The sequence below is a fragment of the Oreochromis aureus genome, linkage group 14 (genome assembly GCF_013358895.1).
Source record: "Oreochromis aureus strain Israel breed Guangdong linkage group 14, ZZ_aureus, whole genome shotgun sequence".
Lineage (NCBI taxonomy): Eukaryota > Metazoa > Chordata > Actinopteri > Cichliformes > Cichlidae > Oreochromis > Oreochromis aureus.
Window position 1 is genome coordinate 41,330,756 of NC_052955.1, and position 260,803 is coordinate 41,591,558.

The following is a 260,803-nucleotide window of genomic DNA, read 5'->3' on the forward strand; positions in this document are numbered from 1 at the left end:
ACTTTTAGAAAATGTTGCAAGCCACAGATATTCAGTCTGAAAACGAATAAATCTCATACTTTCTCCACCCACAGCTGAAATCAAATAAACATAAGAACTGTTAAAAATTTTGACTTAAATTTCGACAGAATTTGCCGACTTTATTTATAACATTTAAAAAATGTTCTAATTCTTCTGAACACACCAGCACTGTGACTTAGTTAGCATTGTGGGATTCAATACTGATATCCATTTATAAAAGTCTTTGTTGTGGGAATTCAGATCAAATTCAGAGAAAAGGCGGGCTGAAAAAAATCAGGGTTGGGGCAGCAAAATTCTTCAGAAGAAGCAAGAAAAAAACACTAAACTGTGGCTGCTCTGCACAGCTTTTATTGTTTTATCACGTCACTTCTTAATGTAATGACTTATGTCCCGTCTGTAACACAGACCGAGCTAAAGGACCATCATTTGGACAAACATGCAACATAAAATACAAATAATAAATAAACAAGTTAACATAAATAACAATTTTCTGTTTAGCCTTGACGAGAAATAAAACAAGTCATTTATTGTCTAATGAGTTTCAATTCTTGTGATTGCATTTAATTTTTTTTTAAAAGTTTCAGAAAAGTGGATCCAACCTGCACAGACGCCTTTAAATCTTAAGTCGCACACCAGAGCTCAGAGGCAGTGTCCGGGCCTTCGGAGCACTCCTGCTACAAACTATGATTTTGCCTAATAAACGTGTAGAAACTACAAGGCTAAAAGAATTGAGGGAAGTAAAAGCAACCAGCTTTCTGTTATATCCACCACCTAAAGCTCAGTGTATCCCTGCTCACACTTTGTTCACACACACACATAACACAGACAAACACACACAGCCAGTGGATTTTGTTATACCAATATGGGAATCATAAACTCTGATATGGCCTCACTGACAAAAATTCTCTGGGATTGTGTTCATCGCTGGCTCATGTACCGCCGCTGTGGGTTTCTGTTTGTCCCTGATCTTCAACATTTCGGTAGAAGTGTGGATTCCAATAAAGGCTTGTTAAACAACAGATTTCATTCTCCGACTCAAGGGGGCCCTGCATGGCCCAGAGGCGTAAGCTGCTCCTTTGAACATCTAAATCCCCGTGCAGCGTCTGACTTCCCTTTGTTATTCACTGGTGGACTGGTTTTTCCGTGCGCGCCGCAGCTCTGGAAAGGTTCCAGCAGGCTGTGCAGAGGGACTTTTTAGCTGTAAAAGATCATCTCATTGAGATCATCGAGCCCCAGTTAATTGAAATTTTATGTGATAACTTTGTAACGGCACAGCGTGAACATATTGTTTTAATGAAGAATTCATCAGCCAGAGATAGAGAGCCAGACATAACGAGCCCCTCCCTGAGCTGCAGATGAGAGGAAACAGTCAGCCTGCTTGTCTGCTGCCCTCTTCTGCCTGCTGCTGCCAACACACACATTACACATGAATGTCTTCCTTATGAAACTGACCTAGATCAGCAAACTGATTATATAGAGCTGATCAAACTTGCTGATTATCAATAAATCAGGTGTGTTTGATTTACAGCACCTGGCTGCTACTCACTCTCTTAATTTTTAAGGTGATGTTGTGCCTCATTTTTGACCTAGCTCACCTTGGTCTAGTTTTTATGAAATAAATAATAACAGTGTAATATGTCATGTTTGTATGTGCGTAGTTTTAAGAACTGCCAGGTAATTTTTATTATGTCCTGATATATAAAACCAACGAATTTAATTTACTTTCTTTTTTACAATGGCTGTGAAACACTGAGGTCTATCCTACTATAGCCCCCACCCACCCTCCATTCCACCCCCACTCCCACCTGTGTGGAATTTGGGGGTTTGGTGGGATTCTTTGAATGTTTTTTGTTTGTTGTTCATGTTTGTTTGTTTTTATTTGGGATAATGTCTGTCTCTGCTGGAGAAATTTACAAAACTTAATGTAACTATTGATTTAGATTTTTTTTTTTTTTTTTTAAAAACAAGTACTGGAATGTTTATTAGAAAAAGTGGCAAAAATACTTCAATTGCAAGTATGGCTGCAGTTTCTCGTTAAAATGAAAAGGTAATCTGAGTACTCTGAGCTGCTCTGTAGTGTGTTTCTGTTTCTCCAGCATTCACATTGCTTTCTACTTCTAAGTCTCATTCACCCAATCACACACACACACACACACTTCTGATGGATGCATCAGGGGCAACTCAGGGTTCAGTATCAGCCCAAAGACAACAGAGCAGCTGGGGATGCATCTCTTATCACCTGAGCCTCAGCCATACATGTGGTCTACCATCAGGAGAGCCTGAATCACTGACCTTTGGATGCAGATGTTATTGGTATCAATGCAAAGCTCTCCTGTGATTTAACACTTTCATTTTGATGGGATTAAGCTTTTCCAGAAGGACGGCATCACCATCCATAGAGCTTTACTGAACGGTCAGATTGCTATGGTCTTCACAGCCCCTAGATCTCAGCACAGATTTGGGTTCTGTGGGGAATTCCTTCATGGTTACTTAATAAAGCATCATCTATAGTGGAGTTCACTGGGGACCAAAAAGGTTTGCCTGAGGGCCCCCTTGAAGGTTAATCCAGGCCTGTCACTATGTGAGGAAGCCTCCAATCTCTGGTTTTGAGGGGGCTTTAAGCTTTTAAACCAATTGAAGCGCAAACAAGGAGGGAAGGAAGGAAATATAAATAGATGCCTATTGCACTAAAGACTAAACAGAAAAAAATGCAAACACCTTTTACTGACCTCACTGCTGGAGTTGCAGCAGCGGGGAAGCACTCCATATACATTATGTGCAGACCAGAATGAGAATAATACCGCGTGTAGTCTCCAAATAGGAAAATACATTTCTGTTAATAATTTCTGTTCAATTCAGTTCCGCGTTTGATTGATTTTGCAGGCAGCAGAGATCAAAGGCAGAAGGAGACAAAAGATAAAAGAAGATAAAAGACGATGCTGCAGGAAACACATCTTGGAGACTGTCACTGTGTCGCCTCCGGTCTAGTGGCATACAGGCATCTCAGCGAACCTGAAATGAATGAAAATTGCTACACTTGCCCTGTGTATTGTTATGCAGCTCTGGGATGTTTCTGGAAAAGTCAGACCACACTGCGTCTGTGTTGTGGAAATTACTGTCTCCGCTGATCTGTGTTCGGGTTTCTGGCCTCACATAGGAATGAAGAGCGTGCCGTGAGAGAGAAGCATTTTTAATATCCTGAGAGGAATTCTCCTCATGTTTACCTTTTCCTTTGTCTCACAAGATGACGGCCTAATCTGCAGTTGCCCTTGATGCACAATACCATGTGCCAGATTCCTTTAGCTGTATGTTTAAATTACCCTCAGCATATTATGAGGTTTGTTGATGCCAAGAAGCATACAGCAGTCAGCTACAACATTAAAACCACTCATAGGTGAAGCAAATATAAGCTTCTAAATATAAGCAAACATAATTGATACTGCAGCGTCTTCAGTGCAGCTTGGCACTCATCTGGTTGTTTTTACGCATACCAGCAACACTCTCAAAAATAGGGCTACGTTAAAATATCACTTCTGTCCCTATATGTTCTTGAATGTACCTCTTAGGACCTCAAAGTACTTTTCTGAAAGCCAGAAAAAAGGTTCCCAAGCAGTAAAAGGTGTAGATTTGTACCATTATTTCAATATTTTAAGGTGCGATACCAGTCTGCTATCAGCCAAATACAAAATAAAAAGCAGATAATAGGTTTATTTACAGATCTATTTTATTTGAGGTAACTGAAAGAAATATAATAACAAAATATAATGTACAGAACATAAAAAATGTATTTGACTTCCTGAGACTTGTAGTGGAGTGCTTTAAGTGCTTAACATGAGTAAAAATGGTGCCAAATACTATGTTTCAAAATATTAGTTCAAAATGAACTAACGTTTTTCATGAAACAGTCAAAAATGTCACTTTAAACAAATGATATGTTTTCTGTGATCTATTGTGAATCCAATATAGGTTTAAGAGAGTCCCAATTAGTGCACTCGTTTTTATATTTATGTTTTACACAGCATCCAACATGTTTATTATTGGGTTTATAATCATAAGCGAATTGCTAACTTGTGGTGGTGGAGTCACTGTAATCACCTTGCTTCTCTTGTGTGTCCCAGAGATCCCAGGGGATATTTTGTCTGAGGGCTTTTGCCCCCTGTTAGGGTCTCCCATGGCAAATTGGTCCTGGGTGAAGAACCAGACAAAGAGCGATTCAGAAAATCCCTATGAGTGCAAGATTAAGGGAACAGTTCACCCTGCCTGGGATAGGGTTACCAGGGCCCCGCCCTGGAACCAGGCCCAGGGAGGGTGCCCGAGGGTGAGTGTCTGGTGGCCAGTGTTCTGGGAGTCCATCTTAAATCACAAACCATCCTACCGGATGTTTCTGAGCATGTGCTGCCATGCGCACAACACAAAATTATTGCCAATTATTGAGGTGGTTTGCCAAACTGTCCTGCCTTGAATTATTATGGGACAGCAGAAAAGCACATAAACTACATATGGTAGGACGGTTTGCCAAAGTAGGATGGTGTGTCAGAACACCGGGCCTTAGTTCATGGAGCCTGGCCGAGCACAGCCTGAAAAAGGGATATGGGCCCATCCTCCTGCAAGCCCACCGCCCTCAGGAGGCGCCATAGGGGTCAGGTGCAATGTGTCCCAGGCGGCGGCCTGGAGCAGAGGCCCTGGCTGACTGATCCCTGGCTACCAAGACTAATTGTGACATGGAACATCACCTTCTGGTGGGGAAGGAGCCTGAGTTAGTGCATGAGGCTGAATGGTACTGACTAGATATAGTCAGCCTCACCTCAACCCATGGCTTGGGCTCTGGAACCATTCTCCTGGAGAGGGGCTGGACTCTGTCTCAGTCTGGAGTCCTTGGTGAGAGGCGATGGGCTTGGGTGGGTATTCTAGTATCCCCTCGGCTTGCTGCCGGTACGTTGGGGTTTCTTCCGGTGGACAAGAGGGTTTGTTCCCTGCGCCTTCATGTCGGGGGAACGGGTCCTGACAGTTGTCTGCGCTTATGCTCTGAGTGGCGGTTCAGAGTACCCAGCCTTCTTGGAGTCCCTGGGCGGGGTGTCTGAGGGTGCTCCACCTGTTGTCCTATTGGGAGACTTCAACACTCATGTGGGCAACGACAGAGAGACCTGGAGGGTGAGATTGATGAGATGAGATGAGATGAGATGAGATAGCTTTTATTTGTCAGTTGCAGTTGCCCACAACCGAGATGACAGACCTTGCCGACTGTACATACAATACGCAAACATCACATTGGGGAGACAGGTGAGGCTAGGTAGCAAAAGGAAAAACAGTGAAATGTGTAACACAAAAGGGTAATCCAGGAATGCTGTTATGAAGGAAGGAAGGCTCAGAATTCAAGTCGTCACCATTGTGGGCTCATCCAATTAGACCCTTTATTGACCGTGGGCCCACCGGCGGGCCCATTTTACAGGTAAATTTGAAGGGCCGGTCAATAAAGGGTTAAAATGAGAATAAGCAGTCATCAATCATTTACAGGGTTCACCTTTTATTCTCAGAATCAATAAGGAAAGACACACATGGACTGCTAATGCTGAAAGAAAACAGAGAGATTTAAGTTACTCACTACCTTAAACAATGAACCTCACCTCCGCTGCCGCCCCGTGTGGGAGAGAAGAAAGAGTGAGCCCAATCGAATGCAGTGCTTATATAACGTGTGACAGGTGAGTGCAATTAAGGGCAAGCACCACACCCAATCAAAGGTAAGAGAACTAAAAAAGGTGCATCTGGTGAAGTGAGTGGATGTGGTGAGAAATATGTTGATATGATCAGAGTCAGTCTTCGTCAGGAAGCGGGGGCAGGGGGATCAGACAGGTGACAGGTCGGATATAGGTTTTATCCTGTGCTAAGACTTCTACGGTTCTCATGCAGTCATGTGGGCTTTTCAGGAGGCGTGTCACTCTTCCTACGGGCCAGAGGGCACGTGGAATATTTGTGCATGTTGCCACCGTTGTCGACCTAGGAGTAGGATACCAAGGGAAGTGACGAATCATGTCGGCCCATAATGAGAAGGTTCGGGGTTATGGGATCAATATCTGCAATGTCTGAGGATACATAGCCTAGGGCAGGGGTCTGCAACCTTTTACACCCAAAGAGCCATTTGGACCCGGTTTCCACGCAAAAGAAAACACTGGGAGCCGTAAATACTTTTTGACATCTAAAATGAAGATAACACTGTATATATTGTTTTCTACCTTTATGTGAACAACTAAGGTGTGTTGCTTATGAAATCCATGAAGTGCTACAGAGAAAATTACATTTTATTTATGTAATTAACACATTTTGAACTCTTAAAGAAATATAACAAAGCAAAGACACCCAGCTGAACTAAAATGATCCATGTAGCAAACAAAAACTGTTGTGAGCCACCACCCTTATATCGCCTTTGGGCTTTTGGAGCTTTGACCTGACTTTAAAAAAATAATTGGTAAAAAAGCTCTATGCTGCTGAAAAATGAAAAATAGATATTTGCAAAATTCTGCCTAAATATGTATTTTACCTGGTTAATGTGTGCGGCGGGCGTGGTCTGCAACGCCGCTGCAGGGGAGGCGGACGCACCTGAGCGGCGCCCGCAATCACGCCGCCGCCTTAAAGTCTGTGCTCTCTGCTGTTGTTGTTGGTGGTGTGTGTCGGGCTGTGAGTTGCGGTTACAGCCGGCTGTATGCGTACAGCAACCGTGTGTGAAAAGTGGTCAATAAAGAGATGCTGAAAAGCGCGCTCATGCAAACATCGCCGGGTCTGCCGTGATATGTTTACAATGGGACTTCTGATCCTGAACCTCTGCACACAGCGTCTGCTAATCGGTGCTGTGCGAAGTCAGTTTACGCAGGACTGTAAGCTGTCATCTGTCGTCTGTGAGGCGTGAGCAGTGTTTGTCTTTAACATAGTTCACGGTGGAGAACAGCTGCTGACATAATGTGGATCCGAAGATCCATAATTGGCCTACCTGGGGTTGAAAGTCTCGATAAATGCACGGTGTTTCAAGGGAATACCGGCTTCCGCGAGTGTGACGCTTATATTGAGCGAGGAAAAAATAATAGAATATAATTTTATATTTATATTTCAATATCACAATAATCTTCCAATTTAGAACTACAAGTTAAAAAGAACTAACATAAATAAAATACACTTCAGCGAAATACTTCTAATTTATTTTCCCAAACCACGCGGAGCCGCACTATAAGGACTAAAGAGCCGCATGCGGCTCCGGAGCCGCAGGTTGCCGACCCCTGGCCTAGGGGTTTTGAGTTAGGAATGCCTTCAATCTCAATTAGGACCGTTCTTAAGACCTTTTCAGTGACCATTTGTGCACCAATAGTTCTCTTCAGAGCATTCTTCACAGAACGTATTTCCCTCTCCCAGGCTCCACCAAAATGGGGTGCATGCGGGGGATTGAATTTGAAATGGATTCTCTTCGTCATCAGGACCGGCTGTAGAGTCAGAGCAAGGTTGTTAAAAGCGGCCTGTAGTTCCTTCAAGTCAAGTCAAACTCAAGTCAAGTTGGCTTTATTGTCACTTCAGCCAGTGTTGGGTAAGTTACTTTAAATTAGTAACTTAGTTACATTACTAGTTACTTCTCTAAAAAAGTAACTCAGTTACTTCAAGTTACTCGTTACTTTCAGAGTAACTAGTTACTAGGGAAAGTAACTTTGGTTTTACTCAGAATTCTCTTGTTAATGTGTTGCTTCCGTAACTGGATACCCAGCCAGAGTACCAGTCTTCTAGCTTGCTTACTTGCCACAAGTGCACTGTGTCACCTACCAATAGAAAGGAAAAAATAATGTGCACATTTCCATGAGAGAAATCCCACGCCTGGACCGTCGTTGACCGCCGCCATGATTCTAGCCTGCTTTTTACATCCAACACAAAAACTGCAGTCGTGGTGCTTTTGATTGTACTCAGAACTTGGAAATTCTGCCTTCTGAATAGGAAGATGTAGGTAACACCAGACTGCAGATGAGCTGCATACAGAGCTGGACTGGGACAAAACAATCGTCCCGGGCATTTTGACTAGAGACCGGCCCACCATTATAGGAAAAATCATAAAGCCTTTGAATGAAAATAAACACTGTTGTGACAGTGATGTACACTGTTCTGATGGCATACATGTATCAATCTATCAATTGTTTGTTGTAAGACTCAGATAACTATTTTTTTTAAAAGCGAGACATTTTAAATGAGAATAATAAAGAAAAGTATTTCTTTCTGCCCCCCTTTGGTAAATGGTAAATGGACTGGTTCTTATATAGCGCTTTTCTACTCTTCTGAGCACTCAAAGCGCTTTACACAACTTGTGCATTCACCCATTCACACCCATTCGCACAAGCACATTTTTCTAAGTGCTTTCTAAGTAACATTCACACACATTCATACTCCGATGGATGCATCAGAGAGCAATTTGGGGTTAGTATCTTGCCCAAGAATATTTGGCATGCAGACTGCAAACTTTCCCTGTTAATGCCCTACCTGCCCCCCTGGCAAAACTTTGCTAGACCCGCCCCTGCACAGTTACCAGCTGTCAGCTACGTAGAAAAGGATCCTGGTGTTATTTGTCTCTCAGAAACAGTTCATAACTTCCTGACTCATTCATGTCACCTAAAAGGTAAACCTGTTTCTCCATCACCTGTTCAGCTCTGATGATTCAGTAAGGACATCTCCTGGTTTCATCTTCATGTTTCCCTCTCACCAGATAACCAAACCGACATCATGACCAGCAGCTTTACAGCTGTGGCTCCAGCAAACATCAGCTGATACTAGAAATTAATATTAAATAAATTCTAACAACAGCTGATCAAGCTTAAACGTGCTGCTGTTGTTTAGCGCGACATCCGCTGGTTTCCTCTTTCTGGCGCAAAGTGGGCGATAAATAAACAAGAGAGAAAAGCCGATCAGCTGATCATTGATCAGTTTCGTGATTGAAGTAGCAACAGGAGAGAATGAGAGAAGAAGAGGCAGCTGTGCAGCTTCAGCTTTGTGTCTTTTTCATTGTAGCTGAAGTCCGGGACAAACTGTGTTCCTTTTCACCTCAGTACGAAACGCGTAATATTTTCTCTGAATACCAGACGATTCTGTTTTTTACGGGACGGTTGGCAACTCTAATAATGAACCGTATGAACAAAATAAAGTTCAACATCAGTAACATAGCACCCACACAGCTGTATAGAAACTCCGTCATGCTAGCTAGCACGCAGTACGAAAATGTCAGCATACCGAAAATAAACTCCACCTAAACTTGGTTTATATCTGACTCAGATAGACTGCAGGTCATAACTTCTTACCTGAAGTTCAGTTCACCTGACACTCGGACCGGCGGCCGCTTGGGTCTCTCCTCTTGCCTCCTTTTCCTTCATCCACCTGCTGGCCTCCACCACTTGCTAATGTTATTGAATCTGTGGAAGCTCCGTGATATCCACCACACGAAGTAACGAGTAACGAGCCTATCTAAATCCCAGTAACGAGTAACGCGTTCCTGGTTTTGGCATAATAACTAGTTACCGTGCTCGTTACCACAATAATAACGTAGTTACTGTAACGCGTTACTTAATAACGCGTTAGTTCCAACACTGACTTCAGCCATATACAGTTTGTACACAGTGAGGCGAAACAGCGTTCCTCCAGGGCCAAGGTGCTACATGCAACATAAATTTACAACATAAAATCACTAAACTAGCTAACTAGAGACAGGACAGACTGACCTAACATAAGTTACAACATAAATTAACAAAAAAAACTAACTATCTAACTAAAACTAACTATTCTAACTAGGTAAGTAGTGCAAAGGAAACCGTAAACGTACTTGGTAGGTAGGTAGTGCAAAGGAAACCGTAAACATACTTGGTATGTAGGTAGTGCAGGAACAGTAAACATAAAAATATTGTGCAAAAAGAGCATATTACAGGTTGATGTGTAAGTCCAGTCTCAGTGCTTTGAGGTAGTTGAGTTGAGCTGAGTGAAAGAGTGTGTGTGTGTGTGTGTGTGTGTGTGTGTGTGTGTGTGTGTGTGTGTGTGTGTGTGTGTGTGTGTGTGTGTGTGTTTATCAGTCCAGTCCCTTTTTGTTGAGGAGACCGATGGCTTGTGGAAAGAAGCTGTTGCACAGTCGGGATGTGTGTGCCCGAATGCTTCGGTACCTTTTTCCAGATGGCAGGAGTGTGAAGAGTGTGTGAGAGGGGTGTGTCCAATCAGCCACAATGCTGGTGGCTTTGCGGATGCAGCGTGTGGTGTAGATGTCCTTAATAGAGGGGAGAGAGACCCTGATGATCTTCTCCGCTGTTCCCACTATCCGCTGTAGGGTCTTGCGGTCCGATATGGCACAGTTCCCAAACCAGACAGTGATGCAGCCGCTCAGGATGCTCTCGATAGTTCCTCTATAGAAGGTGGTCAGGATCGGTGGTGGAAGCTGGGCCTTTCTCAGTCTTCTCAGAAAGAAGAGACGCTGTTGGGCTTTCTTGTGCAGGAAGCTGGTGTTGAGGGACCATCCGAGGTCTTTCTCCAGGTGGACGCCCAGGAACTTGGTGCTGTCGACGATCTCCACAGAGGAGCCGTTGATGCTCAGCGGTGAGTGGTCACCTCGTGTCCTCCTAAAGTCAACAACCATCTCTTTTGTCTTGTCAACATTCAGAGACAGGTTGTTGTCTTTACACCAGTCCGATAGCCTCTGCACTTCCTCTCTGTACGCTGACTCGTTGTTCCTGCTAATGAGACCCACCACGGTCGTGTCATCAGCGAACTTAATGATGTGGTTTGAACTGTGTGTTGCCACACAGTCATGAGTCAGCAGTGTGAACAGCAGAGGACTGAGCACACAGCCTTGTGGGGCCCCAGTGCTCAGTGTGGTGGTGCTGGAGGAGCAGTTCCCGATCCGTACTGACTGAGGCCTTCCGGTCAGAAAGTCCAGGATCCAGTTGCAGAGGGAGGTGTTCAGGCCCAGCAGGCTCACCTTTCCGATCAGTTGTTGGGGGATGATCGTGTTAAATGCTGAGCTGAAATCTATGTACAGCATTCGAACGTGTGTGTCCTTCTTGTCCAAGTGTGTGAGGGCAAGATGGAGTGCAGTGGAGATGGCGTCATCCGTTGAGCGGTTATGGCGGTATGCAAATTGCAGTGGGTCCAGTGAGGGGGGCAGCAGGGTCTTGATGTGTCTCATGACGAGCCGCTCGAAGCACTTCATGATGGTGGGTGTAAGTGCAACAGGACGGTAGTCGTTGAGACAGGACACAGAAGACTTCTTGGCCACGGGGACGATGGTGGTGGCCTTGAAGCACGTGGGAACGACGGCACTGCTCAGAGAGATGTTGAAGATGTCGGTGAGAACATCTGCCAGCTGTTCAGCACATTCTCTGAGCACTCTGCCTGGGATGTTGTCTGGACCAGCAGCTTTACGTGGGTTGACTCTGCGTAGAGTTTTCCTCACCTCAGCTGTAGTGAGACACAGCACCTGGTCGTTCGGAGGAGGGGTGGACTTCCTCGCCGCCACGTCGTTCTGCCTGTCGAACCGAGCGTAGAAGTTGTTCAGCGCATCTGGGAGGGAGCCGTCACCATCACAGGCAGGTGTTGTCGTCCTGTAGTTGGTGATGACTTGTAAGCCCTGCCACATGCGCCGTGTGTCGCCGCTGTCCTTGAAGTGGTTGTGGATTCTCTGGGCGTGTGCACGCTTCGCCTCTCTGATGGCCCGAGAAAGTTCGGCCCTTATCTCCCCCTTTGAAGTTAGTTGCTTGATCACATATAATTTCCAGGGGTATTCCCCGTCGAGAAATGAATTGTTGGAGGGCCATGAGGAAGGAGTCGGTATCCATGCTGTTTAGGAGGTGAAGATGTACACACTGAGTCGTGAGACATTTGAATATTATTCCCCACCTTTTCTCCGATCGGCGGCCGGTCTTGACCATGTATGGTCCAAAGCAGTTTAATCCTGTGGAGTAGAAAGATGGTTTGAATAACCTAAGACGAGCAGCAGGCAAGTCTGACATTTTTGGAATGATGGGCTGTGCTCTCCATTTCTGACATGCAGCGCAGCTATACTGATGCCTGCATACTGCTTCCCTTCCTCTGAGAATCCAGAATTTCCGACGTAGTTCAGCAAAAACTCTTTCTGAACCAGCATGATGCAGTTTGTCATCATAATGTTGTATGATCAGTTTGGTCACTGGATGAGCAGGACATTCAACTCCAAGTCTGGGCTGTGCCGTAGTCAGCCTCCTACATGGATAAGTCCAGAATTCCTGCACAACACTGGTGACAAACACAATAGACAGCTGTCAGATGAGAGCGGTTTGTCTGACTGTAAACGGGTTAAATCTTCACCGAAACTGTCCAGTTGTGCCTGACGAAGGATTTCTTGTTCTGCTGTTAGATAATCAGCTGCAGAAGGAATGCTACCCTTTTGATTGGGGAGTGAACGAGCCGTGAAATCCAATAGCTCTTGATAGGTTCTGAAGCAGGGTGTGTATGTATGGGAGGGGGTATTGACAATACCACAAAAGTAGGATTTCTTTAACTCAGTCTGATCATTATCAGGGTGGAGATCTGTAACTGTGGGCCAGTTATTTGGAGATTCATGCAGAAACGAGGGACCCTCGGTCCACCTGTTTGGGCTAAGGAACTCTTTCAGGGATTTACCTCTCGTAACATCATTAGCAGGATTTGTGCCTGAGATGATGTATCTCCAGTCTTGACTGTTTGTGAGGTTTTGAATTTCCGAGACTCTGGCTCCTACGAATACCTTGAAACGGCAGGAATCTGACTGAAGCCAGTGAAGTACAGTTGTCGAGTCAGTCCAAAGGGTGGTGGTCCTGACTGGTAAGGTGAGTTCTGTTTGTATGAGCTCACAGAGGTGTGCACCTAGGAGGGCTGCACATAGCTCCAGTCTGGGTATTGTTAAATTCCGTTTAGGAGCAACACGTGAGCGAGCTAACAAGAAACTCAGTTCTACATGACCTTCAAGATCATCTGATCTCAAATATGCAACAGCAGCATATGCTCGCTCAGAAGCGTCACAGCAGATATGAATGTCTCAAACTGTGGTAGAAACATCCATTTCCTTAGAAGTATAGCAACGTGGGATGGCAATTTGTGGAAGATAACAAAGTTCTTCTTCCCAGGACTTCCATGCCTCTAAGAGATTGTTTGGAAGGGAAGGGTCATCCCAATCTCTCTCTTTTCTCCATAGCTCTTGCACCAAAGTTTTGGCGCGTGTTGTGAATGGAAGTAAGTAGCCTAATGGGTCATACAGACGAGCAAGTACTGCATAGATACGACACATTGTGGTGGGGTGTGAGGCTAGAGTTCCATATTTATAGACAAACAAGTCAGTCTCACAATTCCACAATAATCCTAATGTGCATTCATGTGGGCCAGATGGCTTGTCTTCAGTCAGGCAAAGTTCATTACTTGCCGATCTTACCTCAGATGGTAGATGGCTAATCACAAAAGGATTATTGCTGGCCCACTGGCGAAGGTCGAAGCCTCCTTCTGATAGATTGTTTCTTAATTTGTCTAGGAGTGTTCGAGCTGACTATGCTGATGGAAAACTCTGCAAGCAGTTATCAACATAGAAACACTGTGTTACTGAAGACTGCACATCTTTGTCAGATTGATGTTCCTTCACATGTTTTTGCAGCGCATAGATTGCACACCAAGGGCTGCAGGTCATACCGAAGGGGAGTACCTGCCACTCATACACTTAAGGGGGAGCTGCATTGTTCATGTCACGCCACAGGAATCAGAGGAGTGGTTTATCAGGAGGCAGGAGACGGACTTGGTGAAACATGCCTTTGATGTCGCCACTTATTGCCACTGAATGTTGCCTAAAACGCAACACAACACCGAGAATCATTGGCCCAAGGATTGGTCAGAATCAGAATCAGAAAGGGTTTTATTGCCAAATGTTGAGCAGGTTTACAACATTAGGAAATTGCTGCGGTACTTAGTGCAAACATACTGTCATATAATGCTTAAATAAACATAAAAATAAAAAAGTGCTAAGTAGATCGATATATACATGAGTGCAGGTGGTGATCAGTGCCAAACATGGAATGATGCAGTGAACACAGTGTAGGGTCATGTGTTACTGGTGGGAACAGTCATGTGGTTATTGTTCATGAGTCCAACAGCAGAGGGGAAGAAACTGTTCTTATGGCGAGAGGTTCTGGTGCGAATGGACCGGAGCCTCCTGCCTGAGGGGAGCAGGTCAAACAGACTGTGTCCAGGGTGAGAAGGGTCAGCTGTGATCCGAGCTGCACACCCCAGTGTCCTGGAGGTGTACAGGTCCTGCAGAGGTGGGAGTCTGCAGCCAATCACCTTCTCAGCAGAGCACACAACACGCTGCAGTCTCTGTTTGTCCCTGATGGTGGCTCCAGCGTACCACACGGTGATGGAGGAGGTGAGGATGGACTTGATGATTGCAGTGTAGAATTGCATCATCGTCCATGTTGGCAGGTTGAATTTCTTCAGCTGTACATCCTCTGCTGGGCTTTCTTTATGACGGAGGTGATGGTGGGCTCCCACTTCAGGTCCTGGGTGATGGTGGTACCCAGGAAGCGGAATGAGTCCACAGAGGTGATGAGGGTGTCAGTCAGGATGATGGGGGGGAGTGGGGCTGTGTGCTTCCACAATAATCTCCACTGTCTTCTGGGCGTTCAGCACCAGGTTGTTGTGGCCGCACCAGGACACCAGACGTTCAACCTCCTTCCTGTAGGCAGACTCATCCCCGTCCGAGATGAGTCCAATAACGGTGGTGTCATCTGCAAACTTGATTAGCTTGACAGACTGGTGGGTGGAGGTGCAGCAGTTAGTGAACAGGGAGAAGAGCAGAGGAGAAAGAACACAGCCCTGAGGGGAGCCGGTGCTGATGGTCCGGGAGTCCGAGACATTCTTTCCCAGCCTCACATGTTGCTTCCTGTCCGTCAGGAAGTCAGTGATCCACAGGCAGATGGGATCAGGCACATTCATCTGGGAAAGCTTGCCTTGGAGATGGTCTGGAAGGATGGTGTTGAAGGCAGAGCTGAAGTCCACAAACAGGATCCTGGCGTAGGTTCCTGGGGAGTCCAGGTGCTGCAGGATGAAGTGTAGAGCCATGTTGATAGCATCGTCTACAGACCTGTTGGCTCTGTATCCAAACTGCAGGGGGTCCAGGAGGGGGGCCGTGAGGGTCTTGAGGTAGGAGAGAACGAGGCGCTCAAATGACTTCATGACCACAGATGTCAGAGCCACAGGTCTGTAGTCATTTAGTCCAGTAATCCTTGGTTTCTTGGGGACAGGGCCCTGCAATAGGTACTTATTGAGACACTGACCTTGAAATGTGAAAGGGCAGTCAAAGACTATGCAATCTTTATTGTTGTGACGTGTCATATGATGAGGAATATACCAAGCTTCTTTGCTATTGTGTATCTCCTCCGGGCTAAGTTTAACTACATAGCCTGCTTGCTCCAATTTCAAAATCTGATCCTTGTAAGACATGGCTTTGTCAGGATCTTTAGCTAACCGAGCCTCAGTATTGCGGAGTCTAGACATGACTACAGAGAGAGGGACATTCAAAGGAGGAAAATTTGCAATCCGTAGAAGAGAAGTGGTGTAGCGATTAACACCATTGATCTCAACCCTTTTCAAGGAGTTCCAGTGCCACTTGATCTTGCTTTGATCAGATCACAAATTTCTCACTGTACACAGGTAAAGTGTCTAGTTGCCGTAGCTTCTCAACATGATAACACAGTACATCTGCAGGTGAACTGAGAGATGTGAACAAACACTGCACATGCACTGTTCTGCTCTGGGGCTGAAAGTCTGTGATTGGACCTTGAAGTATCCATCCTAATTGGGTTTTAACTGCTGTGGGAGACCCATATGGTCCCTGTCTCAATGGAGCAGTAGGCGTGATGAGGTGAGTATGATCTGAGCCTATGAGCAGAAGTGGCGCTGCTTTATTCATAATGGGTAATGGGATACCTTGAAGATGCTTGTATCTCCGTTGGAAAGACGATACAGGCTAGGTGTGGTCTGAAAGTGCTAGGTGACTTGCAGTGAAGGCATTATTAATTGTGTAGGTTTTCTCTGGATGTGCGATGGGTGAGATTTTGAAACTTACGGAAGAACCTTGAATAGTTTCAACTTCTTGACGGACAGTTCTAAGTGATCATTTCTCGGCTTCCCCAGTTAGGTTGAGATGCTGCACTGCTGATGTTAGAAGAATGGTACGTTGGGAGCCATCGTCAAGTACTGTATATGTTTCAAGAGTTCTTTTGCCATTACGCAGGAGCACTTTCACAACCTTTAATAGTACACTAGGACAGTCACTGGGTCTATCAAAGTACAGTGTCCTCATTACAGGACTAGTTTCAGTTTTAGATCTCTTATTTACCTCACATAGGATCTGTAGATGTCGTCCAATGCAGGTGACACATGCTTTCCTCAGGTCACACTTTGCAGCCTGATGAGTTCTAGCACAACCCCAACACTGTTTGTTTCCTTTTATCCAGTTTATTTTCTCATCCTTTGTCTTGTTAATAAACTCAGGACACTTACTAATGTGGTGTTCAGGTGAGCAGCAGGATGCACATGTTGCCTTAGTTGTTATGGGTTGTGCTGCCTGTACAGGATCATCAGATGTATTTGCCCCATGTAATATTGTTGTCAGTGGAGAGGTGTACATACGGGCAGGTCGTGGCTGGTTGAAGGATGAAACAGGACTGTCCTTTCTTGGTTGACACTTGCACTCCATTTGCAACCAGGATGAGAACAAAGTCATTTCTGCCTGTTCCCTGTAGACATGCCGTTTAAAGCGACTGAAATGCTCTGCAGGCAACTTCGCTAACAAGCAATCAACATGGGAGCCACAATCTAGTTCTGCACGTCCTTGATCTCCCATAGTGCTAAGCAAACCAACTAAGGCCTGTACACGAAGAGCAAAGTTATCAAGACTGACCATCACCTGCTCTGATGGGAGGGAGCTCCAGTATGTCTGTGAAGGTTCTCAGTCATCCAGGTCATCGTAGTCAAAGGAGTTTGCAAAGAAAAGCGTCTGGACTTCTTTGAGTTGCTTGAAGACGTTTCACCTCTCATCCGAGAAGCTTCTTCAGTTCTAAGGTCAAATGGCCGAGAGTCCCAGATTTAAACCCAGTGGGAGTATCCCCCCAAAGAGGGACAAAGGACCCCCTGGTGATCCTCTAATCACATGCGCCAAGGTGTGAAAGTGGGTGTGGGACCTAATCAGCCAGGGTTTCGGGTGAGCTCATTGTGAAACCTGGCCCCACCCTATCATGTGAATTCCTGAGGTCAGATGGCCCAGGATGTGAGTGGGCGTTAAGGCGTCTGGGGAGGGAACTCAAAACTGGATTATAGATGGCAGACAGTTGGTGTCGTAAACCACCGCCTCTGTTCAAAGATGGTCGCTCACAGTGGACATAGATGGCCTCTTTCACTCCTCTTTCAAACCATCTGTCCTCTCTGTCCAATATGTGAACATTGGCATCCTCGAAAGAGTGACCTTTGTCCTTAAGATGCAGGTGGACTGCTGAGTCTTGTCCTGTGGAGGTGGCTCTTCTATGTTGTGCCATGCGCTTGTGAAGTGGCTGTTTGGTCTCTCCAATGTAGAGGTCTGGGCATTCCTCGCTGCACTGTACCGCAACTCAAAGAAGTCCAGACGCTTTTCTTTGCAAACTCCTTTGGCTCCAGTATATTCTTTAGCTCTTTCAATGCTAGCTGCCTTGGTTGCCCATAACGTTCATCAAGGGCTTTGATGGCTTGAGTGTATTGGTCAGGAGCATAGGATAAGGCAAGAGCTAATCGTTTAGCTTGGTCTACCTTCAGATGATCAAGAAGGACATGATATTTGAAGTGCTCTGTCTCATGAGGATCAAGAAGGTTTGTAAAGGCCATCTGTAACATCCTGTACTGCATTTCGTCTTCTCTACTCTCTTCTCTTGAAATGAAGGACCTTCAAGCTTATAGACGTGTTCTAGTGCTACAGGAGTGACCCGAGCTAGCAGTAAAAGGTACCAAAGGTTTCTGTTCATGTAAGCCATCAGATGTAGCTGGTTGCTGCTCTAGAGAAGGGTGATGCTTGTGGTCAGATATGCAAATGAGAGGTTGAACGGGGTCTTCAGCTAGAGGAACAGCAGGTTGAACACATGGGATCTGGTGGGGATCCTGCAGTGATAAGGCCAGGAAATCAAAAGGAGTCTCATCTTGTGTAGCAAGGACTGGTCTAGGCAAACCACTAGAAGGGACTGCAGCATCTAATATTGTTGAATTAGGTAAAGGAGGGCTGGCAGACGGAACTGTACCAGACTGACGGCTAATCTGTGGGGGCTGAAAGGGTGATTGACAGGTTGCTGGATCAATCACTGGGAACTGCTCATGTAGCTGATGTTTTTGAGGACTGGCTCGTAAACTACATACAGAGGATTTGATTCCATCAGATGAGACAGTGCGAATTGAAGATCTGGAGGAGCTGCGAGAATGGGAAGGAGATGAATGAATCATAAATTGCCTAATCTCCCTCATCATCGTCAGGAGTTCCCTCATAACCTCATCTTGGTTAGTGGGTAAAGGCACAGGACATGTCTGTGAATGGCTTTCTCCTCCTTGGTCAGGATCCTGCAGCCCATGTGTGTCTGTGTCAATGTGCTGGCATTCAGTTTGACTCTCTGTATTACATCTAGCACTTCTACTTCTAGCTCCAGGGTACTGAACGACATACTGCTGCAGGTGGGCAGGAGGTCGACTATCACAACTGGAACGTCTCAAACCTTCAGTTAATGTCTGCTGTGAATCTATGATGATAACACTGCTCTGGCTCAAAGGACCATGTTATGAAGGAAGGAAGGCTCAGAGTTTGAATCGTCACCATCATGGGCTCATTCGATTAGAATGAGAATAAGCAGTCATCAATCATTTACAGGGTTCTCCTTTTATTCTCAGAATCAATAAGGAAAGACACACATGGACTGCTAATGCTGAAAGAAAACAGAGAGATTTAAGTTACTCATTACCTTAAACAATCCATGAAATCAAAAGACCCAAACAGAACCTCACCTCCACTGCCGCCCCGTGTGGGAGTGAAGAAAGAGTGAGCTAAAGTGAATGCAGTCCTTATATAACGTGTGACAGGTGAGTGCAATATCTTACGGCCATACCACCCTGAGCACGCCCGCTCTCGTCTGATCTCGGAAGCTAAGCAGGGTTGGGCTTGGTTAGTACTTGGATGGGAGACTCCCTGGGAGTACCAGGTGCTGTAACCTTTGGGGTGGCTGCGGCTCAGGTGGTAGAGCAGATCAGCTACTGATCGGAGGGTTGGTGGTTCGATCCTTGGCTTCCCCAGTCTGCATGCCAAATATCCTTGGGCAAGATACTAACCCCAAGTTGCCCTCTGATGCGTTCATCGGAGCATGAATGTGTGTAAACGTAGTTTAGTTTGCACTTGAGTTTAGAAGTGCTTGTATGAGTGGGGGTGAATGAGGCATGTTGTATAGAGCGCTTTGAGTACTCCGGGAGAGTAGAAAAGCGCTGTATAAGAATCAGTCCGTTTACCGTTGCAATTAAGGGCAAGCACCACACCCAATCAAAGGTGAGAGAACTAAAAAAGGTGCATCTGGTGAAGTGAGGAGATGTGCTTTACAACAAATGCACAGATATCATCGCACCATAATAAAATAAAACACAGACAAGCAACAGGGGAGAGTATTCCAGTGTGTACAGCTGGATCTGGGACCGCTGCAATCTTCGATTGTGCCTCCACCTGATCCGGTGTCCACATCGGATGGGAGGCGTTGGGTTCAGGGAAAGGAGGGTGATGGTAGGGGCGTATCAGTATCAGCTTACATGTGTGTGTACATGCATGCATGCGTGTGTGTGTATCCCGTGTTCAGCTGAGAGAAAGTGTCACCACGCCCGGTTAAGCAAAGGTCAACAGTCTCCAGTGGACCAAGGAGGGATAAAGAGTTCTGACAGCAGTCCTGTTATCATGGAAGAATTTTTGTTGTTCCACTCAGCTTCGATCTTGGTAGGTCTTCAGCTGGCGCCAGTGGGATAGCCGCATGAGTGAAGATGGTGAATGTTTGGGTTTAGTGCAAACAACTGCATCCAATTTTTACAGTTGGTCTAATGTCCGTCACTGGTCACCAGTTATCTCAAATCCCGTTGCAGAGCAGTGAGCTTCTCCAAGATCTTGCCCATATGCGTTCAATAAACACAGTCTGAGTACTCACAGCACTGCCCATCATCAATCATCTCGGCCAGCCTTGTGGAGTTTTGAACAGCTGTAGCTGCTTCTTGTTCTTCGATAAGCCAGGTTCAAGCCATCTCCGATCAGCCAAAACTCTTTTATCGCGGTTCCGAATTTGTAGATGTCGTCCAATGTCCTCCATCAAGACTGTCGCCAGACTCACGACTCAACCGACCATCGAGTATCCGGGAGCAAACGTCTCAGCAGGACAATCGGGCTCTCCCAAGCCCAGGTTTCTCGTCAAGAAGAAGGTGTCAATTTCATTACAGGACCACTTGATCAAATCCATAATTCTTTAGGTTTTAGAGAACAAGACTGAGAGACTCTTTGAGGGTTTGAGTTAGACGAGACTAGACAAAAGACATAAAAGCAATAAAACCACAGGACACCTGTGGTGGATACGACATCTCAGGTATTCTATGGCAAATGCTAAATGTCCAAATGTCCCGCTGGAGGTCATTTTGTGTCTCTGGCAGTGCTGGTCCCGTTCCTCCTTACACAAAGGTGCAGATACTGGTCCTGCTGATGGTTAAGGACCTCTCTCTCTAACGGTGTGTTCACACCGAACGCGATAGGCGCGAGCGAAAACGCCCCAAACGCCCCTAATTTGACGCGTGCACATTCGCACCTGTGAAAAGATTTTGTTTATTCTTCAAATATGCTTTGCTTGTAATTGTGTAAACTCTGAATGACGATTCACCCTGATAAACATGAAACCTTGCCTATGCTTATCAAATGCCTGTGAAGACAAGTTCCTGTGTAAAGAAGAACGGAAAGCTCCTCTTAAGCAGACGTTTAGTATAGTATGGACAGAATGTTTAGCAAGATATGCATTTGTCTGTTAAGCAATCTATATTCTGAGAATAAGCGGAGACTGCCTCCGCTCTGTTGTGATAACCGCATGCCTATATAACCTGCAAAAAGAAGTGTACTGTGTGACTGTCTCTCGACACGTTCACCCATGTACATGTAATTGATTATATTGTCTCACTGTGTTTCTGTTTACCTTGGCAGCTTTCTATTTGGGGGATTTTCCCCTGACATTTCTTGGTCCTTCGAAGCCGGATGGGACGGCCTATTTAAAGCAGCTCCCATAAGAGGCGCCTCACCAGGTCCCGTCGGTGCGAGAAGCCCACGTTGAAGTCTGCCGGCAGCTCACGCACTAGGTGTGTGATAAAACCCAAGAGCGTGAATTCGGTCTTGGTCAACGTTTTACAAGCGGTCCGCACCGTCGGGGCTGATCAGGTGCATCTGAAGAAACCAGCGCCAAGGTAAGACAGACTACTTTGAGATAATAAAGGTTTGCGCAAAAAACGCAAACGAAACTTAAAAGAAATAGACTCGTCCAAGAGAGACTGGAAGCATTAAGCTCGTCTTGAGGACTGGTAGTCAGCTCGCCATGAGAGGGTTGGAAGCACTAAAATAAAGATTGAGCTCGTCATAAGTGATTGGTAGCTCCCCGAAAGGGTAAAATAGGCCTAGCTCGCCCACAGTGGCTGGAAGCACTACGCTCGCTTTAAGGAAGCTGGTAGCGTGAACGCGCGTTGAAACTGTCTGTCTTTTATTGTCTATTTTTTGGTGGAATAAGTTGATTTTACAGCACAATAAGGAGGCTGAACTATTCCACTGATTTGTTTACTGTTGGTCGCTGAAGTACTGGTGAACTGAGAGGAAGGTCGTGTTTTATCACATAAAGGTGACACCGCTTTCAAGAATAGCTTGAAAGTAGAAGGCGTGTCAGCCACCTCTCTCTGTTCTCGTGCCAGTGAAAGCGCCGCAGGTGTGTGTGTGTATACTAAGCGCTAAATACATAAAGAAATAAATAAAATAAGTAGAAATAAACATATAAAACAAATAAGAAAATGGGAAATAAAGCAACAAAACTCACTGCTGACGAGCAGTGGCTAGAAAAAGAAATGTCCAGGCGCGGACAAATTAGTGCATATAGATGGAGAAATCCAAAGAAAACTAAATGTCCCACGTGGGAGGAAAATGCATTAACTAAATTATAAGAAACCCTCCAAGCAGAAATAAATACTGAAAAGGAAGCTAAAAAAAAATCAAAGCATACACAAGAGTTGTAATATTTTAAAGCATGGAAAGAGGAATGAAGTGGAATAAACAAAAGGTTAAATTAAGGTTAACTTAAATTAAAGCAATGAAACAAAATTGGGAAGACAACCAAGCTGAATGAATAGAATGCGTGAAACCAGATAATTCACACAAAATATATCAAATAAAAAGAGAGATGCATAAGGTATATTAAGGCTGTGTCATTGTTCAGCCAAGGAAAATGTCTCCAGCTTGGGAAGGTGTGAAGCTGCAGATTCACACAGACCCGTGATGGATACATAATAAAATATAAACTAATATACTATTGTATATTAGTAGTAAAGTAGTGTATTGTGATATACTATTGCTGTTATAAAAAGGAAAAACAATACAATGATAACATTAATAATGACATACTATTAATAGGAAGGGGCACCTCAGTCAGTTATGATGTGAGGTGGAAGATTGTTAAAAGTAGTCTGATTCAAGCTTAAGGTTTGCTCAAACTCAGTACAATGATATAGGAGATGAAGAAAATAAGGAAATAACTACACTAATCAGGTGCATAGAGACACTTGACCTGCTTGTAAACCTGTCATCTTAGATGAGACTTTGTTAAGATGAAGAGCAAACCTATACTAACAACTAATAAGCCAAACCCTGTATACAACAGCTAAAGCTACAGGTTTGAGAAGCTGAATAAAATGAATTAAATATGTGGACACTACCAAGCTGATGAGCAAGTTACACATTTTTTTATTTTTATTTGTTTTTAGAGCAGAAGCTGCATATTAAAGGTCACACATGCAGCTGTCTGTGAGCTCAGTTTTTCCTCACACTTCTGCTCTGTTTCTGGCAGCAGCTTTTTCTTTTTCCTTTTGTGTCCTTGATGATGATAAGTCCAGAGCCAGCTGAGGGCTGGGTTGTCTGTTTTGTTTTATGTGACAAGGCTGAGAGATTAAAACTTAGTTTCTTGTTTTGGAAAAAAAAAAGAGAGGTTTTGTGTTTCTCAGCCAAGAACAACTACAATTTCATTTTCTGTTTTGAGACAGGATAATAATAATAATAATAATAATAATAATAATAATAATAATAATAATAATAATAATAATAATAAAACAAAGAGTGATGTTTTGTTTAAGTGTTGAAGCAGGCTAATACTGCAACATATCGTCTAGTGCATGATCTGCGAGCAATATATGAAATCATCTTATTTATCTTTAAATAAACTCCAATTATGGAGACCTGAAGTCACATGCTTAGGGCACACCCTCAGGTGAAGGCAGAAAGCTACTAAACAAAGAAAAGAAGCTATACAGAATGCGCCACAGCCACAAAACTAAGTATTCACATTCTTTCTGACTCTTTGTGAGCCTGAGTTATGACCTTGGCTCCCTGTTTTTCTGCTTCCACCAAGGGTGGGGGTGACGCTCCCGTGGCATGTGCTCTGTTCTCTTTACTATCACAAAGGAAAAAAAAAAAGAGAGAGAGGCCCCTACTCTCTGAATACAATATTCTCTTCATAACTCGGCAGTATGAAATGTCATGAAACAGTGTAACTCACTCACAGTAAATCAGCAATATAGGATAATACAAACCTATCTAATAAATCTAATGATTTTCACATTCTTTTAACTAAGAAGTGTGATGCAAACTAAAACTGACAAAGGATGAACAAAAAGCAGCTCCCACAGCTGAGCAAAAGAAATGGCTGAAATGCGGAGTGCAACTAAGAGATGACTTGATGATTTGTGAAAGAAAACCAATACTTCCAAAATCTCTACACAAAACAGCAGCCTTAGTGACACATGGAGTTACTCTCCATGCGTCAACAGGAGGGATAGGAGATATAATCTCCAAAACACTTTTACACTCTAAATTTCGAAACTTCAGCAAAAGAATTTGTAAGAACATGCATGATTTGCCAAAAACACAATGTACAAGGGAATCTTAGACCAAAGAGAGGTCATTTTCCCACACCACCTCATCCTTTTCACACAATCCACATGGATTTTATTGAGCTAAATGAATGCCAAGGCTCAAAATACGCTCTAGTGATCATAGACGTGATCTCAAAATGGCCAGAAATCTATCCAGTAAAAAAAAAGCAGATGCCAGTAGCAAAATGTTTGTGCAACCATTTTATTTCAATATATGGCATCCCCACTCTGATAAGATCAGACAATGGGACACATTTTGTCAATGAAGTAATCAGTAAGGTCTCTGAAGCACTAGGAAATAAAACAGAGACTGAGAAAATGCATGGAAGAAACAGGGAGACCATGGCCTGAGTGTATAGGCCTGGTAAAAATGTGGATGAGACTGACACAAAGTTCTCAGAAACTCACAACTTGAAATTACTTGAAAATAAAGAGATTGTTCTAAACAACTCTCCAGTATCTTGCAGGTTGAAACCAGGTGACTGGGTCCTGATCCGAGTTCTCCACAGAAAGAATTGGAGCTCGCCCCGCTGGGAAGGCCCATACCAAGTGCTTATCACAACACCAACTGCCTGTAAGATAGCAGAAAGACCATCTTGGATTCACCAAAGCCACTGCAAGAAAGTGAGTGACAGCCCAGACTCATAGACTCCGGCACCCCTACCCTCAGGTGATCTGACTGGTGAAGGGAGGGCTGATTGGGTATATCCCGCCCTCTGCTTCTTGCCAGTAGTCTACTCACCTGAGGACCTAGGTGTGTTTGGTTGTCATGAAGACACTCGCTGTCCTAGCAGCTGTCCTCCTGCTCCTAGCAGGACTCCTCGCGCTTTTCGAGGACAATAAAGAAGACAAACAGCACCACCTACAGACGAGATGGACACACGACAACTCACACCTCCGTGACATGACGCAAGACCATATCCATCCATGGATGAACAATGCCTGGTACCGCTACGTACACGACAGAACTAAGGGAGAGCCTAATAACACTGCATGTTACGTCTGCTCCCACATGCCATGCACCTCGACATTTCCACCTTTTATGGAAACTACATGAATAAAACACAAGCCAAGTGCGCTGCCAGCTTCGCGGGCATTGGCTATCAACATGAGAAAATCATCATTAATGAGACAAGCTCTATCATCTATTCGCTTAACCTTTTTAGTATCTTCCAGGGACCACCCCAATACGAGATAACCACCGTCGAAAACGCTGGACTTGACAACGGAACGTGTGACCAGCTCTTCTGGATCAACTTCAACGTGACGAAACGGAACACGTCCATTCACTTCCCAGTGTTCTTGGACCAAACCCCAGGGAAGAACCACTCCATGTGCTACCGACAAGACAACGGTAACAGACCCCTAGGCAACACCACCAACTGTAACCGAACCGCAGCCAATGGAGAGGGCGCACCTGTAAACACGTCAACACGTCACAGCAACGGCACCTACTGGGTGCAGGGAATGGCCTGGCTGTGTGGACAACGTGCCTACTTCATACTGCCACCCGGATGGACGGGCACCTGTGCCCCAATCTTCATTTCAGACCACACCTTCAGGATGTCAGCTGTAAATAGCTCTCAGACTACAAGACGACGACGAGACGTCTCCGCAATGCAACCACATGACCCCATCTATGGCAGTGATGTGCCAGAGGAATTTAAGCTTTGGACCACCGGACAAAAGGTCCTCCACTCACTGTTTCCATGGGTGGGCACCGGAAAGAACATGTTAAGAATTGAAACTTTGGACTACCGCTTTGGACTGTTCCTGAATGCCTCGTGCAAAATCAACAATCAACAAAATGAAGAGATTGATGCCCTGCGCATAACTGTGATGCAACACCGAGTCGCACTGGACATGATTCTGGCTGAGAAAGGAGGACTCTGTATACTCTTTAACAACACATGCTGTACGTACATTCCAGATAATGTTCACTCTTCCAACATGACCGACGCCTTACGCACGCTGAAACAACTCAGGGACGCTCAGCAACAGGACTATGTCACGAACACTGAAGATTGGCTTACCCGGCTGTTGAGTGGTTCCTGGAAATCTCTTTTAATAAAAGGACTGGTTTTTGTAGGAGTTCTTCTACTCCTACTCTGTTGTTTTACTTCTTGTATTTTGCCATGTGTACAATCAATGATTAATAAAGTTGTTGCAGTTCATGTGCAGGCATACCTGACACTGCCCATGGACGAAGATGATGATGATCCCCCTGACACTGAAATGCTGTGATACACCAATGTATGACGTGCTGTTTAAAAATGCGCTGCAAGAAATCATGCACAGATAATAAACCAATGGTGTTTTAACTAGTGTGAAAGTTAAACAACAGGAGGGAAATGTGAAAAGATTTTGTTTATTCTTCAAATATGCTTTGCTTGTAATTGTGTAAACTCTGAATGACGATTCACCCTGATAAACATGAAGCCTTGTCTATGCTTTATCAAATGCCTGTGAAGACAAGTTCCTGTGTAAAGAAGAACGGAAAGCTCCTCTTAAGCAGACGTTTAGTATAGTATGGACAGAATGTTTTAGCAAGATATGCATTTGTCAGTTAAGCAATCTATATTCTGAGAATAAGCGGAGACTGCCTCCGCTCTGTTGTGATAACCGCATGCCTATATAACCTGCAAAAAGAAGTGTACTGTGTGACTGTCTCTCGACACGTTCACCCATGTACATGTAATTGATTATATTGTCTCACTGTGTTTCTGTTTACCTTGGCAGCTTTCTATTTGGGGGATTTTCCCCTGACAGCACCTCAACGCGTGTCCAAGAAAAATCCATCGCGCGTCAAAATATGCGTGAACCGGAAATGTGGGAGGGATGTGGGAGGAAGTTGTGCCAGACAGTATCTTTGCTAGATGGCAGCTGTCGAGCTAGCGTTTGAAGAGAGAGTCTCTCTTCTCTATTTACTGTGGAGAGCAGAGCAGCGGCGTTAAGGACGTCCTCGCCGTACCTGGGTCCATCAGGTCCTCCAGAGGCGTGAGCAGTTTGGTGAGTTTCACCACTTGCTCCAGGAGCTGCGCCTGGATGACAGCCGATTTCAGCGATATCACCGTCTTTCACTCGGCCAGTTTGAGGACCTGCTGTCCCGCGTCGGTCCCAGGATCGCCCGCCTAGACACCAACTACAGGCGCTCAATCCCACCTGCAGAGCGCCTGTCCATCTGCCTGAGGTTAGTAAAAGTCTTTAATACGGTAGTCCTTTATTGATACATGTGCTAATATATGCTAAACTATCGTTTATACACTGCTAGCATGGCTGTGGTGTGCTAACAGTGAATGCCGTCGGTGTTTACTGATAGCAAACTGTGGTATGGAGACGACTGTTTATAATATTTCTAGTGATGCTTGAAAGGTCTCATCAAGTCCCGATTTAATTCAATTTATGCTGTTATCAGTGTTAGCAATGATAGCATGGCTGTGGTGTCTATCAGTGTATGCTCTCTGTGTTTGCTGATATCAAACTGGTACAAGGACCACTGTGGGTTAATCTTTGTAGTGATACTCACTCCTTATTTACACCTGGTTTAATTCTGGTATAGATGAATATTTGTATGTAATCCTCGCAGCTGTCAGACTCTATAACAGGGGTCACCAGCCTTTCTTTAAACTGAGAGGTAGATAAAATTGTGAACAGTTTGGTTCATCTTTAGTTATATGGTTCTATCTTGATAAGCTATGTCTTATCACAGATTAATTTTTCAAAATATTAATGATTTAAGCAAGGAAAGGGCTACATGTCAACATACAACTCTTTATTTCTATTAATGTCTTACTTCATTCCTGCCTGATTTACATGTTTAGGAATTATGAGTGATTGGCTCACTGTAGTGGTAAAAGTTGCTACCAATCAAATTATGATATGGTAAAGTTAAAACAAAACACAACTGACTGTTTTATATTATATCTAATATATGTTATGTAATTATCCTTATAATTAGAAAATGTTTTATGTAAGATTTATGTTTTGTAATTTAAATCTGACATCACAAAAGTATTTTGGAATTTGAATAATGTATTTTGTAACTGCAGTACACATAATACTAATTTTGAACACTTTTGTCCAGGTTCCTTGCCACCGGGGACTCCTTCAGGACCATCGCGTTCAGTTTCAGAGTCGGTGTGTCCACGGTGTGCCAGATCACCCCCGAGGGTAGCGACGGCCATCTGGGACTGTCTAGTGGATGACTTCATGGCTGTGCTTTCACCTGGAGACTGGCGGTCCATCACAGAGGGATTCCAGGAGTGCTGGAACCTCCCTCTCTGCTGTGGAGCTCTGGATGGGAAGCACGTCCAGACAAAGGCACCCCATATATTATGGAGGACCACAAGAGCCACGCGCATCGAAATAAAAAATTCGGTGCTTAATTTTAATAAACTGCATTTCAAAATCCTTTTTCGAATTCCACTTTAATAAAAACATTTTCGAATTGCACTTTAATAAACTGCATTTCAAAAAACATTTTCGAATTGCACTTTAATAAACTGCATTTCAAAAACCTTTTTCGAATTCCACTTTAATAAACTGCATTTCAAAATCCATTTCCCTTTCCTGTTCGCTCAGGGATTAACATGTGGATTAGCAGTTGGATTAGCAGTTGGATTAACAACTTCATTTTAAAAATCCTGCTGCTATTCAAATTAGCCACACCGTGGGATGTAAGGAGCTCTCTGATTGGTTGGTCAGACACAGGCTGTCTGCCAGCCTGGATTTTTCTAGCTCATAGCTTCGCCCTGCTACGCGTGTGTGCCTGTACAAAGGCCGTTCAGCCTCGGGATTTACACTCGGCTCGACACGGATATGTGAAGAATGAAGGGAGCCTGCAGCGAAACGGAGAGCCAACCTCTGACTGAGTGCCCGTTTACTCAGTCTGACCACCTGTTGAAGGTAACGTGCTAACATGGCTAACGCTAGCATCACCCCACGTAGCCCCGTTATTTTAAGGTCATTTTAGCTTATGAAAATTTTACGTCGCAGCTGTACGAGCTCGCTGCGTGTTTTGTAAGCTGCTGTGCTCTTCACAAATAAAGCTGGAAGCAGCTCAGACTGTTAGAACCAGCACTGAGCCCTGTTACATTTATACGGTGTTAGAGCAATGGCTGCAACCTACAGCCTTTAAACTAGTGATTACAATGCTGACAGTAAACTCGTCAGTCCAGATGTTACCACATTACTCTATGGTACTTAGAGTTAAAACAACTGAGACAGGCTGATTAAAATAACAGCTGTCAGTTCTCTCATTCCTTATATCAAGACTGGAGATCACACTACTGATTTCAGTTCATTTAATATGTGAGAGCACAGATTCATTCTCAACTGGACATAAATGATGATCAAAGGTTGCATATATGATGAATTCATCAAATCCCAGCCTCTAAGCATTCACTGAACCTACAGTATCTACACCTGTGTGGCAAATGTGTGGTAAAGATACAGATAATGAAGTTTAATTATTAATACAATATACATCATGAAAAACAAAAGCTGAAATTGATTCAGTTTAGTACTTTTCTCTGTATGCTCTGTGATTATAAATGCCTTAAATTCTGTGATATATATACTGTAAATGATTTTCACAGAGGTCTTAAAGTACTTAAATCACTGCTGATAGTCTGGTTGTTTATATTTTCATGTTTTTGTGTCTGTAGGGCTGTTTGATGACGATTTGGACTCCTCTGGGAGATGAGGACACACCCACATCTGTTCCATACTGCAGCCATGGATGGTGTTACAGCTCTGAGTCAGCTTTGGGCCATCAGACGCACACACTGGAAAACCAGCGCCTGTACTTCATGCAGGAGAGACGGCCTCAGTGATGATTGACTCTGCATCCTCTACTTTACCTCCTAATCTCTTTCTCTTTAACACACAATTAAAATCACTCCAAAAGAGTGTAAACTTACTGAGGAAGTCTCTAACTTGTACACATTTGTACTTTTACTTGTTTTATGAGTTATTTTTAAGAAGAGTAAAGTTATTCACAAAGTTTTTATTCTTCTGTATTTATTCTTTTGTATCATGTACCACAGTCATACTGAACTTTACAGACCTGGTGAATTGGGGGGGAAAAAAAGTCATATATATATATACATGAATGAATCATTCAGCTTCAGCAGTATTTCTATTCATCTTATGAATTCCAGTCTAATGTCAATTCACTGTTTGAGTTCAGTTTTGGTCTTAAACTCCAGAGAATACCACCTAGTTCAACAATCTTTTTATCTGATTATTTGCAAAACGGTTTTCTTCTGAGAGATGCTGCTAGAGCTGAAATTGAGCCCAAAGAAACAACAACAAAGTTTAGTTCCTCTGGATTTTCCATGGAAAATTGTTTTATCACTCATCCAGGTGACTTCTCCAGTGTCACGGATGAGTGATGAATGTATCTCCACTGGAAACCATTGTGTCCAGTTAAAGTCAATCGACTTTTTAAGGAGAGTTGTTAGATGCTGTGCTCATGAGGACAATGAGTTTTAACTTGGAGCACAATAAAAGCTGCCATATTGGATCAACGAACAAAACACTTAATTGAGCAGAATTAAGTCAAAATGTAATTATCCTCATATAATGACACATCACACATGATCCAGCATTGTTCTAAGAATGCAAACTTTCTTATTGGAAATTTTCACAGCTGCCAGAAAGTGACAGATTTCTGGCTGGTCTTAATGAGTGGTTGTTGCTCTCTCGTTTTCTCTGGAATTGCGGCACAGAGGATGTAACACCCATGATAAGCGCTGAGGTGTGTGTCCTTGTCAGGAATCAGCCATCCTCAGCTTCCAGGTTAAGAAAAGTGGAACCAGAAGATATTCAAATACATCTCTTCACAGCTGCTGATGAATTCTACAAAAAACAAAGTTTGTTAAAAACATTTGCAGATGAATCACCACTGATTTATCAGTGACATCCATTTACTCAAAAATTACTGACAAGTGGATAACTAGAATATATAGTTTATAATTTCAACAATGTACTGTACAAAATGGAACTGTATATGACAAATTGTGGTGTGGTGCTTGTGGAATTTTTAACAAGGGCCCTACAAAACTTTACAGTACTCATGCTGCCAAACTTCTGCTGGCTAGGTGTGCAGTTCCTGCTTTAAATGCATTCACTTTTAAGATTTAAGAAATCTAAGTGATAAGAGGCCAGAAATGTTTGAACTCGCTCATGAACCTACATCACTGAGGCCGTCTCTCGTGCATGAAGTACAGGCGCTGGTTTTCCAGTGTGTGCGTCTGATGGCCCAAAGCTGACTCAGAGCCGTAACACCATCCATGGCTGCAGTATGGAACAGATGTGGGTGTGTCCTCATCTCCCAGAGGAGTCCAAATCGTCATCAAACAGCCCTACAGACACAAAAACATGAAAATATAAACAACCAGACTATCAGCAGTGATTTAAGTACTTTAAGACCTCTGTGAAAATCATTTACAGTATATATATCACAGAATTTAAGGCATTTATAATCACAGAGCATACAGAGAAAAGTACTAAACTGAATCAATTTCAGCTTTTGTTTTTCATGATGTATATTGTATTAATAATTAAACTTCATTATCTGTATCTTTACCACACATTTGCCACACAGGTGTAGATACTGTAGGTTCAGTGAATGCTTAGAGGCTGGGATTTGATGAATTCATCATATATGCAACCTTTGATCATCATTTATGTCCAGTTGAGAATGAATCTGTGCTCTCACATATTAAATGAACTGAAATCAGTAGTGTGATCTCCAGTCTTGATATAAGGAATGAGAGAACTGACAGCTGTTATTTTAATCAGCCTGTCTCAGTTGTTTTAACTCTAAGTATCACAAAGTAATGTGGTAACATCTGGACTGACGAGTTTACTGTCAGCATTGTAATCACTAGTTTAAAGGCTGTAGGTTGCAGCCATTGCTCTAACACCGTATAAATGTAACAGGGCTCAGTGCTGGTTCTAACAGTCTGAGCTGCTTCCAGCTTTATTTGTGAAGAGCACAGCAGCTTACAAAACACGCAGCGAGCTCGTACAGCTGCGACGTAAAATTTTCATAAGCTAAAATGACCTTAAAATAACGGGGCTACGTGGGGTGATGCTAGCGTTAGCCATGTTAGCACGTTACCTTCAACAGGTGGTCAGACTGAGTAAACGGGCACTCAGTCAGAGGTTGGCTCTCCGTTTCGCTGCAGGCTCCTTCATTCTTCACATATCCGTGTCGAGCCGAGTGTAAATCCCGAGGCTGAACGGCCTTTGTACAGGCACACACGCAGCGTAGCAGGGCGAAGCTATGAGCTAGAAAAATCCAGGCTGGCAGACAGCCTGTGTCTGACCAACCAATCAGAGAGCTCCTTACATCCCACGGTGTGGCTAATTTGAATAGCAGCAGGATTTTTAAAATGAAGTTGTTAATCCAACTGCTAATCCAACTGCTAATCCACATGTTAATCCCTGAGCGAACAGGAAAGGGAAATGGATTTTGAAATGCAGTTTATTAAAGTGGAATTCGAAAAAGGTTTTTGAAATGCAGTTTATTAAAGTGGAATTCGAAAATGTTTTTTGAAATGCAGTTTATTAAAGTGGAATTCGAAAATGTTTTTTGAAATGCAGTTTATTAAAGTGCAATTCGAAAATGTTTTTATTAAAGTGGAATTCGAAAAAGGATTTTGAAATGCAGTTTATTAAAATTAAGCACCGAATTTTTTATTTCGATGCGCGTGGCTCTTGTGGTCCTCCATAATATATCACATAGGAGACACACACATTGATATACACTAAATATTTATTTCATTTCTTTTTTTGTGGTGCCCAAATTTATGCACCTGCTTGATTTTGTTTAAACAATTATTGCACACTTTTTGTAAATCCAGTAAACTTCTTTTCACTTCTCAAATATCACTGTGTGTGTCTCCTGTATGATATATTTAACTGACATTTTTTATTGTAACAACCAATGATTTATACAGGAAAACAATGGCTATTAACAAGGTTGCCCAAACCTTTGCATCCCACTGTATTAGTATATTCTGTCATTAGTGTAATATGAAATAAATTCTACGTGTCAAGTCGTGTGCCAACATTTGCTGTGTAGTAGAACTGAGACATTAGTCATTATAAAAATTTATTTGAAATAATATTAAAATTCACAAACAGAAAAACATTAAACATAAATATATAAAATATAAGTATTTACAGAGAGACAGGAATAAAAAGGACCCAGCTGCTCTCCAGAGCAGGAACAAGGCTGAGGAGGAAATGCTCCATTGCAGACTGGCGTGGCCTCTTCAGGGACACCAGGATGGCCAGCTCCACCGCCGATGGACCGTCCTGGGACCCGTCCCTCATCTGCCTCGGAGCTGTCCTCCTCTCTGGGCCTGTAAAACAGCACAAAACACAAAGAAATGAGAAGGCTGCTACTAGATTTTAATTTCAACATTGAAAAAAAACAACAAAAAAACAGGATATAATCAGATTAGTTGTAGATATTTAGTAAAGGTGATCACAAGGGAATCCCACCGAGTAAAAAGCTATCAGTGCTGCTGTACATCTGATGCTATAATTGCATACCTGTGGGTGCAGCAGCAGGAGCTCAGGGACTGGGGAGCAAGGAGAAGCAACGGGGGATGCTCTGCTGCAGAATCAGTTGGTTCTATCGAGACAATATTAAATGTTAACAGGTTGAATACAATAATCATAGAGAAAGTATATACAGTGGTCCCTCATTTATTGCAGCAGGGGTTGTCAGAATAACTAGCCCCTCGCCACGCACTCTATACACTTTTTTCCCCACACACATGAACATTAGTCACAGTTCTCACAAGTTGATTCTCAAAGTGCAAACCTTTGTAGATTGCAAAACGTAAAAGTATTATTATGCCGTGTTTTGTCTTCATCTGCCTGCCACTTTCGTGCGCCTTTTTCCCTCATGGGTGCAGGTGTCTATTTCGAATGAGGGTCATAGTTATGGGTGTTTTGTGCTGTTTTATCTATTGGACATGATGGTTATAAAAACAAAACATGATAAATTTGACAAGCGCAGGAGACACAGCACGGAGGAGATTTGTCAATCAGGCTGCAGAATGCAATGCGCATTGTTGAAAGCTGTACGGTGCAATAACAAAAATCAGCGAAATGTGACGGGTGAACAGCGGGACCACTGTATACTGTTTTATTAATAAACAAAATATATTCCTATATGACAACACGCATAAATTAACTGCCTACATTAATTCACTGTAAACCTTGTCCTTCTGACTGACACTCCCCTGCTGCCTCTCGGGCTGTCCCTGGTCCTCGGGGGAAGTTCTCCACGGTCCGCACCATATTGCCGCTAGTCTCCCAGCGGGGTGAGGAAGGGGTCCAGAAACCCCATGACCGCCAAGAACTTCCATCTCTTCCCGATCCTGCTGCAGACCCACTCCTCTTCTCCTTCTCTGTCCTCTTCTCCTTATTATATGTGTCCCTGAGGCTCTTCCACTTTCTCCTGCAGATGTCCTCTGAATAAACACATTATCTTGTTGGCGGAAAGGTATTTGTACATCAGTGGGAAAATAGCGGGACAGTAGGCGTCAGTACCTAGGTCAGAGCCACGTCACCAGCGTCCTGATTGGTTGTCACGGCGCGATTTGACGCCAGAGTTCAGATTTTCCAACTCGAGCGGTTGGCGCGATACGCGCGTGTGCACAAAATGCAACACACAATCTGACACGCGTGGTTTTCTTCGCTGGTCAAACGCGCCCCACGCGCTACACTGACGCGCGTTTCAGGCGTTTTCGCGACGCAAATCTGCTTCCGAATTTTCGCCAGGCGCGCAATCGCGTGTCATCGCGCTCTTTCCATTGACTTTACATGTAAACCTGACGCTCTGGCCGCCTCTATCGCGTTCGGTGTGAACGCACCGTAAGGCTCTCATAGAGTAACTGTCTATCTCCTGGAATCTCCTCCATGATCTTCAGACTGTGCTGGAAAACACAGCAAACCTTTGGGGTTGTCTCATTGTTGCCCCTCTAGTACCCCTTTTGTTAATTTCATTAACACAGTGCAGCTGAAATGGATTAACACCCTCCTCTGTTAACTGACCAGATCAATAATCCATAAGTTGCAATGAACTGATGCTAGTGTTTCTTTCTTCTTCTTTTTTCAGCAGTATACAAAGAACAACAAAACTGGACAAATGAGATGGCACCCTGCATATGAGGGTCACAGATGATCACATGCACTTGTCCATATGAATTCTAAAGTAAATATCAGATCAGTTTATTATATACACTGTGGCTTTAGGGATTTGCTAGCTTAGCTTAGCTTAGCTTAGCTTAGCTTAGCTCGTAGCTGACTTGCTAGCAGCATGGCCTCTTCACCTGTCCCTCCTGCACTTTCCTGCTCATTGTGTCAGATGTTTAGTTACTCCTCGGCCTCCTTTAGCAGTAATGATACTTGTAATAAATGTAGCCTATTTGCAGCTCTGGAGGCCAGGATCACTGAATTGGAGACTCAGCTTTGTCCTCTTGAAAAACCCATAGCTACTCTGTAGTTTTCTCTGTTCGCCTCCCCAAGCAGACCAGGAGTGACATATTTAGCCGCATGTTCTCCTTAAATTGCCGTCTGTCTGAGTGGTGTCCAAAAAACGATCTGGGCTTCATAGATATGTGGGAAACTTTCTGGAGGAAACCTGGTCTTGTTAGGACAGACGGCATCCATCCCACTTTGGATGGAGCAGCTCTCATTTCTAGAAATTTATATAGCACCAAATCACAACAACAGTCACCTCAAGGCGCTTTATATTGTACAGTAGATCCTACAATAATACATACAGAGAAAAACCCAACAATCATATGACCCCCTATGAGCAAGCACTTTGGCGACAGTGGGAAGGAAAAACTCCCTTTTAACAGGAAGAAACCTCCAGCAGAACCAGGCTCAGGGAGGGGCGAGGCCATCTGCTGCGACTGGTTGGGGTGAGAGAAGGAAAACAGGATAAAGACATGCTGTGGAAGAGAGACAGAGATTAATAACAGATATGATTCGATGCAGAGAGGTCTATTAACACATAGTGAGTGAGAAAGGTGACTGGAAAGGAAAAACTCAATGCATCATGGGAATCCCCGGCAGCCTACGTCTATCGCAGCATAACTAAGGGAGGATTCAGGGTCACCTGGTCCAGCCCTAACTATATGCTTTAGCAAAAAGGAAAGTTTGAAGCCTAATCTTGAAAGTAGAGATAGTGTCTGTCTCCTGAATCCAAACTGGAAGCTGGTTCCACAGAAGAGGGGCCTGAAAACTGAAGGCTCTGCCTCCCATTCTACTTTTAAATACTCTAGGAACAACAAGTAGGCCTGCAGTGTGAGAGCGAAGTGCTCTAATAGGGTGATATGGTACTACAAGGTCATTAAGATAAGATGGGGCCTGATTATTTAAGACCTTGTATGTGAGGAGCAGGATTTTGAATTCAATTCTGGATTTAACAGGGAGCCAGGCCAAGGGGGCCGTGTGGCAGCAATTTTTCACACCAGTCTATTAATCAACGAAAGACCAAGACAGACTTCTAATTCATTTGAAAGCCTGATGCTTAGCCTCGTCCACCCCAGCTGTAAAACTCAGAAACCAGTCTTACTTGTTATCATCTATCGTCCACCTGGGCCTTACACAGAGTTTCTCTCTGATTTCTCAGACTTTTTATCTGATTTAGTGCTCAGCTCAGATAAAATAATTATTGTGGGTGATTTTAACATCCATGTAGATGCTAAAAATGACAGCCTCAACACAGCTTTTAATCTGTTATTAGACTCAATTGGCTTCTCTCAAAATGTAAAAGAACCCACCCACCACTTTAACCACACTCTAGATCTTGTTTTAACATATGGCATAGAAACTGAACATTTAACAGTGTTTCCTGAAAACCCTCTGCTGTCTGATCATTTCCTGATAACATTTACAATAATTGATTACACAGCAGTGGAGAGTAGACTTTATCACAGTAGATGTCTTTCTGAAAGTTCTGTAACTAAGTTTAAGAATATAATCCACCCACTGTTATCATCTTCAATGCCCTGTACCAACATAGAGCAGAGCAGCTATCTGAACTACTACTCCAACAGAGGTCGATTATCTTGTTAATAATTTTACCTCCTCACTACGTGCGACTCTGGATACTGTAGCTCCTGTGAAAACTAAGGCCTCAAATCAGAAGTACCTGACTCCGTGGTATAATTCTCAAACACGTAGCCTAAAGCAGATAACTCGCAAGCTGGAGAGGAAATGGCGTGTCACAAATTTAGAGGATCATCATTTAGCCTGGAGAAATAGTTTGCTGCTTTATAAGAAAGCCCTCCGCAAAGCCAGAACATCTTACTATTCATCACTGATTGAAGAAAATAAGAACAACCCCAGGTTTCTCTTCAGCACTGTAGCCAGGCTGACAAACAGTCAGAGCTCTACTGAGCCAACCATCCCTTTAACGTTAACTAGTAATGACTTCATGAACTTCTTCACAAATAACATTTTAACCATTAGAGAAAAAATTACCCACTGAGGTTAATTATGGTGTTCCACAGGGTTCAGTGCTAGGACCAATGCTGTTTACACTATACATGCTTCCCTTAGGCAGTATCATTTTTAGGCATAGTATACATTTTCACTGCTATGCAGATGACACACAACTCTATCTATCCATGAAGCCAGGTAACACACACCAATTAGTTAAACTGCAGGAATGTCTTAGAGACATAAAGACCTGGATGGCCGCTAACTTTCTGCGTCTTAATTCAGATCAAACTGAGGTTATTTTACTCGGCCTTTCTCTTTATTACTGAAACTTGGCTACCTACTGATGATCTAGCTGCTTTTGTGGAACTGACTCCTGAAAACTGTAACTTCCTCAACACACCTAGGACCTGCCGTCGTGGAGGCGGCCTGCCAACAGTCTTCAGAGATCACTTTAAATGTAGAATGCTACCCAGAAGTGTCTACACCAGTTTTGAACTGCAACTGTTTATGCTGGATCTATCCTCTCCTATACTCTGTGCTCTAGTTTATAGGCCTCCTCACCTTAACAAAGACTTCATTAAGGAATTTTCTATCTGTGACATTACCAACCACTGATAGGCTTCTAATCCTTGGTGACTTCAATATCCATATGTGTTGCCCCTCTAAACCTTTGGTTAGGGAGTTTTTACAACTCTTGGACTCATTTAACTTGACCCAGTCTGTCAACGGCCCTACACACAAGCAGGGCCACACTCTTGACCTCATCTTGTCATCTGGGCTCTCAGTGATCGGCGTTGAAGTGATTGATGTGTGTCCGTCTGACCATAATTTCATTTTGTTTAATATTCCCACCCCTCACTCATCCCCCAAACAAATCCAGGCTCCCTCTCTTATACGCCCTATAACACCTGAAACTGCTCCCCAATTCTCAGCTGCCTTCGCTGCATCTCCTTTAGCCACCTTTGATGAAAGTTCTCCTCATAGCAATAATCCTGATGAGCTTCTTGCATGTTTTAACTGTGCTTGTACCAACATAATGGACTCAAGTGCTCCTTTAAAATGTAGACGGCAAAAATTTAAAACTCAACCTTGGCTAAATAAGGTCACTCGTGCCGTCAGGCAGGAATGCAGGAAAGCAGAACGAAAATGGAAGAAAGATAAGCTCCACGTTTCTTATCAAGTGTTTAGAGATTGTTTAAATAACTATCAGCGCACCATCAAGGTAGAAAGAGCAAATTATTTCTCCATGATTATTAACAAGAAGTCTGGTAATCCTAAAGTTCTATTCAATACAATCAACTCTGTCTTGCATCCCACCACATCAGTCATATCTGAGACTGCCTCACACACGTCTGAGGATTTTCAAAAATTCTTTACTGAAAAAATTAATGATATCCAAGCACATATCCCACTCATATCCCAAGACCCCTCTGAACTACCTACATGTTCATTCCTTTTTTCAGAATTTAAACCGGTTTCATTATCCCTTCTCACTGATATAATAATGCACATGAAACCAACTACGTGCCCCTTGGATATGTTACCTACACCATTTCTCAGAGATGTGCTGAAGACAGTCGGCCCCAACATCCTTGCTATTGTAAATGGCGGGATCTCATATGGAACTGTTCCTGACTTGTTTAAACAAGCTGTTGTCCAGCCGCTTCTAAAAAAAACCTGGTTTAGATCTGTCAGTTCTTGGCAATTTTAGACCAATCTCTAAGCTGCCTTTTTTGTCTAAGGTTCTTGAGAAGATTGTCCTCCACCAATTATCCTCATTCTTAGACACGCATAATATTCTGGACAAATATCAGTCTGGTTTCAGGGCCTTCCACAGCACAGAGTCTGATCTACTGAAGGTGTTCAATGATGTGCTTCTAGCTGCTGACTCTGAAAAAAGTACAGTTTTAATCCTTTTAGACCTGAGCGCAGCATTTGACACTGTCGACCACACAATCCTATTAAACCGTCTAAAGACGTGTCGGCATTCAAGGCTCTGCTCTAAAATGGTTTGCCTCTTACCTAGAGAGCAGAACATATTCTGTGATGCTGGGTAACAAATACTCTTCCCCAGCTACACTCACTTGTGGAATACCTCAGGGCTCTATTCTGGGCCCTGTCTTATTCTCCTTATACATGCTTATACACTGGCGCCACTGGACCCTCTGACCACCACCAGTAGGTAACGGGTGAAGTGTCTTGCCCAAGGACACAACGACCGAGACTGTCGGAGCCGGGGCTCAAACCGGCAACCTTCCAATTACAAGACGAACTGCCAACTCTTGAGCCACAATCACCCCAGGTGTAGGCTGCTGGGGGACTCCCATGATGCACTGGGTGTTTCTTCTTCACTCACTATGTGTTAATAGACCTCTCTGCTGAATCATATCTGTTATTAACCTCTGTCTCTCTTCCACAGCATGTCTTTATCCTGTTTTCCTTCTCTCACCCCAACCGGTCGCAGCAGATGGCCCCGCCCCTCCCTGAGCCTGGTTCTGCTGGAGGTTTCTTCCTGTTAAAAGGGAGTTTTTCCTTCCCACTGTCGCCAAAGTGCTTGCTCATAGGGGGTCATATGATTGTTGGGTTTTTCTCTGTATGTATTATTGGAGGGTCTACCTTACAATAAAAAGCCCCTTGAGGCGACTGTTGTTGTGATTTTTGAGCTGTTTAAATAAAACTGAACTGAAAGTTTGGTGAAAACTGTTTCAGTACAGTTCCAGACATACCAGCACAGATCCATATTTTCTCAATAAGAATGACATGAGTAATGGTGTCAACGGCTGCCGATAAATCAAATAAATCTAAAATTAAATTTTCACCTTTATCTACGTGATTAAGAATAACATTAGTAATGTTGTTTCTGTGCTATCATTCTTGGGGCGACCGTGGCTCAGGGGGTTGGGAAGGGCACCTGTAACCGGAAGGTCGCCGGTTCGATCCCCGGCCTCTCTGTCCTGGTCGTTGTGTCCTTGGGCAAGACACTTTACCCTACCGCCTACTGGTGTTGGCCAGAGGGGCCGATGGCGTGATATGGCAGCCTCGCTTCTGTCAGTCTGACCCAGGGCAGCTGTGGCTACAACAGTAGCTTGCCTCCACCAGTGCGTGAATGTGAGCGTGAATGAATAATGTCATTGTAAAGCGCTTTGGGTGCCTTGAAAAGCGCTATATAAATCCAGTGCATATCAAATACATTGTTTCCCTCAACAGCCTGGGAACAGCTCTCGCTGTTTTAAAGTGATTTGCAATAAAATGACACAGACTGACTGACATTAGTCAGAACCCAGTGGGAGGTAGAAATGCTTTAGGAACAATGTCAGTTAGAAATGCGGATATCAAGGAGATCTGTCATGAAAATCAGATAAAACTCAAAGAACAGAACTGAGGCAGGCTGACAGGCTCCAGGCTTGAACTGTGACCTGATGCCACTGATCTTATCAGCCAAGCAAACAAACAAACAAGACAGGGCATAACAATTAGGTTGAGTGGGATTAAAGAGTTTGCTGGTGGTAAACATTGGATTGGGCTTAATATTGCTCTCATCATTTGAGAAAAGTTCATATCTCCTACATGTGAAGGTAGTGCACGAAGACATTTGTATTTCTGCATTTCATTTGAGCTTTTCTGCACTTTTAGGGGGAAACACTGAATGCTAGAGCTCTGAAAAGCTCACATATCCACCCATAGCTGCGGGGTTTGGGGGACACAATTAAGGTCCACAGAGCCCCTGCCTTATCTTTGTTGTTTTCAAAGCCCGTTGACTGTTATTGGCCAACAGGTGCTGAAAGTGCAGGGTCATCACGACTGTATCAGACCTCTCCACCCACTCTCTTCTCAGCCCCCACTGGACTTTAATGAAATTCTTCAGAAACTCGAGCAGCAGACACTGTCCGCAGGCAGGACTCTGTGTGCGCGTGCGTGTAATTAGACTTTTGGGAAGTCTTTGGGAGTCTTTCGGGAACAGGGAGGAGGCTGCAAAGGTCCAACGAGGTTCGGGGGAGTGACTCGGAAGGAGGGGGTGGCGGTGTTTGCGGTAAAAACAGCAAATCACTGTAGCAGACCCCCTCTCTTAGAGCTACTTGGTACCACGCACATCCCTCGGTCTCTCTCTCTCTCTCCCTCTCTGGGTCCGGGCCCTGGGGTTGTAAGTCCGTCCTCCTCTTCCTCCGGTGCAGTCCGGTCCGCTCCGCTCCTGTCGCTGCTCGCCGACTCTCCTCTGCGGCCATGGCACATGTCCTTCAGCTGTTTGCTGTCATACTCTCATCAGCTCTCGTGCAAACATCGGCCTTGCTCAACGACACGTAAGTAAACATATATTTTTAACTCGTGCATGTCATTGTGCAAAAGTTTGGCTTGCCCCTCGCGCCCCTCGAGGTGGTGTTGGAAACTTTATTTTAAGGAAATGTCACGCGCAGCTTCTTCATGTATTTGGCACTCGATTCTGGTGTAAGCACGAAAAACCTGCACCATTCCAGTGGTGAGGCAGAAAGTCCAGTGTGTGGCCACAGGACAGTGTTATGCAATGAGCAAAGACTGTGCGTGCGTGCGTGGTGCATGTCCCATCTGGTACAACTTACCAGCATTTGATTAATAACCTGCTCTAGCGCTTTACCTGAGTAGAGTGTAAATGGGACATGATTTTCATGAGACTGAAAGGCCGAATAACATTTTCCATCCTGACTTTTCTTTTGCTTGCTCTCTAAACTTTAATCATCATGACTCACATGCCTTTCATAGTTTACACTCCGAGTCAAATGACTTTTCATCATTGTGCAACTTTCTCCCTGGCAAAAACAGCATCAATATTCTCAGCAGCACCACCAAAAACTCAATTAAATGTGTCCTTTATTTCTCATTGGCAGCAGCAGGCCCCTGTGTGCCAAGCAGCGTCGACACAGAATCCAGCAGAGTGCTTCGTTAGATGCTAGATATCGTGGCTGTTGCTGATGTTTTTCAATGTTCATTTGCACATGTAACTTATATGGGCCTTGTGTGGTTATTAGGATGAATATGTCCGCTGTGCAAGAAGGATGGCACAGCGATACAGGAGTTACTGGACCTCTGCTTCCCTTTTGATTCCAGGGCTGAAAGAAAAATAAAGTGCACACAGTTTCTCTAGACTATACGTGTGGTGCAAACGCAGGTACATTAAGAAGAAATTGATAATGGGGAGTATTTCTGTTACATACAGTTAGGCCCATAAGTTTTTGGAAGATGACTGATGATGTTTTGGATACATTTGCCTCTCTCTACCACCACACTGGATTTTAAAATAAAAACTGTTGCTTTAACTGTTTAGGAATTACAGTCACTTTCCTTCATTCATCCTTTTTCATTTACTGTGTGTTCACACACACCATTCTGTATTTCAGCATAGTGTCTTTTGTCCTGTCTTCCTCCCCTCACCCCCAACTGGAAGATGGCTGAATACACGGCACATTTCTGAAACAGGTGAAACCAAGATGAAGCAAAGCAATGTCCCATTATCATTTGTCAAACATGACAAAGGGAGGTTATAAAATGAGTTGATGCATGCTTCTTGGCACACTCCCAGACAGCTGGATGTAGCATTTTCTGTGATAGAAACTTGCATCAGTCATCCGAGTGACTTTTTGGAGTCCCACTGAGAACGCTACACCCCGATGAACAGAATCGACCTTCTGGTGTGACAGAATGGGTATGCAGGGTTGCCAGTGGAAATAAATGAATACTGTTTGTTGTTGTTGATGTGACTGCTAATAGATCCAACAAATACTGCAAAGCAATCAGACTTTTCTGTGAAGACTGGGCTATGCAGGAATGACTTTTTTTGCAGGCCAACTCAGAACTTTAGCATAACTCTAGTTCCCTCCAGGAAAACTAAACTGTATTCTTCTTTTTAAAAAGCTCTGTGAGGGGAAAAAATGACCATAAACTTTAAGGACAGTGGTATTGCCAACATCCTTTTAATCTTTGAAGGTGCTTTTCAGTCCTGTTGCCAGTCACCTAGCCATGTAGTGTGCTTTTACAAACATCTGTGATAGAATGAGTCGCTCACTGAATTTCAGCGTGTTGCTGTAATAGGATGCTTTTAACTCCTCACTTAGCGGCTTGTTAGCACACTCCTCCTCTTAGAAGCTTCAAAATTCACATGCAGGGTGTTAACTTTTATGTTGGAGAACAAGAAACTGATTTTGTTTGAGGTTAAATCAAACTCTTTTACCTCGAGATAAAGAAACAGATGATGGTTGTAGGATGTGACCCTGCACCACACTCGTTTAGTTCTTTAACTGGACCATTTATGGTGAATGGACTGATTCTTATACAGTGCTTTCTTATTCCGGAGTACTCAAAGCGCTTTATACAACATGCCACATTCACCCAATCACTTTCTTCTATACTTGGTGCTTCCTGACTACATTCAGACACATACTTTCTCCGATGCATTCATTGGAGAGCAACTACGTTAGTATCGCCAAGGGTATGAGACATGGAGACTGGAGGAGCCAGGGATCGAACCACTAACCTTCCAATCAGCAGGTGACCTGCTTTACCTCCTGAGCTGCAGCCACCCCGTTTATCAGCTCGCTGTAGCAACACACTAGAAGTTTGTGCTTTTTAAACATTAGTGGTTAGCTCTCTAAATCAAACGTGTGTTTAACATGGAGCTAGGTCATACTTTTTAATGCTTGGCATGTTTTTTCTCCTAGCTTTTCAATTAAACAAAGGAGTGCTAACAGTTTTTGGTTTTTTTAATGAGGGTAATTTCTTCTTCTTCTCCTTGCAGGATTTTTGCAGTGACTGTGAGTTCGCGTGTGACTGCAGGGAAACAGGAGACCCTGTGTGCCCAAATTCACGGCCTGACTGAGCCTGTGCGCATGGTCATCGGCCTCACTGAGGGCTCTGTCACAATCTTAGATGAGCAAGTAAATGAGGACTTCTACCGCTGCTTAAACTTCCAGGTCAGATCCAAGAAAAGCACAAAAGAACTTGTGAATATTCAGACTCCCACTCTACACACTTCCAGTTTCATGTGGGGGGGATAGTTCAGGATGAGTGGGGTCCTATTAGACCATAGCCCAGTATTACACATTTTATTGGGTAAACATTTTTCTCTGGAATATTTCATTATGTTTTTGATATAAAGGGATTAAAATTTTAATTGTAGCAATAACCACACAGACGTTTCTGTTGTGAATTAAATCTGCTTCGTGGTTATCCCACGCCATCATGCCAGTGTGTAAATCATAAACAGACCAATCAGCTCTAGCTTCTAGTGTTTTATCAGTGAAACCAGCTTCCTTTTACAATAATAAGTGTTCTCTTCGTTTCCTACACAGGTTTTTGTGCACAAGCTGGTGTAAACAAATATTCACTCTGATTCATTAAATACTGTCTTCAGAGCCTCGTCTGCTGTGGCTCTGGCTGAATTGCAGCTGTTTTTCGATGATGTACCTCCAGTATGACTAATCGTGAGCAATGATTCGTGGTATTTACAGTATTTCACTTTTAAAAAAAACAACAACTTTGTATTGTGTTGTTTGTAGACAGTAAATGCACCAGTGTGGTTTCCAAGCAGAATTCCCATCACCATCCATTAAGCTAATGGCTTAAATCTTGGCACAAGTTTGGACCTAATTATCCTCCCGGTGCCATGACTGAGACTGCCAACCTCAGTGGGTTCTCTGCAAATTGCAGCTCTGCTTTATGTCACACCTCTGCTTGCTGTTACGCAACTTGCAGGCCTTGCTCCATATTGATGTGGAACGACCCGCCAACCCAAATAGCCTCTGTGACAGTAGCACTTAGTTTCACTTTGTTCCTGCTATTTGGCCTTGTTGCAGGACTGGTATTTGTCTCTAGGCACAAAGACTGCTTTCTGCCAGAGGCTAGCTATGTACCTGCATTCCTCTGGAAGCCACCCCTGCGCTCAGTCTCACAACACACATCTGAACAGAACACTCTTTTTGACATGTCTGGACGTCGTTCCGGTCCCTGTTATGTAACAGTAGCATTAACAAGTGAAAACATACACAAGTGTGACAGCTTTCATAATTAACTCTGTGCAACATTGTTCCTCAAGGACAGCTTGTGTTTGGCTGCACTTTCACCCATTTGCAGTCCACACTGTGTACCTGCCATTTTCAGTGGAATGTGTTTTATTTATTTTTTCACTTTATTCTAACCTCTGAATCATTCGTGCATGAAAAGGAATGTAACACCTGGGACGAACCAATGTAGTCTGCACAAAAAGGCTAACCTGGCAAAAAACCCAAAACAATTTACAATTATATCTTGGCTGTTTGTTACTCAAAAACAAATCGTTGTCTTCTTGAAAAAATTGAAGAAAATGGACAAGCTGAGGATGAAAGAAGTGACAGGCCTAAAAATAACTTGCGTCTTTAAGAAACAGAGAGAAAAGACCTGGAAGCTGCATCTGTCCCTTCAGTTGATCCATCGACTTTTACTCAAAACTTACTCACTCCTCTGATGGAGTGATACATTTGATACTTTTGGTTCAAATCACTGTTAGTATTTGATAAGACTGATGGAATTCTGAACACAGAAAAGTAGTGTAAGACTTTTGATGCATCATGCAACTCCAAATGAAAAGACTCTGATTGGCAACTAGTTTACTTTTAGCATGATAATGATCCCAAATATGCTGCCAGTCTGTTACAGGATAGACAAAGACGATGAAACACCATCAGTCATCGGCTCTGGCTTCCCCAGAGCCGAGACTTCTGCATCATCAAAGCAGTTTGGGATGATTTGTTCATGATGAACAAAAAGAAATCCAACAACAGCTGGATAAGAAACCATTATAAGACCTCAGAGTTCAGGCTGTGAATTCTTAAAATGAAAAGATTGATTTTCAAACCCAATTAGAAATGCATAATCTTTAAAAATAAAAAGAAATAAGCAGCGGCTCAAGACTGTTACACAGCTTGTGTCTGTGCATGAAACCCAGTTTAAAATGCTTTTCTCCATCTCTGATGTGTTTGCTGGTGTTGCAGGTCCCTGTAGTACGCAGCCGAACTGTGACAACAGTTTATGTCAATATTTTCCATGAAAAAAATATGACGAGCAAGCATACCAAAGTCGTCATCGAGCCTCCAGCCTTCATCCACATCGTCCAGACTGATAAGCCCATCTACAAACCTGGACAGACTGGTAGGTGGAGTGAGTGTGGAGTTGTTGGAGCTTCCTGTGGTGTGGTAGGAGCGATACGCTACTGCAGCTCTGTCTCGTCTGCACTGTTTGCCCATTCTGCTGCGCTTGCACATTTTTGGTCTGATTTGTTATATCTGCATAACACTGAGCCACCACTTAATAACTTGATAACTTGAGGGTTGGTGTCTGCTCACTGTTTATATTTAAAGTAGGAAAAGAGCACACACTGAGTGGGTGAAGAGAAAAGGAGTTTATTTGACCACGTAGCAGGCTGCGCTAGCACTCGACGGCACTAACGCCTGAATAACTCTGATTAAGGTCAGATGATCTAGCTTAGTGTAGTTTAACTTTTTTTTAACTCTTTTGGGTATTCTGCAACTTGTTATGACAAGAAAACAAGTTTATTTTTTAATAGCATTGTCATATTGTTTCAGTAAGGACTCATAAATGACGACAACGTTATGTTTCATGAGTCTGAGTAAAAATTAAAAATATATTTGGCCCATAAAAAAATTTAAATTGGTGTCAGTCTTAACAAAATGAGCTTGTCAGTCAGTTTCTATAAACAAGTTCAGAGCTATAGCCACAAGAATACTGTAACATATATTTTTAACTAAATGAATCTGTCACATGCTTTCCGTTTGCAGACACAGGTGATCCAATCAGAAGTAACATTACAGTTTACCGTGTCACAGTGAAACCGGCCTTCAGTTGGTACTATTTGGCGAGTTAAGCCACACTTAGTTGGAATAAAACATAAATGTAGCTGCAGCGTCAGAAAAAGGAGCCCGATACAGAAGAGCCTTAAACCTGCATTCTGTCTGAAGGCCACCAGGTGGCAATAAATTTAGTCTGTTTTGTAAATCTTGGATAAACCATGTTTCAAAACGGAAGATCATTGGGCGTGTCACAGTCAGACCCGCCTTTCCTCAACACATCCATCTTTCATAACCAAAATGACAGAAGCACTCAGCTCAAGCTGAGGTGACGTCATCGGTAGCTAATCCTTAAAAATGTTTATTTAATGTATTGCCTACAACAATAGGCAAATACATCTTAAGATAGCCTTTTTTTACACAGAAAAATATAACAGCAACAGTAGACTAATCCAATATTCCAGGTCACCGTGTATTGATCTGATCAGAGAAGGTTGTTAATCATTATCAGTGCTTGATAATGAACTTGATAATATTCTCAGGAAAATACCAGAATTGTCCACTGCAGGTGCCCAGATGAGCTTCAGGTTCAGCCTGAGCACATGTGACAGTTGTGAAAGATCCTCCAGGATGTTGTCAGACATGCAGACAAGCATACGGAGGTCATGCAAACTGCTGAGCATCATTCTGAGTTGTCGCATTTCAGTAAAACAAACTCGTCTCCAACATCGTTTTTTCACTTTGATTTTCGGGTTTTTTTTATTCAGCCATCTGCAGACTGATGATTTTCATCTCCATTAAACGATGGGGCATCCTCTCATTCCTAACACGGTGACCAGTCTGTATCAGTATAGATATCAACATGATTTATTCATTTTTTCCCCCCATTGAATCTGACATGTGCCCCTAATTCATTAGAGTATAAAGAGAGAGTCTGGTGTTTGCAAACACTTTTAGCTTTGCTTCACTTCCTTTTATGCCCTCTGCTATCACCAGGATCTTTTTCCCTTTGTCTTCTGCTTTCTCTCATTATCCACTTGTGCAATAACTAAAAATACAGTATAGTAATGCATATTTTTTTCTTTCTTTTAAAGTCAAATTCCGGATCGTCTCCATGGATGCCAATTTCATCCCTGTGGAACGAGTGGTACGTTTCTATCCACTTGTTCTCGTCTGTCAGAATCATGTGCCGCTGTGCCATTTGTGGAGTCATTTCAAGCAGCGAACTTGATAATCTGCTGTGATTTGTAGCAGGCAGTCAGTGAATCTGAAGAGTAAGGTCTATTTTGGTTCAGGAGAGTGGGAGGTGAAAGGAAGGCTGTTTGTTGATTTTGAAGACAGCGTGGGTGTGGAGCGCTGTGTGGAGTAGTGTGATAAACATGCTGTCAGAGTTCATTTGGCGCACACTGCATTTGACCCAAACATCTGAATCAATAGTGGCTCAGGGCCTTTTCCGCTTTTGACGAGAGGATGAAAACACGACGGCACGCAGTCGACGTGAAATCCGTTCAGATGCATCACATGATGAAAGTAGCTAGCTTGAAAGTGGTAACTCCCACCAGCTGTAGTGAAGACGTGGCATTGTGAGACTTTATCTATCATTATGCATCTGCTCTTTTCAGCACTCTGTTGGAGATGTAAGAACGAAATAATTGAGGCCAAAATATCACGTGTGTCAGGGGTTTTACAGAAGAACGCGCTAATAAATCAGCCATGGAGGGGGACACGTGTTGTTTGACTCTTATCGTCCAATTAGGAAGTAAGACCTGACAGTGGTGGCGTTGTTCCAGGGTGTGGCGCCTTCACGTCTGTCCCCGGGACGCTCGGTGCTATGTGCTTGCTGAGTAATTGGGTTCTGCTTTGTGATCTGAACCGGGAGCTACATGCATACTGACTAATAAAATTTGAAAGTCATTGCAACATTTATCAGGAAACCTTACTGATATGTTTCTAATATATTGTCCTTATTGTGTTAATTCCGTGTGCAGATAAACTAAATGTAAACTCTTCCTTCTTCTTTCAGTATAAAGAAGTGGCGCTCCAGGTAAGAAACACTCAAATTGGCATCTCTTCTGGAAACTGCTGACATGTCTCTCTCGCTCTTTTTAAAAGATTTTTCCATTTGTGCCTTTTCCTTCTGTAAGAGTAACGGCAAAGATGTAGGTAGGAAATGAGGCGATGGAGGGAGGGCTGTATGACATGTAATTAAAGTGCAGAGGACTGCTCACCGGCACTCTCCCCTTCCCCCCATATTTACTTTTTCTCCTCCTGGATGGTGCTGTTTAAGAACAACTACATATTCTGTTGTAGATTGGATATCTGCACTGCATTGGTGGTATAAAGAAGTGGCGCTTCTTTGTTAGAGGCAGACTAAGAAGCACTTTAGTGTCCTCTGAACCACAGACCTAATTACACAAGCCAACCATCAGGAAGATGATAGGGTCTTTTCTCCAAACGAGAAATGTCACTCCAATCAGTTTGGGCAATGTTTGGATTGCACTGGTCCCTCCTGCAGGAGCTTGTCCCTCTTCCATGCCTGTCTCAGATGAGGGATCGTGTGTGTGTGTGTGTGTGTGTGTGTGTGTGTGTGTGTGTGTGTGTGTGTGTGTGTGTGTGTGTGTGTGTGTGTGTGTGTGTGTGTGTGTGTGTGTGTGTGTGTGTGTGTGTGTGTGTGTGTGTGTGTGTGTGTGTGTGTGTGTGTGTGTGTGTGTGTGTGTGTGTGTGTGTGTGTGTGTGTGTGTGTGTGTGTGTGTGTGTGTGTGTGTGTGTGTGTGTGTGTGTGTGTGTTTTTGTTTTGTTTTGTTTTTCTCCCCATGTCACAGGGCTGACCCACAATCCACAAAGAGCAGAGATTATCTGGTGGCTGGCTTGGGAACATCTCCGTGTGCCCCAGCAAAGGAGCTGGAGGCTGGAAGCTACGACCTCGTCTGATTTGACATCCCTAAATAAATTCTCCTCTGTCTTTACTCTGTGTAGGATCCTAGCTCAAATCGCATCGCCCAGTGGCTGGATAAATCTGTTGTTGGCGGCATCCTTGATCTTTCACACCCCATGATTCCTGAGGCTGTACAAGGAAGCTACACCATCACTGCCTTGACAGACAAGGGAGAACAAATATCCCACAGCTTTGACATCAAAGAATACGGTGGGATGAAAAAAATGAAGCATCTTCTCTTATAAACCAGAAATAATTATGAGCTCAGTCTATGTAAATCCTCAGCTGCAGGGAGATCTGACTCTGTTTCCTTTGCTCTAGTTTTGCCAAAGTATGAAGTGAATGTTCATCTGCCCAGTGTGATTACCGTCCTGGATCAGGAGGCAGCACTGAAGATTTGTGGAAAGTAAATGTCCCAGTTGAACAGAAACTGGTGTTCTTGTCTGTGTTGGTTCAAGGAAATCCACACTGTGAAGCACTGCAGCCGGGCAGCGCTGGTGTTAACAACATTGTCGTTTATTACAAAAGATGGGTCTGGATTTGTGGGAACAACAAACTGCCTGTAACAATGATGTTTTCCTCATTTTGTCTGTACTTTGATATAATACTACTTTTTACTAGAGGAGTTACTGAGTATTTATATAATTCATATTATTAACAGTGGCCAGCTGGGAAAAGGCAAAGCCTCTACAGGAAATGAGCAAATATCAAAAGCTAAAAGATCTGAGGCACAAACACTGACATCAAAGTTTTACTTAAAGTTTGCAGAGGGGAAGTTTAAAAACGTCATCCGGTGCTTTGATCGCCTGGATAGACTCTGTACCAGTCATGTTTCCGGCATAGGTGAAAATTGCTAGCTGAATGACCTGACCTCGCTGGCATATCATCATCAACAACTAACATGATCTGGCCGTTCCTGTTCCAACAAATCTCATCTTTGTATGTTTTCTTAACAGATACACGTATGGGAAACCTGTTATTGGTTCAGTGAAGGCACAGTTCTGCAGAAACGCCATCCGTTTCTTCTGGTTTTCATCTCCCCAAAACAAAGACCTCTGCAAGACCTACGAACTAACTGTGAGTGTTCCAGATGTTAACAGAGACGCTAACTGTACTGCAATCAGTCCTTTTCACTGATTTTATTTTCTTGGTGTTCACTTTCTGTGATCTTCTAGACGGATAAAAGTGGATGTGCTACACAAACTGTGAACGTGACGGCGTTTTCTCTCCACAAGAACATGTACAGTGACACGTTTGAGGTGACTGCGGAGATGGAAGAGTATGGCACAGGTAGGCAGACTAAAAGCCCGACTGTTCATCGAACTAACACGGCGAATTCCTGATGACCTGCAATCTGTATGCTCCCTACCGTCTAGGTGTCATTCTTAAAGGCTACGGGCAGACCAGCTTCACCTGTGACATCAGAACTGTCACCTTTGAGGATGTACCTGAGGCATACAAGCCTGGCATCCCATTTGAAGGAAAGGTAACCAGACTCACCCTGCTGTCAGGACATTGCACAGCAGGATTCACGAGCTTTTCATCTGATCATACCGTGAGGGGGATGTGTTTCTTCTGGAGCCCAAAAGATTCTAAGACATGAATGACTCTAGAGTCTGAACGATGTAACGTTGCATTTGTTACAATGTAACTAGATGTATGAAATAGTATTTGGGGATGCTTTGACTCATGCAGAGGAAGCTAATCAAGGACAGTAACAATCATTATTATGGAGGCGTGTGAGTCTTGTTACAGCTTCTTACTCTTTCTTGTTCACAGATCAAAGTGGTTGGTCCAGACAACAAGCCTGTTGCCAATGAGCCAGTGTACTTGTTTGTTGGTAGCTCACTAAAACTAGCGCTCACCACAGATGTGAATGGCGTGGCTTTGTTTTCTCTGGGCACTTCTCTTTGGAAGGACAGTGTGCATCTGAAGGTTGGTTGCTGCTGCTGCCTGCACTTAAACATTCATCAGTTATAAGGTCGATAGACTTATAGTGATTGATCACATCAGTCGTACTGATCATACACCCACACTGGCCTACATTGGAATGAAATTAGTTGCTTTTTAATATTTTATTATTTTTAAGTGTCTAACCCAGTGTTTCCCAACCATTTGGAGCCACGGCACATATTTCACGTTAGAAAAATCACACGGCACGCCACAAAAAAAAAAAAAATTACAAAAAGCATATTGATCATTTTTCCCCACACATCAGGTATAGCGGTATTGGCTCGGTTTGTCCCCAGTATCTTTTTTGCTGCTTCTGACCGCTACTCATGCTAGGGCCTTCATCTGGGTCAGAGTTTTCTCCAGGACCAGGTCAGACTGACTACTTTTTCTTTCAAATATTTATCTATTGCTATTATGCGCTGCGCTGTCTCAGTCACAGCACAACTATTATGTAATTTCTTCTTCTTCTTCTGTTTTACTGGCAGTTAGCAACCCATTTAATTAGAGCAGGTAGTTGTACTGCCCTCTAGTGGAAGAGAATGTAATTGTTCTGCCCGTCACAGTGAGCACTTGGAGTACTAATCAGATGGAACCAGATAATCTTCCACGGCACACCTGATCATTTCTGACAGCACACTGGTTGGGAAACACTGGTCTAAAGTGAATATCTGAGTAGGAATTTGATATTTGACCTCACTTTGTCAACAGGCGAGTTCAAAAAATACAACGGAGCATGAGCATTATGCTTATGGTTTGAGGAGACCAAACTACAGGGCAGGTCACCACCATGTTACACCGTTTTACTCCAAGAGTAGTAGTTTTCTGAAGGTCATGCAGGCCAGCAGTGAGCTGCCCTGTGACAGTGAAGCAACTGTGCGTGCCCAGTACATCATACAGGGAGAGGAGCTGGAGAAAGGGCAGGAGGTCCTCAACTTCTTTTATCTGGTACGTGTAAGGGATTGTGACGTGACCCCACCCAGTGTTCATTGAAACACGATTTTGGTGATCTGCATGAGAATTGCTGTTTGTCTAAATGATTTTTCTCTGAAGACTTTTGTGCACATGTTTGAGATGTATTGCAGATATACATAAACTCACACTCATAAAGTGAAGTCCCTGATTTCTGTATTTTTTTTCTGTCTTTCTTTGTAGGTGCAGTCCAGAGGTTCAATAGTGCAGCATGGTAGTATCCCAGTGGCTGTCAAAGTGGGAATTGGTATGACTAAAACGAAAGCTAATTTTGAAGTATAAGTCTGTGATTTTAGAGTTAGACGTCCTATGAAAAAAGCCACCTAAAGTTGCATCAAAGTAAGTCGGGGTGAGGTTGGGGTGGTAGAGCAGGTCATCCACTATTTTCAGTGTTCTACTATTAGCTGTCTAGCCCTGATGTCCAAAAACTATTAAAGATTGTATTAGTGCACTGTGTGAGATATACCTTTAGTTATCATAAACAAGGCCATTTTATGTAATGCTATGCATCCACTTTGTAATCTGGAGTACAGTATGGGTGGTCCTCAGTAAATAGCGGTATATTTATATATAAGAAACATGCGAGGCGGATGACCTGTGATGACATGTGCACAGCCCTGCCTGCGCATATAACCCCGTCATCACAGTCATTCCTCAGTTCTTGTGCTCGTCACCTCGCTGAGAATACCTCTGATGAGTTGGGCTAGCTAGCTGCTGCTAGTTAGCTCTGTTGTCTGCTGACTTGAACTTAGCTTAACTGCCCATTGGTGTTAGCCTCCACCGCGCAGTTGGTGCGTAGGCTACCTGCAGAGCGCTAATTTCGAGTTTTCCTGTGCAGCCTTTTACTTTGCGGTTTAGAATGGACTCCAAACTGAAGCGAGCAAAGCAAAAATCTTCTGTTCGCCCCTGTCCTCGGGGGTGCGGTTTCTCTTTGCACAACAGTGACCAGCACGATGCCTGCCCTGTCTGCCTGGTGATCATCCACGCTATGAGAGTGTTGATGGAGCCCAAAGCCTGTGCGTTTTGTCGCCAACTCCGCGCTCCACCCTTTAAAGACGGGTGACATTTATGGAAAAGGTGCTGGGATGGACGGCTGTCGCACAGCATGACCCTCGCTTCTCTGAGTCTGGAGCCCCGGCTTCATCCGAGTCCGAAGACAAGGATTATCCAGTCGGTGTCCCCCGCAGTTAGCTGGGCTGACCACATGGAATATGTTGATGGGTTATCCGAAGATGAGCTGGAACCATGCAGGAGCGCTGACGGGCTTCAGCCTGGGTTGAAGCCTGCCAGTGCTCCCCAGGAAGATGATGGCGAGCTGGACATCAGCCTGGACATCCATGGTTTGTCGGAGGATGAGCAGGAGAGCCCATTGTCGGCTTAATCTGCCGCCGCTGCTGCGCCGGTCGGCCACGATGACACCTCTCGTTTTCCCTGTTTCGCTGTGCTACTGAGAAGCTGCAGCATGATGGCGCAGAGGAGGCTGGCTTAGCTAACCCACCCCCTATGGAGCCATCTCTGGCTGCTTATGTGGCCCCGTCCCATAACCATGGTGGTGGCAGCCCCACAACTCTGCCGTCTAAGCACTGCAGATTCTCTGTGTCGCAGCTGGAGAAGATTTATTGGGCCCAGGATATGAGCTCCGTCACCATGCTCCAGACGTACCAGGCGATGTGCCTGGTGGAGCTCGGATCGCTGGTTCCTGATGACAGCCTGCTTGCACCTCTTCTTAAAGAGGTCTGAGTCGCCACGGATTACACCGTCCGTGTGTCCCGCTGTGCAGCGCTCTCCCTGGGCAGAGGGATGGCTTCGACAGTAGTGATGCAGAGGCACCAGTGGCTCACCCTCTGTGAGGTCCCAGATAGGGACAGGGCTGTATATCTGGATGAACCAGTGTCTGAGACTGGGTTATTCGGACACTCACTTGAAGTCATTCAGGCTACATTCCATCTGAGGAAGAAACAGAAACTCTGTGCAACGTCAGGTGAAGCCCCAGCCCATAGCTAGCTCTCACAGGGCTATCGCTCCTCTGCCGACTGGGAAGAGACTGGCACCCACTGCTGTGGTGGGTGTGGCTCCAGCGGGAGCACGTTCTCCGGTCTGAGTTCTATGCCAGCCGGCTTGGAGGAAAGGCCCACTTTCAGGCCCCTAGCAGGACCCGATGGCCAGGAGGAAAATTCCTCAACCCTCCTAGTTGTGGGTCTGAGTGGAGAAGGGGTCCAGCATCAGGGAGACGCTGCTTTTACCCCTCTATTGCTGCCCCAGAGGCGCCGCTTACGTTCCGTTCAGGTTGTCAGCCCCAGAAGGCGCTGCACTTTCCTAGCACGGTCTCCCAAGCACAAACCCTCTGCACAGAAAATGCCTCAGGTTGTAACTCCCAGTTCGGGTGTGTTAAATGTTCAGGTGACCACATCAAGTGTTCCCGCTGTTTTTCGTTGCTGTGCCCCAGGTAAGGTGCCTCCAATAAAATGTATGAATGTGCATGTTCCCATGGTACAATCAATAAAGAGTGTTGTTTATTCTCAAACAATCACAAATGCTCAGCCTGCAGGCAGAATGAGCCAGGTCAGGCAGGTGATGCATTTCCCTGCAGACACACTGGGGGGCGACAATGCCTCACTGGCGGTGCTGCAGATCAGCCGGCTGGCTACTCACTTCCTCAGTGGCATGCGTGAGCCCCCTCTCTGTGGGTGCTGTGAACTGTTGCCATGGGTTACCGGTTGCAGTTCGGAGTCAAGCCGCCTCGTTTCCGCAGAGTCATAAACACTACACTCGGCATCGAGGCAGCCATGATACGCAGGGAGGAAATAAATGTGCTGTTGTAGAAAAGAGCAATATGAATGGTCCCCGCGTCGAGGACAGACAAAGGTTGGTACAGCCATTATTTTGTTGTTCGTCCCATCCTCGACCTATCTTGAAGAAGTATCTACGAACATGCAAGCTTAAGGTGCTAACACAGACAACTCTTGAATGCAGTCGTCCCGGGGGATTGGTTTGCAACAATCGATCTAACAGCTGCTTATTTTCATGTGGCTATACACCCGAAACACAGGCAGTTTCTGAGGTTTGCGTTCAAGGACATAACCAACGAATACCTGGTGCTACCGTTCAGGCTGTCGCTCACTCCTCACACCTTTGCGAAAAGTCCCGAGGCAGCACTAGCGACCATCAGAGAGAGAGGCATCCACATCTTAGCCTACCTAGACGACTGGGCTCTCGTAGCTTGCTCCAGAGAACGGGCGGAGACACAGCTGTCACTGGTTCTGTCACACATTCAGACACTGGGGTTCTCTGTGAACTTTCAAAAGAGCTCGCTAATCTGAGTCAGCAGATTTCCGTGCTCGGTTTGGAAATGTGCTCGCTTTCCAGGCGTGCACACTTGTTGGAGCACAGAATGGGCTGCATTTCATCGCCGCCTCACTCAGTTTCAGCTGGGATGCAGACTGCGTTTCCAGACAATATTACGTTTGTTGGTCATGATGGCATCTATGATCACCACTTGGACTTTTAAAGATGAGATCTTTTCTATGCTGGACCCTCTCTCACCGCCTGTGTGTATTGCGTCACCTCCGGAGGAGGCTAATGGTAACCTCGTCTTGCATCCTTGGAGGGAGCCCAGGCTGCTGCATCAGGGATTGGGAGGGTGTTGTTTCGCAAGGTGGTTTCCACAAACGCTTCCCTAACTAGGTGGGGAGCACTGTGCGATGGTGCATCAGGGAGAGGGATCTGGACCAGGGCCCAGCGCGAGCTGCACATAAACCACTTAGAGCTGTTAGCAGTGTTCTTGGGTCTCAAACGTTTTCGTCCAGGTCTGGAGGGCCAGCATGTCCTAGTCAGGACGGACAATTCAACAGTGGTGTCTTACATAAACAGGCAGGGAGGGACACGCTCCCTTCCCCCGTTGAAGCTGTTTCGCTCTCTGCCGTTATGGTCCAGTGTTCATTTCTATCTCTAAGAGCCACCCATGTTATGGGCCACCTGAACCTGGGGCCAGACCTTCTCTCCAGGGGGGTCCTCTGGTGAGGGAATGGAGGTTGCACCCTTTGATAGTGGCTCAGATTTGGGATCTATTTGGCAAGGCGCAAGTAGATCTTTTTGCCTGCAGGGTAACACTCACTGCCGCCTTTTCTTCTCCGTAATCGACCACGATGCACCCTTGGGCATGAGCGCGCAAGTGCATTAATGGCCAGACGTGCTTCTGTATGCATTTTTCCCCAGTGGAAATGCAATCTCCAGTTCTAGAGAGAGTGCGTCGGCAGTCTCTCTGATTCTAGTGGCCCCTTGGTGGCCCACAAGGTCGTGCTATGCAGAGATAATCAGCCTGCTAGCACCAAGTTTTTTGCAGCTTCCTCTCTGCAGGGACTTCCTCTCTCAGGCGGGAGGAGAAGCGGTTCATCCGCACCTGGATCTGTGGCACCTTCATGCTTACCTGCTGAAAGGTCAGACTTGATTGCTAAGAGTCTGACCTCAAGTGTGACAGCAGCAATTCAGAACACTAGGGCCTCATCCACTAGAGGTTTGTGCGCTTACAAATGGCGAGCCTTCGAGCAATGGTGTTGGGACCGCCACACTCTCCCATTTCAGTGCTCTATTGTGGATGTTTTGACATTCCTGCAGGAGCTGCTGGATAAGGGCCTTTCATTTTTGACAGTTACGGTTTATTTAGCAGCTATATCTGCTTGTCATATTGGCTTTGACGGGGTGACACCAGGTGCACATCCCCTCGCCATACGTTTTCTGAAAGGGGTTCAGCAGCCGAGACCCGTGCTTAGGTCCAGTGTCCCTGATTGGGACTCTTCTTTGGTGCTGGAAGCCCTTTGTGGCCCCCCTTTTGAACCCATTGAGTCTGTGGATATGAAATTTCTCTCATATAAAACTGCGTTCCTTCTCACTTTGTCTTCGGCAAAGAGCGTGGGTTTGTCTGTGCATCCCTGCTGCACACAGTTCTCTCCTGATGGCACAAAGTCGTATTATCCCAAGGTCATTCCTACAGCTTATAGCTCATTGGAGTTTGAGTTGCTGAGCTTTTGCTCCCCTCCTTTTGCATCTGAGGAGTAGAGGAGGATGCATTCTCTTTGTCCAGTGCATGTGCTACGTACCTATATTGAGCGCACTCATAATGTGTGTTTATAAGATAAGATAATTCTTTATTGTCATTGCACAGTCATACATAGTACAGTAGTACAATGAAATTGGAAAAACTGTCCTACGTCGGCACTACATGTAACACAACACGACACGATATGACACATCACAACGCAACACAAACAACACAACACAGTATATTAACTTAGAAATAAAAAAGAAGAATAAGTGTTATGTGTATTGCACACTGTTATTATTGCACATTAATTATTATTGCACCTTGTTATAAATATAAATATTATTATTGTTATTGTTTTAAACATTGTTACCGCCCCCTAAAAAAAGTCCAGGCAGGTAGCCAATCAGGTCAGCTATTTGCATTGATTAGGGCTATGTGACCAGCTGTTTGTCTGCTTTGCTAATCCAGCCAGAGGTAGAGCTCTGGTGAAGAGGTTGGCAGGTGAAGGTTGGCTCGGTGAAGAGCGGCTATCGAACTGAGGGACTACTGTGATGACAGGGGGTATACAGCCAGGGCTGTATGCATGTCATCACAGGTCATCCGCCTTAAAGGCGTGAATAAAGGTTTCTTCAACCAGGACACACAAGGGCGTAATATGCTATACTTATGTGTTGTATATCGTTCCTGTCCTTCAGGAAACAGAAGTTATAGATATAACGGTTCGTTCTTGAGGCTAATTATATTTTGCAAGTTTAGCTTAATGCTAATAATGTAGCTGATTTGCTCATTAGGAACGTGACTCAATATTATCTTGTTTATTTTGATAATTGCTCCATGCTTTCTTTGGTTCTTCCTCAGTCAACAAAGGAGAGATGTCCGTACCGCTCACTCGGATGTCAGACCTGGCACCATTTGCCCAGGTGGTAGTTTACACATTGATGCCCAGTGGAGAGGCTGTTGCTGACAGCCATGACTTCCCTGTTCAGCTCTGCCTCAATAACAAGGTAGTACATTACCACATTAAGACCTCAAAGCCACTTGGGAATGTAGTGAAGTGAGGATGTGTGCATTTTACAGAGCTAACATAAGGATAGACAGACTTAATCTGTTTTCCGCCTCGGTATCTCCCACACAGGTGTCTCTGAAGTTCTCCTCCCTCCAGGAGCTTCCATCAGAGAGGACCACCCTCAGTCTCAAGGCTCACCCTGGCTCCTTGTGCTCTGTTAGAGCTATTGACCAGAGCGTCCTGCTACTCCAGACTGAGCAGGAACTTACTGTCAGCTATGTATGACAATCATTCGTCCTACTTTGATCCATATTAAGAACACTACCATTACCATAGTTTGGTTTTGTAACATCTTCTACTTTCTACACCACTTAAAAAAATTAAATACGTAGAAATAAGAAAACACTGGAAGACCTGTTGGCTCTTAATCAATTAAATATTCAAGATAAAAGTTCTTGAAGTTTAAAAGTATCTGAACAAACTAACATACATTGAAGTAGAAATATTGTTTTTAATTGCTTGATGAAAATCCTTTGCAGTCAAAGATTGCTTTCACATGCATCGACATCAACCAATGCAGTGTTTACTCCCTTGAGCTGTTTATTGGGCCTTTACTGCCTTCAGTTGCTGCTTGATTGTGGGTCTCTCTGCTGCTGGTTTTGTCTTCAGTGTCTGAAAAGCATATGCTGTTGGGTTGAAATCAGGTGACTGACTGCACCACATTTCTTTACCTTGACAAGTCTTTGATTGTTTTTGCAGGTATTATCCATTTGCCCTAATCTGATCTGTTTTCTAGCATTTGGGTGAATCTGAGCATAGAGTGCAGCTCTGTACACAATTCATCCTGCTACATCTATCAGCAGTCACATCATCAGTAAACATGAATGGCCCAGTTCCTCTGGCAGACATGCATGCCCATCCCATGACATTGCTTCCACCATGTTTGACAGATGATATGGTATGTTCCAGATCCTTGTTTGTTCTCCTCTGGACTTTTCTCTTCTGGTCATTCTACTACAGGTTTATCTTGGTTTCGTCAGTCAAAATACCTGTTTAGGTTCTTGTACATGTTTTCTAGTCAAATCCAATCTGGCCTTCTTGTTGAGCGTAACTAGTGGTTTGCATCTTGTTGTATACCCTGTATTTCCATTCATGAAGGTGTCTACTGGTTATGTACTTTGACAATCATCCGTCTACCTCCTCAAGATTTCTCTTGATACTGCTAGATGGTGTAAATGGGTTTTTCTTAACCAAGGGAAGAAATCTGATCATCAACTTCGGTTGTCTTCCATGGTCTTTTGGTGATGTTGACCTAGCTTATATACAGTATTCCTTCATCTTGGGGGCTGTGGGTGATGCAGTTTTCCTGTTTCCATCTCTATCTGCCTCTGGCTCCTGGGGGGCTGTGGCCACCACCTCCAAAACCATCTTTTTTTAGTCAGTAGTGTCATTGCTCCAGCGCAGCTGTTGTCACCTTCATTTGCATCAAAGCAAGTAAGGGTGAGGTTGGGGTGGTAGAGCAGGTCATCCACTAATTGGAAGGTTGGCATGCAGACTGGAGCAGCCAGGGATTGAACCACCAGAGAGTTCTTGGGCAAGATATTGAAGCCCAAGTTGTTCTCTGCCATGTTCGTCAGAGTGTGGATCTGTGAGAATAGAGAGCACTCAGTTTTTATAATATGCCTCGTTCACCCATTCAAACCCACTGATACAAGCACTTTTTTTCCTACACCTTTCAATTCAATTTTATTTATATAGCGCCAAATCACAACAAAAGTCGCCTCAAGGCGCTTTATATTGTACAGTAGATCGCACAATAATAAATACAGAGAAAAACCCAACAATCATATGACCCCCTATGAGCAAGCACTTTGGCGACAGTGGGAAGGAAAAACTCCCTTTTAACAGGAAGGAACCTCTGGCAGAACCAGGCTCAGGGAGGGGCGGGGCCATCTGCTGTGATTGGTTGGGGTGAAAGAAGGAAGACAGGATAAAGACATGCTGTGACCTTGTATGTGAGGAGCAGGATTTTGAATTCAATTCTGGATTTAACAGGAAGCCAATGAAGGGAAGCCAAAACAGGAGAAATATGCTCTCTCTTTCTAGTCCCTGTCAGGACTCTTGCTGCAGCATTTTGGATCAGCTGAAGGCTTTTCAGGGAGTTTTTAGGACATCCTGATAATAAAGAATTACAGTAGTCCAGCCTGGAAGTGATGAATGCATGAACTAGTTTTTCAGCATCACTCTGAGACAGGATATTTCTAATTTTAGAGATGTTGCACAAATGGAAGAAAGCAGTCTTACATATTTGTTTAATATGTGCATTGAAGGACATGTCCTGGTCAAAAATGACTCCAAGGTTCCTCACAGTGTTACTGGAGGCCAAGGTAATGCCATCCAGAGTAAGAATCTGCTTAGATACCATATTTCTAAGATTTTCAGGGCCGAGTACAATAACCTCAGTTTTATCTGAATTAAGAAGCAGAAAGTTAGCGTCCATCCAGGTCTTTATGTCTTTAAGACATTCCTGCAGTTTAACTAATTGGTGTGTGTTACCTGGCTTCATGGATAGATAGAGCTGCGTGTCATCTGCATAGCAGTGAAAATTTATGCTATGTCTTCTAATGATGCTGCCTAAGGGAAGCATGTATAATGTAAACAGAATTGGTCCTAGCACTGAACCCTGTGGAACTCCATAACTGACCTTAGTGTGTGAAGAGGACTCTGCATTTACTTGAACAAATTGGAGTCTATTAGATAGATGTGATACAAACCACTGCAGTGCAGTACCTGTAATACCTACAGCATGTTCTAATCGCTCTAATAGGATATTATGGTCAACAGTATCGAACGCAGCACTGAGGTCTAGCAGGACAAGCACAGAGATGAGTCCACTGTCAGAGGCCATAAGAAGATCATTTGTAACCTTCACTAAAGCTGTTTCTGTGCTGTGATGAGCTCTGAAACCTGACTGAAACTCTTCAAATAAGCCATTCCTCTGCAGATGATCTGTTAGCTGTTTGACAACTACTCTTTCAAGGATGTTTGATATGAAAGGAAGGTTGGAGATTGGCCTGTAATTAGCTAAGACAGCTGGGTCTAGAGATGCTTTTTGAGTAAAGGTTTAACTACAGCCAGCTTGAAGGCCTGTGGTACATAGCCGATTATTAGAGATAGGTTGATCATATTTAAGATCGAAGAATTAATCAATGGCAGGACTTCTTTGAGCAAACCTGAGTTCTCCTATAGAGTAGACAATAATCTATGTAATTGGTTTGCTGTTAATGGATGATAAGAGAAAAAGATAACCGCTATCACCCCACCAGGCTCATGTACAGATGTGTTTTCATGCAGGTATATAGTCAGCTGCCTGTGGAGAAGCTGTCTGGGTACTCCTATGATGTTGAGGACTCAGAGCCATATCCCTGCTACCCCCTGCCAGTGCCAGATATGGTAATAGATGCAGATTTGGAGACAACAGCACCACCAGCAACGGCCATTGTGAGCGACAATCTGGGAGCACGGCGAGAAACGCGCTCGATCTACTATGGACCAGGCAGACAGAAGAATGACGTCTACAGCATCTTTAAAGTAAAACATTTGTTCATTTAATCTGATGTCTGACTGAAACTACACAGTAATATTAATGTCTGGACTCTGCGATGGTAGATGCTCTGCAGAGAGGGCAGCGGAGTCCTGATGATCTGCTCCGCAGTTGTTATCACTCTCTGCAGGCGTTTGCGGTCCGTAGCAGTAGTGCTGCCGTACCATGAAGGTCTGGGAGGCCTGTGAGGTCTGGAAGGTCTTGAAGTGGGTTTAGAATCCATTGCGGTCATCCAGCAGACTGCCTGCAGAGCTGATGGTGCTGGTGGTGGCCCTATATTCTGTGATGTGCTGTAAGCCTTGCCACATCCGCCTGGGGTCAGCAGAAGAGTAGAAGCCATCCAGCTTCTCTCTGTACTGCCTCTTAGCCGCTGTAATGGCTTTCCTCAGTCCATACTTCGCAGCTTTGTACTCCGTCTCATTCCCTGATCTAAATGCGAGAGAACAACTACGCAGCATGTGTCGTACCTGACTGTTGATCCAGGGCTTCTGGTTGGGGAACTTCCTGACGTGTGTGGTGGGCACAATATTATCAACACAGGCGCTGATGTACCCAGTCAAATATTCAGCATAGTCCTGTATATTGACAGAGCAGTTCTCCTTGGTGGCTGCAGTTTGAAACACATCCCAGTCTGTTTGAGCAAAACAGTCCTGTAGGATGCTCTCAGTCTCTGGGGTCCACATTTTAACAGGTTTGATGACAGGGTTCTTTGTTTCAGCTTCTACCTGTAAGCTGGGTACATGAACAAAGAGATGTGGTCAGACTGTCCAAACTGGACAGCCCTATATGCACCACGTATGTTACTGTAAACATGATCCAGGGTGTTCTTGTCACGGGTAGGAATAGCCACATGTTGGTGGTATTTTGGGAGTACAGTCCATAAGTTGCACTTATTAAAGTCACCGGTGACGATAAAAACAGCGTCTAAATGAGTTGTCTCTAATGCGCTGATGACATCATGGAGTTGGCCGAGCGCTGCCGCGGAGTCAGCTTGCGGCTGGATGTAAACAATGGCCAAAAACACAGCTGAGAACTCCCACTGCAGATGGTAAGGGCGACATTTTAGGATTAAAAACTCCAGTGAACACTGCTTCTGGACAGTCTGCACGTCTCCGCACCACGAGTTGTTAACGAACGCACACACACCTGCCCCGATAGCCTTACCGGAGGCTGCAGTCCGGTCTCCTTGGTGTACGGAGTGAGTCTGCAGCTGCTGAACGGCCCACTCCGGGGCTTTGTCTGAGAGCCAGGTCTCTGTGAAAATAAGAGCACAGCATTCTCTAATTTCCCGCTGTGTTGTGATCCTGGCTCGTAGTTCATCCAGTTTGTTTTCTAGGGAATCACATTGGCCAGCAAGAGGCTGGGTAGCGGTGGTTGGCTAGCCCGAGCTTTTAGCCTAACATGGAGCCCCCCCCCTTGCCTCACTTATGCCGCAATCTCCGAAGTGCACTCCTGGGGTCGGCTGACTCACTAGGGCTCGGTGCTTTGGGGCCTCCCTGGGGGTGGTGGTGGTGTGGTGGTGGTATCTACCGGGGCGAACAATAACTTGAAGCTCCCATGGAAGGGTGAAGTTCGGTGGAAGGGTAAAGTTCGGAAGATTGTGTGAGTTACCGATGTCCAGTAGTGCCTGTCTCAGATATGTTAACAGTGCACAGCACTTATCCAGTGCAAAAAGAACAAAAAATAAACAACAAGTTGGCATGTGAGAGCGGAGCAAGCAAACACCGTCTGCCTTGAGGGGCGCCATGATGTATGTACTGGAAGTAATGTCATATCTAGACATTCATATGATATTCATATGATCTGTATCTAGATATCATTTTTTCTCTGTAGGTCTTTCACACTCTTCGAACCAGAGTTTGGTATCATTTAGCTGTACCACACTTCTGTCCAACTGTACTATTTTTGTTCTTTGGTTTGTTTGTTTTTTTTGGTCAATTTTGCCACTCTTCTTCCTTCTTTACCTGTTTCTGTTTCTCTCCATCTATCTGCCAAATCTTCTTTTGTGTCTTTGTCCTTGTATTTAAAAATAAATAAATAATTGCTGTATCTCTGTCTTTACTATTTCTGCTTTTTCTTCCTGAGTCTCTATTGGTGTCTTCATCTCGCTCTCTAGCAGTTTGAGATCTATTTAAGATAGCGAAGTTGTTATGCCATTGTTGTTTTATTTTGTTTGTTTGTTTGTTTTCTGCTGTCATAAGTAATAATCTATGGTTTTACTATGACTTGTTTTTCTCTTTCTCCACTTCTAGGAAATGGGACTCAAAATTATGACGAACTCTGATGTGAAGAAACCTTACGACTGTGACGACCTGAGCTTCTATTCCACTAAAGGAGATAGTAGGTCACTGCTATTTTCTGTTGACTCCAATGCCCATTGGTAGAGCCTTAAGAAGAACTGTTGTTTTTACAACTTGTGTAACTGTAAGCTTTATTTACACCTGCAAAAATAGTTAGTGAATCTCTTGGAATCACCACCATTTCTGGCTTGGTTTCTTTAATGGGTTCTGTTCTTTGTCTGAGTATGACAAATGCAGTCTGACTAATCAAATTCAGTCAGTTGTACTTTTCATGTCTTCAAAGCTCCTGACTTTACTAACTGGTGCTATATGCTCTATGGTCTGAGATCCCTCAGATACACTTTCCTAGATAGAATGAGATAGCTAGATATGAAGCTAGGAGTTACAGTCAATACAGCCACAGCAGTTTTATGTATGCATGTATGTATTTATTTTTGTGGAATGCATCAGCAAAAAATTGGCAAACATGTTAGCGATGCCAGTAATTTTACACATTTGGCTTCCTTTATAAGCCATTGCTACAAGGCTAACATTAGCATTAACTACTTTTATACTAGGGATGTTCCTGTCGACAAAATAAGGGGAAAAAAATAGACTAACCGACTAGTGTAAAACTAAAAAACACTCAGGTAATCAGTTAAATTTGAGAAATGTTTAATGGAAAATGTCAAAAACTAATAACAAAGGGATTTTAAAAAATCATTTATCAAATTCTTCAATAATGAATTAGGCCTAGATTAACAGATTTAATCTATGGTGCATCTCAACAACAATGTGCCATCTAAAGGCAGATGGCTGCATAACATTTAGGACACGGTAATTTACTGGCGTTGGGCATCAATTTAAATTGTAACAATTAGGTTAAATGATTAATAAGTCTGGTATCACCTAGTGACAGCAGTGAGAATTAGTTGGCTATTTGCGCACAGCCCTATTTTATACTCATAGTCTAAAGGCCTTTATACACCAGATGCGTAAAATCCATGTAAATATATCCTGAATAAAAAATATTTTCTGGACTCGGATATTCTTTATACAGCCGTTCAAACCCACCACATAATTTCACTGGATGAATTTGTGGTATTTATTTTTTTCAAATGGAATTATTTTTCATGTTTTCACATGCGAATAAACAGATCTGACCAATTAGACCACTGCATTTGGCAAAAAGTTACCTCAGACATACAGCTACACGTTGCTCCAGCTCCCTCGCCTCGATTTCTCTGCCTCCACAGATGTGGTCCCAACCCTGCCAAAAAAGGGTTCAAACTGACACTGATATCCTGAAAAATGTATATAAGTGGTTGTGATACAGCTTAGACTCCTGTATCCAACCATGAAATTCTCCTTGCTGCTATCTTCTCTTGAGAATTGGATGAACCCAGAATCCTGTTTACTTACTGTTTACTCTTTTCCCTCTCTAAGGGTGGGTAGCTGGTCTAGTTTCAGTAATGAGGTTATCAGTTATCCATCCATCCATCCATCCTCTTCCCCTTATACGGGGCTGGGCCAAGGGGACGGCAGCCTAAGCAGAGAAGCCCAGACCTCTCTCTCCCCCGCCTCCTTCCAGCTTGTCCCCTCGGCAAGCTAGAGGAGGCTGGTGTTCCCAAGCCAGCCAAGAGATATAATCCGTCCGGCGTGTCCTGGGTCTGCCTTGGGGCCTCCTTCTGATGGGACATGCCCAGGAGGCATCCTTGTCAGATGCCCGAACCACCTCAACTGGCTCCTTTCAGTATGGAGGAGCAGCAGCTGTACTGTGAGCTCCTCCCAGATGGACGAACTCCTCACACTATCTTTAGGGAAGAGGCCCGCCACCCTTCGTAGGAAGCCCATTTCTGCTGCTTGTATCCGCAATCTCGTTCTTTCGGACACTACCCACAGCTCGGGACCTTTGGTGAGGGTAGGGATGTAGATCGACCGGGAAATTGAGAGCATCGCTTTTACACTCGGCTCTCTCCTCACCACAACAGACCGGTACAGCATCTGCATCACTGCACAGCATCATCTGTCGATCTCCCACTCCCTTCTTCCATCAGTTGTGAACAAGACCCCGAGATACTTGAACTTCTCCACCTGGGGCAGGAACTCATCCCCGACCCAGAGTGGGCACTCCACCCTTTTCCGGCTGAGGACCATGGCCTCAGATTTGGAGGTGCTGATTCTTATTCCCACCACTTCACACTTGGTTGCGAACTGTTCCAGTGTGAGCTGGAGGCCATCACCCGATGAAGCCAACAGAACCACATCATCTGCAAAAACCAGAGATGAGATTCTGAAACCACCTAAGTGAAAGCCTTCCATCACTTGGCTACACCTAGAAATTCTGTCCATAAAAATTATGAACAGAATCTGTGACAAAGGGCCACCCTGGTCGAGCCCATCACGCATCAGAAACGAGTCTGACTTATTGCTGGCTATGCGGACAAAGCTCCTGCAACGGTTGTATAAGGATCAAATGGCCCGTAGCAATGGGCCAGACACCCCATAGTCCCAGAGCAGCTCCCACAGGACACTCCGAGGGACACGGTCGAATGCCCTTTCCAAGTCCACAAATCGCATGTAGATTGGTTGGGCAAACTCCCATTCAAGTATCCTTGAGTGGGTAAGGAGCTGGTCCAGTGTTCCACGACCAGGACGAAAACCGCATATTTCTTCCTATATCCGAGATTTGACTAATGGATGGACTGTGCTTTCCAGCACCCTGGCATAGACTTTCCCATGGAGGCTGAGGAGTGTGATTCCCCTGTAGTTGGAACACATCCATCCTTCTTAAAGATGAGAACCACCACGCCGGTCTGCCATTCCAGAGGTAGGCCTCTGATCTCCACGCAACATTGTAGAGACGTGTCAAACAAGACAGTCCTAAAACATCCAGAGCCTTCAGGAACTCAAACCTCATCCACCCCAGGCGCCCTGCCACCAAAGAGCTGTTTAACAGCCTCAGTGAATTCTCCCCCAGAGAGAGAGTCATCCCACTCGTCCCCAGAGGTGGCCTCCGCTCCTGGCTGAGCGGAGTTGGGTGTCCTCTCCTTAGCAGTGAAAATTTATGCTATGCCTTCTAATGATGCTGCCTAAAGGAAGCATGTATAATGTAAACAGAATTGGTCCTAGGGCTAAACCCTGTGGAACTCCATAATGAACCTCAGTGTGTGAAGAGGACTCTCCATTTACATGTACAAATTGGAGTCTATTAGATAGATATGATACAAACCACTGCAGTGCAGTACCTGTAATACCTACAGCATGTTCTAATCGCTCTAATAGGATATTATGGTCAACAGTATCAAACGCAGCACTGAGGTCTAGCAGGACAAGCACAGAGATGAGTCCACTGTCAGAGGCCATAAGAAGATCATTTGTAACCTTCACTAAAGCTGTTTCTGTGCTGTGATGAGCTCTGAAACCTGACTGAAACTCTTCAAATAAGCCATTCCTCTGCAGATGATTAGTCAGCTTTTTTACAATTAGCAGAATTGTTGTCTGAAGAAAGATGCCCCAGAGGCCCGAGGTCCAAGGGCCCCCCAGCCCCCGGAAGGGGCCCGACTGAGCCATGGGGAGTGTGTTGGGAGGAGATAGGACCAGGCCCATACCTGGGAGGGCCTTAGATGTTTCGAGAGAGGTGGAGTCTAAGACCTGACCTGACTTAAAGACACACACAGACACAAACGTGCCTTCCCAGCCTCATGCACACATATACAAATACTCAGCACTCACCCAACGTGGAGACAAACAGAAATGGACACTGTACACACACTCACTCCCCAAACATACTCTATACCCCAGATCCAGGTACCCTCGCCCCCAGGGGGGCAATCCGCCCGTAGACCCAGGAGGTGTTACCCTTTTCCCTGGGGTGGAGACAGGCAGACCGTCCCCGGAGGCCCCGCATCCCAGACCCCAACCAGACGGCCAACTCCTCCTCCCAGCCTCTTGCCCCAATGGCTAACAGAGAATGGGGGTGTGTGAAGACCCCATACCTCCCTCCGCCCACTCATATGTGGTGTTGCTACGTGCTGTCCTAAAGTGCATTTAAAACACGGGAGGGCATGGTGCTTCCTGCCAGAGAGCAGTAGGTGACAACATGGCCCCTCCCACAAATCCTCAATGCCTACATGCATTTAAAATTGAGAGGTGGGCACCTCTGGCGCCGGTGCCCACCTCTCAATTTCTTCTTTCAAGAATTTTTTTAAAGATTTTTCAAGAATTCTTGAGATAAAAAGGAAGGTTGGAGATCGGCCTATAATTAGCTAAGACAGCTGGCTTTTCAAGTAGTGGTTTATTTAATGGTTTTATTTTATTTTATTTAATTACAGCTTAAAGACCTGTAGTAGATAGAAACATTACATAACACAGAAGGCTTTATTTGGAGAAAAGGACTCTAAATAAATAACAATGGTACTGAAAGTAGCTGTACATAATGCTATATCTGTGAGATGATTACGAGTATTTTTTTTCACTAATGGTTAAAATTTTATTTAAGAAGTTCATGAAGTCATTACTAGTTAACGTTAAAGGGATTGTTGGCTCAGCAGAGCTCTGACTGTTTGTCAGCCTGGCTACAGTGCTGAAGAGAAACCTGGGGTTGTTCTTATTTTCTTCAATCAGTGACGAATAGTAAGATGTTCTGGCTTTACAGAGGGCCTTCAGAGCCTTCAGGAACTCAGGACAAAACCTCATCCACCCTAGGGGCCCTTCAGCCAAGGAGTTGTTTAACTGCCTTAGTGACCTCACCTCCCAGAGATAAGCCCGTTTTGGAAAGTCCAGCTTAGCATAGCTTTAGTTGTTTTTTGAGAGAGTGTAAGATTGTTTTTGTTTTTAAATCCAAGAATTTGTTAATTGTTAAAAAGTACATTTTTAATTAGTGGAGAAGTATTAGCTGAATGCATAAAACACTAAGTGTACCTTTTTATTCCTTTTTCCAATTTCTTTATAGTTTTTCTGAGCTGTTGTTGTGTGTTATGTGCAGGAGGCTGAAATGAGCTCAGTGGTTTCCCCAGAAAGTTGATTCTGTACATCAGGATGCCGCATTTTCAGTAGATTAAACATTTCCGTCATTATCCAAGTCACTTCTGGGATGCTAAAAAGTTACTCCCACTAAAAATGCTGCGTCTAAATGTACAGACTCAACTTTCTGGGGTTTCCTTACCTGGATTTTTCAGCAAGCATCTGGAAGTAACACAATTATTATAACTTTTGGTTTATTTAAAAAAAAAAAGGAAGGAGATAAAGCCTCCCCATTTTTCCCTCCCCATTTAAATACTCTCAGGGCTGGACTCACCGATCCCCTTGGCCTTCAACATGATGCCTGAACCTGTAATTACCCCGCAGATGTTTAAAGTCGACAACAAAAAGGAGACTATCAGAACATTCTTCCCTGAGACCTGGATCTGGGACCTCGTTACTGTGGGGTAAGATTAACATATCTTATGAAAAGAATCACAGCACTATATTTTTTTTATGACACTGAAACTGTTTTTAGGTAATCAAATGTGTATAACATGCATCCTTATTGCAGTCCAAATAGTAGAATTAGTTGTATTTGTTAGCAGATATTAATGACTAATGCTTATATCAGTGATATTTACTGAACAGATGACGCTGCTTTCCCTTATGTTCCACATCTTAAAGTCAAAACACAGCTTATCATGTATGAAATTCAAATGAATTTGAGTAGATACTTGAATTCATCAGTATAAGTATATATACATACACACTCATCAGGCATAACATTGTCACCAGTGACAGGTGAAGTGAATAACACTGATTATCTCTTCATCATGGCACCTGTTAGTGGGTGGGATATATTAAGGAGCAAATGAGAATTTTGTGCGGTGTTCCCAGTCTGTGTGGTCGCTATCTATCAAAAGTGGTCCAAGGAAGGAGCAGTGGTGAACCAGCAACACGGTCACAGAGACCCACATGGGGAATAAAGACCGGCCCTGTGTTCCATCATCAGAGCTGGACCACGGAGCAATGGAAGAAGGTGGCCGGGTCTGAGAAATCACATTTTACGTCACCTGGATGCCCAGGTCGCTTATCTGGGGGACATCTGGCACTAGGATGCACGATGGGTAGAAGGCAAGCCGGCAAGGGAAGTGTGACGCTTTGGGCAGTTTTCCACTGGGAAACCTTGGGCCCTACCATCCCTGTGAGTTTTACTTTGACATGTAGCACCTACTTAAGCATTGTTGCGGACCATGAACACCCTTTAGTGGAAACTGTAATCCCTGATGGCCTCTGTCAGAAGGATAGCCCCCCATGTGGGACGTGCTGGACAAGTCCGACCTGTGGAGGCCATGCCTCACAACATGCAGGATTAAATGATCTGTTGCTGACTTGGTGTCAGATACCACAGCACACCTTCAGGGGTCTGGTGGAGTCCAGGCCTCGACACGTCAGGGCTGCTTTGGCTGCAACACTATAGTAGGCAGGTGGTCACAATGCTCTGCTTGATCAGTGTATTTGGGGAAAAATGCCATACTACTTGAACTTTAAATGTCATGTCTGGCTGTCTGTTTAAACAGAGATAGTGGGTTGGTGAGCATGGAGAAGACGACCCCTGACACCATCACTAAATGGGCAGCTGGAGCATTCTGCGTATCCTCTGTGGGCTTTGGTGTGGCTCCCAACACCGGACTTACTGTCTTCCAGCCGTTCTTTGTCAGTCTCACCTTGCCATACTCTGTCATCCGAGGAGAGGTGTTCACCCTCAAAGCCACCGTCTTCAATTATCTCTTGAAGTGCATTATGGTAAAAAAACAAACAAACAACCACATCTGCTTCTTACAGATCCTTTGTACTGAAGGGCATCCACAAGTAAGACGACACCTGTCAGATTGTGGAAAACATTTGTGAAAATGCTTGGACATGTTTTTCTTTTCTTTTTGAAATGTCATTGTATTACTTTGCATCCCCAAAAGTCGATTCTGTTCATCTGGACGTAGCGTTTTCAGTGTAACAGAATCAACTTTTGGGGATTTACTTACCTGGATGATTGAGCATGCATCAAGACGTATTACTTTATAGTTTTTATTTTGTGTGACAAATGCGTCACTAACTCATGCTGTGTGGATGAGTGGTTCTGAAGAAAGCTGCAACCCAAAATGATTGCTGGGAGAACAGACGATCTCACAAGCACATGTTTAGTCAGTCCTCAGTGTGACGCGTTACTGCGCCAGTTTGTTGCATTTGTGTGTTCTGTGTTTGGTTTCTGGCTGTAGGTTGAGGTAACACTGGCTGCCTCTGACCAGCACACCTTCAGAAACTGTGATGGCTGCATTTACAGCGTGTGTCTTTGTGGAGAGGAGAGCAGGACCTTCTCCTGGATTGTAACTCCGACTACCCTAGGTATTCCATTCTTCCCTTTTTCTTAAGTGCTTATTATCCAGTTCAGGAGCCTCATCAACTTGTGATAGGCAGCCGGTCCATTGCAGGACCTGTTTTGGTTTTTATGGTTGATAATGATGACTCAGTTCTGTTTGATTTGTAAATATATTTGTTTAGTTTCACACCAGATCTACCTTGAGCCATGTGTGGATTTTCAGTATGCCACCAATGTAAACAAATGAAAAATGAAAGAATTGCAAGCAGCAGATCTTCATGTTTCAACAGTTCCTAGAAATATTTCTTGTTGGTATAAAATTATCCTTTACATCAGAATTCCTTACAAAGTCCGTTGGGCATCTTTCTTCGCCTTTAGACAATAATTCTGATGGCAAAAGAACCAAACGGGACAGGTTTAAAAAAAAAAAAAAAAAAAAAAAAAAGAATTCCTTACAAAGTGATTCCTTACTGGCCCTTTATTTATTTATTTTTCTTTTTTAATGTTTATTTATAAGATTTTAAGTTCAAAATTACATCAAGTCACACAAGACAAAGGAAACCAAATTCAACATCCAAGCACAGAGAAAAGTAACAAACATCAAACAACAAAAAAACACCGGTTAGTCATTCCAAATCAAACGTACTGGTGAAATGTTAGAGTCCGAAGACAATGAAGTTAGACAGAGCAACAGAGAGTTTACCCAGTCCAGACGATCCGTCCAGGTCCGAGAAGGAGTTGGGGTCCGGCAGACGTATAGTTTCACATCAACACAAAGTGCATTCGACTGGGTTAAAGACTGGTCGCAGCAGATGGCCCCGCCCCTCCCTGAGCCTGGTTCTGCCGGAGGTTTCTTCCTGTTAAAAGGGAGTTTTTCCTTCCCACTGTTGCCAAAGTGCTTGCTCATAGGGGGTCATATGATTGTTGGGTTTCTCTATGTATGTATTATTGTCTACCTTACAATATAAAGCACGTTGAGGCGACTGTTGTTGTGATTTGGTGCTGTATAAATAAAATTGAATTGAATTGAATCCCCATTAATGTGACTGAGAAAAGGGCCCCAGCGTTCGACAGATTTAAAGTGAGTGTCAGCAGGATGACAATGAACCTCTTTAATATACAAACATGCAATCATCTCACAGCAGTCTGAGCCTTTATATGTAGAATATGTAATATCTCACTAAACGGACCAGGAGCCACCTTTCACTACGTGGAGATTTGCAGACATGGAGGTAAAAGAGGGAACTAACAGAAAAGATGCATAAATCCATCATCAAAGCAGGCCGTAATGAGCTGGAGTATACAGAGTGGTCTATTCATACATGCCCAGCTCTGCAAATGAAATCAAAACAGAATGCAATGATTTGCAAATCTCATAAATCCACAACAGCAGAACACAGTTTGAACATTTTAGGTGTTTTTAGAGCAAGCGGACCATTTTACTCAAATTAATGGGAGCAGCATACCTGTGTGGCATCCCCTTATTATTATTACTATTATTATTAAGTTTAAAATTAGTTTTCAATTTTTGGGGGGAAACGGGAATGTTGTGTCCTCTGGACTAGAGAAGGCAGGGGCCATCAGCTCCACACCCTGCAGCTCTGATGCTATGAATGTGCACTGTCAGCCTCCACATCAGGAGAAGCACCGGTATAAAAGTTTTTAGAGCTGCATCCGTATTTCAGAAGACAATGCTAAATCGTGTAGTGCAGCCTTTACAGCAGTGTGGCTTCACAGTAGAAGAGTCTGGACTGTTGGCATGAACCAAAAAATCCAACTACAATCCTGTGCGGGAAAAGATTGGGACAACATTCCTCTCCCACAAGTCCAGATGTTCCCAGATGTGCATGGACTGCTGTTAAAAGAAGCATGGATGCTACAGCGTGGTAAACATGACCCCGCCCATGGTTTTGAGGCGTGTTCCTACCACTAAATTCAAATTAGCCTCATTTTGGTTCTTAAAACTGTAGTTTGTATTTTGTCTGGTTTACTTTTATTTCCTGTCTTTAACCATGTTCTGTCTTATAGGAGAAATTCAAATGGAAGGCGGTCCCTACACGTCACATGCTGTGTGGCGTTTTCCATTTTTAAAGGGAAAATGTAAACAACTTTGAGTGTCTTTGTTAAACCAGTTTTAGCTTAAACAGGACATCTCAGATTCAAATCAGAAAAAAGAAGTGAACAAAACTTTATTCTTTTTTTTTTTTTTTTTTTAAATTGATTTTGGTCTAATCGGCTGTTTGAAGACTGTCACACGGTGGCAGCCGCTCACGGCTCCGCTCTCCCCAGCTCCTCATTACCAGAGACAATTCTCTAACTGTACAATGCAATTTTCATGGCTTTTAAAATGAAATACTGATGTTGTTTCCTTCGTCCGATACAATCTCATGCTTTGAGTGAAAAATGAGACGCAACAGGGAAATTAATCTGTATTGAGGGCACTGAGGGCTGTTGCATCTTTATTTCTGTAAGCGAAGACGGGCGGCTGTTGTTGGAGCTCTGCCTGTCCTGAAAGCAGAGGATTTCTATCAGCCTCCATCAGCAGAGATGGAGATAAGGCTCTGATGAATGTCAAATTGCGCTCCTCTATCTCCCCCTTAGAGGAATGCTGACAATCACTTGTACTAACAAGTCAGGTAGTATCTCTGACGAAACAGTCAGAAACCTCTCCCTCAAGGGGCGATCTGTACTTGTCCTCCGTGTGAAGGATTGTGGGCTGTGATGGAAGGAAGGTGGGGGTGGGAGACAGAGCCGTGTGCTATAATAAGGCAACAAATGGGGATTAATGAGGGCGAATGTGATGGGAAACGGGGAGGAAGGAAAACACAGCGAGGATAATGAGTTGGCTTGAGAAGCAGATGGGAGGCGGTTTTGCCTCTGTACACAGACCACGACAGTACCGCGGGGGAAGGGAGCGGTAATCGATACAGGCCTGCTTCCACAGTGACGCCGTGTGTGTTTGCTCACAGGTAAGGTAAATCTGAAGGTCAGCGCTGAGGCCCTGAAGACTGAGGCACTGTGTGGTAACGAAGTGGCCACAGTCCCCGACGTGGGTCGAACTGACACCGTGATCCGCACCCTGCTGGTGGAGGTCAGTGACATGACAAACTTAAGGTGTTCACAGGTCCTAAGCTGATAGACGTTGTCAGTATTATTTTGATCAGTTATATTGTGGTGAGAATAATGTCAGACTTTTAAAATCTTTTAGTTTTGGCCACAGTGGCCCACAGATTTCCTGTATTTCAAGTTGTGTTTGACAGCGCGTTTTAGGAAAAGGTGCAGGTGGGTTGCAAAGGAGCTTGCAGAGGCCAGGCTAAAGCAGGTAAAATACTCGGCCCTTTGTGATATTTGACAATTGGGTTTGTGGAAGGACGTCAGCTTGAGCCATCATCTGATGTGGGCTGGCACTGAGATTAGAGCTAATGATGCGCTGGCTGTTTCCCTCTGATGGAGAGTAAACATCAGATATGGAAACCTGTCAAACCTGGCTCAGCCATGTTTAAAAAATATGTGTATATGTGCAGTGTACGGACGAAAGCGGGGGCCACACTTCTTTGTTTCAGTCCCATGGCCACAGGTATAACACTAAGCACCTATCCACCCGGCCAGTCCGTCTTTGCAGATATCTGGGTCAGTCTAAAGACTGCACGGTACTGTGACAGAACGCCAAACAAGTCTGTTTTTCTAGATGGTGGACCATGAGCAGTAATGGTCGTGTTGGCGCCTGTTAAGAGGTGCACACCAGGAGCTTCAAAGGTCTTTACTGTGGTGATGGGCATGGAGAGAGGGAACCTGTAACATCGCACAGACCTTTTACTTTCTTTCTGTTAGGGCAGCTGTTATCACTTCAGTTTCAGTCCACTTCTCCTTCCCGTCTGCATTTTCTGATGATTGGCTGTATCTGCAGTTTGCCGTAGTTCTATAGGAGCACTTAAGCATTTTAGTTTGACTTCACTCTCAAAGTACATGACTGGCATGTTTATACTTGGTCTCGGTCAGCCTCTCGGGTCGTCCTCTGACTGAAACAAACTGCTTTAGCAGCTTTCAGCTAATGGGAAAGTCAGGGGGACTGAGTTCAAATAATCCAGTTCACTCTAATGTCTGGAGCATGTCACCTAATCAAAGCTCACTGTTATTATGTTTAAGCTGTTTAGAAGTTTGTTTGGAGTAATGAAATAAGTCGGTCATCTTCACTTCTGTCTGTCTTCCCAAGGCCGAAGGAACCCCACAGATGGTCAGTCACAACGTTCACCTCTGTCCCCCAGGTAAGGCCTCCTAACTCTGAGTGCTGAACTCTGAACTCTAACTGGAGCCTTTCATTCACACCTCATACATGCATCATAAAGAGCGGTGTCAGGTCAGGGCGGCTGATTGTTTTTGGCTGCTGATTATGGTCATGATGGTTATTCAGCATGGCGAGGAAACCAAATTCCGAGTTGTGTTTTCGTTGTGTATTTTCTCCACTGGCAGCAGATCTTTAGCTAAAGTTGAAGTCAAGCAGCCGCTGTTAGCTGGACTTTCCTCACTGTGATCAACTAAATGACCAACATGAGCCGTCTCGTGTAATCTGTAGTGCTGAGCTTGTCTCCGTGTCATTTGGTTTCAAAATAAAAGCGCTGTGATGCCTTGTTGTGTTTCACATAAACAGAGCAAACTGCTTGTAGCTTCATGTACATAACAGTGTTTTAACAAAGGTCAGGGTCTTTAAACAGTAAAATCATTCTGTTTGATAAACTTTAGCCAAGGAAAGAGGTTGAGCTAATTCTTTCATTAATGAAACTTTTTCTTCCTTTTCTTTGTTGCTGTTGCCAGATGGGGTCACGGAGAAGAATGTCTCTCTTCTTATGCCCGAGCTGTTTGTGGCTGGTTCTGCCAGAGCGACCTTTTCTGTGCTCGGTTAGTGATTCTGTTGTTTAGTGAACTTTAATTTGCCAGGTGAAACATGGAGCCTCTGTAGCTTTTCCTCGGTTTGCTTCTGCAGGTGACCTGATGGGCAGGGCGGCGCAGAACTTGGACAAACTCCTGGCCATGCCGTACGGTTGCGGGGAGCAGAACATGCTCCTGTTTGCTCCCAACATCTTCATCCTGAACTACCTGAAAAGCACTGGTCAGCTGACTCAGAGCATTCTGGACAAGGCCACGCACTTCCTGGAGAGCGGTAAGCACTTGGGGCTTTTTTGGGACAAGGTTTAATGTGCGTCTCAGTGTTGTGAAGCAGGATTTTTTTTTTTCTAAATATTCTGGGTTTTTTTTTTCCTTTTTATTGATGTTTGTGTTGCAGGATATCAGAGGGAGCTCACGTACAAGCATGATGATGGTTCCTACAGTGCATTTGGGAAGGCAGACTCCTCTGGAAACACCTGGTCAGTAACGTGAATCAGAGCATGAAGATATGAGAAGTAGATACAGCAGCTGAATCTTAGTCCCAACGACAGGCTGCTAATAGTTCATTGGGATGATGGCCTTTGAATTTTAGCTCAGAGTTATTTTCCTACAGTGTCGGCTGGTGAGGGTAAAAGCTGACACAGCAGAGTATTTTACATGACAATATTGTATGTTTAATCATGCAATATTGGTTTATGAAATTCATTAAAATACCACTGCAAACAAGAGGGCTCATCTCAGGCACCACCATCATGACCATCCACCATCCTATTAAATAAGCTCAACAGAACAGCCATCCAGCACTGGCACACATAGCTCAACAAAGCTACTTCTTAATTAGGAGGAAGCTAACGGCTCAGTCACAGAAGGACACCAACCTCCTTTCATCTACAAAAAAAAGTCTGTCTGCTAATTGTACTGACTGTTTTCACTGTCTGTGACTTGTGACTAAACAGCTGCTCAGAGTTTGAGTGTGAACGCTTTTGATTGCAAGTGTTTGCAGAAAAGTTGCCTGATAGGAGGCAACGTTTCTGCAGACAGTTGCAGTCTGACTGCAGTCACCCTCCAGAGAGATCGTCAAAGGTTTGCATGTAACTTCTGTCTAGTTTTGAAATGCACACAGATGTCAGCATCCTGCCATCAGTTTGAGTCTTTGTCAGTGAGCACAACTCGAAGGGCTGGTTGTATTCCAACAGAACAGGAAATTGGGAAGTTAAATATGATTTTCTGTCTGTATGGACAATAACACTTTTCCATGATTTATTACAGTTAACGCTGTATTATCAGAAACAGATTGCATGTAATTGCCAGCTTGACCTCATTCAAGTCTGACAGAAGATATTTACCAAGTTCAACTTTGAGGACATAATTTACAGTGAGGAAAAAAAAGATAATGTCACTGCAGTACTCAACATATGAAATCATGTAAATAATATTGCATCATGTTGATGGCTGCAACTCTTATTTCGGTAGTCGATGATCTGCAAATTTTTCTTTGATTAGTCAATGATTATTTAAATAACTCTGATCTCTGCTGCCTTCAGCCAACTGAGAGGTGCATTAACCTCCTTTCAGGACAAACTCATCTTTGCTTTATTTGGAGATTATGGGCGTTTCTCAATATGCGTACTTGTGCGTACTTGCGTTCTCGTGTACTCGTGATACGTCATCAGTCGGAGACCAAGTACTGTTCCAATTCGAAGTACGCATCAAACCGAGAAAGCGAAAAAGTCCCGGATGTGTTCTCGCTCCGCCCGTTTTATCGAGCATGCATCGGTGGTGACTTGTGTGGACTTGGTACAGCTAAATATCCCAGAATGCATTTCGTCCAAAACTCAGACAAAGGCCGTTTCTCAATTCTCAAATGCGTGAGTACGCATCGCGCGTTCTCGGCCAGTACGTATCGCCGAGAACGCGATGCGCACGCATCACGCATTTCTGAGAATTGAGAAACGGCATATGTATCGGAGCAGGACCACGCCTCCAAACATGCTCCTTCCGGTTGTCATCTATATAGGTTCCCCCAGTTCTGCAAGCTGTTCATTCTCGTTTACGTGCAAACAGGATCCGTTCTTGGTGAATACCTTTAAACACAGCTTATCTTACAGGAGTAATATAATTTTACTCACTTCCATTCGCTACAATCGTCCTCTCGTCCGTCAGCGCATCAGATGAACAACTACTCAAGCTCTGCGTTTATCGCTTTTCCTCCGGCAATCCAAGAAATACACCGAACGTCACGGCGGCGCTTCCGAGAGACCGAATGCTGACAACCCTCTACCAGTTTTCTCGCCACCCGTCATATGGTCCGCTACGTCGATCCATCCAGTCGTCTTATCTCCGCTAAATCCAATTATGAAGTGACTCCGGACGCCCGCCACTTCAGCGAAAACCAGCGGGGTCGCCCACCAGCCGAACTCGCAGCTCCTCTCACGTCGCTCTGAAACGGGCCCACAGGCCGGGCGAGTTAGCCGAAAAGCCAGCGGACATCAGCGCCGAACCCAGAAGCCACGCCGTACCCACGCTTCCAAGTAAATCGCAGCTCCAACAGCAAAAGCTACAGCATACTTCGTAGCTCCACCCACCTGCCAGCGCCAGGTAGCAGGGACAGCTCAGCTCTGTGCTCCTTCTTCCTAACACCATTTAATGCAAGCTGGAAATCTGTCGCTAGCTCCATGCTCTACTGTTTCTCCATCGCTGTGATGTTTTCTATCCCTCCTTTTGCTAAATGCTCGAGCAAGTTGGCACTGGGATGCCTGATTCTTCCCTATCCCTCATTCGCAAGCGGCAAGCATCCTACCACCCAACTCCCAGTTTCTCAGCGAGGACGCACACACACAAAGAAAGGGAGGGGAAAAAAAAGGCATTGAGTCGCCAGTTCTCCATTCCCCCGTGGCAAATGCAGCACCGAGTTGCCAGGTTCTCAGCCTCTTCCCTCCTTGGCAAACTTCTGCAGCAAACCTAGGCACCGAGTTGCCAGGTTCCTTTATCCCTCATTCGCAAAAGCAGCAGCAAGCTTTTCTACCATTGGGTTGCCAGTTTCTCAGCATAGACAAAATGAATAAATAAATGAAATTAAAAGGCACTGGGTTGCCAGGTTTTCCTTCATCCCCCATTTGCAACGCAGCATCTAGCTTCCCTACTACTGAACTGCCTGTTTCTCCGCATCTATCATGGCAAAAAGCAGCAACGAATCTTTCTAGCCCCGGATACCAAGTTCTCATCTCTCATTTGCAAAACGGCCAGTTTCTCTGTTCAATTCAATTCAATTCAATTCAACTTTATTTATATAGCGCCAAATCACAACAGAAGTCGCCTCAAGGCGCTTTATATTGTACAGTAGATCGCACAATAATACATACAGAGAAAAACCCAACAATCATATGACCCCCTATGAGCAAGCACTTTGGCGACAGTGGGAAGGAAAAACTCCCTTTTAACAGGAAGAAACCTCCGGCAGAACCAGGCTCAGGGAGGGGCGGGGCCATCTGCTGTGATTGGTTGGGGTGAGAGAAGGAAAACAGGATAAAGACATGCTGTGGAAGAGAGACAGAGATTAATAACAGATATGATTCGATGCAGAGAGGTCTATTAACACATAGTGAGTGAGAAAGGTGACTGGAAAGGAAAAACTCAATGCATCATGGGAATCCCGGCAGCCTCACGTCTATTGCAGCATAACTAAGGGAGGATTCAGGGTCACCTGGTCCAGCCCTAACTATATGCTTTAGCAAAAAGGAAAGTTTGAAGCCTAATCTTGAAAGTAGAGATAGTGTCTGTCTCCTGAATCCAAACTGGAAGCTGGTTCCACAGAAGAGGGGCCTGAAAACTGAAGGCTCTGCCTCCCATTCTACTTTTAAATACTCTAGGAACAACAAGTAGGCCTGCAGTGTGAGAGCGAAGTGCTCTAATAGGGTGATATGGTACTACAAGGTCATTAAGATAAGATGGGGCCTGATTATTTAAGACCTTGTATGTGAGGAGCAGGATTTTGAATTCAATTCTGGATTTAACAGGAAGCCAATGAAGGGAAGCCAAAACAGGAGAAATCTGCTCTCTCTTTCTAGTCCCTGTCAGGACTCTTGCTGCAGCATTTTGGATCAGCTGAAGGCTTTTCAGTGAGTTTTTAGGACATCCTGATAATAGTGAATTACAGTAGTCCAGCCTGGAAGTAATAAATGCTAGTTTCTCAGCATCACTCTGAGACAGGATATTTCTAATTTTAGAGAAAATGGAAGAAAGCAGTCTTACATATTTGTTTAATATGTGCGTTGAAGGACAGGGCTACATGAAGAGAAAAAAAAAGGCACTGGGTTGCCAGGTGTTTCTTTATCCCTCATTTACAAAAGCAGCCGCAAGCCTTCTACCAACGTGTTGCCAGTTTCCCTTTCCTCTATCCATCCTTCGCAAATTTCAGCAACATGCTCTCGTGGCACCAGGATGCTTGGTCCTTCCTTCATATCCAATCGCAGCAGCAAGCATTTCTATGAACGAGTCGCCAGTTTCCCTTTCCCGTATCCCATATTGACAAAATGCAGCAGCATGCTTTTGGCACCGGGATGCCAGCTTCTCTTCCTCTATCCCTCCTATGCAAACACAGTAGCAAGCTTTGGCACCGGGATGCCAGCTTCTCTTCCTCTATCCCTTCTTTGCAAATGCAATAGCAAACTTGGCACCGAGATGCCTGGTTCTTCTTCTGGTTCTTGGCCACGCTAAGGGCCATACTCTCTCGATTCATTTTTTTCATATGCCTTAGACATTTGCATTAAGGATATAAGCAATGTTGGGATTTCTGATCACTTTCCTGTTATCTTTGATGTTAACTTATGTAATTCTGAAAAAAACCCCTGTCCTGATATGCCACTGGCGTGCTGTCCTGCTCTCTGTGAACAATTTCTAACTCACTTTATTCATAAAGTTCTATATCTTGACACTAAAGGGAGCGAGGAATTGAGTTTTATTCCCACCCCTGGTTGTTTATCATCATTCCAACAGTTTGAGCCAGTGTCACTCCATACTCATAAGCGACTTATCGACCAATCAAAGAATACCTCTCCTGCCTATGATATCCTTCCATCTCGTATACCTAAGGATTGCTTCGGCGTAATTGGACCCAGCATCCTATCTCTAATGAATTTATCCCTACTTGCAGGCTCTGTTCCTTTAGCTTTCAAACATGCTGTTGTCCAGCCTGTTCTTAAAAAAAAGGAACCTTGATCATAACGATCTCGCGAACTATAGGCCGATTTCTAAGCTTCCATTCCTGTCCAAAATACTGGAGAGGATCGTTCTTTCACAACTCCAGCCGTATTTATGCGAATGCCATTAATGATAAATTTCAGTCCACTTACAAACCCTGTTATAGTACTGAAACGGCCTTGCTCAGAGTCCTCAATGATCTCCTTCTGATTGCTGACTCTGGACGCTCTTCAGTCCTGGTCCTACTAGATCTATCCTCGGCCTTTGATATGGTAGATCATAACATCCTATTAACGAAGCTTGAACACAAAGTTGGCATTAGAGGTGCCGCACTAGATTGGTTTAAGTCATACCTTTCTAATAGGTCTTTCTCAATCAATTTTGGCCCTTATTTCTCCTCTGCTGCACCTGTCTCCTGCGGCGTGCCTCAAGGATCTGTCCTTGGCCCCCTGCTCTTCTCACTGTATATGCTCCCCTTAGGCGCAATCTTTGAGAAGTATAACATCGCACATCGTTATGCTGACGACATACAGATCTATTTCGAATTAACTGATGATCCTGCTATGTCTCTGCACCGTTTTCGTGAGTGCATGCGCGGGGTCAAAAATTGGCCTCGCAGGTAACTCTCTTATCCTAAACGACAGGAAAACTGAAATCATTGTGTTTGACAGTAGTATCCCCCGTGGCCAACTCCATGACGCCTTCGGTTCCTTTAATAGTTTCCTCACCGACACTGTTAGTGACCTGGGTGTGTTTTTGGATAGCTCTTTTAAATTCGACAAACAAGTGTCTGCTGTTGTCAAATCTTGCTTCTATCAATTGCATCTTATTAGCAAAGCCAGACATTATGTCCCGCATAAAGACCTGGAAAAGCTTATCCACACCTTCGTGATATCTAGGTTGGATTATTGTAACTCCCTTTACTTTGGTCTTAATTCTACTCTTCTCCATAGACTGCAAATTGTTCAGAATGCAGCCGCTTGTCTCCTTACTGGTAGTGGGCGGCGTGTCTCTATCACCCCTGTCCTTGCTGACCTGCATTGAATTCAATTCAAAGTCCTGCTGCTCACCTTCTGAATTATTAACAATATAGCTCCAAGCTACCTCATTGACCAACTTAGATTATACACCCCTGCTAGAGCACTAAGATCATCTTCCCAGTCACTTTTGGTACAGCCGAGATCCCGGCTGAAGACTAGAGGTGAGCGAGCGTTTGCCTTGGCTGCAACCAATCTATGGAATAACCTCCCCATCGCTATCCGTGAGTCTGATTCCGTTCAATCCTTCAAATCGTGGTTAAAAACCCACCTATTTAGCCTCGCCTTTTCTACCAGTTAATGATTGATTGTTTGTTAGTTAGTTTAATGCTTATTTCTATCTTCGGTCTATTCTTAACTACTTTTAATCATTTTAAAATTTTTTGACTGTTTTATCCTTTACATATATTGTTCTTTTATGCTTTTATATATGTTTCTTTTGCTTCTGTGTTTTTAATGCCATTTAACATGCTACCATGTTGGTACTTTGCCAACATGGTAGCATGTTAAATGGCACTTTGGTACACCACTGGTTTTTAAATGTGCTATATAAATAAAGTTTGTTGTTGTTGTTATCCCTCATTCGCAAACTCACTTTCTAATATAGAGTTGCCAGTTTCTCCACATTTATCGCAGCAAAGCAGCAGTGAATCCTTCTACCGCTGGGATGCCAGCTTCTCCGCATCTAGCCCTTCCTTTCAGCACCAAAACGCCAGTTCTCTGTCCCTGTTCCTCATTTGCAAATGCAGAAAACGCTCTTCGCACCGAGATGCCACTTTCCGTTCTCTAAGCAGCTTACCCTTCCGTTACTGGATTAGCAGCTTCCACCATCAATCACTTGCAAAAAAACCCAAAACATTCCTCTCACCAGGATGCCAGTTTCTCTGTTTCGTCTAGTCTTCCACAAGATGTAGCAGCACGAAGGTTCGCTGGTGCTTTGCCTTCGCAAGGTTCTGTCCTCTATTGCTCCTTTTAAGACATCCAAACTGCGCGGTGTGCATAATTCTCCATGGCGTCCCTTCACTTCTCATGTGCTTTCACAAGCATCCATCCTTGACACAATCATTCGAGACCGCTCTCTAAGCCGACTCATGGTTCCGACCACGTCTAAACAGCTTATCATCTCCCATGAAGTTCAGTGGACTCGCTAAGCACCCCCTCTCCAACTTCTACTCAAAGATAAGCTCACACAAGCTTTACGAGCTGTCAAGCCTTACCTCAAATCTCAAATCCAGCGTACTTCTCTGTCAGAGCTTCAGTTTAAGTCGAGCCATGTAGCTACCTGATCGAGGGTTCCCCTCATTCATCTATTAAGATTTCCGTTGTTCACAGTTTCCTTTGATCTCTTCTCCTGCCATTCCTTCCTAATTGTCCGAGCTCATTCACTCCACTCCATGGAATCCTCGACTATCTTACTGAGAGCTGTTCAGCTTCGCTAGCCTGCCACCAGTTTCCTCTCCTTTGGGTGGCGATGTCACTCAGCGTTTGCTCTCCCTGCACTTGTCTTTGTTCTGTTCTCTTCTTTCACCCCAACCGGTCACAGCAGATGGCCCCGCCCCTCCCTGAGCCTGGTTCTGCCGGAGGTTTCTTCCTGTTAAAAGGGAGTTTTTCCTTCCCACTGTCGCCAAAGTGCTTGCTCATAGGGGGTCATACGATTGTTGGGTTTTTCCTCTAGACATCATTGTAGGGTCTTGAGGCATCTGTCACCGTGGTTTGGTGCCATATAAATAAGTTGAATTGAAAATCGAATTATTCTAGCTGAGGTCGCCAACCTTCGTAACGTACAGTTATTACTGCTTCTAGGGGATGCCTTCTTTGGGGATCTGCCAGGCCCAGGAGCCATCACCAGTCCCCTTCGAGGCCTTCCCCAAACCGCAGCTCAATTCATGTCAAAGCATTCACTTTTACCTACTAAAACGCTGTCACACCTAAAATGAGGACGTGGGCCCAGCTAGTGAAACTAAAAAAAAAAAATGAAAAAACTGTTACTAATCACAAGTTTGGTTTTATATCATAGTTTATCAGAATATATACTGTTTAATTGTTTAACTGATTATAAATATACTTAATTATTGATATGATCCAACCCACACATTAACTACCCAACTTATTTCAAACCAAAATATCTTGTATTAAGTGAAAAAATCTGCCATTTGGAACAAATGAAAATTCTCCAGTTTGAAGATGCACTGTCTAAAAGCAAGTTCCTATATCTCAGTGAAATGTTACTCTGTAGCTGATTATGCCTTATTTTAACTGTAATGAGATACTTTGACTAGAAAAAAGACAAATGTACTTGTTAAGATTTGGAGTTTTTGCAGTGTGCCACTAGCTGTATGCCAGCTTGTCTGGAATTTAGACTTGAGTATCTCACAAAATGTAAGACAGAAACAGGAAGGGTTAAGAAAACGTGATTTGACAAAGCACATGGATATGGGGTGATGCAGAGTTGAAATGGATGCAAGAAGAAAAGGTCACTGATGACCTGCAGTCCAGTTGGAGACAGGAGGAAAGCTGTTTATAATTGTAGGGACTTACAACATTAAGCCCTTAGTCTTAATGTCCTAGACACCTACCTGTCGAAATAAATGGCCTGAGAGATTAGACTGGGAATTTGAGCTTGTTAACACGGACTGGCCGGGAGAAGTATGAACTGATCTGAACTATATGGAGCCTGGATTTGGTGTTAAGCGGAGAAAATTCCAGCAAAAATTAGATGACCACTATGTAGCATTAGAAAAGAGATCAATCATGGCTGTGTGCTCAGGGTAAGCTGAAGGGAATGGCAGCAAGAGACAGTTGAAATCGGATTGTTACCTTGCCGATATTTTGATTCTTGTGCACACATTAAATACACATTGAAGGCCAGGGAGAGAGGAATTTGGGTGCCGTTGCTGAAGCTCTTGCCAAAGGGAGTTGGAGTTGAGGTTTGCAGATGTGAAAACGGAAACAAGCTCTGGAAATTGTCTAATTGCACCGTGCTGAAGCCAGAGCTCGTTTGGCATTGGTGAAGCGAGAACTGCCGGATGGTAGAAGCTGGGCGTAATGTAGGATCAGCGAATTCTGCTTTTATACGAGCATTTCCAGGATGACGGAATCAGATTATGCTGTGGACAATCGAAATAATTGAAAGCAAGTAATGACATGAACGTGACAAGACGTGGACGAGATTGGACGAAAGCATTTGCAAAGGAGAAGAATGTAGAATGAGAGAGATTTAAAGTAAGCGGCATTAATGTGGATTGTCCTGGAAAAGGTGATTGGACGAGACCAGTAATGACACAAACAGCTTGTCAGTGCGGGAAAGTGGGAGTGAGAAAGCTGAGATTTAGCCAGCAGCACCTGGGAGATGTCAGACCAAAGATCTTTCTTATTGAACTTACATATAAACTCTATCAGTATGTGACAAAATTCTGATGTCAGGGAGTCTTAGTTTATAGTCGACGTCATCGATCGTGTCGACTAATCTTCGCAGCGCTCATCGTGGGCTGTCGGGTGTTTGTTTCGCTGCCTTTGTGAGGACACTGAGCAAACTGCCTCATCATAACAATTTAACCTTAAAACTACGTCCTAATGCTGGAACCAATGAGAGCAAGCCAAACGACTCTTCTGCAAAACATTATCACAGTAATGGTCACAAACTCAGCCTCCTTTTCAAAGCACCGTACGCTTTATTTGTATTATTTAATTTATATATAAACATTCCAAACTGAAGTAAAACTGTGTAAATATTTTGTAAACAGTTCTAATCTCAGCCTCTGTCTCAACTGTGTTTACTTTGCATCCACGCGGCAACAACATTGTGATGACCTATAAATACTGACATAACAAAGAAGACATTGGTGCTGCGGTTGCATCAGCACTTATAGAAGCATTCAAACATTTATCCAGAGCTTTGCTGTTGAACTGAATATTTTCAGCTCCAATCGAACACTTGATGTGACGAGAACACAAAGGACACACACAGTGGGAGGTAGACATGCACGCGCACGCACACGCGCTGCATGTCCTCTCTGGTGTTTGGCACCAGCAAGCGTCCTAATAATTTACTTTATGAGGAACCTGCCAGAAAATATTAATATTTTCATTTAATGGGCTTAAAGCACAGTGCCTCGGGGGATTTAACAAACCTACTGCTGTTTTGAAAGGGTGCTGGGCAGTTTGGCATTTGGTGGATGTGTGTGTGTGGGTGTGTGTTTGCGTTTTGGAGAAACTAGGCCTCTCAAGTGTTCAGTTACATTAGAATTTCAGAAGAAGACTGGATGAAAATTGTCCAAATCACTTAAAATAATAACAGTTTTTGTGAATGCGTTGATGTCAAACCTTCACCCAAGTGTCGCAGCTGCAGTCCTCCACATGTTTATATGAACAAAGAGCACCATGTGAAGGAGTTTCCTATGGAGACAAAGTCACACAGAATTATCACCGGATCCTGCACCTCCCTCACTGTGACAGAGCTTTTAAGCCTCTTACCTCCTGGTTTCTTTTTGTTTTTGGTTCTGTGGCTTTCAGACTCTTCTCTCATCAGCTCTACTGTCACACACAGTAGAAGGCTTCACCATAAACGCTCTGATAAACCTGCTGTGGGCCACCTGCAGACACAGTGCACTGTAATGTGTGATGTTGAGACCGGCACATCTGTATACAGGAACATGACCAAATGATTCTGTCTTACATCTGTAGGATGTGTCCTGCTGTGAAATGGACGTAGCCACCACAGTTGGCAAAGTCTCGACCTGTGCGTTGTCTCTGTGGCCGATCCTACAATTTTATTTTCACACGTCAGCCGTAAAACACTGATAGGGTATTGTTGTCACCCCTACTACAGATGTACTACCAATCTTAGACAAGTGAATTCCTGTGACCTCGACATCAAGGTTGGAGGTAAAGTTTCCTGAAATTCTTGGGAATGCAGCAATTCATACCATGGCTGTATCAAACTGGGAGGCTGACAGGTAGCACTGGGGGCCACCAGTATTTCTGTCATACGTGCACACAGGTTCTGACTGGACTGCACAAGGTGTGCACTATAAAGCATGCCGTTCTTTAATTGTCTATCTGGTGACCAATGGAGACCATTACTTAAAAAAACAAACATCATACTGTTTACAGTTTATTTAACCATAAAGATATCAGGAAGGTTTCCCTGAGCTCACAGATCCTTCTCTCATGGAATTTGACACAGTGAGACTTCCTTTTTGCATCTCCTGCTAGTTTACCCATCCTACACCATGACCCCCAGCAGCACCGCTGAATGGCAGTTTCTCCCATTCAGCTTTGCAGAGCCAGGACCACCAGGCTAGATGGGGAGTGTCGGTGCACAGTCATTGTGAGATCTCTACAGAGATGTTGACTCGGGTTCAACTCTGGCTGGGCCAGAACATTCAGTGTGGTCCCTTTGTTATCTGCACTGTGTGCTCGGGGTCACTGTTCTGTTGGAAGATGAAACTTCATCTGAGTCTGAGGTCCAGAGCGCTCTGGAGCAGGTTATCGTCGAGGATGTCTCCGTACATCTTTAAATAAAGACTGTAACCTGACAGAATGTGGAACAAATGAAGGTCTGTGGATGTTTTCTGGATGCATTGTGTACTTTAACAACAGATGTAGGTTTTAAGGGACTGTCTTTAGGACCAGGGAGCTCCAAACATCTTTATATGCAGTCTGTGTTGGCAGCTAGAGCATGAAATGGTTAAAGAGCCGGGTATGTTTCTGAGGATCTGTAGCAGCTAAAGGAGTAAAAGGAGAGTGAGTGTTAATCTGACACCAACACAGCTCCTGTGGTGTTAGTAACTGTTTGACACTGAAAGTCAGAAATGTATATCTCAGGGTTTTCAGCTTGATGTACTTTCATCGTTGTCTAATGGTCAGAGTAATTAAGCAATTAGCCTTTACACTTTTGGGCTCCTGAAAATACAACACTCGTATACAAGATGAATTCTGCTGTATCGCCAATGGGCTCAGAGGGATGACTGCTGCAGACGGGGCTGTGAGTCCTGTGAAGCTGTTATGTAATTGTCCTGAAACTGGGGTCATGTTGGGGTTACTAATACGAATCCACGATTAGATTGGTTTTCTAAAGCGTGTGTGTGTGCGTGTCTTTCTAGGCTGACCTCCTTCGTGATGAAGTCCTTTGGTGGTGCACAGCCGTACATCTACGTGCAGCCTGAGCACATTACAGAAGCCTGGAGGTGGCTGTCTAAACACCAGCGGCCTGATGGCTGCATCAGATCAGTTGGAAAGCTCTTTCACAATGGCATGAAGGTAACAATCGCTCTTTTTAAATGGAGCTTTCTTATCATCAGCTTTTGGTGCTTTAAGTGTTCAGCTTTAGATAAATCTCTCCTGCAAGATAAAAGCACAAAATGAACTCTGTATAAGAAGTGATTTACATAGAAGTTTCAGAGGAGATGGCCTATAGCCTGCAGGCCACACACACGCGCACACACACACACACGCGCACACACACTCAAGCAAAGGAAATATCCTAAACTATCCAATGACTTTCCAGCTTCTCCTAAAGCACCACAAGCCTCATCAGCTGCATGTTTCGGGAGCCTAGCTTTGGTCTGCCTCTGATTTATTATTGTAGTTTAACTTGACACCATCAGAGGCCGTGGCACTGGTGCACAGCAGACACATTTCAGTGTCTTCTGCACAGCTCACAGTAGGAAGGTTAGAAAACACAGTTCCAGCCTGGGCGTTTGACACAGTCACTGGTAGAAAACCAAAAGTTGAATCCTGTGACTCTAACAGCAGGTTACACAGACCCTGCTCAGTGTTCGGACTTTGTCTCAGTGTCACTGTACATGGATGCGCTGCCTCATGGAGCATCACACCGTTTAAAGGAGCCTCATTTTTGTTTTTTTCGGTCACATTTCTGTGGATGATCACATTAAACAGTGAGGTGATAGAGACACATTTCAAAAGAATGCTCTGTGGTTGTTTTGTGAGGATACAGTGTTGTCATGTTTCCACCAGGGAGGAGTGAGTGACGACGTGTCCCTGACTGCCTACATCACTGCTGCCATGCTGGAGCTTGACGCCAATGTTACAGTAAGTCTCACTTCACTCTCCTCATTGTGAAAATCAGGAACTCATCGACCATCGTAGCTTTAGGTGTAGATGCTAGCCACTGTGGCTGATACCATTCTACATCATGAGATAACTGGTTAGTCTTATATACAGACTAAATCTCAAATTACACTTTTTAAGCTGCTTCATCTGCCCTACAGTTCCTGATTGTCTGCAAGCTGCTTTGCAGCCCAATTTTACAGCTCCGCCTCCTCTTCATCCTGGTTCTGTCACGTCTGCGCTCTCTGTGCCGCACGCTGTGTGGAAGAGCAGAGCTAGCAAATGAATGAATGAAAGCTACACGACAGCCTTCCTGAATAACACGCGTGATTTTACTCTATGAGCAGTGACACTTCCTGTACTCTGTCCCATACTTGTGCTCGTGTCTGCCGTGTGACAGAACCCCGTGGTCCACAACAGCCTGAGCTGTCTGAAGGCTGCAGTGGCTGGCCAGCTCGATAACCTGTACACCACTGCCCTGCTGTCCTACACCTTCACTCTGGCTGGAGACGAGGAGATGAGGAGCAAACTCATCACCCTTCTTCATGAGAAATCGAACACACACGGTGAGGCTGATGCTGATCCAACTCTATGATACAAGAAACTGTGTTCCTCCCTCTGAGGAAGAACGAGTCTTTGTGTGTAACGTCCTGATGTAAGCAGTGCTTCCTTAACTCAGTAAATGGACCTTTTTGGCTGAAACAAAGAGAGAAAGCAGCATCATCGTCATCTCACTCGACCTCAGTTAAGTCTAAAACTGCAATAACATCTAGATCTGGGCCATATCATACCGTTCACGGTAATACCGGTATAATGTTAGGCAATGATAAGAAAATGAAATATTTGTTTTCATACGCACATGGTGGAAAAAGCATGGCGGCGACGGAGAATGAGAAGGGCGAAAGTGGATCGTTGAATGAAACAGATGAACCAGAACTGGTTTGTAAAAATGCTGCAACTTCACTGGTGTGGAACTGGTTTGGCTTTCGTCCGTCAGATACACACCAAAGCACATTTTTGGGGAGAGCATGCAAGCGGGCCGTCGTTATTACCGAACGAATTTTATGTGGTACACGGCGCTCAAAAATCTGTCAACGATGTTTTAGTGCGACTTTGCTAAGCTACGAAGCCGCACCGCTTGATGGATTGTCGGAGCATTACGGCTATCGTAGGCAGGAGCCTCGCGGAGTGATACGTACTGTGCTTCAACATAATATTACCGTATTGTGTGTGTATAACCTCTTTTTAAGTTTTGTGGATATTATACATGGTTATGCTGAGGATATGTCGGCCAGTTTCCACTGGAAATGCCTTTTGGTTAAACTGTCAGTGAGGAATTTGCACTGTTACATTTTTATATAACTTTAATGCACATAAAAAACAGCTGCTTGTTTAAGTGAAAATACATTGATGGGTTTTTGCACTAATAAAGTTGTGGAGTTGTAAAGTATTTTGTCTTGTGTCAATTATATCGTCAGTTATATCGTTATCGCAAATTTTCAAATGTATATCGTGATAAATATTTTTGGGTGATATCGGCCTGCTCTATTAACATCATTATTTGATCCTCTGCTGAATTTGTGAGTTTCCTCGCTTACAAAGAAGTCTTTCATTTTTAAATGTCTGTCTGATGGTTTAATTTTTATTAAACGTTAATTAACCAGAACGTCAACCAAATATCCAGAAAAACACATTACTTACAATTTATAAATTGAATTGCTGTTATGGAGTGAAATAAGTATTTGATCCACAAAACATGACTTAGTGCTTGGTGGAGAAAGCCTTGTTGGCGAGCACGGTGGTAAGACGTCATCGGGTTTGCACACATCTCAGGATCGTGGTCCACTCCTCTTTACAGGAACTCTGAATGTGTCTCGGCTGCTGTTTGCTCGGCTTCATCTGCCTCCACAGATTTTTTACACGACTGAGATCTGGACACTGGCTCCATCTTTAGCCACTCCTTTGTTACCTTGGTGACATGTTTTGGCTCAACGACGTGCTGCAAGACTCGTCCACAACCCATCTTCAGTGTTGTGGCTAAAGGAAGGAGTCGGTCCCTCAGTGTGATGAAGCCATGCTGTGGCCTTAGCAGAAAAACAGCAAACTTATAGCATCTTCTCCGAGGCCTTCTCTGAATTATTTAGATGTTCGTTGGCAAACTTAAGTCAGGCTCTGCAAGATTTCATGTCACCATGACATAGTGTTACCAGTGCTGACCTGTGGTCCTAACTGCCTTCAGATCATTGAAAACCCTTCTTTCTCATCCTCATCCTCGCCCCATGAGGCCAGATGGAGCTCCAGACTGAGGGTGATTGATGGTCGTTTTAAATTCTGTATATTTCTGAATAATCGCACCAGTTGACCGTGGCTGATGGTCTGGTAGCTCATACACTTTGTGCAGGTCTACAGTCTGTCCTTGAAGGACTTTAACAGCTTTTTGGTCTTTTTCTGGATTTTTGGTTGATATTCTGACTCTGCATTAAAATGAACTATCTCCATTTTTTATGTTGTTATTTCTTTGTAAGTGAGAAAGCTTACAAATTGAGCAGGGCATCGTATAATTGTTTGCCTGATTGTATGAAGTGTTGTGTGGTAGATACATTTAGGTGTCATCTGCATAATCATGAAAGTCTTAAATAGGAGGAGCTTCTGGGACACATGAGCCACCTTAACAGGTTCCTCTCTGGTTCATTGTCACATCTAATCAGACTTTACAAATGTCCGATCTAAAACTATTGCACAGTGGGGTTAGGTTCATTGGTGAGGAGTGCGAATGTGGTCGTCTGTTTGTGTGTTAGCCGTGTGACAGATGGCGTGCGTACGCTGGGATATCTGCAGACGTATCCTTTAGTTGGTCCTTTATTTGTCCTGGCTGGCAGGAGGCACCCGTCACTGGAAGAGAGCAGGGGCTTCTGGGAAAGGCCTGGACTCTCTGGAGGTGGAGATGACCTCCTACGTGCTGCTGGCTCTGCTGTCCGGTCCGTCCATGCCAGGCTTTGATTTGGAGTACTCTTCTGGCATTGTGCGCTGGCTCACTCAGCAGCAGAACCCCTTTGGCGGTTTCTCTTCCACACAGGTCAGTTAGACCGCTTACACGTTTAACCTTAAAGGAAGGTGAACTCTGAGCCTGTGCTAACAACATTTCTAACCCGTCTGTGCCCCCCAGGACACAGTAGTGGCTCTTCAAGCGCTGGCTAAGTATGGTGCTGCCACCTACAGTTCAGAGGTGGGCACTACAGTGACACTGACCTCTTTAGGGGGCTTGAACAAAGAGTTCACCGTGAATCAGGACAACAGGCTGCTGTACCAGGAGGAGAAGCTGAGCGAGGTCCCAGGAGAGTACACGATCAGAGCCGAGGGACAGAACTGCGTACTGACACAGGTACCACACAGATACGTATGCAGTACACCAAGTACAGAAGTATTTAGTTTTTTAAACAGAGACAAGTAGCTGGAACCATTGTGACAGCTTACAGCTAAACACACTGTTCATGGTGCTGGCACAGTCTTCTTACCTAACGGCAAACTGACTCCAAGGGTTCCTTCTGAGGATTCTCTTGGAGGGTGGACAAAGTTTCTGAAACGTTCCTGGTTACAACAGTACATAAGATAACCTACAGCTCTGGAGTATATGTAAAAGTTCAGCACAGCAGGCCTTTGTTAGTGTGTGTTACACCTGAACAATGCACTCGTACGTGTTCAGTGTTCCGTAAAACAGGAGGAGTCCAGTATGAACTGGTACATGTCCACTGAGCTCAAATTGGAGAAAACACTGAGGTGATCTGTAGATGAGAAGAACAATATTTATTGTTCTAAAAGTATTTTAGCGACTACTTGTTGATGCCGCGACAGCCACGATCCTTAGCAAAGGACAGAAACGCCACTGAAGCCTCCACCTGCGGTTGGTGCAGCAGATGGAGACTGGGATGAAGGTAAACATCCAGGCTTAGGTGGAGGAGGGCCGCCCTCAGTGAGATTTAAAGACGTCTGATTGGTAAAAGCTTCTTTGCAGTGCAGTGTATTAATGAGTGATGTGAAGCGTCTGACCTGCTAGTGCTGCCGTGCCGCTCACCACAGTCTGCCTTTGCTGTGTCTCTGCAGATCTCCATGTTTTACAACATCCCCCCTCCTGCAGACTTCTCTGCCTTCAACATCTCTGCTAACACCATGGCTAAGTGTAACATCAGCAGGCCGCAGCTCATCCTTTTTGTGCACGTCAGGTACTCTGCATGTGTGTTTGCATTTGCCAACATGTCTTGGGTATAATTACCTAAACCCCGAGACACCCTGAGAGCACATGAGGATCACAGCGCTGTGTGACTGTTGCAGGTACCAGGGGAGGAGAGAGGAGACCAACATGGTCATCGTCAACATCAAGCTCCTGTCTGGATACGTCCTGGATAAGAGCTCCCTCACACTGGTCAGTTGGCGCGCTGCAGTCCTGCCACATGGTGTTTGTCCTACAGACTAACTGTTGTGATGTGCTGTGTTAGCTGCAGAAGGACCGCTCAGTGAAGCGCGTGGACGTGGAAGAAGGATTCATCAACATCTACTTAGACGGGGTAGGAAGCACAGCCGCTCTGTATAAAAGCTGGATGATCTCAAAGCGTCATTCTCTCTAATGACCAGCAGGGGGCGACTCCCCCGGTTGCATAAAGAAGTCTGTTTGTATAAAAAAACATGGCTGTGCTGCTTCTTTAACACTTTGCTGGTTCATGGCTTCCTGCACTTGGTTTGGATCTTATTGATACAACACGATGTTCATTTGTGTCATTTATACTCACGTCACAGTTTTAGGGCCCGCCCACCTTTTAATTGCCATGTCTCGCTCATCATGTGCCAAATCAAAGCACAAGAAAAGCAATCGCAAAGACAAAGTGCTGCGTAACAGTGTGTGTGACACGCTGGTGAAATGGTGCTCATAAGCAGGAGCTGGTTGTTTTTGACGTGATGCCCAGCACGCCGTACTGTGACCTTTGAGTTCAGGACGCAGTCAGCTGATGTCATGAGTAGGTAGAGATAAACTAAACCTACGCAGGTCTTTCAGCCGTCTCTAAATTTCTAACATCATTATTACCAAAATCATTTTAGCCTCTGAGTCTTAATTATCATGATTACTTTAAGGGTTTCAGTTTTAAATTTGTGGAAAGTCTTTGATTTGCTGTAAGGAACATGAGACATGACAGCGGCTGTGCATGTTGTCTGCAGCTGAGGAAGGATGACATGCAGATCTACAGTGTGACACTCGAAGAGGATCAGCCCGTCAGGAACCTGAAACCAGCTGTGGTTAAAGTCTACGATTACTACCAGACGAGTAAGAACTGAGGCTCGTGCAGATGTTTCTTTGGTGTTGCCGTCGTTCTGTTCAGTGCTGAAATGTTTTGCTTACATTTCAGGTGATGAGGCGGTCACTGACTACACGTCCTCCTGTGCAGAGAGTATGTAACACTTCATTCACTGCGTCTTTTTATGTTTCACAGTGTTTTGTGCAGGACTGATGCACAGATTCAGTTCAGTTTTATTTACAAAGCGCCAAATCACAGCAGCTGAGGGGCTCCGACTGTTGCCTCAGGGGACTACAGTAGCAGTGTAATAATACACAGAAACAAATGCCAACAATCATGTTACAGCCCTCTGAGCAAACACTTGGCAACAGTGGGAAGGAAAAACTCCCTTTTAACAGGCTCAGGGAGGGGCACCAATCGGATGGGGGGTTGATCACAAGTAGATTAATGACATCACATTCAACTTCAGCAGAACTGAAGCTGCTGATGGAGCTCAGTCAGATACAGTGGCTGCAAAAGTATTCGGCCCCCTTGAACTTTCCCACATTTTGTCACATTACAGCCACAAACATGAATCAATGTTATTGGAATTCCAGGTGAAAGACCAATACAAAGTGGTGTACACGTGAGAAGTGGAACGAAAGTCATACATGATTCCAAACATTTTTTACAAATAAATAACTGCAAAGTGGGGTGTGCGTAATTATTCAGCCCCCTGAGTCAATACTTTGTAGAACCACCTTTTGCTGCAGTTCCAGCTGCCAGTCTTTTAGGGTATGTCTCTACCAGCTTTGCACATCTACAGACTGAAATCTTTGCCCATTCTTCTTTGCAAAACAGCTCCACAACTGCCCTGTGACGGCCTCAGAGGTTGTCTAAGAGAATATTGGGAGCAACAACACCATGAAGTCCAAAGAACACACCAGACAGGTCAGGGATAAAGTTATTGAGAAATTTAAAGCAGGCTTAGGCTACAAAAAGATTTCCCAAGCCTTGAACATCCCACGGAGCACTGTTCAAGCCATCATTCAGAAATGGAAGGAGTATGGCACAACTGTAAACCTACCAAGACAAGGCCGTCCACCTAAACTCACAGGCCGAACAAGGAGGCGCTGATCAGAAATGCAGCCAAGAGGCCCATGGTGACTCTGGACGAGCTGCAGAGATCTACAGCTCAGGTGGGGAATCTGTCCATAGCACAACTATTAGTCGTGCACTGCACAAAGTTGGCCTTTATGGAAGAGTGGCAAGAAGAAAGCCATTGTTAACAGAAAACCATAAGAAGTCCCGTTTGCAGTTTGCCACAAGCCATGTGGGGACACAGCAAACATGTGGAAGAAGGTGCTCTGGTCAGATGAGACCAAAATGCAAAAGCGCTATGTGTGGCGGAAAACTAGCACTGCACATCACTCTGAACACACCATCCCCACTGTCAAATATGGTGGTGGCAGCATCATGCTCTGGGGTGCTTCTCTTCAGCAGGGACAGGGAAGCTGGTCAGAGTTGATGGGAAGATGGATGGAGCCAAATACAGGGCAATCTTGGAAGAAAACCTCTTGGAGTCTGCAAAGACTTGAGACCGGGCGGAGGTTCACCTTCCAGCAGGACAACGACCCTAAACATAAAGCCAGGGCAACAATGGAACGGTTTAAAACAAAACATATCCATGTGTTAGAATGGCCCAGTCAAAGTCCAGATCTAAATCCAATCCAGAATCTGTGGCAAGATCTGAAAACTGTTCACAAACGCTGTCCATCTAATCTGACTGAGCTGGAGCTGTTTTGCAAAGAAGAATGGGCAAGGATTTCAGTCTGTAGATGTGCAAAGCTGGTAGAGACATACCCTAAAAGACTGGCAGCTGTAACTGCAGCAAAAGGTGGTTCTACAAAGTATTGACTCAGGGGGCTGAATAATTACGCACACCCCACTTTGCAGTTATTTATTTGTAAAAAATGTTTGGAATCATGTATGATTTTCGTTCCACTTCTCACGTGTACACCACTTTGTATTGGTCTTTCATCTGGAATAACATTGATTCATGTTTGTGGCTGTAATGTGACAAAATGTGGGAAAGTTCAAGGGGGCCGAATACTTTTGCAGCCACTGTATTACACTGATCCGTCACTTTTGTACACACAGATTTTTCCTTGCTCTTTTCCATTTTCGATCGACCTATTTGGCTCATTTTCAGTTTAATAGTTTTATTTGTTGGCCCTATTAGAGTAGCTTTGCATAATTTTCAGTTCAAAGTAATCCTTATTTATCTTACACTGGGCCTAGTTCAGCTCCCGGTTCTCCCCGTCAGGTTTTCTCCCAGCTTTCTTGTGATTGGCTGCCTCATGTAAATAGGTTTAATGCCAGGTAAGTGGGGCTTTTGTGCTCACAGCCAGAGAAATATGAACAATGTGCCAAAAACTGCATGTCTGTGTACAAGAGTGAGCTCAGTTTATTTACACAGTGTCAGATGACATGAGCCGGTACAAGAACAGTGGCTGGTTCATGTCAACTGTATGGGGGCTGAACTTTCACTGAGGTTTAACAGTTAGGGGTGTGGCTGCTTAGATTGACAGGTGTGTGATGTTAGCCCAGTAAGTGGTAAATGGACTGGTTCTTATATAGCGCTTTTCTACTCTGAGCACTCAAGCACACAAGCACTTCTAAGCTTAAGTGCTAAGTATCTAACATTCATACACATTCACACTCCGATGGATGCAGCGGAGAGCAACATGGGGTTAGTATCTTCCCAAGGATATTTGGCATGCAGACTGGAGCAGCCTGCGATCGAACCACCGACCTTCTGGTTAGTGGCTGACCTGCTCTGCTACACAAAACTTCAATCTAAAAATACAGTACTGTTTGCTGGACCATGACTCATTAAATTCACTCAACTACATCAGCACCATCAAGTATGTTTAATAAGATTAACTGACAAATAGGTCCTGCTGTATTTTATTATTACTTAGTTACTTAACAGGTACTGGCAGATAAGAATGCGTTTGCAGCTCTATCTGTAAACCATGGATATCATAGTCTGTCTTCCATCTTCCGTGTACAGTCTGTAAATCTGAGGGCTGTATTACAAATATGAATCTATAAAAGCCAACACTTAGTTCTTTAAAGGTGGATCAGTGTTCAGCGTCAGTTTGCTTTCCTGACAAACTCACACGTGGCCATGAAGAAATGATCCACACACTTCATTTGAATACAAAGTGAGTGGAAATGTTTGTGGCTGGTTTCCATGTAAACAACTGTTTTCTCTCTGCAGGTGACGCCATCAATGAGCTGTAGAAGTGTTTCCTGCAAACCTGTGCTGGGACAGTTGGAAGGTTCACTGTCAAACTTATTTTTTTTCCATTGCTTCCATTAAAATAAACAAAAAGCAACTTTTTAGCTGTGTATTAAGAGTGACTCTATTTCACATATTTTTAGATTGAAGTTTTGTTTTCTCAGTGTTAGAGCTGTCATTATGATGGCTGTGTAACGAGCCCATAATCAGTCAGCGTTAGCGGTCTGTCTCTTTCAACACTGGAACCTGCTGAAGTGGAGGAAGCAGCCGATCTGTGATAGTCGTTTAATAGAGCTGACACAATCCATACATGAAAATGACACGAGGCATACAGGGTACCAATAACAGCATGGTCCGAGTACTAAGTGTGTGTGTGTGTGTGCGTGTGTGCATGTGAGAGACAGGAACCACTTTATGAAGAAAACTAGAGTCTGGTGAGTGTGAGGTGGATTATTCGCTGATACATCACTACCATACCATCTGAAATGTAACTGACAATAAAACTTCTAAAATGATACAAGTAAAAATTGTACTTCTTTCCATACAATACTGTTTGATTTCCATGTTTTCATTCAGGCATCGTCTTTACAGAATAGATGACAGTGATGCGTACACCACCTGCTCTCCACAGACGAGATTTAACAGCCTCGCCAGTGTTGAATAGTTTGGTTTGCACGTCCTCACTGTGCAGGGAAATAAAAGGCAAGTGGGTGGTAGGGACAGAGTATATTAAGGTCTTTTCACTAGTCTTATAACAAGTAAACATATCACTGTCTCAGGCACCACAACCATAAGTGATCATCACTGTACCGACACATGAAACCAGCTCCGCATGCTGCTACAAATCAGAGTAGCACTGGAAACCTGCTGATCCCAAACCAACCACGGTGAGATGAGGCGCTCCATTAAAGCCGGAGGTGCAAGATCGATTTATCCATCCTGGTGCAGGCAGCGGGCCACAGAAAGAGACTGAGCAGGTTTTAGTTTTAAGACAAATGTTCATAATGGAACCAAGGAATCAGCCCATCGCTCCATTGCAGGGGAAATGTTTGGGTACTTAATGAAAGAGCCACCTGTCAGCATGGACAACTAAATATTGAAAGCAGCAATACTGCAGTGTAAAAAGCTGTACTTGTTATGCAGTATGACCCTTTGTAGGGTTGTGTAGAAGAATCATTCCATAAAAATGGAACTCTGCCGATTTCAACTGAAAACAAACGAGCTACATAAATGAGCTGACGGCCACGACGTTCAGCTTTTAGAGTGTAATATGAGAGAATGCAGTGGAGTATAAATACTTCTACCTTTACTTCAGTACAGCATATATCGTCAGTACTGCAACTCGCTTGTTTTTTTTTAATTAAACTGGTGAATTCACCTTAAATCTGCATACAGCTGCTTTCATACTAAGCATTTCATTCTTTTTATTGTTATCAGGTCTTTCTGTGCCCCTCCCTGATCCTGGATCTACTGAAGTTCTTCCTCCCTACAGTCACCAAACGCTGGGATTCTCGCTCCACTTTTGTAACAGACGACTTAATTGATGCTACGACGAAATAAATATTGAATTAAACTGGTCGAAAGAAAAATAAAACACAAAATTACATTTGTCCAATAGTGTCGTAGCTGATCCCCACCACTCAGGGCCTCTGGTGCCACATCCCAGTGGCAAAGCTCAGAAACAAAGTCAATGCATTCATATAACTGGGACCTCCAAGAGAGGCTGTACTGTACTCTCAGACACGGCATCGACAACAATAACAACATAGTCAAGGCACAGTTCTGAATTGCATCAGTCCGTAGTGTTGTGTGGTCCTGTATTGGTGCCTTCTGGTAGCCGTTGCTTAGGCTGGCAGTGGTGATGGCTGCTTCCCAGCAGTCATATCAGGTTAGCTAAAGGCTACTTGGCAAACAGAAGATTTACCACTTTGTGCACACGAAGAGATGCAGTTTGCACCTAGTTGGCAAAATGACAGCTTGATACAGACACAGTGAGAGATTCCTGTTCAACATATTCACAAGTGCACTGAGAACGTGGCAGCTTTGGTGAGACCAGTGTAGCGGTCAGTCTCTGAGACTCAAGGTCCCCCAGTGAATGTGATAGACCGACCGCTTCTGCATTACGTAATTAATAATTTAGGAAAGTAGAGATTGTGGCTAGCTGATGATGAGGCGAGCTTGTTGCCCCTGGTTTAAAAACAGCACATGAAAAACTTTTGGGGAAAGTCCAGTTTCAAAGCTGTGAAAGAACCGATGAGCGTCTGGATTATGAACGCTTTCTTAAAGAGGACCCATCTCTCTCTCTGCTTTCAGTTCATCTTTAGTTGGGCAACTTTAGAGCCCCTCGGTTCATCCTGTCTGGGCCATTTCAGCATCCGTCTCTCGAGACTCCCTCCCCTCCCTGAAAGCCCACTATCATTGATTGCAGAACGTCAGGAAGCCTACCATGGGGCAGCGTGCAGTGTTTATGTCACGCCTGTACTGCTCAGGCTTCTTGTGCCTACAGCAGACGACTGATTGACAAGCTGATCAGTTTGTTGTGACGCCGCAAAAATGATTGAAATAATGACTGAATGTATACAACCTGTATACTGTACCTACATGAAAATACAGAAGGCCAGGTCCTCTTTAAGAGTTATATAGCATTAGCTCAGACTAGCAAAAAGACTGGAAGCAAAGGGACAGAGCTAGCTAGAAAGCGAGACTTTTAAGCTAGCAGCTTGTCTCATTTTTAGCTTGCTAAGAACGCTACCTAGCTTTAGCTAAATACAAAACACCAAGAACCAAGTAGATAAAGCAAAGGAAATGACCAGTTTACTATAAAGACTGAGTGGGACAGCCAATGAGATGCACTAAAACCACGACTGTTTTTTTCACACAGATCCAGGCTAACGTTTCTCAGGGCTTCCAGTCTTCATGCTAAGCTAACGCTCTTGTGGCATTAGCTACATGTTTTAGTGTCTCACCAGCTCTTGCTAGCTTTGATACACAGTACTGTGTATTGTACCACATTAACTGAAATGCACCAAATCCTGCACAAAGCCTGGTCAACGAGCAGCTTCAATACTGACACCTTCCCAACCCTCCACAGGGCAAACTGCTGTGAGAACTGCAGAGTGAACTCCTGAGCGTAGCGGCTCACAGTCTAACGTCACTTCCAGTTACTTTGGTAAGCCTGTGTGTGGAGATAGGAACAGGGTGGAGCCGTGGGTGTAGCTGTGGATGCTGATTGGCTTAGTGTTCGTCTTCAGTGTGAAGCTGAAACACGCTCCTCTGTGTTTCGCCGTTACAGACAAACGTCCTCTCCAGCTCCGGCTCACTCAGGGATTACAGTATTTCTCAGGTTATACATTGGAAATTAGATTTTTTTTTTGAAATATTTCTAAAAATGATTACAGGATTCAATCAAACTGTTCCTGTCTAACAAAGTCACAAAAGGAAAAAACATTGGCATCGTGTGATTTGGCAATTTTCTCTACAAGTAAAAAAGAAATAAAGGAACAAAAAATACAAAAGTTCAACAAACAGTTAACTATAAGATCTCCATTTGGCAATATAGAAAGGCTTTGTAATAAAGTCTTTGACAGGTTTACATTTGGTTTATATACAGACGAGTGTGTGTGTGTGTGTGTGTGTGTGTGTGTGTGTGTCCTCCCTTTTTAAATCCAAACAGAATCACATAGAGTGGACGTGGAAACAAGTACACGGTCAAATCAAAGATGTTAGATTCAAAATGAAAAGTAACACAGGAAGGCGAGCCATCGGAGGACAGGAAACAGGAAGAGTCTTAGTCTGTGATGGGAGCGTCCCCGCCAAAGCCGCCGGCTCGTCCCAGCGCTCCTCTTAGTTCATGAACTGCGTGTACCCCTCTGCTCCCGTGACGATCACGTCCATCCACATCCTCATGGCCTCGGCCGACGGGGCCACCACGTAATAGAGGCGGTCGTGGGTCTTCACACAGAAGGTCAGCGAGGGGTTGGGGCTCTGGACGGCACCGGGACAAAAAACAAGAGAGAGACGGGAAATGTCCAGTTAACACAGAGCTAACCATCAGCATGCAGCGAGCGTCACCGCTGCTCTCTTCTGTAAGGCCCAACGACTGATTCAGGTTTATGCAACATCACTGTATGTTTTTATTGGACTGGATTTGTACCTCATTTCTGCCTCAAAAGGGAAAAGAAAACGCTAAACAAAGAACAAAGCTATTTAAACCCAGCACGACCCTCAGGTGGACGGATGCTGAGGGATCATTAACGATCAATTTGGTACAGACAACAGCAGACCAGGACACAGGAGGCAGGAGCACGATGGAAAAAGCCACATGACTCCCCTCACCCCCAACCTGGTTCTGCTGGAGTTTTCTTCCTGTTAAAGGGAAGCTCTTCCTTCTCGCTGTCACCGAGTGCTTGTTGCTCGTCTGATTGTTGGGGTTTCTCTGCCACGAGCCATCACTGACAATCAATTACTGTGAAGTGCAGCTCGACCCACGTGTCTCGCTCTGGTGCTGAGCTCATTTCTTGTATGAGCTTTAGAACCAGCAGCTGTTGGGTTACACGCTGTAGGTTCTATTTTTCTTTTAAACACCAAACAAGTGCTTCTCCGTTGAATCCCTCGCTCTGCGTAGCCAAAAAGCTAAACACAGCACAGCCAATCTCGCCTAGGAGCTGGGAAGAAGACCTGCAGGACCGAGCAGAGCAGGTGGAGCAGCATGGTGGAGGTGGGTTGCAGAGCAGCTTGCAGTTGCACAGCTTAAATGAAACACTCATTATGTTGAGGCACTCGGACTGCGGGCCGAGGCTGTGATGCTACACGGGCAAAAACCCCTGTTTGCTAACATTAGAGCTGTCTAACATCAGCTCCACACCAACAATCCAGGGTTGTCCTGGTTTTTTGGTTTTCCTAACAGCTGGATTTTAAATAGCTAACAGCCGTGTAGCTATTTAAAATCCACTCGTTCCTGCCCGGCTTAGCCAATTTGGTGATTTTGGTGTTCCAACTGGGAAGTTACAGTGTGCCCTCTGGTGGAGAAAGTAGGCAACACCAACACTCATAACATGCTTAAAGAGCATTTCCCCGTCTCTACTTTCCCCTGTGGGCCAAAATAAATGCAGATACTGACAGATGGGTCAATGGATCAGCTGACACATCCATGTCAGACGAAAACTCTCCACACATGAAACAAAGATGCAGCTTCAGGAACCTTTGGTTCCACACTGATACTAAAAGATAATGCATGGTAAGATAAACGCATGAAGTACTTAGTATGCTGTTAGTTTACTATTAAAATACTAATAAATTGCTGTTAATTAAAAAAGACCCACGTTCTCCTTCTGACATCGTAACATCAGCTCTTTGTGCCGCTGCTAAAAGCAGCAGACTCTAAAGTTTCCCTCTGTAACGCAACATTGGAAGTGACAAGTCGAATCAAAGTTCCAGAGTCGATCAGAGCCCCGCAGTCAGAGCGTGCTGTACTGCGACAGGCTGTCAAACACACCAGCTCGGCTTTATGTCGCAGATGAATAAAGTGACAAGATGTGGAGGCTCAAGACGAGCAGCAAGAAACACCTACGGCTGCGTCAGGCATCACGTTTGTGAACAACAGAGGAATCAGACACTCAACAGGCAACACTTCTTAATAAATACAGCGTGGATGTATTCTGTGAAGCATATGAATGAGGAAGCGCTTGTTTCCGAACCACTCCACTGGTCTGTACTGGGATCACTGGGACAGACACAGGGAAGGATTAGTTAGGGTGCGACTCTGTCACTGAGGGTGTCAGCACAATAGAACTACATCCCCAGCGCACACGCCGGGCGGGGGCGGCTGAGGTCAGGCGGGCGAGCAGAAAGCGAGGATGCACATGCTGCTTATGTTCAGTGTGACAGGAGGAGGAGGAGACAGGGAGACGTGAAGGAAGATGCAAAGAAGGATGAGATTTAAAGACTCGTACCTTTGTGGCGCTGCGCAGGTGATCGTAGTAAACCTCCTCTATAGCCTGGAAGTAGATCACTCCCTTCAGCTTGGTCTCGTGTTTGTCTGCAGGACAGAAACGAGGCTTTGGTCAGAAACTCAAACGTGTGCACTTTCCTAGGCTGGCACGGATCGAGGACAGGGAAAACCCACGGCACGCTGAAAGGAATCAAACTTTGACCAGAGTACAATTAGTGATGATGGATGGAAAAAGACAAGCACAGCACCCCCCCACCCCTGTTTTTAAGCCAGTGCTGCTCTCATTGTATTTTCACACTTGACTGCATTCTTACGCTACTCTGGTACATGGTTGCAGTTTGTTTCATCAGCCACTGCAGAACTGCAGTCAGGAACCGGTGGGGAACTCAACAGCCCCTCTCTACCTCCAGGCACAAACACTCCACGAGCCAACTTAAAGAGTAGTAGGTAGAGACGCCGCGCTTCATTTCGAGGAACGGCGCTTTGCCTTTAATATGCTGCTATTATCTGCTAATGACCTCTTTAGCATTCAAACAGCCCTGCATTTGCATCTCATCAGGCTGCATCTAAACTAGCCAACGACCCGCTGCTGCTGCTGCTGCTGGTGGAGGCTGGTTAATGCGAATTAGCGTCGCTTGTGACTTCTGCACGTCACCTCTAGTTAAACGCTGTTCAAGGTCAAGAGAAGAGGGCGAGAGATGCATCTCAATCAGCTCCTCAGAGAGCGCGGCGCTGAGTGCATTTTAACTACTGCCAAAGTAATCTCTGTACACCTCCTCGCCCTGGCTCGCATTCAACAAGGTACGCTTTAAGCAGCTTTAAGCGGAACCTTCTGAGCACTTCAAAGGCCGTCAGCGAGCGAGTGTCCCCGAGCTCGCCGCTCAAATTACACCAGCCTGCATGCTGCACGCAGATCTGCTCCAAGTCTGGAGGACGCATGCTCTGCTCTCACTGGTCCGCAGCACAGCGTTGCTGCTTCGCTCTGCTTTGCACATCGTCTCAGTTTCCACTGATGACTGAACATGAAAATCATCCAGTAGAGCTCAGAGTGAAACGCAGGCCGTGGTGGATGTTATTTTGTAACTGTGTTAGGTTGGTGCTTTCAGCATCACTGAGGATAGAAACATCCATCCCCTCGGACTGAGTGATGGAAACTTTCAGAGCACTAACGCTCTGAAAAGCCCCCACATACATCAGGGGTTTGTTTCCCTAAAGAACACTTTTCCACAGGCAGGTATGCTGTCAGGGTCGGGGGCCACGTTTGGTACCGGGCGGGAGTTGAACCTCAGGTGTGAAGTTTATAGTTTTCAGGGTTTTTATTGTTTTTATAGTTAACTTGGTTTTCCCGGGTCTTTTCCCATGTGTTATGAATACATCTTCTTTTTCTGGTACCAGTACTGGTTTTATTTTGTTGTGTTATCTGCGACACTTTAAAGGCCGGTCCATGAAAATACTGTCAGACATAAACCAACCGTGGTGCAAACAGGTTGGGGACCGCTGCTGTAGAGGCCCCCTTTCTTCAGTTCATATGACTTTGTCAGGTGTTCTTTATATTAAACTGGGACAGACAGAGACAGACAAAGAGCGCCATGCTAAGGCGCCACATTAACACAGCAGACACTGACACATCGGCTCTTACCAACATAGTACGAGAAAGTCCTTTTGAGGCGGTCGAACACAAACCAGCGTTTCTTCCACGACTTGATCTTGCCTCCCATCTTCACCAGGTAGCCCTTGCACATCTTCTCGGTGAGGATGACGTGATAGCACGTCTCCACGCTGTGACCAGACGACTCGATGTGCGAGCGCAAATCAAACTCCTCCTTCCTGATGGGCAGGTAGCGAGTCATAGGACGGGCCTGCGTGGACAGACACGGGCAGATGAGTCACTGATACGGACGATGCAGATGCAGAACCTGCTGCAGGTCTGAGGATGCAGACATGAACACATAAAAACGTCTCCATACCAAGGTGCCAGTCACAGTCTGATCCAGTGACAACCTTCTTAACCCCCACCTCCTCCACCTGTCTGTGGACGGCCTGATAACGAGGGGCCCACATCAGGCATAAATCACACGTTTCATATTTCAAAGTCAGGTTTATGCCACATGTTTTAATGTCCTATGAAAATGCAGAAGGTTACTCCTCGTGCACGCTTTGCCATTTCACAATGATGAAGCAGGCTGGAGGTAACCAAGTGTCTCTGTGCCACACTAAGCAAAGACCAGCTGCTGCTCACACAGGACAGATGTTGGATAAAGAGGACCTAACCCTGTTTGGTCACTAGTGTGCGCTCAGCGCTCCTTCAACCACTATTCTGACACATTATGAAAAACTACATTTAAAAGCAAAGGCTGCTCTATCACACAGTCGGAAACATCAGCAGGTCAATCTGACCCAGATGTTTCTGACCGTGATCTGCAGCTGCAGCAGCTGAAACTGATCACCTGTGGATTAAACTGTTGGCGAGCTGTTGGCACACGGCGGTAAAATGTGGGAGCATGCATTCACGTTTGTGTGTTACACGTCGATGAACAGTATTTATGGTCACACAGGGTTCGGGTGTACACCATAAATGCACGGCTGGTTTTGTTACGAGCACGGCCATATTTATGGGCCGCCAGCCGTCCGTGGTGCCGCCACAACCGCCCATCGAGTCACTTTGCACGTTTCCGCCACGCAGACTCGATTACATCTGCTTTCACTGACCTGAGAGAAGTTCTTGGCCCTCATCTTGACTTCCTTCTCCACCAGCTGCTGCCGGTGGAAAGTTTCATCCTGCAGTCTCTTCTCGGCCTCCTCCCTCCTCCTCCTCTCCTCCTCGAGCATCTGACGGCGAGCCAGGCTCTCCCGTTCCTAGCGGACAGCGCTTTCATTAAATATTTTTTTTGATCTGTGGAAGGGTTAGGCAGAGCACACATGTTCGCTCTTCATACATTTATGTACATGGTGTCCTGCTGGGAGCTGCCCACAACCTGGAGCTGCTGACCACCGCGCAGCTTCCATTCTTTAAACACAAAACTCTGATATTTGGAGGCGTAATGATCGGCAGACACACACAATGCATCGATGCAGACTCAAAACAAGACGAAAACACTGCAGTACTACGACTGTGTGGAAGCCAGGGTGAGAAACAAAGGCGCTCGCTGTTTTTCTCTTTCGGCGCTCAGACCTTTGTGTGAGATTTCCTAATTGGATCGGGCTCGCAGTCAGACTCGGTGAGAACAGAAGATAATGGATGGGATCATCTGAGGTGCTTCATCGAGGCACAAAAACAAAGATGTGCAAAGTCCAATAAAATAAATAGCAGCTCTGCGTTGCTGTCAGGAACTTTTGATTTTTTTAAAAATGCGAGTTCAATTCAGAGTTATCGACGGGAACGCTGCGAGAACTCTCATCGCTCAGCGAGTATGGATTCAGGATAATCAGCTGCTAACGCCGCAGCACTTGTGACGGTGCGTCTTACCCGCGATTCGATAAGTCTGGCTTTCTCCAGCTGCGCCTCCTTCAGCATCTTCTCCATCTCCTCGATCTTCAGCGCGTCCACACCTCCAATACTGCCATCAAACACCACGTTAGTTACTACACAAAGTCTCACAGCAGTAAGTCGACAAACACTTCTCCTACAAAATAAAAGCATCTAAATCCCAAGAAAGAGATGGAAACTAATGCTGTAATGTGACCTCATTAAATCACATCAGTGGAACGACTTTAGTCTCCTCCCCGCTTTCTTCATCACAGCTTCAATCCCATTAAACTCTTCGTAATGTGAGCAAACCACGTGTGTGCTGAGGACTGTTGCAGTGCAGACGCAGCTCGAGCACACTCAAAGATGGCCTCCAAACTAGCCCACTGTGGATAAAGACTCACAGGGGGAGTGTGAAGATTAGCAGCCTCACTGTGTGTGTGTGTGTGTCTCAATTTAAAATTTCAATCCATCTTTATTTATACAGCGCCAAATCACAACAACAGTCGCCTCAAGGTGCTTTATATTGTCAGGTAGACCCTACAATAACAGAGAGAAACCCAACAATCATATGACCCCCTATGAGCAAGCACTTTGGCGACAGTGGGAAGGAAAAACTCCCGGCAGAACCAGGCTCAGGGAGGGGCGGGGCCATCTGGTAACAAAGCCACGCCGTGGATATGCTCACATGTTTGTAACAATAACTTTAATTTCCAAAAATAAACAGAAGCATGAAGAATGCATTTTATTATCAAACAGATCTGGAGCCAGCTGTACGTGTGATCCAAACAGATATGAAAAACTAGCCGGGACCAAACGAATATTTTCACCAACAACAACTCTGACATCAGATGTGATGGTGCAGCTGGGGTGTTTTTGTCAGAAGCTGACGTCTGAACACTGGGAGCCAGTCAACAAACCCAGGGTTTATCTGGGAGTGTGTTCACATCAGCTACACACAAAAATTAATGTATAACATCATAATCCACTGTGTGCTTGTGTGCGTCATACCCGCTCATGTTGTCAGGCGAGCAGGCCGAGTTGTTCCCAGTGGACACGCTGGTGTCCATGCTATCCGAGCTCTCCAGGCTCAGGGTGTCGTACGGCTGCTCCCCGGCCGACGGGGGCTGATGGTGCAGGATGGAGTGATGAACCAGAGGAGGGGGCCCCAAGGAAGTGTGGCTCAGCGCGGGGCTGTAGGCCATGATGGGGGAGTAGGAGGGAGACGGGGAGGACGAGGTCATGAGGTGAGGCTGGGAGCCGTGGAGGGCCTCCCACTGGCACTGAGCCTCGGCTGCTGCTCTTTGCTTGAGCTCGGCCAGACGGCGGCGCTGCTCTTCGATCACCTGCTGACCTGGAGGGGGGAGGGGCGGATACGGTGAGTGTTTGCGGTCTGAAGACGGAACAATGACTCGAGTGTGAGCGGGCCCGTTTGTTCAAAGAGCTAGCTGTGGAGGACATCATTACTCAACACGTAAAGGAGACTAGCACCAGCCCACAACCTACCTACAACACCAGATTCATGCACCACACATACAAGTATGTGCTCTCTCAGTAATAACAAGCTTGAGGAAAACTACAAAAACCCACAAAGTTGAAGCAAAAGTGTCCATCCAACATCCTACATTTGGAATGAAGCTGCTGCGCAACGCGCAACACATCTGGCTCCAAAACAGGAGCTTGCTGAACACTGAACATGCAAAATTTATTCTCCAGCAGCAGGAAGGTTCATGGAAGATTGATGGAAGAAGAAAGAGGATTCAATGTTACACACAAAGAAAAAGATGAAAAGAAAGAGGCGTTAATGACACACCAGAGAGGATGAAGAGGGAGGGGAGGGTTGGCTGGAGACAGGGTCTGAAATGAACCGCAGCCACGTGTCGAGTCCTGTTAAATGTTACCTTTGATGGATAAATCAACAGCAGCTAGCTGGCAGAGTGGATCTCATTTGAGATTAGCCTTGAATTCTCTTCTTTGAAAGCAGCCAGGCTGCTTCGTTTATGCGGCCCAAGTCTAAAGCTCCATCTTTGCGTCCCCATCAGCAGACACAGAGAGCAGTACCTTTGTGACAAACAGCTGATTTCAGACCCTGCCTGTGATTTACAGAGAGCAGCTGAGCAAACGCAGACGGCTTCTGCGCAGCCAAACACAGAAAGCGGGAGAAGTGAGCGACTCCTGGACGCGCTGCTCCATCTACCTGCTGAGCTTCCCTCTACGGCGCTCTGTCTGGAGGTCTGGGGCTCTGTGGTGCAGCAGTCACAGACACAAGATAGGCAGACGTGAGAAAAGCTGACAAATGTGACCAGCTCCGCTTTGCAGCCCAGCAGCCGTGGGTGGCAGCCAGCCGAGCTAAAAACACCAGACTGCTTTGCTCTGATCCATTTAGTCACACGGCACTGACGCATTAGGAGCACTGATGCCCCACACACACACACGCACACACACACACAGCTGAGTGAAGAAAAGCTAGCTTACACACAGCAAGTTAGCGAGAACCTGAGGAAGCAGCACAGACAGAAGCACAGACGCCTGATACACACCAGGCTGTCTGCTGTTCACCAACACAGCGACAGCTTACTTTTGATACAAGCTTATTTCCATATTATTATCAGTATTATTATTATTGTTAATGTTATCGTTACTATGGTTACCAGGTTCTGACGGGTCGCTTCAGAGCATACGTCTGCATTTGTGACCCATTTATAAATATAACATTTTTTAATAATACTGTTAGTCAGTGAGAGCACACTTGGAAAATATAAGACAAATAGATATAAAACTAGTGAGTCAGCACAACACAGCAAAGCTCGGATCTCTCCAGGATCACAGAAACCTTTGGACTGACTGATGCTTTGAAGGAGGAGCACAGCTGTACAGTACACCCCAGCTGCTGCCTCCTTAATGAAACCACACTCTAACGTACAGAGTATAGAACAACATATACGAACTGCTTTTCTGTGTCTCAGATTTAACCTGCAAACACTCAGGAGGTTCAGACTCCAACACTGGGAACCAGTGACCTGGACAATAAGACACATGCACAATAACTATGAATCCGTGTGCTTCAGAGCGGATGTCATTTACTGGCTATTAGTGAGTAACCAACTCGTGTGATGTGTTAGCAGTGAGCAGTTACTGACACTGAGGTCGGCCGGTTACCTTTCTGCTGCAGAGCCAGCTGCCTCTTGGTCTCGATGTCCTGCAGCGTTGCAGCCAGGTTCCTGGGGAGACTTCCGGTGCTGCCGACCGCCAGCAGGGGGCTCTGCTGGGTCAAACAGACGACTGTGATTGCAGTTCATGAAGATTTAGGCTTGAGTAAAGGCTGGCAGTTAGAAACCAACAGCGTACCTTGGAGCCTGTGTTGCGTCCTAGCGTTGCTGCTCCATGCTGCAGGGGGGAAGCAGAGCCGGACTTAGGCTGGTGGAAGGAAAAGCCGGGATCGCTGTCCAGCTTGGAGCGGAACACCTGAACCAGGAGCACGTGCAGGACGTTAAAGGCAGATAGATATATGACAAATGTTTTTTATAGAGCAAAGCTGGAACTGAATGAGCTGCATGTAGAGTGTGAGTGTTTCAGAGTGAGCGGTATGATCCTGCAGAGTCGTCGGTTCAGACACAGCCTTTATTTCAGAGCCGTACCAGTTTGGTCTGTTATTGCTGTGAGCTGACTAACTGGATGACACCAGCATGTACTGTCAGTGAGTCCCAACAAAACTATCAGAACCAGCACGCACGCACGCACGCACGCACGCACGCACGCACGCACACACACACACACACCTACAATAGCGGCCTTGTCCTTCCACTGAGCGTCTCTTTGATCAGGCTCATTGAGTTAATGCTGCTCTCATGTAGTGTAAGACGATCTGTGCAGAATGACTTAATGTTCAAAGTAATGGCTTGAAAGCATTCAGGCTTCACTCGAGTGTGATTGAAGTTTTCTCTGGTCGTTTGCTACCAGCAAACACAACTTCAGTCCAAAACGTTTCACACCAAAGGAAACACAACGAGCACAAATCTGCACGTTCTTCAAACAGTCGCGTTCAGGTGACGCAGCTCGTCTCTGACTAATGAGCAGCTGAACTCTGTTTTTGAGCCGTTTCTGGGAGGCTGGAGGAGCTGTCACTGCAACGTTTTCATCTCATGTGAATGAAGAATTATTAATAATCAAAGAGGTTTTCTTTCCTGTTTGTGTGAGCAGATGACTGACTTTAAACACTCTGTTGTACTGTAGGTGTGTCCAGCCTGCTTTCATTATCTTTAAGAGGAGAGAAGACGACACAGGTCTGTCCGATCCAACTGAGGACCTGTACACAGACGTGTGTCTGTCTCAACTCTGTCCACAGCATTAAGCTCAAGTGGGAGTGGACTCCAGTCCAGTTCCTGAACTTCTCAAGGACAGTTAAAGCAGGATCTAGATGGCAGGTCTTGTTGTTGGATGGATCCACAATAACCTGAGTGCCTCCTCTCACCTGTACGATGAACGTGTTAACCACCACACCACAGAACCAGTAAAGCAGGTTTATTAACAGCAGTTCGACTATCTTTGGTGACACTATTCATTCATTTATTGTGAATATCTTCACTGTTGTTATCAGCACCAGCCCAGTGCACTCTGGAAACTAAAAGGAGGAAACTGAACTGAACATTAAAAGACAAAACTACTGAAGAAAGATGCCTCACTCTTATTTTGAAAGTTCAGTGCCTGCTAACCGGCACTAACCAAGTTCTTTCCACCTTAAATGTCCACCTTAAATGTCCACCTTAAATGTCCACCTTAAATGTCCTGACCAGCTGGCACCTGAGGAGGAGAAGGAAGAGGAAGAGGAGGAGGAGGAGGTGACCACCAGGAGAGGAGCCTGTTTCCCGTTTTCTACACTTTCTGATCTTTCCTGTGCCGTCTCCATTTTAATGAGGTTTTTACTGCTTCTAGTTCACATATTTAATGCTTGTGTTTAAACTCATTTTATCATTTCGTTTATATTTCAGAACCATTTTAGCTTACGTAGCTATATCATTCTACTTGGTGAAGGCAGTTGTTGGTATCAGGGGACGCACACTGCAGTTGTGTTACAGCAGACAGAAACAGCACAGCAGTGAGTGCAGCAGCGTGAGGAGGAAGGAAAAAGCTTGTACCTGCAGCACAGGCCTGCGGCCCGACAAACATCTGGCTGGCAAAGAGGGAGGACAGAGGTGGCTGGAGCCAGCCATCAGCTCCTGGTACCACTGCTCTAAGTCTAGCTTGGACAGGTGAGGCCTGCAGCCTTCAGACTGAAGCAGCAGAGAGAGAGAACAGGAGGGACGAAGGGAAAATGAGAAGTTAGAAAGCCATCAAAGACGTGGGAACAGGACAGAAAAGTTTGCATCCTACACGCTAACAAGCTGTTAAAATAAAAACAGACTACAGTCACCAGGGCACGTTGTTCTTTTAGCCTCCAGCTGAAAAACCTGTTTTCTGTGTTTAGGTCCATGCTCCTGTTGCAATGATTGCAATCATCCCACTAACTCAGCTGTCACTGGACACCATCATCCTGAACAGACTCGGTGCTCCCATTACTGCGGAGGGCTCGCAGCAGCGACACACGACGCTTACGTCACACTGCTGCTCCTGTTTTATGACTTCATCTCCAGGTGGGAGCGAGCAGATAGATCAGCTCATTACATCACACATGCTATAAATATGATAGCTGACATGAACATAGTGAGCGTTCCACTGCAGCTTTTAATGCAGTCTGTGACTTCACGCAAACCTGCAGTGCAACAGACAGAGAGGCTCAGGGATACAGAGACCATCTCCGCTTTAAAAGAATACGATATGGAGCTGCGGACAGGAAACACGGGCAGGAAGTTATCCATGTTCAAGGCTGATCACAGCACGCCGCACAGCCTGGCTCAATTTGTTGTTTTCAGGTTTCATTTCTGCACCGTGGGCGGAGGCGGTGTGTGGTACAGAAAGATGACATGATTATCCATCAGCCCATTTCACTACACGACTAAAGATCTGTGACTTTTTGTTAATGAAACCCTGTCAGACTTGTAGAAATATGTTTTCACTTAACATCAGGACAAAGCTTGTACTTAGACACGACTTTATATTTCTATTATTATTTCTTAAGTAATAAAGCAGGCATTACTTTGGGGTCACATGCCAAACCCACAGGAGGAGGAGAGGGAAAGACAGCACACACCTCTAAAGAGAGAGGGGGGAAGGAGGCATGAGGAGAGGGGAGGCAGGAGAAGGTGGGGTCTACTGCTCCGGGCTGCAGGGGCTGGCGAAGTGGGGAGGTAGGGGACGACTCCACCTTTGGCATCCCATACATCTGATTTAACTGGCCCACTGTCACATAATCCTTCACACACACACACGCACACACACACACACACACACACACACACACACACACACAGAGGAGAAGAAGAGGAGACAGAGGAGGAGAAAAACGATCAGCAGGACGAGAGCAACAGGAAGGAGACGCAGCAGAAGCAAGAGGAGCAGTTCTGATTCCTCATTCTGTGCTTTCACATCATAAACTGACGACTACAGCATTCATGGAAACATACAACACGTGGGCGGGGTTAAAGCCCGGCTCAGCAGCTCCAGCACAGGACCAGGTGCTACAGACAGACAGAGGCTGATACACACAGCCCAGCACATCCACCCACGTTTCTCCAGGTTAGCACTGATGTGTTTCTGCTTCATAGTTTCAGATGCAAGTCTGGATTCAGCAGACAGACACCATCTACGTTTAAGACCAGGTCTCTCTCTTACATTATGAAGCACCGTGGTTGTCATTTGGAATTACGTATTTAAAATTGAATTTATTTTCATATAAATTGTTGCCTTTGGTTACGTAATAAAGGATTTATGTTCCATATTATTTACAAAGCTAATGCTACAAATTAAACGATCCTTCCCTCGTTAGAAATCTGAAGTTTTATTCTGTAGCATCTTTAATTTGCAGTAAAAAGATTATTTTTTTCCAAACAGAAAACTGCACATTTATAAATACTGCTTCAGATTTGGGTGGGCTTATAAATTGCTTCTGTCCAACACGTGTCACCCATGACATCATGAAACCAACAGCCTGTAACAGCACAGCTTACATCCATCTTTGCATTCAGTCTGTGAGGATTACATGAAATCAAAAACCACGTGTTCATTGGATTTCTTACTGATACCTAATCACCAATCCAAACATGCATGTCTCGGTCCGAAGCTAAACGTCCCTGAGCTGCAGCAGCATCCTTACTGTAACAGAGCGTTACTGTGGCACAGAGCAGCAGCAGCGCTTTGACCAACCAGCAGAGGGAGCAACGTGACATGGAACTGGGAGTGAGCGACAGACAGGAGAGCATAAACTTAGAGTCAAGACAGGAAGTGATGGTACCTCACAGGCGCTAGCCAGCACAGCATCTATGGCACACGAGCGGCCGTGAGAGCCGGGCTTTTCACGGTGGCCGCCGCTGCCGCCGTACATCTTACACACGTCCGACAGCTTCACGTATTCCTGAGCCGCAGCCGACAACAGACAGGATGAGAAGCGGTGAGGACAGCGCCGCGCGGTGCCGCTCAGACACAGCACGTGGACAATCACACACACGGGCGCAGAGCCAGTACACAAATCCTTCATGTTTTTGTGACACCTGTTCAAACCAGGCTCGTTCATGTCACATTAAAAGGTGCACAGTGCGTGATGACACAGAAGCACGCCACAACAGAAACAGTGCAGCTGCTGCCGTGAACCGGCGCCACATACATAAACCAGGGACACGTTGGCACAGGTGATGCAGTGCTGAAATAAAAAGGTTCAAACTGGCCGGACAGCGGCACACTACAGCTGGAGCCACAGGGTCACCAAGACACCGACACAGCAAAGGGAAGCACGAGACAGCAGCAGGGCATCATGCGGGGGGTCAGTTCAGTTACCTCTGTAGGGCTGCTGGGGTACAACTGACAGGGAGGGGAGGGGTGTAAGTAGGAAGGAGAGGCTCGACAGAGGGAGCGCTGGGAGGAGCGGAAGTCCTCCAACAACAGGTGGGCCTCGCTGATATGGAGCGCTTCCTGTTTCAACAGTCCAGAGGTAAAAGTTTGAATCTCTACAGAAACGTTTCTGGCCTTCGATAAAAGAAAAACAGAAACCAATAACAGCAGCGGCGGCTTTCCCTCTGTTACAGGTTTAAAGGGTTTAGTGACCATCAGGCTCGCCACACTGCATTAAAGGCCCCTCTATAAGGAGTCATTGGTATTAATGACTGATGACCAGTGTGAACAGCAGTATCTGTATCACTGCTGTATCAGCGTGTACACCAAATAACAGGTCAGTCCCCCAACCTGGTTATTACTGCAGAAAATCAGCTGTTACTTTGGGACATTCAGTGTTTCTAATTTACAGTCGTTACACTAACTTAGCATCATGTCAGCTGGTGAAGTCATTTGGCGAGCTAGTCAACCAACATTTCAATTTGCTATCTCTAACTTTCACAGGCTGAAGTCTGATTGATTTCTTAATGTTAGCTTATCAAATAATCTGAAAATGGACAGATGAGTGAGCAGATCAGCTCCAGGAGTTTGGACGAATTGTTTATTCTGTATTTACATTTTGTTCTGTAGGACAGCTTCAGTCCATCTACAGCAGGTCTCACACTGATGAGCTGTGGGTCTCTGCTGCTACTGTCCTCTCACTGGAGACACTTTAGTGTTCAAGGAGTACAAAACAAACAAGAAAACCACAAATATTTCCTGAAATGTTTGGTTTGTTTTTTCAAATATTGTATAACAGGACACAGTTTTTAACTAACTGAAGTCTTTCATTGACCAAACAAACACTGGTCCTCTCTGTCTGTGCACACACGTGGCAGCAGCGCTGCTCTCAATGTGTTTACCAAAATCAAACTGCAGACATGAGTTTGAGAGTCAGTCACTGAACTAACACAGCATGTTTGTGCTCTCTGCTCATATCGCCTTCATATTCAATCAGTTTTGGGATTTTTAAAGAACTTATTTTACCAAAAAAAGTCATTTCAAGGCACAGACTGATTTATATTTCTTCACGTCAACATACGGGCCGGATACAGGGGTAACGTGGGCCGCGAGTTTGAGACCCCTGATCTACATTATCGCCAGAAGTTAGCCAAAGACTGATTTGTTCTCTCAAACCAAACCTGCCCAGACTGACTGTAGTTTTCCCTGATGGGAAACTTCCTGTTTGGGGACGCAGCCTCATTGGATAAAGCTGTTTCTTCTGGCTAACATTAGCTGCCCTGCTAACATGGACAAATTCTTGCTAAGCAGATTAGCACCTAGCAACATTAGGTTGACTGCTGTCTATCAACTGTCTGAAGTTTATGTTGTCCTTATGTTGACCTCGTATTATAACCTGTGCTGTGCTGCTAGCACGAAAAAACTAACTGACTGGACTGCACAATTCATTCTAATGAATTAAAGCTTCAAACCATAGAAATGGTTCAGCCTCGAGTCTTCTGTAAGTTAGATCTAAGATTAACAGCACGTGTGCACAGCAGCACATCACTGTGAGGTAAATATGGAGGGAAATCAGCTGTGAGCCTTGTTTTTTCAGACCATGAACACAGAGTGAATGCATAAACTCAAAGCGTCTCACCTCCCTCATGGCAGTGGAAGACTTGGGGAAGCTCTTTCCTCCAGTCAGACTGTGGTATCTCTTCTCCAGGGCTGACAGCCTCTCCTTCTCCTGGACAATCAAACCACATTGTTAGGAGCCAAAACAACACTTTGGGTCACAGGTTATTTTGATGTGTGACATGGTTCGTGCGTACCTTCTGGAGCATCTGCAGTGTGAGCGTTCGGTCTTTAGCCAGCCGCTCACACTCCTGAGCTGCCTGCAGGCCGAGCTGGTTGGCCTGGTTCTCCAGAGCCGACACCTTCTCCTACACAAGACGACACAAAAGTCGGTGCTACTGGTTGTGCTAACATATGGTGCACCTGCCCGTAGGTGACATGACGCGTGCTACCACTCTAGTGCAAACAGGCATTTCCTTTGTGCCAGTCTCTCTGGGAACAAGTGGTGCAAAGATGGTTTTCCCCCTTTATGTCAATCATACATTTTTAAGAAATGATTCACACAATCAGACTGTGATCAGTCCCACAGCATCAGGTGTGACACATTCACAGAGGACTCCCCCATAATCGTGCTACACGAGCGGACACCAGCAGGAGACTGTGTGTCCTCACCTTCCTCTTGGCCACACTGTGCTGGTACTCGGCTCTCTCCTGCAGCAGCTGCTGGCTGATGGTTTCTCGCTCTTCCTCCAGGCTGCTCTCTCTCTCCAGCTGCTGAAACTCCAGGTCCTCAAACTTTTTAGTTCCTGCTTCCAGTGCCTCTCCGTCCTAATCACACAACACCAATCATGATCTCACAAACACAAACTCAGACATTAATGTTGTATTTTTAAAGCCCTGCTCACTAAAGTGCTACCTAACATTAGAAATGACTGGTTTTTGGTCTCACACACCTGGGGAGCACTTTTAAACCTATGTTGGTTTTCCTGGCTGAGCTGGTCCAACATGAATGTCAAACATTCAAACCTGCTGTTCTCACTATGCATAAAGAACTTATCCTGACACAGTGGCACCCGCAGCTCATGAGACATTCCTGATCCTAAATGACGCCGCGACATTTCCATAAGGAGGCGAAGAGCAGGAGCATGAATCTGGTCAGGGCCTAGGTTAATTGATTAGTGAGCAGCATTATGTGAGCCATGACAAATGACAGAAGAGATGCAGATCAGATTCACACATACAGTGGAGTGGAGGCTGTATCACATGACCCGTATTTGAGCTAAATGCATCCCTAGGAGCTGCTCCTGTAGCGTGGAGGAAGGACAAAGCACGCCAAAACTTTAATACTGAGGCTTCAAAAAGTCCAGAAACCAAGTGTGACACACTTCCACAGAAGCACTGAAAACCTAAAAACAACCTTTCTGTACAACTGCTGCAACAATGAGTCTGCAAAACCTTTGGTGTCTGTTATACAAACTGGGCGTCCACGGCTGTGTGGGCGTGTGGGTGCCCACGGCCCACATTTAGCAAAAATACATTAGCAAATATTTAGCTTGGTTAGACTTTATTATTGTTACTTAATTATTACCACTCTGACTGTCAAAGTGTTGGCTGGGGTTTGTGATCGTTTGCTTTTTATTATAAAACAGAGAAAAGGAAACATTGGGAGGAAAATGCTTTCTTGGCTGGTGTTTTTAATAAAATATATCAATAAAGCATTTTCCTGTGACACACAGCTTTACGAGCTCCCGAGCTGTCATCTGCAGCAGAGTGGTGTTACAGCACAGATACCAGCAGAAATATGATAGTTTTGCCTGGTGATTCAAAATTATGTGCGCGCCCAGAGGGTTTACCAAGATTTGGCCTCGGTGTGAGGAATTAGACACTTTATTTTAACATATGTCAACAATCTGTATCTCTAAGGATGCCTCTTTGAGTCAGAGCCATGAAGTATTAGGTGCTATAAAAGCAAAGGTTGTGGGTGGGATGGACTACAGTCAGGAGGTGGGAGGGATGGTCTGGGTGCTTCTGATCAACTGACGACCCACCCTTTTGAGCTGTTCCTGCAACTGTTCCCGCAGGGACTCGGGACAATTATGAAGCTGGTTCTTCAGCTCAGCGTAGCCCTCCTGGAGGCTCTGCAGAACCCGGCGCTCGGCCTCAACATTAGCCCTCTCCTAGAAAGACACGACACACACCCACACACAGGATGGATGGACGATAGGAGACAAAGACAGAAACACACTGCTCAAAATCCACGCCATGCAAATCAAACGCTGTAAGGTGTTAGCAACAGACACAGTCACAGATTTTAAGGCAGTCCACAGGAAGTAGCAGGTACAGCACCTAATATGAAATACTTTAATATTTCAAACATCAATAAGCTGCACAGAAGTTTCCACAAAATGTATTTGGCAGTGATTGAGCAGAGAACATTCCCACCCGAGGCCTCCTGGGTGCCTTTCCAATAAATACTAACCTTGCTGTTATTGGCCGTGCTGAAGCAACAGTGGCTTCAGAACTTCATCTTCTAAAAGTGGATTTCTACATGGAAAAAGGTCCACTAGGACTCTACAGACAGAGTTTACAACTACCTACGAGAAAGTTACTAAATGTATCTTCTTTCCACTTCCTGCCTTTGTAGTGAAATGCTGTATGTGCGAGTACAAAGATGCCACCTACAGGATCCACAACACACTCGTACATTCCCTCCTCTGCTGGTGGAACATCTTATTAAAGGTCCCGAGCAGAACCGAGCACTACAGAACCAAAACCTACAGACAGGCCTCCCTCGTCAGAGGGGGAGGAAAGAGGCGCGCACACTGTGAGTGCAGAGGAAGCAGAGGGAGGATTAAGGGTTAACGATGGCAGTTAGTCAGCTGAGTGAGACTGGAGTGCACAAAGACAAACCCTAAGGCAGAAACATGCAACAGGAGACACTGAATGAGGCAAATCAAGTCTTTTACTAAGCCCCTCACAGCATGGATCCTCTATCAGTAAACAAGGATGCTCAGAAACACCAACCGTGATGACCCAGTGAAGACTGAAAGCACAGGCAGTGAGTGTATCTGTGTGTGTTTAACCTCTGTGACCTCGAACTGAAATAAAACTCTGAAGCTCGTCCGTCCGCCCCGCCCTCCTGATTACTGCTTCATGTACCTTGTCTTTCTCTCTCTGGATGGCGCTCTCCAGCTCGTCCAGCTTGTGCTGCAGCTGAGCGATGATATCTGTTTCGGTCTCTATCTGGTCGAGCTCTGCTTGCCTCTCGCCCTGCAGTAAGGCGCGCTCCATCTCAGCCTGGAAGGACAGCACAGTGACACACAGTGGGACCAGCGGGCTTTGAGACGAGCATCATCATAACGATGCTGCTCTTCTTAGAGCAAACGTTATGAAAAGACGCTGGATGTCACCAATTCCCATCAGCATCATCCACTGCTCTACCTCTTGTTTGGACTCTTGGAGTTGCTGCTCCAGTTCTGTGAGCCGGGTTTTGAACTCGTCAATCCGAGCCAGAACACGGACCCGCTCTTCCTCCAGGTAGCCCAGCTCCACACGACCACCGCTGCCTGCGCTGGAGGAGTCTTCGTGCTTCAGACAGAAACAGAGGGGTGAAAACATAAAGCATCAATCCCAAAGGATTCAATCCTGCCACAGATAGCTGTCCACGTTCATTCAAACATATGTAATCAGTCAGGAAATCAGATAAAAGATGGAGAACAGAGGAAGACAATTAACTGAAGGCACAAACAAAGAAATGAGCCTCGTGCAGGATCCAGTGCAAGGTTCTCATCACCAACAGAGACACAAGCAATGCGAAAGCAGATAAACTGCTTCACATTACAAAGAGCAGGGTTCGTACGCTTTTTTCAGGGTCAAATTCAAGCACTTTTTAAGCACTTTCAAGGTCCCGTTTTAAGCTTTTCCAGCACACAGTTGCAGCAACTGTGACGTTCACTAGTAGAACTGACACACAAAACAAAACGACTACACTACACACTAACTACACAAGACAACACACTAACTTGAGACTCCAAACATGATAAACGTCACAAATCTCTCACGTATCAAAACTCTCACTCGCTCTCTCTCTCTTCCCAACAACCAAATGCCACATGTTGCCGTATCATTTTTTGATTGGTCGACATGGTACATTTTTCCACCAATAGGGAAGGAGTGTTTTTCTTTTTCACTCACAAGCAAAGCGTGTTTGCTAGCGCTCTCCATAAAAACGCCGTTTTTACCGTTTCTTCCCGAGTAAACGCCACTGTTTTATTCAGAAACCCCCCAAAAACATCGGTTTTACGTGACCTATCAACACAATTTAAAAACTGGTATATAGTTTGAAGTCCGCACGTTAGACCCAAGTTGAAATGGAGGCTCTGGGTCCGTCGACCCCAGAGGGTTAATCAGAAAGCCTTAAGTTAGCTAGTTATGTACCGGGCTAATGTTTAAAGCTTTCACTTGAGTAAATTAACTCATATTACTGCTAAGTAATGTTAGCTAAGTTCACAGCATATTCCGTAATAGCGCTGTCAGACTGCATCACACTCAGTGCATTTCAATCTCCAGCGAGTTTGATAGCTAGCAAAATAATAACCATAATTTAAAAAAATAGCATGTGTAACGTACACGTACTGGAAAATTATTTACTAGGACTCACCTATCATGCGACTGGAGAACGCAAACTCCGCCATTGTTGTTTTCCATCAAACACTCATTAAAACAGCAACCGCAGCGGTCCCCAACCTTTTTTGCGCCACGGACCGGTTTATGCCCGACAATATTTTCACGGACCGGCAATAAGGTGTCGCGGATGAATACAACAAAATAAAACTAGTGCCGGTACCGAAAAAAAGAAGATTTATTCATAACACACGTGAAAAGACCCAGGAAAACCGAGTTAACGATAAAAACGATAACAAAATAACGTTGAAAACCGATAAAAAACCCTGAAAACCATACATTTCACACCTGAGTCTCAACTCTCGCGGCCCGGTACCAAACGACTCACGGACCGGTACCGGTCCGAGGCCCGGGGGTTGGGGACCGCTGTGTTAGCGCACTCATCCCCGACTGTCCGAGGGAGGGGCGGGGTCACATATTGAAACAGACGCAAGGCAGCCCAGGCGGGGAAATTTTGCTTTTGCGTCTCATTTTATTTCTCTATCTGATAAGCAGTGTTGGGTAAGTTACTTTAAATTAGTAACTTAGTTACATTACTAGTTACTTCTCTAAAAAAGTAACTCAGTTACTTCAAGTTACTCGTTACTTTCAAAGTAACTAGTTACTAGGGAAAGTAACTTTGGTTTTACTCAGAATTCTCTTGTTAATGTGTTGCTTCCGTAACTGGATACCCAGCCAGACTGCCAGTCTTCTAGCTTGCTTGCTTGCCACAAGTGCACTGTGCCACCTACCAACAGAAAGGAAAAAATAATGTGCACATTTCCACGAGAGAAATCCCACGCCTGGACCGTCATTGACCGCCGCCATGATTCTAGCCTGCTTTTTACATCCAACACAAAAACTGCAGTCGTGGTGCTTTTGATTGTACTCAGAACTTGGAAATTCTGCCTTCTGAATAGGAAGATGTAGGTAACACCAGACTGCAGATGAGCTGCATACAGAGCTGGACTGGGACAAAACAATCGTCCCGGGCATTTTGACTAGAGACCGGCCCACCATTATAGGAAAAATCATAAAGCCTTTGAATGAAAATAAACACTGTTGTGACAGTGATGTACACTGTTCTGATGGTATATACAGTTAAGCCCATAATTATTCATACCCCTGCCGAATTTTGACTTAAAGTTACTTTTGTTCAACAAGCAAGTTCGTTTTTGAGCAGAAATGACACAGGTGTCTCCCCAAAGATGATAAGACGATGTACAAGAGGCATCATTGTGGAAAAAAATATTTCTCAGGTTTTATTTATATTTTAGCAAAAAGTATCATGTCCAGAATTATTCATACCCTTCTCAATAATCAATAGAAAAAAGCCTTTATTGGCTATTACAGCAATCAAACGCTTCCTATAATTGCAGACCAGCTTTTGCATGTCTCCACAGGCATTTTTGCCCATTCATCTTTAGCAATGAGCTCCAAATCTTTCAGGTTGGAGGGTCTTCTTGCCATCACCCTGATCTTTAGCTCCCTCCACAGATTCTCAATTGATTCAAGTCAGGACTCTGGCTAGGCCACTGCAAAACGTTAATGTTGTTGTCTGCTAACCATTTCTTCACCACGTTTGCTGTATGTTTTGGGTCATTGTCGTGCTAAAATGTCCACTGGTTCCCAAGGCCAAGTTTTTCTGCAGACTGCCTGATGTTGTTGTTGAGAATCTTCATGTATTGCTCTTTTTTCATGGTGCTGTTTACTGTGATTAGGTTCCCTGGTCCATTGGCTAAAAAACACCCCAAAGCATTAGGTTCCCACCACCATGTTTGACAGTGGGGATGGTGTTCTTTGGGTTGAAGGCTTCTCCATTTTATGCCAAATGAAGGCAACATCATTGTGACCAAATAATTCAATTTTTGTTTCATCTGACCATAACACTGAAGACCAGAAGTCTTATTCTTTGTCCAGATGAGCATTTGCAAAGGCCAAATGAGCTTTTGCATGCCTTAGAAGTGCCTGGAGAAGTGGCGTTTTCCTTGGTCTGCATCCGTGGAACCCAACAGTGTCCGTTGGACTGTCTGCCTTGAGACATTGCCACCAGCAGAGCCCAGATTCACCAGAATGGCCTTGGTGGTGATCCTTGGATTCTTTTTCACCTCTCTCACTATCCTCCTGGCCAGCACAGGTTTCACTTTTGGCTTCCGACAACGTCCTCTGAGATTTTCCACAGTGCGGAACATCTTGTATTTTTTAATAATACTTTGCACTGTAGCCACTGGAACTTGAAAACATTTGGATATGGCCTTGTAGCCCATTCCTCACTTGTGAGCAGCCAGAATGCACAGCTGCAGGTCCTCACTGAGTTCCTTTGTCTTAGCCATGAATGTCCACAGACCACCTGCAGAGAGCTGCTGTTTTTCAACTGTTGAGTTGATCAAAACAGCTATTTCCAATTAATCAGGGTAATTAGGATGCTTTAGAACAGCTTTGAGTATTTGGAATGGTATGGAACTTTGGATTTTCCCAGAGACTGTGACAGTTTGTGAAGGGTATGAATAATTCTGGACATGATACTTTTTGCTCAAATGTAAATAAAAACTGAGAAATATTTTTTTTCCACAATGATGCGTCTTGTACATCATCTTATTATCTTTTGTGAGACGCCTGTGTCATTTCCAGTCAAAAAATAACTTTCTAGTTGAATAAAAGTAACTTTAAGTCAAAATTTGCCAGGGGTATGAATAATTATGGGCTTAACTGTATGTATCAATCTATCAATTGTTGGTTGTAAGACTCAGATAATTATTTTTTTTTAAAAGCGAGACATTTTAAATGAGAATAATAAAGAAAAGTATTTCCTTGTCCCCCACTTTCCCTGTTAATGCCCTACCTGCCCCCCTGGCAACACTTTGCTAGATCCACCCCTGCACAGTTACCAGCTGTCAGCTACGTAGAAAAGGATCCTGGTGTTATTTGTCTCTCAGAAACAGCTCATAACTTCAACTCATTCATGTCACCTAAAAGGTAAACCTGTTTCTCCATCACCTGTTCAGCTCTGATGATTCAGTAAGGACATCTCCTGGTTTCATCTGCATGTTTCCCTCTCACCAGATAACCAAACCGATATCATGACCAGCAGCTTTACAGCTGTGGCTCCAGCAAACATCAGCTGATACTAGAAATTAATATTAAATAAATTCTAACAACAGCTGATCAAGCTTAAACGTGCTGCTGTTGTTTAACGCGACATCCGCTGGTTTCCTCTTTCTGGCGCAAAGTGGGCGATAAATAAACAAGAGAGAAAAGCCGATCAGCTGATCATTGATCAGTTTCATGATTGAAGTAGAAACAGGAGAGAATGAGAGAAGAAGAGGCAGCTGTGCAGCTCCAGCTTTGTGTCTTTTTCATTGTAGCTGAAGTCCAGGACAAACTGTTCCTTTTCACCTCAGTACGAAACGCGTAATATTTTCTCTGAATACCAGACGATTCTGTTTTTTAGGGGACGGTTGGAAACTCTAATAATTAACCGTATGAACAAAATAAAGTTCAACATCAGTAACATAGCACCCACACAGCTGTATAGAAACTCCGTCATGCTAGCTAGCACGCAGTACGAAAATGTCAGCATACCGAAAATAAACTCCACCTAAACTTGGTTTATATCTGACTCCGATAGACTGCAGGTCATAACTTCTTACCTGAAGTTCAGTTCACCTGACACGCGGACCGGCGGCCGCTTGGGTCTCTCCTCTTGCCTCCCTTTTCTTCATCCACCTGCTGGCCTCCACCACTTGCTAATGTTATTGAATCTGTGGAAGCTCCGCAATATCCACCACACGAAGTAACGAGTAGCGAGCCTATCTAAATCCCAGTAACGAGTAACGCGTTCCTGGTTTTGGCATAATAACTAGTTACCGTGCTCGTTACCACAATAATAACGTAGTTACTGTAACGCGTTACTTAATAACGCGTTAGTCCCAACACTGCTGATAAGAAAACAATTCAATCAGATAGCTACTTATTGTGAATGAAATACAGTTACATTTTCAAGCACTTTTAAGCACTACATCTGAAATTCAAGCACTTTTCAAACCTTGAAAAGACGACATTAGAATTCAAGCATTTTCAAGGATTTCAAGCACCCGTACGAACCCTGAAAGAGAAGCTAAGTGGAGTCTTGTGAAGATGAAAGCCTGATGCAGCAGAGCCAAGCGCACCATTTGCAGCTGCATGCAAAGACAGCATGTGAAACCAGCGTTCCCTCTGACCTGTCTGTCTCCATTGTGCAGTGTGGATGCTGCGCTGGGAGCAGGAGACGTCCTCACCTCCTGATGAGTGCTCTCTGTGCTACTACACTCCTCCTTCAGGTTCTCCTCGTCGCTCTCCCTCTGTCTCTGTGCTAGACGGAGCGTGTTTGAAGACGCCATCCCTCCCGGCGCGTTCTCCAGACATCCTGGGAATCCCAACCTCCCCGAGCACAGCGGATCCAGGCCGGTGCCCTCTCCTTTGTTGTACTCAGCACAGAGGTTTAAGATGGTCTCTAGTCGCTGTCTCTCCTGTGGCGAGCACACAAGGAAAGGAGGACATGAGATCAGGGCTGCACAGGCAGGAGTGACTGAAAACAGAACAGACCGGAAACAGACTCAAACAGCTAAAATGTAACAGCTTAGCTGTGACGACAGACACACTGATGTGTTTACGCACACGGCAGCCAGACTCTGAACAGCTGCTCGGTTCCTGACTGTAAAGGTGCAACTGGTATTATTCTTATAACTAAATAATCAGCTGATTGTCTTTATAATCAACTGAGATGAACTACTGCTGACTTTGACCTTCTCGACCTCTTTACAACAGGCCTAAGCTGTTGGGGCCTCCCATGATGCACTGCTTCTTTTACACTGTTTACACACAGTTCCATGTTATTACTTTATTATTATTAACCAATCTCTGTCTCTCTTCCACAGCATGTCTTTATCCTGTCTTTCTTCTCTCACCCAAACCAATCACAGCAGATGGCCCCGCCCCTCCCTGAGCCTGGTTCTGCCGGAGGTTTCTTCCTGTTAAAAGGGAGTTTTTCCTTCCCACTGTCGCCAAAGTGCTTGCTCATAGGGGGTCATATGATTGTTGGGTTTTCTCTGCAGATCCTGTTACTGTAAAATCTCTGTGGTACAACATAAAGCACCTCGAGCTGACTGCTGTTGTGATTTGATCCTATATAAATACATTTAGATTGAATCATTAACTCGCAGACGTGAAGCAGAGACAAACTATTCTTCAGTTGGTAGCTGTTAAGAAATTTGTCCTATAACTCGGAAAATTCTACAAAACTATTGTCATCATCTGCGAGTCGCCCGACTAACTCACCGGACCGGCCCTGTGGTCTGACTGGTTCACCTATCAGTACATAACCTGGAACAAACTGGTGCCAGTTAGTGTTGTAGCCTTACACTCATTAACAGTCTCACTTGTGTTTTATGGATTTTAGGATGTTTTTAAAATAACCCGAGCAGGCCTCGCTGTGGTGGTAACTGTCAAGTCTTTTTATAGTACTTCATGTCTTCCATGAGTCCACGTGCTGCACAAACATGGATCCACCTTAGCTAACAAGTTAGCACTCCACCCTGTCATTCAAAGACGGCCGTGTCTAAATTAGAAATGAACAACCGTAATGCTGAAGGTCGCAACAGAAAGTCCACAGTGGGTGGCATCGCTGTGGCTGCATCCGCTGCACAAATCTTTGATGTGAACACAGGCTGGGTGGTGACATATTAAAATGAACACAATACATAATCCAGTCCACTTTTTTTTTAGCTCCCCGGCCTTACATTAAACAGCTAGCACTGCTTGAAACAACACGGCAGCCTCTCTGTGTGATCGCCTGCAGTCAGCTGTCACTGTGTGGGGTCAGGTCACCCACCCAAATATCTACTGCCCTCTGCTGCAGACGTGCTGTCTCCGAGGGCGGCAGGCGGCAACAAAACACCAACCACTGTTTCACAGATGCCTTTAGCTAAAGCAGCTAAATGCTCACAACTCCAACCAATCTTTTATCAAAAACCAACTCAGTGACACACTTTGTGTTCTTGTGATCTCATTCAGACCCGATCTGGAACACTTGGCAAGCCGAGCTGTTTTCAGCCACATTAATGAGCTTTGGTGCATCTTTCCCCCTCATACTGCAGTATGAGCATCTGCATGATTAGGAGCTACAGCCCCCCCATTAGTGTTAACCTGGAATCTGGGACCAGCTTAGCTTGTAACTGAGCGAGTGGGAGGACGAGACCCCTCTGGGCTGTGGAGCAGTGTTGTACATTCACCAGAAAACTTCAAACATGTCCTTGCAAGTCTAAACCTACAGTCCTCCCACTCAACATCTGCTTGAGTCTACACAAAGGTTAGACAGTTCGGGTTCATAAGCTGTCTCGATTTAGTCAAGAAATCGTCTGATCTGACTGCGAGCCAACCTGAATGAGGAGCAGCATCACACAGTTTTCCACATCAACCAACTTCAAACTGGGCCTAAGAGATGCTCTCAATCAGCTGTGGACAGATTTCTGTGAATCCCATTTTCTGGGTTTGTTTCACAGAAATCCCCCACTTGTGTCCAAGTCTGTCTGCAGACGTCTTTAGCAGCTCTGAGGCGTCTCTGAGCTGGCTGAGAAGGACGGAGGTGTGTTAGACCTCAGGTCAGTGTGTTAATTAGAGCCAATATTAGAGACAGTAACAGCAGCACATTTACAACATGTAGAGCTTTTAATTTGGACCTGGCAGATGACTACGAAAGATGTCCCAAGTTTAATGAATGCGCCAATAAAAGAACTTCTCCTACTATTAATCTGAAACTGGTTTTAAAAATCTAATGTTGGGAAAAGAAGAAGAAAATCTGGGTTTACTTGCTCTCATGATGGATACATAAGCAAAATCAGACAAACACCAAGTGCCAACAGCATGGCTGAAACACAGACTGTAAGAGTCTCCGACACGCCGTAACAAGACGCTAGGACTAGGCGATATGGCCCAAAATTCATATCTCGATATTTTTTAGCTGGATGGCGATATAAGATATATATCTCGATATTTCTTTAAAGCCATAAAGTAAGAACAAAAAGAGAGTTCTTAGTCACACTGTGTCCCAGATGTCACACAGGCACTTTTATTAACATACAGCATAGATGTACAAGAAAAAATTACTCAGAAATAAATTATCAGCATTCATTAATAATGATCCATAAATAAAATAAAACAATGTTGTTGCTGTTGTGCATAACAAAAAGCTCACAATTGTGCAGTCAAAATGTAAACTAAAAGACCGATTTCGCAGCTGCGCTGTTCCCAAGTTCTACTGCGTGACTGACAGCCTTGAGTTTGAAATCCGCTTCGTAACCGTGTCTCTGAACAGGAGCCATTTATGGTCCTTATACACACACAGTACGGTAATATTACGTTAGTCGTGTCCAAATTCATGGGCTGCATCCTCCTGAGGACTCGGCCTTCGCGGTCTACGTTGGCTGGGTTCTCATGCAGCCCATGTATTTGGACACCCCTGTTGAAGCACAGTATGTATAGGGCTTTGGAGCGTGATGTCACGGGAGGGGGGCCACGCCCCCTCCCGCCATAACAGTACGCCAAGCAAAACACACGGAAGCGTCAGCTATGGTTCGTATGTGCTGTGTTGTCGGTTGCAACGGTAGATCACACGACAGGGAAGGCAAGAAGCTGGAAAATGGGCTCTCTTTTCATCGTTTCCCCTCCTGGAGGCAACGGGAGGGACCTCATGTATCCGATATTACTAAACGAAGACGTCAGGCTCAGACGAGCGGATATCGAGTTCCCTGCCATCCCCAAACGAGAGCAATTGCCCATCTGAGAATTCATGTTGAGCGAGTAATAGGTAGTTTGCCTAACAAGTTCAAAATGCTACACACTACAATGCCAATCCGTTTACTCATATCATGTGAGGGTGAAGACACAACACTGCTTGATAAGATTGTTAAGGTGTGCTGTGTTTTGGTGAATATGTGCCCCAGTGTGGTTGTCAAACCAGGGCCAAATGAAACTTGCTCTTGTTGAATATTCATAAAACTGCTGTGTTGCATGTACAGTTCATTTTAAATAATTGTACTTTCTGTAAAGTGGTTTCAATAAAACAGAAAAGAAAAGTATGTTTTGTTTTGTTTTTATTCAAGATCTGTTCACATGTACTTAGCAAGTACATACACATGAAATGCAAACTGTTTACATGGCAACGCACAGCTGGCATCAATGGTTCATCTAGAGCAAATTTTGGGGCAGCTGCTGAGGAGAAGTCAATGTTATGTGCAACCTCTGGCTGTATCTTGGTCATATGGTCAACGTACTCACAACGTGGAGGCTTAAAAACGGCCAAATCTTGTACCCAACCGTTTGTGAATCAGATGTGCGCCTCCAGGAATTTATAATTACGAAAATGATTTCCCCTATGCGCTGACTCCACAGACAAGGTACGCGAAGATATCGGGATAGGACAATGGCGGTATGCTGTCTGGGTTTCCACTTCACTGCCTTTTTTCATACGGGTCCACATTACCGATGCACGCTATTTTTTTCCAAGTACCGTCTCTTGGCGTCTGGGCGTAATCGGTCGCGATACAGCCCTTTGTCTTTTGCGCTGATTTTAAGCATGGTTTTGGCAGTAACGCATCCAACACAGTCTGTTTGTTTTAAATTTGTTGCCTTCTGACATGGCGCCGCGATCCCACAATGCACTGCGGCGTGACGTCAACTCCAAAAGCCCTATTACTCCGCGAGGCTCCTGACTACGGTAGCCATAATGCTCCAACAATCCATCAAGCGGTGCGGCTTCGTAGCTTACCAAAGTCGTACTATAGCATTTTTGACAGATTTTTGAGTGCCGTGTGCCACATAAAATCGGTTCGCGGTCAGTAAGTACAACCAGAACTCATACATAAGGCGCACTGTCAATTTTTGAGAAAATGAAAGGATTTTAGTGTAAGGTTATAGTCCGAAAAATACGGTATTTGAGTTTTGTAAGGTGGTTTGTTTCGGGGCAGGAGGCTGGGAGACTTCGCGGTCTGGGATACAGCACGCAGTTTCACACACTCTTCATTTTGCACTTCATGGCGCTGTTGTAAATGGTGAAAATACTAGTAGTGCTAGCTGCACGGCGTCAACATGTTAAGGAGCTAACCGCAACGCTAACACGTTGACGCCGTGCAGCCCCACGCACGGGGCGATCCGCGGTAACTCGTTAACGGAGATTTGCCCCGTTAATGCAGTTATGGCGTTAACGTCATTTTAATGACAGTAAAGCTGCAGCACTAAAATAGTAATCTCCAAATGTTTTGTTTTTACCGACCAGCTCCTCTTCGATAGCTGCCGTGTCCATCTTGTCATTGCCTGCAGATGAAGCGATGGGGGAGGGGGAGTTGTGTTCAGTGAAGGAGAGGCGAGGTCGAGTAACGCAGCGTAGAGACAAAAGTGGACGAAAGACGCAAACTTGCAGCTCCACGAGTGTAATTATAACGTAACATAGACCATATCGCTATAAACGATATGGTCACATCTCATATAAAAATATATCAATATATTTAAAAACTCAATATATCGCCCAGTCCTACAACACGCGTTCCCCTCCACACTGACAGAGCTGGAGATGATGGCAGACCTCCACAGCAACGTTCATGGAGACCATTATAAACACACATCCATCAATGACACTTAGAGGAAATAAAACCCACTCGCTACAGAAAGGGAACAGTATTAGCCTAGCTACAAAGGCTAGGTGTAGTACAGAGTACTGCTAAACACGTTGTTTTTGTTTATTTTCTGCGCTTTTGGTCAGACCACATCACTTTCTCCAGAGATCAACTGCTAAACATCAGCCAGTCGTCTCAAAATAGGCTCATCCATTTTTCATAAACCTAAACATTTCCTCTCACCACTACTGTTCTCCCTCTACACTAATGACTGCACCTCCAAGAACTCGGCTGTTAAGCTCCTAAAGTTTGCAGATGACACCACCGTCATTGGCCTCATTCAGGATGGTGATGAGTCTGCATACCGGCAGGAAGTTGAGCGGCTGGTACTCTGGTGCAGTCAGCACAATCTGGAGCTGAACACTTAAAAATGTAGAGATGACAGTGGACTTCAGGAGACATCACTCAACTCTGCTCCCCCCTCACCATATCAGACAGCCCGGTGTCGACTGTGAAGATCTTCAAGTTGCTGGGTACCACCATCTCCCAGGACCTGAAGTGGGAGACCAACATCAACTCCATCCTCAAAAAGACCCAGCAGAGGATGTACTTCCTGAGACAACTGGGGAAGTACAGTCTTCCACAGGAGCTGCTGATCCAGTTCTACACTGCAGTCATTGAGTCTGTCCTGTGCTCCTCCATCACAGTCTGGTATGGTGCAGCCACTAAACAGGACAGGAGCAGACTGCAGCGGACTGTACAGGCAGCAGAAAGGATCATCGGTGCACCCCTGCCCTCCATCCAGGATCTGTACCTCTCAAGAACCAGGAAACGGGAAGGAAATATCATCACAGACCCCTCACACCCTGGACACAGACTCTTTGACCTGCTGCCCTCTGGCAGACGGTACAGAAGCCTGCAGACCAGGACCACCCGACACAGGAACAGTTTCTTTCCCCTCGCCATCTCCCTTCTAAACAGTTGACCTGTCACACTGCTCCCACTGCCAGACTGCAGCTGCACCTTATGTCATCATTACTGCTAAAGGAGGCCGAGGAGTAACTAAAGGTACATTCTGTGGTACTCATTTCACTTCATTTCATTTCTGTCATCCTGTATTTTATGTATATAAGATTTAGATTGGTTATTTATGGTTGGTTTATACAGCTTTGTGTATCTTTGTGTATGCATGTGTACATGTATATATCCACACGTGTGTGTGTGTGTGTGTGTGTGTGTGTGTATTGTGTTGAGATTTACAATTGCTGTGTTTGAGAGTCACCATCTAATTCCTTGTAAGCTCCTGATATTACATGTCAGGTTTGTGATGATTTTCCTAAATCAGTCTGTGTTATCTCAGGTCCTCACCTGTAGGCGTCACAGTTCTGCTGTTGCACACCTGACTACACTTACAGCAGACTGTTCGTCTCTCAGGTTCACGTGTTCTCAGACATTTGTGTTTCACAGCGTCTGTCCTGTGTATGCTGGCTCAGTGTGGAGGCTCACAGGGAACCTCAGTGAAGTACACGTGTCGGCCTTTATCCTGTGACTCAGGTAAAGGATTGTAGGAAATGCAGAGTGTCCATGAAGCCGAGCCAAACAGGTTTTTATACATCTAAGCGTTTCTATTTTAGTGAATGCTTAAACCTGCCTGTGTGCGCTGCTGTGTCACCAGGACACACAAAACAAAGTCACAAGTCTGAAACCACCAATATTGTGACCATCACAGACACAGCCCAGTCCTTGCACTGGTCACATACTGGAGTAAAATCAGCCAACATCTGCAGGAGGAGACAAACTTTCCTTTCATGATGACAGATGTGAGTCTCACTGCTTTTCTACACATTTTACAGCAAATTCACAACTTTGATTCATAAACTGCAGCTTTGATAATCTCCTTAGAGCTGCAGTATCAGATCGGTTTGCATGCAGTCTAAATCCCACACATGAGATTTTTCATGGAGTGTTGGTGCTGGGTCACAGTCATCCAGACTCCAACCACGGGGGCTGTGAAGAATGCCCGAGTCCCCAGACATCTCCAGCCTGCACCCACCCCCGGACACCAGGTCACACATTCCTCTCAGTCTCACCGACTGGCTGGATTAGCTGGATTATAGCGTTCTGAGGCCGGTGCTGCTGGTTTATCCTTGTAATGCGGCTGTTTCAAGCATGTTTTTCAGGGAATGTGTTGTCTACAGGATTACTGCAGATCAACTATTGCTCTACATTTCTTAAACAAGAATATTAAAACCTCACACGTCCCTGTGGTCACTGTGTAGTACTACAGTAAAGTTGAAGTCAGCAGGTACTTGGTGCACCAGGAGGAAACAGCTGGCCTAGTTTTGAACAAACAGTTTCCAAATCTGACACAAACACTAATAACACTCATATTTCATTTGTTCCATTTAGAAACCAAAGTATTAAACCCACTGTGTGACTTTACGTCTCCACACAGGCCAGGTAGGTGTGGGTAACCCTTTTTCCCCCCATATAAATGAAATCACCATTTAAAAACTGCATGTGGGCGTGGCTGAGCTCAGGAGGTAGAGGAGGTCATCAACTGATTGGGAGGTTGGTGGTTTGATCCCGGTCTATGTGCCAAATATCCTTGGGCAAGACAGCAGAGAGCACTTGAGCTCAGAAGAAAGAGCTTGTATGAACGAATGAACGAGGCATGTTGGTGAAGAATCATTTACTCGGGTATCTTTGTGCCAAAACATGCTTGATGATCTGAAACAAACATAGCAGTCAGCTGGGTTATAACCCACTGGCAGAAACACTGAAGCTGTGCTGTGGGTGGCCTGATGTCCTGTAATCTGAGGCAACAATGACAGGAGGAGGAAACAAACAGGAAACAGTTCATGTCTTCTGGCGAGGTACCACGCATTTACTCCCTGTTAGCTTCAGACCACTGAAGCATGTTTGTGTGAGAGCTCTGTGTTAGCTTACCATTTGGCACCAGCTCCTCCCTCAGTAATTGAACTACTGTAACGGTGTTGCTTTGAGTAGTAACAACCCTGTTCCCACATGTGCTGCACAGAGCCATGGACGCCTCACTGTAACTCTGTGCCATTCTCATCCTCCCAGCAGTCGGCATGGCTTCCTCATGTCTCCCTCACTCCCAGGAGAGTCACCGTCTCCTGTTTAATCCTCATAACCTTTAATGTTCCTCCCCCTCCTCCTCCCCCGAGCCCCCAGAGGGCCTTTCCCTGCCTGAGTACCTTTGATCAGAGCGGTTACTTTTAAAGCGTACGGCCACGCTCAACCTACGTCACAGGCGTAAACACAAGCCTCACATGCACAGGCTCTGCAGGGTAAACTGGGAAAGTTCAACAAAGCCTTATTCTCTACATATATCTGCAGGCGGGGTGGGAGAGGGAGAGTCACACTCGCCTTCTCCTTAACGGTCTACAGAACAAACCCATTGATGATCACAGCCTCGTGGCTTTCAGCTCCCAGAGGAGGAACAAACAGACGATCCTTACAATTTCTGTTTATGCTCGTTTCTCTGTCCTGACTGAACGCACAAACAGGAAGAGCTGTTTAATAAAGCTGGTGGTCCTCAGTGTGGAGTCGCTGGCACCCATCATCCAATCAAACTACAGGGCTGCTGCTCGTAGAGGGGGTGGCTAGCATTTAAACCGCCGACGCCTCCTCTTTGAGTGGCATCCAAGGCCCGAGGGCACTTCTTAAAGTGAGGACCAGGTTCCAGTTATCGCATCAAACACTTGCAGCATAGAGAGGAGAACATCAAAGGCGAGATCCAGCGATTAAAGGCGAGGTGGGAGTCATATTTTTACATTCTCTAAACACTGCTGGGAGACCATAAAGCAGGCTTATGGCTTGATTGTTACAGGATAGAGATAACACTGAGTCTGCAACACGTGCAGCCCATTACATCAGCTCTGTCAACTTAAACAATTTGCTACGCATAAGAAATTATGTGATTAAATATCAATATCCGCCCGAGAAGCTACTGGGTGCAGCAGTCAAACAGTGTGGCTGGAGGAGATTTAGTTACTGCAGGAGCCAAAGTAAACAGCTGCACTGTGGAGGATGCACACAGCAGCACAGAGCTCTGCTGGTCCTGATAGCTCATTGTAGGCCTGTTGCATATATAAGCATGTTTAGGTATTTCTCTTTTTAAATTTGTTCTTAACAACAGTGAGACACCTGTGGGTCCTCTCAGGTAGGATTCAGAGTAAGGGCCAGGCTGCTCTGACTGACACACGAGCAGCCAGCTGGAGATGCTGCTGTAGTTTGTGTATGATAGCACAGAGATACATGTTTTGGTTCTAATAATAATAATAATGAGGCTTGGCGTGAGCCTGACAAGAGTCTCATTCCAGCATCTCGTCATTTATCACCAACTAGCACACGTGGATGCAGACTGCTAACCAAGGTTACGAGCTGCTACAGAGACAAACTGCAACACTGATTTCAGCTCCAGGTTTCGAGCACAGTGAAACCCTTTCTCTGCTTTACTGCATGCATTTAGAGTTGAGTGATGGTGCGAGGTCGCTCACACATGTTCAGATAGATGAAACTGTCTTGTTAACCAGTCTGTGGCATCATCCATCTATAACACCTGTGGGGTCCACATGGGCGGAGCCAGACGCACAGCATCGACCTGCACCAAGCTCAGCTCCCTCAGCACTTTATCACTCTGTCCTATAAATATGGAACAGCTCACTTGTTTGTTGTTAACCAAACATCTGTTAGAAACTTCCTGTTTACTTTGTAAGAGATTATAGTGTTGGTAACAGCACTGAGACTAATACACAGACGGTGTCTGAAATGTAGCTTAGTGCTGACTTGTCCCAGCACTAACATGTATTCCATACCACAGTCGTGTGCACTGAGAGCACCTGCGGCACACTGCAGGGCTCTGCCTGCCCTGTGCTTCAGCACAGACCCCACATTTCCACACAGTCCAGGTTTATGGGACGTGATAATGGGAATTAAAATCACATTTCCCAAACTCCACACAAATAGTCTGAGGTCCTGAGAGCACCGAGCTGTAACCACACAACATCACATGCAGCCAACGGGCCTCTAAACAGTGCTACTTTTATGCCTCCACCTCGAGCGTAAACATCAGCAGCAGTTACCTTCATGAGAGCTGCCATGCTGTTGAGAAAGACCGGCTTCTCTCTAGCCAGAGCCAGCAGGTACACCATGGCCTGCTCCCTGCTCTGAGCTCCCAGCAGAGGGAAAGTCCTGCTGCCGCTCAGCATGTGATAGCGGTCCATAGCTGCTCTCTGCGAGCCTCCTGGTCGAGCTACTTTGGGACTGACGAAGAGCGGAGCCTACCCTCCACTTCAGAACCCCCGGCCTCTCAGGTCTTATGAGAGGTGGTGGTGGAGTTAGAGATCATAACATGCAAGGACTTCCTGGAGTGGGAGGAGCCCTGCTGGGTGGTTCTAAGAAAAGCAAAGGGGCTAATTCTGCATATGAAATAGAACTTTATCCTGAAATAGGCCATGTTCACTCCCATGACTGATGGTCTTCAGCTGTTAGATACACTCCTAGCTGTAGATATCAGCGACCGCGCGAGCTTTGAAGTGCTTCGACTGTTCTGCGCACTGGCTTCGAGTCCAACTTCTGCTAATTATTTCTCTTTTGGCTGTTTAATAATGAAAGCAGCACCTTTGAAGTGCTTTGTGCTGCTTTAAACGCTCAGCAGAGGCACATTAAAAACCTCCAAACAATTTCACTTCATGATATCAGGAGCTTCCAGGAGTCTGCTCCAGGAGGAAGACCACGCTCGCCCTCATGGCCCCTGAAGTTCCACATTCAGCAAGAAAAGAAGTCATTTTCACCAAAGCAATAAGCAATCCTTGTGTTACATCCTTTAATATACTGAATGGATGTGTTGGAGCATCATGCTGCAGTGATGAGCTGATTCATGCATGTATGATAGAAACACGAGTCTAGTGTTGTTTGGGGTATTTTACTAAAAATGAGTGCAGCCTGTACTCACTGCCTGCTTCTGTGTGTGAGGACTGACTTATTCTGTAATGACATAAACTCAATATTTTAAGAGTGTTGATCATTTTTCACTAACCAGATTGTGCCCCTAAAAATATATAAATCCAGGTTTAGCTTATATATTACATAACACCCAATGCTGCGGTCTGCATGACTTCAGCTGCAGACTTGTCCAATTGAGGCTGTTACAGCTCAAACTGAATCATTATTTTGGTCCCTAGTGGTGACTTTTAGGTTTTTAGGTCAGCTGCAGGCTGAAGAGGAAGTGAGGTTTGGACTTTTACAGATTAGGATTAGCTCCTTTCAGCTGGGCCTTTCAGGGCTCACCTCAGCACATCGCCTGCCTCCACCAACCTTCACTACGTCCATGAAGCTTCTCTGTGCTCCTCGTTTCCTTCTGCCCATGCCGGGTGCAGCCACTAAACGGCTCAAACTTCCCAGCCTGCTGAAACCAGTTTACCTGTCTGACCTTGTACGTCACAGCAGGTCATCTTGTAAACATTTTCGGGTCACAAACAACCCTCGACACTCATCTCCACCCTGCCTGCACGCTCTTCTTAGTGTCCTCAGGTGTTTACCTGTGCTGCTTGCATCATCACCACAGACACCAGTGATGGTTGATGTGACTTTTGAGTTTGTCATCCAAACTCATAACTGAAAGTCAAATGTAATTAGCTGCCCCATGTAAACATCCCTCATCTTCTTCTCCATTTATAATTCCAGTTGCATCATCAGATCTCAGGTTTATACATTTTTATTACGATAATAAAAGTTGAGTATGACTCGTTTAACGTCCTGCAGGCGGTTTCTCCGGACACTGGTGCAGCTGAACCAGCAACATCAGCAGAGCCCCACCCATCAAAAATGTTACATTTGGATAATATATGCTCATGTTTTCTTCACAGCTCTCTGTCTTCATGCATTTCATTACAGACATTCTGACTTTTCAGCACTTCTGAGCAAATTTGCATTTCAAAGGGTTTAAAAAGCGAGCGAGTGAGACCTGTGGAAGCTGCCGGTCAGCATCACCAGCAAAGGCTCCAGTCTGAACAGTAGGATGGTGCCCTCTAGTGGACAGGCCGGCAAACAGCAGACTGCAGCCAAGCATTTCAAACTTCTTTTTCAAACTGTGTCCCCTGCTGCGTGTCCTCTGATAGTCAAACAGCACCGTGAACACAATGCTGTGTTAGTGTGACACGGTGCCTTCTAATCTAATCTGCCTCTTGTTTGCAGCAGCGTCGTTGGTGCCGTCTCCAGACTGGATTACTGCAGCTTTCCTTTGGATGGGTGGGGGAACAGATTTATGGCTGTCCCAGATAAAGAGTCGTCTCATCTGTTCAAGCACATCTATCCTTTCCTGTTTCCCGGCCCCGTCTGATTTTCTAGCAGAGAAGCTGGAATCACAGTAATCTGCCTGGCCACAGTAAACATGCAGACGGGCAGCTTGCTGCTACAGTCTAAATATTTACTGTGCAGTGAATTACAGAAACGCTCCCTTTGAGCGTGAAAACTTCTCCCTGCCGGTCAGTGGGTTCGTGCGGTGTAGGTGCACGATATATTTGGCAGCCTAGGTGGGCAGGTTTACTGTCCCACAGTCGCTGGACATATTTGGTCGCGTCGTAGGAGACGATGGTACACATATGCAGAGCGCGGGTATATTTGGGGCACTAATCCTCGTGGACGACGGCAAAGACACCAACTATGCAGGAAACCCTCCCCAACACCTCAGACGTAATATGAAGGAAAACATCGAGGAGGCAGACTGGGACAGGTTGTTGACAGCAGTTTCTCAGAGTTCAACCTCCTTTTAAACTCCACGAAATCAAATCTCTGCCTGAGGCGAAGTCCTCACAACTCCAGGCCCATCGCTGATATTTCAAGGGCAGGTCAAGAGAAGAGAACTCAAGTCTAGAGAGAGTTGTACATCTGAGAAAAAAGCTTTATTAAAGATGCATTAAGCATCTGACCTTTATCAACCTCCGGGAGCAACCAGGAGGGATTTCAACAACAGATTTCTCTCTCCACAGGACTCTGGCTAAGGATAGCCCCCACCACACAGATCTGAAGCGAGCTAATCTGAGTGGAAATCACACACAGAGATGCTGTGAGTCACAGTGCAAAGTAAACTCTGCTCAGAATAGAAAGCGAAGTCGTACTTGCTTTTTTGTCATTTGCTATTCTGGGTTGAGAGAGCGCTTTTTGCAGCTGCACCTGCTTTATACCCATTCAAAGTAAGAGCGGGCGCACAGTGGCCTGGTTCAGCCCGTTTCATTAATAAACAATCCTCAGCACAAAATACAGTGTCTGCGAACTAAACAGGCCTGACGGGACCGTCTTTACTGATAACAAAGTGTCAATCTGCCACGGATGAAGCACTCTGGCACTCGCTTCACATGCCAACTGTGTTTGCCAAGACAGCGTGTCAGTCAGACGGCCATGTGGAGACAGCAGCGCCAGGCCGGACAGCTTGGATCAGACGGGCTCGGTCATTAGAGGGGGCTTACCTCCAGGCTCCAAAGGCTAGGGACAACTAGCTGAATTAAAGGCCGTTTAAGTTTCCCTTTTGCTTGGCACTGGCATCAAAGTATGCATTACTGCCCACAGCTGACAGAAAACTGTACCTGCACTATTTGTAAGTGCTCATCTTTTTACACTTGACTTCTGAATAACGTGTGTCACAGGAATATTAGTCGACGGTTTACTCTGGAGACCTTCCAACACGAGTGCCATGGAAATTCGAGGACACTCAGCAGAAGGGCTCTTTCTGCCTATAACACAGAGGAAAACATATTCAACTCCAGCGCATGGCTGAAGGACCATGAAGAGGCACAGAGCCTTCAGCTGAGCTCTTCTACACACTTTCAGCTGCTTCTCTATGAGTTTTACTTTTGTAGTAGGGCCTTGAGGCAACAGTTGTTGTGATTTGGCGCTATATAAATAAAATTGAATTGAATAGATGTGAAACTGAAACAGCCTTAATATCAGATTCATGTTCGTTACACTCGTAAAGACATTGTAAAATATGATCCACCAAAGAAGAAGACCAAATGATGAGCAACTTCAAAGAAGATAAATAAAAGTGCTTACTCCAATGTTAGACTGATGAACCTGTGAGTTCTTGATATGTTGATTAATAACAAACTTTCTGACAGTTGTAGGTTCTCAAACCAGACCAGATGCTGAATGGTACAAAAAGACACTGTAGACTGAACAGCACCTGCACAAAGCTGGAAAAGGGTAACCATGGTCCACCAGTGCCTGACTGGTTTGTCTGCTTTTTTATAAACACACGGGGTCTTTGTTTTTCTTTTTTTTTGGTGGATGGAGATGTTGTCAGGACTTGTTCTTCTCACATGAAGCACAATTCAGCCATAATCCACTTCACATGCATCACTACTGTTAAGTCTTGATGCAGTCAAATGGGCTTCAGTCATTGTGCAGGTGTGCTGTTTATAAGGCTGAAACCTGCAGTCAGCTGAGACTGAAGAAGTCACCTGGACGTTTCTCCCACTGAAAACATCCAGATGAACAGAATCAACTTCCTGGTCCTCCTGTTAAGGTGACGTCTGGTCTGAGAGTGCTGAACTTCAGATTCACCACCACTCCTACCTGTGTTATTCTCACGCTGACAGCTGCCTGGGGACAGATCACCTACGACCACACTTAGTATTTGCATTCTCATAGTTTATGAGCTGAAGACGACTTAAACAGCTGCTTACAGACACAACTTGTTTGGTCAAGCTAACCTTCAACTAGGGGTGGGCGGTATAAACGGTATACGGTAGAAACGATATAAATTTGGCCGACGGTAGAGATTTTGACTATACCGCTCTACCGCGATAGCGCATGTTGATGGTGTCATCAAGCTGTGCGTTTTTTGGTTCAAAGCATCGCATCATCTGCAAATTATGCCAGGCGACAGTAATAGCAAAGAGACAAAACATGCTTTGGAATATGTGGAAAGGCAAAAACTACGCTTCCTCCACTTCTGTACCATTGATTCATTAATGCTGAATTCTATCACTGCTGCTCTATTCCCATGTTGTTGCAGTATATTAATGACTAACCTGGTATTGTGGATGGATTATCTCAGTTGTTCTCCTGACTGAAGTTTGGTCCGTTTACAGCATCCCGCCATGAGATCGCATTTGTCCCTAACCATCGGGAACCCTCACGTTAACTTTTATCGAGTGGATTAAAAGTTAGCGTTCATCCTCCAGCTTCACTGTTTATGTTATGCTAACATAGCTGTGTCGCTAGCGATCACGTAGCACATCATTATATAGCAGCTAGTCCAACTTCAGTAACCCTACAAACGTCACTGCTGTTTAGTTTTCTGTCTTCATTTATGTTGGAAGTGATAGCAGAGCTGTACGTTTGAATGTTTCAGAAATCTCTCAGTCAGAACATGCTATATCATGTTTTTAGCTGGAAGCTAGCGCTAACTTCCTGCTAACTTCTAACTTCGTTTTAATCAATTCTGTTTTCATGGATGCCTGGATGTTAAATTTGATTGTTACACCTGATAAAGCAGAAACGCTGATCATTTTGTTAAAGTTTAAAGAGTTTAGACAGTTTGTAACTCTCAGTGATGCCGCAGTGTTCGTTTGACTTTGGGACCTGAAGCAGATGGAGTTTAGGACCCAGATTACTCCGCGAGGCTCCTGACTACAGAAGCCATAATGCTCCAACAATCCATCAAGCGGTGCGGCTTCGTAGCTTACCAAAGTCGTACTAAAACATTTTTGAGCGCTGTGTACCACATAAAATCAGTTCAAGGTCAGTAAGCACAACCAGAATTCATACTTAAGGTGCATTGGATTATAATGAACACTGTTGATTTTTGAGAAAATTAAAGGATTTTAAGTGCGCCTTATAATATGGAACATACTGTATACTGTACATAAGAAAATAATATATCGTGATATATATCATGACCGCACATGCTTCAAATTATACCGCGATATGGATTTTTGGCCATATCGCCCAGCCCTACGTCTCATGGTCTTCATTACATTCAACAGAAAAACCAGCAACTACCTGGAACCTGTCTATTACTTGTGTACAACTACGGTGACCAAAGGTTTGAGAGATCTGGGTGAAAGCTAAAAGTCAGAGATGAAAGACCTCCGCTGAAATTCAATATTTTAGTCCTTATTATTAAAAACATAAACATGTTTGATGGTCTGCACTAGTTTTCCTATTGTTAGTGGATTCAGGTCGTCAATGTCGAGTCCTTTCCAAATATCTGACAGTTCTCCAGAGAGGATTTCTTCCTGGTTCAATGCCACATTAAAATAACTTAGAACAACACTCCATATGGAGCCACATAAGTGTGAAAGTCTCCTGCATGTAAGCCACACTATGAATCTGTGCACGTGCGCAGCTGCAGTCTCCCAGCAGCCTCTGAGCTGTGTACTCCTGTTGGTTTCACAATAAGGCTGCTTTCTCCTGAACAAACTGCTGTGGAGGCTCACTGTTCACATAACTTTGCTTTTTGGTAATCAGTTGTGTGAATGAGTAGCAGGCTGTGTGTGAAAGGCTTTGAAACACACACGCTCACGGGCAAGAAGAATCTGTCATGACAGTGAGTCGACTGTGACTAATTACAGGCCCTGCAGCTCCACGCCCTGCCTCCTCACAGAGCTGCGAGTTACTGCGCTCAACAAATGCAACAACATAACAAGCTGCTGAGGAATTTAGCCTCTCAGAGAGCCTGTTAGCCTCCTGAAGGCCTTATTGACATGACTCAGTTATGTGCTCGCTCTGATACACTGCGAGCTGTGAGCCCATATCTAATGTCAATATTGTCTGTATATCTGGAAGTTGCACAAGGTAAAGGTTGTTGAAAACAGAAGGAGTGTCTGATCGTGGCGTGTGAAGGTCAGCAGGTTGGTAACAGAGACGTGAACAATGTGGATTTGATTGTATTTATCACTTGCACAGAGCTTTTATGTCTCAGGGAGGTGACGAGTCTCTAATGTTCCCTGGTCAGTGGTTTTATCCTGGTCTTGTGTAGTGATAACTGCAGTCTCATTTTCCTCCTGTGTTTTAATAAACTTTAATAAACACCAGAGCAAGTTTGCATCATTTACATTGTAGCATATTCTTTATACATCTGCAGCTGTTAGCTCGTCTTCCCTCTCCCTGTAAGCTAGCTTTCTCCTGATTGGTCGGCACTCACAAACAGGAGGTGGGTGGGGCTTCCGTCCTCATAGACAGTATGGCTCTCTTCTCTTTTAGTATATATGAGACATGTTTGACAGCATTTCTATGATCGGGTTGATTATTTACATTTGTTTACATGCATTTATGTTCGCGTTCGCATAACTGATCCAATTTTCCAAAGGTGCTGTGTGCATTTTCAAATTTTCTGCCACATGATCATATCTCTCTGCCTGGGAGGGATGTGAGGTGGGCAAATGAACTGAATCATTTCTTCAACAGATTTGATTCAGCCATGAGGCAGTCTCCAACATCGGCTGCAGACTCACCCACCCCCACTGCTGCTGTTCCACCTCTGACACCTCAGACACTTCACACCTCCTCTATTCACCCTGCTCACTCCTCCCCACCCCCAACAACAGCATCCAATACACACTCAACACAAGGCTCCAGCCTGTCTCTCTCAACCACCCAGGTTCGGAGGGAACTGAGGAGGATTAAAGCCAAGAAGGCAGCGGGTCCAGATGGCATCAGCTCGAGGGTCGTCAGGTCCTGCGCGGACCAACTGTGTGGTGTGATGGAGCACCTCTTCAACCTGAGCCTGAGGCTGGGAAGAGTCCCACAGCTCTGGAAAACTTCCTGTGTTGTTCCAGTGCCAAAGACTTCACGCCCCAAGGACCTCAACAGCTACAGGCCGGTGGCTCTGACATCCCACCTGATGAAGACCCTGGGCGGTTGGTCCTGGCTCAGCTTCGCGCCTTGTGAGCTCATCACTGGACCCACTTCAGTTTGCCTACCAGCCTGGCATTGGAGCGGATGATGCCGTCATTCACCTCCTACATCGTTCCCTCGCTCACCTGGAGACCGCTGGGAGCACTGTGAGAATCACGTTCTTTGATTTCTCCAGTGCCTTCAACACTATTCTTCCCTCGGTTCTGAAGGACAAGCTGGAGAACTCTGGGTGGACCATCACCTCACTACCTGGATTTTGGACTACCTCACCGACCGACCACAGTATGTGAGGACTCAGGGCTGTGTGTCGGACAGGGTCGTCTGCAGTACGAGGGCCCCACAGGGAACGGTTCTGGCTCCGTTCCTCTTCACCATCTACACTGCAGACTTCTCCCACAACTCCACCCAGTGCTTCCTGCAGAAGTTCTCTGATGACTCTGCAATAGTCGGCCTCATCACTGATGGGGACGACAAGGAGTACAGAGGACTGACTCAGGACTTTGTGGACTGGTGCCAGCTGAACTACCTCCAGATCAACGCCAGTAAAACCAAGGAGCTGGTGGTAGACTTCGCAGGCACAAACATCCTCCACTGCAACCACTGAACATCCAAGGTATGGACATTGAGGCTGTGGACAGCTACAGGTACCTTGGTGTTCATCTGAACAGCAAACTGGACTGGACTCATAACTCTGACGCCCTCTACAGGAAAGGGCAGAGCAGGCTGTACCTGCTGCGGAGACTCAGGTCGCTTTGGGTGGAGGGCCCACCCTGAAGACCTTCTATGACTCTGTGGTGGCCTCAGCCATCTTTTATGGTGTGGTCTGCTGGGGGCAGCATCTCTGCTGGGGACAGGAAGAGACTGAACAGGCTGATCCGAAGGGCCAGCTCTGTTCTGGGATGCCCTCTGGACCCAGTGGAGGTGGTGAGTGACAGGAGAATGGTGGCTAAGCTGTCATCCCTGTTGGACAACATCTCCCACCCCATGCAGGAGACTGTGACAGAACTGAGCAGCTCCTTCAGTGGGAGACTGCGGCACCCACGGTGTGGGACGGAGAGATTTCGCAGGTCTTTCCTCCCCATTGCTGTCAGACTCCACAACAAAGACTTTAACTGATCAAACACACAAACCCACACATGTGCAATAAGACTCCTATATGTGCAATTCTTCTTCTGACGAAGTTGTGTTTTTGTATTTTCCTACTCAGTTGTATATAGTATTTGTATTTCTATTTTATTCTATTGTATATATTATTCTATTCTATTTTATTCTATTGTATATATTATTCTATTCTATTTTATTCTATTGTATATAGTATTTTATTTTATTTTATTGTATTTTACTGCATTCCAGTGTTTTCTAATTTCTGCTACATAACTTTGCACTTTTGCTGTAACAAAACAAATTTCCCACCTGTGGGACTAATAAAGGTCATCTTATCTTATCTTATCTTATCTTATATCAAAGATGGCTGAAATGTGAGATCCATGAGCGTATCAATACTCACTGTGAGTAAAAGCCCAGGTTATAGACCACTCGAAACAGACTAGTCTTGGCTGTGTGTGACATCCGTGAGAGCAGATCTCTCTGATATGGTCACCACAGGCACAGCAGCACCATCTACATGCTACTGTGGTTAAATCCACTCAGAGTCCTTACACCAGGGGTCCCCAATCACAGTCCACGAGGGCCGGTGTCCCTGCAGGTCTTAGATGTGTCCTTTATCCATCACAGCTGATTTAAATGGATAAATTACCTTCTCAACGGCCGTTTATCAATGCCCAAGTACGCGAGTACGTACTCGCGTGCTCGGTGAGTACGTACCCGCCGAGAACGCACGGGAGTACGTACCTGCCGAGAACGCGAGCACGGACTCGTCGGCCGTTTCTCAATTCTCAAAATGCGCGAGCACGGACTCGTGATTTGTACCAGCGTGCGTGATGATGTCACAGGTCCGGAGTTTTACTGCCGTCCCTCTTAATTTAACTGTGAGTAACATGTTATGAAGCTTAACTTTAATCACAGCCAAACCGGTTTACTCAGGAACAAATAAAACACTGAAATAAACCAAACATTAACATTTAGAAGTGATCTAAGTAACTTATATATCATTTTTAACCTCAGTAGTGAAACCTCTATTAATAAAAATAGTGTACATGTACATACGTGTACATACCTTAATAAAAACAAGCAGGTGAGATGTTAGAACACTTTTATTTCTATTCTAGTGGACACTCAATACTATAGACAGCTGCTGGGGTTTGTTTAACCTGAGTAGTGAGAAGACCGCGAGCGGGCGGGGGGGGGGGGGGGATGTGCCGGGAGTCCGCTGTTGAGTTTTGGACGAAATGCATTCTGGGATATATAGCTGTCCCAAGTCTACACCGATGCATGCTCGATAAAATGGGCGGATCGAGAACACATCCGGGACTTTTCGCGTTCGGTGTGATGCGTGCCAATTGGAACAGTACTTGGTCTCCGACTGATGACGTATCACGAGTACACGAGAACGAAAGTACGCACAAGTACGCATATTGATAAACGCCCAACATGTCTTGAAGTTCTCCAGAGGCCTGGTAATGAACTAATCATGTGATTCAGGTGTGTTGACCCAGGGTGAGATCTAAAACCTGAAGGGACACCGGCCCTCGTGGACTGGGATTGGGGGACCCTGCCTTACACTATAGTCCCTTTGTAGCTCCTTGCAAAGTGTTGGTTGGCCTGCCATGTTTATTCATACAGGTCATGACTTATACCCACTGCTGCTCAGGACAAACATGGAGTTAATGTTGAAGGGTTGGACTTTTAGTCATTTCAATCAGGTTTTCATATTGAAACTAAACTTTAGACTTACGTGTTTTTAAAAAACTGTACTCTTATATCACACAGTGAACCCTACCTGACCACTCAAAGATCAATGAGCAGCCTAACAGCAGCAGCCGAGCTTCACCATCACACGTACGGAGCCTTTCATGGATATACACTTTGATTCAGCTCGCCAGAAATTATTTTACTGGACTGGAAACAATTTTTATATTTTTAAAATGCGGTTTCACCCCAAACAAACACTTGATCATCATAGGGAGAAGGAAGACATGTTGACGTAAGCCCAAATTACATTATGTGTGTGCCTAACCAGAACCTAGCCTCGGCTTCTTTCCATAATATAAAAGCATGCTGCCTTGGTGCATTCTGCAGGACCTCTGTGCCTGTAGAGGTTTAAACGCAGTCTCAGTGTGCAGATCTGATGCTGCCGCCATGTCTCAGTGGGAGGTACCAGGATATGACCTGGCACTAGGTCTGGGCCATATCATACCGTTCACAGTAATACCGGTGTAATGTTAGGCAACGATAAGAAAATGAAATGTTGCGATAGAATATGGGGAAAACGCGCATGCGCAGTGCCTTTGTTTACATACGCACATGGCGCCGACGCAGAATGAGAAGAGCGAAAGTGGATCGTTGAATGAAACAGATGAACCAGAACTGGTTTGTAAAAATGCTGCAACTTCAGTGGTGTGGAACTGGTTTGGCTTTCGTCCGTCAGATACACAACAAAGCACATTTTTGGTAGCGCATGCTAGCGGGCCGTCGTTATTACCGTGTTGTTTGGAAAATACGGCACACTTAAAATCAATCCTTTGATTTTTCTGAAAATCGACAGTGTCCCTTATAATCCTGCGTGCCTTATGTATGAATTCTGGTTGTGTTTACTGACCTCGAAACGATTTTATGTACACGGCGCTCGAAAATCTGTCAACGATGTTTTAGTGCGACTTTGCTAAGCTACGAAGCCGCACCGCTTGATGGATTGTCGGAGCATTACGGCTATCGTAGGCAGGAGCCTCGCAGAGTGATACGTACTGTGCTTCAACATAATATTACCGTATTGTGTGTGTATAACCTCTTTAAGTTTTGTGGATATTATACATGGTTATGCTGAGGATATGTCGGCCAGTTTCCACTGGAAATGCCTTTTGGTTAAACTGTCAGTGAGGAATTTGCACTGTTACATTTTTATATAACTTTAATGCACATAAATAACAGCTGCTTGTTTAAGTGAAAATACATTGATGGGTTTTTTGCACTAATAAAGTTGTGGAGTTGTAAAGTATTTTGTCTAGTGTCAATTATATCGTCAGTTATATCGTTATCGCAAATTTTCAAATGTATATCGTGATAAATATTTTTGGTCATATCGCCCTGCTCAACCTGGCACACAGAGAGGGCATCTCAGGTCTCAGGCCATCCTACACGGTTGATGTCACTCTGTCTTTAGCTTATAAAAAATACCCCTCTGTAATTACAAGAGAGGCAGACAAACGCCTTCTCATGCAGGCACAAACACACAAAGGCTTTTTAAGGACGATTTTGTCTCTGGAGTTCCAAGTTCAAGATGTCTACGGCGCTCCCTCGGCCCCCCTCTGCTCAGTTTAGGAAACAACAAACAATGCGGTTGCTACGGGCCCACGTGAGCCCCCCGAGAGAGACCGCATGTCAGCAGCAGTCTGCAAACAGTTCACCGAGGTGCCTCACTGGCCTCGCTATGCCTCCTTTTGCAAGCAAACACGCAGATAGTGCAATCGGTGCACTGTGTTCCTCCTGCAGGACACACACATTAGAGATAGCCGAGAGTATTTCCAGCGCTTCCTCTGCTGATAAATCATCATCATGAAAAAGAAAGAGCTTCAGCCAGTTTCTCTCTCACTGGGAATCAGATCTGTGCTCAACTCTGTAATCACAAGTTTTACACTAATCATTAATAAATCTCTAGATGGTTCTCTGGAATGAATAATTAGTTAAAGTAATGAAAAATGCCTGACACAGTCTTCTTAAGCCCAGCGGGACTATTTCACAGATTTCATCTCATCCACTTCACAAAGACTATTTTCTGTTAAATGAATCAAGCTGAATATTTGTGCTTGTACAAATGAAGGAATGAATCACATTTGCAATTATTCAGCTCACTCTCCTTAGACCATTTATTAAAAATGCAAAGCTACAGTGACCCTGGAAAAGCTCTGGGGACTCGGTGCCTTGTTCAAGGGCACCTACTGCAGATGAAGGCCAGCAGAGAAACAGGCTGCGGTGCCGTCACTGAACCTCTAACATAGGGCTGGGCGATATGGCCAAAAATCCATATCGCGGTATAATTTGAAGCATGTGCGGTAACGATATATATCACGATTTATTATTTTCTTCTGTACAGTATACAGTATGTTCTGCATTATAAGGCAAAATTTAAATCCTTTAATTTTTTTCAAAATTATAATCCAATGCACCTTAAGTATGAATTCTGGTTGTGCTTACTGACCTCTGACCGATTTTATGTGGTACACAGCGCTCAAAAATGTTTTAGTACGACTTTGGTAAGCTACGAAGCCGCACCGCTTGATGGATTGTTGGAGCATTATGGCTTCTGTAGTCAGGAGCCTCGCGGAGTAATCTGGGTCCTAAACTCCATCTGCTTCAGGTCCCAAAGTCAAACGAACACTGCGGCATCACTGAGAGTTACAAACTGTCTAAACTCTTTAAACTTTAACAAAATGATCAGCGTTTCTGCTTTATCAGGTGTAACAATCAAATTTAACATCCAGGCATCCATGAAAACAGAATTGATTAAAACGAAGTTAGAAGTTAGCAGGAAGTTAGCGCGCTAGCTTCCAGCTAAACATGATATAGCATGTTCTGACTGAGAGATTTCTGAAACATTCAAACGTACAGCTCTGCTATCACTTCCAACATAAATGAAGACAGAAGACTAAACAGCAGTGACGTTTGTAGGGTTACTGAAGTTGGGCTAGCTGCTATATAATGATGTGCTACGTGATCGCTAGCGACACAGCTATGTTAGCATAACATAAACAGTGAAGCTGGAGGATGAACGCTAACTTTTTTCCACTCGATAAAAGTTAACGTGAGGGTTCCTGATGGTTAGGGACAAATGCGATCTCATGGCAGGATGCTGTAAACGGACCAAACTTCAGTCAGGAGAACAACTGAGATAATCCATCCACAATACCAGGTTAGTCATTAATATACTGCAACAACATGGGAATAGAGCAGCTGCCAGAGAATTCAACATTAATGCATCAATGGTACGGAAGTGGAGGAAGCGTCGTTTTTGCCTTTCCACATATTCCAAAGCGTGTTTTGTCTCTTTGCTATTACTGTCGCCTGGCATAATTTGCAGATGATGCGATGCTTTGAACCAAAAAACGCACAGCTTGATGACACCATCAACATGCGCTATCGCGGTAGAGCGGTATAGTCAAAATCTCTACCGTCGGCCAAATTTATATCGTTTGTACCGTATACCGTTTATACCGCCCACCCCTACTCTAACAGTTATTACTGCTCACTCATCTCCACGTCTGCAAGTACCAAGCAAATTAGACTGTTCAGGAAATTCATATGAAACAAGTGAGTTGGTTTGTTCACCCTGTACAGGTTTAAACGCAGTCTCAGTGTTACACCCCAAACAGCACTTACATCATCAGCTGATGAACTAACGAGTTCATTAATACAGTGAGTCTGTCATCACAGTTTGGGACTTTAAAAGTCTCCATGAATTAAAGCTACTGAATTTAAAAAAAAAAAGAGGACTACAAGATGAAAAACTTAAAAAGGATCCGTCAGGATTATCAGCAACGCAACTCATCTGGAAACTCATATACAAACACTAATCAGCTGACTCAGCACATCCATAAGCTGTTTTTTAAAGACCGCTGAGTAACTATGGCACATTCCCGCTGAGGTACAGTCCTGACTCACCAGCCTCTCCATCTCCTGCTCGCGGAGCCTCTCCTCTCTCTGTCGTCGGTGGTACTCCAGCAGATCGTCCTCGTTGTCGCTGATCTCTGTGATGCTGTTCTTTCTCTCCCTCATACCGGGGTGCGGTCTCCCTGCAGACATCTTTCTGTGGGTCCTTGGGCTGGCTACAGGAGAGGAACCTGGCAATGAGCCCAGACTGTAAGCAGGCGACAAGGAATTCCCAAAGCTCGCTTTCCGTACCCCCGCGCCCCCGACGCTGCCCTCCGTCAACAAAGAGGTAGGTGAAGGACTGCGAGCTCGGATGCCTCTGCCGCAAGTCTGCTCCTCCGACTTGCGCCGAAGTCTGGGGCTCTCTGGAACAACCTTGCCCAGATTTGAGGGGCTGTCCAGAGGCCTCAGTGGGTTCACCGTGCCCGGAAGTGCCCCTGGGAGAACTGGAATCCCTCTGCGAGCCAAGGAGGGGCTTAAAGGTGGCAACTCTCTCATACTGCTGCCCGCTCCACCGCCCCCGTTCACTTCCACATTCCTTCGGGCCAAGCGAGGGCTTTCTGGGGGCTGCAACGAGCGTGGATGCTGCTGAAGAGGTGATCCTTGGATTATGTGGACGATAGGGTCCAGGGGAGGCTGGAACGCTCTGGTGGGTTGGGAAAGCTGCCTGGAGGGGCTGGAAGTAAGAGAGCGATCGGCCAGAGGGGCGTGCTCTCTGAAGGGGCTGGCAGGTCTTTCTTGGAGCACTGTCGCAGTCTTGGTCCTGGGGCTGGAGGGCGATGGGGATGAACAGGTCGGAAACTTGGGTGTGAGCCTGGGGCTACTTGGCACAGCGTTTCTACTGCTAAGAGATTCACTGGAGGACAGAAGGGGGGTCTGCCGAGGGCTCTCAGACCCATCTTGGCCCAGTCCTCTGTGGCTTGGCTTGGGGCTTGGAAGAGCCTCTGTTAAGACCTTTCGTGGCAACCTGGGGCTTTCCTGAACCTTTTGGCTCACCCCACTGCTGCTGAAGTTAGGCAATATGGTCCGTGGCTGGGGTACCGGCGGAGGCTGGGCGGTGAAGTTGTAGCTAGAGGAGCGTACAGGCACTGGCGGCAGAGAAGAACTCTGGTCCTGGGGTCCTCCACTAGGAGATGGACTGGTGAAGCTTCCACTGCTGGCTGCTGAGGGTGAGGACAGTGGGGAAAAAGGAGGCGATGTGTTCTCATAGCTGGACCCCACAGACATGGCCCCTGGGCTGGTAGGAGGTGATAACAGATACCGGCCCCCTCCGTTGACCATAGGTGACAGCGGAGAGTGAGCTGCGGACTGGCCCCCGGGAATCTTTTTGGCCTCCGATGAAGAAGGCTGAGGGTCATCCATGACTAGAGAATCCATGATCTCCTGGAGGTCCCTCTCAATAGAGCTGACGATAGCGCTGTGCTCGGATTGGACTTTCTCTCCAGGAGCTGGGGGACACTGGGCTGGACTGGCCTGGTGATTCCCATTGACCAAGCTCTCTGTGTCTAGAGGGAAAGCAAAGAGAACAAAACGCGCATCAGACAGGTATTCAAACAGAGTCAACGATATCCTCCACCCGAATAATTCACCCAGTTCCACCACATGCACCGACTCAGATATCATACAAAGAAAACATTTGCAGTGGAGCAGTGACGGCATTTTAAGAATTCTAACAACAGCAGCAGAAACAGACTGTTCAGAATACACTGTGCATCATGGCACCACTTACTGATTTCAAGGACAGCAAAGCAGCAGTGATGAGGGTCTTTCAAAGGCTGACTATGACATTGCAAATTGACATCAGTGACATGACACGATGGGGGTTTTTAGTGCAAGGCAGGAAGAACGAAAGCACACTCTGATTTATCTGTATATACTGACAACAGGAAAAAACATACAGCTCTCTACAGGCTTTGGGTTGTGGTTAGATTTGCCCTCGAGCTCAGCAGGTTTTTACAAGGACTGCTGTAACCTGTGGCAGTGAAAAGACTCGAGAGAGCTGAGTGGCATCAAGGATCACTATGGCACCGACCTGATAGTACGGAGCAACGACACGGGAAGAAATGAAGCTCCAAATTATTGTAAAAGATTGTGATTGGTTTCCTGTTGGACATTCAGTCCCGTCACTGTGTTAGATGCATAAAAACTCTAAAAGATCTGGGCCATATCAGACTGTTCACGGTAATACCGGCACAATGTTAGGCAACGATAAGAAAATAAAATATCGCAATAGAATATGGGGAAAACACGCATGCGCAGTGCCTTTGTTTTCATACGCACACGGCCGAAAAAGCATGGCGACAACGGAGAATGAGAAGGGTGAAAGCGGATCGTTGAGTGAAACGGATGAACCAGAATTGGTTTGTAAAAATGGTGCAACCTCAGTGATGTGGAACTGGTTTGGTGTTTGTCCGTCAGATACACAACAAAGCACAGTTTTTCATCTATAATTCAGTCATCTATAATTGACTGAGACAGGACTCTCTTCCAGACTCTCTAAACCCATCAGCACAATGTACATTTCAAATTCCTTTAATTTTAAATATGTTTATATTGTCTATTCTGTAAAATAGTCAGATTGTCTATTCCTATTTAATTCACTTTATGTACAGAATTCACCTGCTTGCTGCATACATGCTACTACTGCACATTCACCTAATGTATATACTATGTATATATTACATACATATAATGTCCTTCCTCTACCCCCCCCCCCCCGGCCGCCATTTTTGCACAAGTCGAGGAGCGTGTCAGGTTACATTTCACTGTGTGTTATACTTGTATAACTATGCATGTGACAAATAAAGAACCTTGAATCTTGAACCTTTGTAGGGTTACTGAAGTTGGGCTAGCTGCTATATAATGATGTGCTACGTGATTGCTAGCGACACAGCTATGTTAGCATAACATAAACACAGTGAAGCTGGAGGATGAACGCTAACTTTTTTCCACTCGATAAAAGTTAATGTGAGGGTTCCTGATGGTTAGGGACAAATGCGATCTCATGGCAGGATGCTGTAAACGGACCAAACTTCAGTCAGGAGAACAACTTAGATAATCCATCCACAATACGAGGTTAGTCATTAATATACTGCAACAACATGGGAATAGAGCAGCTGTGATAGAACACAGCATTAATGAATCAATGGTACAGAAGTGGAGGAAGCAAGAAGAATGAGTTGAGTAAAGTTTGATTTATCTGACTGCTTTGTTTCGCTTAATGTGCCTTATAATCCCATGCACCTTATGGTCCGAAAAATACATATTTGACTTTTTTATTTGGCACACTGCAGTTTAATGTTGCAAAGCACCTCTTTTTAACTACAGTGGATATTATACATGGTTATGCTCAGGATATGTCAGCCCATTTCTACTGGAAATGCCTTTTGGTTAAACTTTCAGCAAGGAATCTGCATTTGCACTGTTAAATTTTTATGTAGCTTTAATGCATATAAAAATAAAAATAAAAAACAGCTGCTTGTTTAAGTGAAAATAAATGGATGGGTTTTTTTGCGCTAGTAAAGTTGTGGAGTTATATTTTGTATTTTGTCTCACATCAATTATATCATCAGTTATATCGTTATTGCAAATTTTCAAATATATATTGTGATAAATATTTTTGGCCATATCGCCCTGCTCTGCTCTCTAAACATCTTTATTCTGGGCGGTCCAACCAGCTTTAGTGGTAAAACCTCTGTGGGTAGCGAGAGTTATCCCTTACTAGAGCTCTTTAATACAACTACTTTCAATAACGGTGGCAGTAACACTGCGCATGTGTTGGATGATCTCATTCCCCTGAACAACAGAAGAAGTCACAACAGTGACACTGCCTTCCTTTGAGAGCCCATCTTTAACCCTGATGACTTTCCATGATTCCTGTGAGGTTGTGCCACAGCGTTCCTTACTGTGCCGAAAACATCCTACGAGCCTTAGCCCCTCCTAACTCTTTACAGTCACACTGAAATGAAACAATTTAAAACATGTACTGCCAGACTTCCTCGCCTCCCCAGAGAGCTTCACAAACTGCTGAATTCGAACCTGCTATTTAAGATGCATTCAACGTCAATTTTCCAGCCTACTGTGGAAGACAGGTAAGTACAAGGCCAGAGAAGGGATTAGTGGTGAGGGAAAAAAAGGAAGGAAGGACACACAGACGGCACTGGATAGGAGAAAATGTGCCTACATAACCCAATTACTGTATGGCCCGAAAGCAAACGTAGGACACAGGCCAGGTAATCTAATCTTAATCATCTTCCTCTAATGTCAGCACAGTAGATTATAACACCAGAAACACACAGCCACGTGGCTCTGAGGCAGGGACCACTCCACAGATCAGTTTTTATTCACCTTAAATGAAATCTGTTCACAGTGACTTGTCTTTTTAAATGAGAATAATTGTAATGTAGCGTCATCAGTGCAAACATGAGAGGTAATAAAACAGCTGTCGTGTCTGAGAAGCAAATAAAAGAGTCAGTTTTGTGTCACAGAGGCAAAACCCACCAGTGCAAGTGCTCTAAAATACAGAAGCTTCACAAATAATGCATTAGCTGTGCCTGCTCAGCTGACACCACAGCAGCTATGCCTGCTTTTTCTCTAATAACGCCAAGCGCTGCCCACGTGACAGCCTCACCACAACTGAATCTGAACGCATCTGCGTGTAAATAACACAGCAGTGAAGTAACAATGTTAGTGTCACATCGACCGTCACGGATCCTGATGTGAGGAACACACAATACGGGATAAAGGCGGCCGTTTGCTGAGGGAAAGCCCGTGCAATGATGTCATGGCATACAGACCATCGCCTCTAGTATATCGTGACAAACTTCATTTAAAAACTGGCAATTTACTGCCGGCGTGTTCGCGGGTTGAAGACGAGCGCTGGTTTTAACATGATGGCATGATATTATATCATACGGGACATCCTCTGCTTTTCGGCATCAATTCCATCATATGGAAGCGCTAGCTAACAAACACACGCTTGGTTCATCTGCCATTCCCCATTTCTCCCCTCTGACAAGAACGCCGTATCATGCTGTTAGCAAAGAAAACCAGATTGCATTTAGTGGAAATCACACAGTCGTGTTTATTGATGTGATATGATCCGAATAAAGATTCAAAGTTACAGTGATTGATTCGAGTGTGTACCGCTGCTCTAAGACGTGCACACCTTCTTAGATAAGTAGCCGAATGAAAAATCGACGTATTGTTAATGGAGTTTGGCGTGTGACCACTTGGCATCACTTTTCTCAGGCGCTGAGCGCTAGGGTTACTCACATGAAGGAATAAAACTGCGCCCCGGTCAGTTTCAGTGCGGTTCACCTGCTATATGACCCACACATGAGGCCACGTCCTCCAGACAGCGCTGACAAGGCGGCTGTGGAGGAGCCCCGCCGTGTCTGGCTCCACACACACCGAAGAGACACGGAGCTTCAACGCCGCGCTGATAGTTCCACCGGTGTGCTGGGTACCGCTGCGAACCGCCGAACCGCTGGCGTCAGGTTACGCGAACAGTAACACGGCATTTCCGGTCCTGACTTTCAAAGTAAAGCTCTTTTAGCGTCAAGGGAACGTGCCACTGTTGAGAACATTTTCACTATTAAGGCCGATTTTAACTGAATATGAAAGTCCATACAATACCTTAGAAGTGCAGTTTTACAAATAAACCCAGTTATGAAAAACAATTCGCTCAGAACTCCTGGTGACAGGCATTTATTTTATTTTGAAGGTACATGTGTATGACTGACCGTGTCGTGGCTTACTTAACGAAGCCTTTCCTGTCCACAGTGATGTGAACCACTGCGAGATTTACGAGCCGTTTGTCACGGCAGCACATTTTATTGTTCGTCACTGTTCTCTGTGTCAACAGTGCAGTTTAGATGCGACCGAGGAGAAAGTATTAAATCGGCCCGTGTCCGCATTAAAACCAGGGATGGCAGTGGGAGAGTGATGCAGCTTATTAGTTTACCCAAACAAGACGAGCTTCAAAGAGATCAACTTTAGGACAAAAGTCAGAAATGACAAATATTCCTGTGCCTCAACCGTCTGTCTGAATATCTTTCCACATAAAAACACACTGATCGAGCACGGTGAAATATTAAAAGGAAAATGAGAGAGGTTCTTTTGGGATGGAAATGTGGGTTTGGAAATGGAAAACAGTGGCAGGAAATATGTGGCGGTTACCCTGTTAAATGGCAAAAAGATCCTCAGTCTGACGTCCTAATAGTGCTTTATTAATAAGCACTTGCTTTCATTTCATAATAGTGAAAAAAAAGAGATTCAGCATGCGGTAGTACCAATCTACAACCACAACTGCATCCCCAACCTTCAGCCTTGTCCTCAGAGCTGTGCAGCAGCCAAGTCACTGGGAGATAAAGGCCTTTCACTGGGAAGAATACAGAAGGCTGGGGAACAGGGACCAGAGGGGAAGCCCGGGCAGAGAGGGCGCAGAGATGGGAGACAGCACACTGGAACTGGGAGCTTTATATTTATAAATAGCCTCTGAAAAAGGATACTGTAACCCCAGCCGTCAGCCACTTTAAGGAAGCGCTCAGGACCACAAAGCTGTCTGCCGGCCTCGCACAGAGATACAGGAAGTGCCGGCTGGATGAAAATCCAGCAAAGCTTGCAGAAACTAAACGAGACAGGTAAATGCGACGGGCGCCGCTGCAATTTGTGACTCTTTACTGGTCTTCAGTGGAGGATGTGACAGTGTGTGGCTGTCTGTCTGTCTCTGTCTTGCACAGAAACTGATGACATGTCCTCTCAGCCAGCGCCCTGTGGGACAGGCTCCAAGCCCCCTCCAAACCTGGTAAACAGCTAAGGAAATGGAGGGCTGACTGACAGAGTGGTGCAAAGTGCACACGACTCTGGAGAATTGCATGAGATTTGATTTTGCAAGACAATCGTTACAAAGTGATGCAAGTTTTAGGATTCACAGAGGGAGGCCATAAACAGCTAATATCCCAACCAGCAGCACCAGGCTGCTGACAACACCAAACGTCCCCCGTCTGCAGGACTCATTCCAGTGTTACCATGTATGTGTGGCAGCATGGTCATGTTAGGGACATCAGAAGTCCTCAGGAGCCCTGGACCAGCAGGGCCAGAACAGATTTAAAGCAGACTCAGAGATTTCGATCAGTAATTTTTCCATCATCCATGTGTGTGAGGAAAAAAGACTGTATACTAAAGACAGAAGCAGGATCAACCATTGTTAGCATTTTCACACTGACCATCTCAGCGTTTTGCAGCAGTTTGTGACGAGCAAAGAGCAACGAGCAGCGCTGAGTGTGAAACGAAGGGAAGCTGCAGACTGATGGGCCGGCGGCATGTCAATCACAAGCTCACCATGACCTCATTGATCCTCTATTTTACTCTAATGGAATCTTTACCCTTTTACTCATACAGCAGCTTCACATTTCAGACCCACAAACTATCTCCATCTTTTGTGTACAGTGTATACACGTTACGTGCTTGATGGAACATGCCATCCATGTGTGGTGCTTCAGTCTGTTGGCGCTCTATCCAGCCTTCACACCTGTACAGCAGTATATACACACCTGTATCTGCACCATGAATCTGGAGAGATGCTCCGAGGTATCTTAAAGAGAGGAAGTGACTATAGTTTGTTGATCCACAAACTGCCTCCGTACACCGCAGAGATTCAGCCTAACCACACTCACTGGATGCTACAAACTGACACTGACTCACAGCTGACACACACCAGTTCACACATGAAGATAACAAGTGCCACTTTCAAGTCTTTTCAAGCTGATACGGCGGACATGCCCCGTTTATCACGGGAGTGGTATAAGCAATCTTCATCTGAACGCAACTCAGGAACGCGTAATTGGTACGTTTCTAAACAACGGAAGGCTTTCATTAGTGGATCGGGAAGTCCAGAGCAGCCAGCGTGCCTGTGTGCTATACTTATCCCCTGGTGGCACGTCGTGTCAACAGTGGGGGAGGAGGGGGGCACGAGATGCTGCGACAGATCCCTGGAAGTATAGCTTGCCAAGAGAAGCTACACTTACAGCTGTGGACATACCAGGAGGAAGACTCACACACACACAAACTTTGCCTGGAGACGCAGGGGAATGAGATGCTCATGAAACATGCATGGTGTGAACTCGGTCCCAGCTGGGCCCTGCTCAGGCCCCGGGCTCCAACAGACCCCTCCAAGTGACAACGAGGGTCTGATAATAGAGCTGCAAACAGAACTCTGACCAATCTATGACTCTCTCTAATGCAAATATCAAATGTCTTTGTAATGTAACACCAACCAAAGTAACTGAGAGCAGCTGACAGTTCAAAAAGCCAACAACATATAAAACAAAGACACAAAGAAAAGTTGGGGTCCCATGACTGTTTCTGCTCCTCCACTTGCTCCACCCTTGTGTGGAGTTTACTGCTGTAGAAGCAGCCACCTGTAATCTACACCGCTCCACCTCCAGCACCCGCCTGTTTACCGTCTGCTCCTTTCATCCGTGCAGGCCGAGCTGAAAATGGGATTTCTTACAGGGGAAACGAGGTCTTTCTGTTTCCTGGACAAAGTGCCAGTGCTGAGCTTTTCAAAGTGATTTGTGTTTGCGAGGTGTGGCGTCAGTGCTCCTGAGTAATAACAGACAGGAAATGCTACGCATGTATGTGGAAACCCCACAATAACAGCACAGTACCTGCACAGAGTCTGTAGTCTCCAGCAGGGACACTTCCTCCTTGGGGCATCATACTCTTCATCCTGAAGGCTTCCTCGGGGTGGTTGAAGCGAAAGAAGGCTGATTGGCCAAAACACAGCATACAGCCTGGAACAGAAGCACATACATTTCATTTTCACCTGTGCTTAGTCATCGCAGGTGCCTGTAACGCAGATGGAAGCTGTTTATGGTGGATGGGCAAGTTTTAAACTACCAGCTGCCAATAAAAAGATTTCATGGTGTGGTGAGCTTGATCTACAAACAGGAGAAATGTGTAAAAGTACTACTTCTGTCATAAACCTCTGAAAAACAAACAAGAGACAAAGAGAAACCCAGCAAGTCACAGGTCTGCCACAACTATGTACAGTTTTTTAGAGTCTATACCACTCTATAGCTTAGCTTAGCTTATGCTAAGCTAAGCTATGCTAAGCTAGGCTAAAATGGTCAGATTCATTACGTAACATAAGAACCAATCCATTACAAACAAATAATAGCAACATTTTACCGATGTACTCGGATTATTTCAGCACAAAGCTCAGAACATAACTGACAAAATGAAACGTGACAACGAGCTGCACACATGTGTTATATTTAATGAATATATGAAAGTTTTTAATCTGAAAATCTTTCATGATCTAAATTTAAAAAGTAAACACAACATTTTCCTCAAATGTATTTATTTTGACATGTAGTGAAGTACAGGAACAAAGTAGTAACAGTAACTATATCCGTGTGTGTACTTGAGTAAATATACTGTTACTTTCCACCACAGCCCGACTCATTCCTAATATTTCACACACAGACGTGAGCAGCATCGTAACGCTCACAGAGACTGGAGACACAAACTATCCTTGAGAAGCTGCTGATGTGTCTCTTAGCAGCACAGAGCGCACACGACCGTCCGAATCACCAACACAGACGTAAGTAAGGTGAACACGAGGCGTCTGAGTCGTTCTGACAGCATCAGGAACGAGCTCACAGACGCTGTGCTGACTCAACCATCATCCACACAGGGCAGAGGGCACACCGTCCTCTGTCGCGGTGCACACTGACCACTGATGACACTTAAACCTGACAAAGCTGGATGAGAAAGACTGCAGCAACTGTAGAAGACAAAGTACAGGAAAGATCTGAGACGTGTCCAAGTTCAGGAGACACATCTGTACAAACTCTCAGGACGGTTTCTCTGCTTTCTGGGAAGCGGGAAGCTACATCGGAACTACAAAGATTAAAAATATATCTCAATAGTCCCCAACTTCAAAACGGCTGACTTCTTCTCACATCGGTTTACACAGCAGAACAATCTGATCTGCCTCTCCCTGACATCCTGTTTCTGCAGGAGCTACGTCCAATTAAAGAGATAAGATGATAAAATGCCATTTCAGCAGATCCACGATAAACAAAGTCTGGTCAGAATAATTCTATAAAGAAAACTTCACAAAATTCACATCCATCGCCCTGAGCAGCTATATTCTACAAAACAGCTGCAACACGCTACAAGCTAACGGGCTGGTCATGAAATGTATGAATCACAGTACAGTCCAATAAATGAGCTTTAGACACAGCGGTACCTCTGTGTCCTGGTGAGAGCTCAGTGTTGCTCTCAGACTTACTGGAGTTAGTTGAACCTGCTGCAGGTTCTGGCTGGGTCCCCGTCCAGCCTTTTAAAGGACGTCCCTCACCAAATGGACTCTCCTCCAGGAGATGCTTGTTGCACAAGTTAATGTGTGAAATGCTAGAAAAAACTGAACAAAGACCAGTCCTGCTGAAATCTGCTGCTCAAGACACGAAAAGGTGCCCGTCTAATGCATTTACACAGATTTCCATTGTCAAAGTAGAAATGTGCATTAGTGGTTGTTTGACTATGTCCACCTTGGAAACTCAGAGCAGTCCTGTGTTTGGGTCAATGTGTCATAGTGTGATGCAGGTGAGCCTCATAACGAGCGTTTCACTCAGATGGAACCAAAGCCACACACTCAGCTCTGTGTGGTGACATCAATCACATCCACCTACCATCTGGTTCAAACATCACAGCACATCATTCACAGAGCTCATTCAGCTCCTTCATGTGCCATGAACCTGATAACAGATCAGCAATCGCACATTTATGACTTTCTCATTGTGTCCTGCTGACATCACGAGGGAAAGGTCTTCCAGGCCAGCCGGAGATAAGATCCCTGCCTGTTGTCGTGAGGCCTGAGGTAAAGACAGGAAACGCTGCTGTGATGGACGACAGAGCCAGATTGGCCTTTTATTATGGAGAGACACACACGCTGACAGCCTGGGGAAAAACACCTGATTACATCATGAGCTGTGGGTGAGGACTGATGGAAAACAGGTGTAGACTGCTGCTAACATGAGCTTAGCACAGAGGGGTCAATGCCACTGCAAAAAACAAAACCTGTGCAGAACGGTCCGTGGACTGGTTCTTACACAGCACGCTTCTACAACTGAGCACTGTCTATGCAAGTGCTTCTATCTAACACTCATACACTGATGAACGCATGGCGGAGCATCTTGGGGTTAGCATCTTGTCCAAGGATATTTGGCATGTAGACTAGAGCAGACCGGGATCGAACCACCAACCTTCTGATTAGTAGGTGACCTGTGCTACAGATACAGCCTTAGAATACATTCCTCTTTTCCCCATTCATTTGCATGTCATAGGCTGGTAATAACTATTAAACTCGAACATGGCAGAAGCAGTGGTGTGGTGACTTTACCCACTGCCTCTGTTTGCTTTCAAGTCAACATTCATGTTTTACATGAAATAATACTGTGAAGTCAGAAGCAGCCACATTTGAATGGCAAGGTGGCGTGCTAAGCTAGCAGCTAACACAGCAAGCTTTGTTAGCTGCTGCTTATGGACTAGGGGTGGGTTTTAATAATCGATTCATCGATTAAAATCTATTCTGGCTTGGATAACGTGAAATCGATTCATTAAAATCCTGAATCGATTTTTTAATATAAATTTATTTTGCCCGAAACGCCAGAATCTCAGGTGAAACCTCACAAACTTTCAACAACCACCAAACAGCTAAGACAGTAAATGAGAGCAGGTACACGGATTCTGCACAAGGATGTAAACACACAGCGCGGACCCGCGGATCAGAATCAGTGAGATGTCGCCTTTCTCACCCGACGGGCGCTGCAGCTTTAAGCGTCTGCGCGCGTTCCCGCGGACGGCAATCACTTTCTAGCACAACAACTGCACGGACACGGTCGGGGCTGAAAGCCGACAGCTCGCTGATTCTGATGTTTCATGGTCCGCGCTTTGTGTTCACGCCCTTTGCGCTGATTCTAAAGCTGTTAGTTTGATCTCTCTCCAAACAATATTGACCGAACCAGCAGCAAAAGAAGATCCAAACTACGCTTCACATAAACATCGTCACGAATTCACTCTGACTTTTACTGTTTTGCTTCCACCACGATAAAATCACACTTCATGCACAGCTCTCTCTCTCTCTCTCTCTCTCTGTACTGTTTTCTGCATTATTCGCTTGCTTGTTCCGCACAACTCTACCGTTGTTTACAGCGCTGTCCGCCGCTGTTTTTTTCCTTTTACATACTTCCGAAAAGAAAACCTAATTTCTGCCGTTCAATACTGAACAAATTTAAACTTTTTAAAATTATGCAAAATGCAAAAGCTTAGCTGTGTCTCTAACAAAACCGCTGTAACGTCAGAGGTAACGTTCATATGTTGATTAATGGTTTTCTTTCGTTTTTGATGTACTGCAGATACATGTTTTTATAAAATCCCAGGCCAGGAAAACCACCTTCATGTTTTTCTGTTTTATCTTCAGCTACTTTGACACAAAGGCATCTGCTGTGACCTCACACCTTTGATAAAGTCTTGCGTGTGTCAGCTTCCTTTTTATAGATACAAAAACATGTAAATGTACTGATCTGAATTATAATATTTCTGACTGTCAAAATTTCCCAGATTCAAATCGAATTTAATCGAATCGAATTGAATCGAATCGTGGATCGAATCGATTCGGGACCTTGTGAATCGGAAACGAATCGATTCTAGAAATCAGTGACGATACCCAGCCCTATTATGGACCAGCCTCTAGTGGCCATTAAAGGAACTGCAGGAGGTTGCTGTTTGGGCAGAAGATCCATCTTTAACTAGTGCAGCATGAATAATACCAGTTATACTTTGACTAATTGTCTACAGACTAAATTTCAATGTAAAAACATAGAAAGCATCGTCCCTGTAATAAAAATAATTCCTGTACTGTAAAATAACGTGTTGATGCTAAACACTGCTAATAATGATATTTATATGAGTGCAATAAAATGCCTGCATTAGCAGCTGATTCACATTAGTATTTATTTTCCACCACCCGTCTCGGTTTCCACCAGTGTTACAACACCGTCCTCTGCATAGTTTTGGTATTTTCCACAGTTCAGTATTTGCAGGATAATGAGCGCACCCTCAGTCTAGTCACGAATGACAAAGCACAAGAACTCGCTGAAAAGGACGTTTAAAAGCAGCCGTCGGGACGCTGCTGGTGCGGCCTGCAGAGCCACGCCGGCTGAGCCTCCATGCCTTCACGTGCTCCACAACTTCAGCGCTTATCCGACTTTTCCGCCTCCCTGCTGTGTCCTCTGGATTCTGTCCACTTTCCCTGACTCACACCCCTTCCTCTGACTTGCACTAACATGATCTCTCTGGTGAACATCAACTTAGGCATTTAGGAAGATACTGGTTATAACAATGTAGCTTGAAGAGGCATGTATCTGACACTGTGGTGACACAGTCATGGCTCACTCTGAGCCTACAGGGTTTGGTGATGCCTCCGCGGCACGCAGCCTCGTTTTCACGCAGCAGTTCTGTGTTGGAGCGATTGGAACAACAGTGATGACTGAGGCTAACAGCTAGCTGCAATAACAACATTTCTTTAACGTACTTACTGCTTATACAGTCCTGCTATTAGAATTTAATCAGTATTAAATATCTGCTAGTGTGCTGTACTTTGGTGGTTAGCTATTGGACATGGAAAATATCTAAGCTAGAAAAAATCTGGTATTAGCATGTTCCCAGCCTTGGCTATGCTAATTAGCAAATGCTAAATCAACACTAAGTGAAATCAACAGGGCACCAGTTTCAGCTTTATTCAGTTTCAATGTGCTGATTTATCTTTATAAATAAATATTGAAGTGTTTCACCTTTATGTCAGATGTGAATAAACTAATAGCAGAAGACTCGACGGCTGTCACAGCCCTCTGTTGTCTCTGTTTGTCCTCCCGCCACATCTTGCTGGTTTGGCCACTTTGGAAAAATAAGTGGATGGTTTGATAACATATCTTTAGTGTAGTATGTTTACCGTCATCATGAGGCTTTTATTACTCACTGTGTTTCATGGGCAAACATCTGTGGCTAAATGGAATGTGGCCGCATTAGTGATTACAGTGTGTCTTTGTGAGATACGCAACAGACTCGAGTTTATGGATGTCTGAGTTCATGCTGGATGATTCACATTAGCAGCCACTGCTTTGTTGTTCTTGGCCTTAATGCAATAGTTATACTGCAGTTTGTGCTGTCAGCCAGCTGCATTAGTTGTGCAGTTTATAAGGATGATTCTCGCTTTAGGGTGTAAGCTCCTCGCCTGCTGCTTCTGTACGTCTGACAGTGTGAGATTTACTCTGACTTTGTGTTTTTAATAGCACAGCTTTCATTTAACTGTCACTCAAACAGCTTATTTAACTGTGTTAAGACTCAAATTTGATAAACTGTGCAGCCGTTAATGACAAGGTGTTTTAGCATCTTAGCTAGCTCAGCACACAGCAGACAACAATACCCTGATTATCTGATTCCAGTTTGAATGCTCTTTTCCCAAAAGACAAATCACTACGATTGTAATCAAATGTTTTAACCACTGAGATTTTTATCTATCAAATAAGCAAAAATATCAGTAACATGTATGGTGACATAATTTCACTGACTCAAACATAAGTGAAGCTGTTGTGTTAATGGGCGTCGTCATGCCACAAAGGCCCGTTTTAAACAGGAAAACTGATATTAAACTTCTTTACTGTGAAGTTGACATTAGGAAAGCAGATGTGCAGAGTGTGATCTTTTATGGCTGTCAGGGTTTGGTGTTTGTAATCAGGTATAACAGTTGATCCATGAAACATGGCGCCACTGTTACTCTGAACTCCAAAAACCACATTCCTGCTCAAAGCGAGCCTCACTGCCCATCAGGAGACTTTCACCTCAGCATGTTTTGGAAAATTATTTCACTGGATTTGAATTTTAATGGTCACCAGTTCATGTCCAGAATAAGTTCTGGTAAAGGCTGCAGTTGTACTTCTAGCACCATCTTTGACCTCCACACATCCACGCCTAGCTCAGGCTGAGAGGAAGCCAACTTTACAGGATGTAAAGCACAGCTCACTGCTTTGACACCCGGGCGGGCTGCACACATGCCTGTGAGGTTAGACGGCTAACTGCCACAGACTGTGAATAAATCACACGGGTGTGGGGCTGTCCCGTGGATATGTGGACACGCAGGACACAGTGATGGACACAGTGACACAGAGGCTGCTGGAGGGTGATGGACAAGAGGACATGTTTGTCCTCCTCAGTCTCTCAGCACTAACCTCTGCTGGCACTGACTGTGTGTGTGTGTGTGCGTGTGTGCGTGTGTGTGAGGCCACCAAGGATCAGCACATGATGAATCAGCACAACAGAGAGAACACATAGTTTATAGATGAGTGTTCAGAAACAGTAGCAGGCTTGTCCCACTCACACTGTGGGAGTGGGCTGGAGTGCTGAATGCACTGGAAGCTCTGACTGTCTGCAGGATAAGAAACATGAGGAATCGTCCATCACAGGAGTGGCTAATAATCGACCTGTGAAACTTTCACATTCACCCAGTGATTCCCAGTTTAGGCACATCTATGGTTTTCTTTATTGTTCTTCATTTATACTGGTTTACACTGTTGGATGCTCATATTAGACTCATGTAAATAATCCTCCTCACTTCAGATAGTGTCTGTCTCCTGAATCCAAACTGGAAGCTGGTTCCACAGAAGAGGGGCCTGAAAACTGAAGGCTCTGCCTCCCATTAAATACTCACCATGTAAGCTTTACTGGGCTGGTGTGGTACTGTTAGGTCGAGTGGGGCCTGATAACTCAACACTCGGTGTGTAAGGAGCAGGATTTTGGTTTCTGGATTTAACAGGGAAGTGAAGCCAGTATAGGACAGACGTGCTCGCTCTGTCTGGTCCCGGTCAGTGACGTCTCCATCGCCTGTTCCCCCCCCACCCTCCACCTCATGATGCTTAATCGATGTAATCAACTTTAATTTGATGCAGTGTGAAAAAAATGCACAGAAATAAATTATTTTTCAAGAATAATTAAATAGATTCAACATCTTTCTTCAACAGAACTGCAGACTGCACAGATGGTACCTTCCCAAAGGAAAAAGTAGTATAGCTTACTAGGGTATATAGACTTAACAGTTACTATATACAGTAATGGACTTCTATACATTTTAAATGAGAATAAGAAAAAAGTACCGTATTTTCACGACCATAGGAGGCACCGTACTAAAAGGCGCAGTCTCAGTTATGTGTGCCATTACTGTATTTAACACACACATAAGGCGCACCTGATTATAGGGCACGGGTTTTATATACAATCTATGCCCACACTTCCCCCTTTAACGTTCTCATGGTGTCCTCTGCTACGTCCGCCTTACAACAACAACACACACAAGCATACAAGTGTGCGTATTTAAAAATAAAGCGGGAGCAAAACTGAGTTTGGTACTCACATTTTTATTACCGGTAATCGTCATCAATCAAACCCATCGTCCTCATCCTCTGTGTCTGAATTGAACAGCTGTGCTAAATCTCCACCAAACATGCCAGGTTCACTTTCTTCACTGTCAGAGTCACTTTCCGTGCCGTGCGGCTCCTCGGAAATGATGCCGGCTTTTGCGAAAGCTCGAACAACAGTGCCAGCAGACATGTTAGCCCAAGCGTCTACAATCCATTCGCAAATTGTGGCGTAACTCGCCCGGCGCTGCCTTCCACTCTTGGTGAAACTGTGGTCTCCATCGGTCATCCATCGCTCCCACGCCGCTCGTAGCCTTACTTTGAACGGGCGGTTCACACCGATGTCCAGCGGTTGGAGTTCCTTTGTCAGGCCTCCCGGAATGACAGCAAGCTCACAGTTCATTTGCTTCACTTGTTTTTTCACATCAGCTGTGAGATGGGCACGCATAGAGTCACAGATCAACAGTGATGGTGATGCGTGGAAAAAACCACCTGGTCTCCTTACATACACCTCCCTCAGCCACTCTTTCATCATTTCCTCATCCATCCAGCCCTTTTCATTTGCCTTAATGATGACTGCTGCTGCAAAGTCTTTCTCTTAAAATCACCATAGGCGGCAGTTTCTGTCCATTAGCATGGCAGCCAAGCACAACAGTAAAAGAAGACTTTTCGTGCCCTGTTGTGCGTATTGCTACCGTGCTGGTCCCCTTCTTCTCCACAGTGTGACTCACCGGGATGTCAAAAGTGAGCGGCACCTCGTCCATGTTAGTGACGTGGCTGGGCTGGATGTGTTTGTCGGCGATGTGTTTGCTGCAGTAGGAGCGGAAGATGGCCAGCTTGTCATTATAATCCGCTGGAAGTTGCTGCGCTATCGTAGTCCTGGTCCGGATGGAAAAATGGCACCGTTTCATAAAACAAAAGCACCAAGACGGGCCTCCTTTGAAATGTTCAATTTTCATTTCTTCTGCTAGCGTTACTGCTTTTAGCCGAATGGTGACCGTCAAAACGCTTCTCCTACTGGTTCTTTGCTCGATGATCCACCGCTCGAGTCTTTCCTCCAACTCGGGCCACCTCGCCTGATGTCCGCGGAAACTCAGCTGCGTCTTCTTGACCTGTCGGAGCTCGTTTTCCAGCTTCCTCCACTTGCAAACCATGGATTCATTACTCTTAAATTCTCTCGCGGCTGCTCGATTTCCATGTTCCTCCGCGTAGCTGATGGCCTTCAGTTTAAACTGTGCTTCATAAGCGTGTCTCTTTGCCATTTTCAGGGTTGTTAAAACAACGATGTTCTGCATAACGCACATACCCGTTCTTTTATATACAATCAACGCCCACACTTCCCCCTTTAGCGTTCTCATGGTGTTCTCTACCATGTCCGCCTTACAACACACAGGGCGCACTGCACTATAGGGCGCGCCACACTTTTTGAATAAAATCTAAGACTTTTATGTGCGCCTTATGGTCGTGAAAATACGGTATGTCTTTGTGCCCCCTTTTCCCTGTTCATGCCCTATCGGCCCCCCTGGCTAAACTTTGCTAGATCCGCCCCTGCACAGTTACCAGCCGTCAGCGGCGTAGAAAAGGATCCTGGTGTAGAAAGTAATATTAAATACATTCTAACAACAGCTTATCAAGCTTAAACGTGCTGCTGTTGTTCAGCCGCTGGTTTCCTCTTTCTGGTGCAAAGTGGGCCAAAAACAAAGAAGAGGGACGGACTCGCGACAGAAAAGCCGATCAGCTGATCGTTAAGCAGTTTCATGAAGTAGCAGCAGGAGAGGGAGGGAGAGAGGCAGTCGCTCCATATGTCGGTTGTTAAGCTTAACATGGGAACGCTTTACAAACATTCAGAGATGAACTTACACACTTGCTTTACTTCTCTCTGGGATAACTTCCTCGGAGATGAAATGCTGGTTTGGTAGCGAGGCTACAAATACACACAGCCGCTCTATCACATGACGCATACTGCTGCAATGTGCTACGGTTATGAGCTGAGTTACGCCGTGTCACTAGTTTTGTGAGGTGCTTTTGTGATATTTAATGGATCAGATTACATTTTTTATTTCTCTCCGATATCCGATCCAGTAATTTCGGTCAGTATCGGACCGATACCGATACGTAATATCGGATCGGTCCATCTCTAGTTACAACACCATGCAGCTTCTCATCAGAGGGATCCTCCCACTGCGAGGAACGTCAGATGGTCCTCCGCCAAACAGGTACAGATTTATGATCCAGGGATACGAGAAGCATTTACCCGGGTCAGGTTTACACAGATGCTCTAAACGGGCCGTGGATCCCACTCAGTGCAGAGGAGCTGGGGCGAGTCAGGGCGATAAATCAGGCTCCATATGGAGCAGCCACACAGTGACACTGACAAAGTGCTGCGCTTCATTGGGCAGCTACAGGAACCAATGGTAATTTAGGCTCATTCCAAAGCCAATTAAAAGGAACAACAAACGTTCCTCAGGGAGACGTCGAACTTTACATCAGCAGAAAGAGCGAGCAGGACACAAGCTTATCTCTACTGTCTGCTCGCAAACGCCAGCCTCCACCCAAACACTGAGGCTTCCCATCTTATCTCCACCGCTAACAGACAAGCCTTTCTCATACTGAGCACAGCACAGGGTGGGACGATTAATGAGGCCACAGAGAGGCCGAACCCTGACCACGCAGAGGAATTAACCACTCCTAAAACCACAGAGTCCTTTATTTAGACGAGAAGGGCTCTGAGGGAAAGACTTCAGGATGGGTCTCCTTCTGACAGCAGCATAACAGGCTTCATCTTCAGTCCATACAGGAAGCGTTAGCCATGAATTATGCTAATGACTAGGGATGGGTACCGGTGTCCGGTGCCAAACGATAGTAACCAGACCGAAAAGCAGCGCACATTTCGGTGCTTTTTTTCGGTGCTTTTATTTTCCTGACCAATTCTAGCCAATCATTTTACGTTTCCGAGGATAGTAGGCGGGGCCAGGTACTTACGTTCTTTTAGAGCAGAGCTACAGATTAAAAATGCCCAAGGCAAAGCGGTCAAAAGTCTGGCTGTACTTCACAGCAAAAGATGCAAACTCAGCAGCCTGCAACAAGTGCTTTAAGCTGATACTGTGATACTGTCAAAGGAGGTAACACCTCGAATCTGATGAAACACCTGGCGACGCATAGCGTTTTTAGCATAGAAATGCCCCGTGTTTGATAGTTTGCTGCGAGACCTCACACCGAGCACATCTACTGCGGGTGTGGTGCCTGTTATCGGACCCGGAGTTAGCAACATCCCCCAAGAACCCGAAGAGTAGAGTCCTGGCCCCTAGCCCTGTCAGCGTAGCAGAAATGATGAGGATGATGATGGCAGCAGCAGCCGTTCTCCTCTGCGTGAGTAGCTTCATGTTGTTCGTGTGTAATTTACGTTGAGTAGGCTAACCACATTATTACATTAATGCATGTAAGGTGAACTAGCAAACACCGTCGTAGTTACATGCGGCTGTCTTCTTGTTTGATGGCAGATACTCCCTTCACCCTGGCCAAAAAGGCTAAAATGACCAAAGAAAAAGTGGGAAACAGTTAAACATGAGAGGTTTTTGGACAAAGTTTGTGTTCTCCATTCTTTAAGCACCGGTTTGAGCACCGGCACCGTTTCAAAAGTACCGGTTTGGCACCGGAATCGGATAAAACCTAAATGATACCCATCCCTACTAATGACACAGAAATATTTCCAAGAACAAAACTTATATGTCCCCAGGTGGCCCAGGAGGACTCCACAGTAATCTGTTCTCAAAGGTCCTGCTTAGCTGGGGTGACAGGGAAGATGAACTGACGGGTGATGAAGGTCAAACTCTGGTGATCAGCTTTCCTCTGAGCCAAGATGGTGGTGCCTTTGACTAACTTACATCTGAAGGTCAAACAAGAACAACATGCTCTGAGTGTGAACGAGACGGAGCAGCTCAGCCTCACAGTGAAACAGAAAAAGCACAAATGCATTAATGTTGTTTTCTGCAGTTTAGAGAAAATCCAAAATAAACCTGCGCACATATTTGTTGTTTCTTAAAGTCATTACATGTATGATGATGTGTTTGCAGTTCAAGAAATCATTAAAACCCATGACGAACATCATGGGCAGTTAGCAGGCAGCTTTTATAATTATAAGATCATTACAGAGCCTGACTGATATCTGCTGTTAAGACCAAAGCTGGTCACTGAAAAACCTTCAATATATCAGCTGATATTTTATCAGACAAATGAAACATCAAAATTCCCTAACTTTTGTTATGTGTAGTTAAATGTTTCCTCGTTTACGATTTGTCCTGCTCTGTTCCAAACATGCGTTGCCAACACGGACATTGCAGTGTGCCCTCTGGTGGCCAAAATGTGCAGTGTCATGTTTGAAGGGTGTTTCTCCGATCTCCTCTCGACTGTTTAAAATGTCCATCAGTGATATAGACTGGTGTGTCTGCACACAGACAATACTGGGCAACACTATCAGCCCTGTACTGGTTTCATTGTTCCTGTAACAATAACATCAATTTTAATAATCAAGTAGTTTTTTTGCATATCAGCTTTTGAACACATGTGCAGTACCAGTCCTTTAAAACTGCATTCTGACATCACAGCACACATCTTGACCACGTTATTCAAGACAAACTGGATTAAAGTCCCAGCAAATGTCTGAAATTTACAATAAATGTAAAAAGATTCAAGACAATTCGAGTCTCGTTATTTTTTGTGTTTGGAAAGAACAAAATGTGTTTCCATCTGCTCGTACCACATGCTGCACTGTAAGCCATAAATATGAATCCCAATAAAACCATTACAGTCCTGTTTATTCCTCACAGCTCTGGTTTCCACTCTTAGATCTTACTGCATTTTCATTCCCACCCAACACAACACAAACTACATTAGAAGCTTTCACGGAGTTGAGCGATCACACAAGCTAAATTAAAACTAGCCGGCTCCTCCTTTGATTCTGACGTCCAATCTTCAGCTTCTATGATGGAGCACATCATATGTAATGAAGTACATTCAATTCTCTAATGTTCATATCTTTAAGATGCAGTTGCTGCTGCCCACCAATCAGGGAGAGTTCCCTGAGAATGTAAAGTGCATCGTTCGACGGTGAGAGATTATTGATAAGTGGAAAACCGTCACACTGAGCTCAGACCGAACGATGCTCAGAGAAACCACCATAAACCTCAGACTGTTCAGAACAACACGGTTTGCACTTGAGTAAAGAAAAGCACAGTAACGATGCGCCTCATTTACCTGGAAATTAGACCAGAACTCCACCTGGTTAAAATTAGAGGCCGTTATTTTGGGCTGTACCTGTTGATGCTGGTCAGCTACCCTCTTTCACAGCGTCTTTAAATAGCAAACTGGTCAGCAAAGCCTTGATGATGTTGATCCTCTTCAGGAAATGATGGCTGCACTGCACCATTTAAAAGATTTCACAGTTTTAGGAAATATGCAAATGTGTTTGATGTAAATAGCACCACAGCTCCGAACCACGTCCTGCCCGGCTCTCTTTCACTTTCCATCAGTCAGTCACCAACACGTCATTAGCAGTGGCTTGGCTGAGGGCTGGCTTCATGTGCTGCACTAACACACAGTATGTAGCTTTTTTAAAAACGTGGCGGTACTTCGTTCTTTCCCTCGTTCAGAGGAACCCTGTGACCTGGGAAAGGCACGCAGGGATTCTTCCAAAAACCAACCAAAGGCTACGCTCAGCAAAACAAGCTGTGGTAGAAACTGAGATCGCTTTAATGGGGAGGTAGCCTTCCAACACAGTCCGACGGGGAAATCTAACACATTGGCACTTTTCATAATTACAACTGCCTCCAGTTAAAGGACGGGCGATCGAGTGGCCAAAGACAGACGGAAGATTGGAAGTGTGTGCATACATGAGTGACTGAGATTGATTACCTGGACAGAGGACGATTTCTCCCTCAGCTCTGCAGAGACAATCTCCATAATCACTGGCTTCATCACAGTGAGTGCTCTGCGCCCTCCAGAACACTGACAGTCACAAAGAAACAGCTACACACCAACAGTGAAGGAGTTTTGAAAGTGCGGAATCAGCTTTAATTATGGCTAAACTTCAGGAGCGAGGACACTTCCTGCAAAGACCATCAGCTCCGTCCACAACGGGACTACAACCCCACTCTCTAACAACACTGTACGGACACCTCAGTGGATTATAGAGCACACGACAAATGGTAAACATTGGCCCAAGGTGACATTACATACATTTATAATATCTCTCAGTCAGCTCAAAAAGCACATGATCAGCAATCTTTATCAAACAGAGCAACAGGATTCACAAAGGCCAACCTAGCTTTAATGCTAAGGTTAGCTAACCTTAGCTTTAATGCTAATGCTCGCTAACCTTAGCTCTAATACTAATGTTAGCCAACTTTAACTTTAATGCTAATGTTGACTCCCCAGCACAGCACAAAGCTGGCTAACTTAGCTTCCCTTATTGCCAAAACTGTCACTAGAAAAACATTGATTTCATTCTTATCATGTATTTGTCTCTATGTGGAGCTATGCTGCTATGCTATGCTTTCAGGAACCAATCAAGAAGCAAGGAAGGGGAAAAATAAGAAAGGTATTTGGGAAGGAGTAAAAATAACACAATCCTTTGAATTTATAATAAATATCCATATAGCATCTATAAGCTGTCAGAGAAACTCTTTTTTATATATTAGGATTATTACAAATGTAAATCCCTATAAAAAATAACACTAAAAAATAACTTTTATTATAACATCAAGGAAGATTCAATAAAACCATTGACTAAATAGCAGAGCCGCCAAGAGTAATCTCTGTAAAGCCCTGTGAGTACTCCTTTGAGACCACTCAGGCCAATCAGTGTTAATGCCACATCATGCCTCAAGGGTATTGTGGCATTAAATGGAGATGTGGTTAGTGGCCCCGCTACATCCAACCTATCAGAAAAGTTCCATTCCTTCTCTAATATATCTGAGTGTGCTTCTCTTTCCCTCTTTTCTTTGCACTGGTGTGACCACATTAAATCTTTCCAGTGTCTCAGCTTAGCCTTAAGTACTCTTCCCAGAAGATTAGATCAGAGGACCCAGCGGTGTCAGACACAGCTTTACAGTCTACTGGAATGAGTGCGTACAAAGATGGTTCGAGTACACACATGACAAAGAAATGCTGTTATACATTTACACGCTGCTAACACTGGACCACCCTGCCTGTCAGAAGCTGCGACAACATATTTCATCTCATGCAAACACGTTCACAGCAACTCTCTCATCCACGGTCAAACGAGCAGAAAGGAAAGAAACAGAGAATACTTCTGTACTACAGTGTCTTTTTAGAAAGGTTCAACAGCCTTTTCCCTTCTTACACCCCTGATCAGCACATAGCTAACTGTATACCAGCTGATTAACAGCTGTATCTCACAGGCATGGTCAGCAAACTAAATGAGTGCGTCGCACAAACACACAGTAACCTATAAATACTCTGGACTGTTACGTGTTGTTTGCGTGTGGTCAATTAACCACACAATAGGTCATATTAATTTTAGAAATCCTCCCAAAGACACCAGCAGCACTGTAGCAGCAGGCTCACTACCTCCAACTCCCTCTGGATAAAAACATGTGTCAGTCTATTCAGGGTAAAACAGACACCACCTCCCAAAAGGGTGTAACACATCTAACATATGCCAGTGTCGAGTTCACACTGGCATATGTGTTCGCTCAGGTGACCGATAAACTGGAAAAACTGGTGTGGAAATATTTGGTATTCATCCCCTCTGATGAAAAAGCGTGAACACAAACCATTTTGGATGTGAAATGTTACACGCCTACTTTTCAATCCATTAAACACAAGCACGTACCCACGCCACAGTGAGACGTCACTGAAATGTGTGGAGGAGCTGCAGACAAAGGCGGGCTGGCGGTTGCTATGGAACACTGATGGTTTACGGCCTCGGCAAAGGCCGAGGAGTCAAACCTGCTCCAGTTAATCAATGACCGCCTTTCGCTGAGCTGGGGCAATCAAACACAGACGCACATACCAGAGAATGAGATGGAGAGAGAGCGGGGCTGCGGAGGGCTAACAAACATGTGGGAATGTCTGAACAAATGAGAGGTTGGAAGAAGTGATCGCATGTTGGAGGCACGATGACGTCAGACAGATGCCTTGATATAAGATATCTGGAGACGGCGGCTGCTCTCGGGGAGCCGTGAGTCTGACTTCATGTTGTGCAGCAAATTCACACGCAACAGTCAAAAGATGATGTCCTACTGCATTCACACTGTTGGGACGACATGTGGAATAGAAACACAGCAAAGTGGGAATGGGACCCCATGTAGCATTTATTAAGTCAACTGAAAGCTGAAAGCTCCGCCCCCCATTCAACTCTGAAATACTCGAACCACAGTGTGCGAGCGCTGTGATGGGGTGATGTGGGTGTTCCCTGAGAGCCCTGCAGGGCCACATCCGTACACATCACTAAGTGTCGGGTCAGCTACAATCTGACACCCCCCCTCCAGCATCCACTGACCACATGTGTTATCATGCACACAGTCAGCTGCTGCAGTGGGAGCTCGTCACAATAACGTGTCACAGGACGGCTACAGCTTGTTCCAACAGATGTTCTCTGCTTTGCTCCCCCCACCTCCACGCCACCCCCCTCCTCCTTTATGCCTTGGCCAATCCCCCGCTGTTAAACATGCTCCCAGAGGCTGCAGGCACGAGGACCAATCAAACACGTGGTTGGAGGTGGACTGGTGCTCAAAGCAGCCTAAACACTGAGTGGGATTTTTGTGATTTTCTCTTTGTTTTCTAAAATAAATGGAACACCAGTGGGTCATCATCACCTGATTCACACAGACAGACTCTGTATGGATTCATGAGTGCTAACCTTTAAATTAAAAGCCTCCTATTTTAAGTGGTATACTCTGCACTGATAAAGTATTTTTTGTTGCATTAGTTTAAATTTTCCACCTGGAAACTTGAATACGCAGTTTGAGGTCCACTCGTGCAGCCGTAGCACGGGTTATATAGAAATCTATCTGCTATGGCTGATGTACCCTGGTAGGAAAAACCAGTTGTAGTCTTTTTTCTCCCTTTATAACAAGTTTCCAGAGTTGATCTTGGAGCTGTACTCACAGGGCCGGAGGTTTGGTTGCTTCTTTGAGCATATGGCCAAATATAATGATGAGAGGAGCGCTCCATGAAACGCAGCTTTCTGTTGGTGCACAGAGGCTGAACCACACAGTCAATCCCTCATATATCTACTACCCCGAGGTGCCATCTCAAAATGCTTCTCAGTTTTTATACACAATAGAGAAATACTACTGTATTGTACTGTATAAATACTCCTGAAAGAAATCTGCCAACATAACTCTTGGGACTTGGATCGTGTGTGAATTAAAGAGAAAACGTTCTGTTAGCTCACGGCTCAGAGTCACTTTTACTTAGAAAATAGAAGGTTTTTGTTCATTCACAGGAAATGTCCTATATTTTCACTGTGGACCTTTTTTTTATTCTAAAGCGGACAGGCAGACAAAACTGGAACTTTTCTGTCATTAAATTGTTTTGATTACTTTGTTGTAATAGGAGTGGCCAACAGTTACAGTTACAGGTCCAAAGCTGTCCACTGGGCTGGAGACCATCTGTTTGAGAGCCACGTCCAGGATCGATGCCTCCCTCCACTTATTCAGTCGCTGAACTGGACCTGACTTCTGTCTTTGTGGGAACATTTTCCATGGAATTATCTGACATATCTTTCTGTGTTGTACAACAATTATTACACAGTTATTTCGTCATCATTTCAGCTACTATAATAGAAGAATTTCCCACATGTGAGATAAATAAAGCATTTTAGATCCCGCTGTAGTAAACTGAAACATCATATGACGTTTCTGTACCGACTCTACATTTTTGACCCCACAGGTTGTTGCCACCTGGTCCGCCTCACCAACTATGTCTCCAACCATCAGAGGACCTTATCATATTCTCACTGCTATTTCAAACTGTACATACAAATCCAGCCTTGAAACTGAGCCTTTTGCAACAGTCTGCTGTGTGGCTCACTCAATTTGTTCAAGTAAGGACGGTAGTTTTTGGAAAAATACACTGCAGCTTATTCCTTCAAAGGCTTCATATACAAACTAAAGGAAACTGAACTACATAAACATTAAGAACAAAGTGGAACTGAGAGAAGCAGAAGAGGAGACTGTGTGAACAGCAGCATGCAGGAGCACCCACGGTGAGCCTGCGTATGGGTGCCAGCTGCTACCAGCACAGGACTGACCTGTGCTTAGGGGAGCACACAGCAGCCTGATGAGTGTTTGCAGAGGGCTCTCCCACATCCTCTCTTTACAATGGGGTCGACGTATTAGGTCAGAGATGGCAGATGCTGAGGAGCAGCAGGGATACACTGTGGGAATAATGGCTCTGCAACAAGGTCCTCAGTTTGAACTCGAGGCCCCCAAAATAAGCAGAATGCATGAAAGGGAAACTCTTACTGTGTTCCAGTAACCAGCCCTGGTTAGGTCACATTGGCACCCAGGAATAGCAGTGTAACCGTAGACAGACACACAGAGGTCTGGTCATGCCGGCCCGGACGTGTATGTGTTTGTCGCCTATAAACAGAACTCACATGGAGGAGAGCGAAGTGAGGACTCAGCACTGAGAGGCTGGAGACAGCAGCCTTACAGCAGGTGCTCTGTGTGCGGACTCACAATCCTCTGCTGCGTAAACAAGCTGCTATGTCGGAAAGGTGTTCGGAACACCTGGGCTTGGAAAAACTACCAGTTTATCTGCCAGTACTGTTTGTTTCACTTCTTTAGGATTTTACATTTGTCCAGCAAAACTAGCAGCTAACGAGACCAGAGCAAACGAGTTAACGATGATAAACAAGCAAGAGCTCAATTAAAGTTGATTTTTTTTAAGAAATAATTGTTTCATGTGTGCCGAATTTTGAATAACCTCATAGAAATGAATAGGAAGCCAGAGAGAATGTTGTTGCGACATGCAGGTTGACACGATGCACACAAAATGACTCATTTGTGCAGTTTTTAAATAGAGTTTGGTGACAGAAACGGGTAATAGCAGCGTATATACCCTCATAGCGCTGCTGCTTGGTGTAATAGGCTAACCTGCGAGGTCAGGAGGTCCAGCTGGAGTTACCCTGCTCCATCTCCCCGAACTCCGTCACCTTCCAGCGGCTCCACAAAGCCCCGGGCACCGACTCAAAGCACGGGAAACACTTCAAGCGAACACGCGGTGAAATCACGACAACTTACTTTAACTCATGTGGCTGAAACTCTGCCGTCCCTCCGCCGTTTTCATCGCTCCTTGAAATAAAAGCCACGTGTTTTTGTCCGTCTGTCTGAGTTTTATTGCGGAACAATCCCGCGCGTGTATTGGGGTGCGGGGCTGTCCTCGCGCCTATTGTTATGATAATGCCCCAGTCCGGCAGACTCCAGTATACTCTGCAGGAGCTGTCCCTGTGTCCGTGTGTCCACGCTCACTGAAGCAGCAGTCCACAGTCACCGGGAGCTTTGTCCATTGTGTGCCTCCTCCCCACGCGTCTGCCCGTGGAGTGCTCCTCTGCTGCCGGGGTTCCTGTGAGTAACAGCTGGCTCACAGTCATCCCTGTGCCCGCCCCGCGGAGAGAGTCTGTCAGGGAGCAGACACCGGAGAGGAGGAGGAGGAGGGAGGTGGAGATCCGGAGTCAGAGACAGGGGGGGCAACGTGGAACGATAGAGGAGAGCAATAATGTGCCTGATCCATACCGCTGATTTATTGATTATGCGACCTGACTACAGCAGGTCTGTAGGGGCAACACCAGAGCTGATTTTAATTTGAAAAGAAACCAGGGCGACCTCTCTCTCTCTCTCTCATATCTCAGCTTAATCACTGTATAGAGGAACAAAGGTCAAGCCCCGCGTATTAACAGCCATTTATATGAGCCATAAAACGGAGCTCCCTGCAGGCACACCAGCCTCTGCCGAGAACACTATGGCCCTGTGGGCTTTTATTAATACTGAGCATGTTTTATGCCAGTTGCCTGACCCACTGACCGGAAACACGCAGGAAAATCCTCAATTACAGGTAAATTAAGGTGGAGTTATTCCCCCCAATTCAGTTCAGTTTTATGTATACAGCGCCAACATCAGTCAATCATATACTGTAAGCTAGACCCCCCAATAATACATACAGAGAAAAACCCAACAATCATATGACCCCCTATGAACAAGCACTTTGGTGACAGTGGAAAGGAAAAACCCCCTTTTAACAGGAAGTTATTGTTTTGGGTGTTTTTTTTTTCTATACCCATTCAAAATAATCTTTATTGATCTTCCCACAGGCCTTTGTCCACCCACTCAGCCCACACACTGAAACAAGCTGTTTTATTTGCCCCTCGGACAAGAATGATGTAGGAATATTCAAACATCCTTTAAATATCCTTTAAATAAATTAACTCGTCACAGATTTTTATATGCAGTTGTCTGTTAAAAGCACAGCCTGCTCAGCACTTCCCGATCTATGGGAGCTGCTCCTCGTCGGCTTCCCAAAGCTGGCCAAACAGAAGAAAGCAGGCTTTTAGTGAAGGCATGGGCCTAAAGCAGGGATGTCAAACACACTTGACACTGTGAGCTCACTTTGACCTGATGTGGACAGGACCAGTGACACCTCAGGCCTAAAGTGACAAGTTAAATAAGGGGACAAAACTGAGCGTAGATGAAAAGGCAGAAACAACATTTTAAATTTCTCCTCTGATCCTTTCAGTCCAGAGTCTGAGAGTTTGTCTATCATTAGCAGCCATGCTGGACACACGTGGATGTTAGAGACTCTGACTCATCTGCTAATGTCTTTGAAGAGTTTTATCTGAGCCCTATTTTCTTTTAGTATTCTTCCTCACAGGCTCCATGAAACCAAGCAGCTATTATCCAGTTAAAGTATTAGCTCACCTTCTTTGAACAAACGGACTTCTCTTGATTTGAAACCTCAGACAGTTACCACTAACCCTCTCGCTGAACACATTTCCATTTTTTAAGAACACCAGCTTGTTGCTGCTTGATTTCCTCTAAACTGAAATGCTGACAGGGCAAAGCTGTGGCGTGGTTTAGACTCTTTAGTCTAGCCAAGGTAAACTCCATTAGATTAGCTGACACACATCAGCATCTAGTCATAGCTTGCTATGCTGCACCGCTCACCTGTCCTGAAGGGAATACTTCTGTGCCTTGTAAAGTATTACTCACATAGCCCAAGGGAGTGGTAGGAACCAATAAAGTCTGATCTACTTCCTGTTGTATAATCAGATATCAACGTGTATTAAGGTGTGCATTACCGCCTTGTAAACAACACAAACTACTGCTGTTATCAGGACTACAGCTCTTCCCACCGTACACTACTGTCCAGGATCCTGACAGTGAACTCTGGTTCACCCACACACTCATTTTTCAACCTTAACCCCCCCCAGGGCTGACTGTCTGGGGTAAAGGGAGCAGTATAAATAGCCCCGTGTCCCCACTCAGGTTACCCTGCCACTGTTCAGGTCAAAATGCCACAGTGACAAAGGGACCCACTGCAGACATACACGTATCCCCGAGCCGTGCAGGACACAGATTGACTGCACAGATTCTAAAGAAAGTACTGCATGTACTACGGCTCTGAGAAAAACACTACAGTGTTTGTACTTACACAGCAGTACAGAGGGAAGTACACATCCTGTGAGTAATGATGAGTACTGTCTCTTTAACTCATTCTCATTACACACAGCTCGCTCTCTCCGAGGCTCTGATGTACACTTCCATGAATTTCCATGACTACACTGCAGTAGTTACATTGTTACAGTTTTACTTCCTTTAAAAGCAGTGAATTGGGCAACATGACAGGAAATTCTATACATATGTGTGTGTGTGTGTGTGTGTGTGTGTGTGTGTGTGTGTGTGTGTGTGTGTGTGTGTGTGTGTGTGTGTGTGTGTATTACAGCATGTCTTCCCGACTATGAGAAAATAAATTGAAATATTAAAGATGAGTTTGGTGAGATTTTTCATTTTCCTGGACGCTATTTCAGTTTTTCAGTTGTGCCTGTTAACTGAATCCACTTTTATATAGAGAGCAGCAATTAGCAGTTACTTGAATTTTATGACACTAGTTATGCTCTGACTGCGAGCCGGTGTTGCTTTAAGCTGCTTTAAACTGTATCTTTACTTCAGCAGTTTGTTTTGCACCAAGAAGGTATAGAATAATTAGATAAACACTTGGTACATATCAGGATGGTGTGCAGTGTGTCCCCAAAAATAAGAAGGTACAGGGCTAAAAAACATCTGTCTGGAGCAGATGAACAGTTTTGGAAAGTTATCATCTTAAACAAGAAACAAGAAGAATTAGGAGGAAAAGTCCAGGATGTGAGAGATACAGCTGACCCTTCAGATGATCTATGAACTGAAGCCTCATCAGAAACGCTCATAATCAGAGGACGGCTGTTAAGAAGAGGTTTTTAAGGAAACAGGGATAAAAGATGCCAAATTACACATGAGCTGGACTGAAAATCAGCAGGTCTGATAGAGTGAAGAGTCAGAATGAAAAATGTCTAAGATACTGAAGCAGGGTGGGATCGTTGGACAGACAGCATGTCCTCCTAGATCAGTGGTTCCCAAACTTTTTTTGCTGGGCCCCCCTTTGTTTTACAAGAAAAATGTTTGCGCCCCCCCCCCCTCGCGCGCGCACACGCACGCACGAACACATCCTCCAAACACACACACCCATATTTTGCTCCATTGCGGTTTATTTCACACCTCAAACATTTAGTAAACAATTAAGCAAATACAAGTAAACGGCAATAAATTACAGGTAGTAATAAAATATACTACTAACTCTTTTACACTACGTCCACACCTACACGGGTATTTTTGAAAACGCAGCTGTTTCGTCAACACGTAAACGGCGTTTGGAATCACCGACAACAGAGATTTTTTAAAACTCTTTTGTGTTTACGTGTGGACGAGGAATACAGAGTTCGTCACGCAACGTCAAAGGTATGTGCCTCTTTTCACGTCACGCTGTGCGCCACGTTATTGTTTACATGAGATGAATTGCAGAATAGCAGATAGAGACAAAATAGTCTTCAGGTTTTACACGCTTACATACACACACGCAGTTACTGTCCCTGCATTTAGAAAGGCAGAGGCGTCACGGTGTAATTATTTTACATGTAGTTGTTTTTTTCCTGTGTAATAATATTCAACATTGCTATCAATACATTTTTCAAAAATGTCTCTCTGTGCAAAATGTGTTTAAACACATAAACAGCTGTGGGATACTGTTTGTCCGTGATTTGGACCGGGGGAACAAATTACGGCAGGATCAGCCTGATGTTATTTGTATCCCACTGTAACTTTACTGCATAAAGAGCTAACATGTCCAAAATGTCAGGAGTAGTTAGTCATTACAAGAAGTGTTTGTGAACTAAAAATCAAGAATGTGGGATCCTGTTTGTCCGTGATTTGGAGAGCCCAGCGCTGCTCCCGACGCAGGGAAACTAATTCTGCAGGGGAGACCTACCTTGGCACTTGTGCAGGTGAAGCCAAAGGGAAGATATGCTTCAACATAATTTCTAGTCTTTGGCTTGGAAGGAAGTTGGTTTGGAGACATATTCAGCGATGCTTCATCTCCTGCTTTGCGTTTGTGGAGGCGCCCTGTGCTAGCAGTGTCCAAGCATTGTTTTTTTTGTTTTGTTTTTTTCCTTTTCATGCCGCGCCCCCTGCAATGGCTCTGCGCCCCCAGGGGCGGGCCCCACACTTTGGGAAGGTCTATCCTAGATGAACTGTCCCTGGAGACTAGCTAAAGTCAAGCTGCCTAAGAATAAAGGTGGTCACACCAAGAACTGACTTTCCAGCTCATTAGATATGTACAAACTGTTTTTGCCTTACATAGTATATTTGCAGGTGTTTCAATAAAGTGCTGCACCTTTTCCACTGTTTGAAGAAATGTGGATCAAGACTTTTACACAGTGTTGACTGTCCTTCAGCTCCCTTTGGTCCAGTCAGTCTGAAGGGACTCACGTGGCTTTATGCATTAAGTATCTACAGTAATATGTAGAGTATCCCGACTCACCCCTCTTCCAAAGATTGGCCACATTAATGTATTTGTGTGCGACACACCTTTCTCTAAGGATCTCATAGTCACCATGGTCCCTTCAGTTGTGTTATAACTCTATGTGGTAGACAGACGAGCTAGTGAAGGTGTCCAGTTAACCTTTGTGTTTATCTTTCATACTTTCCCACGAGACGCTGCTTTCTAGCAAAGCAATCATTCACCTTTTAGATTGTCAGTCCCAGAGGGCAATATGACGAGTCCAGTCTAAGACCCACTACAGCCGCAGCAGATTGAGAATCGATTCATCTCTCCCATCAGTTTCTTCCACATCTGCACGCCTGAGCACAGCAAAGCACACTCAGTTAACTCCCTAACCCGGGAACCTCGGGGTCCTCCTTGTTTAAAAACTCACACTGAGCATTTGATCCAACAGACCTGCAGCCAGAGATCTCTGACTCACAGTTACTGGGATTGTGCACATCAGCAGGCTGCTGAAAGCACCAAGTTAAAGAGAAACCATGGCCACTACACTGGGAAACATCAATCCTACTAAAACTGCACCAAAAGCGAGTGGATTGTGGGAGGCGGCTGAGCCAGTTCCTACCTTGTGACAGGCGAGTGGGCTGTCTAATCTGGATGGCATCAACAGCACAGAGGTTCCCACAGGGGTGCAGCGTGATAACCCCTGACCTGTTCTCTATGTAGCAGTGCTGAGCTGCCACACCAGGACCCTGGATGCTGATGTCCATGGGACCATGACCCAGAGTGGTCCGGCCTGGGGGAAGGAACAAGTGTTAGGCTTTGATTTCATGCTGTGCAGCGAAAGTGATCAGTAGTATCAGTATCACATGACAGCAACGTCACGGTCCAATGAAACACGAAGTGCGACAAACCCACAGACATGAGCTTTGTGTGGAGATGACCCCCCGAGAGAGGAATCTGAAAAGGCAACGACAGGAAAGCCAAGAAGTGACGAGACACGACATGAAACCTGTCAGCTGTTCACAGAAGCAGACAGAACAGGCGCGGCGCTTTGTGGTCAGTTTGTAAAAAAGTCAAAAATGCGGGTCAACTTAATGACGGGGCTCCAGAGCTCACTGCTGCCAGGGATTTTAAATCTTTAAATCTGCATTATTATTAACAGCCCATAGGGGGCGACTCCTCCGGAACAACTCCTTAATCTAAAAAACATTCCTGAGGACTTACTGGACACAACATTAAGTGCAACTTATAAATCATGGTCGTCCTTAAGTGTGAGCTTGCTTAGTTTCCACCAACGACTGTAGAAAACAGCTCCTTCTCCATCACTGGTTTCCTCACCCGTCACATCCCATTAAAATATACTAAGATGGCAACAGGGAAAATATTCCTCTCCAGCGTCATTGAGAGTATGGCATTAACGCTACATCAGTGAAGAAAACCAGTTCTTTATGAACCAAACAAACACCGTCAGTGTGACATAAGCTTAGTGACCACAGCCTGACACTGATGGCTCTGTATGGCTGCACCTCTGCACACCTGCTGTTCAGGTACCCTTTGCTAACTAATGTGACGGTCGGTGTTAAAGCAGTGCTCTCACCCTCAGGCAGTGGCAGCAGGGTGATGGCTGTGCTCAGTCGTCCACTCCCCAAGCTCACCAAGTGGGGGCGCTCTGCTTGGAACTTCAGCCCCTTTCCGGTCTCGATCAGGTCCAGGGGGGTGCTCTGCAGACAAAGGGGGACATTAACAGTGTGTGATGACTGTTTTTGGTGCCTGTGAATAAATGTTGGTGATGTGATTTAAAAGCATGTTCCCCGCCTCACGCTGCATGTTCTCTATCGCAAGAAGGGATTCTGATTGGCTGCTAGAGGCGTAATTAATTATAAACAATCCCATTACCATTCCATCTTTGAAGCGTTGGTATTTGTTGCCATTTTCCCTGTGCAGCACCCTAAAGCACGGCAGCGTGCTGTGTGTAACCTGACAGAGCAGACAGTCTGTACCTCTGAACTCGAGGAGGTCACGTCGTCCACTGTGCCGTGTGTGTGTGTGGATGATAAAGTGCTGTGAGTGGGACCTAACGGGAGATCGTTTCTCGTCCATTAGACAAACTAATTGGTTTTGCACATCACATAAAAGCACAGACGTGCAGCATCACAGGGGGCGGTCACAGAGGAGGCTCTTTTTGTTGCTTCACTAATGGGTCAGACCCACAGAGGAGGCTGCTGTGGCTGTTTACATGCTCCTCATCCTCTGAGGGAGGTGTGTGCGTGTCGTCTTCCCCCTCACAGCTCAGGCTGAAGCAGCTCCACGCGCTCAGCTCAGCGAGGGGGAAGGGGCGTCACCATAGCAACAGCGCTCCACAATTAAGAGACACGAAGCTCCTGGAGGGCGTTCGGCGAGCAAACCTGTGATGAGCACTTCAGCGCAGCCTGAGCGCAAAGAGTCTTCTGCTCTCTAATCGTCAGCAGCACGGAGGCCTGACTGAGAGGCTCTGCTGACCTCCCAGGGTCTGACACGATAGACGAGTTCTCACGGGACAAACCGAAGCTGTCGCACGGAGCTAGTTGGAGTTATTCTGACAAACACTCATGATGGAGAACTTCCTGCTCTGGTTCCCACGCTTTCTCACTTGTGACCCTGGGCATGGATAAAAATTCAGGAGCTGTTTTATTTGTAGTGTTTCACTGTTTGTTATTCACTGCTCATACATGTTAATGAAGGCCTGTGAAGAAGGATGTGTGGCTGTTTGGCGATGTTTCTGTTCCAGTGTCCAGCAGCGTGTACAGGACCTGCTTTGTCGTAAATCTTGTAACCATCCCGCCTGCTGTTCTTCTTCTTCTTCTCTTTGCTGTTACTTTGTCTTATTTTGGTAAACTGAACATTTGCTCGTGGTTTCACTTCCTGCCTATGTGTGTTTCCCTCCACTGTGTTCATTAGTTCATCCCAAACCTAATTACTTCTTTTCGTGAACTACATGTGACTACATGAAACTGTGGGAGGAGTGATTCAGTGAATGGGAGGCTGACGTTGGGCAGAGCGAGCACATCATGTTTTCACGATTGAACACATTAACTTCTCTGAATGAGTGTCGGTCCAGAACACTCTGTCCTTCACTGCACACAGAGTTAGTTTGAAGTCCCAGCCAACGGGACTGCTCCACCTGTGCTCCACCTGTGCTCCACCTGTGCTGACAGGCAGCGTCTGACGTTGTTTTTACGGCTCTGTGCCAGCTCCAGTGTTGAAGGAGCTGCAGTGAGTGTGGAGGCATTTACATTTCAAACCTGCTGTGTCTGCATCTTTGTGTCCCACTTATGAGGCCGTGTGTTGTTTTTTTCATTCTTATTCAGGACGAGACGAGTGACTCGCCGTCCTCTCGGCTGGTTAGCTAGCCGGGCGTGTCCTGATAGGATTATCTGATTGCGGGGGTCGGTGGGTGGAGTGGGGTCAAGTCTAAGAGGATTGCTGAGATAGAGGGCATCTTGGTTAAGGCACTGGGAGAGTTTATACTGGGAGTGATGGGATGAGAGGGGAGGAGTCTGCAAGATGCATGCTGGCTTATCTGCTGTGTGCTGCTGCTCCCATGTGGAGCGCTCAGCAACAGCTTCCTGCCTGCGTGTGCAGGACACACTGTGATGTAATCTAAGTAGTAAATATGTACTTCATCTGTACATGAGTGTAGCTGTTATGAGGTGGTCACATGCTCATGATATGGTCACATGTTTATTTGGAGGATTTTAAATGCATAACCTTGTTTACGTCTCTTTGACATATTGATTTCTTTACTGCATTTGAAGAGATGAATTCACTACAAGATCACTTTGTCACAGCACATTCAACTAAAAATGACAGGAATCTAGAAATATCATCATGTTGGATGAAAACTCATAAAATCTCTCTCAGCTTAAATAGCAGAAAAATATTTGTTTCAACTGTGTTTCAAAATATTGTTTTTTCCCATTTTTCTGTGAATTTACAGAATTAATTACTGTAGAAATGTGGAGACTAATGCCAACTTGTCTGGAAGGACAGTTGGGTTTCATTTCATTGCCGTGTCCTGTTAGAGTGATGATGCACGGTCAGCCCTGCACATCGTGGCTGCAGCCTCTGCAGGCGTCTCTGTGAAACACCAATGCAGGACCTCAGAGCGCACAGGGAGAGTGCTGAAAGCTGGAAACTTTGGAAAAACCAAGACTCAGAGATTTGTTTCCTGCTTTGACTTCTTTGTTTCCTCTCCAGCAACAAAGCGGTTATTTGCACTCATCACCTTTGTTGCAGAGACTTTAAACAAAGAGGAGTCACACCGTGCTAATTAATATCAGGCTGACATCCCACAAACCAGGAAGTGAAATTCAGAAGTATTAGAAGCTGTTTTGCACAGGTGGGTGACATGAAGCCAGCAGCAATCTGCACCACGCTGCTTATCTACGTGTTAATGCAAGCATAGTGATCTTCAGTTTGACTAAAATATCTGCTGTGACGACTGTTTAAACAGAGATTGTGCTGTGCTGGGAGCTTTGGAAGAAATAAGAAATCATTTTCTTGGTGGATGCTCACATTAAACATAACCAAAGTTTGAAATAATGTACAAATCACTGGGAGCTCAGCCTTACACTGCCCATGGATCTTCATGATGTCAGAGAGAGCAGATATCAGGGGCAGCACCGAGGCCCAGTGTGAGATACATGAGAGTACTTTGAATGTCAAAGCTACTGAAAAGATCTGCAAATGAAGACAACGAGTCTGCAGAGCCTGTCTGCAGGAATCACTGAAGTTTAATCTCACCTTGCTCCATCTTCCAGACCCCCTAATGACTGCAGGATTTTTAGAAGCAGCAGGTGGACAGCACAGACATCTAATCTGCGAGTCTGTCTAATTACTACTTTACCCTCGCTGACATATGTGCTGCTCGTGCCGACCTCAGTGACACGTCAGCCTCTGACTCTGTGTTTACGCTCCGTGGAGTCTCTCGATGCCAGGACACCGTGCCAGGGCCCAGCGTGCTGACATTCAACCTCAGAGGATGTCAGACGACGAGAGCGCCCACTGAGTGTGTGAGCCGGGCACATGGAACCAAAATGCTAAGATGACGACTGTGTGTCTTTGAGAAGCTGCCACGTTTAGAAGAACGGTGTCCCGGGCCAGATTACAAAGAGTCGGGCTCTAGATGGTCTCAATGCGTCTCTGGCCTTAACAGGGACTATAAATAAATATAGCTAAATAAAGACTTTTTTTTTCACCATTTCAAAATAACTGACAAAGTGATCACATCTAAAAAATGGTGCTGAGGCTGTATGGTGTATATGGTGCTGTTTGGTGTAATCTAATTACTAATTAAATGATTATGTTCTTGTGCTTCAACTTCTTTAAAAAAAAAAAACCCAGTGTGCTTTTTTATGCTCCCTGGAGCTACAGGACACAAATGTGCTCCTTCAAAACTAACAAGTGTTTGGACCCTTCATGCTCACTCCTGTAATTATTGACATCCTTACCAAAAAACACATTCCAGCTCGTTATGGCACAGCTAAACCCTGAGCACCGCTCTGTGAATGATACATAAATGATATGGGTTTGCCTCTGTTACTTCTCTGTATGTTAGAAGCCCCAGTGATGGATGCTGCGTTACTGTTTACTCTCCGATCGGTGCGCTATTTAAAGTCGTGCAGTGATGTGAAGTAAGCACTTCCCACAGGTGTGTTAAACCTAAAGTAACGAGCCCGTTTTGATAATGTACGGAGTACGACGTACAGATATTTGTGTAAAACTGTATGAAGTAAAAGTAAACAGTTATCAGAAAAAACTACTCAAGTAAAGTACAGATATCTGAAAGTTCTATTAAAGTTCTACTCTGCACTTGTACTTATTTCCTGCTCTGGTTGTTTGTGGTTGGATGCTGTGGAGCTCCCACTGGAGGTCACAATGATAACACTGGATCTCAAGGTTAGTGTGGAGATAAGGCGTCTACTTCTCAGTTAGTCTTTATTTTTGTGAAGCTGTCTAACGTACATTACACTGAATGAACAAATGAACAAAAATAAAACTGACTGACTCTGTCACACACACACACACACACACACACACACACACACACACACACACTCACCTGTAACACCTGGTGAGTTTGCTGTCCACACTCGGGCATGTTCCTGTTCAGGCGGTCCATATCCACTGAGCTGTCCACAGCTCCCTGCGACACATGAAGATCCTGAAAGAGGAAATGAGAACGTGAGTAACAAATGTCGTCACGGCTGAGCTCATTTCTCAAAAGTTAAAAAAAAAGGAAAAAAATTCTCCTTTTGGAGTTCGTGTCTAAGTAAAAGGTAAAAGCTTAAAAAGGTCCCAAACTCACACTTTGTTTCCACTACAGTTTATGAAAGCCTGAGCGTGCGTGTCGGGAATCCCCATCCCAACTCTGCCCTCACACTAATGCCTCTATAGGTGTGATTCATGCTGTCAGCACACACACACACACACACACACACACACACACACACACAACAGATGGTAACAGACGGTTTAAACACACACATTTAAACCTCTTGACACATCGATTGGAAATCCACCAGCGTGCCTTCTCTCATCTCCACAAACACACACTCATCACATCTTATTCACGTCATTTTTGGGGTATTTCCATCAAGTCAGCACAGGATGGGTGTCTATAAATAACGCTCCGTGTCTATATTAGTATGTGTTAGACACTTCTGCAGTCATTATGTGAGAAGCACAGAAAACCACACAGGAAAGGTTAGAAAACATAATTATCCCAGAGTCAACAGAGCCAACCAGAGTCGTATGCAGGCCTAAAATGTTGTGTGTGATACGCTCTGCCTTTAGGATAACAAAGCACTGCTGCATTATCAGCGTGTTTGCTCTCCTGACAGACTGTGCAGCCTCGAGCGAGCCGAACACAGTAAATCACAAAACAGGCAGAAAATAAAAATAAATCTTTGAAAAGTTCTCTCAGCAAAGAGCTTTTGTGTAAAAAAAACTCCTTTTTGAGCCTGAAGAAACACTTTTTTCCTCTTTTTCTTGTTCCGTGAGAGAAACCAAGCAGTGTTTTAAGTGTTCACCTGTCAGTCAATATAATCACTACCTTTCTCCAGTTGTCCAGCAAGTGCATCACCTCCACGGCACCACGCTGCTCCAGACTGACCGACCCAGCAAACCCAGCAGGGACTCGACTGTGAGCGGGGCGCCTGTGGCACTGCTCGGTGACTTTAGCTTCTTCAGACTGTCTTTTTGTCCTGATCGTGGTCTTTTGTTTCAAGCTTCCCTTCATGTAAACTCCCATTCAGAAGGTCAGACCTGTTGCTGCTTGCTCCACTAAAGTAAGACCTACATTCCTGACTGGCAGCAGCAAAGTTAAAGATAGCAGGTAGACGAGTGTGTGTGTGTGTGTGTGTGTGTGTGTGTGTGTGAGCAATGATCAAAAGAACAGAAGAAAAAGGCAGAGAGTGAAGAAAAATGTTTTGAAGTTGTTGAATCATAAAAAGTGGGGATGTCTGTAATTATGCAAATACACCGTAATCCCCGACTGAAGAAGCACGAATAGAACCGAGCATGAAGAGCAGAGTACGGACACGCAGTCCGGCCGTCACCGGGAAAAAGCGCACTGATGGCTTCTACATCACAGAAGTATAGGTGCATTATTCTGTCCACACGCATAAGCTGCTAATGAGACTACGGCCAACCACGTCCACAGCACTGGTGTCAGGGCCTGCTGAGGAGGAGCTGCAGCCAGCAGTTTTTGAGCTAAAGCTGTGAGGAAGAATATCGAACGTGCTGCTGGTTATGTGGAGGACGAAGTGCTGCCAATACAACTGACTGTGCAGGTAAAATGAACGCAGTCAGTGGTAAATGTGCAGAACACACCGCTGAGCAGCATGCATGAGCACAGTGAAAAGGTTTTTCTGTTTGGCAACACAAAAGTATTAGACTTTATTAATGTAATGTAACATATTACCTTCTCCATAGTTACACTGTAATGTAACATATTACTTTCTCATTAGTTACCCTGTAAAAATGAAAACAGAAATAGGAAAAAACAGATTTCCAAAAGCACAAGGGAAGTGTTTCTGGGGAAACAATAACCCGATGGACCAGTTGCAGGAACCAAAACATGCTAGCTGAGTGTGTTAATCTCATGATTCATATAATACTGACGATGGATTTTTAGGCTAATAGTTAGGCTAACACACTTACCTCATCTTTTCTTCTCTCACAAAACCGACAGATCCTCCACTTCTATTAAGTGTCTCCCAGCGCAATTCTTAGCATCTCTTGGTTCCTGCAACTGGTCCGACGGGTTATTGTCTCCCCAGAAACACTTCCCTTGTGCTTTTGGAAATCTGTTTTTTTTCTATTTCCGTTTTCGTTTCCCCCCCATTTCCGTTGTGTTTTGTGTGCTTTTGCAGCGTTTTTCTTATTGCTGGTGTTTTCTTAAGTTGCAGTCTGTGGTTTTGTGGACATCATCCACGAGCTTATGTGTAGCATATCATGCACTGACATTCCTCCCTGTCATTAGAGCATTAGAAAAATTGTCAGGCCGTGTAGCGGCAACCGGTGATGTTTTTTCAGTATTGGTACAACTACTGCGCTAACTCTGTTACTGAAAGTATTTACTTTCATACAGTTGATGGATAAAACACAAAAAGAGTGTCGTCGACTACAAAATAGTCAAAAGTTTCGAGCACGGTTACTCTAATATGAAGACGTGATGTGGTTGTTGGGGACTATTTTCAGCTGTGGATTAATACATTTGGCACTATAGGAAGACGACTCCTACTGACTGTCTCAATTTAACACTTTGAACTCACATCATTAATATGCTGTTTCTTTTAAACAGGCAAAGAAAAAGCAAAGAGAAGATCACAAAGAAGTCATATGAAAGTGCAGAAATGTGCTTTTGCTCTTTATCCTCACTTTGTTTAACGTCTCACGACCCCCCAGATTCCCTTTTATGTGTCTTTGAGTCTAACTGAACAAGCTGTTGCCTCTAAGCACATCCCGCTCACAGCAGTGATTTAACAGGGACGCTCTGATAAGGACCACACAGAGATCACAACGACCGACAGATGAAACCTCATCGGCGATGAAGAGTGAACACTGATCATCTCGTTAAGTTAATATTCTACTGAGTGCTGGCATTTATGTGGATGTTACTCTGACAAATACACAATAACACAGTCATGCTGTTATCGAGCTCAGCCAATCACAACACTGCGTGCTGAGTCTTCAAATACCACAGAAAATGTGGAAAAGTACAACAACGTATCGTCATTTACTTAGATTGAGATAAGAATTCCTGTTTCGTTGTTACATTTTCTGCTCTCCATTTGAATGCCACTGTGGAGCATAGTGTTAGCTCCCTCCACATCAAAGGCCATTTCTCTGTGGGCTGTGGGGGGACACAACAGCAGCTTTTCTTTCTCTCAAACTCTGAGTGGAAACACAAAGAACTCTCCATCCCTCACTCTTCCTCTCATGCCAGGACAGAAAGGCTGACATTGTTTTCTGATGAGCAGACATGGCTCTCACACATGAGGGAATCTGCTTTTTGATGAGGTTGTAAAAAGTGGGGGAGGGACGCTCCCCATTTAGTTGGAATACAAAAATGTCAGCGCAGGGACGGAGTCTTCACAGCATGCCAAGTAGATGGAGGGTAAAAGTATGAAATAGGTAGATGACATGCTGATATATAATAGATGAGAAAAAAGAAGGTAAAATACAGCACAGCTGGAGACGAGCTATTTTCACACTGCAGAGTTTGGCGGTGAAAGACTTTGGTAGTTGTACCCCAGAGAGGACAATCTAGCTGAGAATGGTGGTGCTAATAATATGGCCAGAAGGTTTACCAGTTTCACTCAGCACAGTGTGGCTAGTAGCTAACTCAACAGCAGTCCGGGCTCCTCTCCAACAAACAGATGATTTAAACAGTCTGGGCCTTCTCTGAGAATGCAGAGATAATCAGGAATGTGAAGACTGACAAAAGCAAGGGTGGCTTCATGCTCACCAAAGGACAGCGTCCATCCAGCGCTCTGCCTGACATCACGGGCAGATATAACTCTATGAACAGACCAGTGTTCATTTTATCCAGAAAAACAATTTCCCTGTCGTTATGAGCCATAGATCAGACGTCTCTGACAGATTTTTCTCTCTCTGCTTCTGTACATGCATTACAACACTCGATCTCTCCACTTAAAAGATACATTTCATTAATTGTACTGTTTCAGTTTATTGTGTTGACGAGCTCTTGAAAGACATTAGTATTTATTATGTCCATTTTGCACAAAATTGCAACAAAATGGGAAATGATACAAAAAAATTGTTGCTTTCTGTCAGTAGTTGATTTGTTGGTTTCACATTAGCATTAGCTATTTTAATGCTAAAGCTAATAAAGGTTATCAAAGTAACAACAACAAGCTGAAGGCTAAAAGTGGGAGAACGATGCAAACACGTTTTTATTCTTCCATCTCTGTCATGCTGTGAACTCATTAGGCTCAGATTTGTGATACATACATATCTGGATTAAATGATCTGTTATATATTATATAAAAATAAATGCTGTCATAATTGAAAGCCTAAATAAAGTATCTGTGAGGACACCTCGAGCCCTCTGTTTGGGTACTGTACGTTACAGCAAAAAATCCTGGCACAACTTCACCTGCTTCCAAGGTGCATGGAGAAGATGAAAGAATTAAAAAAGCAGGAACTCCAGCAACACTTGAGAAACGAAGAACAGCTTTAATAATTGACCAACGCGTTTCGGCTTGTGGCCTTCATCAGGGTCATAGTAAAACATTGTAAAAAAATAGCTTAAATACAAGACAGGAAACAGAAAAAAATTCAAATTAACCAGTCAAAACTTCACAGATAGGTCAGCTGACATATCATAAGTAGGTATTGGTTAATTGGTTAGGTCACGCCCTGGGTACTGTACGTTACAATGTTGTTTCTTTAACAATGTGATTACCTGCTGTTTGTAGCAGACAGCAGCAGTTAGGAGTAAAGTCCACTAACCCGTCTGTAGGACCTTCTTACAGGTGTTTAAGCTACATCTGTACTTCAAGGGTAACTTTATTAAAACTAATGTGAAGGAATGCCAAGTAGTTGATATGGAGGTAGCGAGCTAGCAAATGACATAAAATGTTCTCACCACTCAATCTTCTGACCACAGCAGGACTAATGGTTAGCTAATCAGTTCTGCCACATCAGTGTACGACCTGATTCCTATAAATTCACTCATTAGGGGAAAAAACCTGCAATGGAAACAGACATGATGTCTGACTACAGAGGAAACTGAGTATAAAATGAACACTTCTGTCTGATGTCATGCTAACAGTGGGAGGAAGCTGTTTTTAAAGCAGTTGCTGACACACTCTGTTGAATTGCACATGCTACAGTCAGTATACATACAAGAATAACGCTCTGTCATTGACTTAAAGACACAGTCACTGTTTTCAGATTTAAACCCAGAGGGTGCAGAGACTGACACCTGCATTTTATTCTAACTACACTGACAGCTCGTGCTACACACAGCAGGTTGGATCATGTGTTTGAATGCATTGGCTTGAGAATAGATGCAGTCTGTAGCCACAGGCAAGACACTGTGCTGAAGGGAATTATGATCACAGCAGAGGTATGTTGAAATGCTGGAAACAGCAACAGCACATAAATGAATGGAGGGGAAGGAGTGCAGGTGTGCCACAAACATCCTCACAAACACACCTGGTCGCTTTATGGAAGGCCAACGGATTAGAGTCTGTGCTAATAATGACAAAGTATCCAACACCACAGTAAAGACCATCCAGTCCTTACTCCTGAAGCAGCTCTGCTCCATAACGCTCGACTAAACCAAACTCTTTTCATAATCTGAGATCAAAACTGACTTTTTGTTCTCTTACCTACAAAAGACTTCTCCAACATCTGATGACCAAAACATCTTTATGCATGCTGCACACAGCTACATACCACTGCTGCCTCCACTCAGAGATAATGTCAGGTACTTTTGATTGTGAACTTTACCAACACATAATAATACTCAGTTATTTACTCAGCATACTGTTGTGTCACCAGTCCTACAACCATGACAAACAGCTCATTTTTGCATTGAAACACTGATAAACAAGTAAATTATTTACCTCTGCTCCTGCTAATGTTAGACTAACAGGTCCCAGTGTGGGCTGGACTGGACCTACAACATTAGCACATAAGCATCTTATGATATACTGTAATACTGGCTCATTTATATAGTGCCAGATCACAGCACTAGTCACCTTTGAGCACTATGCAAATTACAAAGAGGAACAACCTCTCTTTGAGAAAGCTCCTGGAAAACAGTGATTACTGTTATATCACAGTCCTCATTTGCAATGGCAACTAAAGATAACAAAGAACTAATAACCAGTTGACCCCATTATCACACAGAACACAACAATCACTGCATATAATACTGTTTCATTGGTTTATGTCTGGCCTCTCAGTGACAAACAGCCTGCTGTACAACAGTTCCAGACTAAATAATGATGATTCTAAGGAGCTTGGAAAGAAAAGCATCTGGACTTCTTTAAGTTTGTTGGAGACGTTTCATTGAGACGCTTCTTCAGTTCATTGGTGGAGAGTCCCAGATTTAAGCCCAATGGGAGTGTCCCCAGGAGGGTCATGGACCCCCTGTTGATCCTCTGTCTAATCACAGGAGCCAAGGTGTGAAATAAGGTGTGGGTCACAATCAGCCAAGGTTTCAGGTGACTTACTTAGGTCAGACAGCCCAGGATGTGAGTGGGTGTTTGAGCTCATAATGAATATTCCACTTGTATAAAAAGCTGACACTGTTACATGCTGAGGGTGGTGACCAGTGTAAATGCTGTGTGAACATCACAGCACACATGATTCTGGTTTCCCAGAGCTGTAGGCTCAAACACCCAGAGAATGGAGCCCATCGGGGCCCTGATGGACTCTGCATGAGATGAGCGAATGAGGGCAGATGAGGAGCAACGTGAGGAAGGAGAGGAAGCGATAGCAGGAAGTCACTTCTCTCATGCCTCTATCTTGTTCAGCCAGCTGCCACAGCACAGCTCTGCTTCTGTCTTCTGGGCTCTGATAATGGAGTCAGTTGGATAATCCTCCCCCTGCAGGGATATCCATCCTTCCATGTCTTCTCTGTCTCTCCATCTTCCTTCACTAGACGCTCTCTTCATCATTTTTCTTTGCACTATATGTCATATATCTGAGAAACAATATGAAACAATACCCAGTGCAGTGGTTCAGCATGGTCTCATTAAACCTGCAAAAAGTCATGTTGCAAAATGTAGAGTTGTTTTTAGCAGTCACACGAAATCGTCCGTCCTCAGGAAACGGATGCTCGAAGATCACTCATGCCTCTTCAGGCTGTTTGCATGCTGTGGTGTTTACTCTGCTGGATGGAGCCCAAGCCAAATGACACATTCTGTTTTTAGAGAGAAACGAAGGGCGGATCCAACGTGAGCATAAATGCTGTATAACAATCTGCAAATCAAGAGGAAAACTCCCTAAAAGGTTGACGCTGACTCCACCGGACCCTCTTACATAACTGACCTGCATCCACTGACCATTAGCATCACAACAACAATGACAGTCTGCCTTTGTGGACACATTATGTAACCAGGTGTAATGTGACATCATCTACAAAAACTTAATAAAGAGTCCACTTGAACGTTAGCTGCTCTGTTTGACTCAACAATTGTCCATTTATGCTAACAGGCCAAGCAGCTTTGCTAACTGCTGATAAAAGTGCTAATAAAGACAGAAGAGCAGGACAGCACAACAGAGCAGACGTCCAGCCAATGATGTGTCGGTACACCGGTACATGTTATGAAGAGGTCTGTAGACATAATAAGTTTTACTTCATAACATAGACCAGCCTGCACAGGCACCACTGCTCCCACTCTGGTGTTGGCATCCAAACCCAGACCTAAACATAGCATTTACAAGTTTTACAAGGCGATCCTGAATAACTATGGTTAGAGGCGTTCTTAGTTGTGGTGTCTTAGGACTCGAAGAAACGACCGCTACAAAAGAGCTTCACGGCGCTCTGACGGCTTATGGAGCCACCAAACAACACAAAGGCTGAAACACCAGCTCAGTTTACGTCCCTTAAAAACATGACACTTTTGGTGATGCTGACAATAAAGGTAATGAATTTTGGTGGTTTATTCAAACAGGCCAACAAAAAGAGCTGCACTGCATTAAAATGATCTCCACGACTGTCCAAGCTTTACTTCTGAACAAGTAAAACAGTGTTTGTGATGAAGGGCATGACGAAGGAGTTTAAAGACATCAGCAGCAGGAAGTGTGTGGAAGATAAAGGAAGACAAAAATACACAGAGACGCTTCGTTCTGCTGTCTGAGTGTCACTATATGTAGACTTCCTGTACAGCGAGACAAGCCAAGGTCCACTTCCTGTTGGTGGCACAGGCCAAGGTCAGGGTTAGCCTCTGCTGTGGGACCAGTCTGACCTCAAATATGAACGTTTGTTATAATTTGGTTGGAGCTGTTTGGAAGAGCCGCTGCAGGGGTAACAGGGATCAAACTGCCTCCACGTGATAACGATGCTTTTGTTTTTCCTCTTATGCTCACACTGGAATTACGACTGTCTGCTGTACACGTCTGTAAACCAAAGTACAGATTACACCCCTGTGGGTGCAGAGTTTCTGAGTTTAGAGGTTGTTTACTTGTTTCTGGATTCTTGGTTCATTTACACAAATGAAAATTCACAAAGTGTTGTTCTGTTTTTTCCTCGTTTTCATTTCTTTATTATTCTCTTATTTTTGGATCCTTTTTATTGGCAGCAGTTTGAGTTCTCTCTCTTCTTCCTGTTATCATATGACTGGTGTTGGTGTTTGCTTAGTTTTCTTCTGAGTGTTAGTTTTACTCCGTCTCTGTCATCCTCTGATTGTCCTTTGGCATTTTAACTCCTTTCACTTGTGTCTCCTTCCCCTCCGATTGTGTATGAATAGTCCTGTCCTGGTTCTGTTCCTCTATGAGCTGCCTTTCTTACCCTGTGATCAGCTGTTTTTATCCCTTTCTCCTTGTGCATTTTTTTCCTCGTTGGACTTTTTCTTGGGTTTTTAATCAGCTGTTAAAGCTAGCCTTCTTTTGTAATGTCTTGCATCTGGGTCCTTTATACTCCTCCTATTATGTGAGAGCTAGATTATTATATTATAGTGTTTGTCTTAAATATGATTGTGGTTTGCAGGGGAAGGGTGGAGCAGTGCGTTCAGGGGACAGTGCCGTGGGAGGCTGGCCCACAGCTGATTTTAATCATACTAATGTGGGGACCAAAATCTTTGTCCCCACAAGCTTAAAGACATTTCTGAGACTCGAAATGTGGTTTTAGTGACAGGGTCACAGTTGGGTTATGGTTAGGTTCAGGGTAAGGGTCAGGCCTTCATTTTCATGGTTAGGGTTAGGGGCTAGGGAAAGCATTATGTCAGTAAGATGTCCCCAAAAGAAATGAACATACAGTTGTGCCCAACTGTAACCTGCAGTCCCTGCACACGGTCCAGGCACTGGCCCAAACGAGGGCTGACATGGTGGCCATGCAGCAGCAGCAGGCTCCGCCCACAGCTCTGCCCTCCTGTACTGGCCCAGTGACAACAAGTAGCTGGTGGTTTTTACATTGTGGTGAAAAAGTCTCATGCAAAGGCACTTAGAAGAGCATTCAGTGACCTGTGAATCACTGATGGGTCAGAACAAGGCTAACAGAAGAGTGACTATCAGTCTTACATTCATCAGTGCTCCAAATACATTTTAATGTTACTCGACCAATATTTTGACGTTGAGAATCTCCGCTGGCAATTTCTGTAGACCTGAAAAAATTTCCAACATGAAAGTTGAACCGAGGCCTTCAAGGTACTTCTTAAAGTAGTGGACCAACAGCCTCACTGAGCTATCTAAACTGCTGGGTATGGGTATGTTAGCTCATTTATAATCAGCATAGCCTCAGGTAAAATTATAGTCAGCTGTTTCTCTACAGTTAGATGACATAATTTGTGACTACATGCAACGTGAATAAAACTTGCTTTGTTTATGAGCACAGTTTCTGCCCGACCTGTGGCAGATACGTCTTCTGTCTTTATTTTTCACTTTGGTTGATAATGTAACCACAGAAATCACATCTTTGAGTCTGAAACAGTCACTGTTGGCTTAGCTCTGCCCCCAAGTGCCATAAATATATTTAAACTGATGACTGTTTTTTATATCTGAAAATAATTTAGAAAATAGATTCTCTCACAGGTTGTTCCAAGAGGCCACAGCAAATGCACTTTAGTTTGTGGAAACAGAGCCATTGCTTTTTCAGTGTTTTTATTGTAAACATGAGGCTCAGTTATCCTAAGAAAAGCATAATCTGCTTAGACAAGCTCCTCGGTGTCCTTTCACCGGTACAGCAGCAGATTTCTTTTGTTTGTTTTTTAAAATAAGATTTGGTTTGGAAACCAAATGTGTGAGAAACCGGCTTTACAGCCCAGTGTTGTCTCGAAAACAACAACGCTCCAGGGCTGAAAACATCTTTTTTGCAGAATAAAGATCATTCATATTTATCATTTGGCCATTGGCATGTCCCATTTTTGGTCTAAATGTTATTGTTCCACAGATAAAACCAAGCCAAGCGCCACACATATTAAAATGTAAATCTATGCACACTGAGATCCCGCTGTAGCCCTGTAGTCTGATAGCGTGCGTAAACACAGATGTATTATTCTGGCATGAAACGCTGCTTGCTGAAGGGACGCCATCATCAGCAGGCAGCTAAACACACCAGCTGTCGTGTGTGTCGCGCAGCCACTGAGCGGTACGAACACACACACACGCAGACACAAACACAACAAAGTGGTAGAAGATGAGGGGAAAGTGAAAGAATGACGGCTTAAGTGTGACGTAGTGCAGTGGCTCTAAACGCTCCTTAATTCCCAAAGAAAACAAAGCAGTAAAAGTGACGCTATGGCTGCTGTCGCGGGTGTGACAGCAAAGTGGGACGAGCAAAAAACAGGATTAACTAGCTTGAACAAAGTTAGCAGGAAGTTAGCTAACTGGTTACAAATGTGAGTTACTGAACAAGAATAAACTCGCTACTAAAACTTTGGACAAAAATTACGATGGAAAACTGAATGTTTGGAACATCTATGCTCCGCCCATGACGCACACGTGTTCATGCTATAGCTAGCTATGGCTAGGCTAACAGAAAAACGATGGAGATGTGGAATCGGGGTTAAGTTGTTCTCAGCCTAAAACCAAACTTCAGTCACAGGAACACGAAGGATCCACAACATGAGGCTGTTCACCTGTTTCTGAGCGGTTTGATGTCAACAGTGAAGCTGAAGAGTCCGAGCTTGGGGATCGTGTCCATTAAAAAAAGCACGAGACATCTGGATGCACAAACAGGGTCTTTATGTCATCATGCGTCTACCAGCGTGCCCTTTGGCACCAACACCATTGTACCAGCTGACGGTGTTGCACAGGCACAGCCTGATGTTCAGGTGACAGCAGATGATTGCTGGTTACACAGAACAAACAGCAGACACGAAAAAGCTGTGTTTGTCATCAAAGTGTGAAACTGCAGCTCAGCAGCTGTGAGGATCAGAGGCCTGTCATTATCACGTTCACGTCTCCAGTGACAGCAGCGATGATACCTCAGGGCATCCGTGAAAGAATACTTGTTGTCGTTATCCAAACCACTGTGATCCAGCGCTGCTAAAAGGCAGCTCTGACTAAGCCGCAGAGCTGGACCCACAGCCACAGATGACTCAGTGTCTCTGGCTGCTGCTTTACTCCAACATACGAGTGGAAACAACTGCAAAATAACACATTTTTTACTTCTTTGAAAAGCGCCCTTGTGTTTGCTGCAGTAAGTTTTTGAATCATTGCCGTTGTCCCACTGAGTTTGTCGGCTCAGATTTTCCACTTGCTCCGCTGCTGCTCATGAGTTGTACAGGAAAACTGCGCCGGATCCTCAAAAGGTTCAGAGAGCTGAAAGTTTCAGTGAAACAACCGAAACGAGGAGAGAAAGAATGTCTTCCATTTAGGGCAACAAGATGATTGGCTGAAGGAGTACAAAAATAGCTCCTAATCTGTGGTCCTCACAGTCACAGTATTGGAATAACAAATTACTGAGGTGCCGTTTCTTTAGGTACACTCTTCTTTAGGCTTCCCACGGGCATGTTCCTTTAATTCCACAGCAAGAAAAAGCTTCCATTTCAGCATATAAGACAATGAGAAATCCTCAGCTATGGAAGCTGTTTGAATTACCAGCAGAGAGTAGCCATGCATGACTGCTTCACTCAACATAAAAAGCTGGTAACTGACAGAGACGGGCTTTTCCACGAACTCCTGATTTCTACAATTTAGCCCTACACGAACAGGTGATAAAGGGTGGGGGGGCAAAAAATATATCAATCACCTGTTGAGAAAAAAGAAAAGAAAACAAGCAAAAAAAGAGAGCAATATAATAAACAACATCATCGCGATAATTTGTGTATATAACAGTAAATACTAAATGTTAAACATTATTGTGCAGCATGTAGCATCGACAGCGCACAGTGTGCTTTGAGGTAGGAGCCAAAAAGGGTGTAGTTTGTATCTGTGAGCACCCGTGTGTACACCTGTGAGCATGCGCGCGCTTGAATTCAAAAGGTTTCTCCATGTAATGATCTGCTAGAGGGTGTGGGGGGCCACTGCCCCGTCCTCCAGGGCATGAAGCAGGCATGGAGGAGATCAAGACTCCAGACATCCAGAGGCTCTCAGAGCACGAGAGACCAAGGAAGACCAACAGAGGGGCAGCCGCGCCACTATCCCAGAAAGAGCTGAGGAGAGCCCCAGATGAGGGGTCACTCAGCAGCCGCGGAGCAGAAGCCAGAGGGGGCTGCAGTGACGTGCCCGCGGGTTCTGCCAGCAGTCAGCTGTGCCAGAGTGGACCGAGCCCCAGGCCGAGAGCCCGAGGGCACCCCACCCCCAGAAGGGGCCTGACCGAGCCCCAACAAGCAGCCACCGGGAGTGAGCCGGTGCGTACCTGAGCCCCCAGCCCCGGACACTAAGAACCACCAACGCACCGACGCCCGAGGGCATCAGCCACCTGCAGGTGGAGTGGTGGGGGGAGATAGGCCTCCATACTTTGGAGGGCCTGAGATGTTCCCAGAGGGGCGGAGTCTGAGACCCAACCTGACATATAGACACAGACAAACAGGCGCACACAGATACAAACATCCATTCCGCCCCCATGCACACATATGCAATTACTCAACACTCACCCAACGTGGAGACAGACACAAATAGACACTGTACACACAATCACACTCCCCAAGCGTACTCTATACCCCAGGTCTAGGTACCCAGACCCAGGAGGTGTTACCCTTTCCCTGGGGTGGAGAGAAGCAGACCGCCCCTGACTCCGCAGCAGCAGGGAGGCCCCACATTCCAGACCCCAATCGGACGGCCAACTCCTCCTCCCAGCCCCCCCGCCCCGACGGGCAACAGAGAACGGGGGGGTGTGAAGACTCCAAACCTCCCTCCGCCTGCTCATATGTAGTGTTGATGTATGTGTGTTCTAAGGCGCATTTAAAACCCAGGAGGGCAGGGAGCTACCTGCCAGAGAGCAGCAGGTGCCTCCCCTGCACCCTGGTGACACACCTGCACCCCAAGGCCCTGCGTGTGTTGGTGATTGTGGTGGAGCGGTCATTAATGGCCCGTCCAAAGACAGTGAAGGTCTCTCCTGAGTGTGGGCTGGATCTGCTTGCTTTAGTGACTTTTAGCACTTTGTTTTGGTTTAACCAAAACTAAAAGTTTCTTCCCACCAAATCACCACACAGATAGAAACTGGTTGACTAACATAACCAGTTCAAATGTCCTGATGCACGCTCAGGTAAGCAAATCCCAAAAGGTTGATTCTGTTCATCTGGATGTTTCATCACTCATCCAGGTGACGTCTTGGATCATTTTGACTTTTTGTAACATTGATCAATGGTCATAACCATTTGCATCTTAATGATCATAAGCTGACCTCACAGCCCATTGTTCATTGAGTGGGCTGGTTTCAGTTATTGTGTAAATGTCCTGTTTATAAGATTGTAAACCTGCAGTCAGCTGAGACTGAAGGAGTCGCCTGATGATGATGATGTTTGTCCCACTGAACACGTCCAGATGGACAGAATCAACCTTTTGGACCACACACAGAGTCCTCCTAATAATTAACAGAACACATCTGTGAGAAAGCTCCTCTGGCTTCATATCTAACACAGACTTCTGCTGCCCAGCGGTCAGAAAGGAAACGCAGCAAAGGTTTTAATGCAGTAGTAGAGTATAGTTAAATAGTAAAATATCTGTAAGTTTTGATCATATTTTTTCTAGTAAACACATCTTTTACACTCAGATGCTCTGTGATCAGGATCCTTTCTATCTTGCTGTTTCTCGAGTCAGGTGTCAGAAAGTAAGGAAACACCTGGAGTGCTCATGTCCAAGGTGGAGAAGAAGAGGGGAGCAGGGGGAAGATCAGCGTGTATTCCTTTGCTCAGTGGCTCTGCTGACTTTTGGCTCAGTGTTTCCAAAGATGTGGAGCTGGACAGACATTCCAGTCTTGTGGGGACAAAGAGGCCCTTTGAACCGCAGTAATCCTCAGGAGGAGGAGCGAGAGCACCGCCGCCTGCTGCAGCGTACTGGACGACGCACACTGAGGGTTGCACACGCTCAGTGGAGCACAAAACACGGAGCAGAGCCACGTATGTGTGGCTGTGAGACTTAAAGCTGTTTGTTTAAAGCACCACACGTTTGGTTCATAGTGACTTTAGTTATCTTCCCATTGCTTGTTACTTCAGTGCTGCTGCATCTGTCGCTCCATCCGAGGGAACGAGCCGACATGTTGGTGGAGCTACAGTCGGGCTGGGGTCAATGGATGGTTGGGGCGAGAGCCAGGTAACACTCTGGACAGGTAACCACTGACATGTTCACCATGTTCATTTTATTAATTATAGACCCCACTAGAGTCTGAATGAAGGATAAGGCAGGGTCAGTAGCTCGAGTGCATTCGCTCCATTTCACTGTCATATTGTTTTACTCCAGTACTTTATCTACTTTATGCTGACGTCACCTATGTGTATCTGATGACTTACTTTGCATATTAACACTGTACAAAAAAATATGCATCAAGTAATCAAAAACTAATGTAATCTAAATATTACTGCAGCTAATATTTTTACTTTAAAGGCAGCTTACACAGCAATGCATCAGTAATCAAATGACTATGGTATTGCACTCCTACTGGCTCAGGTCTACATGACACCAACATCACAGCCCCAACAACAAAAAGGCTAAATGTCTGAAGGTCGACCCAGACACACCACCGTCTTTAGGAGCAGGTCCAAACATCTTCCTGTTTGTCACCAGACAAGCGCCACACCATGTGTCTGTCCCGCTGCCAGTCACTTCAATGCACATACATTTGCAGTGTCACTCACCCGTCCCTCCCTCGCTTTTCTCTTCGATGCTGTTCTTCACATGCTCACTCAAAACAAAGCTTCAAATCCATCCAGGGTCCGTGTCTTTAAAAGTCCTCCACCAGGCTCACTGTGAGCGAAGAACATTGTTGGTGGTAAACTATGAAAGAAGGGAGTGACACTGAGGGGGTGGAGGATGGGGTAGGGTGGGGAGGGAAAGGAAAGGCAGCGAGCAGGAGTGGGGTGGGGGGTCTGGAGGCAGTGTGGGATATCCCTTTGAGTCATGGAAACTGATCCAGAGAGCAGACGTGCTCATGGACGGCCAAACAGCTCTGTGTGTCTGTATTGTTCTGTCCTGCAGCCCCGCTCACTGTGAGACGCTCTGGAAACACTAACTGTACTCGCCTCAGTCACTCAGTGGAAAACATGAATAATGTGCTAATGAATGCACACGTTCTCTGTGCGCTTTCTTCCCTCCTCACATATTAGATTAAAACAAACGACTTCCTGCCCCGCATGAAGCAATAAGACATTTATTTGAACATGTTCTTAAAGGAGTTTGGCTTCAGCCTCTCATGTCTAATCTCACCTGTAACATGAAGAGAAAGCCTCCTGTCAGACTGTGGCGTGCAAACGCTGGCTGTGCTGCTCTGCAGGTATGACAGCTAACACAACTGTTCAGCTTACATTTTACACCTGTGTGCCGAGATTATATATCAATATCAACAGACATTTAGACATTAGCATTAGCTAATGTCTAAAAGAGAAGAGCGATGGCTCGGACTCGATCTGCCTATAAAAAGCAAATATGGACATTTTTAACCAGCATGTGTTTAAGCAGCACGCGTACGTCCTGTTTATTCTCCTCACTGCTTTCACACCGTCTCTGCAGGAAACATTAAAGTTTCATGTTGAGATCTCCAGGTCCCCAGGTTTCTCTTCAGCACTGTAGCCAGGCTGACAAACAGTCAGAGCTCTACTGAGCCAACCATCCCTTTAACGTTAACTAGTAATGACTTCATGAACTTCTTCACAAATAAAATTTTAATCATTAGAGAAAAAATTACCAATAATCATCCCACAGATGTAATATTATCTACAGCTACTTTTAGTACCATCGATGTTAAGTTAGACTCTTTTTCTCCAATTGATCTTTCTGAGTTAACTTCAATAATTACTTCCTCCAAACCATCAATGTGTCTTTTAGACCCCATTCCTACAAAACTGCTCAAAGAAGTCCTGCCATTAATTAATGCTTCGATCTTAAATATGATCAACCTATCTCTAATAATCGGCTATGTACCACAGGCCTTCAAGGTGGCTGTAGTTAAACCTTTACTTAAAAAGCATCTCTAGACCCAGCTGTCTTAGCTAATTATAGGCCAATCTCCAACCTTCCTTTCATATCAAACATCCTTGAAAGAGTAGTTGTCAAACAGCTAACAGATCATCTGCAGAGGAATGGCTTATTTGAAGAGTTTCAGTCAGGTTTCAGAGCTCATCACAGCACAGAAACAGCTTTAGTGAAGGTTACAAATGATCTTCTTATGGCCTCTGACAGTGGACTCATCTCTGTGCTTGTCCTGCTAGACCTCAGTGCTGCGTTCGATACTGTTGACCATAATATCCTATTAGAGCCATTAGAACATGCTGTAGGTATTACAGGTACTGCACTGCAGTGGTTTGTATCATATCTATCTAATAGACTCCAATTTGTACATGTAAATGGAGAGTCCTCTTCACACACTAAGGTCAATTATGGTGTTCCACAGGGTTCAGTGCTAGGACCAATTCTGTTTACATTATACATGCTTCCCTTAGGCAGCATCATTAGAAGACATAGCATAAATTTTCACTGCTATGCAGATGACACGCAGCTCTATCTGTCCATGAAGCCAGGTAACACACACCAATTAGTTAAACTGCAGGAATGTCTTAAAGACATAAAGACCTGGATGGCCGCTAACTTTCTGCTTCTTAATTCAGATCAAACTGAGGTTATTGTACTCGGCCCTGAAAATCTTAGAAATATGGTATCTAAGCAGATTCTTACTCTGGATGGCATTACCTTGGCCTCCAGTAACACTGTGAGGAACCTTGAGTCATTTTTGACCAGGACATGTCCTTCAATGCACATATTAAACAAATATGTAAGACTGCTTTCTTCCATTTGCGCAACATCTCTAAAATTAGAAATATCCTGTCTCAGAGTGATGCTGAAAAACTAGTTCATGCATTTATTACTTCCAGGCTGGACTACTGTAATTCTTTATTATCAGGATGTCCTAAAACTCCCTGAAAAGTCTTCAGTTAATCCAAAATGCTGCAGCAAGAGTCCTGACAGGGACTAGAAAGAGAGAGCATATTTCTCCTGTTTTGGCTTCCCTTCATTGGCTTCCTGTTAAATCCAGTATTCAAAATCCTGCTCCTCACATACAAGGTCTTAAATAATCAGGCCCCATCTTATCTTAATGACCTTGTAGTACCATATCACCCTATTAGAGCACTTCGCTCTCACACTGCAGGCCTACTTGTTGTTCCTAGAGTATTTAAAAGTAGAATGGGAGGCAGAGCCTTCAGTTTTCAGGCCCCTCTTCTGTGGAACCAGCTTCCAGTTTGGATTCAGGAGACAGACACTATCTCTACTTTCAAGATTAGGCTTCAAACTTTCCTTTTGCTAAAGCATATAGTTAGGGCTGGACCAGGTGACCCTGAATCCTCCCTTAGTTATGCTGCAATAGACGTAGGCTGCCGGGATTCCCATGATGCATTGAGTTTTTCCTTTCCAGTCACCTTTCTCACTCACTATGTGTTAATAGACCTCTCTGCATCGAATCATATCTGTTATTAATCTCTGCCTCTCTTCCACAGCATGTCTTTCATCCTGTTTTTCTTCTTTCACCCCAACCGGTCGCAGCAGATGGCCCCGCCTCCCTGAGCCTGGTTCTGCCGGAGGTTTCTTCCTGTTAAAGGGAGTTTTCCTTCCCACTGTCGCCAAAGTGCTTGCTCATAGGGGGCCATATGATTGTTGGGTTTTTCTCTGTATTTATTATTGTGCGATCTACTGTACAATATAAAGCGCCTTGAGGCGACTTCTGTTGTGATTTGGCGCTATATAAATGAAATTGAATTGAATTGAATCTCGGACACACCCTTCAGCATCAGAGAGCGTCACACAGGCCAGGTGACAGAGAGGAGCGCAACGAGCTCATCTGTGCCAGACAGTGGCCAAAAATCCTTTGTTGCCATGGTAACCCCTGTGGGAAAACTCTGTGTGTGTGTGTGTGTGTGTGTTCTCCCAGCTGGTTAGGAGCTGCAAATAATTCTATTAGAAACCAACAAAATCTGTGAGGCTCTTCACATTTGAGCGTGCGAGCATCAGAGCGAGAGGTAAGAGAAGAGAGAGGAAGCTGAAGTGAGGCGAGCAGTCTGAGAGGGATTATTCTTTGTTTCGGGATGAGCCGCTGGCCTGCAGGCACACCGCACATAAAAGACAAAAGACAATGAAGGGAGGAAGTGAAGAGGGAGGAAAGAAAGAAAGGGAAATTTGCAGAGGTCGTATCGCAGGCTGCCTGCACAAACAGCAGATCGTCGAGCTGTGGGCGTAACCTCTGCCGACTGCTCTGTCTCTGCACATTTCGTCTGTCGGACAGTCCATCATGTTAAATTAAAAGACCGGTGCAGGTTTCCACCGTCGTGGGTCAAAACGCTGACCTTTACAGGCTCATTCGATTCGACTACAAACTGGATCTTACCTGGGCGTCGTAGGTGTGTCTGTGTGTGTAACTGGACCCTACCTCCACCGTCATAGCTGTGACTAATCTGAATGAAACTTTGTTACACATACAACCATTATTAATAAACATATGGTTTTCAAATGCATTTGTTGTAAATGGCAGATCTTTTGACTCTCGTAAACATCGTTCCCCTGCGTTTCCTTCACAAGTCACGTTCAACATACATCAGCCACACATAGCTTAATGGTCACGCATGGTGGAACTTTATTCAACTCACCACTAACTGTGGAATAAAGACGCAGCTTCCTGGCCTACACTACTTCCTGTCAGTGCCGACGGCACCACGCTGTACAATTACCTGTTACGATGGGCGGTTTTTATCCGGTCAGTTTGATCAAAGGTACTTTAACTGATCTGAAGATAACAGTCCTGGTTTGCAGAAGTAAACACAGAGCCTGCATCAGGAGGTTGATGTTGGTGGCACAGGTGTGTCGCACAGGAAGTCATGGTTCGAGTCACGCTGGGACTTTTTAAGTGAAACCCGGGCTGCTGCTTTAGCCTTGTGGCCAGCTCGGCATCCTGGATCTTTCTGTTTTCAGCTTCATTTCACATTTTTCACTTTCTGATTTGTTTTGTTGTTACTTGCTTTTTTACAGCTGTTGTAACTCGCTGTGTTTTAGAGCCAAAGGCTACTCGGAGAGGTGCCTGCGTTCCCCTAAACGTCATTTTTAGGCCTTCAGTTTAATCTGAGCAGATGTATCCCAGTCAGTTTTATACTGCCCCGGGGGGTTATACCTCTGTGTTAAATCTACGCTGTAGATGCGTCATTACCACAAACCCCTCCAGAAACCTGTGACGTAAACTGCCCGTCATCTCTACTGCCATTGGCCTGTTCAGTGCTGCTGACTCCTCTGATGTACTTTTTGGATTCATCAGTGAGAGGGTAACAGTTATTAAATTCCTGAAACCAGAAAACAAAAGTGTGAGCATTGCATTGTTTCTGTGATTGTACAGCATGTCTAAAACACCTGGACACCACCACCAGGTAATCGACTCACACAGATCATGCTAACTGATAACACAGGCTCTGTAAATCAGACTGAGGTCAATTACACTCAAGAAGCTTCCCACTGAGGAGCGTTCTGATGCTAACAACTTGATTGTGATGGATGCTCTCATCACTGCTCCAAATCTGTAACCCACAACAGCCAGCATTCATTAATCTACTCACATGGGGTCTTGCACTGAGTTGCCATGAGACAGAATAATTAGTATGAATTATAAGGCTGTTACCGTCCTCTGCCGGTGAATATCCAACACAGTCGTCTCCTTCCACAAAACAGAGAAAATGAATCCAACACCGATCACGTTTAAGGTCAGGAGTATCGCTCTCAGCAAGAGTAGAGCTCCAGGAGCGTGTTCAGATCCAACACGGGCGAAATCAGTATGAGAATGGGACTGGGTGGATGTTTGGGGGGTGGATAGAGTGCCTCTGTCCTGGCCTGATTATGCTCTTCACAGAATGAGCTCACATAACAAAGGATTTATTATCACTAGCTGGAGAGTTGCTGCAGTGTGGGAACCGCGCACAGCCGTTTCCTCTGCCAGGCACCCAGAAAACTGCGTTCCAGCTCTGATGGGTTTGACAACAGCACAGCCTGTATGCGTCTCTCTCTCTCCTTTGGCCCATAAAGCAGCCAGTGTTTCAGAGACAGCTGCCTCTCACAGGCCCAGGCTCCACCGTTCTCCTCCCCACCTCTGACTTCTCTTCCTGCAGGTACAACTGCAACTTTGTGCTAAGACATTAACTGACTGGACGCAGTATAGACTTGACACTGCTGTGAAAATGTTGCAACAAGTCCAAATGTTTCTGTGAAAAGACGCCTGATGTTGAGTTTAGTTACATTTCCTGAGCTCAGTGCAGGACGTCTAGCCTGTGGTAAGATCAGTAGCCTATTCTGGCTAATGTTAGCTAGCTTTGGCATTAAAGTATAGAGTCCACTTTTTCACTAAACATGTCGCCTGGTTGGCTATGTGAGCAGGTGATTGATGTGAAACTAAATCCTGAGGAGTACAGCTAACATATTCAATGTTGCAAAAAAAGCAAAGATATCAAACAAGAGTCACAGGATGAAAGGATCAAATGTATCTGTGGCTGTTTGAAGCTGAAGACAGCTGCAAATATATATGCATGGGATAAAACACAGAAAGCTGCATTTGCATCCAGTTAAAGTTGCATATGTGCTGTTTTTTTTGTTTGTTTGTTTTTTATCTAGGCATCTGATTAGCCAGATGGGGTCCTTTAGCTATCACATTAGCAAGTAGTAATCCAACAGTTACTCTCATAAATTAGCCTTGAGACATACAGTGAAGGTGAGAAGGAGATTCACTGTGTCTGTGAAAGGAACCAAGAGAGGAACCGTGCTTCTGCAGGAGGACGTCAGGAGTGTCAGGGAAGGATGTGAGGCTGCTGCAGGACATGGATGAGGGCACAGTGAAGTTGTGCAGTAGGAATAACAGATGCCTCCGAGCTCCTTCTTATTTGCAATGATGATGGACAGATCAGCAGGGGGTCAGGCAAGAGTCCCTGTGATCTGTGGTGAGAGTGGGGAGCAGGTGGAGGCAGGGTGGACAGCAGACCATATGATCGCGACAGGCACCAACTTTGACAGAGGGGAATTCAACTCATTTCATAAAAGATAAATCAATAAAATAAAAATGTGCTCGAGTTACAAAAGTGCAAAAATGTGTGTGTCAGATTTCAGAGGCAAAGCTGGAGACAAACAGGGCTTTTCTCCAGGTCCAGATGTGCGTCGCTGAACTCGCCACACACCAGCACAGCTGACTGTTTTCTCCAGCAGATCCACGCTGTAAACGCTGGACAAGCTGATGATGGACCTCTCTGTAGTTTCAGACACATGACAGTTCTTCCCAAAGCTGACGGCTGACAGCTACATGTTCAACATCCTTTGTCCACCATAGCCAGCATCCCTGCTCTGCACACAAAGCCTGAGCTGTCCCTCTGATGTCCTCATTTTCAGTATTGTCTCTTCTGCTCACTTGCAGCAACAATGTGAGCCTTCTGTGTCTTTGTCAGTGCTACCGTCTCCAAACCGAACAGCAGGTCTCACTGCCATCTGCTGCCCCTGAACTTCACCTCCGTCCACCCCGCTCTCTCCTCTTCACCTGTCTTGTGGACTCTCCGTTACTTTGGATGGTTGACCATGGGTATTTAATCTCATCCATCTTCAGTATCTACTCCATGTGCGTTCACCTTTCTGTCTCACTTCTGTTGACTGTCATTTTTCCAGAGCATGCCTCCACTTCCCCAGTCTCCCTACCACAGAGTGTTTGTGGCCTGGGAAAAGTAAAAACCATCAATGTCTGTGAGCTGTGTGGTGCTCAGCAGTCAGTGCACGGTGCTGATGAGAAGATGCACCGTCTGTGTCACTACAAGGCACCCTTTCACATGCACACAGTCATTTGATTCAGTGAGAATGTGGAGCAGAGCAGCTTTGAACGCAACACATTCACATCTGGATTAGTGTAAGTGCAACATGTCAGCCAGTCCTGCTTGTTTGGCTCAGGCTTTGCAGAGAACAGATCCCACTGCCATGCTCGGCCTGTTGAGTCTGTATCACCGATAAACTGAGGAGACACCAACCCGTGTAGCTGCAGCAGGCTCATCATCAGTGTCTCTGTTAGTGAATTATAAAATCGCACATGGATGTCTTCCAGTACAAACGAGTAGCCAGATACTTATGAGAAGTGTTTTCATAAGATGATGTCATACATTACCTCATCATTTATTTTTGTCACTGATAGTAACGTCAGCGTGAGAAGCACGGCTGGAAAATGTTACCAAATGTCGCTCTGGTGTTGCCAAGAAATATGAACAGCCCCTTCTCTAAGAATTCCTCTGCTGCATTATGACCCAACACTGAAACCACAGAGAGCTAATGGACCGCCTCTCACTGCAGCGACGTGACTGCTCGACTATCACAAACACACCTGGAGAGCCATTTCGTTCAGATTTGATCCAGTTAACAAGACCTCAGCTCCTACTTACTGTACATGTGTGAAGTCACAATATCCACATGAGCAGCACACGCCGTAAAGTCACCACGTTTGCACTATGTTCTGCTTCCCTCTACTCCAATGTCAGTGCTAATGTTGAATTTACCTGATGCAGATGTGGGTGGGTCTGTGCAGTGGGAGGGTCCAGTGAAACCACAGGTCTAAACAAACATGTCGCTGCTGGGGACAAAAACCCAGAAAAACAAAAAAGCCACAAACAAAGAATGTGAGCGGGATCCACACAGGAAGCTGCTCTCTCTCCTTTCATCAGGGTCTCTCACTCACTGTCTCTCCTTGATGCACACACACACACACACACACACACACACACTGTCTGTAGCTATCATTACACACACTGGGCTAAAGCCATGTGGCAAACACTCTGCTGACACACACTGTCTGCCTGTTTGTCCCCTCCCTCTCGCTCTCTCCCCTGAATCACATGGTCACTCTGTCATTTTCTCTCTCTCTCTCACACACACACACACACACACACACACACACACACACACACACATACCCTCACCCCCTGAGCTTTCCCGTCCTCCCAGCCTCTCCCCAAACAGCGACACAAGGCGCTCCTTCTTCTGGGTGAAGAGATGCTGTTTTGGTCCTGAGCTGCAGAAATATGAAATGAAACCTGACTCGGAGGTAAACACGCTCCGGGTCCTGAGTGGACTACAGTGAGGAGGCAGCTGTTCACTACAGAACAGCCATTCATTCTCTTACACTGTAAATACTCTAAGCACAGGTTTCCCCTCGCAGCCTGTGAGAGGAGCTCTCTGGTCCAGTTTGTTCGACACAACAACGAGCAGAATCCAGGGAAGAGGGGTCAGTTACTCTCTGCCTTACTTGTCAGTATACTGGACTGATTTGGATCCAACAGTAAACGGGCAGAAAAGAAAAGGAAAACGTGCCTTTAGGTAAGGCCATCCCCGTCTCACCAGCTAGCTTTAACTATTCAAAATTGGGAAAAGTACCTCAGAAACGTGCAGCAGTGAACCTGAGGAGGTCTAAAGCATCCTCTGCCAAACTGGTGGGATCACTTCAGGGCACGACACATCACAGACTCCAAACACCAGGATTTGGGCTCTAGGAATACAAACGGCATCTGAGGAATTCACTATGATCACTGTTCCACACATAACCTCCTCACCCTGTTATCCTTTAATTCATGACTGTTTTTCACTCTTATGTGTTCTTCAATGGGTTACCAGTTCCATGATGTATCGTAATTATTCTAGTTTAAATTGAACCAAATCTATGAAAGAAGCAGGGATGCAGCGAATGTCCACAGACTGAGTCTTTGTTAAATGTGCCAGTCGTCTTTGTGGTTGTGCTGTGTTCGATGCCCAACCTGTTCAGTTTGCCCCTCCCAAACACCGCCTGTGTTATAAAACTAACAGTGAAATGAATGAAAGTGAAAGTAAAATGGATCATTTACAAACAAGAAAAACTGAAATAAACAAGCAAATAAGAAAAAATACCGACGGCAGGGAGGTCAGACTGAGGGGCGCCGTATGCTCTCAGCTGTTTTAATGTCCTGGCACAGAATCAACACATGTAGGATAGAAATGCAGAGTATGGAAAGATGTGAGGGCAGTGGGCTCTGAGCTGTGCTGGTTGTGCCAACAGTGTGAAACTGACTCACCTTAATGCTTCAGAGACAAAAAGAGACAGCATGTAGTTTCTAGAGCAGAACGCCTGCAGGCTGTCATCAGAGTCTACAGCTGCTGGTTCTCTGAGCAAACTGCTTATTTGGATGTGTGCACCAGAGGTGTGGACTCGAGTCACATGACTTGGACTCGAGTCAGACTCGAGTCATTAATTTTATGACTTTAGACTTGACTTGAAAAAAGGTTGTAAGACTTGTGACTTGACTTGGACTTTTACACCAGTGACTTGGGACTTGAATTGGACTTGAACCTGTTTACTTGAAAAGACTTGATATTTTACCCAAATCTAAAATTTAACATACATATTATATAAAAAGTGCGGACCATTAATTCACTTTATTCATTCATTCATTCTTACCACACTCTGTATGTATGTGAGCGTGGGCTGTAGCACAGCCAATCAAATTAACCAGATTTGAAAAAAACAAGAACAAAAACGCTCGAGCCAAAAATCCTTCCAAGAGTAATTTCTTTCGGGTACATAAACTACGAAGTAGTCAACAAAAAACGAAATGCAATATGCAAAACATGCAAGAAGAGAATCACAGACGGAGATGGAACAACTTCCAACTTTGTCCGACATTTGAAGTTGCATAAAGAACGGTAGGTGGTGCTTTTTTTTTTTTTTTTTTTTTTGCTACGATGAGACAGCTGACTTAGCTAACTTCATCTTATTAGCAAATGTTCTTCGGGCTACGTTGATGATACTGTTTGGCTTTAACAGGTATGATATGTTTGTCATGCTATTTTAAATCCGGTCCTGCAAGTGCATCCAAGAATAACATGCAACTTGTTAGCTCAGAATTGTCGGTGAATGGTGAGCAGGGTCCGTTTCAGAAAGTGGGTTCTGTAGCTGTACTCAGTCTCTCTCCGTCTCCTCCCATCATTAACCCCGTAGATTTAACCCAGTTTAGACTGACAAATATTTATTTTACCATCACATCACAATTCAAAATCACTGTGTTTAATTTGCAATTAGTGTATGGTCGTGTTTAACTTTTGCATGTCTGAGCCAGGAAATTTTTTTTGGTTAGAAAATCTGGCCTACCTTAGTGTGTAATTGAGTAGTCCTGCTATACATGGCCTTTTTTCTTCTGTCATTTATGTCAATACATCAAATAAAATACTTTGATCTTATATTATTAGCTGTTGTTTATTTGCAAAGGTTATTCTCAACAGGGATGCTAGACAAAACGGCGTTTTCTACAGACAGCCTAGCATACGCTCTCCACTTGCAGTGAAAAAAAGAAAAAGAAAAACACCCCTTCCCTATTGGTGTTAGAGTTTACCATGTCAGCCAATCAAAAAAAAAATGATAAGGCAACATGTGACATTTGGTTGTTTAGGGAGAAGGGAAGTTTTTAGGAGTGACACCATGACGGAAAGCGGGCGAGCGAAAGAAAGAGAAAGAGAGAGTTTTCATATGTGAGACATTAGTGACGTTTAGCGTGTTTGGAGGCTATAGTTAGTTTGTTGTGTAGTTATTGTTTTGTATTGTGTGTCGGTTAGACTGCTGAATTTCATATTTGATCTAAAAAAGCTGTCAAAGGCAGATTCCAGTGTAAACGCTGTCTCCACATAGAAAACTGGACTGTTGCACCTCCAGTTGTCAGACCTGCAGGGTTTAGGCCTGTGCTGTTCTCCTCTGTCTTATACTGAACACAAACTACATTTTTTGGACTGGCACAAATAATTTGTGTGCCTTCTTATTTGAGGCAGCACACCTGATTGTTCTGTAAATAGATTTAAATGGTTATATAAAAAATGCCTGAGGCCTTGGCTGCATTTTTAGGTAAATAGTACCATATAACTTTGTTGTTTGCAAAACTTGTGCATAATTTTTAGAAATGTACAATTTCTATTTGCATTTCAAGTTATGAAAATGATTCGTTAAACATGTAAAAAATATAACTTTTTTCTACTCGGATTCTGAATTTTTGTCTGAATTTAGATCAACTGTGCTAAAATAGTATACCAAAATGAAAAAAATAACTCAAATTTCAGATATTTGAGGTTGTGCTGTAAATAATGATACCAAACAAGGCAAGAAAAACATATTTTAAAAGTGAAATATAGAAGTAAAATCAAAAGTAGTCAAGAACGGCCAATTATACCCGGACCCCAGAGGGTTAAAAAAAGACTTGAAAGGACTTGAAATTCAAAGTTTCGGACTTGGGACTTGACTTGAAAGTTGTCTGTCTTGACTTGCGACTTGACTCTGACTTGCTTGACTTTACTTGAGACTTGACTTGGGACTTACTTGAGACTTGCAAAACAATGACTTGGTCCCACCTCTGGTGTGCACTGTGTTCCAGCTGGAACCACTGCATCCATCTGTGTGTGGATACACTTGCCTGCATGTCTGCATCAGGAGAAAGCTTCATTTTGAATTATATGACAAAGTGCACATGCCTAACATTGCTGCAAGGCCGGGTGGGATTTATCATGATTTGTAAAAAGTGCACTTATCTATCAGCCTAAATCTGTCCGCCTGGCTGTTGCAGAGCACATTCAACCTGTTTATCCCAAAGAAATGCTGATATGGCTCTGGCAGCTGGTGGGAAATCGTCTCACAGACACACAGCTGTAATCTATCAACACGGGCCGATAGGGGCGTTAATCAGCACTGAAATGCTCGGCTATCAAAACTCCCCTTTTGTCTCATACTCTGTTTTGGAAACCAGCTTAGCGCCGACTCCCACTACCATCACCCACTCGCATTATCAGCTGTGGCAATGCTGTAACAGTGCACATACGTCTTTTCTCAGGCTGTAACGCTGCAGGTGGCTTCACAAGCCTTTTTACTAGACATCTGTCTTGGCTGTGATTAGCTAGCCAACACCTCCTAATTGGTAATACAGTCCTTTGACATAATATGTAGACGTTAGCTTTAGGCTACCTAGCATGAAACAACACTGTGTGGCAGTGTAGGTCAGACCTGCAGCCAGCAGATCGTGTGGAGCAGGAAAACCCAAATGTGGAGGCGAAGGTGAGCCGTTTATTCTGGCTGATTGGGAAACAGAACAAAAATAAGAAAACCAAACTGAACAAGGAACTAATCATGAAAACCTACACTGGGACAACACTAGGAAACTAGGAAGACCACTAGGAACCAGGAGACACAGGGGTTGGTGAGCAGACACAAAATATACACTGAGGGGCGATCAGGGAAGTGGAAACACAGGGGAACACAGCAGGAACAAATCAGACGTAACAAGAACACAACGGAGATGACACAAGGAAGTAAGACAGGAAGTAGCACAAACACCGAGACTGAGACAAGGACACACGAGGTTGTCAATAAGATAAAGATCAGTAAACATGGGAGAAGACAATGGACGAAACTAACTCAGGACTAAGACACAGAGAGGGCGAGACAAGATAGGCTGGGGAGACTTAAAGGACGCTAAAGACAGAACTCAGAGACAAAGACGATGACAACCAGACTGACATCCACACGACTCACTGAGGACAAAACACAGGGAAAGGGAAACACTAAAGGGAACTAAACCAGAACCATAATAGTCAGAAAGCTCATAAACAAAAGAAAACTGAACTAGGCTATGGCTACTATGGCTTGTCAACAAACCCTGAGTGGATGGTTGTTACACTGCTGAAAATATATGTATTTACTGTGCTGAGTTAATAAGCTGGTAAGGAGCTCTTCACATTTTGAAGGAGCTGTTGCAAACTAACAGCTCCTTGCAAACTAACACGTACACGGGTATTTCAAAAATACCCGTGTACGTGTGGACGTAGCCTAAATGTAACCCACATAAAATTAGGGTACCACTTTAAGAAGTTATAGATATGAGGAAAGATAGACAGCCTGCCCAACCAATCAGAATGCACAGGTCCCAGTATGCTTTGACCAATGGGAAAGCATCCTGCCGCTGTGTGTCCCACCCACCTGCTCTGTGTTCGCTGCTACGTATGTGTAGTCTAGTGATGGTAAATTTGATTCTTTTTACTGAATCGAGTTTTAATGAGTCACTCACCAAAGTGAATCGGGTTTTTTGAGTCATTTGATTCACTGAGTCAGTTGACCAGAGAGTGCAAAAAATGTACATTTTCACTCAAACTTAATTTGTTTCTCTTTTCATGTATATCCTACTGCTAAGATGAGTGATTCTAAAAGAAAACAACTATTTTATAGAGCAAAAAAGAGCAAAAAAATGTCTAAAGGGAACATTTATTTTGTTTATTTTATTTTATTAGTATTTTCCTTAAATGTGTCAAATATATATTTTCTCCTCTAAATGTCCACTGAGCTGTGAGCCAGGGGGCGGTAATGCACCTTAACATTGGTTGCCAACCAAGAAGAAGAAGAAGCTGTGAGCCAGGAGGGAGGGGGTGAGTGAGTGAGTGAGTGATTTGTTCGCTCTATGATTCAGCACAGGAGGGAGGGGGTGAGCGAGTCCTGAGTGATTCGCTTACCCTACGATTCAGCACAGCAAGGGAGGGGGTGAGTAGCTCAAATGTGCTGTTAGCATGTTAGCAGAGCGATGCTACTGTGAACCGAGGAGCTATTGTCTTGATGTGAGCTTCTACTCAGGGTTTTTTCTTCCAGTTCAGAGCACAAATGTTTTTGTTAAGATACTGGATGTTGTGTTTTTCTCCACAATTATAAGCTACATATGTTGCTGCTAACAGCAACAGGGATGAGTCAGTGAGTCAGTTGGGCTTGTGAATCATGATTCATGAGTCAGTAAAGTGATTCTCGAGTATTGAACGATTCGTTCATGATTCACGCATCATTAGTGTAGTCGCGTGCTGGCAGGAGAAAAAGAGAGCTGCGTTGCAAAACTTGAGAGACTGAAGTTTTTGAGTTGGAAAAAGTATTAGATATAAGTTGCAACCAACTGTGCTGCACATAGGTTCGCTGGTTATCAGCTACCTTTCATGTTAAAAGTAGCCAAAGTGAGTAAACAGGCGAATGCTGCAGTTTTCTGGTGACTTTAGAAAGTACCGCGTGGAGCTAAACTGTTAGCCTTCATTAGCTCTAGTTGTTATCAACTGCCTGAAAGTTCATCTCAATCTGCTCCCAGAAGTAAGGTAACACTTGAAGCGCAACTTGTGTTTATTTTCCTTCACATCGTATTACTGTCATTAAAGAAAAAAAAAAAACATACCCTGTTATGTTATTTAGAGCCCCGCATGTTCCCACCGAGAGACACCATACCATTGTCTTCAGCCGTGATGCGCTGAGATCAGTGAGCACATGTTGTATGTTTCAGTTTTAGTCTGTTTTGCACTTTATTGTTCAGTAACTGAATTTATCTGAATTGTTTGGTTAATGATTGTCGCATATGCAATAACTTTACTTAGTTTGATTGTAAGTTTTGATGTTTTCATAATGTATCTACAAAAGTGTTTGCATTACATTTTTTTTTAAAAAGCGTGTTGACAATATATTGCAGTAATGCATAGTTTGTGTAAGAGAGATGTTTATTTTTGCAAATTTGAGAGTATTTTAATTGCAAATTGATGTTGAATATGATGTCAACAAAATCCTAAATTGTGAATTATAGCTAGAACAGCATAATTAATATTTGAATTGCTCTTCTGACCCTGTCTGTTGACAGCATACAAAAAAAAAACAGGTCAGGTTTTTTTTGTATGCTGAATTGTTCCTGAGGTGGATTCCTCCGGTGAAATAGATGGCGAGCCTTCCCACCTGGACTTAGAGAAACTGAGATTCGCTTCTTTTCCACTAGATGATCTGCTGCACCTTGCTGTGTGGTAGGACTGTATCACTCACACTTTCTCACACAGCTGGTTATACATAAGACCACTGACTGACATTCTCTCACCCCTATTTTCTTTCACACCCTGGGAATTTTTTGGACTGTACCCCTTGGACGTTCTTATTTGGGACTTTAAATAATAAGCTGTTGTGTAGAACATTCTCCACATGTGAAAGGAGTGTGAGATTTTCATTTGAATGTACATTGGATTTGTGTAATCTGTTTCTATAAAAGTTACGGAGTCAGGGTACTAGGGTGCACCCAAGCATTGAAACCGAGCATTGAAACCGAGCATTGAAAACCAAAAGTAACACTTGGTTAGAGCTGGGCGATAGAATGATAACGATATGTATTGCGAAATAACTTTTGTCCTGTCTTAAAAAAAAAAAGAACAGCCAATCCAAATTAAGTAGCGCATAGCCGAACCAATCACAGCCGCAGCGTCACGTCACGTGACTTGTTACGTACAGCACAAGTGCCCAGCCACACATGTGTATTTGTTTGGGAAGCAGCCAGCCGCCGTGCCGGCCGGTTAATGGAGAAGATGAGTTTGCCCGCTAGAGAAAAATCAACCGAGAGCTTGGGTGACCAGGTTACCGAAGAGAACACAGATGACGGTTCCAATGCCGGAGAGATTGTCGAAAGGAAGGGCCAGAGAAGTTCCGTAGACTGAAAGCGCTAATTCGTCATCGAAAACAACCAGGAGAATCTCTGCGAAGCAACAACAGTCAATTGAGTCGGCTTTCTCCAGCGTCTTACCATATGACAAAAAAGCTAAGAGACATAGCGACATAACCCTGCACAATAAATCGAAAATTTATTGTCATCGCGATATCAGCCTGTGCGATGGGCCCATCGCAAAAGACTGCGTAAACTGCAATAATTGGGTACCTTAAAATGTTTACACACGTGCTTTAAAGAATTTACCAATCAAAGAAACCCCTTTACACATTTGACCAGTCGAATAGAGCCCTTCACAGCATTAACCAATCAAATGGATTAGAGGCCCGCCTCCTACGCAGGTGGGGAGCGAACAACGCTGCAGCAACGAGTCAGAGTTGTAAAGGCTGAGAGCGAGACGCATGACGAGAACGCTACTGACTATGAACTTGTGGCTAAAAAAAAAAAAAAAAAAAAAATAGTACCTCGCTTATTTGGAGGTACTTTGGATTTGATAAAGACGACGTTCTCCAAACACAGGTACTCTGCAAAACTTGCCGAACACTCGTGGCAACCACCAGAGGAAACACGACTAATCTCCACCATCATCTTCAATACAACCACAGAGAACTGTTTGAAGAGTTCCAGAAAGATGGGGCTAGCCAAACAAAGGTTGCTAATGTTAAAACAAAGAGCACAGCAGTCCAACAGCCGTCTCTGTATCCGAGTTTTTCAAGTGGAACTCCTTATGAGAAAACATCGAAGCGGTACAAAGAAATAACAGAGGCCATTACACATTTCTTGGCTAAAGACATGATGCCTATAAATACAGTTAGCAGAGAGAGCTTCACCAGTCTGATACATAAAGTGGACCGGAGAAACCGCATCCCCTCACGAAACTACTTTTCCCATGTCGCCATTCCACAAATGTACGAAACATGCCGCAAGACCGTCATGTTTGAACTGAGCCAAGCTGAAAACTGCACAAGCACTACAGTAAAGTTTCCTCTCCAGTTTTGACTTACATCATAACTCCTTGGTGAGTGGTAAAATGATGAACAACTGCATTGAGATCATTTGCAGTATAATTTAAGTTATGTTTATTTAAAACTGATTACAGAGACCGGGAAGGATGTCTTTCAGAATTCAAGCCTCAGAAATTTTTTTATGGGGGCAATGTTTCAATGTTAAAGTGCACTTTGTTGTTACACTGCTAATACAGCAGCTTTCTTTAAATAAAACTGTTGCAGTAAAACGGAAATTATGTATTCGTTTTTTGGGGGTTTTTGCTATTTATTTTATCGCAAGTCATATCGTTATCGCAATATTGATCACAGTTATCGCACATCGCAGGTTTTCCTAATATCGTGCAGCCCTAACATGTGCTCACTAAATGTAGTGGAGTGATAGTATAAATGAGCGTAAAATAAAAGCTTGAGGACCTGAGAAAATGTCCATCTCAGTGAATATACGCACAGATGCAGCAAAGCTTTAAACAGTCTTTCACGTTTTCCTTTCAGCATCAGTCTGGATGGAAAGTCAAAAACGAGAATGGGCCCGGTGTGGCTCTGAGTCACATCCACTCCACACATGGACTCCTGTGGATGAGCCTGTAGGTAACTACCAATGGGTGCGGGGGGGGGGTCAGAGGTCAATTTCTCTTTTCTGTAAACACACACACACGTCCTCACACTTGGCATAAATGTGTGAGACAGTAAAAGCTCTCTCTCCTTTCATCTTTAATGAAAAACATATTTGGTTCTGCGTTCCCTCCCACTGCACCAGCACCCACGCACACCCATTCACATCCTTTATAGAAACATACAGCACAGCGCTGCGGGGCTGAGGGAAGCGCTCATTATGAACATCAAAGGCCTCGATGGGCGCTGACTCGATCCTTTGAGACGATTGGAGCGTCTGACTCGGTGAACAAAAAGCTCGGACGTCTCCGCGCGCCTCTTACACCATCGACCGGGGTCTAAATTCAATTAGCAGGGCCGGCAGAGGAGGAGGAATGTAAAGATGTGAAGGAAATGGGTCATCGCTTTTTGCCAGGATGTGCTCGCAGCTGATGAGCGGCGAATCAGACTCCCACGTGTTGCCCCTGAAGCCCGGGGCCATACTATAGGAAGCTGCAGTCCTGCTGCGGGGCCACAGTGTGCCACTGCTGGAATGTTTGATTGAACAACGGTATTGCTGAGTGACAGTAACGTCCACGTCAGTTCTCATGTCATGCTCTGTCTGTCAGAGCCGACATGTTGTTCCCATGTGACGATAGCGAGCACTGGTTTCTTTGTAACAAGTGTCTGATTGCTGAGAATCTGGCTTCAGGCGTTTTTCCTTTCTGTCGTTCTGAGACAGAGAGGAACAGCAGAGCATCAGCGCCATCTAGTGCCTCTCATGGACCCTGAACCTCTGATAGGTCTGCAGAGGCGCACACAAACTGTGGAGCCCAGAGTTTCTTTGGAGTAAATGGGATTTTGATTTTCACATTGCACCAGTGGGTCTGCTCGTTTCTAGTCTGACGTCTGTCTCATAAATGTTTTACGAATTTTCCTTTTTATCGTTAATATTGGCCCTGTTTTCAGATACTAATGCAAGAGTAAGGGCATGTCTATGAGTGTATTACATGTGAACAGCTTCAGTAGTTAGATACATTAGTTACCATTACTTGGGGAGGGCTGTACCTCAGCGAGGTAGAGCAGGTCATCGATTGGTGCTTCGATCCCTTCAGTCTATGTTTCTTTGGGTATTGAACCCGCAGTTTGCCTCCGATGCATTCACTGAGTGTTAGAGAAAAAAGCACTCAGGTGTAGGTGAGCAGCTCTGCATCGCACCAGGTGATCTGCAGAACCCAATGCATCATTATTACAAACACTGTCTGTAGAGCTGCCATGCAAATATGTGGGCACGCTACTGTCTCTCAGCAGATACACCTGAGCCTGGTTCTGTCGGAGGCTTCTTCCTGTTAAAAGGGAGTTTTTCCTTCTCACTGTCTCCAAGTATTTGCTCATAGGGCACATGTTATTGTTGGGGTTTTCTCTCTTTTATTGCAGGCTCTTTACCTCCAAATATAAAGCGCCCTGAGGTGACTGCAGTTGTGATTTGGTGCTATAGAAATAAAATTGAATTGAATTACTTTAGTACTTTATCCTAAAAGTATCCCATAATAAACCTAAATGGCTCAGAAGGGCAAAGAAAGTATTCCAGAGAATGGAAACATAAAATACAAAAACCGAGTGAAGATCTCAGTAAATTAAAATAAAGACTTGAATGCAGATATCGTGGCGTGAGGTGGTAAAGATAAAGTGTGGAGCCACATGTGCAGGAAGCAGAGCTCGGTCCATGAAATCTCCACAGTCATACAGAGATCAACCCAAAATATGACCAGAAAGATACACAAATGTGACAGGAAGTAACTCCTAATAAAAACAAGAAACTAAAGCACAACTAAGAGAAGCAAACATGGCAACAAACATGACTGTAAGAATGACGATGAAGAGGGTGTTGCTGTTTGCACATGGGCACACAGAAAGATGGATTGTAGGAATTTAACCATCATAAACTGCTTCACAGAGTGAATGGGTTAAATGTAGAGAGGACTTTCCCCACGGGGATCAATAAAGTATACATTATTATCATTATTATTTTTATTATTATTATTAAACAGTTAAACTACTACGTACAACACTGTGGTTTTTGTGTGTGTGTGTGGCTTCTGGGGTCTTTTCAGTTTTCAAGACAGAAACTTGTTACTGTTAGAATATAATGTGGCTATTAAGAAGTCAGTTAAATGATACAACAAAACACTTTAACAATCAGCAAATACTTATTTAGGATCTCGTCCTCTACCCATGTGTTCTCTTCCAGCCCCATGTGTTGGCTTTTTGTATCTGAAAGAACACAAAATAATCCACAAAGTGGATCCACGCTTTGATTCAAGCTAAAAGGTGACAAATTCCACGAGGAAGAGGTGGGCAGGGCGGCGAGGAAACAAAGAGCAGCACAGGGTTAACCGAGCTGTTTGAAGAGTCGCAGAGAGCACATTCCACACGTGGACACAGAATTCATCCAATATCCTGTCAGTCTCTGAAATACTTTACTCAGTGCAAACGGCTCTGTGTAAGTCAAAGACGAATGCTTCCTGGTGATACAAAGGTCATGGGAAAGCATGACTCGGGGGTTACACACAGATTTATGTGCTCACAGGTTACCACAGAGGTCCGTTTTCATATGCTGACCTATGCGGTGCTACAAACACATGCACTATAGCCTTGATGCCAGGAACAGGGGCTGCAAAGCAACCAGACATGATGGAATTAGTGAGTAACACGACCACAAAGACACCTGAAATAACACAATGATACAGCGACAAATCCCCCTAAATACCCTCGAAGAAGTCAAACATGAATCACAAAGGAAGACACAAATATGAGACATAAAATAACAACTGTAGAAGAACAGCACCATGAAGCTACAATCCAGTGAAACAGCCTGCATCATCATAATTACCCCCGATCAGTCTGGGGGTGGGTATTCTGGAAGTGTTTTATTTATTTTATATATATATATATATATATATATATATATATATAAAATAAATAAACATATCATCAAGTCAGATTTGCTGTTAGCCAAATTTACTTTGGTTTCCTGGTGCCAGTTTTTAATATCATTAGCCAAATTTTTGGCCAATGGTAGCTGACTGCTCAGGCACCTCATTGGTCAGTTGCAGTGTTGATGTGGAACAACAGATTGTGCTTTTGGATAGCATAGCATAGCTTGTGGATAGTATAGCATAGCTTTGATGCTGACTAGGGATGGGTATCGTTTAGGTTTTATCCGATACCAGTACCAAACCGGTACTTTTGAAACGGTGCCGGTGCTTAAACGGTGCTCGAACCGGTACTTAAAGAATGAAGAACACAAACTTTGTCCAAAAACCTCTCATGTTTAGCTGTTTTTTTGTAAAAAGATAACAATGTTAGCCTTTTCTGCAGCTATAGGGCATCTATGGTCTCACTCTTGGCTGGAAGCAGTGCTTAAACAATGGAAAAAACACAAACTTTGTCCAAAAACCTCTCATGTTTAACTGTTTCCCACTTTTTCTTTGGTCATTTTAGCCTTTTTGGCCAGGGTGAAGGGAGTATCTGCCATCAAACAAGAAGACAGCCGCATGTAACTACGACGGTGTTTGCTAGTTCACCTTACATGCATTAATGTAATAACGTGGTTAGCCTACTCAACGTTAATTACACACGAACAACATGAAGCTACTCACGCAGAGGAGAACGGCTGCTGCTGCCATCATCATCCTCATCATTTCTGCTACGCTGACAGGGCTAGGGGCCAGGACTCTACTCTTCGGGTTTTTGGGGGATGTTGCTAACTCTGGTCCGATAACAGGCACCACACCCGCAGTAGATGTGCACGGTGTGAGGTCTCGCAGCAAACTATCAAATACGGTGCATTTCTCGGCTTTTAACAAAACACTATGCGTCGCCAGGTGTTTCATCAGATTTGAGGTGTTACCTCCTTTGACAGTATCACAGTATCAGCTTAAAGCACTTGTTGCAGGCTGCTGAGTTTGCATCTTTTGCTGTGAAGTACAGCCAGACTTTTGACCGCTTCGCCTTGGGCATTTTTAATCTGTAGCTCTGCTCTAAAAGAACGTAAGTACCTGGGCCCGCCTACTACGCTTGCAAAGGTAAAATGATTGGCTAGAATCCAAAGTGTATGACATCTCAGGAAAATAAAGCACCGAAATTTGCGCTGCTTTTCGCTCTGGTTACTACCGTTTATGTCAGAACCGGTGCCATAATGGCACTGGATACTGGTACCCATACCTAATGCTGACAGGTTGAAACCACAAAGAAAGGAAGAAGTTGGCAGTTCGCCTTGTGATCGGAAGGTTGCAGGTTCGAGCCCCAGTTTGGACAGTCTCAGTCGTTGTGTCCTTGGGCAAGACACTTCACCTACCGCCTACTGGTGTTGGCCAGAGGGGCCGATGGCGCGATATGGCAGCCTCGCTTCTGTCAGTCTGCCCCAGGGCAGCTGTGGCTACAACTGTAGCTGCCTCCACCAGTGTGTGAATGTGAGCGTGAATAAATAGTGGTATTGTAAAGCGCTTTGAGGGTCTCGAAAAGCGCTATATAAATGCAATCCATTATTATTATTATTTCATTAAATGTGGGAAAAAGCACAGATATTAGCCACGGTGTTTCTCTATAGTTTTAACACACACAGAACAGAAACAAAATTATTTCACAAATACCAAAACTACCATGGAAATAAATGATTATCTCCTCCGATGGCAATCCCTGCCCATTCTACTTTGGCAAATCTCTCAAGCTTCTCTAGATTTTCTGACATGCTCTTCAGTTCACCCCACAGATCTTCAATAGGAGTGCTTTGTGGAGCCCAGACAGTAATGTTCACTGTGGACCTCTAGAGGAAGTTCTTCACCAGGAGTGTCATATGTTTTGGGCCATTGTCATGTTGGAAGACAAAGCAATGACTCAGACCCAGTTTTGCTCCTGACTTAAGGTTTTCTGTCAAAGTCTTCACATATTTTGATTCCTTCCATCTTGATGAGATTCCCAGTTTGTCAGTCTATTCCTGTTTAGGGTTCTTGTGGGTTTCTTCTTTGAGACTACAATTCCCAACTTGGCGAAGTCATTCACTACTGTCTTCTGGGGTCTTTAAACCCATCTCTCAGTAGTTTGTTCAGCACTTTCAGCTCTCTTTGAATTTCTTGATGATCCTTCTCACTCCAGTTGCTGGCACTTGGAAAACTTGTGATAACTTCATATGTCCATTTCCTGCTTTGTGAAAATCAGCAATCAGTGTGTGTGTCAGCGGGCTGATAATATTTACCCACGTAAGTTTTTTTCTGAAATAATTCTGATATCATGTACAAATAGAATAGAACAGAAATATCCTGCATTGTCCCTCATTGGGGAAATTCATGTGTTCCAGCAGCACAGACAGGCAGATGGAGCATGCAGAGTCACACAAAAGTACAGAATATATCATAAAAAACAAGAAATAAGAGACCATACACCTATGGGCAACTAAGAATCACTAACTAACCCCACCAAGTCCACACAGACCACCCAGAGGGTGGCTTCAAACCCAGGACCTGCTTGCAGTGAAGTAAGTGGAAGTGGAAATGTGGAAAGACACATGAGGCCGGTGTGTTTTCATCTGGCTCAGAGATTATTCTGATGTAAGTTAGGAGTACTGCAGGTTAACTAACAATGCTAACGTAACATCCACCTGCACCTCTGTGGACCAGAGGAGAGCCTCTTTGACTCCACCTGTTGGTTAGTGGAGTCCCAGCCTCACGCTGGACATTTTCTCCGTTGTCTAGCTTCGTCTTTTGAAGCCAGACGGGATGAACAAAGTGTGGATGTGACAGAGAACACTCATGGCCACTGCGTGTTCATGTGTTAGCAACAAAATGAATATGTTCATGTTGCATCAGCAGACTGTTTACTGAGGTCATACATGAAGGAGAAGAAGGGAGTTTCATCCCGATCTTTGATTCAGTCCAGCTGTTGAAACCTGAGTCGTTCTCTGTTAGAAAAAAAGGTTCATTTTGACTTTTTTTCCATTGAGTTTATTGTCTGTTTAGTTTTTATTAGTTTCAGTTGTGTAATTATTACTGTATGGACAGCATATGTCAGAGGTAAGACTTAGGACACTCAGCACAGGTATTACAATAAAAACAAAGATTCTTCTGCCACACTTTTAGGACTTCAGCGTTCAGAGTACCGGTGCTTCTAATGAATGCAGTGTGAGCAGCTCAGGGTTTAGTATCATACCCAAGGACACTTGGGCATGCAGACCACAGCAGCAGGGATCAAACCACCAGCCTTCTCATTAGCAATGAGCTGTTCTGCCTCCTCCAGGCGCTCTCCCAGCCACGTACCAGCCCGACCCTGCTGAGGGTCTGAGACCAGACGGGACCTGCTGTGCTCACAGTGGTACGACAGCAAGCCTTGAATTTAAAAGCCGTGGACTCTTGTCGACGTCCAGAGTTTTAATAATCATGTACTGATGAATAGAGTTTTTACCAAACTAAGGATATTTCCTCCATATTTATTTTAGTTGGTTTTCCCGGTTCACAGAATCATGAACTATAATATCCCAGGGGCTTTGGTGACAACGACAACAATAGTTTTCGCACAACTGTCGCACTATTTTGTATGTGCTCGTTTCCTCATTAAATCGTAACGACCAGGGGAGACAAAAAAACCCCAGATAAATAAAAACCTGCAGATGTCATGCTGGATCCACAGGCTGCACACTGGTGGATTCACCTGGTAGCTCAATGCAAAGAAAGTGAACAAGGTTTCAGACTCTGCAGAGGCTTTTTTGCACACGTATGATTACAGGTGTGCCTTCAATGTGTCTTCAGCTCAAAAAGTTTGAAAACTACTGAATACGAATGACTGAATACATGAAAAGAAAAAAGAAGAACCAACCTACGAAGCACCTGAGAAAGCAGAGCGCTCATGGCAAACACTGATTTGATTTTTTCCACCTTCTTATTAAAAGCGGGTGACAGCCAGCGGCTGCAGCTCCTCCTGTTCCCGTCCCTGAGCTGTAATTATCGCCTCCGTGTCACCACCACACAGACGGAGCAGCAGGTCGTCCCTTTGAACTGCACCCTGTGCTGCTGCTGCTAATAAAGAGCCAACAGAGGCCCTGCACAGGTCGGCTCAGTCGCAGGCTCTCTTGAAAGGGATGGGACACAAAGCCTGCGGATGAGGAGTTGCTGGCTGTGGTTCAGGAGGATGTGGAGACGGGGGATGGACTGAGCTTCATAAATACCATTATGATCTTTGATGTCAGGCTGTGCTGTCTTTCCTTACTCAGGAGGAGTTTTCTGTGGACACCGCTCTCTCCCTGTACGGCTCTTTGCTATAATATTTGCAACCCCTAACCCTATGCAACATGGTGGATGTTAAGATGGTCCCTTTCTACCAAATAAACTTGGAAAGTTAAACTCGTGGTTTCCTGTGAGGCAGAGGAAAGAGCTCCCAGCAGTGAAATGTTTAAACCTGACAAAGGAACAGATTAAGTTGGAAGAATGTGATATTTCAAGACTGGGAACAGGATAATCCATGTTGTGTCCATAACAAATATCTAGATCTGTAAACAGTCATGTATCAATTATTCAAGAAGTCAACGACAGTATTTGCACAAAAACTCAATGAGCTTTAACCGAAACACAAAAACTGCGGGATTCTCCTACCTTGAATCGTACTTTCTTGAGCATCGTTACTTTAGTCCAAGTAAAATTAACCAAAACAAAGGGTTACAGAATTCCAGCCTCCATTCAGGAAAATCCAGCCAGAAGATCCAAAAAGAATCCCAGCGTGTCTGCAGTGAGGCGTCCGTCTGCCGGCTGTGTGTTTAACATGCCAAAGACAACAGTGCTGCCCTCCCCTCCCTCCCCTGAAACCTTCTGCAGAGCTTATCAGCTCATTCACTCGGAAAACAGACACACCCTCCTCCTCTTTCTTTTTTTTTAATGACTGGAGGGCCACTATTAACACCCCCGCCCCCCAACAATGCCCCACAGGCTAAATAAGGCTGATGGTAAGCTCTCTCAAACACCGCCCCTCTGACCCCCCCACTCTCCTCACTCCCCAACATTTACTCAGCTGCTGGCCCACAGCATCTCCGCTCAACATCAGACTTTATCTTCACAGCTGTTCATCTTTGTCTGTGAACACAACGCAGTCGGATGTAGAACGAGCTCCTGAAATTTAGCTGCAAAGTTTCTATGTGTAAAAGTTTTTAAGGACAAACATCATATGATCCAAACACAGCATGACTGTGTCTGCGGAGCTGGACTCAGAGTTCTGCGATGGACAGAGTTTAGTGTAGAGTCTGGTGGCAGTACAGGCTCTCAGCTTTGCTTTGCATGAACATCCTGTAATGTGGCAGCTTCACTTTGCTTCACCGTCCTTGGACCACTGAGGGAAACTGTATCGAGGTTTCTAGACCTTTTACTGTATCTGAGTGGAGGAAAACATGCTGGCCATCCACGATGATAAGCTCAGCCTGTAAATCTGTATTCTCCACACAAACTGACTTGTGTTGGCTTACATGTACATTTACAAACAAAGGCCTGATCAGGAGAAAAATGAGCAAAGTAGAAAAGAATCAGGTTTCCTGGTGTTTTAAAGAAACCACTTCTCGTGTTAATATAACAACATCTCACACAGAATTTTTAGAGTCGGCCCAGTGCTGCAGATGACATGTGCTCACTACAAGGTGACCAAATACAACTGCTGCATTCGACTTTTAAACCGTTGCTGAAGCACAAAAACATTTGCAGGCTGTGTGATGAGTCACCGTACCGGCCATGGTCTGGATCTTTCCCATCAATCATTAGTTTTAATAATTATATTGGCCGCGGCACCACGGCTCCAACACCATTGTTAAGTTTGCTGATGACACAGTGGTGTTGGGCGCCATCTCCAACAACGATGAGGCGGCCTACATGGAGGAAGTGAAGAATCTGGCATTGTGGTGCCAGGATAACCATCTCCAGCTGAACGTTGGCAAGACCAAGGAGCTGGTGGTGGACTTTAGGAGTCAGCACAGAGACTACAAGCCCATCATCATCTGTGGAGCTCCAGTGGAGAGGGTGCAGTCCTTCAAGTATCTCGGTGTCCACATGTCCTCAGATCTGACATGGTCTGCCCACATTCAGGTCCAGACCAAGAAGGCTAGGCAGCGCCTGTATCATCTCCTACTACTGAGGAAGTTCAGGGTCTCTCCAGTGATCCTCAGGACTTTCTATGCAGGTGTTGTGGAGAGCATCCTCACACAGAACGTCACATCCTGGTTTGGAAACAGCTGTGTTAAGGATAAAAAAGCTCTTCAGAGAGTGATCCGTACAGCAGAACGCTGGTGCAGGGCTGCTCTCCCTTCCCTACAGGACATTTACACCAGGAGATGCTGGACCAGAGCAGCACAGATACTGAAGGACCCGTCCCATCCCAGCAACAAACTGTTCCAACTTCTACAATCAGGCAGAAGGTTCTGCACAATCCGAGCAAGAACGGAGAGGCTGAAGAGGAGCTTCTGTCCTCAGGCCATCCGGGTCCTAAACCAGAACAATTTTATTTTATTCACTAATTGTATATAATGTTCTCTCTCCTTTGCAGTCAAGGAGCGTGTCAGGACACATTTCACTGCGTGTTGTACTCGTATAACTATACATGTGACAAATAAAGGATGTTGAAACTCTATTTGTAACAGCACAAACCCTAAAAACCATTTTGCCTTTATGGCTGCAGATCAGTGCACTCAGCAGCACATTAGGAATATTCAACTGTTTATTAAAGAAAGTATAGAAGCAGCCGGTTACATAGAACCTGATACATTTAGAGAATCACACATAAGGCCACCTGCTGAAGTTCACACCCTACTACTTAGACACAAAGGACACGCTGATAGGAAAGAACATCTACTGGGATGTTCCCACACAGCCAGCTCTACAAGAGAAAGGATCCAGCGAGCAGCAGCGCTCTGGGTGAAAATGTGTTGTTGATGCCAGACTGCCTCCAGCTGATAGGAACAGTAATAACCACTCAATAAAAAAAGCCTGAAGCGCCACCTCCACTGACCTGACCCCCACTCATGGTAAATGGCCTGTATTTGTATAGCGCTTTACTTAGTCCCTAAGGACCCCAAAGCGCTTCACACTACATTCAGTCATTCACCCATTCACACACTGGTGATGGCAAGCTACATTGTAGCCACAGCTGCCCTGGGGCGCACTGACAGAGGCGAGGCTGCCGGACACTGGCGCCACCGGGCCCTCTGACCACCACCAGTAGGCAAACATGGGGTTAGTATCTTGCCCAAGGATATTTGACATGCAACCTGGAGCAGATGCAACCTGGAGCAGCCTGGGATCGAACCACCGACCTTCTGGTTAGTGGCTGACCTGCTCTGCCACCTGAGCTACAGCCACCCATGACCCTGATGAGTGAAGTCCTGTGTGATCAGACGGGCTGGGGGCTTAAAGGCAAACTTTAGAGACTGAGTGGGTGTGGTTAATCTGATAATAACAGCCCTGCTGGCTCATCCTGCAGTGCAGCTGCACCATCTGGATGTCCTGTCTTATTTCTATTTCACACAGTAACCAACGCAGTGAGCACTACAACACAAACAGGACACAAAATACAATTTCTTCATGTAACGCAAAAACACATCAATTACACAATGATGTAATTATGACAGGCCCACTGAAACAAAAAACCCAAGTCAGACTTACATTTTCAATAATACATTTTATTCCATTAAAGATTCTTTTTTTTTTTTCTAATTGTACACTGGAATGTCAAGATTCCCCTTCAGCAATGTAGTTAAAAACGCTCCGTGTCGTCAACTTCCACCTCACATCTACGAAGCCACTGCGACAATTTGGTGAGTACAAATTTGGGGAAAAAAAGGAAAGAAAAAAAAAAGACCATGAAAGACAAACGCATTACTGTGAATAATAAAGTAAAGGATGACTGGGAGAACAGAAGAGCTGAGCTGGGATGTGAGCAGAGTGAGTGGAACATCAGGCTGGCAGCCTCTGATCTGTGTGTGTGCGCCAACTTGCACCCACTCCCATCTGAGATGTGAGCGCTCCTGTGGGATGGTCGATTAGGGGCTGGGATGTTGTTTCTGGGCTTTTCTTCAAAGTCCTGTTTCTGGATATCTGATATCTGATATCTGGACTTAAATGGACCAGAGGTTAACACACAATCGGTTCTTGACAAAATAAGGAGTGGCTGTAATGGTGTTACCATAAAAAAAAACAAAAAAAACATTTTCTCCAGATGCAACAGTCAAATGTGTTTACTATTTGGTAACAGCGCAGCTGAGAGGCCCTCACAAAATCCTGCTCTTTACTGTCAATCTCCAGATTAGTGGCAAACAATGAAAAACATACTGCAAACTGTAAAAATGTATCCACATTAAACATAAAAGGAGAACTTTGCTGATGATAAACCTCACACAGTACAGGCGACATACTGAGTACACAGCCATGTTTTCCTTTTTAACCTCATGTACAGAAATCTGGGGATAAACAAAATTCAAAGCACGAGAGAGAAACAAAAGAAAACGAATGAAGAACAATACCAAGAGATCAGATCACAACAGTTTAGTGATTAAACAAAGTCAGGCTTATAATGACTGAGACAGCTACTATTCTGCAGTTTAGGAAACGTGAAAAGAAAGAGCGAGAATCCCGGCGAGCGAGCGCTGTGGAGGATGCATGAACACCAGGGTGGGCAGTTAAACTACCAGCGCTCAGTGTAGAGGCCCCGTCTACCTGCCAGGGTTTACCTGACCGCTAGGCTCTCCTGCACCCCTGCAGTCATCCTCTACTTTGTCCCGTTTACAGTTCTGCTTGGCGGACACAAGTTTGCTCTGTGTGTGTGTGTGTGTGTGTGTGTTTGCCTGTTCAATTAACTCTATATATAGATGATCCTCTCTCATACAAACATATAAATACACCACCGCTGCTACGCTCCACCACAGGAAGAGGCCTCGCCCCAGGGCTGACTGAGTCCTGTCGATGTTCACAGTCTCATATAGTATGCAGGGTGGGCAGGCGAGAAATCTTCAATCTTTCTGTGAAGCATAGATTTAGACTTTTTTTTTTTTTGTTGGTGATTTTGTTTTTTCAATTTTTTTTTTCTTTGAACGGGTTTACAGGATTTCATATTTGTCGACGACAAAGGAGGTTTCTGAAGAGAATCTAATGGAGCTGTCGCCGTCTACGTGAGTCACCTTGGTAACCTGTGGACAGAGAGAAACAGAGTCTGTTAGCAGGAGCTACTCGTCGATCACAGGGACGAACACACAGCACTGTTGCCTGGATTTGATCCTCACTCCAGTCTGTGGGCTCGTCATAAACATCCATTCAGCTTTTTGATCCACTGAAAACTTGGATTGTTTTGTTTTTTTAGTCACAAACAAACTAATGTTGGCTAATGTTAGCCAACAGCTAACGTTAGCCTGCCTTTTTATCTAGTTTATATTATGCTAGTTTCTTTCATGCAGGAAGTTTAGTTTCACTCCAGTGAAGCTGCAGATGTTCTCAGTTATGAGCTGTAGTGGCTGTACTGTGTTTCCCACCCTCTCTGTGTTTAATTGGTTTGTTATTAATAATCTCTGGCTCTCTTCCACAGCATCTTTTGTCCCATCTTCCTCCCCTCACCCCCAACCAGTCGCGGCAGATGGCCACTGCTCCCTGAGCCTGGGTCTGCTGGAGGTTTCTTCCTGATTGAAGGGAGTTTTTCCTTCTCACTGTCACCAAGTGTTTGCTCACAGCACAGTGATTGTTGGGGTATTCTCCATATTATTGTAGGCTCTTTACTTTAAAAAGCACCCTGAGGTGACTTGTTCTTTGTTTCTATATGAATAAAACTGAGTTGCGAAGTTACTGACATTTGTCACGTATTAAACTAAAGGCCGATTCACTTTAGAGAACCGAAGATCTTCTGTGGAAAATGTGCTCCTCAGTTAAACAGAGCTTCTGTCCCACACACTGACGTCACACTCCATCATAAGTAACCCACCTGGATGTCGCAGTAGTTGCGCTTAGACACAAAGGACACGCTGATAGGAAAGAAGTCATTGGGCTGCCCGGCGATGCTGAATTCCAGGCTGCCCGTCTTGTTGTTGGCATCAATGACAGGTAGGCACCACTCGAGGATGTTTCGCCTGCTGTCGTGTTTGTACTCTCCATCCAGATCACCAATCACCGGAGCTCCCACTCCAGACCTGAGGAGCACCGGGAATGTCGGTCATACACAGGACTGACAGGGATGTAACAGAGTAACGCAGTTTTCTTCTTATACACATTTTGTGAATAAGTACGTACGGTACAGGGATGCTGATGACCACGTCATTGAGCTCAAGGTTCTCCTCCTGCAGCTCATATTCAATGTTGACATCACAGCCAGTCCCACTCTCTGACGGCCAGCAGTTTACTGTGAGGAGGAAGAGTCGGTCGGGTTACGGTGAGGAGGAAGAGTCGGCCGGGTTACAGTGAGGAGGAAGAGTCGGTCGGGTTACAGTGAGGAGGAAGAGTGAGGAGGAAGAGTCGGCCGGGTTACAGTGAGGAGGAAGAGTCGGTCGGGTTACAGTGAGGAGGAAGATTCGGCCAGGTTACAGTGAGGAGGAAGAGTCGGTCGGGTTACAGTGAGGAGGAAGAGTGAGGAGGAAGAGTTGGTCGGGTTACAGTGCAGTATTTACTGCAGTATTACAGCCAAGCCAATAATGATAATAAGTACCACTGCCAATCTTCATCATTTGCCACACAGTCATCTATCATCAAGGCTCCCATTATCTAATGAAATCATTACACAGCTACTCAGCTAACTGAATATTCACATTTAGGCAGAAATCACATCGTGCTAGTTTAACTTCTTCACTGAGGATATGTGACGCTTGTATTTGTCATACATCAACCTGAATAGCTCAGACTGGGCACACATGTAAGGCTAAACACGGTTCACAGATGCCATCCTGTGCTGTGGGAAACAAACATTACTACCACTGTCAGTGTGCTTTTTTAAAGAGGACAGGAGCTGCAGACATCAGGACGTACTGGTTAGAGGTATGAGGGACTCGTCTGTGGTTTGTAGTCTCCACTTCAGCACACCCACATCATTGTTAAGAGGGAAGGACTTCTCTGGGTTCTTCAGGCCAATCACAGACTCTGCTGTGAACAACTTTTTGTCCACATTAGGATGTGTCTAAGGAAACACAGGGCGAGATGCGTTTCAATAAAGATCGCTTATTGTCAAACATCACAGCAAAACAGCCTGGGTCACTTTAAACAGTGAAAACAGAACAGACTCACTCAGAGACTTATGCGCTTTCTTTATTACCATTTCATTATTTCTCAACAAAGTAAGTAGGTTAAATGTTTGGAATTGATTTGAAGAGGGACATTTGCAAGCTGCTGTAAACCAAAAACATGCAGTCATCCAAACCTGAAAGGAATTTCTGTGTTTACGTGTCGACCAGGAAAAACACTTCGTGTTGGTCCCTGTCTTCATCTCATGTTTAACATTATACCGCTCACGTCTTTGTTTTCTGAATGTGGTTGGGGTTATATCGCCACCTGCTGCTCTGGCATGCTCTTGACAGCACTTAACATCGTTTTTGTGCTTTCACAGAAATATTTCTTAAAACATAATAATTATCTTTGTTTGTTGGATTACGTTTGAGCCCCTGTAAATAGGGGACCATGTGTGTGATTATTCAACAGCTGAGCGTGTAAACTGAAAGCAGACACTCTGCACTTTGAGCATATATTCATCATATAACTGTAGCTTCAATGTTCAGGTACACAGCTGAAATCCAAACGCACTTCAAAATTATGATTATGGTTAAAAAACAAATGTAATGTATAGGGCTGTTCGATATAACGATATATATCAGATGACGATATAAAAACGTCTATCGTTTCATTTTACTCTATTGTTTGTTTCGTGGTGTCGCAAAATATACGTTTACGGCAATATTTTTTCATCGTTTTGATGGTCACTGTAGTGGCTATATTAATTTCTTCAAGTTCTCTCTTTCTCTTATATTTAATATAACCACACTACAGACGGACAAACGCCTGTTTTTATGCGTTGTCGTTAGCAACAACGACGGTAACACCATCGCGTGTCGGCTTGTTTATTTTCCACATAAACCTTTCACAATAAAGCTCAAGATCCTGTTGAGACCTTTCAAAATAAACTGAAACATGTGAAAGAGTATGCAGAGTATTTACGGATGAGAAGCAAAAAAGAGCCGTCAGGTGCTAAAAAATAAACCTTAGACTCAAACGTTAGAACAGGCTTTTCCCCGCAGCACGACTCCAGGTACACGACGCCCAGCTGAAAACACTTCACACAAGTCGAGCTGCCCGACATTCACAGAATTTACAGAAAATGTTAAATTTTTGTGATTTATATCGTTATCGGACGATAGATGTCTTAATATCGGGATATGAGATTTTGGTCATATCGCACAGCCCTAGTAATGTAAATAAAACTTACTGAGTTATGTGTTGAACATAACATACACAGTGTAGCACTGTCTGCTGCACGTGTGTGTGCGCGTGTGATAAACCAACCTGCAGTTGCAATCCTTTGCCATCATTGTTATTGATAATCAGGCGGATGCGTCCATATTTGTCGTCTGTGACTCGGAGCGTCACCATACCCAGCAACTCCATGTTCTGTAGGCCGCCATCACGGCCGCAGGTCAATGTGATCTTCTCCTCCACACGCAGGTGCACACTGCAGGTCAAATCACCCACACACACACACACACACACTTTAAAAAAGCAGCACTAAGATGACACTGTGACTGAATCTTAGCATGAAGTTGAAGTTACACCAGTGAGACACACATGCACGCACGCACGCACGCACACACACACACACACACAGGCTGAGAAACAGAAACAGGAGATTTGTAACCATCTGTTTTCTTCGCCTGTCTGTAAGCAGCCTGTTTGTGAGGCGCGCTGCACTGTTGGACACTTTGTTACAAATTAAAAAGCCTCATTTATGAAAATGTTACATTGTTACAATGTTAGAATTAAGTTGCTTTAGGATCCACTGAGAGACATTTATGAGCCCGTACCCAGCATGCACCTGTACCCAGCATGCACCTGTCACACTGTGGGTGTGTTTGTTTTGTGTCACTAACTGGGTGGTGCATTAAAGCAGGGGATTAATTAATGTACACGCAACCAGTTTTACAACTAGGTTAGGGCGCACTGATGCCAAGCTCTGTAATGACATCATCCTTCATCCTTCTGTTATTTGACTTCACAGGGAAACATATATTTAAGGTAAAAGTATTGGATTGCCACAAATGAAAAGAATAAGTAAATAAATGTGTCGTGGTCAGAGTTCAGATGTTGTTACTGCAACAGCCTGATGAAAACAGCCAGTCCCAGATGAATACACAGTACTGAATGATGAGTGCATACCTCTCCATGTTGACTGGTGGTGGCAGAACTTTAGAAACATCGGAGCCCCTCTTTCCTGTGGTGGGCATGATGGTTTCACCCTCAGACTTGAGCTTGTCAACAAAGTTGTCCACCTCTTTTCCTTTAGCCCCCAGTTTCAGAGCCTTACTAGGTCCACTTGGTCTGGACAGAAACAAACACGATGTGCCATCAGCCTAATCAGTCCACTGTTTGTGCAACCACAACAAAATCTTCCAATACAAACTTGAGTTGTACCTGACTGGAGCCGCTGTGATCTTGGGCTTCTCTGGCTCGACGATGGTGTCTGTGATGATGGTCCCTGAGGACACACTGGTCATGCCAGCGCTGCCAAACCCGCCAAAAGCTGGCACCTTCTTCCCGGAGCGCTCAGCGTCCCTCCTGGCCTGCTGCAGCTCCTTGGCCTTCCTCCTCATCTCTGCCTTGGCTTCGCGCTCCTGAGTCTGTAGGTTTACAAAATAAAGTGAGCAGGGTTCAGAACAGCACGCTCAGCGCTAATACAGTCACAGCACGACAGCTGACAGTTACTCTGAAGGAGGGAAAATATAAGAATCTGTGTTAGATTTTAAATACTGACAGTGCAGCTGTGTTGTCAACCATGTGGTTTCATCACACTTTGCTTAACCTGTACAGTGTGTACGTCTCATAATCTCCTTCATCTCCCTCATTCTATTAAGCTTTGAAAATCATTGTTAAACTCCAATTGTTGCATTTTGTTTCTTTAAAAAGACAAATAATAATTGTGTTATATAACTTTCCATGTGGTTCTTTCTAATTTGCCTGAATAATTCAACAGGAATCCAACGAAGCAGGCAGAGCCAGATCTCACCTCCCTGACGGCGCGGAACACCTTCTCCTCGTGGGAGTCCATCTCTGTGAAGGTGCGGATCTGAGCCAAGTTGACATTCTCTCTGTAGCCCAGTGCAACGATCTCATCGAAGGCGAAGATCAGGTCAAAACAGTGCTCCGATATTTCACTCTCTTCCAGCACACGACAGTACTCTGGGATCTGGAACAGAAGGGAGGAGCGATTCATTTAAACTAATAGATAAGGATACAATAAGGACACAATAAGCATCTCTGTAGCCTAGTTCTTGCTTTTTACCGTGTCCTCACAGTTCGCAGCAAAGCATGCAAAAATGATATATGCCAACAATAAATAATCCACAACTCTAACGCTCTTCAACAGGGGAAACACCCATTAGTGAAACATGAAGCATTTGTACCATGTTTACCACACAGATACTGGCTGGCCTAACAAACAGACAGCAATAGGGACCCAGGTGTTACAAAGACAGCTAACAGCTGTTTCTCCTTCCTGGAGACAGGGGCCTTTGTGCTGAACAATAACTGCAGGTAAACAAGGCCCACAGTGGCCTTTTAAACACAGTGATAAATAAGAAAATATTGCGTAAGGCTGTGTGTCCACAGGCAGTGCTTCCTGCACTGGAAGGAAACATGGACTCGCACTCAGAGCGCTTTTTCCTAACACGTGTTGTTGCTAGGCTACAAAGACATCTTCAGTGTTTTGTCCTCTGCTGTTATTTAGTGTTTAGAGCTTCAGAGTTACGCTTTGAGTCTCATTATGCAGTAACACTGATTAGAGCAGCTGCTTGCTGAGGGCAGTTTTGCAGTGAGGACTTCGATATAATATTTTTTATTATTATTTTTTCCCTGGTTTGTACATGGAGTGTTTTTAAAACTGTATATGTTTATATTTTTGGCTGTTAAAGCCTGACTCTTACGGTGCATTCACACCGAACGCGATAGACGCGACCAGAGCTTCAGGTTTACACGTAGAGTCAATGGAGGAGCGCGATGAAGCGCGACTGGGGATCGCGCAAAACTTCAGAAGCAGATTTGCGTCGCGAAAACGCTTTTCTGCCTGATTCGCGCAACCAAGTAGCGCAACTGACGCATTTGAAGCGCGAAGTAAAATATGTGCTGCAGTTTGTGTGGTGCATTTTGTGCATTCGCGCTTATCGCGTCTACCGCTCAAGTTGGAAAAATCTGAATTCCAGCGTCAAGTCGCGCCGCAACAACCAATCAGGAGCCTGGTGACGTGATGCTCTGACCTAGTTCAAAGGGGCAGGTCCAGCCAAAGCCATTCATTCTAGCAATCAGTAGTTTTCTGATGAGGCAGCAGCTCTCCAGGGCAGAGACAATGTTCTTGTTTTTCTCCTCCTTCTCCCTGAGACGCTTCCACTTTAAGCTGGGTCCTTTTTATTCCTGTCTCTCTGTAAATAGTTATATTTTATATATTTATGTTTAATGTTTTTCTGTTTGAGCATCTTAATATTATTTCAACTAAATTTTTGTAATGACTAATGTGTAAAGCGTCCTTTACACCGCTGCTCTGCTCTCCACAGCGCATAGAGAAGAGAGACACTCTCTCTTCAAACGCTAGATTGACAGCTGCCGTCTTGCAAACATACAGTCTGGCACTACTTCCTCCCACATTTCCGCTTCACGCGCGTGGAAATTGCATATTTTAAAGCGCGACCAGTTTGCTTTGGACGCGCTTCAAGGTGCGAATGTGCACGCGACCAGCTAGGGGCGTGTGGCGCTTTTTGGTCGCGTCTATCGTGTTCGGTGTGAACGCACCATTAACATCTACTGTAATACAAATGTTTGGTCATATTGCCCTAACAGCCATTACACTGCTGACTGAAGTGACTTCATCACTTCCTCCAGCATGAAGTTCAGTGTAGCTGCTGCTGCTGCTAGTATTTGTTCTCACGTTACAGCCTCCTGGTCCTCAAAGGCCAGCACAACGTCACACGCAGGTCACCGTTAAGGCCGTGTTCCCTAAAGGCTGGTAACAAAAGCATCGCTCCACCTCACATTTCAGCTTCTCGCACTTTAACATCATTTCAGTCATTAGATCTTTTTCTTTCTTCATTAATTCAAGACAAACGTGTCTTTCATGCCCAACTACAACAAACTGTGGGAAAGCAACAAAGAGAAAAGAGCTTATAAGAAGTCTGTAATCTATTTCAGATATGGTAAAGCAAACTACCTACTTTCTTTTCAGCGGCCACCAGGGGGCGTCTCCAGGTAAACACTTAGCTGGTGAGTTTATGGGCTTGGTGACTAATTTCAGGCCATAATGAATAAACTATTGAGCCCATTTTGTAAATATGAGTTATTTTGGGTGTGAGCAGGACTACCAAGGGTATGCTCATCAGCTAATGTTTGTGATTTACATGCTGCTAGCTAATGATCTTTTTACAGTGAGATCACCCCTTGTTCATCACAGCTGGTTTCACAGAAGCTACATCCATCATTTACACATACTGTAATGTTCAGAACGTACAGGTTTTTACAGTAACACGTCTCTACATTTATTCTTCTTTGTTACCAGACCGGTCACCTCATCGGGATGTCAGACAACACATACATAAATGCTCTTTGCAAACTGACTTCTATCCAAACCTGCCTGTGTGTGCTTACCACACGGGAAAAGAGTCTGAGTGTCTCCAGGTCCTCCAGGATGTTGCTGTTCTTGGTGGTGATAAGGACCATGTAGAGCTTCTCCAGTGGCTGGTACACATAGCGAACGCTGTCTGTTTCCACAAAGGTGTGCTGCTTGCCCGTGTTCATCAGTTTAGGAAATGCAGCTAGGAGACCCTCAATTCGTGTCCGGGTCATTTCCACAAACTGCCGCGATACGATGGCCTTGCCGGCCTTGGTGCACACCGCCGCTGCCAACAGCACCTGAGGGGTAAAGAGGAATTTGACTGCTTTAGTTTTCCACAGACCTGAACTATTACAACTAAAGATGCACTAATCGGACCAACATCTATGCTCATAACAACAAAAGGAAGGTCAGCGAATGCCAAAATTCAATTTTTTTTTTTTTAAATGTAAAATTTTCTTTTCTATTCCAAAGAAACAAGAAAAAAACAAATCAACCAAAAAACAGATCTTCATCACACTTGCTGAGGATTCATTCATCGGCAGGAAATCTACAACATAGGTACACTGTGACTGCAAACTACTTGGAAACCCTACATCTTAACCTGACGTGCTCCTGCCTAAAAATGCAACAACACGTTACGTTGACACGACCAGAAACAACTGTGATTGTTCAATACCACTGATCCTTCCTGTGAATTTGTGCTACTTTTTGCTGTAGTCTTTGATTTAGAGAATATCAATCATCATCTACATATAAGGAATAATAATCATAGTAAATAAGAACACACATTTCACCAAATTACAGGAGGAAGATTGATGAAACTATCAGAGTGAACACGAGGAAATGTACAAAGAAGTGGAAAACCACATTGAGGAGTGGAGACTCAGGAGCAAAAAGTCTTATTTGTTTTCGTCATAGCTGACACCACATATAAAACCCAAGAAACGAGCACAATGTAATTAACACATAATGCACCAGCACACAAATGCTGATAACAGTGGCCACTTACATAGGTTACATCGTTGGCTCTTCAAAGATCCACTGTAGAAGTCTAAGTCAGCCATTATCCAATGCTAACCTGATGTGGCCTACACTCAGTTAGGTCAATATCAGCTGATTCTGATACTTAGCCGATACAGTGAAGTCAGAAAAACCAGACAAGAGTACTTGTCATTTGATATATTGGTGCTCTCCTGATTACACACGGCTGTAGTTGTTTGAGGACGTTACTAAAAGCACATGAACTAACTGCTGTTTGCCTTTCTCTTAGGTGAGCGAATCTTACAAGTCCAGCTTCTTCAGGTTTCACTTTAAGGGGCTGGGACAGTTAAAAGCCTTGAACAAATCTCAACAATCTTCATCTTTTACCTATAAAGCGAGCAATTCACTCCAAATGTACTCACACCCTTCAAAGCCTCCTACCAGTTTCAGACTTGGTGCAAGAAGACAGTATGAGAGAAGATACGCCATGTATGTTGAATGTGGGAACCAGAAAGTTAGGTTTTGGTTAGAATACACGTTTTGCTTGGAATGAAGCAAAACTATGCTAAAGCTCACAGATACTTTGAGCTGGTCCTTGGTAAGGCCAACGACAGCTAGTGCAGATGTTAGCACAATGGAAAATGATCTTATAAAAGAATCGGGGGTCGTTTAATATAATGAGTATAACAATGGTTGACATAAACGGACGCTTTATGTGGCTGTGCTAAATGAATGAAGGAACTGCACTGATTCCACGTTGACAATAGAAATGGAAGACCCGATCGCACCGATGTGAACTCGATAAAGACGAGCAGCAACTTTGGTTATCGAAGTCGTCGACACTAGCTAACTATAATAACACAGTTGTACCTATAGTTGGGGTTTGTCGCAGAGCCGGGCTCGGTTTAACCTGGCTTATTACAGTCTGACAGCAGGCAGTGGTTGCACGGATCCGGCTACTGACAGGAGACAACTAGCGCTAGCCTCCAAAGCTAGTTCACGTCAGCACGGACTGCACAGCTAAAGCGCTTCACTCCGGTGAAATTCGACTTTGACGACTCATTTACTCGATTTTAGCACCTGAACATGTCGCTAACACTGTGGCTCCGATAAAAAAATAACCGTTTATTATTTGTCTTCTTTCGTTCATGAAAGGGAAGAAGCTAGTTTTCTCATACCTAGCTTTAGCTACTAGCCAATGTTATGATAGTTGCTAGGCCCGATAAAAGGCAGGGAAATAATGGTCACTTTCGACTGTCACTCACCATTGTGGTCTCTCTCTACGGCACGACGGTCGTCAGTCTCTCGCGTTTCTTGCTTTGGTGATTCCTCGTCCCTCTGGAATGGCAAGGTGCGAATATACAGCTGACTTCTAGTTGTGTGATTGTTAGCTAGTTAGCGTCAATATGGCAGCAGCACAGAGCCACGTCTCCACCGGAAGAGCCGCGCTGGATCAGCCCACCGTGGAAACCAATGACGTGGGCCCCAAAATGTTGGCCTTGTTGCATAAAGAAGTTACTCAGATTACTTCCACCGGCGTTTCTTTCTTCTTTAGACTTCTGTGCGGTACTGACCACAAATTACCTTCACGCGATTACTTTTAACGTTTATCAGCGTATCAATAACCTGGGAAACACATAAATATTATCCAGAGAGATTGTCAGAGTAGTTCTGAGTGATAGCATTTCACGTCTGAGGGGACTGGTCTCCGGGATGAAAACGCCTTCACCCACAGAGCACACGGGGGGTCGTATAAAAAAAGAATTATATGCTACAGTCCTCATAGTGCAGGCAGTGCTCTCCACCATCATCGTCAAAAACACCAAATTCATCCCATCTGTGTATCCGTGATGTAAACACATCACAGTCTAATGCAACATATGATACAATTAGGCTTTTCTCTTTGTTGTCCTTAATTTCTTTATGTTACATTTTAAAACTTAATTGTAAACATAAATATTCTCATTGGGCATTTATCACATGACGGGGGGTGGAGGTGGGGTGGGCACCGAACTACCGATAAGTAAGCTGTCAAGCATGTGAGAAATGTACTAACATGTTGCAGATATATTATGGAATTTATTTTTTTCTTTTAAGTTTAAGTTCCAAACATGTTGAATTCTGTTTTTTTTTCTATTATTATCATTAAAGAAAGAAAAGTAAACATTTACTCCAACAATCCATTCTTCTGCTTATCCAGTTCCACGACTGGCTGGAACTTATTCCAGCTATGATGGGTTAGGGTACCCTGCACCCTGGATATGTCTGTCACAGGGCTAACACACACACAGACAGACAACGTTCACACATACAATCAATTTCCAACTTCCTGTTTTGTTGTACTATCGTAGTAGGTGTGACTGTGCATGGACAATAAAGAGTTATCCAATTAAACTTTGGGCTGTGGGATTAATGGCCAGACAGAAGATTAGTTACTGGAGATAATTATTAAATTGTTAAAGATATAGAAGAAGAAAATTGCCTTGCACTAGCATGTTTTATTTGGCTAATATTAACATAATAATATTCACTTATATTTGACATTAATTAGTATGTTAATATTTTGATCATTTAGTTAAAAGTATACAGACTTCTTATTTGCATCGGTGGAGGAGTGCAGTATGAAATATTTTAGTTTATGGAAAATAATGGGTTTGATAGCTTATAGACGAGGTGCAACATTTTAAGCAGACAGTTTGAGCAGACAGCATTTTTTATTTAGTTTAAATGCACGTGTAAGCAAGATGCTGGTGGCAGCAACACTTTTAGATATTCAGAAAGTTCTTAGGGACATAAATCCAACATTCATATGGGAATACTGTTTATATGTTTGTCATGACCTGCTCTACTGCCTGTGGCTCAGGCGGTAGTCTACTAGTCAGAAGGTTGGTAGTTTGATCCTTGGCTGCTCCTTTCTCCTGTCTGCATACCTGAGTATCCTTGGGCAGGATACTGTTGTCTGATTGCGTCACTGGAGTGTGAACACATCGATACGTCTTTCACCCAGGGGGAGAGGAAAAAATTGTTCTCATTTTAGACCCCTAGCACGAAAAACTACACACATCACAGTGTTGCAGTAACTTATTTTGGTCACTAGGTGTCACCATTTAAACAAAGGGAAGAGGAACACGCGCGATCCTGTATTTATCGGACTGCGTTGATTTTTTTAATCAACAGATATCTCACTGTTCCATTAAATTATACAGTAACAATGTAAGAATATGAGTGTAATTTATTTACTCCCAGTCCTACCTCCGACATTATGTTTTCACGGACTCACTGGATAAGCCTACAGGTGTGTGGTAGTTGGCATACAAGTCCAAAGTTGACAGACAGGTTTTGTTTCTTATGGCCACGTCGTCAGATCACAAAAACATGACACAAGACGACAACTTTTAAAGTAATCATTCTAATACTACTGGCCGATATTTAGCAGCCGGAAGTCAATTATTGCGCTTTCCCTTCTTAAACAATAATAATTTTGTTTCTTTTAAACTTCCAGCATATTCACACTTGAAGTCGTGGATGTGAACACCCACGCCCGCAGAAGCAGAAAGGACAGGCGGGACCAGGAAATGACCTCTAGCCGGTCTGATGACATCATAGCCACCACGCTCATTCATACGCGGAGCTGTTTGAGACGAGTGCTCGAAGTTCATCCAGGCGTTTAGCTGTTTCTAATAGTCTCTGTGTCCAGAAAACACGCTGCTGATTCGTGCAACACCAGCAGAGTAAACCGAATCACCGACATGTCGGAAGAAGCTAGTTCTCAGGTAGGTTTTCTTCACTGTTCAGTCAGATCTTCCCGGTGGACATGCTGCTCATTCAGCGCTCACGCATTGTGTGTACATTTCGTCATCACGTAGGGCTCGTTGATTGGCTGACATTTGTGCTTGTCTGCGGATTGTGCTCTCTATTGGACAGGGGGCGGTGTCAAACGTGACAGATAGTAGCTGTAAAAAGCTAGATGCTTTAGTTTGATTTGGGAACGTTAAGGTCAGCATTGGATAAAAGCAGGCCGCCAAACAGAGTGCTGACTGACCGCTGACACTTAAACACTGAACGCTAACCTTACAGGCTGGGTGCTTGTTCATTTGCTAACGCTACAGTTCAGTGTGTTAGCTAATGACACCGAAAACCCCCACCGCCACTGTTTTCCCCTCTCAGAGTGAAGTAACTCACAGACACTGAGTTCACCTAAGCTAGCTGTTTAGCTTTTATATTCTCCCCTCATGAAATGCGCAGCACGGATTTTGCTCTCGCCTCAGAGTTACGTTGATAAATGTGTTAAACTTGGAGGTGAACGCATTGAAAAGTTCAGCATTTTATTAAAATGACAGTTAGCTATTCTTTGTCACTGGTGCCGAATGGATGTTTGCCACCTGCTAACCTCGGCTACACTATAACAGGTATGTTTATAAAGGCGCTGAGTAAATACATGTCAGATTAATCGATTTTTGAATGCAGTTTTCGGACAGACGGCTGAAAACCCAGTCTTTGTTTTACCCTTCGTAATGCCCAGGGTTATGTCTGAGACATGCACGGGTCAGGTGAAAAATAAATGAGTAAAAAGAAAGAAAATGTCACAAATAATTCAGATTTAATAGTAAGAATAATAGTTTTAATGATGTAATCTGCATGTAGCGTGTACAAAAATTAGTGAATTATCAGCTATTTTAATTAATAATTAAAAACCTGTATAATAAGTCATCCAGTCAAAAGAAAACCAGTCAAATCAAAAATCTGGTGTGCTGGTGCTACTGAAGATTATCATTTATTTTTATTAAACAGTATTTTTAGTTTTAAACAGCATATTAGCAAATACAGAATACTCACACTCAAGTATTACTTTGTTTTACCCAGCCACTGCTATTAAACTGTAGGCCAAGTCTGACCAGGATCACAACGAAATAAAGACTTCCAGTGACGTGTTTAAGCTCAGTTTTTACTCTGACCAGTGTTTGCATCTGTGCATTTATTACAGCCTCTGATTAAAAACAGCCAGCAGTGTTTTCTGGATATTTCTGTAACTGTGGTTGTGGCCTGTGTTTGAAGGGTAACGTTTCCACTCACACTCTTCCCTGTGACCACACCTTGTAACCAAGACCCTCCTAAACTGCCTTTTGTAACGGACTCATTGAAAAGACACACTTATCTGTGGGAACCAGAGATACGTGGGGTGGAGGTCCTTAGTGGGGGAGGAGTCAGCTGGGTCCAATAAGAAAGGACACTGTTTAGTATCAAGAGGCTATATGACCTCAGCAAAGCTCCTTACCAGGACGCAGCAGTCAGTCCCAGACACACAGTGCACACAATAGCCTCTACAGTGCAGAAGCTCAGTGTGGACCATGGAGGAAGGACCTTACAAGTACATCAGGGTGAGGCCAGCAGAGAGGGATCATTCATTCGTATTTTAAGTCAGAAAGTGTAACTGTGTTGTGCTGATTGAACATATCAGGAATACATCTTGGAAGTGGGAGAGAGTGAGTGTTTGTAGAATCTTGTGGCTGATTTGGTTTTATGTTCCGGCAGGATGGAAACGGCAAAGTTAGCCGAGTCATTCGAGTGGGAACCCGCAAGAGCCAGGTGAGTATTACATTATTATCCAATCAGGAGCTTTAAATTCAGGCAGGTTTGACTCTAATGTAAAGCTGAACTTACAGATCCCCGACTGTCGGTTGTGAATTATCTGATTTGAAAACCGTCTGGAGCTCCACAGAGATAAAACTGACGAGTGTGTTTTTATGATAACTGTCTGTCCTCCGGTCTGCTCTACTGATTTAATAAGTGTGAAAGGACACAGAATGCAATGAGTTGATCTTCTGTTGCAGCTGGCTCGCATCCAGACGGACAGCGTGGCCGAAAAGTTGAAAGAGCTGTACCCTGACATCCACTTAGAAATCGGTAAGAAGGCAGCCCCTCTGTCTGTACAGCGTTTGTAGCTCTGTCTCCATGTTTCTATTCCTGATCAGAGTGCAGAGTGAGTGGATTATTCACATGTTCTTACAGCTTAGGTCTTAAAATTGAGTCAGAATCTGTCCACGCTGTCACTCCATCCTCACTGCACTGAACACACTGAAGTTTGTGTGTTTGTTCAAAGCAGCTGGTGACCTCGTGTGTTTCCAGAAAAACTTCACTGAACCTGAATGTGAGCAACAGTCTGGTTAGACTGCTGCTGCGCCTCTTAGCCACAGTGTGGAAACGAGATGGAAACTAAAAACCAGGAATTATTTTAAAAAATAAATCCGTCATATTACATAGAACAAACAGTGATTTTGAATATATCGTCCTATTAAAAGGCGGCGTGCACTGATAGTGATTGTGATTGGCCCAGAATATCACCATGTTTAAAATGCCAGTTTTATTCCTCTTTTTTAATTCTGATTAAAATAAAGAGGAATTGTAACTTTTCAGAAAGCAATAACTGAAATGTAAAAAAGTATTTCAGTGTTTGCTGACCGTCAGCCCACTTTCATGTTCAGTACTTCCTCCTGGGTTTTTTGCTTTTTCTGGAGACTGAACCAACACAAAACGGATGCAGCAGTGTTTATACGCTGATTTGAGTCAGCACGGTCGGTTCATGTCTAATCTGCACATTTAATCGATACCACCACGTACCAAATTCAGCAACTCTACTTTTTCTGTTTTCGTCCACCCACCCACTGCAAGAAGTCAACATTAAAGCTGTTCAGCAGGAAAAAAATGGTTTTACATGATGCCCAAACATTGCATAGATGCCTGCTGCTTTGTGCTCACAGGGATCCCTCTCAGTAAGGAGAGCCAGTATTTTTCAGGTTTTTGACGCTCAGAAAAAAGTTCTGTCATTCGAGGATTTGAAACTTGTTCCTAAATTACTAACAGCTGAAAAACAGGATTAACGGTAACATTTTGGTCTTTACATTTGTTACCAGTCCCCAGTCCGTAACATTAGACGGTGTGTTCACTGCCCTGTCTTATAGGGTGGGAAAAGTGCGGCATGAGTTACTGTCAGCTCTTCTTATGATCTAATCTTTTGTGTTCCAGTTGCCATGTCAACAACAGGAGACAAAATCCTCGATACTGCTTTGTCAAAGGTAAGGCCTTTCAGGGAGTGTAACAGACATGACTGCTGCCACCTACACAGTCATGTCAGCGCTCACATAAGGTCACTGCTTCATGAGCAACAGTGCAGACCAAACGCTGCATGGAATTCTGACTTGTGCTCATTCCGGGAAGAAAAAAGAGGTTCTCGATAAATGTGAAGCAGTTAACGGAAATCTGTCTCCTGCAGATTGGTGAGAAGAGCTTGTTCACCAAAGAGCTGGAGAATGCACTGGAGAGGAATGAGTAAGTGTGACCGCTGACACTGCTTCACAGTTCCTTCTTATTTTCTCTTCTTCAGAAGCGCTCAGCTCGAAATCTTTACTGTAGTTACTCAGCAGCCTGTAAAATGTGCACATTTTAATGGTTAAAAAAAGAAGGAGCGTAATACCAGTATAGCAACCTGCTAGTTTTGCAAGAGTTTTGCAACAGTAAATACAGAAAAGCTGTGTGGTGTTAGTCCACAGGAGCATGTGAAATGCATGCGGACTTTGATTAGAGCCTCAGACGTAGCAGGTGGGCTCTGGTTGCTGCATAAATGGCTGCATTGTGGAGCTCATACATGCAAGTGCATTTCCTGTGTGTGCTTCAGGGTCGATCTGGTTGTTCACTCCCTCAAAGACCTTCCCACCACTCTGCCTCCAGGATTCACCATCGGAGCTGTGCTGAAGTAAGTCGCTCACACACTCACAGAAGGACTTCTGCCTCTTACAGTTACTTTTGAAGCATTTACTCTTTTCAGAATGATTTCAGTACACCCGGCACCTCGTGGTCTCCACACGGGTAATCGAAATCGTTCTGCTCTTAGATAACTTTTTATGACTCAAAGGGTCCACTTCATGCTTTTGATTCACAGGGTGAAGGGTATAGTGTGTACAGTTACATTGTGCCAGTTTAAAATCGATGAAAAATGAGTTATTTCAAGGATTATGTATACCAAAGGTGCCACAGTGTGTGGAGCACCAGCTCGTCCTTTGTCGGGACAGTTTGGACTGACAGTAAGTCGCAGTATTTGTGGTTGTCATCTGTGCATTTTACAGGAGAGAAAACCCCCACGATGCAGTGGTCCTACATCCGAGCAATGCAGGGAAGTCTCTGGACACGCTGCCAGAGAACAGGTGCGGTCAGAGAGACCTCATTCATTTATCTGCTTACACTTTCCTCACGTCTAACCACTTGACTTCGTTTGTGCAGTGTGATTGGCACCAGCTCGCTGCGCCGAGCTGCTCAGCTGAAGAAGAGATTCCCCCACCTGGACTTCAAAGACATCGTATCCTTCCTGAGAGCGTTCGCGCTGTTCCTGCTTTGCACAGAGGAAACCAGCTCCCAATACACACAACTCTCTGCTGTCTCAACACCATAATGGCTAATTAGAATACAGTAATTACCTGGATGTTACTACACCATAAGCAGCCATAATCCTCTGGGTAAATGATCATTTTCTCCCGTGTGGTTGCTTTGTAGTGTTACCGTATTGAATGTTTCACATTATGAGGATAAACGTGCTCCCAATACTGCTACATGGTAAAAGCGCAGACTGCTCTGTTTTATTACAGAAGCAGGAGTGCAGGTCACAAGCACTCGAGCCTGCCTCTTGGTGGGGTTCAGGACGTTGAGCAGACAGAATAAAGCTGCTCTAGTGGAGGCCCAGAACGTGGAGCTGGAAACGGGCTCAGCCAGTCCCCTTTAATGGTTTTAACTAGTGTGTGAACAGAGTCAGGCTAAACAAGTACACAGCTACAGGCTAACATCAGCTGATGTTTAGGAAATATATCCAACTGCTAACAGTCCCAAACTGTGATCACACTGTGCTTGTGATGATGATGATGATGATGGCTGTTATCCAGTGGGTTTTGAGTGGGCAGTTTCTGGGTTTGGTGGGCTTTTCCTGAGCTGCAGTGTTCAGCGTGGGAACCTGAATACACGGCTGAAGAAGCTGGATGAGAAGAATGACTTTGCTGCCATTATCCTGGCTGCTGCCGGCCTCAGGAGGATGGGCTGGGAAAGCCGCATCAGCCAGGTACGCTGTGTGGTTATATGAAGCCTGTGGGTGGCACTTCTAGTCTTACAGTGTGATTCTTTCCCCCCCGGTAGATCCTGGAGCCTGAAGACTGTATGTATGCTGTGGGACAGGTAGGAAGGGCCGAGTGGAAAAGTCAGGAATCCACAGAGTGGGTGCTTGTTCATGGCTCCCAATAAGGTGTGTGTGTGTTTTTAAGGGGGCGCTGGCAGTGGAGGTTCGGGCCAGAGACGCAGACATCCTAGAAATGGTGTCCATCCTCCATGACCGTGACACTGTGCTGCGCTGCATAGCTGAAAGAGCCTTCCTCAGACGCCTGGTACACACACACACACACACACACACACACACACACACACACACTCATGTTCATTTTGTGTGAATCTGTGATGATTCTATAATTTATTTGTGTATTATTTTTGCAGGAGGGTGGCTGTAGTGTCCCAGTGGCTGTGCACACCCAAGTAAAGGACTCCCAGGTAAGAGTGTCCTGTGCTGCTGTTAGTGACTGTGGCACAGCGCTGATAGTGTTGTTAGTCACAGATCCAGCCCTGTATCTGCCGCTCGTAGCATCTGTGGGAGTATTTCCTGCCACTCTGCTCTGCTGAGTCTCAACAAACAGACTATTGGCACCAAGTGACGAATAGTCACAGTATCAATAATGAACTCATGATGATATCCAACAGCGTAATAGTTTGTGCTGCTATGGTTCCAGCTCAGTTTAATTCATCTACTAACAAAGAAATCTGCTCTGTTGTATCTGCTGTGGCTTCACAGTGTTTTAGGTTCTATTGATGCAGTGGCGTGCTTCAGGTCACAGATGGGCGTTGCATGCTGGGCCTCAGCAGGCTTCTGCAAAATGACAGAACTATAAATGCAGGGATATGATAATCAGAAGTTTAACTGTGACTGATGAATATCCTTAAATAATTAACAGTCACGTGCATATTGAGACAAAACCAAGTCCTATCTGACTCTGCAGCAGTGGCCCGCTCTGATCTGATTTTAAAAGCTTATTGTTTGAATGTGTGAGTAACCCAGAGTATTCCCGTATGTTTCCCAGCTGTACCTGACGGGGGCGGTATACAGTCTGGATGGCTCCAACAGCCTGAAGGAAACCATGCAGGTCAGCATCGCTGCAGGGGCCCAGGTAAGAGCTGCGTGCAGCGTGTGTTTCTGCCACGTTACCTTCGTTGCATATAGGAACCTGTTTTCATAATAACGTGCGTTTGTGCCACAGAGCTCGGAAAAGGTGGATGAGCAGGTCCAGAGAGTAGGAGTCACGGCCAACAAGATCCCAGGTGCCGTCCAGGACGAGGCCGAGAAGCTCGGCATCGAACTGGCCGACTTACTGCTCAGCAAAGGAGCCAAGGAGATCCTGACGGTGGCCCGGCAGCTCAATGACGCCAGATAGGTCTTCCTGGCTGAGGGCGGGGCCCCAGAGCATGCAGGCAGTCGCAACCTGAGCTCCATCTAATGTTGATCTGCTGACTGTTTGCTGCATGAGGTCAGGACTTGTGGTCAGGGTTGTAGAAAGCTGCTAAACTGGCTGCTATTATCCGCTCACTGAGAGTCCCCGCTTTCTCGGTTCCTGTGCGTTCTCATGCAGAGAACCTCGTGGAACCTGAGCCACGTTCAGTAAGAAACACGCAGTGGCCTTCAGACGTTGTTGTCAACACTTAACAGCACCAGTGCTGGCTGATATCAGTCTGTCAGTACTGCTGCTAAAATTCTGCCTTTGTCTAATCATTTGTTCCCAAAGCTCCGACCGTTTCATCCACATCTGCTGTCGATCCTCACAAGCAGATACACAGCACCATACACAGCATCTTTAAGGTGGACTGTCTGCAAAATTTCAGTTCACGCTTATGTTCACTTTGGCACACCCATTTGTTGCCATCCAGCTGAGGAGGTTTGCTTTATTCTAAGAGCGTGGTTCCTACCTCATTAGCAGAGGGTATATTTCCTCCACACACTGGGCTTCAGGGAGTGCCACCTTTAACACTGGGAGTAATGCACATGTGGAGTGTGTGTGGGTTTTAATATGACTGCAGCTCCAGTCCCTGCACGTTTTCACTGTCCTGCCCTGTTGTCCTGTGTAGTGCTTTGCTGGTCACAGGGATGCACTGATATCCATCCTGTGCTTACTGATGTATGTCAGAGACTGACTTTTATGCTTTCTCACATCAGTCGACGTTCAGTGATGGTGTGATGCAGAGCTGTAAGTTTGAGGAGAATTAAAAACGACACAGAGCAGAGAGGAAGCTTCCCGTATCAGACAGATCAGTGCATCCCTGCCGGAAGCCGATGATGGGGATGAACTGTGAGCTTTTGTGAGCGATGCTTGAAGAGAGTGACTCCCCAAAGCTGGACACGCACTGCATCATCAAACAAGAAAACACGTGATTAGAAAAGTTCCCAGTTTTTGTAATGATGAAGACTGTCATGCTGTGGTGACGACCTTCGTCCTGACTCACCTGTTACGTTATATTTCTGGATTTAGATCATTATGTAATATTGACAGTAGATTGATTATTAGAGCATCTCTGTTATATTTATGGAATCTGTGTGTCACGACTACTTTATAAATATCTGAAATCACATTGATGAATTGGTTTGAAGGTTTAAGTACTGAAGAGGACTCATCAGCTCGCAGACGTCAGGTTAGCGGCACATAGAAGGTTTACATTGCAACTTGCTGTACCCCACATATATCACAATTTGTTTTTCCAACGTGTTAATGATTTTACAGTGATTTACTAAGTGTGATCTCATTTTGCCTACAAACTGCACACCTGCCTTACATGCAGCAGTCTTCACTCTGCATCATGTATCCAGTGTTCATGTGATTCAATGTTCTTTTTATAGGTTTTTCTTGCATATTATATCTAATTTAAACCTCCTGAGACAATGAGAGGTCATATTAGCCATATTTGTTTTCAGCTTTAATTTCTGTATGAATAACATAGAATACTGTTGTACTCAGTAATGTTTCCACAGCGCCGACTGTTCAAAACAAAAGGTCGTCATCAAGAAGCAATAAAGTTACAGTGCTGTGAAAAAGTATCTGCTCCTTATTTTTTTTATCACACACATTTCAGATCATCAGACACAATTTAATATTAGACAATGATAACTCGAGTAAAGGCAAAATGCAGTTTTTAAATGTTACTTTATTAATGGGGAAAAAAGTAACGAGCCGAGTTCAGTTTCATCAGCCACGACGGGTCTTATTAATGTCACACTTGAATCTAAAAAAAGATCTAAAAAGTGACGATCTCACAGAGCAACGCGCCATGCCCCGATCTAAAGAAACAGCTGAGGAACACAACAACTGACATCTATCAGTCTGACAGGATTTACAAAGCCCACAGTCAGAGCCATGATCCACATGTGGAGAAAACCTGGAAACAATCAAAAGTAAGCAGCTCACCAAAATTACATTAAGAGTGCATCAATGAATTATCAAGCAGGTCACAACAGGCCCAGAAATCCATCGACTGCAGGCTACGCTTGTCTCAGTCAGAGTTCATGAGTCAACAATAATAAAAAAAACCCAGCATCAGTGGGAGAGTTCAAGGAAAAACAGTGCTGAGCAAGGAGAACGTATGGTCACACTGTAACGTTGGTTCTCTGAGTGAGAGACTATCAGACGATCTCTCCACTCCATATGTAACAGAGTGGAGAGACAGTCAAAAAGGCTCATCTTCCAAAAACCACCTTGATGATGAATGAATGTTGGACAGAAACAAGTGTTTGGGTGAATGTTGTGTGAAGTGCTCAGAGGAAGAACCAGCCCATTTAACTTTGGGACTGACGAGGCAAAAACAGAATCTTTGTAAGGTTTGTGGGACACAAACATCTGGAATAAAAGTAGCACAGCATTTCAGAAAAGGAACATCAGAGCTGAGGATCAGAGGAGTCCCAGCCACTACTGGATGTTTGGTTTTTCCCTTGAATCGCGTTCTGAGGATGGGAGCATGGGATGAATTAAACTGGACTTTGAATTCTGGGGAGTTGAGGGCAGGGAGGGATTCTGCATCTGTACTGGGAGCATGCTGTTTGCAGGAACATGCAGACATACAGGCTGCCCACTGTGGAACTGTGATGTGGCCTAAACCTGTAAGCAGGACTAGAAACCCTGGATCTTTACATGTTGCACTTCACTGTATCCCAGCAACTAAGCTCTGAATGAAAGGAGGCATCAGAGTTTTTACATCTTTACACTGACATATAAATGTGTAGAAATATAAATGTGGGTGAAGCGGCGTGCTAACTGAGAAGGAGGCAAATGTTTCCCATGTGAAATCAGTCTAAAGATGCTAAACCTTCTTTCATAATGTGTTGTGAAACTAAGCAAAGTGAATAATCTGATGATGAGTTAGTTATGAATTTAGTGCCTTTGGCTACTCAAAATATATCTATTATATATCTATAATATATTTATAGCCCTGTGATGTTGTATTTGAGCGTCTCTCTTGCTCAGAGCTTAATAAAGGCACATTTAGTGTCAATGACACTTTTCACTTGGATAAATGGTATCACTTTATAATAATGTCACACTTATTTCATTTGACAGACTAGTTACACAATATGGGATCAACAAGAAAAGATTTTTAGAGTATCAACAAATTAAATCCATAGTAAAAAAGAAATTTAAACCGGGTCAAGTTGAACTACAAACACCACCAAGTGTGGTTCAATTTCTTACTCTTAAAACCCCCAAATTACTGTCCAAAATATACAGAACACTTTCTAAAACAGATGAATCAATATCACTTCCTATTGCAAAATGGGAAGCAGATTTATCAGTTAACTTAGACCAAAACTTCTGGTCTCTGATTTGCTTAAAAACCTTTCATTTAATTAGAAATCCCAGTCTTCAATTAATTCAATACAAAATACTACATAGAGTGCACTATACAGGTCATCGGATGTTCAAGATGGGCTTTACGTCTACCAACAACTGCTCACACTGCCAAACCAATTCACCGGACAATTATATCCACGCTCTTTGGTTCTGTCCACCAGTTCAGAAGTTTTGGCGCGAGATATGTGAAGACTTATCAAAGTGTCTGAAATGTAACATTCCAACTTCCCCTTTAGTATGTTTGTTGGGCAGCTTAGATAATGTCACTACGGAAAAGAATATAGCCCATATGGTTTTCACTGCACTATGCATAGCCAAGAAAACAGTCCTCATGAACTGGAAAAATAAAAATAATCTTAATTCTAACCAATATAGAAATTATCTATTAGATTACATTAGTCTTGATACAGCCTCTGCCATCAATTGCTCTGGGCTCCTTTGATCAGCTCCATCACCTAGTGGGGGTGGGGGGTCATAGTTTGGTCCCGCCTTCACTGTTGTGATTGGTGTGGGGGTAGGGACAGGCTTAGGGCGTCGCGGGGTTCCCCAGGAGCATCTTCCTTGGGGGGCTCAACCCGGGGTAGCGGTCATGGCCAATTAGGGGCTCTGTTGGCTCTTAGGTGACGGTTTCCTCATGGCTGCGTGCAGCAGGGCTAGGGGAGGGTCTGTGCTGACGGACGTGGGTTACTGACCTGGTAGCCTGGCTGCCCCTGGGTGGGTCCAGGACGGGCGTGAGGTTCTGGGGGCGCTCTGTCTCTGGGCTGGGACCCTAGCCGGGTCTCAGGGGCTGGGTCCTGGTTGGTGTGTTGCCGGGGTTGTGGGCGGGTGGGTGTATGGGGGCCCAGCTCTGGCGCAGGGTGCCGCTGGTGCATCGAGCCACCTGGGGGGCTCTTCATCTGGTGGGGGAGGTTGTCACATCTTGCAGGAACTCTCTTCAGGAACTCTCTCTGCAGGAGGGGGAGATACAGGAGAGGTGGAGGAAGATCTCAGCCTGGGCGTCTATTGTCTTGTGTAGTCTGGAAGATGAGTGGATGATGGGGTGGGTACAGTTTTCTCTGTGGTGGGGTCGGGTGGACTGTCCCGGGCTCTGTGGGGCCGGGCTGCGCTGCTGCACTGGGCCCCGGTCCGGATGGGCCTGGGCCCCCTTTCCCTGGCGGGTTGCAGAGTATGGGGTGCCTACTGGGGTCAGCGGGGAGCTGGCCCCAGGAGAAGGTCACTGCCCTCCCTTCCTTCCCTCCCCATCTCCAGCTGCCTCCCTCTTCCCGATCCACCACAATCACCCACACATGCAGGGCCTTGGGGTAAAGGTGTGTCACCAGGGTGCAGGGGAGGCACCCCCACCCCCCTCTGTCCCCTTCTGGCTGCCTGTGCCTCAATTTTATCCCACACCTTAGACATTCACATTACTCACACTTTCATTACACATACATATAGGACCTTGGGGGTGGGCACGCTACACGGATTCCAAATTACCATCAGGGTGTACACCTCACCCCTGGGGTCGTTGCCCACCTCTCAATTTTAAATACACGTAGACATTGAGGGCTATCAGGAGGGGCTATGCGCTTACCTGCTGCTCTGGCAGGTAGCTCCATGCCCTCCTGGGTTTTAAATGCACCTTAGAACACACATACATCAACACTACATATGAGCGGGTGGAGGAAGGTTTGGAGTCTTCTCACACCCCCGTTCTCTGCGGCCTGTTGGAGCGGGGGGGCTAGGAGGAGGAGTTGGCCGTCCGACTGGGGTCTGGTATGTGGGGCCTCCCTGCCGCTGCGGAGTCAGGGTGGTCTGCTTCTCCCCACCGCAGGGAAGAGGGTAACACCACCTGGGTCTGGGTGCAGTTTCCCCCTCCAGGGGCAAGGGTACTCAGACCCGGTTCTTAGAGTACGCTTGGGGAGAGTGATTGTGTGTACAGCGTCTCTTTATGTCTGTCTCCGCGTTGGTTGAGTGTGGAATAATTGCCTATGAGAGCATGAGGGTGGGAATGGATGTTTGTATCTGTGCGTGCCTGTATGTCTGTGTCTATATGTCAGGTTGGGTATCAGACGCCACCTCTCTGGGGACATCTCAGGCCCTCCAAGGTTTGGAGGCCCATCTCCCCCCACCACTTCCCCTGCCGGTGGCAGACG

General features: G+C 44.7%; 4 protein-coding genes and 1 pseudogene across 19 annotated transcripts; 3 read left to right on the plus strand and 2 right to left on the minus strand.

Annotated features, from left to right (window-relative positions):
- Positions 1-19,170: 19,170 nt before the first annotated feature.
- LOC116314014 lies at positions 19,171-19,289 on the plus strand (annotated as a pseudogene).
- A 22,336-nt stretch (positions 19,290-41,625) lies between these two features.
- On the plus strand, positions 41,626-99,961 carry LOC116329948 (alpha-2-macroglobulin). Its single transcript, XM_031752093.2, has 36 exons — positions 41,626-42,047; positions 44,513-44,687; positions 46,743-46,899; positions 48,650-48,702; positions 49,579-49,599; positions 50,532-50,700; positions 50,812-50,896; positions 51,447-51,567; positions 51,666-51,780; positions 51,867-51,976; positions 52,270-52,425; positions 53,152-53,388; positions 53,596-53,659; positions 59,312-59,457; positions 59,589-59,738; positions 62,814-63,050; positions 65,316-65,403; positions 70,630-70,771; positions 71,888-72,113; positions 72,584-72,710; positions 75,654-75,775; positions 76,898-76,949; positions 77,497-77,580; positions 77,666-77,842; positions 77,966-78,047; positions 89,909-90,065; positions 90,783-90,857; positions 91,276-91,441; positions 93,755-93,951; positions 94,042-94,257; positions 94,977-95,095; positions 95,205-95,295; positions 95,369-95,437; positions 96,084-96,189; positions 96,272-96,313; positions 99,426-99,961. Exons 1-36 carry the CDS (start codon positions 41,971-41,973, stop codon positions 99,446-99,448), a joined length of 4,434 nt encoding a protein of 1,477 aa, XP_031607953.2. The 5' UTR covers positions 41,626-41,970; the 3' UTR covers positions 99,449-99,961.
- On the minus strand, positions 99,718-231,652 carry phldb1b (pleckstrin homology-like domain, family B, member 1b). 14 transcript variants are annotated; one of them, XM_039622756.1, is made up of 24 exons: positions 231,513-231,652; positions 190,996-191,097; positions 186,493-186,616; positions 185,518-185,688; positions 161,031-161,156; positions 152,371-153,863; positions 127,282-127,569; positions 121,841-121,987; positions 121,559-121,696; positions 120,448-120,576; positions 119,072-119,227; positions 118,657-118,767; positions 118,482-118,571; positions 115,050-115,211; positions 113,998-114,132; positions 112,211-112,327; positions 112,022-112,124; positions 111,060-111,104; positions 109,874-110,216; positions 108,863-108,953; positions 108,106-108,252; positions 107,036-107,255; positions 105,398-105,483; positions 99,718-103,430 (listed from the first exon to the last, which is right to left on the minus strand). In XM_039622756.1, the coding sequence occupies exons 1-24, from the start codon at positions 231,534-231,536 to the stop codon at positions 103,290-103,292; spliced, it is 4,689 nt and encodes a 1,562-aa protein (XP_039478690.1). In that variant the 5' UTR covers positions 231,537-231,652; the 3' UTR covers positions 99,718-103,289. The 14 variants fall into 14 exon arrangements, with proteins under 14 accessions (XP_039478690.1, XP_039478693.1, XP_039478692.1 ...); XM_039622759.1 differs by lacking the exon at positions 231,513-231,652 and adding an exon at positions 206,375-206,539; XM_039622758.1 differs by lacking the exon at positions 231,513-231,652 and adding an exon at positions 193,098-193,201.
- A 3,418-nt stretch (positions 231,653-235,070) lies between these two features.
- Positions 235,071-246,242, minus strand: arcn1b (archain 1b). Its single transcript, XM_031752084.2, has 10 exons — positions 245,967-246,242; positions 243,753-244,016; positions 241,129-241,308; positions 240,537-240,742; positions 240,282-240,443; positions 239,415-239,580; positions 237,891-238,038; positions 237,162-237,270; positions 236,857-237,061; positions 235,071-236,074 (listed from the first exon to the last, which is right to left on the minus strand). The coding sequence occupies exons 1-10, from the start codon at positions 245,967-245,969 to the stop codon at positions 235,985-235,987; spliced, it is 1,533 nt and encodes a 510-aa protein (XP_031607944.1). The 5' UTR covers positions 245,970-246,242; the 3' UTR covers positions 235,071-235,984.
- Positions 246,243-248,277: 2,035 nt separating this feature from the next.
- On the plus strand, positions 248,278-256,867 carry LOC116329945 (porphobilinogen deaminase). 3 transcript variants are annotated; one of them, XM_039622474.1, is made up of 15 exons: positions 248,617-249,110; positions 249,757-250,079; positions 250,234-250,287; positions 250,533-250,605; positions 251,725-251,774; positions 251,972-252,027; positions 252,374-252,451; positions 252,822-252,899; positions 252,976-253,051; positions 253,688-253,801; positions 253,876-253,914; positions 254,001-254,120; positions 254,227-254,280; positions 254,865-254,951; positions 255,042-256,867. In XM_039622474.1, the coding sequence occupies exons 2-15, from the start codon at positions 250,050-250,052 to the stop codon at positions 255,213-255,215; spliced, it is 1,083 nt and encodes a 360-aa protein (XP_039478408.1). In that variant the 5' UTR covers positions 248,617-249,110; positions 249,757-250,049; the 3' UTR covers positions 255,216-256,867. The 3 variants fall into 3 exon arrangements, with proteins under 3 accessions (XP_031607950.1, XP_039478408.1, XP_031607949.1); XM_031752090.2 differs by lacking the exons at positions 248,617-249,110; positions 249,757-250,079 and adding an exon at positions 248,278-248,474; XM_031752089.2 differs by lacking the exon at positions 248,617-249,110 and having other exon boundaries at positions 249,252-250,079.
- Positions 256,868-260,803: the final 3,936 nt, after the last annotated feature.

What these genes read in the sequence shown, in the direction of transcription:
- LOC116329948 (XM_031752093.2), top strand. Translation starts at nt 41,971, where the DNA reads ATGGCACATGTCCTTCAGCTGTTTGCTGTCATACTCTCATCAGCTCTC. An exon ending in ATCCTTTTTGTGCACGTCAG is followed by an intron (nt 95,096 to 95,204) that starts GTACTCTGCATG and finishes TGACTGTTGCAG; the next exon opens with GTACCAGGGGAGGAGAGAGG. An exon ending in CTACGATTACTACCAGACGA is followed by an intron (nt 96,190 to 96,271) that starts GTAAGAACTGAG and finishes CTTACATTTCAG; the next exon opens with GTGATGAGGCGGTCACTGAC.
- phldb1b (XM_039622752.1), bottom strand. Translation starts at nt 192,186, where the DNA reads ATGGGAGTTTACATGAAGGGAAGCTTGAAACAAAAGACCACGATCAGG. An exon ending in GCCCACTCGCCTGTCACAAG is followed by an intron (nt 161,157 to 185,517) that starts GTAGGAACTGGC and finishes CTTCTGTTCCAG; the next exon opens with GCTGTATGCTGTGTTTTGGC. An exon ending in CTTCCACTGCCATGAGGGAG is followed by an intron (nt 115,212 to 118,481) that starts GTGAGACGCTTT and finishes GTGTGTGTGAAG; the next exon opens with GATTATGTGACAGTGGGCCA.
- arcn1b (XM_031752084.2), bottom strand. An exon ending in CCACCAGTCAACATGGAGAG is followed by an intron (nt 239,581 to 240,281) that starts GTATGCACTCAT and finishes TTTGACCTGCAG; the next exon opens with TGTGCACCTGCGTGTGGAGG. An exon ending in GCAAAGGATTGCAACTGCAG is followed by an intron (nt 238,039 to 239,414) that starts GTTGGTTTATCA and finishes GTGTTTCCTTAG; the next exon opens with ACACATCCTAATGTGGACAA.
- LOC116329945 (XM_039622474.1), top strand. Translation starts at nt 250,050, where the DNA reads ATGGAGGAAGGACCTTACAAGTACATCAGG. An exon ending in TGGGAACCCGCAAGAGCCAG is followed by an intron (nt 250,288 to 250,532) that starts GTGAGTATTACA and finishes CTTCTGTTGCAG; the next exon opens with CTGGCTCGCATCCAGACGGA. An exon ending in GTATGTATGCTGTGGGACAG is followed by an intron (nt 253,915 to 254,000) that starts GTAGGAAGGGCC and finishes TGTGTTTTTAAG; the next exon opens with GGGGCGCTGGCAGTGGAGGT.